Source organism: Canis lupus, chromosome 1, assembly GCF_048164855.1.
Source record: "Canis lupus baileyi chromosome 1, mCanLup2.hap1, whole genome shotgun sequence".
Classification (NCBI taxonomy): Eukaryota; Metazoa; Chordata; class Mammalia; order Carnivora; family Canidae; genus Canis; species Canis lupus.
The window spans coordinates 108,260,011-108,538,052 of NC_132838.1; the positions used below are offsets into that span (position 1 = coordinate 108,260,011).

General features: G+C 49.9%; 12 protein-coding genes, 4 long non-coding RNA genes and 1 pseudogene across 43 annotated transcripts; 8 read left to right on the top strand and 9 right to left on the bottom strand.

The window, feature by feature from the left end:
- Window positions 1-12,498: 12,498 nt before the first annotated feature.
- Window positions 12,499-33,286, top strand: LMTK3 (lemur tyrosine kinase 3). The gene is made up of 16 exons (XM_072772726.1): window positions 12,499-12,597; window positions 14,534-14,646; window positions 15,553-15,686; window positions 15,941-16,091; window positions 16,611-16,687; window positions 17,161-17,279; window positions 21,148-21,235; window positions 21,534-21,682; window positions 22,151-22,235; window positions 22,315-22,436; window positions 22,597-22,746; window positions 23,325-25,849; window positions 28,492-28,907; window positions 30,036-30,171; window positions 30,565-30,702; window positions 33,122-33,286. The coding sequence occupies exons 2-16, from the start codon at window positions 14,571-14,573 to the stop codon at window positions 33,136-33,138; spliced, it is 4,383 nt and encodes a 1,460-aa protein (XP_072628827.1). The 5' UTR covers window positions 12,499-12,597; window positions 14,534-14,570; the 3' UTR covers window positions 33,139-33,286.
- A 4,004-nt stretch (window positions 33,287-37,290) lies between these two features.
- Window positions 37,291-45,522, bottom strand: CYTH2 (cytohesin 2). 2 transcript variants are annotated; one of them, XM_072772836.1, is made up of 13 exons: window positions 45,297-45,522; window positions 44,761-44,854; window positions 44,315-44,462; window positions 44,159-44,225; window positions 43,037-43,155; window positions 41,810-41,890; window positions 41,202-41,314; window positions 40,967-41,115; window positions 40,451-40,563; window positions 38,188-38,266; window positions 37,902-37,973; window positions 37,649-37,803; window positions 37,291-37,557 (listed from the first exon to the last, which is right to left on the bottom strand). In XM_072772836.1, the coding sequence occupies exons 1-13, from the start codon at window positions 45,297-45,299 to the stop codon at window positions 37,470-37,472; spliced, it is 1,281 nt and encodes a 426-aa protein (XP_072628937.1). In that variant the 5' UTR covers window positions 45,300-45,522; the 3' UTR covers window positions 37,291-37,469. The 2 variants fall into 2 exon arrangements, with proteins under 2 accessions (XP_072628937.1, XP_072628926.1); XM_072772825.1 differs by lacking the exon at window positions 44,761-44,854 and having other exon boundaries at window positions 38,188-38,264; window positions 40,452-40,563.
- LOC140602832 (uncharacterized) lies at window positions 45,174-48,876 on the top strand. The gene is made up of 3 exons (XR_012005768.1): window positions 45,174-46,497; window positions 47,509-47,559; window positions 47,841-48,876. It is a non-coding gene; the product is annotated as an uncharacterized lncRNA (long non-coding RNA).
- Window positions 47,128-56,977, bottom strand: KCNJ14 (potassium inwardly rectifying channel subfamily J member 14). Its single transcript, XM_072772860.1, has 3 exons — window positions 56,482-56,977; window positions 51,228-51,981; window positions 47,128-49,611 (listed from the first exon to the last, which is right to left on the bottom strand). Exons 2-3 carry the CDS (start codon window positions 51,927-51,929, stop codon window positions 49,015-49,017), a joined length of 1,299 nt encoding a protein of 432 aa, XP_072628961.1. The 5' UTR covers window positions 51,930-51,981; window positions 56,482-56,977; the 3' UTR covers window positions 47,128-49,014.
- A 149-nt stretch (window positions 56,978-57,126) lies between these two features.
- On the bottom strand, window positions 57,127-63,879 carry GRWD1 (glutamate rich WD repeat containing 1). The gene is made up of 7 exons (XM_072772854.1): window positions 63,408-63,879; window positions 63,087-63,204; window positions 62,771-62,930; window positions 60,188-60,401; window positions 59,907-60,049; window positions 59,554-59,751; window positions 57,127-58,109 (listed from the first exon to the last, which is right to left on the bottom strand). The coding sequence occupies exons 1-7, from the start codon at window positions 63,577-63,579 to the stop codon at window positions 57,792-57,794; spliced, it is 1,323 nt and encodes a 440-aa protein (XP_072628955.1). The 5' UTR covers window positions 63,580-63,879; the 3' UTR covers window positions 57,127-57,791.
- An 828-nt stretch (window positions 63,880-64,707) lies between these two features.
- Window positions 64,708-101,178, bottom strand: GRIN2D (glutamate ionotropic receptor NMDA type subunit 2D). The gene is made up of 14 exons (XM_072772736.1): window positions 100,956-101,178; window positions 99,859-100,148; window positions 96,332-96,822; window positions 92,087-92,706; window positions 87,657-87,771; window positions 87,147-87,358; window positions 86,706-86,874; window positions 86,154-86,307; window positions 83,715-83,840; window positions 83,297-83,526; window positions 81,427-81,587; window positions 67,648-67,835; window positions 67,205-67,437; window positions 64,708-67,033 (listed from the first exon to the last, which is right to left on the bottom strand). Exons 3-14 carry the CDS (start codon window positions 96,794-96,796, stop codon window positions 65,693-65,695), a joined length of 4,014 nt encoding a protein of 1,337 aa, XP_072628837.1. The 5' UTR covers window positions 96,797-96,822; window positions 99,859-100,148; window positions 100,956-101,178; the 3' UTR covers window positions 64,708-65,692.
- On the top strand, window positions 66,965-69,510 carry LOC140602830 (uncharacterized). The gene is made up of 2 exons (XR_012005766.1): window positions 66,965-68,484; window positions 69,227-69,510. It is a non-coding gene; the product is annotated as an uncharacterized lncRNA (long non-coding RNA).
- On the top strand, window positions 83,655-94,615 carry LOC140602824 (uncharacterized). Of its 5 annotated transcripts, none has more exons than XR_012005759.1 (6): window positions 83,655-83,757; window positions 86,031-86,266; window positions 86,612-86,768; window positions 87,561-87,753; window positions 90,182-90,272; window positions 90,366-94,615. It is a non-coding gene; the product is annotated as an uncharacterized lncRNA (long non-coding RNA). The 5 variants fall into 5 exon arrangements; XR_012005762.1 differs by lacking the exons at window positions 90,182-90,272; window positions 90,366-94,615 and adding exons at window positions 88,217-88,294; window positions 89,234-90,173; XR_012005758.1 differs by having other exon boundaries at window positions 90,182-94,615.
- A 1,563-nt stretch (window positions 101,179-102,741) lies between the features above and the next one.
- On the top strand, window positions 102,742-111,692 carry KDELR1 (KDEL endoplasmic reticulum protein retention receptor 1). Its single transcript, XM_072772906.1, has 5 exons — window positions 102,742-103,057; window positions 103,731-103,831; window positions 104,538-104,696; window positions 109,313-109,565; window positions 110,919-111,692. Exons 1-5 carry the CDS (start codon window positions 102,967-102,969, stop codon window positions 110,951-110,953), a joined length of 639 nt encoding a protein of 212 aa, XP_072629007.1. The 5' UTR covers window positions 102,742-102,966; the 3' UTR covers window positions 110,954-111,692.
- Window positions 111,693-114,258: 2,566 nt separating this feature from the next.
- Window positions 114,259-121,942, bottom strand: SYNGR4 (synaptogyrin 4). 5 transcript variants are annotated; one of them, XM_072772873.1, is made up of 5 exons: window positions 121,790-121,942; window positions 120,664-120,858; window positions 116,229-116,466; window positions 114,863-115,002; window positions 114,259-114,551 (listed from the first exon to the last, which is right to left on the bottom strand). In XM_072772873.1, the coding sequence occupies exons 2-5, from the start codon at window positions 120,754-120,756 to the stop codon at window positions 114,318-114,320; spliced, it is 705 nt and encodes a 234-aa protein (XP_072628974.1). In that variant the 5' UTR covers window positions 120,757-120,858; window positions 121,790-121,942; the 3' UTR covers window positions 114,259-114,317. The 5 variants fall into 5 exon arrangements, with proteins under 5 accessions (XP_072628974.1, XP_072628987.1, XP_072628994.1 ...); XM_072772886.1 differs by having other exon boundaries at window positions 120,664-120,855; window positions 121,790-121,910; XM_072772893.1 differs by having other exon boundaries at window positions 121,844-121,863.
- A 126-nt stretch (window positions 121,943-122,068) lies between these two features.
- TMEM143 (transmembrane protein 143) lies at window positions 122,069-143,183 on the top strand. The gene is made up of 8 exons (XM_072772841.1): window positions 122,069-122,313; window positions 122,668-122,908; window positions 124,271-124,375; window positions 133,361-133,555; window positions 134,407-134,537; window positions 135,494-135,773; window positions 140,987-141,176; window positions 142,107-143,183. The coding sequence occupies exons 1-8, from the start codon at window positions 122,291-122,293 to the stop codon at window positions 142,346-142,348; spliced, it is 1,407 nt and encodes a 468-aa protein (XP_072628942.1). The 5' UTR covers window positions 122,069-122,290; the 3' UTR covers window positions 142,349-143,183.
- Window positions 143,184-143,999: 816 nt separating this feature from the next.
- Window positions 144,000-148,046, bottom strand: EMP3 (epithelial membrane protein 3 (MAM blood group)). 7 transcript variants are annotated; one of them, XM_072772961.1, is made up of 5 exons: window positions 147,717-148,046; window positions 146,639-146,757; window positions 146,261-146,363; window positions 145,339-145,479; window positions 144,000-144,270 (listed from the first exon to the last, which is right to left on the bottom strand). In XM_072772961.1, the coding sequence occupies exons 2-5, from the start codon at window positions 146,714-146,716 to the stop codon at window positions 144,101-144,103; spliced, it is 492 nt and encodes a 163-aa protein (XP_072629062.1). In that variant the 5' UTR covers window positions 146,717-146,757; window positions 147,717-148,046; the 3' UTR covers window positions 144,000-144,100. The 7 variants fall into 7 exon arrangements, with proteins under 7 accessions (XP_072629062.1, XP_072629028.1, XP_072629023.1 ...); XM_072772927.1 differs by having other exon boundaries at window positions 146,639-146,831; window positions 147,717-148,043; XM_072772922.1 differs by having other exon boundaries at window positions 146,639-146,874; window positions 147,717-148,043.
- Window positions 148,047-150,264: 2,218 nt separating this feature from the next.
- Window positions 150,265-179,528, top strand: ODAD1 (outer dynein arm docking complex subunit 1). Of its 8 annotated transcripts, none has more exons than XM_072772791.1 (15): window positions 150,265-150,312; window positions 153,245-153,337; window positions 154,797-154,912; window positions 155,046-155,235; window positions 168,607-168,729; window positions 169,088-169,201; window positions 172,821-172,888; window positions 174,127-174,314; window positions 174,515-174,649; window positions 175,304-175,386; window positions 175,495-175,663; window positions 177,580-177,749; window positions 177,857-177,960; window positions 178,301-178,379; window positions 178,456-179,528. In XM_072772791.1, the coding sequence occupies exons 4-15, from the start codon at window positions 155,152-155,154 to the stop codon at window positions 178,975-178,977; spliced, it is 1,839 nt and encodes a 612-aa protein (XP_072628892.1). In that variant the 5' UTR covers window positions 150,265-150,312; window positions 153,245-153,337; window positions 154,797-154,912; window positions 155,046-155,151; the 3' UTR covers window positions 178,978-179,528. The 8 variants fall into 8 exon arrangements, with proteins under 8 accessions (XP_072628892.1, XP_072628861.1, XP_072628899.1 ...); XM_072772760.1 differs by having other exon boundaries at window positions 154,797-154,896; XM_072772798.1 differs by having other exon boundaries at window positions 154,797-154,896; window positions 155,089-155,235.
- A 9,449-nt stretch (window positions 179,529-188,977) lies between these two features.
- LOC140602834 (uncharacterized) lies at window positions 188,978-200,703 on the bottom strand. Its single transcript, XR_012005770.1, has 4 exons — window positions 200,555-200,703; window positions 199,888-199,977; window positions 193,250-193,376; window positions 188,978-191,643 (listed from the first exon to the last, which is right to left on the bottom strand). It is a non-coding gene; the product is annotated as an uncharacterized lncRNA (long non-coding RNA).
- A 26,101-nt stretch (window positions 200,704-226,804) lies between these two features.
- On the bottom strand, window positions 226,805-227,126 carry LOC140624381 (small ribosomal subunit protein bS21m pseudogene; annotated as a pseudogene).
- Window positions 227,127-240,818: 13,692 nt separating this feature from the next.
- Window positions 240,819-265,170, top strand: CARD8 (caspase recruitment domain family member 8). Of its 6 annotated transcripts, none has more exons than XR_012005786.1 (13): window positions 240,819-241,091; window positions 246,660-246,763; window positions 248,393-248,515; window positions 249,929-250,066; window positions 254,044-254,099; window positions 256,011-256,161; window positions 256,527-256,756; window positions 256,828-257,090; window positions 259,611-259,736; window positions 260,086-260,227; window positions 261,502-261,546; window positions 262,374-262,584; window positions 264,653-265,170. XR_012005786.1 is itself a non-coding variant. In XM_072773025.1 (13 exons), the coding sequence occupies exons 3-13, from the start codon at window positions 246,705-246,707 to the stop codon at window positions 264,922-264,924; spliced, it is 1,605 nt and encodes a 534-aa protein (XP_072629126.1). In that variant the 5' UTR covers window positions 240,825-241,091; window positions 244,016-244,075; window positions 246,660-246,704; the 3' UTR covers window positions 264,925-265,170. The 6 variants fall into 6 exon arrangements, 5 of the variants coding, with proteins under 5 accessions (XP_072629143.1, XP_072629126.1, XP_072629119.1 ...); XM_072773025.1 differs by lacking the exon at window positions 262,374-262,584 and adding an exon at window positions 244,016-244,075 and having other exon boundaries at window positions 240,825-241,091; XM_072773018.1 differs by lacking the exon at window positions 262,374-262,584 and having other exon boundaries at window positions 240,829-241,091.
- Window positions 265,171-267,714: 2,544 nt separating this feature from the next.
- On the bottom strand, window positions 267,715-269,025 carry LOC140602852 (MARCKS-related protein-like). The gene has a single exon (XM_072773059.1). It carries the CDS (start codon window positions 268,824-268,826, stop codon window positions 268,227-268,229), a length of 600 nt encoding a protein of 199 aa, XP_072629160.1. The 5' UTR covers window positions 268,827-269,025; the 3' UTR covers window positions 267,715-268,226.
- Window positions 269,026-278,042: the final 9,017 nt, after the last annotated feature.

Genomic DNA, 278,042 nt, shown 5'->3' on the forward strand with positions numbered 1-278,042 from the left:
TAGAGCTTTGCTCATGCATAAGTGAATGGTTGAATCTTGTTTTCATATATTTATATATATATAATCTATACATAATATACATATATATTATATACCCACTCAATGAGCTAAAAAATAGTTATTGAGCACCTGCTGCATGGCTAGCTCTGCTCTAGATGCAGGGAAACAAAATAGACTCGTGTTCTAGGGGGTGTGGAAAGGGGTGATAGGCAGCCAACAAATTAATAAATAACTGGACTAAGGCGCTTCAGAGAGTGATACGTACCATTAAGAGAGCTCACAAGGAAAATGAACGTGTTATCACAAATTTGTAATCCACCATAGTCCTGCTTTTTGACGTACCTGTTTCCATCCTTGGCCCATTTTTATCAGCATAGCAGTGCTTCATATCCTATTCCCTTTTTTCCCTCCCTTCCCCCATGCTCAGCATTTTCTATTTCTTCACACCTCATCACACCTGGGCAAAAACAGTGGTGGTATCCTGTATTGAACATCTGCTCCGTGACAGCGATTCTACTAAATGTCTTACCCTCTTTATCTTAACCAATTTTGCCGGGTTGGTGTCCCCTTCACTTCATAGATACAAGTCGAGGTGCAGAGAGGTTAAGCAACTCTCCCAAAGCCACATAGCTTTGGTGGCACAGCTGGGATTCAAACACAGGCAGCCCAGGCTCCTCCTCACCGGGTAATTTTGTTCCTAAAAAGCCTGAGATACAAGTTATCTTATTTGATAATTTGCTTCCCTGGCAACAGTAACTTTTTTTAAGGTTTTTTTTTTTTTAAGATTTTATTTATTTATTCATGAGAGACACACAGAGAGAGGCAGAGACACAGGTAGAGGGAGAAGCAGGTTCCACGCAGGGAGCCCGATGTGGGACTTGATCACACCCTGAGCTGAAGGCAGACGCTCAACCACTAAGCCACCCAGGCATCCCTTTTTTTAAGTTTTTAATTAGGCTACAATGTACATAGAAAAGAGAACATGGTTCAGTAGTGGACAGCATGGTGAATTAATTCTAAGTGGACACACCAATTATTCAGCACCCTGATCAAGAAACAAAAAGAATCCTGGCTCTTATGCCCTGCGGTGTCCTTGCCAAGCTAATCATGCCCATGACTCCTCATATCTGGTAATCATATTTTAATTGCCAGCTCTGGATTACTAAAAGGCATACTTACAAGATGCTTTGTCAAGTCAGTGGAGGATCATCAGCACTGATACTCCTCTTTTTCCTTTATGCTAAATTGTACAATAAAACCCACACCTTTTTATTCTTACATTCAGACCGTAGCCTCTTGGTCTCATTTAAATTAAAAGCAGATGTACAAACACACAAGCATGAAGCCAGAAGGTGACCTGGACGCCTGGACAGATGTATAAATGGCAGCAAGATCACCAGCAGCAGAGCAGCATAGTCCCCTTGAGGCTGTCATCAGCCAGTGGGGAACATTTCCACCACAACTTTGGAAGCTACGTCGAGTGTCACAGACAAACGGGGCTGGGTGATAATCAGTTATTTTAACCGCATTTGATATGGATCCCAGATCGCAACAGGCAACCTCGGAGACACCCCCAATAACCTCCACCGCCTAGCGTTCATGTCTGTGTCCTCTCCTACACAATTGCATTAAATTTAAATAACTAAGTGACTGATGGCAGTTCTAGGGCACTAACAAGCCCACCTAAGGGTCACCTGACAATCTAGGTACGGGCAGATGAAGTTTTTTACTGTAAAGGGCCAGAGGAATATTTGAGGCTTTGCGGTCACATGGTCTCTGTCACAACTACTCACCTCTGCTGTTGTAGTGCAAAGGGAGCCATAGACAATGCGTAAATGAATAGGCATGGCTGTGTTCCAATAAATCTTTATTTATAATAGCAAGCAATGGGCTGAATTTGGCCAGTGGGCCATAATTTGCTAAACTACTCTACAAGAATACACCTTTTCTTGACTATTTATTCTTTTTTAAAAAGATTTTATTTATTTTTTTCATGAGAGACACACAGAGAGAAGCAGAGACATAGGCAGAGGGAGATGCAGGCTCCCTGCAGGGAAGCTGATGTAGGACTGGATCCCAGGACCCCAGGATCACGACCTGAGCCAAAGGCAGAGTCTCAACCCCTGAGCCACCCAGGTACCCTGGTACTGTGGCTTGTTTCCTACATTTGCAATTGTATGAGTTATCCGCTGCTGCGTAACAAGCCACTGCAAAACTCAGAGCTCAAAACAATAGCGATCAAAACAACAAGTACAAATAGTGATCATTTATTTCGCTCTTGAATCTGCCCCTTAGATGGTGCTCAATGGAGACAGCTCATCATCGAACCATGTGACCACTCTTCCAGAAACTGGGGGGGCCCATTTTCAAGATGGCTCTCTCACGTGGCTGGCAAGTTGGCACAGGCTGTTGGCTAGCAGCTCAGATGGGGGTGGGGGTTAGGGGTCCTCAGGTCCTCTTCATGTGAGCTTCCCCAGGGACCCTTGGGCTTCCTCACAGTACAGAGGCTGAATTCTAAGAGATTGCCCCAAGAGAGCAAGGCAGAGTGCCCGGCACCTTTATCATCTAGCTTCAGAAATTGCATGGCATCCCTTCCTTTGAGCTCTGATGACTGAGGTAGTCACCCAGGTTCAAGGGTAGGATACAGAGTTTGTCTCCCAATAGGGAAGGGGCAGCAGAAAGGTCTGGAAGAGCTTGTGAAATGGGAGGTACCATTGAGGTCATCTTTGGGAAATACAATCTTTCACAAAAATGCTAGATTTCAGCAGGAGCTTCCTAAAGAGAAGGATGTAATTCTTTTTTCTTGTCCAAGTTCATGGACTCCATAAATTTGATCTACAAACCTTCAGTGGGTCTCTGGACCCCACACTAAGAACCCTTGAGCCCAAGGTTGGTGAGTTCAGGCATGAAAACTTCAAGGAGGGTAGATGAGGTGTTATAAACAACAGTTCTAGGATATGTCATTCATTTGTTCAACAAATATTTATTGAGCTAGTTTCTGGGGAGACGATTACAGTCAAAACCAACACAGCCCCTGCTTGCCTGGTGTGTACAGTGGATGGAGGTGGGAGGCCACATACATAAGACGGTGGAGCAGAAAGTTATAGGAAGTTGGTCCTGATGGCTCTGCGGACTCCCCACAACATCCCCAGACTGTTGCCTTCCAGACTTCTTTAATGTGAGTGTGAAATAAGCATCCATCTTATTTAAGCCACTGCTACTTCTGGGCTACCAGTAGCTACCCAATTTCTAATGGGTAGCTGTGGCTCTGTCTCATTCCCCCCTCACTCCACACACATACCCGTGTCTTGTACTCTGGATGCTCCAAACTGCTCCCTGACCTCTCACACCTCCTTGCCTTCATATCTGTTGAGCTCTCATTCTGGAAAGCCCTCCCATCTGTCTTCAGATCCACCTGAGAAATACCTGGCCCCCTCAAAGCCCAAGTGTCATCTTCTCTGTTTCCCTTAATGATGCACAACTCCTGCTCTGGTAGAAACATTTGCTCCCACCTCTGTCCACAACACTGGCATAAACTTTTATTTGCATCCTTAGCATTATCTAAGTTTTTATGTTTTATTTATTTATTTTTTGCATTATCTAAGTTTTTAAATTGACAATAAAAATATAGAGAAATAGGAGCACCTGGGTGGCTTATTAGTTAAGCATCTGTTTTTGGCTCAGGTCGTGATCTTGGGATCCTGGGATGGAGGCCACATCGGAGGTCTCTGCTCAGCAGGGAGTCCGCTTCTTCCCTCTTCCTCTGTGATATCTCTTGCTCTCACTCTCTCTCAAATAAATAAGACTAAAATCTATCTATCTATCTATCTATAAACACAGTGTGTATGAACACTTCCTTCTTTAAAATGTTCCAGATATCTATTGTACAACATAGTACCTCTAGTTGACAATATGGTATTGTGTATTTAAAATTTTGATAAAAGTGTATATCTTTTGTTAAGTATCCTCACCACAAAAACACAAATAGAAATAAAAATAAAAATAAAAACAGAGGGATCCCTGGGTGGCGCAGCGGTTTGGCGCCTGCCTTTGGCCCAGGGCGCGATCCTGGAGACCCGGGATCGAATCCCACGTCGGGCTCCCGGTGCATGGAGCCTGCTTCTCCCTCTGCCTGTGTCTCTGCCTCTTTCTCTCTCTCTGTGTGACTATCATTAAAAAAAAAAAAAAAAAAAAAAAAGATTTAAAAATAAAAACAGAGAGGGGATCCCTGGGTGGCTAAGCAGTTGAGCACCTCCCTTTAGCCCAGGGTGTGATCCTGGAGTCCCAGGATTGAGTCCCGCATCAGGTTCCCTGCATGGAGCCTGCTTCTCCCTCTGCCTGTGTTTCTGCCTCTCTCTCTCTCTCTCTCTCTCTCTCTCTGTGTGTGTGTGTGTGTCCCTCATGAATAAATAAGTAAAATATTTAAAAAATAAAAATAAAAACAAAGACAAACCACATACATAAAGGGACATGAGGAAAGCCTTGGAGGTGATGATATTATCACCTGGACTGTAGTGATGGTAACATGAGTCTATATGTATGTTCAAACTCACCAAATTGTACACATTATGTGAAGTTTTTGTATACCAGTTATATGTCAAGAAAGATGGGGAAACTTGAGTGGGTTACATATACCAGAACAGAAGACAAAATTCAAATGATACAGGCCTCACATTTCATGCCCATCCCCAAATTTCTTTGTTTGTTTTATATCCTTGAATACTTTTTTCTCAGCATGTCTATGTATGTGCCTCAAAAAGTAGCTTTGGATTGTTGTTGCTTTCTCCTTTTTTTTCTTTTATAAATAGCATCACACTGCACTAAATGTTCTGTAACTTGGGTTTTTCAGTTGACAATACATCTTAGAACTCTTTCTGTCAGTCCACAGCTCCTTCTCATTTTTAAAAAAGATTTTATTTATTTATTCATGAGAGATACAGAGAGAGAGAGAGAGGCAGAGACACAGGCAGAGGGAGAAGCAGGCTCCATGCCGGGAGCCCCACTCCCTACCAATGATCATTGAGGTAGCTTCCAATTTTTCTGGCTTTTATATCAATGATAGTCAAAGACAAATGACAGAGAGAAGACCTGGGAAGTGGAGGTGTGGCTTCAGATTCTATAGACAAACCCACACAAATCTCTCGCTCTCTCTCGCTAGATAAAATCCGGCAGGCATGTCTGGATTTGGTGGCATAGCCCATGGGTGCACCGCCCTCAGGCCTAGGGTCAAGCCCCAGCCCTGTCTCTTCCTGTGTTTGTGGCTGTGGGCCAGGTTCATGAGCTCTCTGAGCCTCTGTTTTCTCTTGTGTAAAATGGGCTGATAACAATACCTGCCTTTGAGGGCTTTTAGGACAACAACTAAGGCCTGGTGAGTGGTCAGCTTGGTATAAACACTCAAGCTGGGTGCCTGGGTAGTTTAGTCAGTTGAGTGTCTGCCTTCAGCTCAGGTCATGATCCCGGGGTCCTGGGACTGAGCTGAGCATTGGGCTCCCTACTCAGTGGAGAGCCTGCTTCTCCCTCTGCCTCTGCCCCTCCCCCTCTGCTCTCGCTATCTCTCTCTCACATAAATAAACAAAATATTTTTTTTTAAATGAGGTAAAATAGTGGCAGCAATACTGTTTTCCTTGCTGCTTCTTTCCTGTGTCCCCACCAACTGGCTTGCTGGGAAGGAGGCCTGTAGTCGCAGAATGAGTAAATGAATGAGGGAAGGAGGGGGTAAATTTGGTTTGAGGCAGCATAGTGGCTCATGGAATATCCCTCCCTGAGTCCCTCACAGCCCTGTGGCCCTCCAATTCCAAAAAGGAGGAGGCAGCTGTATGCCCGATCCTGGTCACCCTGGACAAGGGCCCCTCCCCACCCCATGGATGCTCAGCCACTTGGCTCAGCAGACAAGACCTCCTGGCAACCTCACTCCTGCTGCCTGTTTGGGCCCTTCCCCCTGTCACCCCAGGATCACCCTCCAATCACCACACACAATTCCTGAGCACCTCCTGCACACAGACATCAGGGAGAGAGCTGGAAACAAGATAAGCGAAGACCCTGCCCTAATGGGCTCCATAAACAAATGTGCAGCCTGAAACCAGGCAGAGCTATGCATGGTGGAAAAAAAAAAAATGCTAAGGTTTGGAGAAGGCCAGAATTGGGGCTGCAGCTTTGGTGGCTGGGTAGGGATGCCCTCCAGGAAGGTCACACGTGGGCAGAGCCCTGGTTGAAGCAAGGAGCTCAGCCAAGTGGAGATCTAGGGAAAGGACATTCCCTAGAGAAAAAGAGCCAGTGCAAAAGCCCTGGGGCAGTTTCCTACTTATACTCTGTGATTCAAGGAACAGGAACGAGGCCTGTGTGGCTGGAGGAGAGGAGGAAGGGGAACCAGGCCAAAGATGAGAGCAGAGAACTATTGAGGGGCAGACCATTTAGGGCCTTGGGTTAGGGGCCGTGGGGTTAGGAGCCAAAGGGCTTTTACTCCGAGTGGGATGCGAGCTCTAGGAGAGTTGGGAGCAGAGGGGGACGTGACCTCACTTAGGCATTAGCAGGCTTTCCTGGCTGCTGTAGGAAGAAGACACTGTGTACGTGCATGGGGCCAGAGGAAGGAGGCCCCTAGGCAGGCTACTGCACCAGTCCTAGCAAACTGTGATGGTGGGAGCAGAGGTGGTGAGAGGTGGTCAGGCTCTGGGAATATTTTGAAAGCAGAGCCAACTGACAGATCGGGTGTGGGGGTGTGAGAAAAAAGCAGGATTTGACAATGACTGTGAGGTTTGGGTGCGAGCCACTGACCTGGGGGAGGCAGTGGGTGGGGCGGGTGGAAGTCTCCTAAATGTTTCAAGCTGTCTCACACCTCCAGACCTTTGTGCACTCCATCCCCTTGGCCTGGAATGCCCTCCCTTCTCTATTTCCCACCCCATTCTCAGCCTCGCCCCTGCTCCTGTTACACCTGAGCCCAAATACCACCCTCTCCTGAAGCTTCTCTTTCCCTGGCGCAGCACCCTGGCGCAGCACCGAGTGGGTGACTCTCCAGTGGCTGGGCAGGGGCCGTGGCTTTAATCCAGCAGGAAATGCGTCAACAGGAAATGACCTCGAATTCTTTTCTTTCTTCGGCAGTTATTTATTGTACCAGAAACTCTAGCAGGCAATAGGAAAAGAGCAGGGAACAGGAAAGATGGGTCCCCTACCCCCATGGGGCTCTACTGGGAGAGATGACAATAACCAAAGCAAAGAATCAAAGATCTAGTGGGTCACATGGTGAAGGAGAAAGAAAGAGGGATTCCACAGATAAGATGAAGAGGATGCAGTTATTAATAAGGTGGTCAGGGAGGGCTTCCTGAGGAGGTGACATTTGAGCACAAACTGAAAAGAGGTGAAGGAGGAGACCAGCAGATAGCAGGGAAGAGGGAACAGCAAGTGCAAAGGCCCTGGGGTAGGACTGACGTAGAATATGGGAGGCCCCTGGAAGTTCATCTGGCCAGAGTACATGAGATGTGCAGAAAGAGTAGGACCTGAGGTTCAGAGGGAATGGAGGGAGTTGAGGACCAGTGTGAAGACTCTGCTTTTACTCTGAGTGAGTGGGAGCCATGGAAGGGTCCTGAGCAGAGGAGGGACGGGATCTGATTCAAGTTTCAACAGGATCTCCATGATTGCAGCAATAATAATTGACTTTTGGTGAGCACTTCCTACTAACCAAGAGATGTGTGAAGTGCTTTGTACCAATGATGTCGGCAAAAGCTCCATCCGTCTATCCAGTTGTCTGAGCCATCTAGACACTTCCTTCTCCCTCAGGCCCCGTGCCCGAACCATTACCAAGATGGTACAGTCTTCTGCCCAGTTTTTCAACAGCTGGATTGAGATAGAATTCACAGACCACACGACTGGCAGATAGAATTCACACACCACACGATCGGCCCCCTTAAACAGTAAATTCAGGGGATCCCTGGGTGGCTCACGGGGATTTCTGGGTGGCTCAGCGGTTAAGCATCTGCCTTCGGCCCAGGACGTGATCCTGGAGTCCCAGGATCGAGTCCCATGTCAGGCTACCTGTGTGGAGCCTGCTTCTCCCTCTGCCTGTGTCTCTGCGTCTCTCTCTCTCTCTCTCTCTCTCTCCCCGTGTCTCTCATGAATGAATAAATAAAATCTTAAAAAAAAAAACCACAGTAAATTCAGTGGGTTTTAGTAGATTCAGCAGGTTGTGCAACCATCACCACCATCAATTTTAGCTTGCGCTCACCATCCCCAGTGAGAAATCCTTTAGTTCCTCTCATCCCAAGGCAACCCCTAACTTACTTTCTATCAGATTTGGCTATTCTGGACATTTTCCTCTAAATGGAATCCTAAGGGTGCCTGGGTGGCTCAGTTAGAGACCATGTAACTCTTTTTTTTTTTTTTTAACCATGTAACTCTTGATCTCAGGGTCATGAGTTCGAGTCCCACGTTGGTGTAGAGATTACTTAGATAAATAAACGAAAAAAAAAAAAAAGACATTCATCCAATAAGTATGTATTAGGATCTTCTTGCACCCAGCACTGGGCTAGGCACTGAGGGTATAGCAGTGAACAAATCAAAGTCCTTGGGACGCCTGGGTGGCTCGTGATTGAGCATCTACCTTCTGCTCAGGGTGTGTGGTCCGGGGGTCCTGGGATCAAGTCCCACATTGCCCTCCCCATGGAGAGCCTGCTTCTCCCTCTGCCTGTGTCTCTGCCTCTCTCTGTGTCTCTCACGAATAAATACATAAAATCTTTTTAAAAAATAAAAATAAATGGAATCCTACAGGATGTGGCCATTGGTGTCTGGCCTCTTTCACTGGGCACAGAGGTTTCCACGTTCCTTCCTGTAGTGGCGCCCATCACAAATTCACCCCCTTGTGTGGCTGGAAGATGCTCCATCGTCTGGATCTACCGAGCTTCCTCCGCCCGCCTCTCAGCTGATGGACATTTGGGTTCAGGCTGCTCCGAATCGTGCTGCTGGGAACACGCAGGCACAGGTGCTTGTGTGGACGTGTGTTGTCACCGCCCGCGGGTGGATACCCAGCAGGGCCCTTGCTGGACCGCGGAGGAATTCTGATTCACTGTTGAGGCGCCACCAGACCACCCTCTAAAGCGACTGCATGGTTTCCACCAGCTGTGTGAGGGCTCCGACCTCCCCACGTCCTCACAGACGCCTGTGATTGTCCTGCAGCCACTTGTTCCCCTCTGCGCCACTGCCAGTTAGCGGGCTGGGGCTGCCACCGTCTCTCACCTGCACCTGAAGTCCCTGGGCTTCCAGTTCCCACCTCGTCCTTCCTCGTCTTTCCTCTTTCCTCCTACCGTTGATCAGAGGGAACCTGTTAGCTCTGAGGTCGGATCCTGTCCCTCCTCAGCTCAGGACTCTTCCAAATCTCCCCATTGGCTGAGAATAAACCCCAAATCCTCACCCTCTGGCCCAGTGACTGGTTCCTGTTCACCTCTCTGACGTTACTCCTGTCCCTACTTCCCTCCCCATTCAGTCCCAGCCACGCCAGCCTCCTATGCACTTCTTGAGGCCCCAAGGGCTGTCCAGCCTCACAGCCACCCCCACCCCCTCACCCCCGTGCTATTACCTCTGCCCCAGTACTCTTTGCTCTGCTCCCTCCCCAACTCTTTCCTTCCCCCTCTCAGATCTGGGCTTTACCATCACCTTCCTAGAAAAGCCTCCCCTGACTCTTCCCCAGCCTAAATCACACACCTTCATCCTCTCCCCTGATGCATTCAACAGTTTTTTTTTGTTTTTAGATTTTATTTATTTATTCATGAGAGACACACAGAGAGAGGCAGAGACACAGGCAGAGGGAGAAGCAGGCTCCCTGCCGGGAGCCTGATGAGGGACTGGATCCTGGGACCCCAGGATCACGCCCTGAGCAGAAGGCAGATGCTCAACCACTGAGCCAGCAGATGCCCTGCATTTAGCACAGTTTAGAGTTGAGTGACCATTTGCCCAGTGGCCACCTCACCCTAGGCAGGTTTCTGTGCAGATGGGTGAGCATCAGTGCCTGGCCCATGAGGACAGCAAACTAACTACTCATTCTCACTTCAACCCCATCAACAACCACCTCCTACCTTCCTCTCTGCATGCACAGTTCCCTCTGTCCAAACACACTGTTCCCTCTCCTTTCCTCTGGCTGACTCCCACGGGGCTTCAGTTTCATGTTACTTTCTCCCGACAGTGACAGTATTTCAGTTTTTACTGTGACACGGTGAATGAATGAATGAATGAATGAATGAATGATTTTCTTGTGCCTGGGACATACATATAGACAAAAAGCAGCAGCTCTTAAGCCTTCACGTTCTTAAAATTATGAAGGACCCCACAGGGCTATTATTTCTGGGGGTTATGTCTATTGATATTTACCATGTTAGAAATTAAAACTGATAAATGTTTGCAATATTTATTATCGCATTTTAAAATGACAATAATAGGGGGGGATCCCTGGGTAGCTCAGCGGTTTGGCACCTGCCTTTGGCCCAGGCCGTGACCCCGAGGTCCTGGGATCGAGTCCTGCATCGGGCTCCCGGCATGGAGCCTGCTTCTCCCTCTGCCTGTGTCTCTGCCTCTCTCTCTCTCTCTCTCTCTCTCATGAATAAATAAATAAATCTTAAAAAAAAATAAAATGACAATAATAAACCCATTGTGTTAAGATATAAACCTACGTTAATAAAAATAATAAGTTTTCCAGACAAACAAACAAGCAAACAAAATGAATGAGGCACCTGGCTGGCTCAGAAGAGCAAGAGACTCTGGATTCCAGGGTTGTGAGTTCGAGCCCCACATTAGCTGTAGTGATTACTTAAATAAATAAAACTTAAAAATTTTTTTTAATAATGAAGTTAGTGAGAAGAGTGGCATTGTTTTTTGTTTGTTTGTTTTTTACCATTTTGCAAGTATATCTGTAATGCTTGGCTCAGCAGAAGATTTGTGCCTTGTACCTACTTGTGATCTTGTGATACGTATTCTACCACGATACTGCACGCTGTGTGGCTTCTGGAAAAATCCAGCGTACACTCATCGGAGAGTGAGTGAGAAAGGCAGGTAATGTGTCAGTGTTAGAATGAAAGTAATTTTCATACTAGGGGGCGCCTGGCTGGCTCAGTAGGTACATGCTACTCTTGATCGTGGGGTCATGAGTTTGAGCCCCATGTAGGGTGTAGAGATTACTAAAAAAATAAATTGTAAAAAAAAAAAAGAAAAAGAAAGAAAAAGAAAACAATTTTGAGCTCTTGGATTCCCTGACAGGCTCTTGGGGACCCCCAGGGAACTCTGAACCACACTTTGGGAAGTGTAGTTCCCAAAGTGGGAAGTGTCCTGCCATCCATGGTTTTGAAATCAGTAAAGCTCCCACACCAGAAAGTTTGATCATTAGTTTGGAGACAGAATTCAACCTAAACAGATACACGATCTTAAATTACTTCTCCGTCAGTGGGGCTGTCCACAGATTTCATCACGGAAATATTAAAGTGATGGCAGCCCTACCCCAGACCGCACTGAGGCTGTTCAGAACATACGGCGTATATTTCTACGGCCTTATCAAAATCTCAAAATTCCCAAATCCAGAACACACCTGACCCCGGGGTTTCGGATAAGAGACCTGTCAGAAATTAAAATCCCATGCATGGATATTTCCCCCACGCAATCAAGGCACTCTGCTTATGTTCTAGCTTATTCTATTTCATTTCCCAGCAAAACTCTGGGCATGAGCCACAAGCTTGATGTCACATCGCAGGATGGCTCACAGTCTGAAAAACTCTGGGGGACCTTCTGAAAGCCCCTGTGACGACCCTCTCTCTGAAGGGCAGAGGACAGATTTGACTCATTCCTTCCCACAAGCCCAAACTCTGGCCAAGGGCCGGGCTCAGTGCATAGTAGGCATTGAATAAACGTTTGTGGCGTGAATACACGAAGAGTGAGCCGGAGACAGAGTTGGGACTGTAACCCCGTCGCTGCCGTTCTCTAGGACTCAAAAATTCTGTCCACCTTGTCCCCAAAGATCCAGGCGGCCGGCCGCCGGCTCCTGCTCCTGCTTCCCCTCCGGGAGGCGATGAACCCCAGCCGCCCTTCTGGCGGAGACAGAACTACATTTCCCACAGGTCTCAGGGCTGGGACTACACTTCCCATGAGCCCCTGCTCTCGCCAGGTTCGGTGCCCTTCAGCCGCCGGGGCAGTTAATTGCATCTTCAGAGCGCCCTCCCCAGCCCCCAGTTTCCTTCTCTCTACCCGCACCTGGTCAGTCCACCTTGCAGGGGTGGTCCCGGCGCCCTCTAACCCCCACGCCTCCTCGCGCGATGAACCTGCCTCAGTTTCCCCAGCGAGACCCCGAGAGGCAGCCCCTCCCCCACCCCATGGGGAGGGCTGTGCGCCGCGGGGTGCGTGAGCCGCGCGTCCCTGCCGCGCCCCTGGGTGGGGGGAGCCTTGGAACCCCCGCTGGGGGGCGGGGGCGGGGCTGGCGCGCAGGGGAGGGGGGCCCGGGTCGCCGCCGCGGGTGCGCTGGGAGGCTGCGTCTGGGCTGCGCAGCTCCGGCCTGGCCTCGCGCGGGAGGGACGCATCGCAGGTGCTCACGGACCGCGGGGACGTCCGCGCGCAGGGTGGGAGTCGGTGCTTCCGGTGTGTCTGCAGCTCGGGGTGCTGTGGGGTGGGGTGCGAACCCCCCGACGGCGGCGGCCTGGCACGTGACGTGTGCGTCCTTGTCTGTTTTGTCTGTGTCCCTGTCGGACCGAGTTCCAGTCCCCAGCTCTGCCACTTCCCTGCTGTGTGCCTTGGGGCAGGTGACCGCACCTCGCCTGACTCAGTTTCCTCATCTGTACGATGGGGATGATAAAAGCACCTGCCTCAGAGGGCTGTTGTGTAAAGCGCCGAGAACGCTGCCGGCGCAGAGTAAATGCTCAGAAGAATAAATAAATAAAGTAAACTATGATTATGTATCTTTTGTATGAAGCAAGCGTCTCTGGCTATGTCATGGCTGCGTAACCTCGTAGGAAATGTGGGTATTTGTGATGCGTGCGTGTTTGTAGGTGTAGTGCATGTCTGCATCTCAGTAGGTGTTGTGTGTCCCTGGGTGTATTTATGTATGTGATGTGTGGAAATGACGGGCAAGGTGTCTTCGTGACCTTGTATGAAATGTGTGCATCTTTGCAATGGGTCTGTCCATGTGTTTAAGTATGTGATGTGTGGATCTGTGTTGTGTGTCTGTGTTTATGTATAATGCAGATGACTGAGTATACTTAGAAACGATATGTGTCTGTGTGTGTCCGTGTATGATGTTACTTATGGGTATTTTTGCCTGTGATCTGTGTAGCTTCGTATGCATGTGTAATTCTTTGAATGTGTTGTGTCTATGTATCCAGTTCTGATGGTTGATGTGAATCTGGGTATGTGACATGTGTCCATGCGTTCAGGTAAGTCAAGCGTGGGTGGGTGTGAGAGCCGTGTGTATCCTTTAAGTACCTGTGAATATGTGTGTGTTGTGTGTGTTTTCGTGTTGGTGACATACATGTCTCTCCATGCACCCACTGTGTGTCTGTGGATATTCGTGCGTGTGATAGGTGTATCTATGTTAGTGCATGTCATGTGTGTGTCTGTCTCTGTGAAAGTGATGTCTGTGTGTATGTGTGTGGTGTGAGAGTCTGTGTATCCGTGTATGTCATGCTGGTGTCTGCGAGTGTCCTTTGTTGCCCATGTGCGAGATGTCTGTGTGTTGTGACTGTGTGCCTCGGCATGTCCCTGTGGTGTCCGCGTGAATCTTTGTCTGTGGGGTGGGTGTCTGTGTATTCGGGGCTTTACTTTGTGGCAGGTGTGGGTCTTTGTGATGCTTTGCTGTTCCTGTGTGACAGGGTGCATCTGTGCCGGGGGCTGGCCTGCCTGTACGTACCCAGTGCAGCCCGTCGTCCCTGCGTCTTTGTGTGTGACGTGTACGTGTCCCCGTCTGCCGATGGCTGTCCACCTTTGTATGTGATGTGCTTGTCTATGAGGGTCTCTGCGACGTGTGTCAGGCATGTGTGGGCTGCGTGTGCCTGACATCTGCATCTTGGCGTGGAGCACACGTGTCCGTGCTGGTGGCGTGTCACAGTAGTGCCCGGGCCAGGCACTGTGGGCCCTGTGCCCCCCCCACAAGGGTCTGCTGGTCCCTGTCTGTCCCTCCTCCTCCCCTCCCTCCTGGCAGCCAATGCTACTGGGGAGCCAGTTGCCATGACGACGCTCCATCCTCCCTCCATCCTCCCTCCTCCCACCCTTCCTCTGACAGGCTCTCTGCTCCCCCAATCCTGGCTGCCCTCGGGGGCGGGGCCCTCATTCTCCCCCCCCATCCTACCCTCTCCCCCCCACCCCAGCAACCCCGGCTCCCCAGCTCCTCTCCTCTGTCCGCCTCTCCATCCCTTCATCTGTCTGTCCCTTCAAAGAGGGGGAGGGGGGTACCTGAGCCAGTAAGCAGCCCCTCCCTCCCCCTGTCCTGCGTCTCCTGCCCCTCTCCTGGGCCGGGGGGAGGCCAGGGTCGCGCGGGTCCCCATGGCTGGGGGCTGAGGGCCCGCCCCCCCCTCCTCCCCAGCCGCCACCACCTCCACCTCCCTTCCATCCTCGACAAGATGCCTGCCCCCGGCGCCCTCATCCTCCTCGCGGCCGTCTCCGCCTCCGGCTGCCTGGCGTCCCCGGCCCACCCCGGTGAGTCTGTCTGGCCATCCGGCTGTCCCGCGGCCCCCCACCCCCACCCCGGCCTGCCCGGGGGTCGGTCCGCGGCGCTCCGGCTCCACCATCACCTGCGTGCGCGTCTCCCCGCAGCGGAGCCAGGGCCCGGGCAGCCGCGGCGACGGTGCCTCTGTCAGCAGGGCCTGTGGGAGGAAGGCTGGGGGCTGGGTGGGGAGGGGGTCCGTTTGGGCAACATGTGTGTGTGCACACGCATGTGTGCGTGCAGGTGTGTGCAGGGAGCCTGGGAAGGATGGGGCCTCTGGGAGAATTGGGGGCAGAGGGGAGGAATACTATTTCTAAGGGGGACACAGCATAGGAGGCTGCCTCCAGCTTTGGGGGAGACCCAGGGCTTGCGGAGTTCCCTTCTTAGGGGCTTGGGCTGGGGACGGAGGACGTGTGTGTACTCCACCAGTCCCTAAAAGAGACAGGCCTCAACCCCCGTAACTAGAGGGCTCCAGCGTGGGGCAGGAATCTTCTCCCCGCCTGCAGTTGGGGGGCTCATCCTCTTGCCCAAATAGGGGGTAATGAGACTCCCCGTTGGAGCGTATTTTAAATTCTGAGAGCACCAGGCTCCACTATTACACTTCCTTCCCTCAGTCCTCACTGGAATTCATCCAAGCCTGCGGTGAGGTGATGGGGGGGGGGTCCTAGCTTGGGGTGAGAGGAGGGACCCCACCCCCAACCCAACCACCTGAGAAGGCCTCAAACTACAACTCCCACAATGCCCTGGGCCATCCGGCTCCTCTGCCAAGGAGACCCTGGTTGCAGGGCATTGTGGGAGTTGTAGTCAATCCTGGCCAGGATGGGAGGGGTGGGGGCCAGGATGGAGTCTGGGAGCTTGGGGCTAGAAGCCGGGACCCCAGCCCAGTCCTGTGCCCACAGATGGATTCGCCCTGGGCCGGGCCCCTCTGGCTCCTCCCTACGCCGTGGTCCTCATTTCCTGCTCCGGCCTGCTGGCCTTCATCTTTCTCCTCCTCACCTGTCTGTGTTGCAAACGGGGTGATGTCGGCTTCAAGGTGAGGTGCATGGGGATTCAGGTGGGGAGGAAGACTCCAACAAGTCTCCTTTGCCCCTCAACCCAGGTAGCTGGTGGGGGAGAGGGGCAGTAAGTCTGGCAGCACCTTCCGGCCTGAAGTTCTGGCAAGATCTGGAGTCTTGGGATGCAGATCGGGGAACAGTTATAAGAAAGACGGGGAGACACATGGATGAAAAGGATGATGGCGTGTCTCAGCACTGTGTTCTCCCACCCCTCACCTCTCCCGGCCCCCAGGAGTTTGAGAACCCTGAAGGGGAGGATTGCTCCGGGGAGTACACTCCCCCGGCGGAGGAGACCTCCTCCTCACAGTCGCTGCCCGATGTCTACATTCTTCCGCTGGCTGAGGTCTCCCTGCCGATGCCTGCCCCGCAGCCTTCACACTCAGGTACTCTCCACGCCTAGACTAGGATCCCACGCCCCCACGGGAGAGTCTTCCTTCGGGGGGCCAGGGAGCTGAGGTCCCCCGCAGCCAAGGGGAAAGGCAGAGGTGGGAGCCACAGAATCCTGGAGGCGGCCAAAAGGGAGTCAGAGATCATCTCCAGGAAAGCCACTGCTTAATCCACAGCCAGACTGGGGGATTCCTATGGGGTAGTGAGTGGTGAGGTCAGCCTAGATCTCAGTCTCAGAGGCAGCCAATGGCAGGCTGAAGTCAGGTCACAGGATCTTGAAACGCCGAAGGGAAGGATGGGTTGGATGCTGGGAACTTGAGGGCAGCCAATGAGGAGGCTGAGATCCATCAGGGAATTTGGGGGCAGCCAATGAAAAGAGACTGGTATCTGCTTTGACCCCCCCCCAGGTGCCACTGAATTGGCAGGGGGGGGCGGTTTGGGGGTGTCAGTGGCACTTGGGAGGGGAAGAGAGGCTAAGGGACCTCCCCTTTTTGCCCTCCTCCACCTCCTCCTAGATATGACCACCCCCCTGGGCCTTAGCCGCCAGCATCTCAGCTACTTACAAGAGATTGGGAGTGGCTGGTTTGGGAAGGTGAGTGGGGCTGGGGCTGGGAGGGAGGGGGATCCATACAATCCAGGGCTGTGCTCCTGTTCTGTGTCCATCCCCTCCCTGCTCCCACCACTTCTCATCTGTCCCCTGCCCTTCAGCCCCCCAGCGCCCTCACCTCTGTCCGCCCCTCACCTACTCCCACCTACCCCAACCCCCCTACATCTGTCAGTCAGCGCCTCCCTCCTCACTCCATTGACCACTCTGCCTCGCCACCTGGCTCTCCACGCGTCCGTCTGTCCATCCTTCCATCCGTCCCTGCATCCATCGGACTCGGGGCCCGTGAGTCTCTCACTCTGCGTCTGATGGGGGAGGGGGGGTGACAAGGGTGGTGGGATCTGGAGGGAGAGGCTGGCAAGAAGTGGGGGGAGTTGAAGCCACGCAGTGGGGTGGAGGTGGTCCTGGGGCCTGGGCTGGGGAAACTGCAGGCTCTGACTTTCCGGTTCCCCCTTGACCAGGTGATCCTGGGAGAGATATTCTCCGACTACACCCCAGCCCAGGTGGTGGTGAAGGAGCTCCGAGCCAGCGCGGGGCCCCTGGAGCAGCGCAAGTTCATCTCAGAAGCTCAGCCCTACAGGTATGGGGGGCTTCTCAGCAGATGAGGGCCGTGGAGGCCCAAAGATGGGAGGTTTGCACCTCAGGGAGGTGACATTTGGGAGTGGGGGGAGTGGGAGGAGTAGAGCGTGGAGTTAAACCTGGTTTGAATCCTGGATCTACTTCTTCCTGGCTGTGTGACTTGGCGGACAGAATTTGCCTCTCTGAGCCTCAAGCCTTGGGTTCCTCCTCAGTACCGTGAGCCAGGGACATGAAATGAGGGGCACAGTGTGACAAGGGTGATGGGAAGGGCACAGAAGCTGAGCTAGAGGCCTGCCCCTCTTCACCCTGAACCTCAGAATCTTCATCTAGGAAGTGAGTCCGGGAAGCCCAAACATCCTACTGGGCTGTTAGGTCTGGGAAGGCAGGACCCTGTCCCTCCCCTGCTTGGTCTCCCCTCTGCTCTAAGGACTTCTAGGCAAGAACTAGGTAAACACTTGCTACATAAACGCCTCCTGAGGTAGTAGTTGCCCTGTCGTGGAAAGGATCTGTATACGGAGAACCTTTTTCAAATGATTTTAAAAGTGGGTATACCCTGAGAGATACAGACACTGGACTTGATTACCCTCATGCTCTAAAGCCTCCCATGGCTCCCTGTTGCCAGCAGGACAAAGTTCCACTCCTCTGTATAGCCCACACTCCCTGCAAGGCCTGGCTCTGTTCCTTTCCTGCCACTGGGCTCCTTGGCCTAGCCATCCTGGCCTCTTCGCTGATTCCCATAACAGTCTCTTTCCTGCCTCAGGACCTTTGTCCTTACTGTTCCTTCTACCTAGAATATTCCTGGCTCATCCACCCCTGGCTCCAGACAGTGGGCTCCCTTCCCCTCCTCAGGTCTCTGGTCAGAAAGGCCTTCCCTTACCAACACACACACACACACACACACACACACACACACTCCACGTAAGGAGGGCCCTGGGAGGCTCCATCACACCAATTCGTGCATTTTCTTCATAACACATATTTCATCTGTTTACTTGCTTATTTGCCTGCCTCTCCCTAGACCCATCCTGGCAACCACTAGCCACATATGGCTATTTAAATTTATGTTAAGTAAAGTGAAATCAAATGAAAAATTCATTGCCTCAGCTACATGCACCACATTTCAATTGCTTAGTAGCCACAGATGGCCAGTGGCTCCCATGTTAGACAGCTCAGATCTAGAACATTCCCACAGAAATTCTCACAGAAAGTTCTCTCGGAGAGCGCAGGACCACACTGGCAGCTTGGGGGTCTGCCCTTTGCAGACGTTTGCTGAGCGAGCCAGAAACCTGGGCTCAAGTCCCCACTCTGCCACGGTTACCAGCTGTGTGACCCTAGGTGAATTGCTTTATGTCTCTGAGCCTCTGTTTCCTCTGGATTAAATGGGGGAACATCATCCTGCCCAGCAAGGTTCTGGGAGGGTTTGATAGCAGAAGCGGCCAACCTTGGCTCAGATTGGTAGGTATGGGGTGCATCCAAGCAATCTTTGGTATCCCCCATCCTAAAGCCCACACTCAGAGCTCCAGCTGTTTTGCAAGGCCCCAGTACAGCCCAGTGGTTTATGACCACATTGTCTTGTGATTCCTCGACCAGGCAGGAGTTGGAGGCACTGTTGTCCCAAGGGGAGAAGGTTGGACACAGGCAGTGAGCCTGGGCGCTGGCCCTACAGCACACGAGTAGCCCCTGCCTCCTGCCAGACCCCAGTGGGAAAATAACTCACTGCACACTTACCTCTGAGCCAGGCCCTGGGTACAAGCCTGGAATTTTTTTTTAAGATTTTATTTATTCATTCATGAGAGACAGAGAGAAAGAGAGAGGCAGAGACATAGACAGAGGGAGAAGCAGGCTCTCTGCAGGAGCCCGATGTGGGACTTGGTCCCAAACCCTGGCGTCAGGCCCTGAGTCAAAGGCAGATGCTCTACCGCTGAGCCACCCAGGTGTCCCAGTCTGGAATGTTTTAATTCTCCTACAGACCCCAGGCCTCGTATCGGGGTAAAGTCTTTCATGGCGCATATTTTCATTGAGCACCTGTCTAGGCACCGGGGACATGGCACCTGAACAGAAAGCCCCAAATTCTTGTCCTAGTGGGGCTCCCCCCCTAGTGGAGGAGACAGGCAATAAACCAGGAAAGAAATTTAAGGAAGAAAATGTCAGAGACTGGCAGGTGCCATGAGGAAGTGAGGCAGCACGTGACAGAGAGGGGAGCTATGGATCATCATGGGGGGAGGTGAGGTGGACTGGGAGGGATCTGGCACGCAAGCATTGTGGGAAGCATGTTCCAGGCAGAGGGAAGAGCAGCTGCAAAGATGGGAAGGCAGGAGAATGTGGGGCGATATGAAAATCAAACAATATGTTAACATGTTCACATAAAAGCTGTAATAATAGTGAGGATCTTCCACTATGTGCTGGCTCTTCTCTGGTCTCATTAAATTCCTCTCTGCAACTGGCTGTGGGGTGACTGTGGCTGTCCCCAGTTTACAGCTGAGGAAAATTGAGGCAGGAAGAGGTGAAATGATTTCTCTGGGGTTTCACACCTGGCAAAGGTACGGCTCAGGGGGCATCCAGCTGGCTCAGTCAGTGAAGCATGTGACTCTTTTTTTTTTTTTAGATAGATTTATTTATTTATTTATTTATTTATTTATTTATTTATTATTGACACAGAGAGAGAAGCGGAGATATAGGAGAGGGAGAAGCGGGCCCCCTATTGGGAGCCTAATGTGGGACTCAGGGAGCCTGATGTGGGACTCAATCCCAGGCCTCCGGGATCACAACCTGAGCCAAAGGCAGATGCTCATCTCCTGAACCATCCAGGCGCCTCTAAGATTTATTTATTATATATAGAGAGGGGGCATATGAGCGGGGAGGGGTGGAGGGAGACAGAGAGAACCCCAAGCACCCTCCATGCCCAGCATGGAGCTCTGACCTGGGCCTCCATCCTGTGCCCCTAAGATTGCCACTTGATCGCTGAAATCAAGAGTCAAGTGCTTAACCCACTGAGCCACTCAGGTGCCCCAGAGTGTGTGACTCTTGATTTTGGGGTTGTGAGTTCTAACCTCACACTGGAGGTAGAGATGACTTTAAGAAAAAAAAAAAAGTGCTCGCTTCGGCAGCACATATACTAAGAAAAAAAAAAAAAAGGTGGACTCAGGATTCAACCTTCCTGCTGGCCCTCCAGCCTGACTATTACCCACAGTGTGAGGCTAAAGGAGGGGGCTTGGGGCAGTGATGTTTCTTTGGGAAATGATGTTGAAGCTGAGGCCCGAGGGATGAGGAAAACTCTGCTGAGCGGAGGGCTCCTAACAGAGTGAAGTGTAAGTGCAAAGGCCTGGAGCCTAAGTGGGTGCCTGTGTGTCTGGGGAGATGTGCAGGGCAGGCGGCGAGAAGCCATGGTGGGGAAAGGCAGGAAAGACTCAGCAGCGAGCCTTGCTCTGTCCCCCGGTGCGGTGCGGGGGAGCCACAAAGGGCTGTGAGCGGGCGAGTGGCATGTCAGAGACAGACTACAAGGGAGAGGTCAGAGGCAGGGAGGCGGGGAGGAGGCTGAGAAGAGAGTCCAGGAGGTGAGGAGGAGGCTCCAGTCAGGCTGTGGGGAGGGAAGGGGCTGAGCAGAGGTGAGGTGGAGAGGAAGGAGGGCAAGGACCCCCAGGTACTGGAGGATAGTGGGGCTGACCCCCTTCCAGATGGGGGGGAGGGAGGGAGGGTGCGTGTTGAGGGGGCCTGAGTGTGGGGGTGCGGCCAGTAGACTGGAGGCGGAAGAGACCGAGACCAAAGAGGTGGGAGCAACATATTGGAGGCTGGGGTGCGTGGGACAAAGGTCTGTGGTGGGCTGAAAGCGGCTGCTTCCTGACCCTGCCGCCTCCCCACTCTGGTCCCAGGAGCCTGCAGCACCCCAACGTCCTCCAGTGCCTGGGCGTCTGTGTGGAGACACTGCCCTTTCTGCTGATTATGGAGTTCTGTCAACTGGTGAGGGTCTGCGGAGGGAGGGCAGGGTGGAGGCTGGACGGGCTGCGGGGCTGCCAGCAAGCCTAGGGTCCCCGGAATCTTTGGCAATAACACGCGGGACGTGCGCTGACCTTTCCTGAGCGCTTGCCGTAGATGGGCCCTCACTCATGCGAGGGGCGTTCTGTGGTTAGGCCCCTCTAAGCAGCAGGGGAAACTGAGGCTCAGGGGAGCTGCCCACTGAGTGCAGAGGCCGCCCCCCATCCCCGCCTCAGACAGGCTGGATGTGTGGGTTCCTGACCCCACCCCTCCTTCCTTCCAGGGGGACCTGAAACGTTACCTCCGGGCCCAGCGACCCCCTGAGGGCCTATCCCCTGAGCTGCCCCCTCGAGACCTGCGGACACTGCAGAGGATGGGCCTGGAGATCGCCCGCGGGCTGGCACATCTCCACTCCCACAACTACGTGCACAGGTGGCTCTCGCGAGCCACGGGGAAGAGGGTGGTGGAGGCACTACTTAGGGAGGGGTCGAGGCTATGGGGGTGGGAGGTGGGGCCACAGGGAAGGGGCGCAACCCTGGGGAGAAAGCACGAGCAGCCGGCGGAGTCGGGAGGGGAGGAGCCCCGGAGGAGAGGGGTCGGAAGAGGAGAGGGAGGAGTCAGGAGAGGGAGTGGGATCGGGAGGGGAGGAGTCACAGGGGAGAGAGGGAGGAGCCTTGGCGGGGAAGGGTCAGAAGGGGAGAGGGAGGGGTCACAGAGGAGTGGGAGGAGTCAGGAGAGGAGGAGGTTTGGGGAGGCGGAGGAATCAGGGCAGGGGAAGAGGAGTAATGGCAAGAAGGGAGAGGGGCGGGGCGGGGGCGGTGGGCGGGGCTGGCAGCTATCCCCCCCCTCCCCCCCGCCCCGCTGCCCCCTCCTCACCTCACGTCCTTGCCGCGCCCCCAGCGACCTGGCCCTGCGCAACTGCCTGCTGACCTCCGACCTCACCGTGCGCATCGGAGACTACGGGCTGGCCCACAGCAACTACAAGGTGGGGGCCGCCCTCCATCAGGGCGGGGGGCGGGGGGAGGGCCCCCACCCGCCTGACCCCGCTCCGGCGCGCCCCCCAGGAGGACTACTACCTGACCCCCGAGCGCCTGTGGATCCCGCTGCGCTGGGCGGCGCCCGAGCTCCTCGGGGAGCTGCACGGGACCTTCATGGTGGTGGACCAGAGCCGCGAGAGCAACATCTGGTGAGGGGGCCCCCACTGCGGGCTGCGCGGGGCCGGGGCGGCGAGGAAGGTGGAAGAGGGGTCACGGTTCCGGCTGCGGAAACAGAGGCTGGAAGAGAGGCCCCCAGGCGGGGCAGGGCAGGGTTCTCAGGTACCTCTCTTCTCCCTCTGCTCCCCGCAGGTCCCTGGGGGTGACCCTGTGGGAGCTCTTTGAGTTTGGGGCTCAGCCCTACCGCCACCTGTCAGACGAGGAGGTCCTCGCCTTCGTGGTCCGCCAGCAGCATGTCAAGCTGGCCCGGCCGAGGCTCAAGCTGCCCTATGCCGACTACTGGTGAGGGCAGAGCCTGACCCCTGACCCCTGACCTTCCCATCCCATCCCATCCCATCCCATCCCATCCCAGGATGTCCCAAAGTCCCTCACCTCTTGGCACACCACCCACAATCTCACTCAGCACTTGCCACAATCCCTAGAGTGGAGCGCGCATGTCCCCACTCCTTTTGCTGCTTGGAAAGGGTGAAACAGTTGGGGAGCTTCAGCGCTGGTTCGAGAACCCTAGTCTCTCCACTCCAGCAAAACCCCTGCTGCTTGCTTATCTCTGATTCCAGAGCAAACAGCCCAGAGAGGAAGACCACCTAACCATCATCCCCTTACATCTGCCCTGCTGTCCCCCGTTTTTCACCACCCCCCCTCCCGCTGCCGCATCTCTGTCACACACAAACCTGGGGCTCTGTCCTCATCTCTCTGGGTCTTGATCTTCCTCTCTGTCTGCCTCCCTTGAGATATCAGTCCTCTTCCCTCTCTGGGTCTCCCCTCACCCCAGTGACCCCTCCACACACGTGTGCATACACATACCCACACACACACAGGGACTCTTCTGTTCTCACCTGTGCCTCCTCCCTGTCCCCCAGGTACGATATCCTGCAGTCCTGCTGGCGGCCACCCGCCCAGCGCCCTTCGGCTTCCGATCTCCAACTGCAGCTCACCTACCTGCTCTCTGAGCGACCCCCACGGCCCCCGCCCCCACCCCCCCCACCCCGAGACGGTCCCTTCCCCTGGCCCTGGCCCCCGCAGCACAGCGCGCCCCGCCCAGGCACCCTCTCCTCACCATTCCCCCTCCTGGATGGCTTTCCCGGGGCTGACCCTGATGATGTGCTCACGGTTACTGAGAGCAGCCGCGGCCTCAACCTCGAATGCCTGTGGGAGAAGGCACGCCGGGGAGCTGGCCGCGGTGGGGGAGCGCCCCCCTGGCAGCCGGCGTCTGCGCCCCCGGCCCCCCATGCCAACCCATCCAACCCTTTCTACGAGGCGCTGTCCACGCCCAGCGTGCTGCCCGTCATCAGCGCCCGCAGCCCCTCCGTGAGCAGCGAGTACTACATCCGCCTTGAGGAGCACGGCTCCCCGCCTGAGCCCCTCTTCCCCAATGACTGGGACCCCCTGGACCCAGGAGTGCCTGCCCCCCAGGCCTCCCAGGCCCCTTCCGAGGTGCCCCAGCTGGTGTCCGAGACCTGGGCCTCCCCCCTCTTCCCTGCGGCCCGGCCCTTCCCCGCCCAGTCCTCGGCATCAGGCAGCTTCCTCCTGAGTGGCTGGGACCCCGAGGGCCGAGGTGCCGGGGAGACCCTGGCGGGAGACCCCGCCGAGGTGCTGGGGGAGCGGGGTACTGCCCCGTGGGCAGAGGAGGAGGAGGAGGAGGAGGAGGGCAGCTCCCCGGGGGAGGACAGCAGCAGCCTCGGGGGTGGCCCCAGCCGCCGGGGCCCGCTGCCCTGTCCCCTGTGCAGCCGGGAGGGGGCCTGCTCCTGTCTGCCCCTGGAGCGGGGGGACGCCGTGGCTGGCTGGGGGGGCCACCCCGCTCTTGGCTGCCCGCATCCCCCCGAGGACGACTCGTCCCTGCGGGCAGAGCGGGGCTCCCTAGCCGACCTGCCCCTGGCCCCCCCCGCCTCGGCCCCCCCCGAGTTTCTGGACCCCCTCATGGGGGCGGCGGCGCCCCAGTACCCCGGGCGGGGGCCACCTCCCGCTCCCCCCCCCCCGCCGCCACCTCCCCGGGCCCCTGCGGACCCAGCCGTGTCCCCCGACCCTCCCTCGGCCGTGGCCAGTCCCGGCTCCGGCCTGTCATCTCCGGGCCCCAAGCCGGGGGACAGCGGCTACGAGACCGAGACCCCTTTTTCCCCCGAGGGAGCCTTCCCCGGCGGGGGGGCAGCCGAGGAGGAAGGGGTCCCTCGACCGCGGGCTCCCCCCGAGCCCCCCGACCCGGGAGCGCCCCGGCCACCCCCAGACCCGGGTCCCCACCCACTGCCGGGGACCCGGGAGAAGCCGACCTTTGTAGTTCAAGTGAGCACCGAGCAGCTCCTGATGTCCCTGCGGGAGGACGTGACAAGGAACCTCCTGGGGGAGAAGGGGGCAAACCCCCGAGAGACGGGACCCAGGAAGGTGGGGAGAGGCCCCGGGAACAGAGAGAAAGTCCAGGGCCCGAGCAGGGACCCCACAGTCCTGGGCAGCGGGAAGAAAGCCCCAAGCCCGAACGAGGAGCCGAGCCTCCCCATGAACGGGGTGACGGTGCAGAACGGGGGCCAGAGAGCCCCGGACATCATCGAGGAGAAGGTGGCGGAGAATGGGGCCCCCGGGACTCCCGAGAGAGAAGAGAAAGTGCCGGAGAAAGTGCTGGAGAATGGGGAGGTGACACCCCCAAGGAGGGAGGAGAAAGTGTTGGAGAATGGGGAGCTGAGGTCCCCCGAGAGAGAAGAGAAAGTGCTGGTGAATGGGGGACTGACAGCCTCAAAGATCGAGAAGAAGGTGTCAGAGGATGGGGGCCTGAGACCCCCCAGGAACACGGAGAGGCTGCCGGAGACTGGGCCTCGGAGAGCCCCAGGGCCCTGGGAGAAGGCACCCGAGAGTGGGGTGCCAGCCCCAGAGACCTTGCTGGAGAGAGCCCCCGAGCCCGGCGCAGTGGCCTTGTCCCGGAACGGCAGGGAGACAGTCCCTGGCCCCACTGGCCCAGCCCCCAAGAGCGGGGTGCTGGAGCCCGGGACCGAGAGGAGAGCCCCCGAGACTGGGGGGGCACCGAGAGCCCCCGGGGTTGGGAGGCCGGACCTCGGGAGTGGGGGCCGAGCCCCAGTGGGCACGGGGATGGCCCCCGGCGGCGGCCTCGGAAGCGGCGTGGACGCAAAGGCCGGATGGGCAGACAACACGAGGCCACAGCCGCCACCGCCACCGCCGCCACCACCGGAGGCACAGCCGAGGAGGCCGGAGCCAGCGCCCCAGAGAGCCAGGCCGGAGGTGGCATCCGAGGGAGAGCCCGGGGCCCCAGACAGCAGGGCCGGCGGAGACACAGCACCCAGCACAGACGGGGACCCCCCCCAACCCGAGAGGAAGGGCCCCGAGATGCCACGACTGTTCTTGGACTTGGGACCTCCTCAGGGGAACAGCGAGCAGATCAAAGGTGAGGAGGCTGTTGGGAGCAAGGGGAGCGAGGTTGGGGGCCAAGGCCTGGCTCCTTCCGAGACGTACAGTTGAGCTGAGAGTCTCAGGCTTCCGGGGAGCAGACGGGTCAGGCTGGCAATAGTGAGCACAGACCCTGGAGCCCCACCGCCTGGGCTCAGATCCTGGCTCTGCCCCCTCTCTAGCCCTGTGGCCCTGGACAAGTGACCTTGCCTATCTGTGCCTCGGTTTCCCGCCAAAAATGGATGATGAGGATAGCACCTGCCTAATAGGGCAGAGAGGCTTGAGAAGGTTAGGACTTCTGAAGCCTCTAGCGCAGCCTGGCACACCCGAGCGCCTGCTTTGATCCCAATTCCATTAGACCCCGGGTCTCAAACTCAGAGGACCACGGGGGCCAGATAGTATTGGGAAATGAATGACGTCGTCTGGGAGTGGCTGGGTGGGAGTTGGGGAAGGAAATGCAGCCCCAGTCAGGACTGCCCACCTGGCGTTGCCAGATGTGCTGCTTTTCCCTTTTAAACCAGAGTTCTGCGTGTTTTAATGGCTGAAGCCGATTCACACGGACCTTCTCTGTGGGCTGGGCGGCCAGCGTGTGATCTCTGGTTTAAACTTGCCAACAAGTGGAGGCATCCATGCAGTGTGCCAGGCCTCCTGTGTGCCAGGCCCTGGGCTGCCCCAAACTGGGATCTGGGGAGCTTCAGACACCCCACCCCCACCCCCGCCAACGATGGTAGCAGTGACCTGAAAACTGTAGAAATGTCTTCTGAAACTGAGTTTTGGTAGGAACACAGAAAGTGTGTTGTCACAGAGGGGGGGTAGACTTAAGAGAAAAGCTAAATGGCCCCTGTTCAGATGGGGACACAGGCACTGTGGCTCCACCAGAATCACCCAGAGGCCTTAAGTAGTGGTATGAAAGTTATAAAGGACTGGGCCCTGGTTTTTATTGGCAATCTCACAGCCCCCATTGAGGAAAAGGTTATCATCTCTGTTTGCCAGAGAAGCCTGCAGCTCAGGAGGGAGATGTCAGGAATGGGGCTGGGCACAGAATTTTCCATCCTTACAGTCCATGGTATTAGGACACTATCACTTCCTTGAGATTGATGTGGGGAATTTGCAACCAGCTGTGTCAGGGAAGGCCCCAGACAGCGTGAAAATGTCAGGGGATGAGCAGCTAAGATGCCTCGGAGGATTGTGGGGGGAGGCGGGGAGGATGTGGTTGGGTGGGAAGATGCTGGGAATAGCCTGCTTTAAAAAAAAAAAAATGCATGAACTCCTATTCATCCTTCAAGACCCCACTCAAATTTCCCCTTCCCTGGGAAGCCTTCCTGATTTCCAAAGGCTATCACCCTGTCCTTCCTGAGAGCTCCTTGAGAGCTCCCTCACAGCCCCCAACCCCTTCGCCCTGAGATGGATGGTCAAGGAAGGCCTCAAGGAGGTGACTTTTGAGCAGATGTGAAGGAAGTAAGCTGGGTGGATATCTGGGGGAAGGGTGTTTCGGGTGGAGGGCGCTGAGATGGGCACTATCTTGGCATGCTCGGGGAACAGCAGAAGGCCAGTGAAGCTGGAATGGAGTGAATGAAGGGAGGAGAGTGACCCGATCCACATCCAGTCTTTCTCCCCGCTCTGCCCTGACCCTCCTGTCATCCCCACCGTTGTTCCCCACAGGGCCCTGTCACAACCATTTTCTTATACATTAATGGAGGGATGAGTGGCCCCTCTTAATCTACTAGTGAGGAGACAGAGACACAAAGAGGTGGATTTACTTGCCCCTGGGCACACAGCAAGCCAGCAGGGTAGGCTTGGGATTTGAAGCCAGGTTTACTCCTCCAGGGACCTGGAGTCCTTACCTTCCGGCAAGCTGAGATCAGAGAGGCTTTGGGGCGTCTAACCCTGGAGATGGTTTGACGCCCCAATTTTATCTGGCAGTTGAGGGCCAGAGAGGGAGAGGACCTTGGTCAACATCACATAGCAGGGAACATTCATTCATTAATCCCACGATTATTGCCTGAGTACTTCTACGTGCTGGGGATGCAGCCAGCAGGAGCCCAAGTCAAGTCTGCTCTGTGGCAACGCAAACACGAATCACGTTGCCACAGAAGGACAGTTACACACTGAGATCAGCTGCTTGGAAGGAGCGGTGCTTGGTGCTGTGGGGTGCAGAGCGGGTGACCTTCTGGGAGGCCCCTGAAGGCTGGAAAGCCCAGACAGAGGAAGGGGGTGAATAGGACTTGAATTAGGAAAGGAAGTTCCAGGCAGAAGGAACAGCCTAAGCAAAGGCTCAGAGGTGGGAGGCACAGGGAGGTGGCCCAAGTGACTGGCTGGAGGTCAAGTCAGAATGAGTTGGGGAACAGAGCCTGGAGAGGTCAGCAGGGTCAGGGCACTCGGGCCTGGTGGGTGGCAGAGAAAAGTTGGGGCTTTGTGATGTGTACTCTGGGGAGTCGTGGAGAGGGTTAACCCCTGGTGTAGGGGGAAGATCTCTCCTACTCTGCGTGGAGAAAGGCCCCGGAGCAGCCCTTGGGTTCACAAGAGGGGAAACTGAGGCCCATACTGTGGCCTGAGATGACCTGAGGACACACAGCGGGGCAGGAGGGCATGCCTCAGTTTCCCCGGGAGCAGGGGCTCACCGGGTCTCTCCCCTCGCAGCCAAGCTCTCGCGGCTCTCTCTGGCGCTGCCGCCGCTCACGCTCACGCCGTTCCCGGGGCCGGGCCCGCGGCGACCCCCGTGGGAGGGCGCGGACGCCGGGGCGGCTGGCGGGGAGGCCGGCGGGGCGGGGGCGCCGGGGCCAGCGGAGGAGGACGGGGAGGACGAGGACGAGGACGAGGAGGAGGACGAGGAGGCATCAGCGTCGGGCGCGGCGGCGGGGCCGCGGGGCCCCGGGAGGGCGCGGGCAGCCCCGGTGCCCGTCGTGGTGAGCAGCGCCGACGCGGACGCGGCCCGCCCGTTGCGGGGGCTGCTCAAGTCTCCGCGCGGGGCCGACGAGCCCGAGGACAGCGAGCTGGAGAGGAAGCGCAAGATGGTCTCCTTCCACGGGGACGTGACCGTCTACCTCTTCGACCAGGTGCGCGGCCGCGGGGCGGGGCCGGTCGGGGCGGGGCCTGGGGAGGAGGAGCCATCCTGGTGAGGCCGGGGCCGGGGCTGGGGGCGGTGGGGGAGCGTGGGGGAGTGTGGCGGGGGGACTGGACGGGACTTGGGGCCTGGAGTGAGGGGGAGGGTGCGGCCTGTGGGGAGGGTGCTGGAAGGTTAGGGGTGGGAGGGAGATACCTGCTAGTGAGGGCGGAGCCCGGAGAGGCTGGGGAGAAGGTGCTGAGAGAATTGGGGCGTGGTTTGGGGCGGGGTCCGCCCACCCGCGCTCCAGCGCTCGGGAGGCAGCGGATTTGACCCGCTAGGGCGGGCCTTGGCGAGGCTGCAGGTAGGGCTGAAGAGACGCGGCTTGGGGTTCCGATACTAAGTTCAGAAGCGGGTTCAGAGAGAGACAGAGCTCATGAACTGCGGCGGGACCCAGAGCGTGGGTTGGGGATCGTGCGAGGAGTAACGAGGGCTGAGAGGATGGTGTTGAAAAGGGAGAGGAAAGGGCGGGATGATGCTTGCGGACGGGGGCTAGACGGGTGTGGATGGGCCCGGGTGGACCTGGAGGGGGCGCGCCGGGCTGAGGTCCTGAGATGAGGCTGGCCCGGGCCACTAAGCAAACGGACGGGGGCGGGGGGTGGAGGGCTGGAGCGGGGCGACTTCAGAGGGCAGGGCTCAGGGGCTGGGTCGCGGGGGGGTCGAAGGCGCAGGATGGGGTGGGGGGTGTGGAGGACTGTCGGGGCCGTAGTTCCGCGCCCTGAACTCGGACGCCTGCGGCCGAGATATCGGTAGTTAGGGGTCATGGAGACAAGGCGGGGCTTATGGAGATGCTGTTGGGTTGGGGGCTCCCGTGGAAGCGTCGCCTAAAGAAGCAAGGAGAGAATTCCTGCGGCGGGGGACTTAGCTGTGGGCGGGAGTCCGCGGTCGAGGGAGGAGCCTCGGGTGGATTTAAGGGATGACCTGAGGTTTCCAAGGCAGATCAGGGGCTCCAACCGCCTTCTCAGAGACTGCGATTGTAAATTGGGGTACCCGAAGCCCCTGAAACGTTAGCAGGCTGTGTTGCCCGTTGGGAATACGGTGGATGGGATGTGACGGTGCGCCCCCTAATCCACTTCCATAGGAGACGCCAACCAACGAGCTGAGCGTCCAGGGCCCCCCCGAGGGGGACACGGACCCGTCAACGCCTCCAGCGCCCCCGACGCCTCCCCACCCCGCCACCCCCGGAGATGGGTTTCCCAGCAACGACAGCGGCTTTGGTAAGGGGCTGAGCGGGGCCTGGAGGGGGCCGAGGTGAAGCGAGGTGTCTGGACGGGAAGAGAGAGGCAGGGTCTGGAGGTGGGGAGGAGATGGGGCGGGCCCCGACGGGGCGGGGCCTGCCGGGGAAGAGAGGAGGGGCGGGGCCCGATGGGGGCGGGGTCTGGGCGGGGCCTGGAGGGGAAGAGAGAGGCAGGGTCTGGAGGAGGACAGTGGTGAGGCCAGGCCTGGGGGCGGGGCTGAATGGACGGGGCGGGGTGTTGAGGCGCCGCCCACGGTGTAGACCGCGAGATTTAGGTGCCTGAGGAGGGTCTAGAGCTAAAAGCGGCTCCAGAAGTGCCGGAGGGTCTGACCGCGTCCTCCCCTCTTCTTTCCTCACCACCCCCCACCCCTAGGAGGCAGTTTCGAATGGGCGGAGGATTTCCCCCTCCTCCCCCCACCCGGCCCCCCCCTGTGCTTCTCCCGCTTCTCCGTCTCGCCTGCGCTGGAGACCCCGGGGCCTCCCGCCCGGGCCCCCGACGCCCGGCCCGCAGGTACGGTGCTTCAGACCCTCGGGCCTGCCCCGCCTCTGCCTTTCTCCGTCCCCATCCCCGAATTTCCTTGCCTTTCTCTCCCCATCCAGCTCGGGAACCAGCTCAACCCAGGCAGTGCCCCACAGATAGACCGGGGCAGTCACGCCCCTTCCCTGAGCCTGTTTGCCCTTCCGGGAGGATGCCCTCAGGATCTTGCCCATCTTGGCCCCGTCCCTTGCCTGGCACTTGTCAGATCCTGATCGCACATCCTTTTGGGGGCACAGGCTGATCAGAGTCAGGGAGAGGAAACCCAGTGTGCTCAGAGCTGGCTAGTTGAACCGGAACATGGTCAGGGAGTTCCTAGCAATAACCACAACAACAGTACTACTAGTACTACTAGTAGTAGTAACAAGTCCTTATATGCGCCCTACATTGTGCTTGCCCATCTGAACCGATAGAATCCTCGCTCCGGGCTCTCTGCTGCCTCCTGCTGCCGCTCCGGAGAATACCTCCGGATGCACAGCTTGCGCGGGGCTGGCGAGCACAGGTGTTCCCAGAGCATAGCACTGAGAAGGTGGAAGGTGCAACCTGCCCCTTTCAGGGAGGGTCGCATTCCTGCTCCCCCAAATCATGGTGGAGTCCAGTCGTTGGCCCTGCCACTCCTTGGCCGTGTGACCCAGGGCAAGTCCCTTTGCCTCTCTGTGCCTCGGTGTCCTCATCTGTGGAGTGGTGATGATCACAAGATCTAACTCCTAAGATTCTTGAGGGGATTAAATGGTTTAATCCTATACACACACAAATACACACAGCCCAGCCCAGCCTGGACATGCATGCAGCAGTGGTCTCTAACTGGTAGCTCTTACTGTACTTAGGGAAGTAGATGGCCACTGAGTGTTGGTTAAGCCCAGGTGCTGTGCTGGGCGCAGGGGATTCCGAGTGGGGCAAGATCCACGAGCCTTCCTCTACCCTACCCCACCCGCAGACACTGACCCCACAGTCTGGCAGTAAATGAGTAAGTGCAAACTCAGGGTTGCTGGAGAAGCAAATGGCAAGGGGAGCGGGCTTTGTCTGTCTGTTTGGCAGTGCCACTTCATCAGGTACTCGAAGGATTGACTGTCATTAACTAGGTGAAGGGGAAGGGGACAGTGTGCTAGCAGATGGAACAGCTTGCACGAGGGCCTGAGGCAGGAGAGACCTTGGCCAGTTCAGGGAACAGAAGGGAGGCGTGTGTGTCTGGGGGTTACTTAGGGAGTGGGGCAGGGGGAGGGGGTAGGGAGGACCATGCAGGGCTTGTGGGTGGGCTGAAGAGAGGGACTTTGTCCTGGGGGCACTAGGGAGCCATGTCAGCTGTGACCAGGGAAAGGACAGCACCAGCTGCTGGTATAGGAAGATCCCCTCCGGGGCCATGTGGGGGCCAACTGGAGGCTGGGAGGCTGGAGAGGAGGCCGGTGCCAGGGTCCAGGAGGGAGAGGAGAGTACAGGCAGGGTTCAGGGCAGGAAGGACAGGGCCAAGGGCAGACTCTTCATTTGGCTACATCTTCAGGTTCCACCTCAAATGTCTCTTCCTCCCAGAGGTCTTCTCTGAGGCCTCCATGAGGACAGCGTGGGGTGGGTTCCAGGACATGGGGACACTGCCAAGTGGTGAGTCAGGGCTGAGGCCAGCAGGGCGAGCGTGCCAAGATGACTTCACTAGGAGAGGAGAGGGAGGGCCCAGTCCTGTGAAACCCCAAATCCCTTCCCTCCGCCCGCAGATACCCGTGCTGCGGCTGGGCGGGTGTGGCCCGCAGTGAGATCCTCCATCCCACAGACCTTGGTTTTCTGGATCTGTGGAATGGGTGGGGGCTTTCGTTCCACTGGGATAGGAGGGGTCATGGGGCAGTTTGGTGGGAGGGCGCTTTCAGGCCCTGTGCTGGACGCTGGCGATGCTGCAGTGACCAAGCACAGGGCCATCCTCCCTGAACTTACTCTAGAGAGGCAGGCAGACAGGCAGCTAGCAGACAATGACTAGGGTTGTCTCAGGGGAGAAGCATGAAGGAGAATAACCAGAGTGACTGGGGGGTGGAGGTGGGGGTGTAAAATGTTGACTTCTTGACTGAGAAGGGCCAGGGAAGACCTCTGAGGAAGGAGCCTGCCTTACAGGGGAAGGGATGAGGAAAGGGCATTCCAGGTGGTTGGAACTGCCATGCAAAGGCCCTGGGGTAGGACTGTGCTTGGAGCCGAGGAGGAACAACAAGGACAGCGTGGCCTGAGAGGAGTGAGTGAGGGGGGATGGTGTAGGTGTGGACAGAAGTGGGACAGAACAGATTATCTGGGGCCCTGTGGGCCTGGGTGAGGGCTCCACTTTCACTCTGAGAGAGAGAGAGAGAGAGAGAGAGAGAGAGAAACAGAGCCATGAGCCTGTCTGCCCAGTAACTTTCTCTCTCCACTCCCTCCTTCTCAGGCCCCGTGGAGAACTGACTCCCCGAAGACCCCACCCTCCTGCACCCCCAGAAGAGGGGTTGAGAGTAGAATCCTCTGTGGACGACGGAGCCACTGCCACCACCACAGACACCGCCTCTGGGGAGGCTCCTGAGGCTGGGCCCTCCCCCTCCCCCACCATGTGCCAAACGGGAGGCCCTGGCCCCCCACCCCCCAGCCCTCCGGACGGCTCCCCCGAGCCCCCCGACCCCCTCGGTGCCAAATGAGGCAGGAAGCCCCTCATCCCTCCCTGGAGAGCCGCCTTTCTTGGAACTGAACTGAACTCTTTCGGGCCTGGAGCCCCTCGGCACAGCGGAGGCCCCTCCTACCCACTCCTGGCCCCAGCGAGGGGCTGCAGGCTTCGGGGACCTGGACCCCCCATCTCGCGTCTCCCCTCCCCGCCCCAGCCCGGCCCCTGGAGGGGCCTCTGGTTCAAACCTTCGCGTGGCATTTTCACATTATTTAAAAAAGACAAAAACAACTTTTTGGAGGAATGCGGGGGCCTGTGCGTGTTTCGGGGCAAAGATCGGGGGAGGGTCCCGGAGAAGTCGCCGGCGGCCGCCCGCTTCGCAGATGGGCAGCTCGAGGCTCAGGAAGGCGGACGCGCGGCGCAGCGGCCCGGCTGCGGCTTCGCACTCTGGCTCCCCGCTCCGCCCGCTGGGGGCAGCACCGAGTCCGGCTAAGAGGCGGCCGGAGCCCGCGAGGCTGGTCGGACGAGCCGTGTGGCCGCCGCGCAGCTGCGGCGCTGGCCAGAGGCCGTCCCAGCGCCGCCCGGGGTGCTCAGGGATGACCCGCCAGCACCCACGTGGCTCCTGGCCACACGCCACACACCTCAGAACAGTGCTGCCCTGTGTCCCCACCGCCCGCGGTGGCTGTGCCTCAGTTTACCTGTGTCTGCATGTGAGCGCCCACCTCCCGTGGGATTCCATCTCCCCACCTGGCCCGAGTTCTGGGGTCCTCCTCCTTATTCTGTTTCTTTGAGTCTCTCCATCTGTACATGTTTCTCCTTCTCCGTGCCTCCCTGTCGCCTGCCTGCTTCGTTATGTCTTTCTGCAGTGTCTGTTTGTCTCGATTTCTTTTTCTCCGTTTCTCCGGGGCTCCGGACTGATTCTACCTCCCTCTCTTTCTCCTCTGACGAGTCTGTCGTGTATCTGATCTCCTGGCTGCAACCTGCACCCCCCCTCCCCTTGGTACCAGTTTGGATGAGAGTGGAGGAAGGGGCCGGGAGTGTGGACCCAGCTGGGATGCTGTGGACTCCTGGCTTAGGAATTAAGGTGATGAAGGCATTAGGGTCACTTGTTAAGTCTGGGGGATGGAGAAAGGGAGAGTGAGGATTAGGTTCTGCCTCAGAGCCACTGTGGGGTGCTTGAGCTGATCTTAGGACACACCTGCCCAGGGTGGGTGCTGATGGAACCAAGGCTCCTGGGTCTGAGGGAGGAGAGGGGGCTGGGGGCCAGGACCCCTGGTTTTGAGGGCAGGACTCCTGGGTCTGAAGGAGAAGGGCTATATTAGTTCACTAAGGCTGCTATTGACAAAGTGTCACAAATCTGGTGGCTTAAGCCACGGACACCATCTCCATTCTGGAGGTGAAAATGCAAGATCAAGGCATCCGCAGGATGGGTTCCTTCTGAGGCTGTGAGGGAGAATCTGCTCCATGACTCGCCTAGCTGCCGGTGCTCCTTAGTGTGTAGAAGCATCACCCCAATCTCTGCCTTCACCTTCACGTGCTTTCTCCCTGTGTGTGTGTCTGTGGGTTCAAAGTTTCTCTGTATAAGGACACTAGACACACTGGATCCGTGCCCACATTAATGACCTCATCCTGATTGCATCTACAATGATCCGATTCCTAAATGAGACCACAGTCTGAGATACGGGGGCGGTCAGGACTTCAACATACTGATTTCAGGCTGATATGATTGAACCTGTAACAACGAGGTTGGGAATTTGGGGTCCTGGGAGAGGTGGGAGCTGGCAGCTAGAACTCTGAGTCTTTGGGGGAGATGGATTTGGGGCTAAAACTCAAGGACAATTTTCAGGGGATGAGTCTGGTTGGAACGTTGCACAGGCAATTCCAGCTTAAGCTGGCCAAAGCAGAACCACCAACGCCCCACTCCCCACCTCCAAAACTCCCTCTCCGACCGGCTCGATAAATGACCTTGCCATTCACCAGTGGCTCAAGCCTAGAATCCTGGAGTTGGTCCCGCACTCAGTAAATCCTGCTGGCTCCTCTGTTGCCCCCAGAGTAAAACTGCTCAGTGTCCTAACTGAGGTGCTCAGCACCTCCCTGCTGCTGCCCTGACTCAGCTCCAAATTATTCTCTGGCAGCAGCCTGAGGCCCCTCCTACAGCAGCCTCAATCCAAATATGTCGCATGCCTGTTCCACACCCTTGAATGGCTTCCATCAACTAAAAATACATCCAAAGTCCCTATCCTGGTGGATTGCGCTCCCGACGATCAGGTCTGCCTCCCACCTCTTATCAACTTCCCTCCCCAGTCCCACCATGCAAGGACACAAGCCCCTCGGTTGGTTACTCCACTGCAGCATGACTCTTCTTGCCTCCGCTCATGCTGTTCCCTGGGCCCGCAATGCCTTTCCAGGCCACTCTGCCAACCCAACTAGTGAGTACTCAGTACCTATGGGTCCACGCCCCAGAGGGCAGGATAGAGTGAGGCAGTGATGGGACCCTCTATTTACCCAGAGATCTCATTTCCTTGGGCTGATGACTCCCTTTTCATTTGGGAACTCCATCTCCCATCAGTGCCTGGCGATTGAAGTGGCCAAGGGCTTCTCTCCCCAACGTGCACACAAGGGTAGGAGACCGGGCTACAGTAAGCCCCACGTTGAAGCCTTGGGAAACTACAACTCCCAGAAGACCTTGAGACTGGTTCTCCCACTGGCAGGGTGGCCAGCACCGCACAGCTTGCTGGGAATTGTAGTCCAAGGGTTTTTGCAGGACCGAGAAGAGGGCCACCTTCAAGAGTGGCAGCATCGTTATGGTACTTGGGGCGGGCAGTGCTTGGAGCAGGTGAGGCCAAGGGCCCAAGATTTGGGGTGCTTGCCACACCACCAGGAGCACTCAGCTAGGGGTTGGACCCTTTGAAGACACAGCATGTGGGAGGGAGGAACTATGGGGCAGTCTTCCCGTTCAACTTGACCTGGTCCCGGGGCCTGCCCAACTTTGTGGGTTCTCGCACTCAAATCTCAACTACAGATCTGGCCATAGGAGAGTGACACAGGGTCTCCCACCCTGCCAACCCACCCCCCTCAGGATCTCTGTGCCTTTGTTCTTTGGGGAAGCCAAGCATATCCCAAGCTGGAAGGGGCTCAGGGGCCCCCCAACTCCTCAAGCCTTCGCCCTCAAGGAAAGCAGATCTTGCACTTCAGAGGCTGATTCCCCAGACAGGAGATATAATAACGCAGGTTCCCAGAGCTATCCTTGCTTGGTGTAAAGTCCCCAGAGGACCAGAGTCTGGTGGCTGAGAAACTGGCTCAACCAGACCACAGTCTTAGCCTCTTGGCCCCAAGTCCTCCACCCCCATCCCACACTCCCACCCAGCCCACTTCAAATACCAGCAACCCCTTGCCGAGCCCCAGGGACAGCTAGTCGGCAAGGCCTGCCTCCTCTTTTCCGGGCTCATCCATCCCCTGTGGTCCCACAGTAGGTCGCCCTACAGCTCGTACAGCTCTCTACTCCCCTTCCAAGCACTGGCCTCACTCATAACCCCTCAGATACTACCTGCCGCCCTCCAAGACGCAAGCCAGGTGAGAGCAGTGGGGAGCACCAGCACCTGTGCAGCTCCTGGTTGTCAAGTAAAATCCAGAACTTACAAATGCTGGGCCTCATCCCAGAACCTGTGCCCACCTGCATGCTCAATGCCACGCCATCCTAACTCCACACCCACTGATGCCACATTATACTCCTCCCTCCCTTACCCTGGCCTGCAAGCTCAGGGTAAAACCAGAAGGGACAGATATGGGAGCTGACCCGCTCCCCGCCCCCGTGGCTGCACCCTCTGACAGCATGTTCCTCACGTACCATAAGAGCTCCCAGCAAAGACTGGAGCTCCTGGCCCCTGGCATGCATGGGCCACCTGGCTGGCTAGCCCAAGCCCCTCAGCCCTGCCGACCCCAAGAAAGGAGGGGTCCAAGGCTGCGAGTGGTTAAATAATTAATAAGATTACCAACAGTGTGTTAATTACAAATAACGAGAGAGGAGCTAGAGGTGGTGAATTTTCCAAACAGAGAACCAGGATCCGCAGCCCCAGGGCCCAGGGGTCCGGCCACCCGGGTGGGGCAGCTCCGTAATAAATAATGGGGTTGGGGGCGGGGGTCAGGGCTGCTCCTGCTTCTTCTTGACAGAAATCCGTTTCTTCCTTGCCGCCAGCATCTCATAGAAGGGGTCCACACTCACAGCTGCCCTGCAGAAGGGGAGGGTCCAGGGTGAGGGCCAAGGAGCCCAGCTCCCCACGCCCTCTGCTCCCACCCAAGGACCCCGGAGCCCAGGCTCACTGGATCGACTTGATCCACTCCTCCTTCTCCTCCTGTGTCGGGGCCGAGATCCGGTACACCATGTGGTTCCCTTCAACCACCCGGCCGTCGGCCTCTGTTTTACAGGCTTTGATGAGCTGCCCCTTGTTGTTGGGGATATAAAGCTCAAAGCAATTCTGGGGAGACATGAGAACAGAGCGATGGCAGGTCAGAGCTGGCCCTGGGCCCAGAGGAGGTGCCACCATGGCAGGAAGGGGCACAGAGAGGGTCTTACCGGTTTTCGGGGGTCATCCACTTCTCGGATGCTCAGATTCTCCAGGGGGATAATTCCTCGGGGTTCCTTGTCCTGAAGGAACAAGGTGGACAAGACTCAGACTTTCCAGTCCTTGCTCAGCTCCTCCTCCCCAACCCCAGCAGTGCCTGTGGTTCAAGTCACTGGTTGTGGTACTTTGTCACAGCAGCGCTAGTGGACTGGTATAGCCCTCCTCCCTCAGACCCCAGAGCCTGACCCCCAGCCCCTCCTCCCAGCACCCCAGAGAGAAGCCCAGCTCTGCCCTCACCGTAGTGTACTCGAAATAGTAGAGGCAGTTGTCAGTGAGGATAAACCAGCGCCGCTTCCACGTCTTCACCCGGCCCCCTGAAAGGGAAGGGGTGGGAGGGGGCCTGGGCTCAACAGGGGGGACAGGGCCTCCGGGAGGCAGGGAGGGGACTGAGAGGCAGAGTGAGCGCAGGGAAGGCGGGGCTGGCAGGGCCTGGGATGAAGAAATGCGGGGGAAGAGAGACAAGCAGGGACAGGCCTTCAGGGCCCCCCCCCCCAGGATCCCGCCCACCCCCAACGTGGGGCTCCGCACTTTCTAAGCCTGCCTGTCTGCCCAGAGCCTGGGAGTCCGAGTCCCGAGTGCCCAGCCCCCTCCTATGGCCCAGGGCCATGGCAGCCCCTGGCAGCCCCTCCCGTGTCAGGTCGGTGTCAGGTCAGGTCGGCAGCGTACCTACCTCCTGGGGCAGACAGCGAGAAAGCAGGCAGGACCAGGCGAGGAGAGGGGAAGGCAGAGAATGGGGTGCCCCCCAAAGCCGCAGGCAACAGAAAGAGGGCGGGCCAGGGAAAGAAAGCACAGGGGGGTGGGAAAGAGAGAGGGCAGAGAGGAAGACGCAGGGAAGGAGAGAGGGAAGGGGAGGGGGGAAGAGAAGGAAGAAAACGAGTTACATCGACATGACCCTCTCCCTCCTGGGGAGGCTGAAGATCCTGAGCCCCCCCAACACCTCCTGGTGTCGCTGCTTGGTGCCTCCCCACCCCCGGGACAGGTCCTCAGCCGGCTGGGAAGGCCCTCCACTGCCAGAGGGAAGAGATCTCACCCCCAGAAGGTCATCCCAAAGGGAAGAGGACAAAACCCCCGGTGCTTGGCCTGAGGTGGCTGTGGGGACCCATGTGAGCTCCAGGACAAACTGGCTGTGTGACCTCAGGGCCACCTCTTGCCCTCTCTGGGCTCCAGTCTCCAGACCCACTTGCACCCATACCTTCCCACCTCAAGACGACCTGCCTCTAGGTTCCTTGTGGTCCCCAAGGGACTAGACAGTAACAGTTAAGAACGGCTTTCATTAAGCATCTTGGTGAACACAGCCCCCCCCCTCCTTTGATCCAGTTCAACATGTGCTACACTCTGGTCAGAGATCTGGGCCCCAAGCCACCCCTGCCCTGTAGCTGCTGGACAGTGACCAAGCCTTAAAGTCCTCATCTGGGAAATGGGAAGCATTCCTGTGGGTGGGAAAGGTCTACAGGGGAATTAGCTCCTGGGAAGCTGCCCTGCCAGAGTTCCTCTTTCCCACCCTCTTGGCTAGGGGCACCTCCTGGCCTCCAGAGAAATCTGACTCTGGACTCATCTGGCCCCCACCCCTGGGGCTGATGCAGGAATCTGGCCACTCGCTGTGGGCTAGAAAGAGCAGTTTACACTTTTACCAGGACATCTATGCACCCAGTCAGGGCCCTGCTTGCTGCTGGGGAAGCCAGGTCTTGGCTCAAGAGCAAAATTCCACGGTGCAGGGAACACAGCCCTGCCTGCCCCGCCCCTCCAATCCCTGCACTGGGCCCTCCCGCTGCTCCAGCAGCCTCCACTGTCTGCTCCTGGCTGTTATTCCTCCTCAGCTTCCCTGTGTCTCCGGAGCAGCCATCCGCTACCTCTTCACTAAAGAGCCACAGCTAGCACTCCCCTGGTACCCACCATCCCCAGGCATGGCTCCCAGCCAGCTGCTCGCAACCTTGGCTCTGCCCTGGAAGGCAGCTAGAGGGCTTTCAACATGATTGGCACCCATCCTGCCCCAGAAATCCTGGCTTTGAGTCTGCGGCTTGGCCGCTGGGCTTTTAAGAGTTCCCAGGTGAATCTCCCATGAAGCCACAAGTGGGCACAACTCCAATCCTCAGGTAACCCCATGGAAAGGGGCACCTGCTTGACACCCCCCCTGCTAACAATGTATCCTGAATTGGCTGGCACCCCGTGTTTCCTGGGGGATGGGCCCCATCCCACGCATTCCAGCCCTGTTGGGAACTTTACATTCAATAAGCAGAGCCTGGCATTTATTCGGTGCTCTCCAATGCCTACCTTATAGCCACACATATTTATGGGGCCCCTCCTCTATGCCTGTGCTGGGGCCCAGCACACAGGCCTCATCTTGTTTTCAGGCCCATTTTGAGGATTTGGAAACAAAGCTCAGAGAGGTCAAATCATGGGCCTAAGATCACATAGCAAATGCGCATGAAAGCCAGGTCCTGAGCCTGGGCCCCCTAAAGTCCCCCTGCAGAGGCAGCCAGCAGGTTCAGGAGGGGACGTACCCAGCTTAAGGAGCCAGCCCTCCCGATCCGGGTTGAAGAAGGTGTGGGTCAGGTCATTGCCGTCATCCTCGGGAATCTTGAAGGGTTCATTTCGGATGCTGTCATAGAGGTTCTGAGGGGCGAAGGTGCAGTCAGCAACACCAGGCCCCAGGGACCCTCCCAGGGCTACCTGGCCATGGAGGAGGGGGGAGGCGGTGGGACCACTGGTGGAGTGGCCCGGGGAGGAGGAGGGGAGGAGGCAGATGGGTGGAAGGAGGCCTGGGGAGCAGAGAGAGAAGACAAAGAAAAGAGGCAGAGCTGCAGCAGTCTGCAAAGCTCAAGAGACAGAAAAGACAGAGAGATGGAGACTGAGGTTGGCCTGGGAGGGAGGAAGGGAAAAGGAAACGGACAGGTTGGCATGATCACCCCGGACAGCTCAGGCACCAGGAGGCCCAACATGGAGGAGGGCCCACCCAGGGTAGGAAGAGGGATGGCACTGGGGGGTGGCAGGGAAGGGGAAGGGGGTGGTGCCTGACCCTGAGCAGCTCCTCTGGCAGGTCCCCACCCTCGTTGATGCCCCGGTTCATGGCCACGAAGCGCTCCAGGCCCGGCTTGTCCCGGACGTTGGGATTGTGAAGGCTGGTGTTCAGCATGATCACGGCGAAGGACAGCACGTAGCACGTGTCTGCACCAGACAGTCAGGTGGTGACGACACAGGTCAGTGGGCCCCCCGGCCCGCCTGCCCAGACCCCAGAAGTCTGGGTCGCCCACCTGTGGACTGGAAGACCCCAGGGTTGCACAGGCAGTATCGCTGGGCAAAGGCTTCCATCATCCGGTCAATCTTCTGGGCCTCTCCGGGGAGGCGAAAGCTCCAGAGAAATTGCCTGGGTTAGAGGGGGAGCCGGGTGTGGGTGCCAGGACTGGCAGAAACCTCTCCCCGCTCTCGTTCCCCGTGTCAGGAAGCAGTAACAGCCTTGTGGCCTCAGCAGCTGTCTCAGGTATGGATCCAAGCTGCCCCATGAGTACTGGCTGTAAGCCTTTTGAGGGATTTATACAGGAAAAAAAGCCTTTCTTTCTGCTAAGGTTGCTAGAAAGGTCTGGTGGTCACCAAGGGCTTCTGTTGCCATGTGAGAAGAGGGTCTACAGAGAGCAATGCCAACACAGTGGCAAGGACAACCCAAAGATAGAGAAAAATCGACCTTCAGACACCATTTGAGCACCTGGATACAGGTGTGCCTGAAGGAGGCCCTACTGTGGACTTTTACCTTACATGAAAAGCTCGATTCCCTAATTTTTTTTTTTTCCTGAGTAGGGTTTCATCATCTGTAAAGAAAGCCCTGACAGGTACATTCCTGCCCTTCCAACCCTATCCCTCTCACCTGAGGGCCTGCACCAGATTGAGGTCAGTAAACTCATGCAGATCCACAAAGGCATGGAGCACTGCCAAGTTCAGCTCTTCCCTGGGAGGACAGAGACAGAGTCATGCACAGGAAGGAGGCTGGAGTGGGAGTGGACAGGAAGCAAACACTGGGGAGTCTCGGCCACCGCTTCTGCATAGTGGCTGCCACTGGAGCAGGCGAGATGTTAGCCTGGCCCCAGCACAGGCCTGGCTCCAGGACAGGAATGCTCAGAACACGCTCTTGGGAAGACCATCTGCTGCAAGATCATCCCTGGTTTAGCTGAACCTTTGTAGTTAAGAGGAATACAGCAGATGTGTCCCACCTACTATCACCTCTCTGATGGTCCCCGGGTTCTGCAGATGTCCAGAAATGGTCCCCACACCTGCCAGGCTGTCCCCATGCATCCCAGATGCTCCTGAAACAATCCCCATATGCCCCAGATGTCCAGAGGGCCCCCAAACATCTCTGGATATCCATACAATCCCCATAATCCCAACCATCTGATAGTCCTTATACTTGCCAGGTGTCCAGAAAGTTCTATACATTCCCTGATGTCCACACAATTCCTAAGCAACCCAGACATCCAGACGGTCCTGTGTCCCTCAGATGTTCATATCAGCCCAGATGTCCACAAATCCCTAGGCACCCATATCCACAGACCTCGTACCCCAGGTGTCCACAGGTGCCCATGCTCTCTAGCTGTCCACGTAACTCCAATGCACATCAGTTGTCTACACAATTCTCATGCTCCCACAAGACTCACAGATGTTCTCCACTGTCCCCAGACATAAATGGATGGTCCTCAACTTTTCAGGCATCCGCCGGAGATTCCCATGCCCCCAAGATGAGCACAGACAGCCCCAGGCTTCCACTGACCCCTCCATCACTCCCCTGTCACAATCCAGCCAGAGGGCAGGTCTATTAGGGCCTCTCTCAGGAGAGAAAGCTGGTGGCCTAAGGGCAGGAGTTGGGCAGGGACGCCTGGCTGGCTCAGTGGGTGCTTCCTACCTTTGGCTCAGGGCGTGATCCCAGATTTCTGGGATCAAGTCCCACATCGGGCTCCTTGCATGGAACCTGCTTTTCCTCCCTCTACCTGTGTCTCAGCCTCTCTTTCTGTGGCTCTCGTGAATAAATAAAATCTTAAAAAAAAAAAAAAAAAAAAGGAGCTGGGCACAGGGGATGACAGGGAGCTGGGCAGGGTCTCACCTCTCCCCCAGGTAGTCCCCGATGGCGGTCTTGTTCAGGCCCTCACCCTTGTACAGAAAGCGGGCGATTTCTTCGGGTGTGTTCTGCAGAAGCTCATTCTCCACCAAGAACTGGATCCCCTGGTGGGTGGGGACCAGGTCTCAGCCTCAACAGCCAGAAAGCCACGCCCCACCGCCTCCCCAAGGACCTCAGCATCCACCCCCAGCCTGGACAGAACTGGGTCAAGTCTTGTTTTGGGGCTTCACAGCGGTCCCTAAATACCATCCCTTCCGCCTCAGAGCCTTCACACCTACTGTTCCCTCTGCCTTTGCCTGGTTAGTCCAGCAGCAAGGGCAGAGTCCCACAAGGAATAGGAGCCCAGTGAGTTTGCTGAATGTGTGACAAACTACAACTGCTTTGGGCTTCAAGAATACCGTGAGACACTGTTAGTAGGCAGCAGCATGTCACGGGCTGTGAGGGCCAAGCCTCAGGATGGATGGGGCCTTCTTGGCTCACCCTGGGCCAGGAGAGCTACACCTAACTCTGGAGTGTGGCAGCCATGTCTAAGGGCTCATCAAAGGCAAGGTAGGGCCAGCTCTTGTCCTGGGTCTCCAGCCCTGCCTAGTACACGGGCAAGCTCGAGGGAGGCCACAGAGAATGTGTGAAATGAATGACCTAGTAAACAAACATCTCTCTGCACCAGGTGGACACTGACTCGTCCTTCAAACCGGACCTGAACATCCTCTCCTCGAGAAAGCCCTAACTTTACGAAGCTCCCCCATGAAGGTCCACAGCCCTGGGATCTCTGTGAAGTGGCACTGGTCAACCCTCCTTTGGGCATGTCATGGTCCATGTTCCCTACCACACTCGAGCTACTCCTGAGACTCTAGGTGGCACCACAAGAGGGTCCAGAAATATGAACAGAAAGGGGAAGGGAGCCTCCCAGGCAGAGGACACAGGACACACAAAGGTCAGGAGGCGGGGACACCTCCGTTAGTGTTCAGAAAACAAATGGACTGCCAATATCTGAATCCCGGAATTAGAGCCACATGTGTCCACCTCAAGTAGATCTAGAACCTGAAAGTGCCAGAAGCCCCTGTCTGGATGTCTGCCTGGCCGATCCCAGCCCTGTGACCCAAGCACCTTCTTGGGATCCATGTTGAACTTCTTCCTGCCCATTGCCATCTTCCGGTTCCGTTGCAAGGTCTTACTGCAGGAGAGAGCAAGGGATGGAGGCTCAATGCCTGGACGTCCCTGGCCTGGCCCCATGATCCCCAAGTTCCCCACCCCAGCCCTCACCTGCCCTCATTGGCCTCCAGACCCTCCACCTCGCTCATGGCTTCACTGAGCTCCTCCCGAAGGCGCTGGATCTCCACCAGCAGCTCCTGTTTCCGCCGCCGGATGTTCTCCAGCTCCATCCGCTCCTCCGGAGTCAGGTCTGGGGGCTCTGTGGGTCAGGGTCAGGGGTTGGAGGTCAGTTCTGGGGGCTGGGAACCTGGATTCCTGCAATCTGGGGGAGGACCGAGCTGGGGTGGGCAGGACTAGGTTGCAAGGGAGGATGAGGATGAGGATTGGGCCTCCTCTGTCTCCTGGAAGAAGGGGCTGGGAGTCTAGATTTCTCAGCCCAGACAAGGAAGGGCTGCGGATCTAGACTCTTAAGTCCTGGGGCAGGAGGAGGCTAGGGGTCAGGACTCCTGAGTCTGAGGCAGAAGGGGGCTGGGAGGCCGAACTTCCGGGTCCATTACTTGGAAGGGGAGTGAGGCCTTGGTTCTCTGCCTCCATTCCTGGCGAGGCAACTGGGAGCTTGGGTGTCCGGACTCCTGGGTCCATGAAAAGTAACTACGGCAGGGAAAGCTGGTGACAGCTCCTGAGAGTTGGGGAAGGGGGGCGGGGCATCGAAGGCCCCCGCCCCGCCTTCGCGGGATCCCCGCAGCCCCCAAGATTTCTCCCCAGCCAAGCGCCCCAGAAGCCCCCCTCCCGGCTCCCAGCAGGCACTGGGCTCGCCCGGCCCTTCCAGCGGGAATGGTTCCGCCCCGGCCGCGCCTCCGCCGCTCCATCCCGCCCCTCCCGCCGCCACCGGAAACAGGCTCGGCCCACACAATGGCCTGGAACGCCCTGCTCTCGGGCCCCGCCGGAAGCCCGTTCCGCGCCCCACAAAAGCGAGGCTTCGACGGGGCCCCAAGGCGCCGCGCGGCGCGCGCCGGGAGGGACGTTCGCGGCCGAACGTTCCAGTCCAAACGCTCCATCCGCTCCCAGCCGGCCCCGCCCCTCCCTGACCTACCATAGACACCGTCCTCCATGGCGGCTAGGAAGGCCCGCGGGGAGTCCGGGGCGGTCCCGCCGGTCGGGCCTGGATCCGCGTTGGCCCGCGGGCTCGGGTGAGCCCGCTCAAACGCCCCGGGAGCCACCGCCGCCTCCTCAGCGCCAGTCCTCAGCGCTGAAAAGACTCTCCTTTCGCCTCCCAACCGCCCCGCCGATAGGGACCGCCCCTCGTTTTGACACCGCCCAATCCATGGAGAGCCCTCTCGTCTGCCCCGCCCCCGACCCCGAAGGATCGTCCTCCAGGACCAATAGGCGCACAGGGAACAGACGTAGCACCGTCCGGGCGGAGATAGACGGGCGGTAGGGCCAATCGGAGTGCGGCCAGGGAGCCAGGCCCCGCCCCCGAAACAAAAGAAGGTTTGTGGCTGGCGTGCCCGCCAATGAGAAGACTCGGAGAGGAATTGCATGGAGGCGGGACCGTGCGCGAGCCGAGAGGACGGCGCCTGCGCAAGGGCTCTGGAAGGACGCTAGGCCAGTCGACCCCGCCTCTGGTGATAGGTTGCCGGGGAGCGGTACTTTGTTAGTCTCGTTGCCAGGGGGCGGCGCCACAACTGTCGGCTGTTTCCGGGAGCCACACCTCCGCGGCCGGCGCAGCAGGCTTTTGACCGCAGCGGTTGCCAGGCAACTGGGAGCCGCTTTGGCCCGTCGTTTGGCCTCCTTCCTCCCCTTACTGGCCTCTCTGATCTCCAGATCCTTTCTTTAACCCCTCTCAGGACTTCCCCAGCCACTTCAGCCTCTTGCGAGCCGAGGGGTGGTGAAACAAAGACTTTCTTTCTACGCTATTGGGTATCTGTCATGCAGAGTGGGACATTTGGGGAAGGCTACGCCTTCCTGACGCCTTCTGCCTCTCGAGTTCCTCCCTCTCTCCCTCATACTCCTCCCCTCACTTTAGCATCCTTCCCCTAAAACGGCTCCTCTTCCTCAACATCCTCCCACCTCTCCGGTTCCTTCCTCGCTCACAAAGTCCTTTCCGTCCTCTCTGCCTCCCCTCCCTTCAGGTTCCCCCTCTTCTTAAACTCCTCCCTCCTCTCGGAGTCTCCCCACCTATGATACCCTTCTCTCCCCTCCCCCTCCGCCCCAGCCTCTCATTTCCATTCCTTGCAGAAAAACCAAGTGCAGGCAGCTGGCCCGAATGGAGCACCCGGGCATCACTGTCATGGGTGGGTCCCTAACTGGGTCTCAGGTAGTGACTGGGCCTTGTCCTCATTTGCCATCCCTGGGCTAGGCAGGTGGGGACAGATTCAGGGCCAGGACCTGGTTAAGCTGACAGATTAGACACGGAGCCTCTTAATCTCCTCCCTGACCTTTATGAGTGGCCTGGGTCTTGTCCTCCCCTCGTGGAAAGCTAGGGTGTGCCAGCCTGGCCCCACTCTTCTTCCTTCCAAGCAGAACCCCCCTCCTGTCCCTTCACCCCTAACTTAACATCCTTCCCCATGCCGGTGTTTCCATTACCCTCACCCCTGTCCCTACCTCAGACACCTGCACTGGGAGAACAGCTAGCTAATTAATCCCATCCGGTTATTAAGTGGGGGATTTTGAAGGATAAAGGGAGGTGGGGAAGCCACAAGCGGGGACCTGGGTTGATGCAGCACTGGGGCAAGCTAATGAGCAATGACAGTGCCTGCCCGCTGTCCTGGGACACGAATGGGAATGTATCCTCCTCCCTGGCACTGGCTCCTTCTGCAGTTGGCTCCCAGCCTGCTGGGCACTTAGTTGGATAACAGTACGGTGGAGGTTGGGGGACAGGCATGAGGAGCCAAGCCCCAGAAGCACACTCACGGACACACCACCAGGACTCACAATGATTTAATCTGGGGCACAGTTCTCCCCCTGAACACATACTTCCTCCTGGCATTCAGAGCTCCCTTTTCCTTTTCCTGTCCCCTAAACTGGAATGGGGCAGGGGGTGGGGGGAGGTTCTGGCCCTTAGCCACCGCCCCCGCTACCCCTTGCCTGCCCTGTCGTTCACACATCCAAGTTCAGAGCTGGCCTCCAAGAGCATCTCCTATCCCAGTTGCCCCTGGAAGGTCATGCATTTCAGGACCAGGGGGAGCTGGGCCAACTATAGGACCTTCACTCCCACCACGAGCCATCACTTTCAATGAAGTGAGGAATCATCCTGGTGGAAAAGTCCTCGGAGAACTTCAAGTTCCAGTGCCCCATTTTTACAGATGGAGAGACTGAGGCAAGAAGGAGGGGAGTGGTCTGCCCAGATTCAAGCAGTAAGTTGGGGCAGAGTTGGGATTTAGAGCAAAGCTTTCTGGATCCTCATAAAGGACTCCATTCTAATCAACTCAAGCTCAGTTTCTAACCCTTTTGTACAAACCATGGCAAAGTATAGATAGATATCTGTATTTATATTATATATATATATAATACACATATGTATAACATCTTTAAGAAATAGACACACATCACTAGGTATAGGTTTCCAGAGCACTGTAGACTCATCAACCTTTGGCCTCTCCATCTCTTGCCTGACAACCAGCCCTGTTATCCACAGGGTCTTGCATGGGCCCTCCCTTTCTAGATCAGCCCAGAAATGCTGCCAATCAAGTCCTGAGTCCACCTCCCAGAACTACCGAGTCCTAGGAGCTGATTCGACCTTCCAGGTTTTAATAATAGACAACTCTGGATCCCTGGAGCCTTGATTCCTTTTGGCATTACAGAACCACAAAGAATCATCAAGATTCTCAGCTCCACTGGGCAAACTGGAACCAGTAAGTCTCAAACATCTAGCATTGCCACTCCTTCCTTGACTCTGTGATCAATCTAGAGCCACAGAATCCTGATTCCTTTGGACATTCTAGAATGGCACTTAAAAAAAATACAAACCCGTGGATCATAAAGAAGCATTGATGATCTCTTTGGTTTGATGTTCTTTCTACAGCCGGTGGTCAGGAGTTATCTAATATCAAGAACTCCCAAGCTGTCACTGTAGCCCTTCCAGAACCACAGACACTCTGTTGTTTTGTGCATTCTAGAAAAATTGTTTACTTTCCTCGGTAGGTTGACATTCTAGCTCAAACCTGTTCTAGAACCATGAGTGCTTATTGCTGTGGTCAATCTAGATTCACAGAATCTTAACTCTTGGGCCTTCTGGAACCACAAGGTCTTTTCTTGACCTGCAGTCAACAATCTTTGTCATTGGTTAATAAAGACGATCTTGAATTCCTGGGGCATTCCATAACTCTCCCTCCTTATGTGGTCTAGAAAAAAAAATAATTTGCTACTTGGTTAGCTGAGTCTAGAAGCAACAGTCCCTTGAATCTTAGGTCAATCCAGACCTACAAACGTAATGTCTGTTGCTGCCCCTGGAGGAAATGTACCACCGATTCCTGACCCTGCTCAACAACCCAACCCAGCCACACAGAGGAATCTAGAACCACCAGTTCTTGTCTCTTGGGTGGTCCAGAATCCTGGATTCCCCATCTCTGGGGAGACTCAGGTGTCAGGCTGATAAAGGGGTCTCAAGAGGGAGCATGGAACACAGAGGAATTAAGATCCAGCATGTCTGTGGTGGGTCCCCTATCCATGGCAGAACTTCACCAGCTAAGAGTTTACCCAGCAGGCCTGTTGGTCTCGGGTAACACCTGCCCCCATCCCAGGAGAGGGCCCTAACTCTCCATCTCTCTATCTCTGGGAAGGGGGTACAAAGAGGGAGACACCAGCTGGCATCATGGGGGCAGGGTCAGTGCCAGGGTTGGTGTGAGTACTTGGGGGCTAGCAATCCCATCTTCCGCCTCCACTCCCTCCCCCTCCTTGGCCTCCTCTTCCTCATCTTCTTCCTGGCAGCAGCTCAGTGCAAGTTCGTTCTCATAACAAAATGCAGCCAGAGAACCGGGGAAACTTGACTTGGGGCTGTGGGAAGCCCGCTCTGCCTGTTCATCCAACTCCTTGGCGCTGCAGACTGGTGTCCCTGGGACCTCGTAAGTGCGGTGGAAGTGGCGATAGTCAACCTCGTACTGGGAGCCACGCTGGAAGAGGACTGGCTCAAAACGATGGCCCCAGAGCAGCTCACCAGGGAGGTAGGAGGAGCGACACTGTGTGGTCATGGCCGTGGCCTCAACCATGCCCTCAAGAATGACCACCAGCTCAAAGTCAGCCCGGGCCAGCTCGGCACGTCCTAGTTCATACAGAGGACTGGCAGAGTCGATCTCATGCACGATGGTGATGGGAGACACAAGGAAGATTCGATCAGTGCCACCATCAAAGCCCACGTCCACATCCTGGTGATCCAGTGGTATATACTCACCCTCTGGGGTGACACGAGGCTGTGGCAAGAAGGGAGGGGCCAAAGACAGATGGCAGGGAGCACGGAGAGGAATGGAGACAGAGGCAAGGAGAGAATGGAATGGAGATGTAGAGAAAGGGGAGAGCAGAAATAGCAGGGGTCGTGGGGTGAGAACATGGACCCAGAGAGAGAGGGGAATGGAGGCCCAGAAAAGGGTGAGGACAGAGCCAGAGATCAAGAGAGAGAGACAGAGACTCAAAGGGTTCAGGGATAGAAACACAAGAGAGACAAAGAGAGGGGACAGAGGGGCACAATGATATTGGCATCGAGTCACAGAAATCAGCAAGGCAGAGATGAAGTTAAAGAGACAACAGAAGAGTAAAGTCCAAGCAGCAAGTGGAGAGGGAGGAAAAAGAAAAATGGTTTTCAACATATGGCCATTGAGGGATAAATCAAGATGACAACCCGTTCAATACTCTCTATTCCACCCCAGCCTTGGGTTATCTATCCCCTCCGACCCAACTACAAGCCCCTCTGCCCCATTGTGCATGTGTATGTGTGGGGGCAATTGGCACTCCCCCCCCCACATCCCCTCATTGGCTCCATACCCAACCTCCCCAGCCCTGTCAGCACCCTGCAGACTTCTGGGAGTATCTGAGGGTATCTCTCCTAGTCCTGAATCCTAGTCTTGAAGCAAGAAGGAGCCCTCAGATGCTGCTGGGAGTTGTAGTTCCCACCACCATTCTCCCCACCTTCTCTTCAAAGTCCAACCTCACCCCAGGGTTCTTAAATGTCTTTACTTGGGCAAGGACAACTAACTACTGCCCTAGGATTTGGGCAGTTTAACTATAATTTTAGAGACACACTAAGGCGCCTACTTCAGGGCACCAGAGGGAGCTGCTACCCCAGGGGCAAATGGGGGTCGTAGTTGTTTTGGTGATACGCTACAATTTAAGGGTGTTTTCCAGCCCTGGAAGCCTCTGAGCAGGGGACTGATGGGGCCAACTGGGCCACTGAGATGGGGAATGAAGTCCCCCACAAAGGCTGCAGGACTCCTTACCCAGAGGCCACGGAGAATTGTGTTCCATGCCTCTGCAGGTGTGACTTGCACCCCCATCCTTGGCCCTACATCTCCCACAATCCCATAGGGCACTAGCCTCAAGTCACAGGCCATTCTTGGTACTACCATGTTGGCTGGTAATTATAAACCAGAGCCATGGTTTACACCACCCACAAAAATATATCATCTGCTCAGACCGTCCCTTCTGGACACCTTCCCCGCCCACAGAGCCTTCTGGAAATTGTAGTTCAGAGCCTTTACAGGCCAGGTGTGGCCTTCTCGGGTCTAGCTATCTCTCAACCCCACTGGGGGCCCATCCTCAAGCCACAGGAAGTTCTTTATGTCTCAACCCCCGTTTCAAGCCTAGGTCTCCAGTCAGCACCGGTCACAGTCCTCCCTTTTGGGTCTCCAGCTCCTCTAACTGATCCCGGAAGGAGCCTCAGGCCACATGGAGGGCGGAAGGGCTCCCCGGCGCGAGACCGCTGGGAATTGTAGTCCACGCGCCCTCCACGCCCACCGCGCACCCTACCCTCGGGCCTACATCTCCCACAATGCCCCCCGCGACGAGCCCCTCCCTTCCGCCCCTGGGCCCGCACCTGCAGCAGCTGGGCCCGCACGTGGGCCTCGACCAGGTGGCTGCGGCGGAGGTTGCCGACGCGCCACATGAGGCAGAGGCGGCGGTCGCGCAGCGCCACGACGGCGTTCTCGCTGAACACAAGCGTCTCGTTGCGCTTCTTGGGTTTGGCCATCTTGGCCATGACGGCGCCCACGACGAAGGCGTCGAGCACGCAGCCAGCAATGCACTGCAGCACCACGGCGGCCACGGCGGCCGGGCACTCCTCGGTGACGCTGCGCACGCCGTAGCCGATGGACGTCTGCGTCTCGAGCGCGAAGAGGAAGGCGGCCAGGAAGCTGGCCACGTGGGAAAAGCAGGGCGCGGGCGGCGGCGGGGCGGCCAGGTCGCCGTGCAGCGAGGCGATGAGCCAGAAGGCCAGGCCGAAGAGCAGCCAGGAGGCGAGGAAGGAGCAGGAGAAGAGCAGGCACATCCAGCGCCAGCGCACGTCCACGCACGTGGTGAACAGGTCGCTCAGGTAGCGCGCGCCCTGGCCGCCCAGGTTCACGAAGCGCACGTTGCAGTGCCCGTCCTTCTTGACGAAGCGCCCGCGGCGCCGCCCGGCCTGCGACGGCGCCCACCCGTTGCGGCACAGCCCCGGCCCGGCCTCCTCCTCGTCGCCGGCGCGGCCCTCCCCTGGCTCCAGGGCGCCGCTAAGGCGGCGCAGGGCCCTGGCCAGGCCCATTGGGCGGGGGCACCCCCTCCACTTGGCCTAGTGGGGGGCGGGCGCCCCAAACCTGCGGAGACGAGAAACGGGCGGCAATGTCAGGGATGCCGGAGACGGTGGGCTCCTCGGCCGGGCATGCACGCTGGGCCATGGTGGCCTCACCTGGCAAGTGGGTGGCATATTACCCACCCTAAAAGTCGGAAGAGTACAGCATCGAGGATGGTGATATCATAGGAGATGCTGGTGTAGCAACAACAGCGACAGAGTCATAGCCATGACCTTATGGCAAGGGCCACGGTAGTTAGAGCAGACGTCTCTACAGCGGCAGACCCTGCTGTGAGCACTCTACATGAATGTGAACATATTTGAACCTAACACCAGAGGTTATTATCTCCATCTTATAGATGAGAAAACAGAGGCACAAAACTTCTGACTTGCTCAAGGTCGGTGCTGAGTAAACTCAGCAAGATTTGGGCGTCAACAAGCCAGAATCGGCAAAGTGGTAACCCTTTGTCAGCGCGGAATCCCTATGGAGAGATGAATTGGGGCTCTAGGCCCTCCATGGCTCAAAGCAGGCTCACAAAGCACAAGCAACGCAAGGAAAAATGGTGGATGTACTGAAATTCATTAAAATTAAAAACTTTTGAGGGATGCCCCCCACTGGCTCAGTCAGTGGAGTGTGGGACTCTTGATCTCAGGGTTTTGAGTCTCAGCCCCACGTTGGGTGTAGTGATTGCTTAAAGTCTTTAAAAAGAAAAAAAAAAAAAAACAACCTTCTGTGCTCCAAAGGACACTGTCAGGAAAGTGAAAAGACAACCCACCAATGGAAGAAAATAGATGCAAATCATATATGTAAGAAGTTTATAATATCTAAAGACCTCAATAAGGTAATAACAACAAGACACCACAATTTAAAAATAGGCAAAGGAGGGGCTCCTGGGTGGCTCAGCCCGTTAAGCATCCAACTCTGTACAACTCTTGGTTTTGGCTTAGGTTGTGGTCTCAAGGGTCTTGAGATCAAGCCCTACATCAGGCTCTGCACTCAGCGTGGAGTCTGCTTAACACTCTCTCCCCCTCTGCCTCTCCCCTCTGTGCTGTTTCAAATAAATCTTAAAAAAAAAAAAAAAAAAACAGGCAAAGAATCTGAAGAGACATTTCTCTAGGAAAAATATACAATAAGAGAGATACATAAAAAGATGTTCAACGTCATTAGCCATCAGGGAAATGCAAATCAAAACTACGAGACTATTTTCCACCCACTTGGGAAGACAACAGTGTTGGCAAGGATGTGGAGAAGTTGGCCCCCCTTGAATGCTTCTGGTGGCATATAAAGTGGTGCAGCTGTTTTGCAAAACCATCTGGCAGTTTCTTAAATGGTTAAACATAATTACCCTACGACCCAGCAATTCCAAGTCTAGGTATCTACTCAGGACAAAACAAATGTCCAAACACTTGTACACAAATGTTCCTAATAGTATTGGTCGAGATTGCCGAAAGATGTAAACAACCCAAATAGCCCTCAACTGATAAACAAATAAATGTGGTATATCCACATGATGAAGTACTACTTAGTAATAAAAAAATGAAGCACTAACAAATTACAACCTGGACAAACCCTGAAAACATCATGGTAAGTGAAGCCAGATGCAGAAGACCACATATTGGGGCACCTGGGTGGCTCAGTTGATTAAGCATCTGACTCTTGGTTTTGGCTGAGGTTTGATCTCAGGGTCGTGAGATGGAGCCCCGAGTCAGGCTCTGTGCTGAGCACAGTTTCTGCATAAGCCTTTCTTTTCCTCTGCTCCTCCATCTCCCTCAAATAAATCTTAAAAAAAAAAAAGAGAGAGAGAGAGAGACCACATATTGCCTACTTTCATTTATATTGAAATCTGTACATTGAGAAAGGAGACTAGTGGTACCCAGGGCTGGGGAGATGCAGGATGTGAGGAGTGATAGCCAGAGGACATGGGTTTTCTAAAATTGACTGTGGTGATGGTGGCACAACTCCATGAAAATACTAAAAAACACATTGAATTATACACTTTAATGTGTCAGCTGTATTTTATCTGAATTATGTAGTTTTTTTTTCTTCAAATTTTAAGGAATCTCTACACCCAACGTGGGGTTCGAATGCATGAGCTCAAGATAGAGTGCCATGCTCCACGACTGAGCCAGCCAGGTGCCCCTTTTCTAACATATTTCAATGAAGCTATTTAAAAAAAGGCCCAAGCTCAGCCCTGACCCTCAGATCTTTGGCAAATCTAACCAGTTTCTTCAACTGTAAAAGGGGGGATTTGAGGTTAGGAAGTGTCTTCCAGTCATCTAGATCAAGGACTCAGTCCTGTCTTAGTTGCTGGCCAACTATATGTTCTGGAACCACTGGCTTCATTTTCTGGAGCCTCATTTGTGGAAAGACCCTGGGATTTCAAATCGGGCAGTTCTAGGGTGAATCTGAGCCCTGTCACTTACTGACTGTAGGAGTGGTGGCAAGTCACCTCAGCTCCCTCATCTGGGAAGTGGAATCTCAGCGACTCAACAGGGCAGGAGAGAGATGAGGGAGAGTGGGGCATGGATGGGGACCTCATCACCCCACATCCAGCAGCTGTGGAGGAGAGACTTCGAGGGCCCATCTGGGCTAGGGGTTAGATATTCGGCGATCACGTCCATCGGTATTTACCAAGCACCTAATGTACTGTGTGCGCCCCGCACCGGGCTCTGGGATCCTCACAGGCTTCTGGACAGGGCCAGGGGTGCTCAAACTGAGAGGGCTGTTGACTGATACCAGTTTCAACATCAGTGGGTCCAGCACACCTCCCTTGTCTCCCACCCTGGTCACTGAGCTCTGCACCTGCTGCCCATAACCACCTGGACATGCTGCATTCTGAGGACACAAAAGTTGTGGTTTAGGTCAGAGTGGACTGGGCCTGTGTTGAGCATCTGCGATGTACCCCAATCTTGACTCTTCTTACCCTCAACAGTCCTTGGAGTTGGGAACTCATTCTTCCAAAAAGGGGTTAACTGAAGCTACATGCTGAAGGGGCCAGCTTTGAATCCAGGCCCTGACCCCTGCATGTGTAGCCCCCTCTGTCCGTAAGTCCCCACTATGTGCTGGTTCCACCAGGGACCACCAACAGGGTAGGGGAGGTGGGCCCCAGGCTGAGTCCTCCCACACCTGCTCACTCATGTCTAATCACAACCCTTAAGGGGCTTTGTTTTCCACAGTAAACTTTGTCTCAGTCCCCTCAGCTGAACAGTAGAAGCCCTGGACTCCCATCTAGGGTCCTCAGGTGCCAAAGCCCAAGTGACAAACCACAGACCTCAGGGGGGGGATTCATTTCCTGAGCACCTACCATGTCCTGGGCTTTTGCCTGAGCTCAGGGGATGCCCGCAGCCCGCCCAGACTCCACCACACCCCACTGCTCACCTCACTTCGACTGTCCAGGACGCTGGGAAGATCACTGCCCCACTTCACAGGGTGGGGAATAGGCTCGGACACCTGGCCAGACCCACACAGTGCTGAGGGTAGGGTGCCAGGTCGGGTCCTGAGCCTTTCCAACGCAGGGCTCTGCGTCAGTCCCCCCCTAGGCCCTGTGAGGCGGAAGTGACCATGTCCATTTCACAAATTAGATGGGGGCTTTCACCTCCAGAGGGCCCTGTCCGTGTCCAATGGGGCCCAGCTCACAGAGGGTGGGTGGGACATGGGTTCAAGCACCCTCCTTCACCCCCCCTGCAGGAAGGCAGGACAGGAGGGAAAAGGATCCAGAGCCTGAAGCCCTCCCCCATCCTCCCCCTGACCTGCCAGAGCAGCTTAATGTTTCCATATAAAGGAGACACGGGGCTTAAGGTGTGTCAACTTGGTGTCAAAGTCACCGTCTAATCTGAGGCCAAGAAGCTCCGCCCCCGGGCCCCCGCCTCCCTTCCCCCTCAAAAAGCACTTTCACACTCTTCTGGAGACCCTGGCTGTCCACCCCCCCACCCACACCCCCCCAACAACAGGGCCTGAACAGCAGGTTGAGGGGCAGAGATTGACAGGGCAGGAGAGCAGGGGGGCGTCGGGACACAGTATGAACAAAGACAGAGCCTTGGAGTGGACAGGAAGGGCGCTGAGGGAGGCAGAGGAACAGACAGATCCCACAGGGGGTACAGGGAGGCAGAGAGAGGACAGACGCCCAGAGGGAGCAGGACAGAGACGGGGGTGGGTGGGGGGGGTGGTCAGAGACACAGCAGGAGGGGACAGGAGAGACAGGCAGACTAGGAGCAGCTGGGATGGGGAGATGATGCATCAGGAAATGGGAATACAGGGAGCCGGAGCTGGGGACAGAAACAGGGTGAGACAGGCTCACGATGACAGGGATGAAGGGGCAGAAGGCAGATGGAGATGGGGTCAGAGATGGAGGCGCCTGACCGGGGGAGAGGTTGCTCTGGGGCTGGAATCGGTCACTGAAGGGGAAGCAGGACCTTCCTGGGGGACAGCAAAGACAGGGAATGCGGGGTGGAGGGGCCCTAGCAAGGAGGGTGTGGGGGGAGGTGGGATGGTCTCAGCCCAGGACCTCTGCATGGAGGCACGTACCTGGTGGGGCAGCCCACCCCCATGCCCTTCGCTGGGGGATCCTCTGCTAGGGCCACAGGGAGGCCCCCGTGGGTGCTGAGGGGCAGCAGTGTGTCCTGGGCCCCAGGGGCCTTGTGCTGGGCGCCCGACCTCTGTGTCCACAGGCGGATCAGAGGCCTGGCTGAGGGGGGGCAGGGGGTGGGGCCAGCCCAGAGCCGCAGAGGGGGAGCCAGGGAGGATGGCCAGGCAGGGCAGCTGGGCCGCAGCCCAAGCAGGCTGGAGAGGAGACGCGGTGAAGAAACGGGAAGGGGGAGGGGGATAGGGAGACACGGGGAGATAGGGACACAGAGAAGGGAACAGAAGGGGAGAAAGGGGACAGCGGCAGAAGGACAGAAAAATGGGCTCCTCAGTTCCCTTTGAGATGAAGACTTCAAAAGCCCAGGGACACAGGTGAGCCACCCCTCCAGAGACCTGGACTGGGCTCCATGTGAATAAAATTCAGGGTGGGGTGTACAAACAGCACCCAATGGGCGGGGAGACCCCCCATGAAGCAGGGATTCTCCATGAAGCAGGGATTCTCGGTGGCCTCTGGACAGCTGGGAACCTGGGTCCCACCTCCTCCTCCCCTTTCTTCATAGGGAAGCAGCCAGCAGGATGAGTCTCACATACATCAGGCCTCATTCTGGTCCTTTACTGCCTTGGGGGCCCTGGACCTCCTTCCCTGCACATCGCTTGCCTGGGATGCAGGAGGGAGGAAGACCCATACAGCCCCCTACCCCCACCCCTCGGAAGTCCTGGCCAAACCCTGTTGGCTGGAAGTGGGGACAAAACCAGATTCTGCTGGAAGAACCCACCCTTCAACCTCGGCTGGGCCCACTGTAAAGTGCTCTGAGTTCTCCGGGGCGGGGAGGCCAGTGGCCAAAACTGGGTCCTGTAAGCGAGAGGTCAAAGCCTGACAGCTCGCAGAATATCCACAGCAATGCTGGCCACACCGGGCCCACCTGGGAAAGAGGCCAACAGGTCCTGGGACAGGTTGAGGTGGGAGGGGTATGGCCGGAGCCAAACCCAAATCTTTCCACCGGAGGGGACACAGGAGTCAAACCAAGCCCTCTGGCTGGAAGGCTCCCTGAACCAAACCAGGTAGTTTTACAGTCATGGGTTGACCCAGACGCATGGGCAAGAGGGGTCAGGGGGCCAAACGAAGTCCTTTCCAAGAACAGCACGTCAAACAGAATCCATCGCGGCAGCTCACTGGTCCAGTGAAGCCTGACTCTGGGAGGAGAGAGGCTCAGCAGGTCTGCAGGGTCGTCCCGGCCGTGGCGGCCGCCTCCTCAGACACTGATGGTGCGGAAGACTGTGAAGCCTGACAGGGCGGTGCTAACGAGGACCCCGGGACACTGTGGATGCCAGTGCAACTCCTTCAGGTCTGTCTCGCCCTGGTGCACGAACAGCAGCTGCTGGGGAAGGTCCGCCAGCCCAGGGTCGGTCTCCGTGTCGCCTGCCTCGGGGTCCCGTTCAACTGCCAGGTCCCACTGTGTGATCTGGTTGTCTGCCCCTGAAGCTGCGAAGACTCCGCTGTCCTGGGGGTGCCACTCAACAGAGGTGATGGGGGCCACGTGCTGCTTGAAGGTGGCCACCGGGGAGCCGGACTATGGGAAGAGGGGAGTCAGGGGTTCTGGACACCCCAGCCTGACTCCCAGGGAGCCCTCACCACTCTCCAGCCTTGGGGGTTCCACTGGGGCCCCACCCCTGGGACTTGCACAAGCCCAGGTTCTCTGAAAGGGGCAGAGGGCCAAGTACATCTGGTAATAGAGGCATAACATCCTGGAGGCTGTGGGAACTGTGGTTTCACCTGCCAAGCCCTTCCAGCTCCAGGTCACAAAGTCCCCACCGCAGGTCCTCCCTGGACATGCCTCAGGTTCCCTTCCTATAAAGGGGGTGGTTCTCGGGGGCCCCCAGAGTGGCTCAGTCATTTAAGTGCAGACCCTTGGTTTCAGCTCATGATTTCAGGGTTGTGAGATCAAGCCCCACGTCAGGTTCTGTGCTCAGTGTGGAGTCTGTTTGAGATTCTCTCTCCCTCTCTGCCCTTCACCCCACTCATACTCACTCTCTCTCCAAATGAATCTTTTTTTTTTTTTTAAGATTTTATTTATTTAATCATTAGAGATACAGAGAGAGGCAGAGACACAGGCAGAGGGAGAAGCAGACTCCATGCAGGGAGCATGATGCAGGACTTGATCCCAGAACCCTGGGATCACCACCTGAGCCAAAGGCAGACGCTCAACCACCGAGTCACCCAGGCATCCCTAAATAAGTAAATCTTTAAAAAGGAGGGGAGTAGTGGTTCTCAAACTGCTCTCTCCCTACTGATTCTATGAAGGCCTTAAAGAGAACAGAACCATAGCTCCCAGTGTCCAGAAAGAAAGAAAAGCAGCACTTCTACTAACTCAAAGGTGCAGCTGAGGACTGGAATCTCTCTAAACTGGAGAAGTAGTTCCAAAGTCCCAGTGGCCAATCAACTTGGCCATGGAACCTGGCCCTACACCTGCCTTGGGGGCTGGAACCGGTTTCTAGAAGGTTCCTCAGAGCTGACGCTATAGAAATCCTTACACCTGAGGAGAGAGAAGATGCAATGTCTCATGTCCAGAGCCCCTCCTAGCTCTATAGTCAGTTGTCACTGGGTGTGATGTCACATCTGTCCCTGTCCTTCCTGTACCTGTTTCCTCTCCTGCAATGAGCAATGTGGGCTCCAATTCTCAGCTGATTCCACAAAGCTCACTAACATAAAGTCTACAGCTCGCTGAGACTCCAGAAGCCCTGGGCCACGTGGCCAGCTGCTCTGCTTGCCAGCGGGTAGATGGGAATGGGGAGTCTCTGCTGCTACCTGGCCGCTCGTCTCCTGTCACCTCTCCAGCTGGGGGGTGTGTGTGTCAAGCCACCCTCCACCAGGAACAGCCTTTTCCTGCTGAGCCCTGTTCCTCATCTGCACCCCAAAAGGGCTGGACCCCAACTCAACAGGCCCTCCCAGCTCCGGTGTAAACAAGCACCTAAAGAAGGGAAGCCTGCAAATCCCAGGGCCGGCTGGGAAAATACCTTGAACTGCCTCAGGTCCCAGATCTTGAGGGCTCCATCGTCCCCGCCGCTGAGCAGGAAGGGTTCCCGGCGGCTCCAGTTGATGACATTAACATCTCCATCATGGGCAGAGGTGGTGGTGAGCATGCAAGCCTTGCTGGGGGCAGCCCGGATGTCCCAGATGCGAATGGAAGCATCAGCCGAGCAGGAGGCGAACACCTAGACAAGGCAGGGCCTGGGTGACCTCGGCGTACCTGCCACCCCAGCCTGGACCCCAAGGACGACTAGCGATGGACTAGTGCCCCCTCACTGTGCCTAGCTCCCGTCCCATCCTCCTTCAAGGCCCAGGAGTCCAGACCACCAGCCCCCCTCACCGTGTCCTCAGTTGGGGACCACTGTAGGTCCTCCACAGAGCGTGTGTGGCCCATAAATGGCCGCTGGTCCACATGCCAGGAACCACCATCCGTTGGCGTCCAGAGGTGGATGTTCTTCTGGCAGTCTCCGGTCAGCAGGCGCCCTGGAAACGGAGTCAGGAAAGTATCAGGGCCCAGATGGCCACAGCTCCCTCTTCTCCAGCAATTTTAGCTCCCACCTTCCCTACAGATCCTGCTCCCTCTCACACCCCCAGGACCAACTGTGCACCCCAGGGACTCACCAGACACCCGGGGGGACCAGTCAAGAGCAAAGCCCTCGCCCATGTGGCCAGCAAAGGTGAAGATGGGCTTGACACGGGCCTGCTCATCCCGGAGGAAAGTCGCCAAGGCCTGGGGATCATCCACCACCTGCAAAAGCCGCCGCAGGGCAAACACCTCCACCTGGCCCTTCTCTGACCATATACCAGCCACCGGCTCCTCGCCCAGCCAGGATACCTGCAGGGGAAGGGACAGGAGGCTCAGGGTGGTGACCACAGCTCCTCACAGCCCCGAGAAGCAGAACTGCAGCCCCAGGGCTAGGACTCCAGCTCCCAGAAGCCTTGGTGGGGACAAAAATCACAGCCTGCAAGATCAGCTTGGTACCTGGGACAACTTCCCATTCTATGTAGAGGCATTCCACCAACCCTTGGAAGAGGTGGGAGGTGCTCAGACTACCAGTCCTTGTAACCCTCTAAATGTTGGTGAGTCACAGGCCATCATCCTTGGTTCTCTTTGCCCTGTACATCTGCTCACTAGAAGATCCCGTTCAGCCTCAAGGTTTCCAGTGGTCCCTAGTCTTGACCTCTCCTCAGCTCTAAGCTCCTACCACACTGACTGTTCAGATGGATCCAAAACCGAGCTCCCGATTGCCATCTGCAACCTCCTCCACCCCGGGGCTCCCTGCCTTGGGCCCCAAACTGGGGGACTCATTGACTTGTCTTTTCTTCTTTACACCCACCTGGTGCTAGCTACGCTCAAAATGCACCACTTCCAACTCCCCCAACCTCTACTGTAGCCACTCCTGCTAGTCCTGTCCTCCTTTCCCTGCAATATGGCTCCCCCACAGGGCTGTCCTTCTGCCCTCACCTCTCTGCAGTCTATTCTCAATAAAGCAGTCAGAGGGATCTCTTCAAAACACAAGTCAGATCCTGGGGCGCCTGGGTGGCTCAGTTAAGCATTCGACTCTCCATCTCAGCTCAGGTCATGACCTCAGGGTCCTGAGTTCGAGATCCGAGTTGGGCTCTGCACTTGGTGTGAAGCCTGCTTAAGACTCTCTCTGTCAGGGATCCCTGAGTGGCTCAGTGGTTTAGTGCCGCCTTCGTCTCCAGGATCGAGTCCTGCATCGGGCTTCCTGCATGGAGCCTGCTTCTCCCTCTGCCTGTGTCTCTGCCTCTCTCATAAATAAATAAATAAATAAAATCTTAAAAAAAGGAATCCCTGGGTGGCGCAGCGGTTTAGCGCCTGCCTTTGGCCCAGGGTGCGATCCTGGAGACCCGGGATCAAGTCCCCCGTCGGGCTCCCGGTACATGGAGCCTGCTTCTCCCTCTGCCTACGTCTCTGCCTCTCTCTCTCTTTCTCTCTCTCTGTGATATCATAAATAAATAAAAAATTAAAAAAAAAATCTTAAAAAAAATTCTTTCTAAAAAATAAACTCAAAAAACCCCCCCAATGGCTCCCAATTTCTCCCCAAGTAAAAGCCAAATCCTTACATCAGCCAACAAGCCCCATCCAACCCATCACCTCCTTTTTGCCCACCCCTCAATGCTGTCACTTTCCCGTTGTCCATTTGCTCTGGTAGATGCACTGGTTTCCTTGCCTTCCCTTGAACTTCCTCCAACACACCAAGTTTGCCACAGAGCCCTGGTACTTTGTTCCCTCTGCCTATAAACCCTTTCAGGGATGCCTGGGTGGCTCAGTGGTTGAGCATCTGCCTTCAGCTCAGGGCGTGATCTGGGGTCCTGGGATCGAGTCCCCCTTCGGGCTCCCCTCAGGGAGCCTACTTCTCCCTCTGCCTCTGTCTCTGCCCCTCTGTGTCTCTTATGAATAAATAAATAAAATCTTTAAAAATAAACAAACCCTTTCTGGACAAGAGATCTTTAGCTCATTCCCTCACTTCCTGTGGGTGTCTGTTCAAATGGCAGCTTATCCCAAATACCTCCCTGACTGCACTATTTAAGATAGCCAATCCACTCTAGGAACATCCCAATTCCCCTACCTTGCTTTGACTCTCCTCCACAGCACTCGGCACCTGTGGATGTGCTGCACATTTACTCAGCCTCCTCTTGTTCCCTTTCCCACTGGCATGTAAGTTTCGCAAAACCAGAGACCTTTTGCTCTGTCAAATCTCCAGTGCCTGACGTGGTAACACGCAAATGGGAACCCAGAGCAAGGACTGTGGGCCATGAGCCGCCCTAAGTGCTGTCCATACATCATCTGATCAAATCTACGCATCAGCCTGCTCAGAAGGTGCTGTAACTCAGTAGCACAAAAGTGACCCCACAGCCCAGGACAGTTCTTGGGCAGTGACAGAAAATACACATCTCTACGCTACAATGAGGTGCTGTCTCTAGGCACCTAAAATAACCATATGTTTTCCATTTTACCTTCCAGTCAGTTCCATCAGGCAAATTTTGCAATCAATGTTCCCCATTTTACTGAAGAGGAAAGAACCTGAAAAACAGCCCCATGTTGCTCCTAGCATAGGAACAATGAATTCGTATATACAATTACATGCCAGGAGCTTTTCTAAAAACTGAAAAGCATGGATAAGGGGGTTGGCGGGGGAGGTCAGAGAATGTACAGTAGGCTCCTGGGACGGTATCTACCCGGACTCGGTTGATGCCGCCATAGTGGGGCACCATAGCCAGCTCCAGCTGAGGCTTCCGATCTTCTTCATCCTCTTCGTCTTCCTCCTCCTCATCATCACTGCCCTCTGATGGCGGGGGCTTTATCCCATGCAGATTATGCATCCGAAGCATCATCAGTCTGCGGGAAAGTGTGGCGTGAGTGAGGCACTGGATGCCAGGATCCTTAGGACGGAGGGAGGAGAGAAGCTGGAAACCCCAACTTCTAGATCTTGGTGGGAGGGGAAGCTGGGGGCTCAGATTCTTGGTCCTAAATAAAACCTCGGGTCTCACTCACCTGTTGCTCTGCGCGCTCTCCGCCTGGGTCCCAGCACACAGGTAAAGCGTAAGAGGAAGCTCTGTCCGGTTGTCTCCCAGGTGATCCCGGATTATGTCGAAGCTAAGACAGGGAGCTCCTGGGGACAGAAAAAGGGGTTGGGAAATTAGGATGGGCCAGAGATCTCAGTTCTCTCGCGTGTGATGCTTTCACCCTTCTGAAGCCTCAGTGTTCTTCTCAGAGTGCCTCGTAAGTTAAATACTCAGGACCAGCCCCGCTCAGGACTCAAGATTCCGGTCCCCTCCTAACTCAGGACCCAGGAGTCCTGGTGCCCGGCCCTACCGGTCTGCGCTCGGTGGTACAGCACGTAGGCCTCCTCGTCCATGACCAGCTCCTCTCCTTCGCGCAGCGGCGGTCCGCGGCCAGGCAGGTAGACCTGGGAAGAGCCGCTGGACTCGGCTTCCATGGGTTCCCCGGTTTCACACGTGCGCGGTTTACCATTGGGCGCCGCCATCTTCGAACCCTCTCACCGCCGGCGCGAGGTACGGACGTCACTTCCGGGTTGCGGTTTCCTCCTTCAGACATCCGCCCGGCTGCACGGTTGCCTTGGAAACCTCCCAGCTCACCAATTTGAGAGGGCGCCGGGGAGAGGGTGAAGGAGATCTAAGGTAACGGCGTCCCAGCCTAGCGACCGAGGCCTGCGGGTTCGGAGAATCTACACCCTTCGCGTGACTTTGCGGCGCTTTTCCGCAGAGCAGTGGCAAGGCCTCCTGGGAGTTGTAGTTCTGTACGAGGCCGTTTTCTCCTGCTGGAGGAGTTCCGAGCCCCGACGCCATCTTCCACCTTTGACTCCCAGCGCTTCCTTTCCGCTACGTTATTCGTGTATACAGATAGGAGTTCTTACCGGCAAGGAGACTCGGTTTTTGCTCCCTGAGGACCCATAAAGCCCGTTTCCTTTCCCCTCCTTGTTATGATGGCTTTAATTCACTTCAAAATGCTTCAGTGTGGACAGGATGATATGTATGAGTTAGTCGGTTGAATTTGCCCTCTTGGGGCAGTCAGTTGCCTAACCAGGCGTTCACACTGCAGCTATGGTCGGCGAGCACTTAATCAGAAAGTCAGCCCTCTGGAGAATTCTATTACAAGTGCTTTGCCTCTCTTTATCGCTCGTCAGCACCAGAGGTTTGGCTAATTGGCATAATGAAATGCTAGAAATAGATTCTCATTGGTGAGGTTAACGGCATGCAGGATAGGTGCGTTGGCTGGACCATCTCTCACTCTCCCCTCGCTTGCATGAACAGGATATAAAGAGTCTAGCAAGCCGCGTTGCCTGCAGCCATGGGGATGGGACCCTAGACTTAATCCTAAAATGTTTTGATCCTGGATCTTTGTTGACATCACCGCTGCTGCTCCTCCTCCTCTCTGGGTCTCGGGTCCGCCCTCACCCCTTCTCTCTCCTCTTCTTGGGGTCTTTTCTGACAGCTTCTTTCTGGGTCTTTGTCTCCCACCTCCCTCCAGGGTCAGTGTTCTCAGTATCATTTTCTTTCTCCCCTCTGTTCCTCTGTGGGACTTTTCTCAGGGTCTGTTTCCTCCAGAGAAGTTTGAGGGCGGCTCAGACAAACACGGAGCTCACACTTGGGACTGAGGAGGCATAAAAACGTGGTTTATTCCAAACACTGCAATGTGTAACGGGAGAGTGGGAGGGGAGGTTGGTGGCGGGCGTGGATTCCCAGACCGTCCCCTCCACAGCCCAGCTCCAGACCCGGCTGGAGATCTAGGAAGAGGAGGCTTTGGGGGGGAGGGGGTGGGTCACAAATAAAGGCTGGATTTGGAGGGGCTGTGGTTGGTGGCACGTGGGGTGGGAGAGGGAGGGATGACAGGGTGGGAACTTTGGCCAGGTGTTGGTTGGGATCCTCGCTAGGGCAGGGGGGAGGCGGGGCTTCCGTTGGGAGTGTCCTAGGTCAAAGATGAGGAAAAGCGGCCGAAGGTGGAAAAGGAGGAGAGTGTGTCACGGTTGGACGTCGAGGGTCACAGTCTGGTCGAGGGTACAGTCCGGGATTCGGGTCACAGTTTGGGGGTCGGGGGTCACAGTCTGGGGTCGGATGACCATTTTTAGGGGTCGGAAGTCACAGTCTGGGGTCAGGGGTTTCTGTGTGGCGGGGCCAAGGTCTGGGGTCACAGTTTGGCGAACGCGTCTCACAGTTTTGAGTCCCAATGGATGAAAGGTTAAAAACGGGCTCCCCCGGAGGCGTGGCTGTGGCCGGGGAGCTGCACAGTGATGAGGGGGCCACGGCCCCGGGCGTGGGGGTGGGGCGCGGGCGTGGCGTGACCCCCCCACCTCCCGCCCCATCTGGTGACGTTAAAAAGCCCTTGTCGGGTTTAAAAAAAAAAAACTCTCCAGTGGGCTCCGAGACCCCCACCTTTCAGGCTGGGTGAGATTTGGGGGACCAAATCCCTTCCGGCTCGTGGTGCCCCCAAAGCGAGGGGGCGCAGGACGCTGCTCCAGGCGGGGTCCGGCCAGGTCCTTTTTTTTCCTTCCCAACCCACGCGGGTCCTGTCCGTTGCGCGCGCCCCCTCGGGCCGTGGCCTGCGCTGACCGAGGGGGCGCGGGGGCCCCCGGGGCCGCGTCATACCTCGGACTCGAGGCTGGAGAAGTGCGCCGAGCCCCTGCGGGTACCCAGGTCCCCGCCCCGGTGTCTCCGGTGCGGCGCGGCGGGCAGCGGCGGCCCCCAGTGCGCGGCGTGCGGGCACCGGCGCGCGTGGCGGGAGGGCCCGGTGAGCCTGCGCGCGGGGGCGGCGCGGGGGCACGAGCTGAGGTCCTCGAGCGAGCGCGAGGTGGGCGCCGGCGGCGGGAGGTCCCAGCCCCCCGCGGCGCGCCGGTGCCGGTGGTGGTGCGGGGCGGCGGCGGGCGCGCGGTGCGAGGCCCGCGGGCGGTGGGGGTGCGGCCGCGGACAGCCGCAGCGGGCGCGGCGCCGGGGCGGGGGTCCCGCGGCCCAGGGCGGGGGCGGGGGCGCCCACCAGCCGCCGTCCAGGCCGTCGTGCGAACAGCTGAGGTGGCGCGGCGGCGGCAGCAGCTCCAGGCTGGCGCAGTGGCGGCAGTGCCAGGCGGCGGGACCGCTGCGCGGGGGCAGGTAGTCCCAGCTGCCGGCGCGCCAGCCCCCAAGCTTGTCGACCGACCAGTAGCGGCCGGGCGGCGGCCCGAGGCGCTCGGCGTACGGGTAGGGGAAGTCGGCGAACCACCAGGGCTCCAGGCCGCCCAGCGACGCGCCGCCCAGGCTCTCCGAGTCCTCCGAGTCCGACGGCGACGGCTCGAGGTCCAGGTAGGGGCAGGGGGGCGGCGCGGCGCGGCACGGGGGCGGCGCAGCCTGGGCCCCTCCGCCCGCGCCCCCCGCGCCCCCCGCGCCGCCCGCGCCGGGCCCCAGCAGGGGCTGGCTCTCGGGGTCTGAGCGCGGCCACCGCGCGGGCGCCGGCGGGCTCTCGTCCTCGAAGGCCAGGCGGCAGAGCGGCGGCCCGACGGCGGAGGCCGCGGCGGCGGGGGGCGCGGGCGGCGACGGGAAGCCGGGGAAGGCGCCCGAGGGGGGCTCGGCCGGCTCCTTGTCGCGCACGATGGCGAAGTAGGAGGGCGGCGGCTTCTGCGGGGGCTGCGCGGCGGGCGGGGACAGCGGGCGCCCGGCCGCGCCCCGGGGCGCCGCGCGCGCCTCGCCCACGCCCACGCCCACGCCCAGGCCCTGCGGCTCGATGGGGCCGTAGTAGCGGTGGAAGCCGTCGGCCAGGCCCGCGCCCCCCGGCGGCCCTGCACCTTTGGCGCGGCGCCACCGGTCCACCGCGGCGCGCTCGCGGGGCACGAAAGGCGCCGGGCCGGGCGCGGGCCGCGCCGCCGGGTACGCGGGGCTGGGCAGCGGCTGCGGCGGCGGCGGGGGCTTGGCCGGCGGCGGGGCGGCCTCCGCGCTGCAGCAGCTGTACATGCCCTGCGGGGGCGGCGAGAGAAGCGGGGTCAGCGCGGCCTGCGGGGACCGCCTGCCTTACCCTCTCCGCCCCTCCTGCCTCTCCCGCACCTCGGCCTGGGTCTCTTCCACTTCCAGGCATCCCTGCCTGCCTCCCCCCAGCTCTGCCCTTCTGCCTCCCTCTCTCCCCCCTACCCTGGAGAAGGCCAGCAGGAAGTCCATGCGGTGGGTGGGCCCCAGGCAGTGCCGCAGGCGCCAGTACACCAGGTGCTCCCAGGCGAAGACCAGCAGGGAGAGGCCCATGGCCACCAGGAGCATGTAGAAGACACCTGCCATGTTGTCGATGTCCAGCTTACTGCTCATCACCTCGATTTTGTCATTGTGGCAGATCCCGGAGAGCCACAGCCGCTCCAGCATCTCGATCTCATCTGGAGAAAGGCGGAGTGGGGAGGCGCAGTGTCATAGGTCACCTTCCACAGGCACCATCTAAGGATCCTCTTCTCTGATATAGAAGTCTAGGCACCCAGCCCCCTCTTCCCTTGACCCTGGTGTCCTGATCCTCCTCCCTTCCTCTGCCCAGGGCCCTGGGCTCTGGTCCCCCACACCCCACTCCCGAGGCATCCCTGTGTACAGCGCACCATCCCCCAGGAACTGCAGCAGCGCCAGGTCGATGGGCCGCTTCCAGCGGGAGCCCTTGTGCAGGGCGATGCCGTAGCCCGTGGTGGCAAAGACCTTGCCTGAGCCGATGGTGACCAGCTTGCATCCCTCATCCTTGCGGGCCATGTAGTTGAGCACAGCCGCGTCATAGATGAAGGCGTCCAGCTTCCTGGGGGCAGGGGGCATGAAAGGCAGGGTCAGGCCCGCCCAGATGCCCTCATGGCCCAGCCCGGAACCCCCGTCACCCCTAACCTCCAAGTGCTCCAAATCCTGACTAGTGGTGAACTCTTGAGCAAGTCACTGTACCGCTTCTTGGTGTCTCAGTCTCCATCTATAAAATGGGGATTACAGCAATACCTCCCTTCCCAGGTCATTGTAAAGGTAAGATGGCACTTGGTGCAAAGAAAGTGCTGAAAACATGGTAGCTATGACTGATCCGTTCAGTCTTCAGGGAAGCCCTCCCCAGAAGGTTCTGCAAACTCCTCCATGTTACAGGGGACAGTTGAGGCTCAGAAAGGGAATGCGCACACGTAGTAATAACGCTAACGATCACTTCTATTGTGAGATGCTGTTCCATCTACCGTAATAACTCATTCATCCTCTCCACATTCCTGCGAGCTGGAAACTGTTATCTCCATCATTCAGATGGGAAATGCAGGCCCAGACACGCATCTCACTTTGCTTCGGTTCTCCCACTAGGCCCTAATTTCTGAACTTTGATGGGAAGACAAGCAGGGAGATTGAATTAGTGCTCGCAGATGAATACATTGTGGCACACGCCACGTGTCACTTCCTTCACAACTGCTGCCACTGTACAGGTAGTTCTGTGATTATTTGATTAATCTCAGCCTCTCCAATTAGACTGCGAGCACCACTCAAGCAGGATCCAGCTAGGACACAGCACAATTCCTAGCACAAAGAAGGTGGTTGTAAATATTTGGGGAATAAGTGAACAAGTGAATAAATAAATTCACGGTGGGGAACATTGTGTAACTCTTCTATGAAACAAGAAACATGCCTATGATCTGGCATGAAGATGTCCAGGGTATATCCATGGGAGGAAAAAAAAAAAAAAGAGTCCTGGAATCCCATACAGAGCATAACTCTAATTTTTTTTTTTAATGATGTGTTTTGTGGGGTGCAATTTTGGTCATCTCTACTGCAGACACCAGACTAGGTCTTAGAGGGAGGTACCTGTCTTGTCCAGCATTGTCCAAAAGAACATTCTGCAATGATGAGCATGTTCTCTCTGCACTATCCAATGTGGCAGCCACCAGCCACATGTGGCTTTTGAGCACACAAAACGTGACCAGTTGAACCCAAGGGACGGAACTTTAAATTTTATTTAATTTTAATTAATTGAGGGGCACCTGGGTGGTTCAATGGTTGAGCGGCTGCCTTTGGCTCAGGTCGTGATCCCGGAGTCCTGGGATGGAGTCCCACATTGGGCTCCCCACAGGGAGCCTGCTTCTCCCTCTGCCTGTGTCTCTGCCCCTCTCTGTCTCTCATGAATAAATAAATAAAATCTTAATTTTTTTTAATCAATTGAAATTTAAATAGTATTGGACAGTGCAGATCCGGGAAAACAAGAGAGATGAAGGCACGTGACTGGACACTGGAACGTGGAGAAGGCAAAGGAGTTTTGGAGCGGTTTGCCTACCTATGGATGTAAATGCGTCTGTGACCCCAAATTTTCAATAAAGCCCTATCTACACTCTCACACATGAGCACCTAAATGCCTTGTGTACATGACTGGTTGCAAGAGAAATGAAGGAAAAGGCTAGAAGTAGTCCATGGACCCCACATGGGGAGACAGACAGCAGATTCCACACTTGGAAAGGATTCTAGCTGAAGCAAAAACTTGGGGGTGAGACAAAGACTCTGAAGCTCCTCCAGGAGCACAAAATTGGGGAGGGCAGTCACCATCCCACGGCTGGAGAATGGGGTATGAATTAATTTCATATGGATCCTAACAGGCAGGGAGATCCCAGCTGCCATCTGGAAACATATATATATATATATATATATATATATATATATATATATATATATATATATATATGAAAAAATATCACAACTGCCTGCGGGCGCCGCTGGCCTTGTAGGCAAACTGTAATTCCTCTCTAGGTTTCTTTGTTTAGGAAGATGCCCTTGGGAGAGAAAGGTGAATTGCTTCCCTGGTTTAAGTGGAAGGAGCTGAGGGTTTCTGGAGTCAGGTTGAAGAGGAGGGATGGAGGAGCTGAGGACTAGGATGAGACAGAAGAAGGGTGTCCAGGAGTCCTCAAGGGGTGCAAGGGAGAGGTGTGTGGGGAGACCCCCCCCAGGTCTCTCCATTGCAGACAGAGCCAAAAATCAAGGCTTCTAGTGGCAGGGAGATGTGAGGGGGCTTACAGGAAGAGGGGATCCAAAGAGCCTTCACTTGTAACCTTTTGCTCAGTCCTTAGGCAATATGACGCCTACCTTCCTTCCCTGCCCCCTACTCCTGATCCCCTCCCATTGTCACTAAACTTCTACTGACACTCAGCCCCATTTTACGGCCTTTGATACGGCTTAGGTTTGGAAAAAATTAAAAATCCCCGCATCTGTCTTTCCTTTCCTGTTTATTCCTGCCCTGTCGCCACAGGGATCTTAACATTTGAGTCAGCATCCGGTCCTTCCTCAGCTCACTACCCTCCCCTGGCTTCCCACTTTACTCAGTAAATGGAGTTACCTCACATTACAAGGCCGTAAGGCACCAGACACCCCTGGATCCCTCCTACCCCTCTGCCCTCATCTCCCACCCATGCTTCCCTCACTCCCCCTGCCCCAGCCCCACTGGCCTTCACACGCAGTTCCTGGATGGCTCCAGCACTCTCCTGCCTCTGGGCCTTTGCACTGGCTGTTCCCTAGGCTGGAACATTTTTCTTCCAGATAGCCACCTGGCTCTGTCCCTCACTTCTGCAAGTGTTTGCCCAAAAGACACTTTCCTGAGCACATATGTAATACTGCGACCTGTAGCTTCCCCAAGCCTCCGAGACTTGGGGGAGTGACCCAGCTGTATTTTCATCCATGGCACATATCCCCTTGTAACTATGACATGTTCTTGATTATTAATTTTATCATCCATCTCCTCCTGCTGGAGTTTAAATTCCATGAAGGGGGGTGGCTCAGTGGCTGAGCATCTGCCTTCAGCTCAGTTCATGATCCTAGGGTCCTGGGATCAAGTCCCGTATCGGGCTCCCTGCAAGGAGCTACCTCTGCTTATGTCTCTGCCTCTGTCTCTCTCATGAATAAAATAAATAAAATCTTTTTAAAAAATTCCATGAGGGAACAGATCTTGTCTGTCTGGTTCACTGCTGTATCCACATGGTCTAGAACAGCACCTGGCGTACAACAGGTGCTTCATAAAGGGTAGATGAACAAATGAATGCAGGCTGGGTCGAGGTGGAAGTTCTGTGGGCCAGGCATGAAGCTAAGAGGTAAGATCTCATTCATATGGAAGAGATGCCAAGAGGTGCCTCTCCATGGAAAAAGCAAGATGAGAATAGTGTGTGCTTTCAGTAAGGAATATATAAAGATGTGTGTATGCACACACAGTTTAATTGATCAGAGAGGTAAAAAAATAATGCTTATTTTATGGAAAGGGGACGTGAGGTTTCTTTTTTTGCCCTTCCTGTGTGAGTGAAAAATTGAATCTCTCTCACCAAATGGGCTTCCAGAACTGGCTGGGAGAAGCTGTGTTTCTGCATTTCTTTCTAAGAGATGTATTTTGTTTCTCTTCTTGTGAGCTTGTCTGCCCTCTGTGGTAGGGCAAGACCACATTTGGTATGTGAGCCAGCCAGAACCGCATGAGGTTGCCAATTCCCTCACACCCCTCTGTAAGGATGGGGTTTCCTGGCGCTGTCCATGGTAGTAACCACAAGCTATATATGGCCCTTTGAGTTTAAATTTTAATTAAAATTAAAAAATTCAAAAAAATTGTTAAGATTTTATTTATTTATTCATGAGAGATACACGCAGAGAGAGGCAAAGACATAGGCAGAGGGAGAAGCAGACTCCCTGCAGGGAGCCCGATGTGAGATTCAATCCCAGGACCCTGGGATCATGACCTGAGCCAAAGGCAGATGCTCAACCACTCAGCCACCCAGGTGTCCCAAGGACTTTGATTTGTTCACTGCTATACCCTTTCAGCACCAAGCCCAGTGCTTGATGCAAGAAGATCTTAGTAAATACTTATTGGATGAATGTCTTTTTTTGTTTATGTTTGTTTATTTATTTATGTAATCTCCACACCCAACGTGGGACTCGAACTCATGACCCTGAAATCAAGAGTTACATGGTCTCCAACTGAGCTAGCCAGGCATCCCTGAATGAATATCTTTTTAAAAACATTTAATTAAAAAAAAAACATTTAATTTATTTGACAGAGACAGAGCACAAGCAGAGGGAGCGGCAAGCAGAGGGAGAGAGAGAAAGCAGGCTACCCGCTGATCAAGGAGCTTGATGCGGGGCTCAACTGAGCCATGTAGGTGCCCTTGTAATGTTTTTAATATGGAGAGGAACTAGGAAAACAAATACTGAATCATGATCTCCTTGACAAAATAAACCTTAATGATATGAAAGTTAAAAGACATTCATTCAGGCTCCCTGCTCAGCGGGAAGCCTGCTTCTCCCTCTCCTCCCTGCTATGCTCTCTCTCTCGCTCTCTGTCTCTCTCAAAATAAGTAAAATCTTTAATAAAATAAACAAAACATTACATTTATAATATGTATATGATACATGTACGCACGCATACATATATATTATATACATATATATGACTGAGATACAAGACAAGAAAATATCAACATTGAATTCCCCAACAAAAATGGTCCAGACAGATCACCTACTGTGAAGTTCAGTCAACAACCCCACTAATGTAATCACAGGCCCACCAATTCCAGAGTTTTGGACTTCTATTCCCAAGTATAAACAGACTACCAAGGATTACTAAACATCGATAAAGTCTCAATAAGATAGAAGCAAAACCAACACATGAGAAGGGAGGAAACAGATTATGCAGAGAGGAAAAAAATGCAAAAAACCCAACAACAACCAATATCATCAGAGAAACAAGATACTCAACTTTGAACTCTGAATAGCAGCATATCATAAAATGTAGGCTACTGTCAAGTAATACTATAATATTTACAATATATTATAAAATTTAGAGATCAGAAAAATTCTTAATAGGGTGCCTGGCTAGCTCAGTTGGAAGAACATGTGACTCTTGATTTGGAGGTTGTGAGTTCGAGTCCTATATTGAGTGTAAAGATTAATAAAAATAAATAAACTTAAAAAAAGAGTCCTTAGAAATTGAAAATATAATACCAGAAATGAAAAGCTTAATAAAAGAGTGGAAGATAAGGACAAGAAAAGCTCTCAGTAAGTAGTGCAGAAAGTTAAAGAGATGGAAAAATAAAAGAGGATAAAGAGTCAGTTCAGGAAGCCCAATATCAAATTAATAAGAGTTCCAGGAAGAAAGGATAAGAGATCTAGAGAGAAATGGAGGGAAGGGGGAAATTGTAATTGAAAGAAATCAAGGAAGTTTCCCAGAATGAATGCCATGAGGATATAATGGAAAGATTCAATAATGAAAATAAATGAAGACATGTTGCTGAGAAATGTCAGCATACTGAGAATAGGGAAAGAAAAACAGGTGACACACAGCTTTATGCATCAGAATGACTTTAGATTTTAACAGTAATACTGGAAATTAGAAGACAAAGGAATGATGCCTTCAAAATTCTAGAAGAGAATGATCTCTAACCCAGAATTTTATACCCAGTCAGAAGGCCTATCTAGACTACAGATGTTTTCAGATACACAGTGTCTCTAAAGTTTTACCTACCCCACCACCACCCTGTGCCTTTTGTCAGAAGAAGAGGAGAGAAAAACTCAGGAAGAATGAGAATTAGTATATGACAGGAACCAAACCAGGGGGCAGGTGAAGGCATCAAAATGGTAGCTATGCAGCAGACTGGAGCAGGCCAGGGGCCACAAGAGAAACTTCTTCGATATGATGGAATTAATGGAGTACCTGATGCGAACAAGTATGTGGAGAAGAGATTCACATAGTTAACAGAGAATTTTGAATTAACAAAGAAAACTCAGCCACTAAGCAACTGGAAAAAAAAAGACAATTATTAACTCCAGGAAAAACAAAGAATTGTGTAGGAGAGGAAAGTAATCATGGTTTACTACTTCTGGCAGCTGTGGGAGCATTTATACAGTCATAACATGTAAACACTGCATATTCATCTAGCCAGAATCACAGTGTGGGAGGCTGGAGTAATTTAAATAAGAGTATGAGTATGTGTCTTCCATAGTAAGCAGTGAATGGAAAATACCTAAAATTGAAAAATCAAGAGGTAGCCATACAAACATGGTATTTAGAGACGGGACACAAACAACAAGATGATACAATAAATAAGGTAAAAGATTCCCTTGAGGTGGGAGAAATGGAGGGGTAGGCAGATGGGAGACTGTTGGTTTTCATTTAAAAAAAAATCTTGTATTTGACTCTCCAAACTATGTGGATGTTTAACTCTGATAAAAATAGAACTAAAAGTTAGGGGGGAAAATGTAAAAAGGAATACTGGGGGAAAAAGAATTCAGCTGAAGCAGGAAATCAGAGCAAGAGGTGACAGTGAGAAATACACAGTATCCTTTGTGAATCCAAGAGGTTGCTGGCGAGGGGCACAAAGAGGGTAATTCTGGGATTTTTCACTGCCCACCTGAGGCTATGTAGTGTAGTGGTTGAGGGGCTGAGCTCAGAATCCAACAGCCAGGATTCAAATTCCAGCTCTGCCACTCAGTAGCTATGGGTTGTGGCTGTACCTCAATTTCCTCATCTATAAAATGGGAATGATAATATTCACCCCTAAAGTATTATGGGTTGAACTGTCTCTCCTAACAGTTGTATATGGAGGTCCTACTTTAGTTGGAGATAGGGTCTTTACAGAGGTAATCAAGTTAAAATAAAGTAATTAGGGTGAGACCTAGTCCATTAAGACAGGTGTCCTGGGGCACCTGGGTGGCTCAGTGGTTGAGTATCTGCCTTGGCTCAGGTCATGATCCCAGAGTCCTGGGATCGAGTTCCGCATCAGGCTCCCTGCAGGGAGCCTGCTTCTCCCTTTGCCTATGTCTCCCTGCCTCTCTCTGTGTGTCTCTCATGAATAAATAAACAAAATCTTAAAAAAAGAAAAGGTGTCTTTACAAAAAGGGGGAATTTGGACACAGAGACACATAAATGGAAGACGATGGGGAAGATGCCCATCCACAAGCCAAGGAGAGTTCCCTCCCTTGCCCTGAGAAGGAGCCCAGAGGACTTCTAGCCTCCAGAACAGTGAGGCAACAAATTTACAATAGCCCCAGAAAACTAATAATAAACTAATTAAATGAGAGCAGAACTTCATATATAATAAACACTATAGTAAATTAAAAAAGATATGGGAACGATCCAAGCTTTGGCAAGGATATGGGACAAGTAGAACTTTGCACTGCTGGTGTGTAAGTTGGCATTTACCACTTTGGAAGATGTCTGGCAGTATCTTTTGAAGCTAAGCCTACATCTCCCTGTGATCCTGCAGTTCCACCCATGGGGATTTACCCAAGAAAAATGAATGAATGTGTACGTCCCCCAAAGACTTGTACAAGAATGTTCATAGTAGAGCATTCATAATGGCCAAACACTGGAAACAATCCAAATGTTCACCAACAGTAGAATGGACGAATTCTGGTATATTCATAAAGTGGTATGCTCAATGGGATACAGCAACGAGCAAACCTGCTAGAGCGTGGGGCAAAACAAGCCAGACACAAAGCTACTATGTACACTGATTCTGTTCATGTGATAGTCAAAACCAGGCAACCCTAGTTTATTGTGATAACCTGCGGTGACTGGAGGGGAACTGGAAATTGTCCATACCCTAATCTGGCCATGTGAACATATCTGCATGTTATACAGACAATCCATGAGCTTCACACTTAAGATCTGCATAGTCTATCTCAACAACAAGACACAAATGAAGCCTCAAGCAACTTTTTACTTAAGGGTGGGGGGTTGTGGCTGACATTTGGGTGAAAAAAAAATACAGGTATTCATCATTCTCTGAAGTCAGGGGCGGGAGAGATTCGGATTCATTGTTTTGAGATGGGGCTGCTCTCCAAAACTCAGGAACCAAATGGATTTAGGACATGGGGTCCCCCTGAGTGTCTGAATTTTTGCTTTTTGACGGTGAGGAAATAGACCGAGAATGTGACGCATACCTGGAGAAGTACAAGAGGTAGACATTCCCCCTGCGTCCCAAGGAAGAGCCCGTCCTGCTCCCTAGAAGGGGTGGGTGGGCAGAGCCTGGGGAAGCTGCCCTGCTTTGCAGAACAGAGAGACAGGATCTGGAATTCCCAGGGGTCTTCCTGGAGGGGCTGAGGACGAACCGGAAGCGGGGGGGGGTGGGAGATGAGTCAGTTGGCTGGCTGGGGAGGATCCTTTAGGGGTGAGTAAGGAAGCGGGAGTCTCGCGGGGCTGGGGGTGGAGGCCAGGGCTGTTCCTAAGGTTCACTAGGAAAATTTGCATTTACATGACGTAGTTTGGGCTGCCCAATAGGGTAGCTGCACGCCAAGTGGCTATTCCCAGCACTTGAATGCTGAGCGTCTGAATTGAGATGTGCTGAGTGTAAACTGCACGCCCGACTTCGTGCGGGGGGAGCGCGCGCAGGGGGTGGGGGTGGGGGATTACGTAAAAGGTCTCAACCATTTTTATACTGATTACGTGTTGCAATAATATTTCGGATAGACTGTGTTCAATAAAATGCATTGTTAAAATTAATTTCACCCGTTTCTTTTTACGTCTTTTAATGTGGCCACTAAAAAACTTTAGAATCGCGCTGCAGCGTGCGCTGCATTCTGGGGGACAGCTGCTTTCCCAGGCTCACCCCCAATCCCAGCACTGGACACCCAGGTCTGAGGCCAGTGGAGGCTTTTATGCGGATTTAAGGGGTGGGCTCCGATTTTGGTTAATGGCTGTGGGGTTGGGAAGACACACTCGGGCCAGTGGGATGCTCCAGAAAGCGAAATTAGATCCAGCAAAGAGGAGCTTGAAACCAGAGTGAGCCTAAGAAGCACAGGAATTTGCAGACTTCTTTGGAGGGTTGTTTCGAGCCAATGTTATCGTGATCCTCAGGGGAAGGGAGATCCTCTATGACATCTGCGGGTGAGGCAAGCAGAGAAGACGACCAGGAAGGGGAAGAAGTACAAATAAGAGGAAAAGGAGGACACGAAGGAGGATGAAGTAGGGAAAAGAAGAAAGGGAAGAAAAAGGAACCACAAGAGAGAAAAGAGATGCCTGGTTGGCTTAGTCCGGAGAGTCCATGACTCTTTATCTCAGGGTTGTGAGTTTGAGCCCCACCCTGGATGCAGAGATTACAAATAAATAAACTTAAGGAAAAAAAGGTAAAAAGACAAAGTTCTGGATTGAAACTGTCCTCAGGGGCAGCTGCTAGTCAGATGTGACTCTTGAACACTTGAAATGTGGCCAGTCCAAACTGAGATGTGCTGAGTATAACACACTTCCAAAAAGACCCAAACCAAAAACTCGTTAGTTTTTATATTACATATTGAAATCATATATTGGAGATTTGGGGGTAAAAACAATATATCAATAAAATTAATAGAAAAATTTTAATTACTATATATGGGTTCCCCAGCTGTGCTCTACAAAAAAAAAAAAAAAAAAAAAAAAGCTAGAAAAAAACTCCTGGAATCATGAACAGTACATAAGGAGGGGAGAGGGAGCTATCTTCTCTTTTTACCTTATTATTGTTATTAATTTTTAATATTTTATTTATTTATTTGAGAGAGAGAGAGAGAGAGAGAGAGAATGAGCAGAGAGAGGGAGAAGCGGACTTCCTGCTGGGCAGGGAGCCTGACACAGGGCTCAGTCCCAGGACCAAAATCATGACCCAAGCAGAAGGCAGACCATTAACTGACTGAGCCACCCAGGGGCCCCTTACCTTATTATTTTTTAACAAGGTGTTATGCAAGTAAAACAGCTAAAGAGAGGTTAAAAGACATTTGGAGGAAGGGAAACATTGTTCCAGAGCCTTGGGAATGTGAAGGCAAAGGGTGCCAGGCACAGAGAAAGGAGGTGTCCTCCAGATGGGGTAGCCCTAGGAAAGGGGTGAGGCGAAGGGGCCCACCAGCCTCCACAGCTGCAGAAATTGCAGGAGGCCAGTGGAGGAAGGGTGTTCTGGAAGGGAGCACAAGACTTTGTTTGCCCACCAGTCCCCTAGTCCCCATTGCAACCCAGGACTATCTGGTTTTAAAATCAGTGTTGTTGAGGCACCTGGGTGGCTCAGTGATTGATTGAGGTGTTGTTGAGGCACCTTTGGCTCAGGTATTGTGATACCTGGGGTCCTCCCTCCAGGGAGCCTGCTTCTCCCTCTTCCCATGTCTCTGCCTCTATTTCTCTCATTAATAAATAAAATCTTAAAAAAAAATCAGTGCTGTTAAACACCCCCCCCCCCCAGGATACTACTAGGAACTCCCAGGCCATGGGGGACACCAGCACCCCCACATTATATGGGAAAATCTGGACAAGTGGTCTCTAGAGAAAAGAATGAATGCATGCATGCATGCATGCAATGAGCAAGAAGGTTTATGCACAATTTAAAAAGCAGTTTTTCCTGTTCTGTTCTGTGTCCTAACACCTCTGCCCAGGATTCTCTGAACTCAATACCCATCTTAGACCTCTGGCAAGGGAGTGCATGCTCTTGAGGACTCCTCCCATGCTATCCCCCATTCCCAGAGGAGTCCCTGGGGCCAAGGAGTTGTGCCCATCCAGAACCCACACCTCTGTTGGAGATTATGCTCTGGGAACCTGGGGTAGGTAGGATAAAGCTTCCCCCAAAGATATCCACACCCTAATGCCTGGAACCTGTGAATATGTTATCTTACAGTAGAAAAGAGACTTTGCAGATGTGAATAAATAAAGGCTCTGGGGGTGGGGAGATCATCCTGAATTATACCAGTGGACCCAACGTAGTCACAAGGTCCTTTCAAGAGGAAGTTGGGAGGTGGGGAAGGTCAAGCAGAGAAGACGACGTGACAATGCAAGCAGAGTTCCAAGGATCCAGGGCCATGAGCCAAGGAATGCGGGCAGCCTTGAGAAGCTGCGAGAGGCAAGGAAAGATATTTGGGTGGGAAGACAGGGAGTCAGGTGCTCTTGTGGAAGGCAGAATTCTGAACTTGAACTCGTTTACCCTTTCTGTTTGTGAAGGTCCATTTGTCAAGGCAGGAAGAACCAACATAGTGAATGGCCGGCTAGTGTGGTTGATCAAGTTTCAATAGTTAGAGTGCAGCCTCTGGACTCTTCTGCTAGCCCCGAAAACGTTCGTGAGGCTGCTCAAAGTCTCAGGGTAAAAAAGAAAAGTCTGTTACCTCAAATGCCTTGATTTCCTGGTGCTTCAAGGGGGAGAGGGTGGAAGAGGAAGGGGCAATTCTTTGTAGGGGTGAAGTAGGGCAGAGAAAGAGAAAAGGTGGCTGATGAGAAGGGGCTGAGGCCCACCAAGTGGGAAATGAGAAGAAGCTTTCAGGGGAAGAAGGCCCAGAGAGGGCACAGGCAGAAATGGAGACAAGAGACCTTGTGACTCCCAGAAGTCGAGAGAGAGGAGGTAGGGCCCCAGAGAAGGAAAAGAGGCAAGGGAAACGCTGCTGGGTGACACGATACAAACTCCACAAGGGCAGGACTCGGGCTGATGGCTCGGCTGGCACCATCTCCATTTGCAACCTCTCCCTCTGCCATTGTCTATGACGGAGACTGGAAAGCTAACACAGTCGATTTCCCAACTTCCTTTGCCTCTGGGAATGATCATCTGACGCAGGCTGTGAAATAGCCAGAAGGTCCTCCGATAGGCATACTTTCCCCAATAAAAACGCAAGGCCTTGCCAGGAGAAGATCCTCCACTCTTTCATTCTTCCTCCTCCTTCTAGCCTGGAACCAAGATATGCTCCACAGCGGGGCAGCAGCCATCCTGTCACCATGAGGCAATCACAATGAGCAAGAAGGTCTATGCACCAAGGTTGGTAGAACAAATATATGGAAAGAGTTTGGATCGTTGATGGTATCTCTGAGCTATCGTGCCAGCCTTGGACTTCTTACTGAGAGAGGAAAAAGAAACCTGTCTGTTCAAGTACTCTAGGGATCCAGGTGACTTACCTCTTTTGTCGACTATGGCTATCCAGTGCAGGAACTGCCTGGCACAGGGTTGGTGCTCTTTAAAACATTTTAAAATGAATGAATGACTTTCATGATCCCACAAAGCCTAGGTTTCTCTTCGGCAACTGGTTCTGAGAGCCTCCCCTGAGTCACGATGCTGACCCAACCATCTTCCTTATACCAGGTCGACTGGATTTCTTTCTTGCAGCTCAACAAATCCAGGTAAGCCAGAGGAGTAAAAAGGAGTGGCTACTTGAGGGGTGAGCAGAAGGTGGCCATAGGGAAAGGTGATCCAGAGGACACAATAGCCTCCACACAGATCCCATTGATGCCCATCCCTCCATTCTCCATTTGGCAGCCAGAGGGAGCATTTGGAAACAAAAATCAGATCACATCCCTCCCCTACTTGAATTCTCCCCTCCTCATGGGTTCTCCCTGCCCTTTAAAGAAAACCCAGCCCTGACCTTGGCCTCAGAGCTCACACCCATGGCCTATGTTCATCTCCCCCCAAAGTCAGCTCTCTGCCCTTCTGCCACATTGGCCTTCTTGCTTGTCCTCCAATAATCCAAGACCACTCCCACCTCAGGCCCTTTGCACACCGTTTCCTCTGCCTGCAAGGCTCTGCCTCCACAAATCCACCTGGCATGCCCTCACCTTCCTCAGGGCCCTGCTCCAGACACCTCCTACAAGAGGCCCGTCCTGAACACCCTGGTGAATATATCCCAGTTCGGTCATGCCCTGGCTTACCATCCCTTTGTGGATCATGCTGATTTTTCCACTTGTACGTTTCTTGTTCATTTCCCACCTCTGGACCCTAAGCTCCCTTAAAAGCAGGGATTGTGGTCTGTTTGTTCACTGCCTGGCATAGACTAGGGACCAAGAAAACAAATGCATATTGAATGATGAAATACGGGAGGGCCAAGGAGAGAGTTACTGTGCTCAGCTTTGTGGTAACCTTGGTCTGTACTTCGGAGCCTGAACTTAACTCTACCTCCTTGATTCGAGAAACTGACATTAAAAATACACACAAAAAACCCCACAACCTAATCCAAGTGTCGATTCCAGTGAGTTCAGATCTAGTGATCATCTATGAAAATAATAATATAGCAGCAAACACCCACAGCGTGCCGGCACTACTGCCAGCAAATAATATATTCTACGAACCAGTAATAATAGCTATAATGATTCTCATAGCAGCCTTGTAGGGTGGGTCCTTTTGTTATCCCCATTTTACAGAGGAGGAAACCAAGGCTCAGAGTGGTTCAGTAACTTGCCCCAGGTCACACCGCCAAGAAGAGACAGAGTCAGGATCTGAACCTGGCAGTCTGGCTCCAGAATCTCTAAGTACTAGATCTCTGAAAACATCATGAGGACTCTGGTTCTCCCTCAATGACCTATGCCCTCGAAGCTGACCCCCACCACAGCTGACCTCTGAAGCTGATGAGTGACCCCTGGTCCCTCACAATCTCAAGCATCCTCAAGGTCCCCAGTGGCCCCCCACCCCCCAGCCCGAGTCTGCGCTGACCCTGCCTTGAGCTGAGTGAGCGCTTCCTCTACGCGGGGCTGGTTGTAGCGCACCATGTAGCTGTGCATGTCGGGGTAGTTGCTTCGGATGTTCTTTTCCGTGGACCCGTTGGGCACCGTCCCAAACTTCAGGGGCGGGTACTGCTCCTGGGGCCGCTGGAACTGGGGCAGGATGGGAAGTTATTAGGGCGCCCCCCTGGGACCATCTGGGTCAAGGATATCCTTGACCCAGATGCTCTATTCTGGGGGACACCTGTCAACTGGCAGGCACCCTGGTCCAGAAGTGTTTCTCACATTTGCTCACCATGACCCTTTTCTACTCCCACCCAGCAGATACCTCTGCAGATATTCCCATATATGCATTCAGACACGCACACGTGCACGCTCACGTATATATACATAGGAGTAACGCTGAAATATTTAACACCCACCATGGCCTGATCATGATCCAATCAGAAAAGACACTGGCTACAGAGTTCAAGAAGGGTCTCAGAGGCCTCTGATGGCCAGGCATTAACCCTTCACTTGGTGGATCATGGGAAGTCCCAGAGGCAGAGGCAATTGCTATTTACCAATCCATTCAGAAATAGTTCACCCTTTTCTTTACAGAGAGAGAAAACTCCTGCATGTGTGAGCTGCAAGGTGGGCTGGGTAGGGGCAGAGGGAGAGCAAGAATCTTAAACAGACTCCATTCTCAGCCTGAGCCCAACTTGGGGCTCTCTCACAACCCTGAGATCATAACCTGAGCTGAAATCAAGAGTTGGATGCCTAACTCAGCCACCCAGGCGCCCCAATAGTTTACTCTTTTAACAAGAGACATAGCCATACAAGTGTGTGCTGGCTCAATGTCAAGCATTGTCAAGCATCTCAATGCATATATGATTAAAACAAGGATGCAAACATATTTTCTATTCTATTCAATTGGGGGGAAAATGCTTGTTGCAATCCACTGAACTGGTTTTTCAGCCTTTTAATAGGTCATGATGATACCCAGTTAACCGATTTAGTCTCAAAGTGTGCTCTGCAAACCACCAGTCCCCGAATAAATTGTGATCTGTGATGAGGTAAGTATGGAAATTGAGAGAGTGAGCACTTAGAGCAATTTAAAAAAAAAAAAAAGATTTTTAAAATTTATTTATTTTTAAAGTAAACTCTACACCCAACATGAGACTCGAACTTATGACCCCGAGATTAAGAGTTGCATGTTCTACCAATGGAGCTAGCTGGGCACCACACTGTTGAGAGCAATTTGACATAACAATTTTAAGTCTGTTGAAACTACATAAAAATTTGGGTTTGAATTGTGCATGTCTTGGTTTCCAATTTTATGTTTATTTTCTCACAATTTGTTTCTATTGTACTTTACAAAAGCATTGATCTCCACTGGAGAAAGTTCACAGTTTAGTCGTTTTTCACAGTTTGAGAGAAGTACTGGTCTAGAATATCCCATTTGACACAACTGCCCCCCAGAACATTTGGGGTCACTCTTCTCCTGGGAATATTTAAACAGTTTGTCGTGGGGGCACCTGGGTAGCTCAGTGGTTGAGCATCTGCCTTTGGCTCAGGTCGTGATCCTGGGGTCCTGGGATTGAGTCCTGCATCAGGCTCCCCACAGGGAGCCTGCTTCTCCCTCTGCCTATGTCTCTGCCTCTCTCTCTCTCTGTCTCTCATGAATAAATAAATAAAATCTTAAAAAAAAAAAAAAAGTTCATCATGAAACATCATCTTTCTCTTCCAGAACATTCTATTCTACCATTTTGGAACTCTTTCTGGGGAAATACCCCCAGGAATCCTTTTCTGACATCCTTGGTGCCAAACTCTGACCTGACCTTCAACCATAGCCAACTTCCCCTCTCCCCGGACACACACACCTTTCGGTCACTGAGCCCGGACACGGTGTCCACATACTCCTCCTGGATCATGAAGGCGGCCAGGTTGGCTGTGTAGCTGGCGAGGAAGATGACAGCGAAGAAGGCCCACACCAGCACCATGATTTTGCTGGTGGTCCCCCGGGGGTTCTCCACGGGCACGGAGTTATTGAACACCAGGGCCCAGAGCAGCCAGATGGATTTCCCAATGGTGAAGGTTGAGCCGCCAGGCCCTGCAGGGGGCCATGAGGGGGGACATGGACCCCAAATCCCTTCTACTCCATGAGGGAGCAGAAAGAACTACGATTCCCAGGAGCCCCCAAGACCTTTGGCACTGCTGGGCTCTCCCCCAGGGGCTGTTGGGAAATGTAGTTCTCTCTGCGGTCTGGGTGCTCTGAGGTAACGGAAGAAGGGGACTCACGCTTGCCCGTGGCCAAGCTGCGGTTGTAGCCGACTGGACTGAGGTACTCAAAGATGAAAACGGTGACGGCGACCACAGTGAGGCACATGACGAACATCATCACCCACACGGCAGGGCTATAGGGCTCTGGGGGCAAAGGGGTGTGGGGTCATGGCTTGGCCAAGCAAAGGACTGGGGGGATCACAGACATGTGAACAGGATGCATTGCAGATCTGACCCTGTCCATCTGTCCCCTTCCTGGGCTCGCCATCTCAGGGACAGCCTCATTGCCTGTTCAGATCCCTGGGAGACAGTCTCTCTCAAAGACAGCCAATTCAACCATTATATACCCTAAATATTTCCTGAGCCAAATATATCCTAAACGTTTCCTGAGTCCCAGACCCAAGTCTCCACCAGGGCCACTCACCATGTTTTACACCAACACCCAGGCCCACCTTCCATCCAGTCACAACCCACCCACCCCATTTGCCAGCCTTGTCCCCACCTTCCTTCCCTCCCCCCTCAGCTCCAGCCTGTCCCCCCACCACTGCCCCCCACTTTGGCCTTCCCTCCCCATTCTCTCAGCCAACAGCCTCAGGCCTCATTCTCTCCTCTGGGGCATCCCCACCCCAGCTCTGCAGCCCTAGAAGCTCCTCCTGCACCCAGAGGTGACCTGGTCTCTCCCCTGCTCAGAGCCTTCTGTGGCTCCCCAGCGCCTCCATAACAAAGTAAATGTCCTTCAGCCTTGCTGCCATCCTCCTCTCCGGCCTGATGACTCTCTCAAGAACCCATAGCCTTGAAGGGCCAGAACTCACAGTTCCAGAACAAGCCTCACCTTCCCTGCCTTATCTCCACCACTCCCCTGCCAGGGGCACCATCCTGACCTATCTACCAGACAAACTCACATCCATGTGTCTCCTCCTCACACTGCGTCTGGGAGTTCACTGACAATAAACCCAATCATCACTTCCTTGAGATTCGTACCAGGTGCTCTGACCTCCCTGGGCCAAAGCACAGGCAGCCAGGACTGCCCCTGTCACAGCAGGGTCACCACCATGGACTGTCACGGTGGCATCTTGGGGACACTCCTGTTGCTTCCACTGGGCAACGTGATGGGACAGAAATATGACCTTGTCACTTCCCTGCAGAAGGCAGGGGCCCCATGCCGTGCATCTCAGGGTGCCCTGCAGAGACCTTGGGGCAAACAGACAGCCACAGAGAGGCTCTTGGCAAAATATACAGAAAGCAAACACAAAGGAAGAGATGTCCCTTCTCCCAGCCTTCCCATTCCCAGGAGCTTTGCCCAGACTTCAGAGAGCAAGAGGGAACTGACGTGACCTGCTCCTTGGCCTGATGTGCACTTTTCCTTCTCTTTGTCTCCAAATTCAGGGAGATCCCTACCCGATCCACTCACGGCCACCAACCCATCGGGTACCAGCTTCCTAACCACACCCCAAGCCTGGTTCCTCACCTCACCCTCACTGCCATCTTCCTATCCCACACCCACCTCCTCTGCACAGACCTTTGCCTTCTCGTGGGCCTCCTGCTCCCAACTGTCTCCAGTGGGATATTTTCAAAGCCTAGATCTGATCATATATCACCTCCCCCACCATCTACAGTTAAAAACCTTGGCCACTGCCGTAAGGGTAAAACCCAGCTGTCTTACCAGAGCCACCAAGGCCCTGCAGTTCCCTCTTAACCCTTGCCTCCCACCCCTTCCCATCACTCACTGCCCCCTCCAGCCACACAGATTTCCAGACATTTCCCAAACATTCCGTACACATTCCTGCCTTGGGGGTCTTTGTCTCAGCTGATCCCTCTACCTGGATCTCTGCCAGGTTCTCTAGCCCGATCTCCAAAGGGGTCTTCTTGCCCATCCCTGGCAGCACCAATCCCTTCCTCTCCAACTCCTCACCCCTGCTTAATCTCTTATACTATTCATCACCACCTGAAGTGATCTTGTCCATGAATCCCCTTAGGAGATGATTTTGTCTTCTCCACGAGGCCAAGGGCTCTTAGAGGAGAGGAGCTTGTGTGCACACCCCAGCACCTGGCCCATGATAGGTGCTCAGTAAACACTGAGAAGTGAGCAGAGCACTTAGCCTGTGCCACTTTCATGTCAATCTCTTTCCCTCCTCTCATATATTCGGGAGAAGAATTGAAATTTGTGGGGCCTGAAGCTTATACAATTTGGAGGGTTGTCTTTAAGAAAAGAGAACATAAAATTACAAATAGGAGAATACACGGTGCAGGGCCTTGAAGAGAAGGCGCAAGCAAAGGCTCCTGGAGTTCCAGTTTCCTTGGCCTCGTGGTAAACCTGCTGCTCCCATTTTACAGACTGGGAAACCAAAGCTCAGAAGGGATGCCGCTTCGCCAGCCACACCGCTGGGACGGGCAATCCGGGATGGGAACTGGGCACACAGCCGCCCCAGCGTTGCCGCCCCCGGGGCCCCGGCTCACCGAGGAAGGCCGAGGGCGACACGGTGCCGTTGCTGCGCGCCACCATGACGCTGATGCCCGTCTCCACGAAGGGGACGGAGAAGTCCACGATCTCGGACCGCTCCTCGTTGATGGTGAGGGAGCCGATGGCCATGTCCGCGCGCTGGTAGAATACCTGGGGTGAGGACGAGGCGGGTGAAGGAACCTGGCTGGCTCGAGCACATGGAGGAGGATGGCGGGGCAAGACTGGCCCCGGCGGGCCAGTGACAGGGTGAGAGAGAGGGCTGGAAGGGTGGCAGGGTGGCTGAGGGGGACGCAGAGTGGGGCAGGAAAGGAGGAGGTGAGAGTCAGGGGTGGAAAGAGGTAGTAGTCCCAGGCCAGGGGATGCTCCCAGAAAAAGCTCTCGGGATTTGGGCTCCATCCTCTCGGCCCCTTCTCTTAGGCGGGCCACCCATCTAGCCCCGCCCCTCCGCCCGCAGGTCCCTCTGGTGGCCCCGCCCCCGCCAAGGCGGGCCTTGGGATGGCCCCGCCCCCGCCCCGCCCCCTCCCGGACCCGGTCCAGGCGCGCCCCACCTCGCCGATCATGCCGTTCCAGACGCCGTCGATCTTCTTTCCGTGCTTGCCGTTGGTGACCAGGTAGAGGTCGTAGCTGAAGCCGATGGTCTGCGCCAGCCGCTTCAGAATGTCGATGCAGAAGCCCTTGCAGCACCGCTTTTCCGGGCGGGGGGCGTCCGGGGGAGGGCTGCGGGGAGCGAGCAGGCTTGGGGATGCTGGGGACCCCCCACTTCAGACTCTCCCATGAGATGAGGGTATGGAGGGAGAGGCAAGCAGCAGCTAAAAACTATAGTTAGCGCTTTCTGGGGAAACAGGCTCAAAGGAGTTCCGTGACTCGTCCAAGGTGACTAAGCTGGAGGGCTCTGTGGGTCCTGAGTTCCGAGGGAGGAGGGGGCTGGGGCCAGGACTGCTGGGCTTCAAGGGATTTTGAAGCCGAACTCCTGGAGCCGGGGCTGTCACCTGTGGGTGCGGTTGAGCTGGCTCCGGCAAGGCACGGAGTCTCGGATGCAAGTGCCACTGATGGGGTCGGCCGGCTCCACAATGACAAAGGGCCTCTCCTCCAGCGTGGCCACGGTCAGGTGCTGCGTGTCGTCCACCGGCTGCAGGAAGCGGCCGTAGCGGGACCACAGCGGGTACTTTAGGCGGAGAGTCTGCTGCTCCCAACTGCCCACCTTGGACAACAGAGATTCAGGCTCTGGTGCCGGGACTTTGCAGGATGTCCTGGCCGTCACGGCCCTCCATCCTCAGAGCCCGGGCTCCCAGCTCCTTCTCCTGGAGTCTAGGCCCCATTTCCCTCCTCCTCTTAGAACGCATGGGTCTGGGTTCCCACTTATTTCCCCAGGACCTAGGAGTCTGGGCTCCTTTCTCCCACAGAAGCCAGACTCCGTGGGCTCAGCTCTCATCTCTGTCAGGCCCAGGGGCCTGGGCCCCACCCCCTTTCCCATGCCTGAGGTCGGGGCTGGGACTCACCACCTCCCAAGTCCTATCCCTGGTGAGGGAGATGACCACCAGAGAGGGGTTCACCAAGAAGCCATCCTCATTGAAGGAATAATCCCGGTTATCCCAGGTAATATTCATGAAATACCTGCCCAGGAGGAAGGGAGGGGACATGTGGGTACTTGGACTGCACCTACGTGGCTGAAGACAGAGAAAATCTCCTCTCTACTGACCAGCCCCAACCCCTAGCTGGAATTTCTCCCCAACGATCCTGAACACTCAAATACTCCTCTTTGGTGTTTAGCACTCTCTGCTCGCTGCCCAGTACCCCCTGATCAAGGTCGCAGACCTTCAGCCTGACTTAGAGCCCCTGTGTGTTCTGGCCCCATCTGCCTGCGCAGCCCCATCTCTGATCTCTGCCTCTCCTCACACTCCTTTTACCCCAAGCCCCTTTGGTATTCCACTGACCCTGAATGCAAAGAGTCCCCGAAACATATCAAGCGGTTTCCTATCTCTAGGCCATTGTAGGTGTCTGTCTGCCTGAAAAATGTTTATTCTCTCCCTTCTCACCCTGATTGATTCATGTCTTGAAGATTCAGCTCAAGCGTCTCTTTCTCTGGGAGGAGCCCCAGAAGGTCTCTGCACCCTTAGATAATCTTCACGACGCAATGGTACCTGTACCGTGAATGCCTGTCCCATGGCCCTGGTCACTGTGAAATACCCTCAACTGCCATCCTCACCTTCTCAACAGCCCCTCTGCCCCCCTGCCCAGGCCATCAGTCCCCAAATGCCACCTTCCTACCCCCAGGATCTCTCCATGTCATCCCTCCTCTCCATCAGCATAGACCCCCTGGATCTGTGCCCCAGCCTCCTGCCTGGCCCCCAACCTCCATTCTTTCTCTTCCAATCTGTTCCACACTCCCCTCCAGAGGGGTCTTTCTGGATACAAAACTGACTCCACTTCTATCCTGCTCATAACCCACCCATGGCTCCCCAGTGCTCCAGAACAAAGTCCAGGGATTCAAGGCCTTTGTGAGCTGGCCTCATGTACCCCCACCCCTCAGCCTCATCACCCCCAATCCTAATTCTCCTACCCTTCATCCACCCTGAGCTATGGCAGTCCTGCCAGCCTGCCTGAGTTTTTCTCCTCTCTGGGCCTTTGCGTGATGCTGTTCCCCTTGCCTAGGAATACTCACTGTTTTTGGAGAACTCCTAACTGCTCTCAGAATCAAATCTGAACCCCCTAGCCTGGCCAAAAACGCCCTACATGAGCTTGGGTCTGGATGGGCTTCGTTTGTTTCCCTATACTCTGTCCCCCTCCTAGCTCACTAAGCTCCAACCACAATGGCTTTGTTTCAGGCTCCCAAATAGGCAATTCCAGCCCCAGGGCCTCTGCACCTGCTGTTCCCCCTCCCTTCTCTTCATTCAGATCTTCCAACAGTTGGCTTTTTCTCTTTACCCATTTTTTTTTTTAATTCCAAATTTCACCTACTCAGAAAGACCTTTTCAGACGACCTGACCTAACTTAGCACCCTGGGTATTTCTTATCACCTTCTACCTGCTTTATCACTTGCTAATATTTTTTTCTTTGTCTCATTTGTCCCCCGTAGGAGATTGTAAACTCTGTGAGAGCAGGGACCTTGTTCAACACCATGTACCCCAGTGCCTAGAGCAGTGCCTGGCACATAGCAGACTCTCATAAAATAAAGACTCATTCAATAAATGAATGAATGAGCAATTCATCTGTCAGGTCTCAGCTTATAGATGTCCCCTCCTCTTGGAGACCTCCCTGACTCCATAGGCTGCCTGTGACTGAGTAGCCTAGTTTGTTTGTTTGTTTTTTAAAGATTTTGTTTATTTATTTGAGAGAGAGAGAGAGAGAGAGAGTGTGTGTGTGTGTGTGTGTGTGAGAGAGAGAGAGAGAGAGAGCATGAGCAGGGGGGAATGGCAGAGGGAGAGGAAGAAGTAGGGTCTTTGCCTGCAGGGAGCCCGATGTGGGGCTTGATCCCAGGACCCTGAAATCATGACCTGAGCTGACAGATGCTTAAATGACTGAGCCACCCAAGCACCCCTGAGTAGCCTCGTTTGGAGGCTGATTGGGGCCAATGAAATTCCTCTTTTGGGAAGACGTTGGCTGTGAGACTTGGGGTGGGGGATGGGTGGTAGACAGGCTGGAATGAAATGGTGAGTATTAGCAGAGAGCAGAAATTCTGTGCAAAGAGAACTGGACAGCCTCTGGAAGTGGCAAGTCAGACAGAGAGAGAGGGAGTGGCAGGGGCAGACAGAGTAAGAGGGAGACAATCAGAAAGAGATGAAAGCGTAGCTGGTCCCCAGGCTTGGCCTCGATTCCTGGTGTCTGGGTTTCTGTGCGTGTTTGTTTTTCCAATAAACCCCCTTTTCCCTTAGGAAACTTGAACGAGACTCTGCTTCCTGCAAACAGAAATGTCCAGGCTCAGACAGCATTCCTGCTGGTGCTCCCACAATGCCCGGGCCACCTCCATGATTGCAAGCATCCCACTGTGTTGTCATTATCCCATCCCTGTCTGTCACCCCTACAGGACCCTGTGTTCTTTGAAGAGAAGTCCATGGTCTTATTCATCTCCATGTTCCAAGCGCCCAGCATGGGCCCTAGTTCCTAGCAGGTGCTCAGTAAGTATTTATGAACGAGGGATGCTTTTCTCACCCTCTTGTCCCCGGGTCCTGTCCCTCACGTCCCCCGATTCTCAATTCTCCTCCCCTCAGTTGTCTTCTCCACTCATCACCTCTTTCCAAGCTCAGCCTGTTCTCGTTTCCGGATGAAAGGCCTCCCCTTCCACTGTTCCATCACCAAACTCATCAACTTCTCATCGCCAAAGCTTCCTATGGTGGTGATGCTGCTTCCCACCAAACCCTGTTCTCTTCTAAAACAACAGCGTGCAAGCCGGGGCACACACCTGTCCAGCTACAGTCCGCATGCACTTCCCAGTCCTCAGGGCAGCTAGCCCAGGCCACATGCAGGTGCTAGTCAAGCAGAATGGAAGTCTAACCAACCGCACGGATGCGCCTGTAAGCAACCAATAAGGCAGCCCTGGCCGCCTGACTGCATCCCCGATGTGTCCCTTGCCCCAAAGGAAATTGCTTGCTCCCCAGTTTCTCTCTTTTCCCCCTTTCTCATGAACTAGAATTCAGACCCAGCTTCAAATGCGCAAAGAAGGTGGCAGAGCAACAAGGTGGCAGGGTCCTAGATCCCTGACAGAGCCTCCTGTTAGCTGAAACACTCCTTTCTGGGTTGTTTGTTGAAGATTTTATTTTTTTTAAGATTTATTTATTTATTCATGAGAGACACACAGAGAGAGAGAGAGAGAGAGAGAAAGAGAGGGAGAGAGGCAGAGACATAGGCAGAAGGAGAAGCAGGCTCCATGCAGGGAGCCTGATGTGAGACCCGATCCCAGATCCCAGGATCACACCCTGAGCCGAAGGCAGGCACTCAACCACTGAGCCACGCAGGCATCCCATTTTTTTTTTTTTTAAGACTTATTTGAAGATTTTATTTTTAAGTGATTGCTATACCCCCATGTGGGGCACAAACTCACATTCCTGAGATGGAGAGTTGCACGCTCTACCAAGTGAGCCAGCCAGGGGCCCCTCATCTCCGGATTGTTCAGTGAGGGAGAACAGCTCCTATCTTGTTTGGGCCCCTGTGTGGCTGGGTCATTCTATTACTGAAATTCAGCCTCTACTCCAGGGAATTTCGTCATCTCTTGAGGTGCTATCAAGTATAGGATATATCTCTAGTTTTAGGTACCACAAAGAAAGAAAAAAGTGCTGCCGGAGAAACCATGATAAGCCATCAATTGTAAGGTATATCTTCTTCTTCTTCTCCTCCCCCTCCCCCTCCCCCCTTATCCTTCTTCTTCTTCTTCTTCTTCTTCTTCTTCTTCTTCTTCTTCTTCTTCTTCTTCTTCTTCTTCTTTCTTCTTCCTCTTCTTCTTCCTCTTCTTCTTCTTCTTTTTTTTGTAAGGTATATCTTGATTTCAAAGACATTAAGCCATGGGGAGAGGCACCTGGGTGGCTCAGTGGCTGAGCATCTGCCTTTGGCTCAGGTTGTGATCCCGGGGTCCTGAGATTGAGTCCCGCACCAGGTTCTCCGCAGGGAGCCTGTTTCTCTCTCTGCCTATGTCTCTGTCTCTCTCCGTGTGTCTCTCATGAATACGTAAATAAAATATATATTTTTTAAAAACCGTGGGAAAAAATTCATCTTAAAGTCATGAAATATCATAATACATTCACTGTGTCTTCGGTGCTTTTTCCAAATTACCTGATTTAGCCCCAGACAGGAGACTCAACTATATCCATTTTACAGAAAAGCAAACCAAGGCTCTGAGAGGGGACTTGACCCACTTGACGTTGCTCAGCCAGTGAGAAGCCCCAGGTAGTCAAGCTCTGGAGCCTTCCCACAGGCGTCCTACACCAACTTCACTCACCTATGTAGACTCTCCCCTCGGTGGGTGCGGTTCTGGGCCCGACAGTCATGGCCGAGCTCTGGCAGGAAGCCATAGTCACGCAGCAGAGCCTGGGCACCTCTGGCCACCACGGCCACACCGGCTGCCACACGCCGGGCCAGGTCATCCCGCCAGCCAGCCGAGCGCACTGCGAACAGCCCGGCAGGCAGTGGGGCGCCTCCTGGCAGAAGAGGGGGCTCTCCAGGGGCGCCTGAGCCTCCACCTCCAGCCAGCTGGGGCCCCACCATGAACCAGACGTAGCCAGGCCCAGTGAGGCCAGCCTCCTCGGCTGCCCGGAACACCGGCTCGGCTTCCTCCCGGGCACAGAACAGCAGGCGGATCTGTGCGCTGACGCTGCGGAGCTGGGCACCCAGCACGGCCTCGCCTGCTCCAGGGTCCAGCGTCAGTGCCCCACGGTGCTCCCAGCCCACCATGCTGCCATCAGTAAGCACCTCGATGTAGGACAGGAAGGCCCGGTGGCCGGGGGCACGTGTGGTCACTGCCACAAAGGATGTCCAGTCGTACTCCTCCAGCACCTCGAAGATGACCTGGAGCTGCTGCTCTGTGGAGGAGCCCAGCTGCAGGAAGGTGGAGCCCTTCTCCTGCGGGGGAGGAGGAGGAATGTCAGGCCTCCTGAGGTGGAGACCACAGGTCCCAGCAATCAGTAGGGGCCTTCAGTTCCCAGTGGTCAAGAGGGACCTCATCTCTCAGCAACCGATGAGGGCATCCCAGCTTCCAGTGGCCACCAGGGTGTCACAGCTCTCAATATGGCAACTGACTAGCTGTTCACCAAACCCCTCTCCTTTCCCCATGGATGCACAGAGCTGGGCCTGGGTTACAGTTAGCCATGTGACTGAGTTCTAGACTCATTGGTAAAAGCACTCCCCCATGCACCTTACTCCCTTCCCTGTCTGAGAACAGATGTAGTGGCCCCAGAAGAGAAAGAATTCCAAACTCCCAGGGGTTTACAGAGACACAAGAGGGAGGAGCCTGAGTCCCTGAGTAATCACTGGGAGAAGAGCCTCCTCTAGTCAGGAATGCCTGTTTGGATTTTATATGAGTGAGAAACAACCTTCCATTGGGTTAAGCCACTGAGACATGTGGGTTTATCTGTTACAGCAGCTAACATTACCCTAGAATACACACAGCATCCACTGAGGGACTACATCTCCCAGAATGCACTGAGGGTGCTGAAGGTACTGTCCTGTCCAGCAGGAAGCTGCTTTGCTGAGTGGATTTTCCCTTCTCTGGTTTTCCTCCTACCTCCCTGACTTCTGTTCCCTCTGTTGGACACTTCCTCAGTCAGAATTCTAAATGCAGAAGTGCCCTAGTCTTCTCTCTTCTTCTCTGTCCTCCTTCCCTGGTGATCTCAGCCAGACCCATGTGTTTAAATACCGTCTTCTGTGCTATCCAATATGGTAGCCGCTAGCCATCCGTTTAATCAAAATTAAATAATATTTAGTTCCCTGACTGCACTAACCACACGTCAAGTTCTCAATAGCCACACTGTGGCTAGTGGCCAGCCTGCCAGACAGAGCAGATAGAGACCATCATTACCATTGCAGAAAGTTCTATTACCTCGCATTGAATATGTTGATGGTGCCTCTCATCAGTCACTATACCTCTCTCATGAACTCCAGACAGACAAGACCTATCCCCCTTTCTACTCAACATCTATCTCCTCTTGGATTTCCAAGAGGCATCCCAAAATTACCATATCGAAACCAGAATTCTTGATCTTCTACACTCCCTCCACTCCAGCCTCAAACCTGTTGCCCATCTTCCTTTCCTTATTCACCCAGCTGCTCAGTTACCAAAGTCAAATCACCCTTTCCCCCTCTTTCCCTTACGTCCAGTCCAGGCCATCTTCTAGTCTTCTCAGCTCCCTGTTCAAAACATAACCTCATTCTTCATGACAGCCCCGTCCCAACTTTTGTGATCTCTATTTTGCTTGGACAACTGTAACAGCTTCCTGACCCCTCTCTGCTCACATTTTTGCATTTTCCAGCCCATTCTCCATCAGCAGCCAGAGTCATCTTTTCAAAATATTAATTGGATCGAATCCCTTCCCGGTTGAGAATCTTCCAATAATTCTACCTTAGAGTCAAAGCCAAAGCCCTTACTGTGGCCCACAGGCCCTGCACAATCTGGCCTTCTTTGCCTCTCTGACCTCATCTCCCACAACCCCCACCTCTTTGTTCTTCCTCAAACACAGCAAGTTCCTTCCAGCTTCGAGGGCTTGGCCCTTAGCTGTTGCCTCTCCCAGGGAAACTCTCCCCCAGCTCCTCCATGCTGGACCTACCACTTCTCATTTTTCAGGTCCAGGTTCATTGCCACCTCCTCAGGGAGGCTTCTCCTGACTGCCATCCTATCTTTCCTCCAGGACAGATTTCACGATTTGTTATTTGCTTTCTATCTGTCCATTAGAATGCAAGCTCCATTAAGAGCAGGGATCTTGAGGCACCTCGGTGGCTCCCCTACAGGGAGTCTGCTTCTCCCTCTGCCTATGTCTCTGCCTCTCTCTGTGTGTCTCTGATGAATCAATAAATAAAATCTTAAAAAAAAAAAAAAAAAAAGCAGGGATCTTGTCTTTTCCCTTCCCTTTTCATAACTAGATTTTCCTGGAACCTAAAACAGCCCTGACACAGAGTCAGCTCTTGATAAGAGGAAGTGGACTTTCTTCCTAGGCGTGTACCTATGGTTATATGTGTAGGAGATAGGGCAGTTGTCCTGAGCCGATGAGTATGCAAAGAGAATCCTGAGAGGATCTCATCCTTGGCAAGTGGAGATGTGCTGAGGGGACCACGTTCCCAGCATTCAAAGGAGGCACGGTGGCTCTGTGAGGATCACTTTTTCTTCCATCCAGAGATACTGAAAGGACTACCTTTGCCAAAAGGCAACAAGTGTACACTGAGCGGGCCACGGTTCCCAGATGACAATCAACAGTGGCCCACACTTCTCAGCAGCAATGGAGGCAGGAGGGACCACATCTCTTGGTATGCCATAAAGGTGGCAGCCAGGGAGCTATAAGATCACTTGAAGGTGATCTGCCTACACATCTCTGGACAACTCCTGTCTAAAGGAAGAAAGTTGGCCAGAGGCCCTTCCCAGAATGCTCTGGACAGGAGAGAACTACAAGTCCCAGGATGTCCTAGAGAAATGGCCCTTACAGTAGGGAACTAGTGGGGATTAGGCTCCACCCACTCAGATGGCCCCATTCGCCCCGTTACGCTGGCCCCACCCCTAAGCAGGCCCCGCCCCTTCTCAGACACCTCTTAGCCTATCCCTTCTTCTCCTCAATGCGCACACCAGGCTTGGTCCAGTTTTATCCTTTCTGACCAGAAGTCCACTCCAGCTGGTCCCCCTGTGCCCTCGGGCAGCAGGCCTCTTTCCAGGCCACAGCCGGCTCCAGCCTCTGCCCCCTCTCTCCTGCAGGCTCCTGGATTTGACTTCTCAGTGGCTGGGCCTGCCTCTCTGGTGGGCCTTCATCCTCCCAGGCCAGGCCTACTCCCCGGATTCTCGCTTCCCATGCCTTACAGCTGGGGCATGCCGCTGTGCGAACCCCACTCCCGGGACTGTTGCCCACCCTAGACCCGCCCCTTTAGCCCAGAGCATAAGCCCTGCCATCTTCCTGGCCTCTCTCCATGCCACTTCCCTAACTGCCCTCGCCCCACTTCCCGGCCGCCTGGTCTGCCCTTCGCCAGCCCACCCGCGACCTCTCCCCTCTCCCAGTCCTCCCTTCACCGGATGGCTCCGTCCTCCTACCTAGACCTCTAAGGCCCTCTCGCTCAGCTGGCCGAAGCCCTCCCTGACCTCAGTACCCTCTTTCCTGGCCCTCTCCCCTCCTGGTTCCTGTCTCCTCACCAGATCTCACCCCCTCCTGAACCCCATTCCTTTCCAACTGACCCCTCCCTTGCTAATCCCCAGATCCCCCTCCACCCTCAGAGCTCGCCACCTCAGGCGGGTCCCATTCTGTTCCCGGTCCCGCCTCTTCCCCAGATTCCACTCCCTCCGCCGACTCCGCCGACTCCCGCAGACCCTCAGCGGGTCTGGGAGGTCAGTCCCCCGGCAGGCCCCCCTCCCCGTGTAGGCCCCGCCCCTCCGAGTCAGCCCCGCCCCTTACCCGGACCGGACTCCACCCGCGGGCCCCCCTCCGTCCGGGACGCCGACCCTCCGGCCTGGCCCCGCCCCCCGCGGCTGGCCCCGCCCCCCGCAGGTCGCGCGCACCTTGGGCGTGAGCACGAGCGCGGCGCCGCCGTGCACGGCCACGATGGGCAGCGAGGTCTGCGCCGACAGGAAGTCGAGGATGGGCGCGACGGCGGGCGCGCGCGAGTCGTCCTCGAACACGACGCCGTGCACGCGCAGCCCCGACAGCAGGTCGCAGAGCTGCAGCACGAGGCTGCGGGGGTCCGAGCCGTTGAGCACCAGCGCCACCGGTCGCACGTCCAGGCCCGGGCTGCGCACGGCTGCCGCCACGGCCGGGCCCAGCCGCGCCGCCTCGGTCGCGTACGCGGGTCCCGAGAACACGAGCGCCACGTTGAGCGGCCGCGCCCCGCCGGGGCCCCCGCCGGGCCCGCCGGCCCCGCCCGGTCCCGGCGCCTCCTCCGGGAACGGGCTGGCGCAGGCCAGCGCCAGCAGCAGCAGCATCTTAGCGGGGCCCCGAGGGCCGCGGGGGCCACCGGCGCCGCGCATCGCCTGCGGGCCCCTCCGGGCGGCCTCTGATGCGGGGGCAGCGGGCGCGCAGAGCCGTGGAGACCCCCGGAGCGGAGAGGGACACAAACGGGAGGAGGACACGGAGAGGGGGAGACAGAGACAGGGGACAAGGTGTGGAGAGACACGGAGAAGAGGAGACACAGGGAGGGAGAGGCGCAGAGATAGGGAGGAGAGGGAAAGGTTGGAATAATAGAGACGGGGAGCGACGGAGAGGGAGACAGACACCGGCCAAGGGAGAGCCAGAACCAGGGAGAGCAGAGACGAAGGGGGAGACACCGAGTCAGGGAAAGTGGAGGTGGGAAATGGGGACAGAGAAGATCCAGAGATAGGGATAGAGAGGCTCAGAGTGACAGAGATGGAGAGAGGAAGGAGGCAGAGAGAGATAAGACGGAGTGACAGAAATAGGGAGGGAATGATGAGGCAGGGGGAGTCGCGGAGATGGACACGGAGGGCGGGTGAGATAAGAGAGACGAGAAAGTTGGACGGAGAGAGGAAGATGGAAAGAAGCCCAGAAAGACGGAGACGGACCCCACGGCCACCGAGAGACATGGACACACAAGAGATGGAGAAACAGGCAGAGCCGATTGAGGGAGGAGGCAGGCAGAGCAGACAGGAAACATAGGAAGACAGAAATAGCGAACCAAGGCAAAGATCAAGACCCCCACCAGGGAGGTGCCCAGCACAGACATGAAAGGAAGGCCGGGAAGGCGGGTGGCAGGAGGGATCAAAAATAAAAGGAAGAAAAAGTGAGGGGAAAAAAATGAGAAAGGGAAAAGGGGTCAGGTGTGTGGGGGGAGAGAAATAAGAGAGAAAAAGAAATGAGCGGGGCATCCCAAGGAGAGAGAACACCCCCAGGACCTTACCCCCCCACCTCGACCACTACCCCCAAACTGTCTTTGTCCCCTTACTCTGTCCCTATCCCCCCATTGTCAGTGAGAGCTAGAGAGAACAGTGGCCCAGGCTGGGTTGCAGGGTTGGGGGGCACAGCTGTGAGAGCGGGGGGGGGGGGGGGGGGGGGGGGGGGGCGGGGGTCCCTGGCTCCCAGCCCAGAGCAATTTAGTAAATTAGAGGAAATACAGCCATCTCTTCCTGTGTCCCCTGTTGAATGCTAGCTGCCTGGGGTGGTCGGGCGGGGAGCCCAGACTCCTGGCACCGGGGGCCTGGACTCCCAGCTCCCAGAGAGAGATTAGAGCGTGCACTAGGGGCTTCCTGAAAGGGTGAGGGTCCAGATGGGGGAGAGTTCTCTCTTGGCTGTCAATCAGGCTCCTGTCCGGTTGCCATGGCAGCACAGGCCTCCTCTACCCCACAGATAGTCCGGGTGGGGGAAAGGCCCACACCCCCTCCCCTGCCTAGAGGCCTCACTACCCCCCCCCACCACCTGCCTTCCCAGGGATCCTGGACCACTGTCTCCCCAGGGATGGGGGTGGGGACTCCTAATGTGCCCATCCCTCCCAAATCCTGGCTCCCCTGGCCCCTCCTCTCCTCTGCCCTTCCCCAAGCAGCTGGCTCAATCAGCGCTCAGAATAGCCCCCCCCACCCCAAAATAACCCACAGCTGTGGCCTGGCCCCTGCGGGGTTAACACTCACTCTCTCCTCCCTTCCTGGTGGCTTCTCCTCCCTCAGACCCTCCTCTGCCTATCCCAGACCCACCCCTGCTTGGCCTCTGTCCTTGGGCACCCCAGGGTCCTGCTCCCTGCAGAGGCCCAGGAAGGTAGCTCCTGCCCCACCCTTCTTAGGAAATTGGATGCCCAGTCCTCTGTTGGGGAGGACAGTCTCCCACCCCTCAAAGATCTAAGTAGTGGCCCCAGCTGCTGGGGAACTCTGGAGGCCCAATCCTCGGAACCTATGCCCTCAGGGATCACATTCCCCAGGCCCCCAACCTCCACCTCGTCTCAGTCCCCAGATCCATTCCATGGGGCCCAAGAGCCAAACCCTCCTTGTCCCTTGCCCTGTCAGAGACTCAGGAGGCTGGGCCCCCAGCCCCCTCTTCCCTCAGACACAGAAGCTCTAACTTCTCCCATAAAGACTCAAGAGTCTTGGCTCTCGGCACCCTCCTCCTCCCAGACCCAGGAGTCCAGGGGCTCAGTTCTGCCCTCTCTGAGGACCCAGGAGTCTTGGCTCCCTCCTGCCCCTCGACTGGGTGCCCAGCCTCCTCTCTGCCCAGAAACCAGGAGTGCAGGCCCAGAGCCCCTTCCTCCCCTAAGGATCCCCTTTATGCCTCAAACTCCATCAGTCCCAACATCCTGTGAGCACCCCCCATTCCCCCGCCAGCTCCAGCCTCCTGTCACCCCACTCGGGTCCTGGACACAGCACAGCTGTCCCCCAGCTAAGGAGGAGGAGGGTGCCAGAGATTCCTGGGGTGTCCCTGTCTCCAACACTACCCCCCCACAGCCCATCACAGAAGAGAGGAGAGGCCACTTTGATCAACAGCCCGCCCCCCCTCGCGTCGTGCTGCAGACGGCATCCCGTCCCCCCCCAACACCATTCTCTCCCCACCCTAATCCGGTGCTCAGAACAGGCTGGAAGGGTATTCCAGAAGCTTGAGGAAGGGGTGATAGCTTGGGGCGAGGGGTGCTTGGGGCCTGGATGCCCTCAAGGTCCTTGGCGGGGGTATTAATAGCAGACTCATAGCTCTGAGAAGGGAGGGGAGAGCGAGAGGAGAGAGGGAGAGGGACAGCCAGCGAGGGGGGAGCCCGATGCGGGCAGGGGGATGCAGAGGGAAGATGGGATGGAGAGACGGGGAGGGGGGGGGGATAGAGATACGGGGTGTCAGGTATGCGGGGCTGGGGAGAGGGTGCAAAGTGTCAGAGAAATGGGGGGTTAGGAGGCCTGAGGAGCGGGGACCCAGGAGAAAGGGGCTCAGAGAGGGAGAAAGAGGGGGCAGAGGAGAGTCCCCAGGAGACAAGGGAGCCCGCCAGGGGCAGAGACCCCAGCTCACCATGCAATCCCCCCTCCTTCCCTGAGGCCCCTGGCCAACTTTCCCTGTCCTAGATCTGGGGGTCCACATACCCCCACCCCCGCAGTCCCTTCCCGGGCCTTACCTTTTCATGACCCTGTTGTGTGTGGGGTATCGCGGGGGGGCAGGACCGGAGCCCAGAGTCCAGCGACCCGAAGATTCCGCGGAGGGCTCAGGGAACCGCTGGGGGCCAGGCCCCAGGGCGGCGGTGGCGGCAGCGGTGGCAGCGGTGGCGGTGGCAGTGGCGGCGGTGGGGACCTCCTGCCCGTCCCTGGCTCCGGCTCTCCCTCCTCGTCTTCGGTCCCGTCCTGCCCTGTCTGTCCCCCAAGGTTGCGGCCACCCCAACTAGGCGAGGACGCCGCTACACATGTTGCGCTAGAAGTTGGGCCCCGGACATTGCGGAGGCTGTCGGGGTGTCCTCTCGCCGCCCCGACCCCGTGGGGATCCCCCCTCCGCCCACCTGGGGTGCCCCCCTCTGCCGCTTCAGCCCCGGCTCCTCCCCCCCGTCCATGTGTCCGGTCCCGCCTCTCCCTGGCTCATTCGCACCCCCACCCTTTGTGCCCTCAGCGCCCCCCCTCCAGCGTCTGTGTCTGTCTGTCTGTCTGTCTGGGTCACCTCTGAAGCCGGTGGCTGGTGTGTGTGTTTGTGTAAGGGGAGGGAGGCTGCCTGTCTGGGGGAACTGCTTGCCTTCCTCGCTTGGCCACCTCCAGACCCCCCAGCACCCCCACACTCAAAGCCAGGCAGAAGCACACACAGATACACACGCACACACGCACGACCTCACTTCCCTGGGATTCCCCCTCAACACCCCCGGAGCTTGAGGAGGGAGGCACACACACACACACACACACACACACACACACACACACAGGGGGTCCAATGGGGGCCGGGCTGCCACTGCCGTCCGGGGCTGTTCGGACAGACAGGAGGACACAGGCAGCTGGGGACGCCAGACGCCCAGCCGGACGCAGGCAGGAGGCACAGAGTCCAGGTACACACCATTCATCCGGGTTTGGGGGGCTGGGGGGAGGAAACTGGGGGGCCCATGGCACCCAGGCAGGAGGCTCCGGGTCGGTACAGACAGACAGACCCCTCCCTCCCTCCCTCAGCCGCTGCAGCCCTTACAGACACACCCCCCCTTCACCAGCGCAGCCCCAGACACCCCGACACACAGATCCTCACCGGGCAGATGGCAGACGCACGAGAGACCCCTGGGGGCCGGGCGGACCCACCCAGGCCAACACCCCCCAGCTGGGCACTGGTGGCCGAGGGCGGCTGCGGGCGGAGGGTGGCGGCGGCTGCCGCTGCTTGGAGGAGCCGGAGCGGGAGGGACTCGCACACTCGCTCTGTTCTCGCACACACACACTCACTCGGGATGCGATTAACATTCAGTCCCCGTCCGCCCCTGCCGGGAGACCCACAGCCCCCCCTCTTGGCCTCCCTGGGGACCCCTCCTCCTGCCCGGGCTGGGGGAGGGGGCCGCCCCCCCACTCCCCCACCTCCCCACCCTGCCCCCAGCTCCCGGCCCCTGCCTGCCTCCTGGGACAAGAGAATGAGGGTCGCAAATAAAAAGGGAGGAAGTGTGTGTTGGGGCCAGCTGGGGGTGGGTGGGTGGGGAGGCAGGAGGCAGGGACTCAGAACCCAGCGTTGACACAGCAGCTTCGGCCCTGGACTCCAGGGCCCCAGGGGCTGCTGCCCTCTGCCCCTTCCCCACTTTGAAGCTTGGGAAGCAGGAGGCCATTCCCAGACTTCAGTCTCCGCCATGCTCGGACCCATCTTTTGGCTTCTGTAGCCCCAGAAGGCCAGATTGCAAACTAGGTTTTCCTCATGAAGCCAGGAGTCCAGGCTCCCAGCCTCCTCTTCTCTCAGATCCCGAAATTCAGGTCCCCAGCCCCCTCTTCCCTCAGACCCTCAAGTCCAGGTCCGGTGCCTCCTCCCTCAGATCCAAGAGTACAGGCCTCTGGGTCCCTCCTTCAGGCCCCATCCCTTTTAGGCACTCAGACAACCCGATCCCCCAGCACAAGCCATCCTCAGGCACTCACAAGTCCGAGACTCATGCATGTCACCCTCAGGTACCTGATCCATCCAGGCCTCTGAAGAAATCAGTATCACTTCTATTACTGAAGCACCCTGGCCTCTGTCACCCATGGGTACTCAAATATCCAGGAGGAAAGCTTCCTCCTAGACACAATCTGGTCCCTGGAGGGGCTCTCAGACCAGCAGCCCAGCTCCTACCCCTCATGCTAGAGAGGCTGAGCCCAGGCTTCTCTAAAGTGCTGGGGTGGAGTGGAGTGCAGGACACCTGGGCCCCTGAGAGCAGAGCCCAGGAGAGTGTGTATGTGCCTGTGAGGGGACAGGGCTATGGGTTGCTGACTCCAGGGTCTGGGAGACCTGGGGTGAAGGCTCACATACCTAAAAAGAAGAGGCTGGGGACTTGAATCTGTGGGTCCCAGAGGAAAGAAGGGATTGTGGTTCCTGGGCCAGAATGCTGGAGACACAAGTGGTTTGAGGTCTCAAGGAAGGGGGCCCACACTCTTGGGTCTGAGGGGGTAAGGGGGCTGAGGTTCCAGCCTCCTGGGTCCTAGGGGATGAAGATGCTGAGGGTCCAGACTCCCTGGTCTCAGGGAGGGGCTGGGGGCTGCTTTCTTGTCTTTTGGGTGGATTGGAGCTGGAGGCCCCTGAAAGGCCAGCATCTAGGTCCCTGTCTAGGATTTTTAAAGCTCACAGACCAGCTACCTGAATCCCTGACAGTGGCAGAGGCTGGGAGCCGCAGTTGTCACCCTTGCAGAGAAACCTACTGCCTGGAGGAGCAGGCGCCTGCTCTGGGACTTTCAGATCCCATCGACCCCGCAAATTCCTAGCAGGCAGCCTTGGGGCTGGCAGCCTTTAGCGCCGATTCTGCAAGCCGGGAGGTGCGGGATAGGGGGCGCCGGAGAGCCGGAACCCCGCCCTCGGGGCGGAGCCTCCCTCCGGGCTCCTCCCCCTCCCGCCCTCCTCCCTCTTCCCAGCTCCTGCTCGGCCACCAGCTCCGGCCTCGGCTCCCCCTCCCAGAGCCCCCTCCCCGGAGTGGAGCCCACCCGAGGGCCCCTCTCCCGCCCCCCAGCCCAGCCACCCGGCCAGAACATCAGCCCCGGGGGGCAAACCAGCCCAGCCTGCCTCCCACCAGCCCAGCCCTGCCAGACCCCCCCAAAGCATGAATCTCTTCCGATTCCTGGGAGACCTCTCCCACCTCCTAGCCATCATCTTGCTACTGCTCAAAATCTGGAAGTCCCGCTCTTGTGCCGGTGAGACGCCCATGGGGCGGGAGAAGGGGGGAGAGTGCGGAGGACATCCCACGACTCGGGGAAGGGTTTGGAGGCACGAGGGGGACGGGTCTCCCCGCCCATCCCCCCCACTGCTTACAGGGGATCCCCCTTCCAGGTCCGGGGTCACCGGGGGGTCAGTTCCCTTCCGCAGACTCGGGGTATATACAGTTTGGTGGGGGGTGGCTCCAGGCACCCAGTTCAGCTCCCCTTGGCCCTTCGCGGGTGGCCCCGGGATTTCGGGGCTGGGAGCCGGGAGCCGTGGCAGGCAGGGAGGTGGCTGGGAGTTGGTGACGTGGACCGTGGCGGCCGGGACGGGAGCGGGAGAGCGGCGACCGGTTCCAGGGGGCCGAGGTCAAGTGGGGTCCTTCGGAGCCCCCACCTTGCGTCCGGACTGTGGGAGGACCCTGAGGGGCCCGGGAGTGGCCGTGAGGCCTAGCCTGGGACAGAGCCTCGGGCTGGAGTAGCTTCGGGGCCGGGCTGCCCCCTGGCTGTGGGCCGTGGGAAAGGGCCCTGCTCCGGCGGGGAGGGCTGGGGAGGCCTCCAGGGACAGCTGCGCTCCGGCCGACTCTGGGCCGGTCCCAGGCGCAGGGCCGCGGTTGGTTCCTCAGGCAGCCCACTCCCAGCCTACCCCCACTCTCTCTTTGGACCACAGGGATTTCAGGGAAGAGCCAGGTCCTGTTTGCTGTGGTGTTCACTGCCCGGTACCTGGACCTCTTCACCAACTACATCTCACTGTACAATACGTGCATGAAGGTAAAGGCTCTACCCCCCTGCTGGCCCCTCCTGAAGGGGGAGCCAAGTGAGGGTCCTAGGGAGGAGGGAGTATGGATCCCAAATTTTTGGACTGGAGGGAGGAAGGGGCTGGGGTTCCAAACTCCTGGGTCTGAAGGAAGAGGGGATGGGGGTCAGGACTCCAAGGTGTGAGGGAGGAGGGGACTGGGGGTGAAGACTCCGGGATCTGAGGGAGTAGGGGACTGGGAGTGAGGACCTCAGGGTCTGAGGGAGGAGGGGACTGGGAGTGAGGACCTCAGGGTCTGAGGGAGGAGGGGCTGAGAGTGAAGACTCCAGGGTCTGAGGGAGGAGGGGCTGGAGGTGAGGACTCCAAGGTCTGAGGGAGGAGGGGGCTGGGGGCCTGGACTCCTGGGTCTGAGGGAGGAGGGGGCTGAAGGTGAGGACTCAAGGTCTGAGGGAGGAGGAGGCTGAGAGTGGGGACTCCAGGGTCTGAGGGAGGAGGGGCTGGGGGTAGGACTCCAGGGTCTGAGGGAGGAGGGGGCTGGGGGCCTGGATTCCTGGGCCTGAGGGAGGAGGCGCTGGGGGTGAGGACTCCAGGGGCTGGGGGAGGAGGGGCTGGAGGTGAGGACTCCTGGGTCTGAGGGAGGAGGGGGCCAGAGTTCCAAACTCCTAGGTTCGAATCTTGGGTGCTCAGCTGAAGTGCCCTCCTCATCATCCCCATTGACAGGTGGTCTACATTGCCTGTTCCTTCACCACAGTCTGGATGATTTACAGCAAGTTCAAAGCCACTTATGATGGGAACCATGACACATTCCGAGTGGAGTTCCTCGTTGTTCCCACGGCCATCCTGGCATTCCTGGTCAACCATGACTTTACCCCTCTAGAGGTAGGCTATGTGGCACGGTCCCTGTAGTGGTGGATGGCAGGACAGCTATCGACAGTGGACCCTCTCAAAGGCTTCCTTGTGCAGGGTTTGCTCAGACTTCCTTATTTTATTTTATTATTATTTTTAAAGATTTTATTTATTTGATGGAGGGAGAGGGAGCATGAGCAAGGGGAGGGGCAGAGCAAGAGGCTGACTCCGTGCTGAGGAGGGAGCTTGTTGGCGAGGCTCCATCCCAGGACCCTGGGATCGTGACCTGAGCCAAAGGCAGACAGTTAACCAAGTGAGCTACACAGGCGCCGCCAGACTTCCTTATTTTAGGATACATGAGTTCAGCACACAGGCTTGGGAGGTGGAATGATATTAATGCACTAACAGCAGCACTCACTGCATTCCAGGTGCTGCTCTAAGCATTTTGTGTACATTAACTCACTACTGTGTACAGCAGCCCCATTTTACAGATGAGGGAACTGAGGCTTAGGAAGTCTAAGTGACTTGTCCAAGGTCACTGGCTTCATGAGTAGCTCAGGAATTGGGAACGGGGGCTCTGGGCTCAGGCTACTCGGATTTGAATCCCATATCTGCTATTTTCTATTAGCCTGACCTTGGGCATGTGATTGACCTCTCTGTGCCTTGGTTTCCCTATCTGTAAAGTTCCGATCAGGTCTTGGGCATGCGACTTGACCTCTCTATGCCTTGGTTTCCCTATCTGTAAAGTTCCGATCAGGTCATTGTGAGGATTTACTGATCATGTGGCATGATCTCCTGGTTAAACATATAGATCGTGGAACCACAGAGTGGGGTGACTCAAAGCCAGCTTCTACTACTTAGCAGCTGTAACACTTTGGGCAAGTCTATAATTTTTCTGTAGATTCTTCTTGTCTGTAAAATGGGGCTAATCAGTTCCTACTTCATAAGGTTCTAAAGAGAGGTTCATATTGGTAAAGCACAGTGTCTGGCACTAGGTAGCAAGTACTGTGTCATGACTAAAGTTTAATACCATGCTGAAACTTCTAAAAATCATGGTTTTTTTTTCTATGGCATTTTAGTAGCACCTGTACAAACTCCTGGTTTTTTTTTTTTTTTATTTAGGATAGTCACACAGAGAGAGAGAGACAGAGAGAGAGAGAGAGAGGCAGAGACACAGGCAGAGGGAGAAGCAGGCTCTATGCACCGGGAGCCCGACATGGGATTCGATCCCGGGTCTCCAGGATTGCGCCCTGGGCCAAAGGCAGGTGCCAAACCGCTGTGCCACCCAGGGATCCCAACTCCTGGGGTTTTTGAATTTTGAGATGGCCTGTGCTAAGTTTGTGATCTTCTGCAGGAATCAGAAAATCAGAGCAGCCTTCTCTCCCCTGAGCCTCCTCCGGCCTTGTCGGAGTGGCCAGATGTGCTGTTTTCAACAGAGGCCACAATTTAGGAGTTATCCTGAAAGATATTGTTTGACAAATTTGGCCACATATTCAAAATATCTTTCTTTTTTTAAGTTAATTTTTTTTAGTAAGTTCCACATCTAGGGGCGCCTGGATAGCTCAGTGGTTGAGCATCTGCCTTTGGCTCGGGGCATGATCCTGGGGTCCTGGGATCGAGTCCTGCATCAGGTTCCTCACAGGCATCCTGCTTCTCTCTCTGTCTGTGTCTCTTCCTCTCTCTCTGTGTGTCTCATGAGTAAATAAATCTTAAAAAAAACAAAAAACAAAAAACAAACCCAACAACTCCACATCTAAGTGAAGTTCTAACTTACAACCTCGAGATCAAGAGTTGCCTGTTCCTTGGACTGAGTCAGCCAGGCTCCCCTCAAAATATATTTCTTTTTTTTTTTTTCAAAATATATTTCTAAAAACCACTATGTAGGCCAGACAAATTTGATTGAGGGCACCTTTAGCCCAGGGTTGGGAGTGGGAGGCTGCTGTGCTATGGCAGGAACCCTGGCTTGGGTGTAGCCCTGGCCTTTGCAAACATACCATCCTCATCACTTTTCCGGTGTACTTACCCATTTTGCAGATGTGGAAACAGAGGCTCAGGGAAAGCACTGGGGCTTGTTCTAGATGGAGGTGGCCAGACTGGAACCTACGACACTTGACTCTAGCTTTTGCAGTTCCTTCATTCAGAGGGAGGAGGTCACTTGTGCAAAGTATTGGCACCCGCTGTGTGTCCAGCTCTGTGCTGGCTATTCTAGATACGTCGTCCTTTCTGACCCCTTGGGCACCCAGGACACAGACATCCTTATCCCCATTTCTTGGAGCTGAGATGAGGCTCAGAGAGGAGAGCTCACAGGATTGGAACCCAGGTCCACCTGCTTGCAAAGCCCAGGCTATTAATTGGTGCATGCTAAAAAAAAAAAATTATTAGTGAATCCTAGAAGAAAACTACTCTTTAAGAATTCAGACATATAGATAAAATAAACGTGATGAAAATGTGACCTTCCATTTCCTCTTACGTCCTAATTCTCTTCCTCAAGAGTGACCCCGGGAGTCACAGGTGGGTGTGCATCAATTTAATGAAGGCATTTTTTGAGAGCCTCAATAAACCTGACTTGCTAAGAGCTGTGCTATGGGAGTGATTATGGGAGCAAGCGCTGGAGTCCAGTGCCTGAGTAGGAATATGCTTCTCCCCATAGTGTAGCTGTGCGACCTCAGGCCTCAGTCTTCTTATTTGTATAATGGGGATAACAATAGGATTCACTTTCTAGGTTTAAGACATAAGCCAGTTAACTACCCATAAGGTGGTAGAGCCATGCCTTGGATATGGTAAAGGCTACGTAAGCGTGAGTTGTGAATGCACGCTGATGTTCCCTGCTTTTCTCTCACAAACCAAAACAACTGAGGAGGAGCTCCAACTGCCACCTGGTCTTATTCTCTGAGGGGAGGTTTCAGTGGGTCTACAGACCGGAAGTCACCCCAGGTGGGACTTTCAGGTTGCTGAGGACTGAGAGGATGCTGGTGGATGTCTAGTCTTTCCTTCCCCCTCCTACGATGCCCTGTCCTGCTCACAAGTGATGACTGTCACTGTTTCCTAAATGGTGGCCAGCAACAGACAAGCACATGGGGAGCTTCACTCACTCGTTCATTCAGGCATTGAATATGTGCCTGGCCCTGTGGCCATGGAGTGGACAAGATATAGGATCCTGGACCTCATGGAGCTTGCTCTTATTCTGGCAAGAGCTGCTGGGAAGAATAGAGGGGGTGATGTGACAGTCTTAGGGGTAGGACTGGTCAGGGGAGGCCTCTCTCAGAGGTGATGGATGAATGAGGCTGCAAGGAAGTAGAAGAGGCCAAATGTGACATTCTGGGGGAAGAGCTGAGGGAACAGCAAGTGCAAAAGCCCTGGGGCAGGAAAGAGTGTAGTGTATTGAAGGACCAGATAGAAGACTGCATCCTGGAGAGCAAAGTAGCGAGTAAGAGATTAGGCTGGAACGGCCAAAGTTAAGAATTTGGATCTTACTCTGGTTGTGATAAGAAGCAGTGACCGGGAGTGATAGAGCCTGATTTATGTCTCTAAAGATTTCACATTGAATGTCACCCCTCTAAGGGTGGGAAAATCAGCCCCATTTTAGAAATAAGGAAGTGGAGGCTCGGAGAACCTGGGTCTTTTGCCCAAGGTCTCATAGAAGGAAAATCTCAGAGCTGAGATTCCAGCCTGGTCTGCCTTTGGAGGCATGGCTACAAAATGCTCATGAGCACTGTCTCCAAACCCTTGGTTTGAATCGCAGCTGTGTTGCTTCCTAGCCATGTGGTCTCGGACAGATCTCTGAACCTCAGTTTCTTTTTTTTTTTTTTTTTTTAAATTTTTTTTATTTATTTACTTATGATAGTCACAGAGAGAGAGAGAGGGGCAGAGACACAGGCAGAGGGAGAAGCAGGCTCCATGCACCGGGAGCCTGATATGGGATTCGATCCCGGGTCTCCAGGATCGCGCCCTGGGCCAAAGGCAGGCGCCAAACCGCTGCGCCACCCAGGGATCCCCTGAACCTCAGTTTCTTGATCCGTAGAATGGGGATGCCCATGACAGGATCTCCCTCATGGGGTTGATGGTGAGGATTAAATGGGAGGGTACAGGGATGCTCGAGTGGCTCAGCGGTTGAGCATATACCTTTGGCTCATGTCATGATCCTGGGATCCCGGATTGAGTCTTCCATTGGGCTCCCTGCAGGGAGCCTGCTTCTCCCTCTGCCTGTGTCTCTGCCTCTCTCTCTCCGTGTCTCTCATGAATAAATAAATAAAATCTTTTAAAAAATAAAGAAAGAAACAATATTATCTATAAAAACTTAAAAAAAAGGGGATCCCTGGGTGGCGCAGCGGTTTGGCGCCTGCCTTCGGCCCAGGGCGCAATCCTGGAGACCCGGGATCGAGTCCCACATCGGGCTCCCAGTGCATGGAGCCTGCTTCTCCCTCTGCCTGTGTCTCTGCCTCTCTCTCTCTCTGTGACTATCATAAAAAAAAAAAAAAAAAAAAATAGGTGGGAGGGTACATGTGACACGGGCAGGGTGGTGTCTGGCATTCAGTGGGTGCCGGGTCAGCATCGCTGTTCCCGTTCTCTCCACCATCCCCCACCTTCTCTCCTGCCCTGTCCCCTCGTCTCACCCTACTGTCTGCCCCTGCTTCTTGCCCTCCACACAGATCCTCTGGACCTTCTCCATCTACCTGGAGTCGGTAGCCATCCTGCCACAGCTGTTCATGGTGAGCAAGACGGGCGAGGCAGAGACCATCACCAGCCACTACCTGTTTGCTCTGGGCGTCTACCGCACGCTTTATCTCTTCAACTGGATCTGGCGCTACCACTTCGAGGGCTTCTTCGACCTCATTGCCATTGTAGCAGGCCTAGTCCAGACTGTCCTCTACTGCGATTTCTTCTACCTCTACATCACCAAAGGTAGGCAGCATGGAGGGCCGGCTGCAGGGGATCCTGCTCCTTCTCCGGCTCCTGCCCTCCCTGGGGCCAAGCTCCGTCTCCCTAGCCCTGGATCACTCAATGGCGGGAAGGCTTCCTCTCCTACCTTCTGGGGTCCCAGGCTCACTGCCCTCCTGGGATTTCAGATGTCCAGCTCCTGCCTACCTAAGAACCAAGGCGTTGTTCTCCTAGGCCCTGCATCCCTGAGGAAAGACCGGCGAGGCACAGGGGGCTGTCTCAGAGCTGGCAACCCCTGGGCATTTGAGACAGGACAAAGAGCAGGAGTGGCCTCTGACTTTCCCTCTCTCAGATTCTGTCCTAGGCCCTCCCGCTCTGAGGTTCCAGATCCCATAAAAAGCAATTCCTATCTCCCCGACCCCAGCAGCACTCAGAGAAGGAAGGGCCTCCTCTCTGCTGCTTTTTCTCTGTCCTCCCCTCAGAGACTCAGGCCTATCAAGTTTCATTGATTCAACCAACTAACCAACCAATGTGTTCAGTACTTTCTGTGTCCCTGGCCAGACTCTAGGGCTGCAGCAGAAGGAAAAGGTGGCCCTCCCGTCCCCTGTGTTCTAGTAGGGGGTGATGGTGAATGAAAAAGGAGAGAGAGATGGTTGCAAACAGCAGGAAGAGCTCAGAGAAACCACGGATGTGTCAGCGAACAATCAGGGAGGGTGAGGGGGCTGCTTTACATGGGGGATGCTCTGAGGAGGTGGTGGGAAGCAGGGAGCTGAGATATGAGGAGTCAGTCAGTGTGAAGGAAAGAAGGGAGGACGCCTGGGTGGCTCAGTGGTTGACTGTCTGCCTTTGGCTCAGGTCATAAGCCCAGGGTCCTGGGATCGAGTCCTGCATCAGGCTCTGCACAAGGAGCCTGCTTGTCCCTCTGCCTGTGTCTCTGCCTATCTCTCTCTCTGTCTCTCATGAATAAATACATAACATCTTTAAAAAAAGAAAAGAAAAGAAAGAAAAAAAGAAGAGGTAGTAAGAGCAGAGTGTGGAGTCAGCCTGTGGCCCCTCTGGATTGAGGCTGGGAGGGTGGGAGGGGTGGTGGCACCTGGCCAGCCCTACCGGGCCCTTGGACCCTATCCTTCTGAGACCTGGAACCCAAATGTCTTTTGAGGGTGGTTGGGAAAGCTGGCACTAGAAAAAATGCAATGCCTCTTCCCTGTTTGCCTAGCTCACCCCTGGGCAATTCAGGCCTGTCCTCCCAGCTTATGATCCAGGGTCCTGCGGCTGACCCTCCAGGATGCCCCGCCAGCCCAGCGTCCAAGTGGGTGTGGGAGGCCATCCCTGCTGCAGGGCCCCTTGGTAATGTCCACTCCCTCTGTCTCCTTGCAGTCCTGAAGGGGAAGAAGCTGAGTTTGCCGGCGTAGCCCTGGGCTTGGCCATCCCTCTCCTCGGCAGCCCGAGAGACGCAGAGGAAGGCAGCGAAAGACGAAGAGCCTTCCCTTCCCGTCCAGGGGTGACTTTTTAAAGAACCAACCTCTCCGCACTCCCCAGCCCCCCTCCTGCCAGGTTTCAGGGGGGTGGTGGAGGACCCAAGTCTTGGGGAGCTCAGGACCTGGGGTGTTTGTAGTTTTTTGCCTTTTAGAAAAGAAAAAAAAATCTTTCCACTATTTAGTTTTTGATTCTGATGACTCCTTTCTCTTCTACTCTCTGGCCCCCAATTTTTATAAACTGTTTTTGAGTGTCCCATGGGGCAGGGTCGCATATCTTTGCCCTCCTCCAAGCCGCTCGGCTCCCTCCCAGATCCTACCCTCCAGCCTCGCCAGTTGCCAAACACTAAATATGCAGACACTCACCTGTCTGACCTCCCACCATGGCCATGAACACAGCCTCCCCCACAAAACCCCCCTCAAAGTTCAGGATTGGGGAGAGGGAGGAGGGGAGGAACAGTCTCCCTGATTTTTCAATATAATTTTTTTCCAGAGTTTGGGTTTTTTGGGCTTATCCTTATTTTTTGACAATTTAGGGGGGACGAGGGGCCGGGCATGGCAAGGGGGTTGGCCTGAGGGTCACCATTTGGCTCAACAGCCACGTTTTTGTACAGAATTGATGGTTGATTCTTTGTTCTCTTGAAATAAACCGAGGAAAATGATGCCTCTTTTGCTACTCCTTGCCCTCTCTCTGGTGTTTGTGGGGTCCCTCCTCACCCTTCCCTCGGCTTCTGCTTTATCCCATTGACCGACCTGCCAGCAACCGAGTCCTGGGAGGAGCAGGAAGGTGAGAAACTGGGTTCCCTAGGACTCAGAGTGCCACCCTCCTCATGGCTGTGCTGGGGAAGAGGTTTCAGGAAAAAAAAAAAAAAAAGTCTTGAAGATTCTCTTTATCTTGGCACAGAACTTCCCTGGCTGTTCTCCCGAATCCCAGGGTGGCAGAGGACTTTCAAGAGCATGTTTTAGAGGTCACCAATGGGCAGCCCCCGTCCTACCCTCATTTGGCATTTTGCTGAGCCATCCTGTTTTCATAAATAAATAAATAAATAAATAAATGGAATCTGTTGCCAGCCTTTAAAAATCAGATTTTCACATTGAAATCTGGATTTCTGGCTTCTCTTGGGAAAAAAAAAATCTGTCAATCTGACAATGTGGGTCCTCGCTTCCGGGTGGCAACAGATGGCTGGAGCTGAATGGATGGGGTGTGAGCCTTCCATCACAATCCCCAGGACTTGGCTGAGGGGTTGCTACCATTCATTATCCGGCTGGTGCTGTGGTTTTGTTTTTGTTTCATGCAGTTAAAAACACAATATTTTCCACATCTCCCTCTGGACTGGCTTCACACCTGGCTGGTTTCCTTCACTTGTCTTACCTGCCTGGACTTTGTCAGCCTTTGGAGTTTTGCCCCCTGGTATAGGCAGACTCGCTAGATGCCCCCCAAAGACCTTCTCGAACCACGTTCGGTTCTGTAGGATGGCTCTGGAAGCTTTAGGAGGCAGGTAGCTGGTGTTTGCCTAGCATGAGTACCAGCCAGCGTGTGTGTTATGTGGATGAGTTCTCTGGACCCTTACAGCACCCCCAAAGGGGGGGTACTTTGTGGAGGAGGAAACCAATGCGTAGGGGCAAGTGAGTGGCAGAGCTGGCGTTTGTACCTGGGCTTCCTGATGCTGCAGCTTATGTGTTTCGCCACCGCTGTGTGGACCTTCCACTTACGGGAATTTACCCAGAAGCCTGATAGGGAAAACGCAGAAACAGGGCTGCTTGGGTTGATTCGTGATGGGGTGGTGGCACCTCTCTGTATGCAGTCTGAAAACCATCAATCTAAATCTGGTCCGAGTCTTTAGTTTTCCAGCCAAGACAGCTTGGCCCAGAGAAATTAAGTGCCACATCCCAGCTTATCCAGCTAGACAGAGTGAGGATAAGTGCTTGGGATCTTCCTGTTTCAAATATCAGAGCACTGCCCACTCCACTGCCCTGCTGCTATTTCCCTAGATGCCCACAGGGACCACATCCTATTTATTTTTGTACCTTTAGTCCCGAGCATGGGGCCTGCCACCCAGGAAACCTCAAAAAAAAAGGTTGGGGGGGACCATAGAATCCACATGTGACCCCCCCACACACAACTAGTATCCCTTTGTCCAGTTTGTAAATGAATGCTCTGCAGGCCACAGGGGCCCTCCTGTGGGTGTGTTTTGTTTGGCCTGCATAACATTAACATTTTTTCTTGCTCTACCCGTTGCCAAAGAACTCCACATAAAAAGAAAGCGGTTTCTGATTGTTCTGGAAAAGCCAGAAGGCTCTAGAGCTCGGCTGCCCAATACTGTAGGCATTAGCTCCACGCTTGAAATGTGGTGGGTCTTAAGCTGTGGTGTCTGTGCATTTCAGAAATTTCATAGGAAAGAATGTAAGAGAGACCTCAATTTTTATATTGATGACATGTTGAAATAAACTAAATGATCATATTTTGGATATATTGGGTTAAATAAAATATGTGAAAATTAATTTCAATTGTTTCATCCTACTTTCCTTAATGTGGCTGCTAGAAGGTTTCATATTCTGGCCCTCACTGCCCCCTGGCTTGCCTTACATTTTAATTGCACAGCGCTGCCCTAAGGCACTTGAGGCCCGTGGTGCTGAATGGTGGGTGCTGAGTGAAGGCTGCCACTCCCAGACACCCCCTGTCCCCACTACTCCCTTAAAGAGTGCTTCACTCACTGGGGTCCCCTGTCGGCCTGGGCACGAGTCCCCACTTGCCTTCTGCATTCTAGAATAAAATCCTTTCTTCTTTCCCCAAGGCAGCCTCATAAATATTTTCAGACAGGGGTCTCCCCTGTTCTCATTTACGGACTCACCATCCCCTGTTCCTTGGTTTTGAGTTGGGTCCCTTGTCACTGGGGTGAGTGGAAGGGCTGCTCCAAGTGTTTATTGGCCCTGCTTCCTCCCTAGTACTCTCTCCACGGGCAGAAGCATTTTCTCTTTCTCTGAACACGAGCTTACTTGACTGCATTGGAGTGCCTCGTGCCTCCTTCCTACTGCCCGTGTGAGGATTGAAGGGGCCACAAGGAATGTCCCCTTCCTGTCACTGGGGTGTGCTACCATCACAGTGGTACCCAGATGGAGAGTCCAAGAGGTGGTGTGGAAAGGTGGCCCACTGCAGAGACTCTGAGGCGACCTCAGGATCTCTCCCCACCCCTGGCCACTCCAAAGACCAAAGAGGAACAGACATGAGAAGGACAGAGGGCTGTTTTCAGAAACCTTTCTGGAGGGAGGATTATCTCTTTACTGATGTAGAGGAGGATGTTCAGTTGTCAGGCATCATAGCGAGGCGGGGGGCCTTCGGAGTGGTCAGATAGGGGGACGAAGCAGAACCGGCATAACTCAGGTTGTTGGGGCCAGTGGTGGGTGTGTTCACAGGGCTGGTGGCAGAGGGCGGGGAGAGGGTGGTCAGCACCACGCCACCCTCATCCAGGGAGCGCTTGTAAGGGACTGGAGTATCATTCCGGAGGTCCTGGAGGGCCAGGTAGGCCTGGAAAATCTGTGGGCAGGAAAGGGCATGCCAAAGGCTAGCTTGGGTTAGGGGAGAGAGGGACTGGGGCTGGGGACTGGTCCAGGAGGGGGACAACAGGGTACGGTTGTGCTCCCTGCTCGCTGGACAAGGGTGCACAGCATGATGCCTAAGGCTGGGCTGCATCTGCTCACCCTAAGGGGAGCCTTCTTTCCAATTTGCCCCATCCCAGAAGGAGCTAGCAGAGGCCCTGGGCAGAGCCATCCCTCACTCCCGGAGGAGCTGAGAGCGGGAATGTTCTAGCCCCCCAACCCCACCCTGCAGAGGGGACCTATCCTCACCCAGGTGAAGATGGAGAAGAAAGCGAAGGTGATGGCGGCCTTGGCACTGCTGCTTCCCAGGAGGAACCCTTTGGGTGGTGAATGCTGCCACTGGTTGGCCAGGAAGCAGAAGCCCACGAACCAGATGCCTATCCACAGGACTGGGGGTTGCAGGAGAGAAGAGGGACAGGGGTAGCCTGGCTCAGGAAGGGTGAGGCTGGAGGCTGGCCAAGGGGTCTCTCCCTCCATGCCCTCCATAAAGTACACTGCTGGAGTGCAGGTGGGCTGATCACTACGGGAGCCACTGGCCACACGTAGCCATCTGCATCTCAGTTAATTAAAATAGGATTTAAAAATGCAGGTTGCACTGGCCACCCTTCAAGTGCTTGGTGGCCATGTGTGGCCAGTGGCTCCCATAATTGGGGAATGTGGCTATGGAACATTTCTGTCTTCACAGAAAGTTCTTTCGGATGGCCCTGGAGTCAACAGCCTTTGAGGGCCCTCCCAGCCCTGGAACGCTGGGGTTGGCCTGGTGCAGAGGGTGAGGAGGAGGTGGGGATAGTTAACATCAGACTGCGAGGAGGGACCCCAGGTCCTGGGGCAAAGGAACTCAGTTATTTGGTGCTTACTGTGTGCCAGTCTCTATCTAGAGTACTGGGCAGTGGTTAGGAGGCAAGACTTTGTTCTGAAGCCTGGGATTGCCAATCAGCAGCTGTGTGCCCAATTACATAATCTCGTCAAGCCTGTTTCCTCCTCTGCAAAATGGGGAGAGGAGCAGGACTTCCCTCCTCAGGTGGGTCTGGGGAATCAATGAAACCAGGCACGTGGAGCCCCTGGCTCTGGGCCTGACATGTGGGAAGTGCCCAGAGAAGGTCAACGTTACTCCAGGCCTCCTTTCTCTCATTTCGTGCTCAGAAAAAGTCCTGCATTGTGGGGGTTTTCATCCCAGCTTCTACTGAAGCTCAGAGAGGGGAAGAGAGCCGCTTGAGCCCACGGGGCGACCAGGCGCCCGAGTTGAGATTTCAAACTCCCGTCGGCCTGGCTCTGTGCTGGAACCCCACCTCCCACCACCGGGTGGCTTTTCAAGAAATGTTCTGTGAAGAAGGGAGGTGAATGTGAGGAAAAAGCAGGGCAGAAGGGAGGCTTCTAGAATTAGCCTGGGGGTCAGAAGAGGTGACCCTTACACTGAGTCTAAAGGATGAGTAATAATTCCCTGGGGGGAAACAGCAGGTGCAGAAGAGCTTCCAGAAGGGAGGGGTGAGGCTTCAGGTCACGTGTGGAGGACGGTGGGCCAGCTGGGTGGCGAAGGGAGGTGTCCCAGGGGCCTCCAGGGGCTAAAGGGGCAGCTCTGGGTGGGTCATCCCCGGGGTGGGGAGTTGGTGCTCACCAGCCAGGATGAAGTCCAGGAGCTGGAAGGCCGTCTTGAAGCGGGTGCTGCCGATGCGGCTCTCGTGGGCATCCAGGGCGAGGAAGGTCAGGCAGCTGAAGAAAGCCAGGAGGCCGGCTCCTACGGTGAAGCTGCAGGCCACATTGTTGCCATTGAGGACGCAGTGGAGCTTTGAGGACTCGGTCTTGTTCTGGTAGCCATCGGTCAACAGGGAGGAGAAGACGATGAGGGAGAAGACCTGTGGGTGCAGGAGGGAGGAATCCAATCCCAGTGGGCCAGAGCAGAGCTGTGTCCACAGAACCTGCACAACCCCCTGGGTCCCTATCTGGGAACAGTGGGCCCTGTCCCTCACCCTGTCACGTCCTTAGGGCTTCTAAGCTTATCCCTCCTAAAGCTCCTCACCTCCTCTCTCCATCCTGGTTCAGGTCTCATCCTCTCCCCACCACTGGATCCTCCTCCCTGGCCTCCCTGCCTCCAGTCTCCACCCCTCTGCCTATCTCCCACAAGCCTCCACAGAGGTCCTTCCACACCCTGCCCTCCTGCACTTTTCCATCTTCGTCTCTCTCTCTCCACTCCCCGCCTCCCTCCCCCACCTCACCCATGCTCCCCTTCTGCCACCCCAAACAAGTACCTGCCACCAAACCCAGGTGCCCATACAAAATACTTAGCAGTGCCTGGGGCGTGTGAGGAGGTCCAGAAGCATTTGTCACCCCTGTGATGATCTCTGCCTGCCAGGCCTTTCCCTGGGCCTGCCATTTCTTCCTCTTCCCTCCCCACTCCCCTTGTTCCTCTCAACTTGTTAAAATAAATTTGTGAAGCATTTCAAACACACACAAGTACAGTCAGAGATGTAGCATTCAGTACCTAACGAACATTACCATTTTTCATTTTTTCCCCTCTTCCCCCCCCACCCCCCCTTTTACCCCAGGACTTTTTAAAAAAGCAAATACAACATCCCTGATACACTAGCTTCTCACCTGTGCCTGCTGCAGACAGCACACTGTAGTGTCACAGTCTGTGTCTCCACTTGTCTTCTACCGCATTTATTTATGAAATGCCATGCAGGCACTTCACACCTGAACCATCCTTGCAGCCACCCTAAGAGGGGGGTTACTACTAACAGCCCCATTTCTTTAGAAAATGGAACCAAGGCCCAGGGAGGCTGAGGAGTTGCCCAAAACCAATGGGCTGGTAGGTGCCGGAGCCTGGATTTGAACAGAAGCTGCCTAGCTCCTGAGCCCACTTTAGGGCCCTGTTATACTGCCACAAGCTGAACCAGACGCCTGGAGGGCAGGGGTTCCTAGCGGTGCCACTCAGTGAAAATGTTAAGCTCCATGCTTTGCCCCAGACAATCACCATGCAGTGGTGCAAGGTCCATGCCAGATACAGAAGGGACTAGTGTGTATGAGGTGGGCAGTGGGAGTTGCCCCAGGGAGGCTTTCTGGATGAGGTGATGGCTGTATGGCGTAGTGCAGGACGATAAGGTTGTCTGGAGGGCAAATAGGGAGCCACAGCAGAGCTGTGAGTAGGGGAAGACAGGGGCAGATCTGAGGCCTTGGGTAGAGACAGACTGGAGGGGGTGAGTCTGGAGGTCGGAAGGCCAGGGAGGAGGCTGCAGCCTGGGGTCTGGGAGAGAGTCGAGGTTTGAGCCAGAACCATAGCTCTGGGGCTGGATTCAGGAGGAAATAAGGTGAGGCCTGAATTGCATGTTAAAGAATGAGGAGTTTGTCGGGCAGATAGGGGAGGGAGGGCATTCCAGGGGGGTGTAAACTGTGTTTGCAAAAGCCAGATGCTGCAGAAGGGGGCTCCTTCGGGGACTGGAGAGAAATCTCACCCGAGGGATGGAGTGTGAGATGAGGCTGGAAAAGTAGGTGGGAGCCAGAGCCTCAGAGGCCTTGGACACCAGATGGAGAGGCCTGGATTTGGGAGCCATGGAAAGTGAAATTTCTTACTTGGATTTAACTTCAGGCACGGAAGGGTTCTGAGCAGAGGGTGGCCGGGGTTAGACTTGGCCCTGGAGTCAGACACAATATCCAGGGTCGCGATGGTTCGGAGGGGGTAAGACCAGAGGCCAATAGACCAGAGAGGGGATTGGTGGGAAGGCCTGGGCAGAAATGTGGAGACTTGAGCTGAGGTCAGAGCTCTGGGGAGTCCAGTGATATTTAGGACGTAAAATTGGACTTGGTGATTGATTGGATGTGGCAGTATTGGGGACGGGAGTGGGGGAGTAGGTGAGAGGAAGGAATTCACTAGAATTTGAACTCCGCCTGGATAGGGACCGCTTTTCTCTTTTCCCACCACCAGCTTGGACCTCAGCCAATGTGTGTTGCTCTTGCCCTGCCCTTCAGATGAGGATGGAGGAGGCTCTGCCCCTAAACTCCTAAACTCCTCAGCTTCTGTCCATCCCCCTCCCTCCTTCCCCTTAATTGCCTTCTCTCAATAAAAATCATAACATAACAATGACAAGGAGTCCCTCTTTTGTCTGGCACTTTAACATTCTCCAAGGCTGTCCACATCCATCCCCTGTTTTGGAGCTAGGAGTCCACATAAGGGGAGCATTTTGCTCTGCTGCTTGGGGACGGAGCCAGGTCGAGGACTGGAAGGCCCATCCATCATTTGAGCCTGTATCCATTTTACCTGCCTACCTCCCTCGCACCAGCCCCACGTGGTAGATGTTACTGATTCATTTCTGTTTCACAGGTGATAAATCGAAGCCATTATGGTGGAGTGGAAAGAGCCAGACGTGTCTGACTCTGCCAGCTGTGTGGCCATGGGCAAATCATTCACCTCTTGGAACCTCAGTTTCCCAGTCTGTCTCTGTGCTGTGAAGAGGGGGTGGGGCCAAGGCCTGATGGTAGTTCTCATGATTGGCCCAGAGAGGGGATGCATCCTCTCAAGGTCAGCGAAGGAGGTGGGGACTGGGATCCACTTCTCCTGACTTCCGGGCCTGTGGGCTGTCCGTCCACCGACCCTGAAAACCTTGGGCTGCTGGCCTGAACCCTGGGCACTGGAAACTCAGGGAGGGGGCTCAGCTGGGCTGGAGGGACCCGAGCCCTCTGAAGCCAGAGTCCAACCTCCTTCCACGCCCTCCTTGGCCCATCCCCAGGGAAGGAGCAAAGATTCATCAGTTAAGACACCAGCTGGCAGGCGGCAGTGAAAGGACAAGAGCACCAGCTGCCCAGAGACTCCCTACTGAGGAGCCAGGCCAGGGGGGAAGGAGGAGAGGGCAGGGAGGGAGGGAGGATGGAGGCGGCGGGCAGAGTCCGTGACCAAAACGTCTGGCACGGTCCGTGGCCCTTCCCTCCCCCTTCCCCACGCCACTCCACGCCAGCTGGGCCTCCTCCCCCCCCCACCACCCGCTTTTCCTTCCAGAGCCTTGGAGGTGTGAGAATCCTTTGACTTGCCCGCCAGCTGGGTGACGTCCTTGGGCAAGTCACTCAACCTCTGTGAACCTCAGCTTCCCCGTGGGTCAAACAGAGGTAGCCATGTTCATGTCATAGGGTTGTGGTGAGGAGCAGAAGGGCTAACTGCCCGTGAGGGACTCAGAACCTGGATGTGGAATTCCTAATTCCCCCCTTCCCCTGGGGGAGAACACAAGTGCCCGTCACCCTCGGTCCCCCAAATTGAAAGCGTGATTAATACCTTCCAGGTTCACGCTTATCAGTTTAGGGGCATTAACTGGTTTCACTTTCAGAACGGTCTTTCCTACAAGCAGGGCCTCTTATACGCAAGGCTATAGAGGTTCAGAGAAATCAAGTCACTTCCTCAAGGTCATGCAGACATAGGGTGACTGGGTACGTTATCCAACAAAATGTGGCATTTTTGAGAAGGAAAGGTGGCAATCCCGCTGATTCAATTAGGCCCAGGCAAGGCAAAGCGGGGAGTGTGCCACCCTATGTGGGCAGCATGGGGCTGAGCCAGGATTCTAAGCCAGGCCCTTTGGATCCTTCTCCATCCACAGGTTCCAGAAGGGGTTGGAAGGAGAGGCTCTGGCTTAGGACCCTGGATCTGATTCATCTACTCCCATGACCCCAGTCAAGTCTCATCATCTCCCTGGCCCTCAGTTTCCAGCTCTGTCAAAGGAGAGCAGTGGAGGTGGCACAGCATAAAGCCCAGACTTTGGGCAGCCCGGGTGGCTCAGTAGTTTAGCACCGCCTTCAGCCCAGGGCATGATCCTGGAGACCTGGGATCGAGTCCCACGTCAGGCTCCCTGCATGGAGCCTGCTTCTCCCTGGGCCTGTGTCTTTGCCTCTCTCTCTCTCTCTCTCTCTCTCTCTCTCTCTCTCGATCTGTGTGTCTTTCATAAATAAATAAAATCTTAAAAAAAAAAAAAAAGCCCAGACTTCCCCCTGACTCCCTCCACACTGTGTCTGAGAGGGGAGAACTGCTATTTCCTGTCACCCATGGGGCAGTCAGCCCCACAGGAGGGCCTCACCCCTGCAAAGATCCGGGTGATTGTCTTTGGTCTCTTCAGAAACTGCACAGCTTCACTATCAGCCAGGTCCTGGAGGCTTTCAGGGATGTGCATGGCGGCTGCTTCTGGGTCCCTGGGGGGCGGGAGGGGGGATGCTGGGTGCTGCCTGCTGGGTGCCGCCGTCCAGAGGCTCCAGGCCCGCCCTGGGCTCGGCTGCTGCAAGAAAAGAGGGATGGTGGGAGGTCAGAGTCAGAGGCGTGGGGTGAAGGAGCTGCCAGGGGTCCCAGGAAGAGGGGCACGGGGTAGAGGGTACTGGAGGGTCCCAGGAATGAGGTTGTGTGGGGTCTACCAGGGTTATGAGGAGTTGGGGCTTGGAGATGAAGGGGCTGCTGGGGGTCCCAGAGGTGGGGGTGCAGGGCGAGAGGGTGGGTGAGGGTCCCATGAATGGGGTGAAGGGGAAGGGAGCTTCTGAGAATTCCAGAGATGGGGACATGATGTGAAGGGGCTGCTGGGGCTCCCAGGGGTCAGGAACGCAGGCTGAGGAGGCTGTCGGCTGAGGGGGCTGCCCGGGTACCCGGAGGTGGAGGTGCAGGGCGAGAGGATCCCAGACCGGGGAGAAGGCGTGGGGAGAAGGCTGGGAGACTGGGGTCACATCCTTGACCCGGGAGCTGGGAGGTCATTCTGAGGACTATGTGCTCTGGGTGGGAAGTCTAGAGAAGGATCTTCCAGGGACAAGGGGGTGCCAGAATGTAGACCAGAACCCCTGGAAGGTCTGAGCCAGAGGAATCCCTTCCAAGGTGCTGACAGCCCCCATAATGGAGAACCCAGGGGTTTCAGGGTGTATTTTTAGGCTGGCCTCGTGGTTTGGGGTTATTTTCTTAGGATAAGGGCCTCCCCTTAGTATTCAAGTCCATCTTCCTAAGAGTGCATTTCCTGAAGCTGGGGGGTCTGGACCTCAGATATACGGGGTACACGGTCTCAGAACTGAGCTCTCCCCTCAGAATTAGGAGGTCAGGCCCCAGGCACCAGGCTACCTTCTTTGAATCGGAGTCTTCCCTTTAAGGACCTGGGATGGGGGTGGTGGGGCTTGGGGGTGATGCTCTCTGACAAAGGGCCACCCCTACTCTGGAGGCCCAGTCTGCGTCACCTGGAGGCCGGCTCTTCCTTCCGCCCACCCTCCCCTCCTGGTCTCTGGCGCCACCTCAGCCTCCTTTTGGTTCCGCTTTTTCCCGCCTTTTCGCTCCTCCACAGCTGATTGGCTGCGTCCAAGTCCCGCCCCCGCCCTTTCCCCGCCTACTCGGGAGCTGACACGAGCGGGGGCGTGGCCTCAGCGGACGTTGGGCCGCCCGCCGTTGGCTGGCTGCGCGCGGGAGCTCTGCCCCGCCCCAGTCCTCCCGGGAGTCTCGCGCCCGCTCCGCCCCCTTCCCTTTGAAGCACGCGGACAAGGAGACACTTCCGCAGCGCATGCGCTGCGCTCAAACAAGGGGAGAGAAGAAAGGCTGGAAGATTGCGCATGCGCAGTTGAGACAGCGCGTTAGGGGAAAGATGGCGTTCGGTGACCCAGGCTTTGCGCGCATGCGTCTTACTGTAGGCTGAAGCCGAACCTTAGGGACCCAGGACGCCTTCCTACACATGCGCAGGAGGCTCAATGACAGTCGAGCGTTGGCTAAGGTGAGGGAGAGGGCGGAGGTTTGCATGGCCGGGGGAGGGCCGCCTTGCACCCCCTAGGTAGTCTTTCCGACGATCTCCTATGGTCCTCAGATCCACCTGCCGCCTAGACCCCTCAGAAGCCCATTGTACCACTGCAGGGTCTCTGGGCCCGAAAAACGCCCCAGGATTCAAGACTAATGACCCCTGCTTGGGGCGCCGGCCAAAATGAGCATTGTGGGAGGGCACAAGGCAAGACGGGCTGCAAGATGGGCAGATGGGCTCGGCGCCCTGCCCGGGGCAGGGACAGCCCCTGGAGGTGGAGAGGGTGCGTTTCCTTTAAATGGCCTTTGACCCCTGTCCTTTTCCCTCGTTCAGGCTCCAGGGGAAGGGTCTGGCCATGCTGCATGTGACCCGGGGGGTCTGGGGATCCAGGGTCCGAGTATGGTCCCTGTTGCCCACGCTCCCCGGGCCCCCCCGGGCCCTGTCGTCACTGGCGACCAAGATGGGGGAGTACCGCAAGATGTGGAACCCCACGGAGCCCCGCGACTGGGCCCAGCAGTACCGCGAGCGGTTCATCCCGTTCTCCAAGGAGCAGCTGCTCCGCCTCCTAATACAGGTACCTCCGGTCCCGGGTCCAAGAGCCGGGGGACTACGACTCCCGGCAGGCATCGCGGCGGCACAGCCCTGCGTGCTATAGAAGGCTGTTCCGGTGCCTCCTGGGAGTTGTAGTTCCTTTTCCTCTTCTCCCAGGTGGGCGTGGCGTTGGACTGCAGGGACAGACCTGTGAGATGCTGATGTAGCAGCAATTCTGGATTTGTTCTGGGAGCTTGAACAACCCTCTCTGGGGCATGGTTTTGATCTCTGAAAAATGGGCAGAATAATTATTCTCATCATAACTATTACCACTACTTAGTAATAATTATGCCAGCGAAGATGTAATCATAATTATCACATTGTTTGAGCTCTTACTGTATGGCACAGTGCTAAGCATTTTCCACGCCTTGTTGAATCTTCAGAACAACGCAGTAAGAGAGAGACTACTATTGTTCCCATTTTACAAATGAGGTGACTGAAGCAAGAGGAGAAAGAAAGTTACTTACTCAAGGCCATGTTGTTGTGGCCCACGTTAGAACCCAAATGGTCTGACTCCAGGGGAGGGCAGCAACTATGGTCTCTGATGAGGCGTTAGGCACCTGCTCTACTCTGAAAGTCATGATCTGACACCAGAGCTAAGCTCTTAACTGACTATCATCATCCTACTTGTCATTATAGAGGATTATCGTTCCTTTAAAAATCATTTATTGAACACCTTTGTATGTACTAAGTAAGACCTGTGCTAGACTTTATCCACAAGCACACACATAGATATCGACACACATACACAAACACACAGGTATGTATATGAACACAGAATTGCATCAAATTCTCACCATCACTCTCTGAGAAAGAGGGTGTGATCCTCTGTTGCTGATAAGGGGAGAGGTCCAGAGAGATGAAGACATTCACTTAGAGCACCAAGATGGGAAGCATAAAGAGGCGATTAAATATGTGTGTTCTGGAGTCAGGTAGGTCTGGATTAGAGTCTCAGCTTCTCTTTATACAAACGTTGTGGCCCTCAGCAAGCGACTTCCCCTGAGCCTCAGTTTCTCTTTCTGAAAAGTGGGTGTGATAATTCCATCTCTGTACAGCCTCTGGAGAAAAATATGCCAACAAACAGAGGCTGGTACACAATAAGCATTGTGTGAATGTCAGCGAGTGAGTGTCAAAGCGGGAACTTGATCTTCTAACTCTTTCCACTGTCTGTTTTCTGCTACACTGGGCTGGCTCAGTTTCTTGGTCAGTAAAATTAGCTGTCCCCCACCCCAAGCAAAACAAGATCTTAAAAAGCCTTGGTCATATGGACTGCCAGAGAAAGAAATCCTCCCCAAGAGGAGGGGGAAAGAAGCCTAAAGAGAAGTTTTGCTTCCTGAGGTAACAGGAATTCCACTCCAGCCCTGCGGAGAAGGCAGCTTTGGAGGATTTTGCAGCCCACGTGGACTTCTGCACCTTGTTCCACTACCACCACACCCTGGCCCGGCTGCAGGTGAGGACCAGGCCCCTTGAACCTTGATGTGCTTGTTAGCTTATCCATCATTCAGTAAAAATCTTCTGAGCCTCTACTTGGAACCCGGCCCTCTTTTAAGCACGGGGGATGCAGCAGTAAGTGGAACAGATGAAGCCACGTCCTTGTGGAGCAGGCACCCGGTTGGGGAGATAGATGATTGATAGATAGATAGATAGATAGATAGATAGATAGATAGATAGATAGATAGATATAAAATGGAATGCCCCAGAGCCATAAGTGCTGTGAAGAGCAATGGAGCATAGTAGCAGGATAGAGCAGGATGACATGAGGGCTTGTTTTAGGGTGATCAGGGAAGGCTTCTCTGAGGAGGTGACAGGTGATTTAAGACCTGAGTAAAGACAGAGCCCAATGGATATCTGGTGGCAGGGGTGGGGGTGGGGGAGGTAGGCACATTTCAGGTGGAGGGAAAAGCAAATGCAAAGGCCCTGGGGGTACATATGGAGAGTTGGAAGAATGGGGAAGGGAGCATTGTGGCTGGAGGGGTGTGAGTGAGGGAGAGAGGGCAGGAGATGAAGGCAGAGAGGGATTGAGGGTACACTGTTGTCTGGCCCTGTGGGCAGTGGTGAGGACTCCGCTTTGACTTTAAGTTAGCTGAGAGCCACAGGAGAGCTCTGTGCAGAGGAGGGATGTGTGATTTAGGTGTTAACAGGAACCTTCTGGAACAGACTGTCAGAGGCAGGGAGATCTATTCAGAGTCAATTATGTTTGTCCAGGTGAGGGATAATGGCAGCCCCAGCAAGAGTAATAGCAGTGGAAGTGGGGAAAAGTGGTCAGACGCTGGTAATGGTTGGAAGGGATCAGCATTTGGCTGTGCGGGCGGGCAATGAGGGAAAGGAAGAAGTCAGGGGGTGCCTCCAGCAGTTAGGGCCTGCTCCTCTGGAAGAATGGAACTGCCATTTGCTGAGATGCGGAAGACATGGCGGGGGCAGGAGGCAGATCTGTGGGGAAGACGCGAACTCAGTTTTCCACTTGGGAACCTGAGATGCTTATTAGACAGCCAGGTGGAGAGCCAGGTGGCGCTAATATGGGCTCTGGAGGTCGTGGGAGGGGTCTGGGCTGAGCAGGAGCCCCTGGGAGCATATAAACGGTACTAAATGAGATCATCAGGGGGATTAGCTGAGCCCTGGGACATGCTAGCCTTGAGATCAGGAAGGGGAACTGGAACCCGTGAGGGGGACAGCCAAGGAGCAGCCAGAAAGAGAAGTGGAACCCCAGGAAAGAGTAATGTCGGCAAGCCACATTCTCCACATCCTCCTTCCCCTCTCAGGATCCTGGCTGTGTCGGATCAGTGATCAGCCTCAGTGATTTTCTGTGCAGGACTCACAGAGCTCAGAAAAGCTGTAATGCTCACAGTAATAGTTTATTACAACAAAAGGATAGTGAACAAAATCAGTAAAGGAAAAAGGCCAGGAGGTGGGGTCCAGGAGAGGCCAGGCAAGCTTCCTGTTGTCTCTCTTAGAGGAGTCTTGCAAGATGACACTTAGTTCTCTTGCCAGTGAGGTGTGCCAGCATGCATGGAGTATTGCCCAGGGAAACTCACTGGAGCCCTAGTGTCCAGGACTTTTTTTTTAAGATTTTATTTTTAAGTAATCTCTGCACTCAGTGTGAGGCATGAACCCACAATCCAGCTGCGCACCCCACCTGGTGTCCAGGATCTTTATTGAGGGTCGGTCAGCGTTTGTGTGGCTGACTTCAGTCACCAGCGCCCCTCCAGAGGTCAGACGGCTACTTCCTGGCCCAAGGTCCCACCATAAATCCCATTGTTAGCCTAGACTAGCTGCTGTGGCCCAAGGCCCCAGGTAAAACCAAAGATTCTTATCAAGCACATTTCCAAGGGCTTAGATAGTTATCTTAGGAGCCAGTCAAGGGCCGGTCCTTTGGAATGTTCAGGGTTTGGACAACCCAGGCCTTCTAGTCAACCCTTTACTGCACACCGCCACTGCCCTCCTGTGCGTTCCCTCTTTGCTTTGAAAAGTAACAACAACCCCTGTTGCTAAGCACTCACCCTGGGTCAGGCTCCTGGACTTCTTCCTGTGGCCTGGAGAGGCAGCTGCCGTTAGTTCCATTTACAGAGACAGATACTGAGGCTCCGGGAGGGCCGGCTGGGGCCAGAATTTGCACCTGTGTCTGACTGCCTCTGAGCCCTAGCCTGGGGTCCAGGAGAGGCAGGGATTTTGTTTATTTATTTATTTTTAAAGATTTCATTTATTTATTGTATCATAAGATACACACATAGAGGCAGAGACATAGAGAGAGGGAGAAGCAGACTCCCCTCTGAGCAGGGAGCCTGATGTGGGGCTAGATCCCAGGACCTGGGGATCATGGCTTGAGCCAAAGGCAGATGCTTAACCAACCATGCCAGCCAGGAACCCCAAGGCAGAGCTTTTAAAAAATGTTACTTAGAAATCTATCATTTTGGGCAGCCTGGTGGCTCCCCGGTTTAGCGCCGCCTTCAGCCCAGGGTGTGATCCTGGAGACCCGGGATCGAGTCCCACGTCAGGCTCCCTTCATGGAGCCTGCTTCTCCCTCTGCCTGTGTCTCTGCCTCTCTCTCTCTCTCTCTGTCTCTGTGTCTTTCATGAATAAATAAATAAAATCTTTAAAAAAATCTATCATTTTATTCTATAAACATTTAATATGTAGAGACACAGAATACATATACAGTGAAGATTATTCCCACTAAGGCAGGAGGTCTTATTTAAACTGAGATGCTAAGAGGAGAAGAGCAGGGTAGAAGCAGAGGCAGGTGAGACACACCATAGGGGACCCTTACTGGTGACCTAAGTCCCTTGAGGAAACTCCCTTGTGCAGGAAAAGAATAGCTGACTTCATTGTTTATGAGCTACGCTAGTGACCTTGGCAGGTGACCTCTCTCTGCACCTCCTTTGCCTTGTTTATCATTGAATTCATTCAGTGGGTATGTATGTATGTATTTTATTTTATTTTATTTTTTTTAAAGAAATGAGCTTTTTTTAAAAAAATTTAAAAAATTTTTAAAATTTATTTATGATAGTCACACAGAGAGAGAGAGAGAGAGAGGCAGAGACACAGGCAGAGGGAGAAGCAGGCTCCATGCACCAGGAGCCCGACGTGGGATTCGATCCCGGGTCTCCAGGATCGCGCCCTGGGCCAAAGGCAGGCGCCAAACCGCTGCGTCACCCAGGGATCCCTATTTTATTTTATTTTTTTATTTTTTTTTGTATGTATGTATTTTAAAGTTTGATTGATTGATTGATTGATAAGAAAGAGAGTCAATAGAGAGAGGAGCAGAGGGAGATGGAGAGAGAATCCCAAGCAGGCTCTAGGCTCAGCACAGAGCTCAACATGGGGCTCGATCCCACAACGCTGAGATCACTACCCAAGTGGAAACCAAGAGTCTGACACTCAACTGACTGAGCCACCCAGGTGCCCCTCCGTGGATATTTATTGAGCACCTACTGTGTCCTCCAAATTGTTCCAGGTCCCAGGACATAGTGGTGAGCCTGACAGATGTGTATCTCTGCCTCATGGGATCACATTCTAGTGATAAGATTGCCAGATAAAGTAGAGAACACCTAGTTTATTCCTTTCCGACTGCTGCCATAACAGATTACCATAACCTGAATGGCTTCAAACAGCAGAAATTTGTTCTTTCAGAGTTCATGAGGCTAGAAGTCTGAAATCAAAGTGTGGGCAGGATTCATTTCTTGTGGAGGCTTTGCGGGGGGACTGTCCCCGTTCCCCTCTCCTAGCTCATGGTAGCCACTGTCCTTGGCCTTCCTTAGCTGATAGAAACAATAGTTCAATCTCTGTCTCCTATCTTCTCATCACCTTCTTCTGCTACTCTGCATGTCCTTCTCCGTCTCTTATAAAGGACACTCTCATAGGATTTAGGGCCCACCTTAATCCAGGATGATCTCATCCTGGGATTCTTACCTAATTAGACCTGCAAAGACCCTATTTCCAAATGAGGTCATATTCTGAGGTTCTGAGGAGACATGAATTTTTAGAGGACACCGTTCAACCCTCTGCATCCAGTTAAATTTGAATTTCAGATAAGCTATGAATAATTTATTTTGTAGTATAATTATGTCCTATATCATACAGCCCTCAGATATTGCATGGGATGTACTTAAACCCAAAAAATTGTTGGTTGTTGATCTGGAAATCAAATCTAACTTGGTGTACTGATTTTATTATTTTATTTTATTTTATTTTATTTTATTTTATTTTATTTTATTTTATTTTATTTTATTTTATTTTATTATCTATCTATCTATTTACTTATTTTTGCTAAATCTGGTAACCCTAATTAAGAAGAAAAAGAAAGCAGGAATGTTTTGTAACTTTAGGTAGAATCGTCAGGGAAGGGCTCACTGAGGGGGTGACATTTGAGCAGAGACCAGGAGGAGGCAAGAATGAGCTATGAGATCTGCAGGAACAGTAAGTGCAAAGGCCCTGTGGCAGGAGTGTGCATGGTGTGTAGGAGAAACAGCAAAGAGGCTGAGTGAGCAATGGGAAGACAGCTAGAAATGAGGGCAGAGATGAGCCTGGGGCCCAGATCCTGTAGAGCCTCCTGGGGACAGTGAGGACTTTGACTCTGAGTGAGGTGGAAGCCACCAGAGGGCTCTGGGCAGAGAGCTGTGAACCGACTTCAGTGACAATAGGTGCCCTCTGGTGGCTGCCTGAGGAATAGATTGGGTTGGGGCTGCTGAATGGGAACAGGGAGACCAATGGTCTGGCCATCACAACAGTCCAGGGGGTGAGGGTAGCTCAGGCCTGGAGTAAGTAGAGTATGAGAGGGTGGTGGTGAGAAATGGTCAGATTCTGGATCTGTTTTCAATGTGGGGCCATCAGGATTTGCTAATCGATTCAATGTGTGAGAAATAGAGGAGCCCAGGCTTTGGGCCTAAGCACCTAGAAGGATGGACTTGGCCTCTCCTGAGCTGGATAGGGTGGTGGGAGAAGCAGGTCTGGGGAGGAGTGTCGGGACCCCAGTTTGGGATGTAGTGGGTTTGAGAGGATGTCCATTAGATGCCTGCATGGAAGTGTCAAGAGGCCTGTCAGACATCTGCGGGCAAGCACTGAGTGGGCTCTTGGTGTGTAAGTCCGGAGTTCACGAATGACATCAGCAGCAAATTCAGGCCTGTACCTTGCCCTCAGGCAGCTGAGCTTGGGTGGTGGGGACAGTTGTGAGTCAGACACTCTCCTCTGATGAGCAGATGGATTCAGACAGTGAACTCACTGGACATGGTTTGTTGCCAGTAGATAACAAAGCTGACCTTGGTTTCTGTACCGAACTGTGTGCAAATTGAAAAAACGTGCCCCTTGCCCTCTTCTGATGCTGCGGTGTCTTATGGTAGTTGCTATCCACATGCGGCTGTTTAAATTTGAGATCATCAAAATTCAGAAATTCCATTCTTCCATTGTATTCACCCCATTTCAAGTACCCAGTAGCCACTTGTGACCAGCGGTAAGCTATTGGATGGTGCAGATCTAGATGTTTCTATCATTGTTCTGTTGGATGGTTGCTGCTCTATAATCTTTATTTCCATCTGAAAGGGTGACTGTTAGGATAAATGTATATGTCTGCAGCATCTAAAATGGTACTTATTAGATCTGGCACCGTTGTGCAGTATACACTCTGCCCAACCTTACAAGGCAGCTCTGCTCAGCCTAAAGAGCAGAGGAAGGTTTTTTGAGAGTGATAAGGGAGCTGGAATATTATAGAAGAATAGGATTTCAGTAGTGGAAAGGGAAAGGGGCCCGGAGAGTTTCTTAACAGCTGGTGCAATGTCCCTCTGCCTGGAGGAACTTACACCAGTGTGGCTGGTGTTGAGCCCCCAAGGGGGATTGTGGTGTTAGGTCCTCAGAAGCCTTGAAGGACATGGAACAGAGCATGGTCCTACTTCATCAGGGCAGTAGGAGCCTTGGAATGATTTTAGCAGGAGATCAACATGGTTAGATGTGTAATTCCCAGTATGTCACTTCCTGGCTGTGTGACCTTGGGCAATTACTTAACCTCTCTGTGCCTCAGGTCCCACATCTGTAAATGAGGATAACAAAAGTACCATTGTCACATGGTGAGACCGTGTATACCTGTTTCACACAGTCCCTGACACTATATAAACGTGCACTATCATTTATTATTGCTGTTGTTATGGTTTGATAGAATCTTGGCTGCTGTGTAGAAGACAGATTGTTGGGGGTGAGGGAATTTGGGGAGATCATTGAGAAGGCCGTTAGACTTATCCGGGCAGGAGGAGGAGATGGTGGTGTGGATGGGGCAGGGCTAGGGGGCAAAGTGGCGATCCATTTTGGACGATAGAATCAGCAGAACTTGTTGTGTGGGGGAAAGGAGCAGCAGGGGTCACCTGTGATATCCAGGTTTCTGGCCCGGAGTCCTGGGCGCAGGTGGATGTGAAATGCCCAGAAGAGAATCTGACTCGCAGCGGATGCCTGATGAATGCAGATTTCTCTCTCCTCCAGCTCTGAGCTTCCCTCCCTCTCAAACTACAGCTCAGTCCTGGAAGTAGAATTTCTCAAGGTCACTCTGTGAGTCCGAGAACTTGGCCTGTGGGACCTGAAGGACTTCTGGCACAGGTCGTTGTTCTCAGCTGGAGTCCGTCCTCCAGGCAGCATTCCCCAGCCCTGGGAGCTCCTTCAGAAGGGGATTTGCAGGGCACCTGGGTGGCTCAGTGGTTGAGCATATGCCTTTGGCTCAGGGCATGATCCTGGAGTCCCAGGATCGAGTCTTGCATTGGGCTCCCTTCAGGGAGCCTGCTTCTCCCTCTGCCTATGTCTCTGCCTCTCTCTGTGTGTCTCTCATGAATAAATAAAATCTTAAAAAAAAAAAAAAAAGTAGAAGAAGAAGAAGTAGGGAATTTGCTAGGCTTGGCTGACCTGCTCAGTTGTTTCCACGGCCCGGGGCCTTCCCACCTCCAAACTTTTGCTAAGGGTGTTCCTCCCACTTGGAGTACCTCTTTCCTTCAATTCAAAATTGTACCTAGCCTAGACAAGTTCCTCCTTCAGGCTACCTCTCCTGAGAGACAGGCTTGTTTATGTGCTTGTTAATGGGCTTGTTTTCTGGGTCAGTGACATCCCTGTGAGGCTCACTGTATGGTCTGGGGCAAGTCATCTGTCATCCTGAGACAAGCACAGGCCAAGCACCAAGAAACTCACTGCCTTATTCATTCATTGAGTCAACAACTTTCAAAAAATATTTATTTATTTATTTATTTATTTATTTATTTATTTATTCATTCATTCATTCATTCATTCATTCATTCATTCATTCATTCATGAGAGACACAGAGAGAGGCAGAGACACAGGCAGAGGGAGAAGCAGGCTCCCTGCAGGGAACCTGATGAGGAACTAGATCCCAGGACCCTGGGATCACGACAAAGTCAGATGTTGCTCAACCACTGAGCCTTTCAGGTGACCCTGAGTTAACAATTCTTGTATGTATTGTGTGGGGGGAGTGGTAGGTGCATAAGATGAGGTGGGTGGGGTGGAGCCCCTTTTGTGGGCCACCTTGAAGGTGGTGGGACAATTGCAGCGGGGAGCCACTGTGGGGAGAGGGTGTGGGATCTGTTTCTAGTCTAAATGAGCTCTTTGTAGCAGTTTCATGGAGAGTGCTTTAGAAGTGGCCAGAGAAGAAGCAGGGAGAACAGAAGCCCAACATGATTGTTGAGGTAGGAGGAGAAGGTGGCCGGATGAGAAGGTGGCCATGGAGACGGAGGGTGGGGATGATGGACTCAAGGGTGACTCAGGGGTTCTAGCCAGTGAACTTGCTAAAGGATTGAATGGTGGGGGGGGGGGTGCAGGTAGTGAAGAGAAGGAAGGAATCAAAGATGCCTCCGTGGGATACCTGGGTGGCTCAGTGGTTGAGTGTCTGCTTTGGCCTCAGGGTGTGATCCCAGAGTCTCAGGATCAAGTCCCACAATGGGCTCCCTGCATGGAGCCTGTTTCTCCCTCTGCCTATGTCTCTGCCCCTCTCTGTGTGTCTCTCATGAATAAATAGTCTTTAAAAAAAAAAAAAAAAGGGTGCCTCCGAGATCTCTGATGAGAGCATCTGTAGAATTGGGTAGTGCTGTTTCCTGAAATGAGAGGCTGGAGGAAGGAGAGGAAGAAATGGAGCATTCTCCTTGGGTCATGTTGGATGTGAGATGCTGTTTCCAATAGGGAAGGGGTGAATCAATGCAGAGATTGTTGACTATGAGAGAAGAATCCCTGAATGGCGTTTTTATTGAAAGATGGGGACAGGGGGATGTGACCTGTGGCTCAACTTGCTGGCTTTGAGGTGATTGACATCCAAAGAGAAATGTCAACCAGAGAGTTTGCATGAGTCAGCATAAAGGCTTAGCTGCTATAACAAGCAGATCTCACCACATGATGGTTTAAAGGAAGTGGAGGATTATTTCTCTCCCACCTGACGGTCCTGTGGTAAGTGGCCCAGGGTTCCACATGAGGCTGTTCTAGGACCCAGGGTCCCTCCATTGTGTTGCTGTGCTGTTCCTTTAGAACATTTCCTTCACCCCCCTGTGCTCAAAATCAAGCTGTGGGCAAAGTGGTGTTTTCAGCTGGATGAGACAAATCTTCTGGCCACATCCAGACTCAGGGAGGCTGGGAAACTCATTCTCTCCATGCCTGCCTGTGTATCCCCTTCCCCTCCATGACTGGGGAGAGGAGGAGGATAGATAGATGCTCATGCCCCAGTACCGGATATTAAGTCTGGAATCTGGAGCCTGGGTCTGGGCTAGAGATGCAAAGCCGCAAAGAGATGATACCCAGAGATGCCCAGAGTGGTGTTTTAATGAGGTGACTCAAAGTGAGCTGGAAGAGAGGAACGGGGAGAGGACCCAATACAAGCCTCGGGGCACCCTGTTACCTAAAGCGTGGGCCAGGGACAGTCCCTCATGCTGTGCAGTAGCCCAGTTTTCTTCCCTCTGACTCTCTCCTCAGGCCTTGTATGACCCCATCAACCCCGACAGGGAGACCCTCGACCAGCCTTCGCTTACGGACCCCCAGCGTCTGTCCAATGAGCAGGAGGTGCTTCAGGCCCTGGAGCCCCTGCTGGCCCAGGCTAACTTCTCTCCACTCTCTGAGGACACTCTGGCCTACGCTCTGGTGGTCCATCACCCTCAGGATGAGGTCCAGGTGCCTGTCTTCCAGGGGAGAACCAGAACTCCTGGGAGGCCTTGGGGTAGGGATGGAGCCTTTGGGAAGCAGAGGCTGCTGGGAGTTGTCCTGAGCACAGAGCATGAGCCCATGGAGCATTTTTTGGTTAATTCGAATAAGGCACCTCTTTCCCAGTCACCGTACTGCCATCTGTTGGAAAAGTATCATAATATACCAAGCTTCTTAGGCCTAGATACCTTAACACCATCGGCCAGAAAAGTGTAATAATAAATAATACAAAAAACGTTTTGTCCTTAAAGTCAACAAAATTATAATAAAAATACTAAAATCTTCCAAAGTCCCCCATTTTAGTGATTTTTTTAAGACTTACTTTTTTTTTCTGAAGTCATATTTTATTGTCTGAAATTGGGATATGACTTATAAGTGATGGTATGGCAAAGTTTGAATTGGCAATACTTTCCCTTTTTTAGTTGCTTCGTAAAATAAGGAATATCCCACATTGGTGATCATAGTACAATATATAAATGTATCAAAGTAACATGTTATGTACCTTAAGCTTACACAGTGTGACAGGTCATATTTATTCAATTAAAAAGTCATAGAGTATCTTAAAATCAGTAGCCTCTTAGATTTTCGGAAATGTGGTAATAAAAATGACTATGAAGTAAATGGTGCCATCGTGCATAGTATGCTTTGTGCAGTATACAACATGAGCAACTATATGTGGCCACCCTGCCTAGACATTGGGTGATAATAAGCCTTGGAGAGGAGTAGAAATCCTTGAAGGGTGGGGCATCTAATTCTAGTAGCCTGTACTCTCACCCCAGCCCATGCTAAGCTGCCTCTGCTTCCTTTGTCTCCCTCGCCAGGTGACAATAAATTTGGATCAGTATATCTACATGCAGTTCTGGGCCCTGGGCCAGCGAGTTGGGCAGATGCCCCGTAAGTCCAGCGTGGGCTCCAAACGTGGCTTCTTCAGCAGGTCGCCCCCCACAGAGAGGTGAGGCGGCCCCTGTTCCCCAGCTGCAGCGAGAGGGAGCAAGGTTAGAGTCGAGAGGGGACTGACAGGTCAGTGTTTGGATTTGGGTGTCTGGGGCCTGGTGAGGGAAGTCAAGAAAGGGGTGGGGAGATCACCCAAATGCTGCCTTTTCTTCCCAGGGAAATATAAGAACTACAATGCCCAGGGGAAGAGAAAGGGTAGGGATACTTCTTGTTTTCCAAATGAGGACGGCTGAGGCTCAGAAAGGGACGGTCACATTCTGAGAAAATGGCACAGCAAGGACTCTGATGAACATCATATTTTTAACAGAGGCTATTCTAATACAGAGCAGGGTCAGGAGAGCTGGATATCTTGGGCCTGTAAATTACCCAGTCTTTTCTGGAAATCCATTTATCGGATATGGTCACGAATCCAAAAAAACAAAACAAAATAGAACAACCCAAAGACAAAACAAAACAAAACCCAAACCCCTCATATCCCTAGATGCCCCTCAGTAATTCCACTTCCAAGAATCTATTCCAAGGAGATATTTATACTTGCAGACTGTGTGTTTAATTATCTATCTCTCACGCTGGACTATAAGCTCCACAAAGGCAGCGACTGACTCATCTTGCTGTCTCTCCAGAGCTTAATAGCATGCCCTGGCTCCTAGCAGCCACTCTAAATTAAAAGTAGACTCCGAATTTGAAAAAGAACAAAAAGCTTTTTATTCAGCTCTCCTTTACCAAGTACACGAAACCAGAAGCAACCTCTGTGTCCAGTAACAGGGGATTGCATTATTTAACTGATGCCCTGTTGTTGGGCACTTAGTTTACTTTGCATTTTCCTCCCACCACCATTAAGTAGCCTTTGCAATGATCATGTGACTACAGAGGTAGAGAGTGTCCTGGGGCTGGAGGGGCTCCCTGGGGTGGTCCTGACACCTCCCCACCCCCACCTCCCGTCTTTGTTGTCAGGAGGTACTTTAAGCGGGTGGTTCTGGCAGCCCGAACGAAGCGGGGGCACCTGGTGCTGAAGAGCTTCAAGGACACGCCGTTGGAGGGTCTGGAGCAGCTGCTGCCAGAGCTAAAGGTGCGCACATCCGCCATGCAGCGTGCCCTGCTCAACCTCACGCTCTTTGTCTCGGGCATGGCATTGTTCGTCAACGTGGGCATGGTGGTGCTGACAGACCTCAAGATGACCACCTCTCTGCTGCTACTACTCTTTGCTATTTTCATGGGCCTGCGGGCCTCCAAGGTAAGCAGACTACCCAATGTGCTCCCTGGGCCCCTGCTGCTGGGTGTTTGGCCAGAAGGTCAGGCCACCCTATAGTTTTATTTCGTGCGTTATTCCTGCTTTGTGTCATTCCTACTTTCCCTCCCTCCCTCCCTCCTTCCCTTCCTTCTCTACCTTGTGTACCCCAACATGACCTTGGGCAGGCTTCTTGATCTCTCTGTGCTTCCATTTCCTCACCTGGAAAATGGAGACAAGAGTAAGACCTGCCTTGTAGGGTTGTATGCCCGAAGATTGTTTTCCTGATGCCATGAAAAGCACGGGGCACAGTGCCTGGTGTGCAGTAGGCGCTGTATGAGTGTTCACAGCCAGCCATTAAGTGCCTGTTTTAGAGGCAGTTTTAGTAAATTGGTGAAGTTGTTTTAGAACTGGACTGCCTGGGTTTGAATGGAGCTCTTCTATCTTCTAGCTGTGTGACCTTGAACAGGCCACTTAACCTCTCTGTGCTTCAGCTCCCACACCTGGAGAGTGGGGATGACAAGAACTTAATGCATACAGTTGTTGTGGGGATTAACTGGATGAATATGTATGTGATGCTGAGAACAGAGCCTGGCATATAGTACAAAACCTACTATATGAGAGCTATGATTATTATTATTACTATTTTTTTTTATTTTTTTTTTAATTTATTTATGATAGTCACAGAGAGAGAGAGAGAGAGGCAGAGACACAGGCAGAGGGAGAAGCAGGCTCCATGCACCGGGAGCCCGACGTGGGTTCGATCCCGGGTCTCCAGGATCGCGCCCTGGGCCAAAGGCAGGCGCCAAACCGCTGCGCTACCCAGGGATCCCTATTATTATTACTATTATTGTTATTATTATTACTAACTGGGCTGTTGTTCTCTGAATCTGGGCTTCCTCATCCTGGCAGGGTTTCTTTATCACCAGGGGAGCTGTTTTATAAATGCAGCCTCCTGAGCTCCAGCCCAAATGGACTAAATAGGAAACTCTGGGACTGGGTCCCAGGAAACTATATTTTTAACACATTCCCTTCCTGATTCTGCTACATGTGAGTATTTGGCTGCTTCATACAGCTGCGCAGGTTGTTCACCATCCAAGGATTCATGGCTGAGAGGATAGGGTGGGGGCTGAAACCTCACTTGTGCCATGTGGGCTGTCTCCAGGCTGAGTGGGCCCCAGAGGGGCTGCTTATGACCCATTCTTCCCAGGGCTGGCACTGGCCCCAGTGGTGTGGACTGGTATGTGGCGTCCATTGTACTTGATCATTCACTCCCTGGCTCATTGGTTTCCAAGCTGTTTCCAGCCATCCCAGCGAGGTCTTAGGAAGACTGGTAATAAATCCCACAGATAATAGCCAGGCTGAGAGGGTCCAGGGCTGGGAGTGGGGAGATAGCAACTCCTGCTGAGGCCTAGGGGTCAGATGGGATTTAAAGGAAGCTTTGAAAGGGGAAGATTCTGGTGGAGAAGGGGCTGAGCCAGCAGAGCTTGGGGAATCTCACAGGGCTGGAGTCCGGGGTACAGGGGGGAGAAGTGAGGCCCCAGAGGGTGTCAAGGGACTTGAATGGCAGAGTATGGACCCTAGGCTTTATCCACAGAGCAGCAGTTGCCATGGAAGAGTCACGAGCACAGAGGGAGTGCAGCAACCATGAAAGGGGTGGGGCTGTGAGGCCAGTGGCCTGGAGGTGCTGGTGAGGGGTGTCAGCTGGTCTGGGGGGGCACCCAGAGTCCCACCTCTCTGAGGCCCCAAGGGGCTGTGGAGCCTCAAGCGCTGCAGGGTCCAGTGTAAAACCATGTTCCCTAGTTAATTGAGTGCATCCATTAAATATTTTCCCACGCTCCCGGCTAAGTGGCTAAGCTCCAATCCTTAAATGTGGGTCCTCTGAGCCTTCTTCCTACATTCTCTTGTTCCTTCCTGTGTGTCAGTCACTCCCAGATATCTGTCTCTGATGCAGGCTTTTCTCCCAGTGTCCAGACCCCTGTCCCTGCCTGCTCCCTCGACGAGTGCCTAAGCCTTTCCTACGGACACTGCATCCCACTGAGCCCAGGATTCTTCTTCCCTGCACCCCCTTCTTCCGAGTCCCTGTCCCTGTCTCAGATCAGATGCCTGGGCGCTGATTTCACTGCAGTACACCCATCCCTCTTTCTGCCCCATGAAAGAGGATCCATTTGTGTGGTTTCCACAGGCAGCTCTCTGTCATCTCTTAGATCTGGGGCTCCCCACTCTGCCTGGAGCTGGCCAACTCAGGGGCAGTCCCCCCTGGGGGGCCCCTTACAGGCACCTCCAGCAGCAGCCCCCTGCCCCCACCCCAACCCTGATCCTGGTTCTCTATCTGTAGAATGTCCTGTGCCCCCAGTCACTGGCTAGACCCCAGGAGATGGCCCTTGCCCTGCCCCCCAGTCTGTTAGTACCCAGCCTGTCCTTCCTGCTCCAATTCTGTGCTCCTCTCATTCCCTCTGTCCTAGCCCCAGCCCAGGTCTTCCCAGCCTCCCTGTCAGTCCTGCCCAGCCCTCCAGCCCATCCCAAGGGCCCCAGAGTCGGCCTCTCTCCTTGCTCGCAGACTGGCCCCAGAAACCTGTTTCCCCAGCCTCATGCAACACAATTGTGTGCTCTAGCTCCACCAAAATATACTGCCAGCACCCCCTCCTCCTGCCCACTCTGCCGCTCCCCGTCACTGCTTTCCCCTTTGCGGATGCTGTTCCCTCTGACCTCAATGTCTTTTCTTCCTGGTTGGGCTGACCATCCTCTGCTCACTCTTTATCCTCAGCTCAGAGGCTCCAGGAAAACTTCCCAGCCTTCTTGGGCCCAGGGGGTGCCCCTTGTGGGCTCCCGTCATACCCAGGCTGAGCACAGAGCAGGCCTGGGGTTGCTGAGAAGCAGGTATCCCAGAGATGTGTCAGGGCTGGTCCTGCCCTGCAGGGAGAGGTGCGGGGCACGCGGATGGACTATCTAACAGAGGTTGCAGTGGCCCCTGCGGGAGCCTGCCAACACAGTTGTTCATCTGTGGGACAGTGTCCACCCTGAACCTTGAGAATGTAGCAGTGAGTATTTTCTAAGAACAGACCAGGGGTGACTTCGGTTGGGCTGAGAGAGAGGGCAGCCTGGGGTAATGTTCTGGGTAAACTGGCTCATCAACATGGGCTGCATTCAGAGAGCAGGAGCAGGAGGTGAGCGGGAGAAATCTTCAGGGGCCAGGCTACGCATCAGGCCAGGGAGTGTGGACTCTCTGAGGGCACTGGGGAGCCATGACAGGGCTGTGAGCAAAGGAAGAGCAGGGTCAGCTCTGGGGCTGTGTGGAGACAGACTGGAAGGGGCAGATGCAGGCAGGAGGAGGCCATGCACCAGGCAGGTAGGAGAGGAGGGGACAGGGCCTATGTACTGAGAGCAAGAATGCTGCCAGGGGTCTGGCCTGTGATGGGATAGATGGCGAGGCCCAGATCTGGAGCCCAAGAAGGGAGAACCGGTAGACAGGGAGGTGGGATGAGGGGCCATGGTGGGTGTTGAAGGGAATACCCAGGTGGCAGCTCTTGTGTCCTCTCCGGGGAGAGAGGGCTGGCCTGTTCTTTGTGCCATGGAGTAGCATGAGCAGCCCACTTAATGTCTGAGAAGTCGACTGCACGAGCTGGCGGGAATAGATGCAAAACCCCGGTGTTTCATCCCAGACTGTCCCTAACAGCGGTTTCCCACATCTCGCCTTCCACCGAAGAGCTGGTGATTGGTTCCAACGCAGGGACACACTGACCGTGCAGGGCCTGTAACAAGGCAGAGCACAGGCACACACAGCCATGTCATCGGTCCTGGGCAGGTCATTTGAGCGATTTCACCTTGGGTCCCCATGTAAGATGGGCAAGCAGCCCGTGCCTTTAAAAGATGGCACTGAGCTTGGAGTGTGGACAGATGAATATTCTAAATATTCCGTAGTGGCTCATGTTGCAATGCCTGTTATGGGCCTGGCACAGTGCCTAGCATCTCATAAACCTCATGTTGATTTCTGGAACCTTTCCTATCCTCCACCTCATTCCACTGATAGTGCCCCCTGAGGATTTAGGTCTTAGCCAATGGCTCATAGCTGGCCGGGGTGGGGGGGTGGGGGGCACAATTGGGCCTGCCCCCAGGCATCCTGACTGTAGGACCCAGCAGGCTGGAACTCATTTTGTAGATGAATGGAAGAATTGGAATGAAGGTGTTTAGTGTGAGCCTCTGGGGGCACCTGTGAGCTCTCTCCTTTCCCTCCGTAGGGACACCAAGGATGGGGTAAGGGATCCAGGTGAGGAGGGGGCAAAGGGTGGGGGAGGGGGCCACCTATTAATAGGCAGCTGGGCCCCAGACTTGCCCCTCCCCCAGTCTCCTTACCTTAAGAGGCTTGGAGTATTTGTTTTCTGTTGACACTTCTCTTGACAATTTAATATTTAAAATCTTTTTATTTTTATTTATTTTTATTTTTTAAGATTTTATTTATTTATTCATGAGAGACACACAGAGGCAGAGACACAGGCCGAGGGAGAAGCAGGCTTCTCGAGGGGAGCCCGATGTGGGACTTAATCCCAGGACCTCGGGATCACGCCCTGAGCTGAAGGCAGATGCTCACCACTGAGCCACCCAGGCGTCCCTAGAACCTTTTTATTATGGCAAACTTCAAACAAATGCAGGAATAGAACAGCACAGTGAGCTCCCATGTAGCCAGCCATTCAGCATCTATAATTCTCTGTAGTCAATCGAGTTTCACCCAAAGACACCCCCTGCTCTCCCATCACTGGGTTATTTTGAAGCAAATCCTAAACATATCGCCTGGAAATACTTTAGTATGTGTCTAAAAGATAAGGACTTAAAAAAAATAATCATAACAGAAAGTTCCAAGGCTAAGGCTCAAATCGTCTGGAAATCCTTGAACAAATCCATTAATAGTTGGCTCAGATAAGCAAACCAGTGAAGCGATTGCTAAAAGCTGTTGGTGGCCTCAGAGTCATTGGGGTTAGAGGGTGTGTGTGTGTATGTATGTGTTTGTGTGTGTGTTAAAAATACAAATATCCAGGCCCCGGTCCTGGGGACCTGAACCCAAGAGGTCTGGGGAAGGCCATGGGAAGGACCAGCCCAGCATTGAGTAACTGGGATAGGGAGGTGGTGATAGTGGTGTATGGGCGGGGGCATGGGGTCCCAGGGGACGCTGCCCCTCCCACCCAGTTCCTCAGCTGAGCCCGTGGGTGCTGTCCCACCTGCAGATGTTCGGACAGCGGCGCAGCATGCAGGCGCTGGAGCTGGCACACATGCTCTACTACCGCAGCACTTCCAATAACTCGGAGCTGCTCAGTGCCCTGGCCCTGCGGGCACAGGATGAACATGCCAAGGAGGCACTGCTGGCACACAGCTTCTTGGCCCGGCTGCCCCGGGGCGCACACGGCCCGTCTAAAGGTAGGACTTGGCCCTGGGGCTCTGGTACCCTGTACCAGGTGGCCCTGCCCTAAGTACTGCCCCGCCACTGCCCCCCCATCCTTTGCTGCCCTGCCCCCATCCCATCTCAACCCAGCATTGACATGGCCCCACTTGGAACAGATTCCATCCTGTCCCTACAAGGTCAAGACATTCCCCTTTCCCCTCACTGAGTCCCAAGTGATCCCCACCCCATTGAGACACCAACCCCAAGCTGCAGACCCAGCACTCCCAGCTCCCACTGGTGAATCTGACCGATTTCTGAGGTGACCTCGGTGGGCAGCAGATGAGACGCCCCCCAACTCTGCTTCAGATATTGATAGACCTGGTCCCTCCTTGCAGTGACCTCCCTATCCTGATCTTATCCTGAAAAGGGTCTTGGATCATCAGACTCCTGGTGTGGCATGCCCTCCTGTGCTGGCGACTTCCCTAGCGCTTCTTCCAAAAGAGACTCTTGTCCCCTCCCTATGTGAGCCTCAGGATTTCTCCTTTTCTTTTTCTTTCTTTTTTTTTTTTTTTTTAAAGAATTTTATTTATTTATTCATGAGAGACAGAGAGAGAAAGGCAGAGACACAGGCAGAGGGAGAAGCAGGCTCCATGCAGGGAACCCAACGTGGGACTCGATCCCGGGTCTCCAGGATCACACCCTGAGTTGAAGGCAGTGCTAAAATGCTGAGCCACCTGCCAACAGAAACCTCCATCTGGAACAAGAGTCCCTGATGTCCTTAGATGAGAGCCCCAGAGCTGGACCCTCCTAGGCCATGTCCCATTTCCCTGCTAACCTCAAGCGTACCCCTAGGCTTCTCCCAAACCCAGACCCTCATGTTCCTTGCCCTGTGCCCTCCCTGCTGGCCCTTCCTGGCCCTCCCAGGCCCCGATCACCTCCTCACAACATCTCTTCTTTCCCTGCAGAGACCTCCCAGTGGCTCCAGTCGGAGGTAGAGAACTGGCTCCTGGCCCAGTCAGGCTGTGCCGTGGCCTTCAACGGAACTCGGGCCCTGGCCCACCTGCAAGCCCTGACCCCCAGCATTGGGATGTTCCCACCCCCGGGTCTCCCCAAGCTAGACCCGTTGCCTACGGTCATTTCCGAGGCCCCCCAGCCAGCACCTAGCAGTGAGGAGCCTGGAGGGAAACCTCCGCCCAGCCTGGCCTAGCCACCTGCTGAGGGGCTAAGCCCCGCCTCCTCCACGATAAGCTGTCAATCAAAGCTACCATGCTTCGCCCCGCCCCAACTTCCACTTACCAACGGCAGTCACTTCCGTTACTGTATTCTTAAAGGAAGCCGGCGATTGAGGCAGCCTACAGTTGCTAGGCACCCCTGAACAGCCAATCAAAGCTTCTTGGCTCTGCTTCTAGGCCGCCCCTTAGTCCCAAACGGAGTTCGGCTGAGGAGGAGTGTCAGCCAATCACAGCCGTCCGGTGCTGCAAACCACCAGGCACCGCCGTTGAACTGTACTCTCCCGAGGCCATAGATCACTGTCTTTTTAGCCCGCTCCGGGCAAGATGCCCAACGCGTCCACCAAGGCGGAGCCCCAGTCTGCAGCCAATGGGAGCGGGTCAGCCCAGCTCTCTGGCCAACTGCCAATGACAGCTGCTGGGCACTCTCCATCCGAGGCTGCCAGTTGTCGCTGCATAGGAGCAACCAATCAGAACGTCTAAAGGAAACCTAATCTTTCTGTCAATTGCCGCTGCTCAAAAGGCAGGTCAACTGCTGATCAGCTGGTCCAGGCTCAAGGGGTTGGGAGCCTTGTGTCAGGCACACGGCCGTGGGTCAAGAGGAACCAGAGACCATCCTCACTTCAAGACTCATGTCCACTCAGGCCCCAACAACCTCAGGTGCCTTCGCTGCCCAGGTCCCTCACTCTTTCTGCAGAAACTACCTCGGTCTGGATCTTTCTTCTACCAGTGGCCTGTGCAATATTTATTGGTCTGTCAATTTCTCCCCTGTCCCCTCTCCCAAAGGAATAAATCATGTTTAATAAATCTAAATGAGTCTGGTACCTGCAGGGGTCAGAGAGAAGGAAAGCATCAGAATCCTGGAAAGAAGACTCCGTCTTGCTGAAGGCATTTGAGTGGGGCCTAGGCAGAGAAAGCTGTAGTCCTAAGCAGAGACTGGGTTGGAAGTTGGTGAAATTGATTGGCGGTGGGTAACAGAAGAGGATCTTAGAGAAGACCTGGTTCCTGAGAAGAGGCCCTAGTTCCCCAAAAGACTGGGTGTTATGACGGGGAGATAGGACAGCCACGTGCAGTTGTGCAAATTGTTTACTGCACAAAGGCACAGCCAGGGCACGGGTGGTTGTAAAATCCAGCCATCTCCCTGTCCCCCACCTATGTCCCTTTGGGGCTTGGTAAGCTTGGAGGGGAGCTGGTGGTGGATGGCATCTAGTTTTTACTAAGGTTTTAAGGTGTCTGAGTTCCAAGAGGGAAATAGAAAAGTGTCTTCCCAGAAGTGGGGGGCAGAGACCAACAATCTAGAACAACACACACCCTGCCCGGTTGAGAGAAAGACACCCTTGTACAAGGAAAGGGAGGACAGGAAACCCACATGCCTGGTTCTTCCCCACAAGTGCCTAGAGGTCTAGACTCGGGAGGAATCCTGAGAGGGGAGGGCCCAGGGCCTCAGATCCGGGTAGGGGGAAAGGAGGCTGGGACGCCGGCCTCCCGTGTCCTAGGGAGGAACTGAGGGCCTGGAGCAGGACGTTCTGAAGGCTGCTGCTGGGGTGCTGTCCCAGGTTCAGGAGAGATTGGGCGCGAGTAGCCTGGGGCCCTGGAGGAGGCAGAGGGAAGGAAGGAGGCAAAGGCGGATCAGGCGGTTAAACGGTTTTATTTTCTGGAGGAGGCCGGGGGCGGGGGCTTCGGGGCTGAGACCGAGGGGCGGGCAGGGGCGGCAGCGCGACGCGGGGCCCTCACTCCCGCTTCCGCAGGTGGATGTAGATGACGCCGCTGGCCAGGGCGAGGGGGAAGGCCACCCAAGCCAGGGCGAAGCAGTAACCGAAGCTGCCCCCCGGCGGGCGCTCCGCCAGGATCTCCTCGGCGTGAATGGCGTAGATCAGCGCCCCGGTAAACACCGCCACGCCTGCGGGGAGACGAGAACCAGGTGTCAGGCAGCGCCCGCAAGAGGACTGCATTTCCCAATAAGCCACGGGGCAAAAAACGCCGCAGAAAGGCCAGGGCGCAGCACCGCTGCCTTCTGGGAGTTGTGGTTCACTCTCCCTGAGCTGCGCAATAAGGCGACCACATACTCTTCTTGGGCAATTTAATCTAGCTGGGTGCCCTTTACTCATCCATAAAATGGGACGATACTATCCATCCATCCATCCATCCATCCATCCATCCATCCATCCATCCATCCATCCCTTCAAGGAATATTTCTTAGCACCTGTATGCAAGCCAAGCACGAAAATAGTGAATTAAAACAAGAGGGACTGGGGATCCCTGGGTGGCTCAGCGGTTTAGTGCCTGCCTTCAGCCCTGGGTGTGATCCTGGAGACTAGGGATCCAGTCCCACGTCAGGCTCCCTGCATGGAGCCTGCTTCTCTCACTGCCTGTGTCTCTGCCTCTCAGTCTCTGTGTGTGTATGTGTGTGTGTGTGTCTCATGAATAAATAAAATCTTTAAAAACAAAAACAAGAGGGACTTTGTAAGGAACCTAAGAAGAGAGTATTCCAAAAACTGAGGACTATACTAACTCAGCTTTTTGCACTTGAAGTCAAAAAATTTTAATATATAAACTCGCTGAAGAGTCTGATACACAGTAGGTCCACCAGAAACAGAAGCTGGCTGTGATTATAAAATTAGTACTGTTATGATTCAGAGTCCTCTCCTGGAGTATTACTTAGCAACCATCTGGGCCCTCCTGTCCCTGGGATCTAAATTATTTGCCCACACCACCTTTCCCAGCCCCAGCTCCTTGAAGCTCTAAGTGTCAGCTTCCACATGACTCAGAGACACACACCACAAACCACTGAATCAGTGTAAATACAACTCCTGTAAGTCCCCAGCTAGAAAGGTAGCCTATGGAGGTACTTCAAGTGGTCCTTGGTCTGCCGATAATTGTTTTCTTTGACCCGATGTCCATCCTCAGGGCCCCCAGCACTCTAACAGTACCCCTCCCTTCCCTTCAATTCCCTGAGGACTGTGCTTACTGGTGCAAAGCTGGCAGAGGCCAGTGGCATAGAAGAGCCCTCCTCGCCGCATGGTATACAGCTGGAACATGAACAGGATGAAGGACAGGCAGCAGAGGATGAGGGAAAGCACCATGAGGACCTGAACCGCCTTGAGCCAGCCTACAATAAGATAGAGGTGGAACTTACAGTATGTCCAGAGTTTCAGCTCTACCAGCTTGCTCATCGTTCACTGCCCCATCTAATTTAGAGCCATAGAAACTTGGATACTTAGGAGTATCACTTATATTGATTGACCTTGAGTCCTATAATTTTGCTAAATTGCCTTATCAGTTCTAGCTGTTTTCATGATTCTTTAGGATTTTTTACATGACCAGGTCCACTGAGAATAGAGACATTTTTACTTTTTCCTCTTCCCTCTTGATGTCTTTATTTATTTTTCTTGCCCTGTTGCATTGGCTACTTCTAATACAACACTGAATAGAACTAGTGAGAACAGAAATTCTTGCTTCATTCTTAGGGAAAAGCATTTCCTCTTTCATTTTCTTTCACTTAGAAATTTAGAAGAATGCAGCTCTCCCCCTGTATAACTTAACTCAGATGAGCCCCACCCCTTTGGAACCTTAATGTGATTCTAGCCTCAATTTCTTGGAATTTGGACAAATTGGTGCCAGACATTCATTCTGGACACCAGTTCCATCTCTTTAGAACTTTGAAAACATAATCCTACCTTCTCAGAATCTTGGAAACTTTCTCCCCATTCCTTAAACCTATAGCATGTGGTTTCCACTCTTTCTGAATCATAGGGGAGGGAGGCTTGGTCCATCCTCTCTTGAACATAAGCACGTTGCCCCCCCTACCATCCGGATAAGAGGGTCATAATCAGCCCCACTCACTCAGCAGTTACCCTTCCCCTTGCAGACCAGTCTCCGATGCCCCTCACCATTCTCGCTGACATTACTGCAGGCCCATGTTTTGTTGTCATTGTTCCATGTGCAGTCATACCAGAGATTCAGGGACTCCTTCCCCGGGAGAGTCCACCAGGACTGGGATGGAGGAGAAACAAAGGCAGGGTTAGAAAAGGAAAGTGGGCGGGGTCAGGGAGATTGTGGGAAGGGTTAGGGAAAGGATGAGGTGCTGGGAAAGTATGGATTTAGTAAGAAGTGGGGAGCAGTCAGGGGAAAGGTTAGGGTAGAGGCATCAGAGGCAGAACGCAGAAGAGCAGATGCTAGGGTAAAGGGGAGTGGCCTAAATGACTTTAGAAGAAGGACAAGGCTGGCGGGAGTCTGCAGAAGATGTCTTGCTGCTGGAGTAGGCTTACCTTGTCCAAAGTGGCCACGAAAAGCAGGATGAGAATTAGGATGTGAAGGGCAGAGACCACCAGCAGAAGGAGTGACATGGCTGCTGTGGAAGCCTGGGCTAGGGGGTGTCAGGAGATGACTGTTTGAAGAGATTGGCACAAGGGTGGGTGAGATGGTCCAATCCTGGTGTTGAAGGGAGCTGAGTCCAGACTCCTGGGGTGATGGAGAAGAGCGCTGAGGGCCCGGACTCCTGAGTCTGAATGGGGAGAAGGCTGGAGGCCAGGACTCTTGAATTCTCCAGAGGTTGGAACAAGCTAGGGATGGACTCTTGGGTCCAGGAGTGAGTAGGACTAGCAGTGTGCACCTCCGCCCCTGCCCCCACGCCGTCTCCTAAGTCTGGACCCTGGGCACATATGGGCCAGGATATGAAAATTCAAGCTGATACCCCTCCAGAGTCATCAGAAGCTGGGGGCTTCCCCCAAAGACAGGCATCCTTGACTCACCCCCCCTCCTCTCCTGGGGTGGGGAGGAGGGGGACCCAGTGAGTCACCCAATGACTCATCCCACACCCCTCCCTCCAAGAACCAGGGAAACCCCAGCCCCTGGCTATGCCCATGAGGTCCCCACCCCACCCTGCTGCCAGACTGGTGCCTGCTGGACATTTTGTGAGGAAAATGGGTAAGATTCATGTTGGAAGTGGGAGGTGGGGGTTGCATGGGCGAAGTCTGAGAAGAAGGAGCCAGCCTTCCAGGACCCTTCAGTGTCCAGGAAGGGGGTGCCTGGAGGTCCCCCACACTTGTGGTGTTCTTGGGGAAAGCCCCCATCTCAGGGTCCTCAGGAGAGAGTGGACAGCCATGGGGAAAAACTAAAGGAAGTTTACCAGTGGAGGGCTCTGCTGAGAACCCCAAATCCTTGCCGGGCCCCACCCCTTCCCGAATCTCCACCCCAAGTGCTAAGAGATCAGTTCTTAAATTACAAGGATTTCCATGGGGTCTGAGAGTGGGGGTGTCTCTCCCAGCCTGGGGGTATCCTTCCCAAACTGCTGCACTCCCAAGTAAATAAAGAAATCTCAGTCCGAATAACGGACTGGAAACTTACCGAGAGCGGCAGAAAGTCAGAGTTGGAGTCTCGTCCCTTGCTGGGGCCTCCGTGCCCCGCCCTACTCCTCCCTCCTTCCACCCTGCCGAGGCCCCCGCCTCTCTCACCGCCTTCCTCCCTCCCTCGCTTGCTCTCCCCTCTGGCTCTCTCCCTCCTTCTCCCCTCCAATCGAGATCTCTCTTTCTCTCTCCCTCCTTTCTTCCCTCTTTCTCTCTCCAGCCCTTACTGCCTATACCTCCTTCTTTCTCTCACTCTCCTGGTTTCTTTCTCTGCTCCTCTCAATATATACTGACCCTTTTATACCCACCCACACCGCACCCAGCTGAGGTCTGCAGCCAGAGGGAGGGACTAGGCACTCGGGTTCCTCATTCTCTGGGTCCCCACCCACTGCCCCCAGACAGGCATCTTTTGGGGACTCCCTCCCAGGGTTGAAATGACAAGTCCTCGGAACCCAGGGAGCAGAGCAGGGCCAGGGTGGGGCAGGCATCGAGGAATGGGAGGGTCCGATTCTCAGGCCTCCAGTCTGGGTCTCCTCCCTGACGGGATGTCTGCTTTCCCTGTTGGGGCTTAGGACTGGATGCTCTGAAGAATGGGGGTCTGGGGAAAGACACCAGATTCTTGCTGCGTGGAATGGGTTGAGAGCTGAGGGGAGCTGGCCCCACAGTGTGTGTCAGAGGTGGAAAATCTGGAAAGGGGCAGGGGTCGGGGTGAGGGTGGGTGGGTGGGAAGTTAATCCCAGTGCCACCATTTCCTGCCTGGGGGACCTCGACTGACTATTTCGACTCTCTGAGCCTCGTTTTTTTTCTGAATCTGTGACATGGATACAGTAATACTGATAATACTGACAATGTATTAATAGTGGTAGTCATAATTCAGATAATTGCTCTAAATGAATAAGGTAGTACCGGTACACTAACACAGCGACACGTTCATTCCTTCATCAAACATTTATTGAACATCTATTATGAACCAGGAGGTCATAATAAAGAACACAGATGTGATGCCTGCTGTTATCATGGGGCTTACCTTCCCAGTAGGGGCAGGCAGACCATAAAGAGAAAATCTATTGATGAAGACGATAAATTTCTCGGACAGTGCTAAGTGCTTTGCAGGAAATAAGACAGAGGTGATAATGACCCTGTAGGAGGAACCTACTTTAAAACAAGGTGATCAGACAAGGTTTCCTGGGGAGGTGACATCTGAGCTAAGACCTGAGGACAGGACTCATTTCAATGCTGGGAGGAAGAGGAAATGCAAGGCTCCCAAGAACAAGCTCAGGTTGTTTGGGGAGGAGACAGAGGGACACTGTGGCTGGAATAGAGGGAGTTGGAGGGAGTGGTAGTAAGGGGAATCAAAGAGGGCCCTTGAAGACTAGGGGAGGAATTTGGATTTTATTCTGAGGGCAGTGAGAAGCCGGTGGAGGGTTTTAAACAGAAGTGCAGTACCAGGGACTTAGTGTTCACTATTATTATTGCTGATTGTTGAGTTATTGAATTAGAATGGGTTGTGATTACTATATACCTGGGTCTCTTGGAAGGTTTGGGTGCTAGTAAAAAGTGAGGGACAGGGAACCAGGTGTCTGGGGTCCTGAGAGGGAATTGAGAGTTGGGAGACTTGAAATCCTAGGTTCTTGCAGGGAAAGGAAACTGGACCAGGGGATGTCTGGGTATCTTGATGGGGCCAGGGCTAGGTGGCAGGAGAGTGGTTGGTCATCTCAACTCCCTGAAGGGGTTAGGGATGAACAGTTCAGGGACTCGGTGGGGTACTCGGGAAACCCAGAAAGTGGGCACCAGTACAGCTGTCTATAGAGGCACATGGGCTGGATTCAAATCCAAGCAGCTTGTACTCACTCATTAGCTGTGATTTTGGATAAGTTACTAATAACCCCTTTGCCCCAAGGCTTAAGAGTTGGGAGTACAAAATGAGGGTTCCTGGGGACAAAGACTGGGAGTCTGAATCCAGAACCCCGGGGAAATTAGAAAGTCTGTCAGTGAGGGAAAAATCAGAGGATGGAGGGTCACGTGGTCTCCATGGAGCGTAGGCGAAGGGGACGAAGGGGACGAGACCTGGCCCTGGAAGAAGCGTGGAAAGCAGGGGCTAGGGAGGTGGAAACCAGGACTCTTCAAGGACCCTTAGCGGAATCGGCGCCAGAGTTGGGTACCCCCCGGAATGAAGAGGGGGCGGGAGCGGAGGTCCCTTAGGCTAGCACCGTGTGAAAGGGGGAAAATCAGCGAGACCGCGGGCGGTAACGGGGTCTCCCCCTCCTGGGCCTCCAAGGCTAAGAACTGAGCTGAGCGCCCGCGGGCCGCTTCCTCCCACAGGAAACCGCAGGCTTCAGGCACACCCAGCCTGCAGGGAGCGGCGCCCACTGCCCGCCCGCTCCGGGAGGCCCACGTGGGCAGCAGCCTACGGCTCAGGAGGCGTGCCCCGCGGCGCGGCGCGAAGGGGTGTGGCCAGGCGGGGGCGGGGCGGGGCGCGCGGCCCCGCCCACCTCCGCCCCTCGGAGCGCGGCCCCAGCCGGCCAGAGGCTTTTGGCGGCTTCGCGGGAGACCGTTGGCCGCGCATGCGTAGTGAGTCACTGCAGGGACCCGAGTTGGTGAGCGTTCCTCCCCGTCACAGCTCCCGGCATCGGCACGGTCTTCCTAACGAATCTTCAAAATAATGTGGTCTTAGTTTAAGACACACATCCCTCGGGCCTCGTCCCAAAGGACCGCGGCCTAGCTCCAAAGCCTTCCAGACGCTTCTCTCCTAGCCCTGGCTCCAAAAGACCTCTCAGCTCCTGCCTCTCCCTCCCGAAAGCACGCAGCCCAGCGCTCCCAGCCCCTGGCTCCCCGGAAGCGCCCTTCCGCCACGCCCCTCACGTGTTCCCCTGACCACGCCCCTCGCAGGGCCCCTCCCTCCCTCGGCCGCCCCCCCATACCCCGCCCCTGACGGCCACCGGCGCCGGGCCCCGGGCCAGTCCCCGCAGGTACCCGTGCCGCTCCCACCCGTTCCAGGCTTCGCGGGCCCCGCCAGCGCCGCCCTTTACGGGGCTCCGGGTCGGCTCCCGCGCTGAAGCCCCGCCCTCAAGGCCCACCCAGCCTTCTCCAGGCCTCCCCTGCCCCGCCCCTCGCGACGCTCCCAGCCCCGCCCCGCAGCCGGCCTGTTCTCCGCTCCCGAGGTCTTCTCAGGTCTTCCGGCTGCCTCGGCCCGTCCTCCCAGCCTCGCCTCCCACGGCCCCTCCTCCCCGGCGGCCCCTCTCCTCGGCCTCTCCTCCCCTCCCGCCGTCCCTCCTGCCCAGCCGCCCCTCCCACGGCCCCATCCTCCCCAGCCCCGCCTCCCACGGCTCCTACTCCCCAGCCTCTCTCCCACGGCCCCTCGTCCCCAGCGGCCCCGCCTCCCACGGCCGCTCCTCCCCAGCGGCCCCTCCTCCCCAGCGGCCCCTCCTCCCCACGGCCCCTCCTCCCCACGGCCCCTCCTCCCCACGACCCCTCTTCCCCACGGCCCCTCCTCCCCACGGCCCCTCCTCCCCACGGCCCCTCCTCCCCAGGGCCCCTCCTCCCCACGGCCCCTCCTCCCCACGACCCCTCTTCCCCAGCGGCCCCTCCTCCCCAGCCCCGCCTCCCACGGCCCCTCTTCCCTAGCGACCCCTCCCTCCCCAGCGACTCCTCCTCCCCAGCGGCCCCTCCTCCCCAGCGGCCCCTCCTCCCCACGGCCCCTCCTCCCCACGGCCCCTCCTCCCCACGACCCCTCTTCCCCACGGCCCCTCCTCCCCACGGCCCCTCCTCCCCACGGCCCCTCCTCCCCAGGGCCCCTCCTCCCCACGGCCCCTCCTCCCCACGACCCCTCTTCCCCAGCGGCCCCTCCTCCCCAGCCCCGCCTCCCACGGCCCCTCTTCCCTAGCGACCCCTCCCTCCCCAGCGACTCCTCCTCCCCAGCGACCCCTCCTCCCCAGCGGCCCCTCCTCCCCAGCGGCCCCTCCTCCCCAGCGGCCCCTCCTCCCCAGCGGCCCCTCCTCCCCAGCCCCGCCTCCCACGGCCCCTCTTCCCTAGCGACCCCTCCCTCCCCAGCGGCCCCTCCTCCCCAGCGGCCCCTCCTCCCCAGCGGCCCCTCCTCCCCAGCGGCCCCTCCTCCCCACGGCCCCTCCTCCCCACGGCCCCTCCTCCCCACGACCCCTCTTCCCCACGGCCCCTCCTCCCCACGGCCCCTCCTCCCCACGGCCCCTCCTCCCCAGGGCCCCTCCTCCCCACGACCCCTCTTCCCCAGCGGCCCCTCTTCCCCAGCGGCCCCTCCTCCCCAGCCCCGCCTCCCACGGCCCCTCTTCCCTAGCGACCCCTCCCTCCCCAGCGACTCCTCCTCCCCAGCGACCCCTCCTCCCCAGCGGCCCCTCCTCCCCAGCGGCCCCTCCTCCCCAGCGGCCCCTCCTCCCCAGCCCCGCCTCCCACGGCCCCTCTTCCCTAGCGACCCCTCCCTCCCCAGCGGACCCTCCTCCCCAGCGGCCCCTCCTCCCCAGCGGCCCCTCCTCCCCAGCGACCCCTCCTCCCCAGCCCCGCCTCCCACGGCCCCTCTTCCCTAGCGACCCCTCCCTCCCCAGCGGCCCCTCCTCCCCAGCGGCCCCTCCTCCCCAGCGACCCCTCCTCCCCAGTGGCCCCTCCTCCCCAGCGGCCCCTCCTCCCCAGCGGCCCCTCCTCCCCAGCCCCGCCTCCCACGGCCCCTCTTCCCTAGCGACCCCTCCCTCCCCAGAGGCCCCTCCTCCCCAGCGGCCCCTCCTCCCCAGCGACCCCTCCTCCCCAGTGGCCCCTCCTCCCCAGCGGCCCCTCCTCCCCAGCGGCCCCTCCTCCCCAGTGGCCCCTCCTCCCCAGCCTCGCCTCCCACGGTCCCTCCTCCCCAGCGGCCCCGCCTCCCACGGCCCCTCCTCCCCAGCGGCCCCTCCTCCCCATCTCGCCTCCCACGACCCCTCCTCCCCAGCGGCCCCTCCTCCCCAGCGGCCTCCCCTCCGCTCCCACGTACCTCCTCCCCTCCCACGGCCCCTCCTCCCCAGCCTCACCTCCCACGGGCCTCCTCAAGGCTTCAGCCCCACCCAGACCGCTGTCCTCAGGCCTCATTGGCCCTTCATCTCCCCAGTAACCAGGCCACAACAGTGAGCTTGGAGGACCGAGGACAGGTCAGGCACTCCAGCAGGTAGGGACCGGGCCGCGCTCCCCACAGCCGGCCAGGCTTTCCCCCTCCTCCGTGTCTCCTTCCCCAAACCGCCACGCCGCTGCAGAGATACCAAGAGCCTAGGGGTCCTGTCCCCCACCCCCCATCCCCCCGCCAGAGTCAGAGTCAAAACACAACACAGAAAATATGAGAGGTGGGAGGCTGGGAGGGGTGTGGGGAGAGACCCGAGAGGCTCCCCCTCCAACCCATTGGAGGATTGGGACTCCAGGAGAGGCCAGAGGTGGTTCTGGGGTCACCTTCCAACTCCTAGCCCCTCGCTGTTCGCCTCCACCCACCTTCCGGCCCTCTCCTGCTTGCCGTCTACGTGGGTCCTGTATCACCCCCTACAGGAGTCCCACCCTCTTTGGACAAGATGCCTTTGGAACACTCTGCAGGGAGTGCCTGCTCGGAGGATGGAAGTGATGCCTTCTTGGACGGAATGGGTAATTTGCTTTTTTTTCACTCATTCTTTTCCTCGGTTTTCCCAAGTGTCCAGGTATTGTGGTGCAGGACGCTGAAGACAGGGAGGCCTTCCAAAGGAGAGCCCTCTAGGGAGAATGCACAAGAAGGGGAATGGAGGTAGAGCAGGGCAGTGGGATAGGCCTGGCAGTGGGGCGGTCCAGGAAGACTTCCTTATTTTTATTTTTATTTTTTTTAAAGATTTTATTTATTTATTCATGAGAGACACAGAGAGAGAGAGAGGCAGAGACACACACACACACAGAGGCAGAGACACAGGCAGAGGGAGAAGCAGGCTCCATGCAGGGAGCCTGATGTGGGACTCAATCCCAGGACTCCAGGACCACGGCCCGAAGGCAGGCACTAAACCACTGAGCCATCCAGGGATCCCTCCAGGAAGACTTCCTGAAGGAGAAGACATAAGAGTGGGGCTTGGAACTCCTCCCAGGAATTGCCAGTGGGAGCCAGAAGGGGAGAGTGTTTTGGCAGAGAAAACAGCGTGTGCCTGGAACAGGGTTTCTCATCCTCCACACTATTGACACTTGGGGTTAGATCATTCTTAGTCATGGGGGCTGTCCTGGGCATTGTGGATGCTCCGCAGCATCCCTGACCTCCATCCATTACATGCCACGATCACCTTCCCTTGCCCTGTCCCCACATGGTGACAATCATAAATGTCTCCAGACATTGCCAGCTGTCTACGTGGGCCAGAATCGCTGGTTGAAAAGGTGGGAGGTGGTGTGCTGGTGGACCAGACTCCAGTGGTGGGTAGGGTCAGATCATATGGGGCCTTGAACACCAGGCTGAGAAACTGGGACATTGTCCTGGGGGCCCTGGAGCTCCAAGGGGAGGCCTGTGAGCTGGGGAGGGGCAGGGTCAGCTCTGGGTATAGAAAGACACTCTGGGGCTGTGAAGGGAGGTCAAGAGGTTGGGGAGGAGGCTGAGATGATATTCCGGGCAGGACAGATTGAAGCCCGAACCTAGGGGGTGGGCTGAGAGTGAGAAGGCAGGAGGATGGGACCGAGGACTGTTGGGTGATGGGGACTGAAGGGGAGGGAGGAAGCAAGAATGCTGTTGCCAGCCCCAGCCAGGTCTGGGCACCTATCCTCAGCTTTCCCAAGTTCCAGGTCCTATGTGGCGGGTCCCTGCGGACCGCGAGGTCTTCCAGGAGCGCCCTCTAGTGGGGAAGCCGATGTGTACCCAATCCTGGCGTAGGAGTAGGTTTAGGGGAAAAAAATCCTGGGGCCCAGGAATCCCAAGGGGTGAGGAAGTATGAGGGACACAGGAGCTGAAATGCAGTGGTAGAGGGGTGTTGGGGACTCGGTCTGCTCTTCAGCTGCGGTTTGTGGGACACTGAGGGAACCAGAATTCCTAGGTCCTGGAGAGGCAGGGGCTGGGGCCTACTGGATTCCTAATGAGCCCCTTGGCTTGTCCTGCCCTCAGTGGATTGGGAGCTGAGCAGACTACAGCGGCAATGCAAAGTGATGGAGGCTGAGAGGCGGGCATACAGCAAGGAAGTCCACCAGCGCATCAACAAGCAACTGTGAGCCCAGTGCCTGGTACCAGAGCTGGGGAGGGGGCTCTTACAAGGGTTGGGGGTCCGAGGCAGGGAGGGCCGGCCCTGTGTCTGGCCTTTAGTGATTATGAGCTTTGCCCCTTGCTGGCTTGCTCTCCCCATCCCTGCCTGGGCAGTGAGGAGATCCAGTGCCTGGAGCGAGTGCGGGATAAACTTCAGGTGCAGATCAGAGTCGCCCAGAGCCAGGCTAAGCGGCTGCGAGATAGTGAGAGGCTGGAGAACATGAGCCATCTGCTGAAGTGCCGGGTCCAAGTGGAGGCCGAGGTCAAGGAGCTACAGGAGCAGACCAGGGCCCTGGACAAGCAGGTGGGTTCTGAGACCAGACTCTGTAGATCGCCCTTAAGGGGCGAGTATTGGGACTGCTTTGAGCCTTAGCTTCTTCATCTGAAAAATAGGCTTATTGAAAGCATCCACCTAGGAGAGTTATGTTCGGGCTCTAGGAGGAATGCAGGTGTTTCTTGCTTAGCACAATTCCACACATCCTAAAAGGGGGTGGTGTGGTTAAAGGGGGAAGATACACCTCCCGGAGTCAGCCAAACTGGCATTAGAATCCTGGCCCTGCTGCATCAGAGCTGTGGTACCGTGGGCAAGTCTTTACCTCTCTGGGCCCTCATTTCCTTAACTGCAGAAAGCAGAGTTGGTAAGGCAGCAGAGCCTACATAGATTTTCAGTTTGACCTACCTCAAGATCTTGGCCTTGGAAACAATATAAATTTTGTAGGTCAGTGTTCGCTCAGGTTTTTGTGATCATGATCTCTGGAGGCAGTTTGTTCACATGTGGATGTAAACATGCATAGACAGCTGAGAGAAGTTTCAACCAGGTAATCCTTATTCTGTTCTGGGTGAAATTCATCCTGCTGTTTCCTGTTCTTGTCTTAGTTAAAAAAAAAATTGCTTGCCTGGACCAAATGATTTCTTGCACACTGTTGGATCACAAAGAGGGCTTTGAAGGTTACTTATCTTGGTGGCCTGTGTTACTTTCCTATTTTCGCTGTAACAAATGACCACAAACTTGGTGGCTTAAAATGTAATACAAATTAGGAGCTCCTGGGTGGCCCAGGTCATGATCTCCGAGTTGTGAGATCAAAGAAACTGAGGTCTGCATCAGGCTCTGTGTTCAGTACAGAGTCCTCTTGAGATTCTTTCCCTCTCCCTTTGCCCCTTCCCCTGCATGTGCACACTCTCGCTCTCAAATAAATAAATAACATCTTAAAATTAATTATCTTGTAGTGGTAGAGGACAGAAGTCCAAAGTGAGTTTTACCGGGGTAAATTGAAGTCAGAGTGTCAGCGAGGCTTCATTCCTTCTGAAGGCTTCAGAGGAGACTCTGTTTTCTGGAGCTTCTCCAGCTTCTAGAAGCTGTCTGCATTCCTTGGTTTGTGGCTCCTTTCTTTGCAAGGCTAGCAGTGGCCAGCTGAATCTTTCTTTTGTGCATCACTCTGACCTCTTGCCTCTCTGATTCTGACTCTCTTGTGCCTTTCTTTCACTTGTAAGGACCTTTGTGATTACACCCAGGTAATTCAGGGTAATCTCCCCATCTCAAGATCCTTAAGTTTATCACATTTGCAAAGTCCTTTTTGGCCATTAGGGTCATTTATACACAAGTTTCAAGGATTAGGATGTAGACATGTGGGCAAGGGGGCATTATTCTGTCTACCACAGGGTTTTGTGTATTTTTTTTTAAGATTTATTTATTTTCTTTAGAGAGAGAGAGAGAGAGAGAGAGAGAGAGGTGGTGAGGAGAAGGCAGAGGGCGAAGGAGAGGGAAACTTAAGCAGATTCCATGTGCTAAGGGGGAAGCCTGATATGAAGCTCGATCTCATGATCCCGAGATCATGACCTGAATGGAAATCAAGAATCAGTCACTTAACCAACTGTGCCAACCAGGTGCCCCTACCATGTAGTTTTCATACATTTGACTTTCTTTTTTTAAAGATTTTATTTAGGGGATCCCTGGGTGGCTCAGCAGTTTAGTGCCTGCCTTTGGCTCAGGGAGTGATCCTGGAGTCCCAGGATTGAGTCCCACATCTGGCTCCCTGCATGAAGCCTGCTTCTCCCTCTGACTTTGTCTCTGCCTCTCTCTCTCTGTCTGTGATACAGAGAGAGGCGGAGACATAGGCGGAGGGAGAAGCAGGCTCCCTGTGGGGAGCCTGACTCAGGACTCGATCCCAGGACCCTGGGATCACGACCTGAGCCAAAGGCAGATGCTCAACCACTGAGCCACCCAGAAGCCTGTGACTTTCAATCAGTGTGTTTTTTCACCTCTCAGTAGCTCCCTGAGCTGCCTTTTGGAAGCTGAATTCTGCTTCACACATGCCAAACTTTTGGCTGTTTCACGGTAGTGCAGTGGCTTAGTGGGTGTTGTTGGCTGCTTGAATTGGTTTTCCTCCATCTTTCATGGAAACTCATCAGAGTCAGGCCCAAGCAGGATGATTTTATGATCTTGGCTCCATGGATTCTTTTGCCCTAACAGCCTTGATTATGGAAAACTGTAGATCAGTTTGGGGGATAGGGTCTCTAGAGTAGAGCTCTGAAATTCCCTGTAAGGTCAAGATAAGCTATAGTTATCTGGTGACATTCATTCATCAAACACATATTTATGGGAGTGCCTACTAAGTGCCAGGCCCTGGTATTTGAGGACACAGCAGTGAACCAAACAGACAAGGACCCTGCTCTAATGTATTTTACATTCTACTGGAGAGACAGATAATAAGCCAAATAAAAGCTGAAGAAAGAATTTATTGAGCTTAAATCACCTAGCATCCACCACAGAGAGACAAAAAGATAGAAATAGGGGGAGGGTGGTTATGAGACATTGCAGATAGAGTGAAGTTAAGTATATGTTTGATGAGAATTTCAGAAGATGGGGTGCATGGCTGGCTCAGTGGGAGTGTGTGACTTGATCTCGGGTTGTGGGTTTGAGCCCCGTGCTGGATGTAGAGGTTGCTTAAAAAAAATAAAATCTTAAAAAAAAAAAAAAAGTTTCAGAAGAACAGAAAGAAAATGGGACAGAGATAATGTGTAATAAGATAATATCTGGGCAGCCCGGGTGGCTCAGTGGTTTAGGGCCGCCTTCAGCTCAGGGCCTGATCCTGGAGACCCGGGATCGAGTCCCACGTCAGGCTTCCTGCATGGGGCCTGCTTTTTCCTCTGCCTGTGTCTCTGCCTCTCTCTCTCTTTCTCACTCTCTCTCTCTCTCTCTGTGTCTCTCATGAATAAATAAGTTAAAAAAAATAATATCTGAGAATTTTCCAGAACTGATAAAAGGACAAATCCACAGAGTCAAGGATGCCTTAGAGTCTAAAACAGGATGGAAAAAAAATTATATAGAACACAGGGAAGTTTTAGAATATAGAAGTAGCCAAAAAATAAGATTACTTTCAGAGGAACTACAATTAAACTGACAAGTGATTTTTTAAAAAGAGATACTGGAAGTCAGAAAACAAATTATAACTTCACTGTTCTAAAGGGAAAGCTGTCAACTTAGAACCTTATACTCAACAAGGGGTGCCTGAGTGGCTCACTTGGTTAAAGTCTGCTTTCGGCTCAGGTCATGATTCAGGGTCCTGGGATTGAGGCCTGTGTCAGGCTCCCTGTTCAGTGGGGAGTCTGCTCCTCCCTCTCCCTCTGCCTCTTCCTCCACTCATGCTTTCTCTCAAACAAATTAATAAAATCTTTAAAAATGAGAAAAGAGGGTAGCTCAGGTGGCTCAGCGGTTTAGCGCCACCTTCAGCCCGGGGTGTAATCCTGGGGTCCCGGGATCGAGTCCCACGTTGGGCTCCCTACATGGAGCCTGTTTCTCCCTCTGCCTGCGTTTCTGCCTCTCTCTCTGTCTCTGTGTCTCTCATGAATAAATAAAATCTTTAAAAAAAAGAGAAAAGAATCTTATGCCCAATAAAAATATCATCTAGGGGATCCCTGGGTGGCTCAGCAGTTTAGTGCCTGCCTTTGGCCCAGGGCGTGATCCTGGAGTCCTGGGATCAAGTCCCACATCAGGCTTCCTACATGGAGCCTGCTTCTCCCTCTGCCTGCATCTCTGCCTCTCTCTCTGTCTCTGTGTCTCTCATGAATAATAATAATAAAAAATCATCTGAAAATGTGAAAGAATAGACATTTTCTGGCAAAAAAATAAAGTAGACTTAGACATAGTTTTTCTCAAATTATATGTGTTAATGGACCAACTTTTAAAACTTCCCATCTATTACCGACTCCTTAATTTTATAAGGCTTGTGCCTTCTGTGGCTTGATACATGCATTTAACAGCACCCCAAAACACCATTTCTGATGCTTGCTTAAATGCTCACTCTCATTTTCTGAGCCTACCATATGAGAGACTGATGACAGTCCTTTGACTTGGACCCATTTATAGCACTGGTCTATGTAAAAATAAAAATAGGGTGGCTCAGTGGTTAAGTGTCTGCCTCCGTTCAGGGCGTGATCCTGGGATCTGGGATCGAGTCTTGCCTTGGGCTCCCTGCAGGGAGCCTGCTTCTCCCTCTGCCTGTGTCTCTGCCTCTCTCTCTCTGTCACTCATGAATAAATAAATAAATCTTAAAAAAAAGAAAAAAATATTTGATAAAATTCAGTATCCTTTTATGCAAAAAACTCTTGGAAAGCCAGGAACAAAAGAGATTTCCTGAATTTGGTAAAGGATAACTATAAAACATCTACAGAAAATATATTTGAGGGCAGCCCCGGTGGTGTAGCGGTTTGGCGCCTGCCTTTGGCCCAGGGCACGATCCTGGAGACCCGGGATCGAATCCCACCTCGGGCTCCCGGTGCATGGAGCCTGCTTCTCCCTCTGCCTGTGTCTCTGCCTCTCTCTCTCTCTCTGTGTCTCTCATGAATAAATAAATAAAATCTTAAAAAAAAAAGAAAATATATTTGATAGCAAACCATGAAAAAGATTATCTTTGAGATCAGTAACAATATAAAGATGTCAGCACCACTTCTATTTAACATTGTGCTGGAGGTCATATCCAGTGCAGTATGGCCAGGAAAAGTAAAAAAACAATGTAAACATTGGAGAGGAAGAAATGAAATTGTCATTGTTTGTAGATGATATATTTGTGTACATAGAAGATCCAGAAGAATATAACACCAACTTACTGTAATTAAAAAGATATTTTAAAAATGTGGCTAGATACAGAATTAATATGCAAAGTTAATGATATTGCCCTGTATTAGGGATAACTATTATAAAATAAAAGAAGAAAATACACATTTATAATAGCCAAAAGAAGTACCTAAGAAGAAATCTAACAAAAGTGTGCAAGACCTCTATGGAGTAAGTTGTAGTATTTTACTGAGGGATAGTAAAGAAGAGCTTAATAAATGTAGAGATCTATCCATGGATTCGAAGAGTTAGTGTCATAAAATGTCAGATCTCCAAATTTATTTATAGATATAATCCCAACCAAAGTACTGAAGGTTTTCTTTTTTTTTTTTAATGGATGGAATTGACAAGCAGATTCTGCTTATATGGAAGTGCAATGGACAAGATGACTTTGACTTAAAAGAAGAACAATGTGAAAGGATTCGCTTTATCCTTTATCAAGATTTATTATAAAATTCTTGTAATTGATGCAGGGCTAATCAAATGGATCAAAGGGACAGAAGAGAGAGCCCTGAAAGAGACCAGTGCACATGTGGACACTTGATGTATGACTTCAAGAAATGGAAAAAGAGGACTCTAATAATGGTGCTGTGAAAATTGGATATTCATACTGTAAGATGAAACCAGATCCTTATCTCACTTTGTACCCCCATAACTAATTCCAGTTGGATCAGAGATCTAAATGCTTGAAGGTGGGGAAGAATTTTTAAAATAAGTTATAGAAATCTCTGCTGCTAAAGGAAAAGATTGTTACTTTCCATGACTTTAAGGTTAATAACCTCTGTTAAACAAAGAGTGTGCAAAGTCACAGAATGGAAAGTAATTTGCAATACATGTAGATGACAAAGGACTAGTATCAAGGACATACAAGGGGATGCCTGGGTGGCTCAGTGGTTGAGCGTCTTCCTTCAGCCCAGGACATGATCCCAGAGTTCTGGGATCAAGTCCTGCATCAGGCCGGGCTCCCTGCAAGGAGCCTGCTTCTCCCTCTGCCTATGTCTCTGCCTTCTCTCTGTGTCTCTCATGAATAAATAAATAAAATCTTAAAAAAAAAAAAAGGGCATACAAGGAATGCCTACAAATTATTGAAGAGTCAGCCCAGTTTAAAAAAAAATAGTCAAAGGATTTGAGCTGACATCACAAAATAAGACGTGTCCAATAAATGTAGAAATTACTCATCACTCATTAGTAATCAGAGAGAGGCAAATGAAAATCACAATGTGATTCCATTAAACACTCACCAAATTTTCAAAAATTAGTGTCCCTAAATACCAAGTGCTGGGAAGAGAAGGAGCAAACGGGAACTCCTAACAACTGTTGTTGAGGGTATAAATTCTCACATGTATTTTAAAAAGTTTTATCCCCATTATCTATTACATTTAAAGATAGACATTCCCTGTAATTTGGGGTCACATTCACTTGGCATGGTCATCAGAAGCAGTCTTGGGTTCCACCTGACAGTCATGCTCACAGGCTGCATAACTCAGTACCAGATTCACTTTGTAGGATGATAGGTGGCAGGAAACAATTGCATTTGGGCACGACAGCATCAAACACACCTTCCTTGAGCATCCAGGGACTGCTTCTCAGCACTTCCAGTTGGGAAATGCCACGTGAGCCGGTGGGTGTTGCTCACTGGCATAGGGAGGCTTCATATACAAGAGGAGCCACTTCTGCAACAGTTCCTGAGAATAGGGTCTAAGTCTAAGCCCCCATCAGGAGCATAGTCAATGATAAGAAATACCCCACAGGGGCTCCTGATGGCTCAGTCAGTTGAGCATCTTGCTGTTGATCTCAGGGTTGTGAGTTCAAGCCCCTCGTTAGACATGGGGCTTACTTAAAAAAAACAAAAACAAAAAAACAACCCACAGAGAAACCATGTTTCTGTTTAGGCCCAGTCACATAGGCCCTTGAGATCTATAAGCCTACTCACAGTCCTTCCATTCCAATGTAGTTCACCAATCAGGGGTCATTTTTATAATAAACATTGTTGCCTGGGAACGGAGCTGGCATTCCATATTTACCTTAACCCAGTATGTTTCCATGGAAACCATGTTAGAAGAAAGTAAGCCAAAGTCACCTTCTAATAGGAAACAAGTTTAGATCTTTTGTTAACTCTTCCTCTGACCGAGCAAGTACACTTCTGAGCATATGCCCTGGAACCAGGATTCATGTAAAAGAATGTTAAAAGAAGCATTATTCACATTAGCCAGCTGCAAACTGGAAGTAACCCAAATGTCCATCAGTATTTGAATGAATAAATACATTGTGGTGTATTTGTATCAGGAAATAGTATACAGGGATGAAAAATGAATCACAATTACACACAGCCACAGGGGTGAATCACACACACATTTGAAGGAAGCAAGACATAAAACATATAGGTAGCATGGTTTCATTAGCATAAAAATCAAAATCCGGCCAAACTAAACTTTTGCTTAGAGGTACATGCATGGGTGATAAAACTATAAAGAAAAGTAAAAAAAATGAATTTCACTTGAGGAAATATGGTAAACAGAATAATGGTCCCTCTCCAAGATATCCACACTGTAATCTCGGGTACCCATGAGTATGTTACTTTACATGGCAAAAGAGACCCTGCAAATGTGATTAAGGATTTTGAAATGGAGAGGTTACCCTGGATTATCCAGGTGGGCCCAATGTCATCACAAGGGTCCTTGTTAGGGAGAGGTAGGAGTGTCAAAACCAGAGAAGATGATGTGATGTTGGAAAGGGAATATATGAAGAGAAACAGAGGTTGGAGTGGCCACGAGCTAAGGAATACATAAATCAAGGAATTCAGCTTCTAGAAATTGGAATTCATTCCATTAGAATTCTCCCCTGGAATGATTTCTCCCCTGGAGCTTCCAAAAGGAATGTAGCTGGCTGATACCTTGATTCGTAACTCAGCAAAACTGATTTCAGACTTCTGACCTCCAAAACTGGAAGAAAATAAAGTTGTGTGTTTAGCCAGTAAATGTATGGTGCTTTGTTACAGCAGCAATAGGAACTGACAGGCAGGGTAGTGCTATGTCTATGGAGAGGAAGGTGGGAGTGATGAGACGGAGCATCTTCAGTGCTGCCAGCATTCTGGTTCTTGACCTAGTTGGTGGCTCAAGGATGTTCAGTTAAAAATACATAATAGGGGATCCCTGAGTGGCACAGTGGTTTGGCGCCTGCCTTCGGCCCAGGGAGTGATCCTGGAGTCCTAGGATCGAGTCCCACGTCGGGCTCCTTGCATGGAGCCTGCTTCTTCTTCTGCCTGTATCTCTGCCTCTCTCTCTGTCTCTCTGTGTCTCTTATAAATAAGTGAATAAAATCTTAAAAAAATACATAATAAAGGGGCAACTGGGTGACTCGGTTGGGTGTCAGCTTTTAATTTTGGCTCAGGTCATGATCTCAGGGTCATGAAATTGAACCCTACATGGAGGCTCAGCAGGGAGTCTGCTTGAGATTGTCTCCCTCTGCCCCTGCCCCCACTTGCACACACTCTCTCTCTCAAATAAATAATCTTTAAAAGATACATCATCTGTGCACTTTTCTGTGCACAGTGACTTTTTTTTAAAGAAAAAAAAAGATGTTGGCTATCCTTGACCTAAATGTAAAATCTAAAATTGTAAAGCTTCTTTTCTAGAAAGAAACAAAAGAGAAAATCTTTGTGAGCTTGGGTTAGGCAAAGATTTCTTAGCTACACCATCAAAAGTGTGATCCATTTGATAAACTGAACTCCATAAAATTTAAAAACTTCTCTTCAAAAGGTGTTGTTCAGAGAATAAGCCCCATAATAGAAGAAAATATTTGCAAAATGTATAGCTGATAAAGAACTTGTATCTAGAGGCACTTCAGTGGCTCAGTTAAGCGGCTATCTTCAGCTCAGGTCATGATCCCAGGGTCTTGGGATCGAGTTCCGCATCAGGGGGAGCCTGCTTCTCCCTCTCCTCACTCATGCTCTCTGTTGCTATCTCTGTCTCTCTCCCTCAAATAAATAAATAAATAAATAAATAAATAAATAAATAAATATCTTAAAAAAAAAAAAAGAACTTGTATCTAGAAAATATGAAGAACTTTCAGACTCAATAAGAAAACAAAGGATCCAATTAGGAAAAATCAGTGAAAGGCTTGAGCAGACACTTCACCAGAAAATATGTAAGATGGCAACAAGCAAGTGAAAGATGCCCAACAGTGTTAGTCATTAAGGGAATGCAAATTAAAATCATGAGAAACTTCTACACACCCAGTAGAATGGCTAAAATTTAAAAGATGATACCAAATGTTGGTGAGGATATGAAAGAACTGGAATTCTCTTAGTCTGCTGGGAGGAATATAAATGGCACAACCGCTTGGGAAACCAGTTTGGCAGTTTCTAAAAAACTAAATGTACCCTACCATATAGGTTAGACATTATACTTCCTAGGTATTTACCCCCCAAAAAGGAGGCATATGTTCATACAAAGACTTGTACATGAATCTTCATAACAGCTTTGTAAAATTCAAAATGGAAACAACCCAATGCCCACCAAAAGGTGAATGGATAAACAAATTCCATACAATGGAAAGCTACTCACCAAGAAAAAGGAAAGGGCTCTTGATAAACCCAACAATGTGAATGAATCTTAAAATAATTTTCTGGTCTAGGTGAAAGAAGTCAGACCTCTTCCCCCCCCCCAAAAAAAAGAGTATATACTTTGTGATTCCACTTATTTATGTATTTGTGTATGTATGTATTTATAAGTAATCTCTACAACCCAACATGGGTCTTGAACTTACAACCTCAAGATCAAGAGTCACATGTCCTACTGACTGAGCCAGCCATTTGTAAAATTCCTTAGTTTATAAATGTGACTCCATTTATAAAACTCCTTAGTTACAGAAAATACATGGGTGACTGTGGGGGCTGGGGGTGGGTGGTAGGAGGCTGCACGAAGCAAGTGGCCAAAGGAATGAAAAAGGGACATGAGGAAACTTTTAGGGATGATTGATGTATTTACTAATCTCAATGATGTCAAACTTACCAAACTGTACTTTAAATACATGGCTTTATTGTATGTTATTTGTACCTTAGCAAAGCTGTCAAAAAAGTTTCCTACCTCACATCATCTAAAAACATAAGTTCTGGGACACCTGGGTGCCTTTGGCTCAGGGCGTGATCCTGGGGTGCCAGGATCGAGTCCCACATCGGGTTCCCCTCAAGGAACCTGCTTCTCCCTCTGCCTATGTATCCCGCCTCTCTCTCTCTCTTTCTGTGTCTCATGAATAAATAAATAAAAAATCTTTTAAAAAATAAAAACATAAGTTCTAGCTGTATTAGAGGCCCAAATGGGAAAAGCAAAATTTGAATACTTTTACAAACCGGAGGAGAGTGTTTTCTAACCTTGGGAAGAATTTCTTGAACAAGGGAGTCCTAAACTTTCCTTGTTCTAGGAACCCTTAATTTCTGAGAAATATTTTTAGTCCCAAAGTAACCTCTGACAGTCAGGGGTATGCCACGAAGGCTGGCGGTTAGGAAGGAAAAGCACCCCCAATTTATAGCATTGGCTGATTTTCATAACAAATGAAGGTATCCCCTGTTTTTTGAAATTGCGTATTATGCCACTTCACTTTTACAGAAGGCCTGCTTTAGTACCCTATTTCACTAAGCAAGAGACATCTGAAGAGCATTTGCACTTTTACAAAATAAAAAAAAGGGGAGGGGCAAAAAAAAGAACATAGCCTTCCCCATTTGCTTTGCAGTGAGCTGTTAGAGGCAGCATACACCCGGAACGGTGAGAGTGCCCCCCCACAAACTCCTTCCTGGGGACCATACTCAGCATGTCAGCATCATCCCGCTGCTAGAGCTTTGTGCTGTCTGTGAGCATCTGTGCTTTATCTTAGTTTATTTTGTGCATCCATCAGCAAGATGTGTCCTAAGGTATCAGAAAGCCTGAGAGAGGTTATTTTTGGGGGTAGGGGAATGCTATATATTTTTTCCATATAAATTAGTGGTGATTTCTTCTTCACTTTATGCCAGTTTGGCTTATGAAGGGTCTTATAGGAATGCTGTACTTTCAGATAATGGGGAAACCTGTACTCTTATCTTGGGTGTGGTGAACATATCCTAAAGTGACCTCCAGTGAGTCACATCCCTGTGTTAATACACACCCCATTAGTGGGGGCAGAACCTGTGACTTGCTTCTGGCCAACAAAATACAGCACCCGTGAGGGGATGTCACACTCCCTTCATTAGGTGTGCTATGTAAGACTGGCCCTTAGTAGACTGAAGAGAGGTGCTCTCTGGCTGGCCTTGAAGATGCAAGCTGCCATGCCCTGGACAGGCCATCTGGCAGGAGACCACGTGGTGAGTCCCAGATGAGACCACAGCCCTGCAACTCTGTGAGACCCTGCAAAGAGGATTTAGCTGAACTGACCCATGGAAACTTCGAGATCATAGATGGGTGTTTTAAGCCACTAAGTTTGGGGTGATGTGTTATGCAGAAATAGAAAAACAAATACAGTGGTTAATTTCAAGCTACCAACAATTGAACTTATATAATTCCTGAAAATGGAACAATCAGCTAGCTTTTAAGAGCTGTCCCAGGGTCCAGTCTTGTACTGCTAACAGTTCTACTTTAAATAAATCAGTGCTTTTGTCCTAGCAACCTAGAGGCCATTTTGGGGGAAAAAACACAAATAGAAAAAAACAACAACTGGATTTCATTTTCCAAAACCACAATTACTTACCTGGGGGATATTTGTGCCATTGGAGCTTGGAGTCAGATTGGACTCATCACTCTTAGTCATGCTGATTTCTGTGCAGTACTTGCTTTTCTTTCTTTCTTTTTCTTTTTCTTTTTCTTTCTTTCTTTCTTTCTTTCTTTCTTTCTTTCTTTCTTTCTTTCTTTCTTCTTTCTTTCTTTCTTTCTTCCTTTTTAATTGAAATTTTTACTGGGATAATTGTAGATTCACATGCAATTGGAAGAAATAATCAAAGAAATTCCTTGTACTCTTTGGCCAGTTTCCTCCACTGGTAACATTTTTGGATATTTGGCTCTTTATCATAGCAACAGCTAAAAATGCAGTTTCACAAAGATGTGACTCATCAAAAGGAACACAGCGCTGTCTTGTGTTGAACCTGTGAACTGTCTTGAACGTGTAGCTCATGGGATGTCTGACCCATGTCCTGTGTGTCTCCCTCAAGACTTAAAATATCCCCATGGTGTTCCCTTTGAGTTCACTGTGATGCTCTGGGGTGCCTGGGTGCGTGTGTTGGTTTTCTAGGGGATGCTGTAACAAAGTACCACAAACTTTGGGTGGCTTAAATGAAGGAATTTATTATCCCACTGTTTTGGAGGCTAGGAGTCCAACATGGAAGCAACCGTTGGCAGGGAGGCATTTTCCCTATGTGTGTGTCTGTGTTCAAATTTTCCATTTGCATAAGGACACTGGTCTTATTGGATCAGGGCTCACCCTAATGACCTCATCTTAACTTGATTATCTCCGTAAAGACCCTGTCTCCAAATAAGGCCACATTCTGAAGTCGATTAATGCTTAAACATATAAATTTGCAGGAGGCAGGGGGCGGGGACACTATCCAACCCATAATGGCACACAAATTGAGAAATGCAGTCTTTTAAAAAATTTTTTAAATTTATTTTATTTTAAAATATTTTATTTATTTATTCATGAGAGACACACAGAGAGAGGCAGAAACATAGGCAGAGGGAGAAGCAGGCTCCCTACGGAGAGCCTGATACAGGACTTGATCCCAGGATCCTGGGATCATGACCTGAGCTAAAGGCAGAGCCAATTACAGAGCCACCTAGGCACCCCCTCTGCTTTTTCAAAGTTGGCTCCACACCCAGCGTAGAGCCCAACATGGGGCTCAAACTCAGGACCCTGAGATCAAGACTTGAGCTGAGATCAAGAGTTGGATGCTTAACAAAGTGAGCCACCCAGGCGCCCCTGGGAAACATAGTCTTAAGCAATTCATGTATTCATTTGATCTGCATGTTTTATTGAGAACTTACTCTGTGCTAGGCACACAAAGACAAAAATCTGCCCTTGTGGAGCTTCCAGTTTAATTGGAGAGTCAGCATTCCCCAAATAAGTAAAGATGAATACAGAAATGAAGACAGGTTGGAAGTGGTTTCATGCATAACCAGACCTAGGGCTTCTAATGGTGTCAGAGCTCATTCTCACCGTCGCTCAGTCTCTTGTCTCCACTTTGTCTACTGACCTGCCCCTCCCAGGACCCTCCGTGTGATGCGGATTATGACAGCTCAAGTCCTAGAGTCCCATCTATCCAGCTCATGTGTTTCCCCCAAAATACTGGGAAGGGATTTAGACTGGCTCAGCTTGGGTCAACATGTCTATCTCTAGGACAATGACTGTGATTGTCGGGGCCTGGGTCACGTGCTGGCAGCGTGGCTTGTTGTGTTTGGAAGCCAGAACCCCGTGGAAGGCTAAGCGTTGTTAGCAGAAGAAGGGTAGAACAGATGGCTGCTACACTCAGCCACTCACCCTCTCTTGGTGCCTCAGTCTCTCACACACTCAGCCAACAAATAGGTATCATCCTCTTTCCTCCAGATCCAGGAGTGGGAGACCCGGATCTCTGTTCCTAGTAAGGATGTCAGGGCTTCCGGACTCATCCTGGATCAGAAGGTCAAGATTCAGCGAAGGATCAAAATCCTAGAAGACCAGTTGGACAGGGTGAGGGGTCAGCTTCTTGACTCTTTCCAGACCTGATCTCTGGGGGTTGGAGGGGAAACTGAGCATGGGGTCAAGTTCCAGAAATGATGGGCCAGAGTCCTGGAGGGAGGCAGGCCTGAAACACTGGGCTCCCAGAGAAGGATCAGGAGACACAACCCTGGAGGGATTGGAGGGTCAACCCAAGGAAAGGAGACTGATGCTTGGGTTCTTAGGGCAGTTGGACAATGCTCTAAGGATCCCCAGATTGGGAACAGGTTTCACATGTGACAAGTGCCCTCTCCTTGGCTGAGCATGGATGAGGGAGATAGGTCGAGTCTCAGACAGACTTTTGTACCTGTCCCCCCACCCCGCCCCCCAGGTCACCTGTCGCTTTGACATCCAGCTGGTACGGAATGCGGCCCTGCGGGAGGAGCTGGATCTCCTGCGCATCGAGAGGAGCCGCTATCTGAATGTGGATCGCAAGCTGCAGAAGGTCAGTGGCCCTGAACCCTGGGACCCCTTGGCCCAGCCCAGGTAGAGGAAGGAGGAGGCAAGAGTTACCCCACCACCAACAACACTCTGACCTCAAATATGGAATCGGCCAGAGTCATAGGTTTACTTTGGTCCAGAGGGAATGGAGGCCACGAAAATGTTCCAGGTTGCCTCTAACAAAGAAAGCAGCCTCGTTTAGACTTGCAGAAGCCAGAGATGTCACTTTGAATATCATCAGCCAGGGCAGTCAGTGGATGAGCAAGCAAGACAGTTGACATTCTGTGGGTATCTCCAGAACCTTTACTGTCTCTTGAGGACCCTTCCCTTTCTCCTCCACTTTCCCTGCCCTGAACGAATAGTACAAGGAACTCTGTCCTTCACCCAGACTGATAATCTGCCATATTTATATACACACACACTCTAATTAGTATTTTTTACTGAAAATAATTTATTATTATGATTGCTGAACTATTTGAGAGCGCACTGCAGACATTATGCCCCTAAGAACTTCAGGGTGTATGTCCTAAGAATAAGACCATTTTATTCTTATTCTTTTTTAAAAAAAGATTTTATTTATTTATTTGTTTGAGAGAGAGAGAGAGAGAGAGAGAGAGCGCACGCACAAGCAGGAGGAGGAGCAGAGGGAGAGGGAGAAGCAGATACCTTGCTAAGCAGGGAGCCTGATGTGGAACTCCATCCCAGGACCCCAGAATCATGACCTGAGCCGAAGGCACTCAACCACTGAGCCACCCAGACGCCCCAATGTTATTACAATTCTGAATAGTCCCTGTTTACGGTTCTCTGATGGTCCTTTATAACTAATTTGATTTTCCTGTTCCGGGCTCCAAGCCAGGGTTCCACACTGCTTTTGCTTGTCCAGGCTCCGTTTATCTGGAACCATCCCTTGGCCCTTCTTTGTCTTCATGACTTTGATATTTTGGAAGCCCGTCGTGTTGTACGAAGTCCCTCAATATGGTTTGTCTGATTGATCTTCGCGATGAGATTCGTGTTGCACATTTTGGGAGGAGTATCACAGAAGGGATGTTGTATGCTTGGTGCACATTATGTAGGAGGCACATGATGGTAGTTGGTCCCATAACTAGTGATGTTGACTTTGGTCCCTTGGTCAGCCATGTTTCTGTAGGGCAATTTTCCCTTTGTGATGAATAAGTGGAGAGTCTCGAAGACCATGTAAATATCTTGTTCCCCAACACCTTTTTACTCGGTTGTTTTGGTGTCCATTAATGATCTTGCCCAAATGATTGTCACTAGCTGCCAAATGGTGATTTTTTTTTCTACCTCTATCATTTCTCCTATACTTGTAAGGGAGCATTTTAAGGAAGAGCTTTTCATTCTCCCCTGTGCATGTGTGTGTTATCAGTAAGCATTTGGATTTTTATTTCACTCTGCGGTGGTCATCATTCATGATGATGTTCAACTTGTCCCAGATTTGGCTAGTGGGAGCACTTCAAGCTGCCTTCTGTGTGCTTTTGATGTGCCCCATGGTTGTTGGTTATTTTTTTTTAAGATTTATTTATTTATTTGAGAGAGAGAAAGAGAGAGGGCACATGCACACATGAGCAGGGGGATGAGGCAGGGGAAGAGAATATCCACGCAGACTCTCACTGAGCATGGAGCTGGATGTAGGGCTCAGTCCCACGATCCATGAGAGCAGGACCTGAGCTGAATCCAAGAATCAGACACTTAACTAACTGAGCCACCCAGACACCCCTTGTGGGTTCTTTTTGAACATTTCCTTACTTTCTGGCACAGGAAGATAGTCCAAGTTCTTCTGCTCTTGTTCTGCCCCTACCTAGGAATTAGCCCTTTCTCCAAGGAGTCCTGGTTCCCTCTGATAGGAAGGAGGTTTTGAGAAATGAAGACACAGGTACTGCTAGCATCCTCTTTGCTACCAGGGCATCATTGCTTTGAGGCCCTCTCTCTGGAGACAATTAAGGAACACACACATATATTATGAAACCATGATTTCACATTGATTCCCCCTAATTCCAATCCAGCCTTACTGGGTAGGTTATTCCTGAACATTCCCCATTTTCATCTTTTCACTGCTCTTGTCTCCCACAGTAGGAAGACTGGCTCTCAATAGCATTGGTATACTTACTCATTTGCTCAGTCCTACAGTGTACACGAAAGAGGTCTATAGTTGTTACCACTGTACTTCCACCTCCTGAATTTAAGAAGCAGAATTCAAGATATGAAGTGTGTTTTGCCCTCTGAGGGTATGGAGATCTAGCTATCCATCCAAAATTATTGTATTCACAAGGCACTTGAATTAATTCCTTTTTTCTTTTTTTTGTCTGTGTGTGCTCTTGTCTTTTTGTTGCAAGTACAGTTAGGTTCATTTGCTTCTATTTTTTTTTTAATTTTTAAAAAATTTTTAAAAATTTATTTATGATAGTCACAGAGAGAAAGAGAGAGAGGCAGAGACACAGGCAGAGGGAGAAGCAGGCTCCATGCACCGGGAGCCCGATGTGGGACTCGATCCCGGGTCTCCAGGATCGCGCCCTGGGCCAAAGGCAGGCGCCAAACCGCTGCGCCACCCAGGGATCCCTGCTTCTATTTTTAAAAAGATTTTATTTTATTTTTTTTGCACGTGTGTGTGTGTGTGAGAGAGAGGGGGGGGGCACAAGTGGGGTGGAGCAGGGAAGAAGGAGAAGCAATTGGGGAACCCGACATGGGACTCAGTCCCAAGACCCTGGGATCATGACCTGAGCTGAAGGCAGGTGCTTAACTGACTGAGCCACCCAGGCGCCCCTGAATATTTAACCCTTTAAGAGGGGTTTCCAAATGAAAACTACTCCAGAAGGTATCTCAGAGAAACACTATTTCCTCTCCATCTCTTCTACTTCATTCTGTGTGTGTGTGCACATGCGTTTATATACATATGTATATGAATGACTACATGTGTATACATTATATATGTGTATATTTGTATATTGTATACATAATATATATATACACACATGCATGTGCACACACATACACACTATATATACTTTCCTCCCTTCTTTCTCCCAAAAGAACCCTTTTTACCCATCTACTGCAAAGACATTTCTTTGGAACTGGAAAACAGATCCGTGTGGTCACCATTATGAAATCCACAAAAATTTCTGCACCAGTCCACAAAGTTAGGTCGATGCTCTTAGGAATGTTCTTGGATGAGGGTTTTACTGGGAGAGGCCTTCTTTTTTTTTTTTTTTTTTTTTTAATTTTTATTTATTTATGATAGTCACAGAGAGAGAAAGAGAGAGAGGCAGAGACACAGGCAGAGGGAGAAACAGGCTCCATGCACTGGGAGCCCGATGTGGGATTCGATCCCGGGTCTTCAGGATCGCGCCCTGGGCCAAAGGCAGGCGCCAAACTGCTGCGCCACCCAGGGATCCCTGGGAGAGGCCTTCTGAGGCGGCATTCCAGCTCATCAGTTTGGGTTTCCTGTACCTGGTACCTATAAGATCCCTTTCTCTGGTGACTGCTCATTGGGAAGGTCCACATATTTGGAAGGAGCAGGAGTCCCCGTTCTTCAGGGGGCCACGGGGCCTTAAACGAATGCCCTACAGTGGGGAGGCTGTAGGAAGAACCTTGGTTTTGTTCTCTTGCAGGAAATCAAGCTTCTGCGACACATGGTCAGCTCCCTCATGGTCTCCTCTGCAGCTGCCTACACTGTCAGGTAGGGCGCCACCAAGGCCTTCCGGGGATGCACTGTGCTCACACCGTACCGTACATACCTTGCAGGAGGGTTCAGGACTCCAGAAATATACTGTTAAGACTTTTTTTTTTTTTTTTTAAACAAAGTACACCTCTCTGTCCTCCATGGATATTCCAGTTCCTTGGGCAAGGTCCCATTCATTGGTTATATGGATAACCTCTTTGGCTCCAGTCTATTCATGGAACTTAACACTCAGAGTGTGTGGAGAATGTATCAAGATGGTACATGTGGTGCCATCTTGGTGTCAGGAGCCAGGGGCTGGGGAAGCATCAGGCCCTGAGAGTAGATTGTTACTTATCAGTATTGGCTGAAAGAGACAGAGATCATCTCAGGCCACCTTCAGACGGAGTTATGTAGTGTGGAATCCAGAAGTACTTGCTGTTGTGCATGTATTGGCTTGTCTCTGCCTCGGGGGCTGGTAGGGACTCCCTGCTCTCTCTCACTCCAGCTCTGCTTCTTTCTGAGCTTCCGCCTGCCCTGGTCGATTGCTCCCAATGGTTTCCTGTGTCCTCCTATTCATCCTGTCTGGTATCTTCTTTCTATCTTGTGACTGCTGCTTACTTATGGCACATGACTCCTCATGACCTTTGTGATAGCCCAAATCTACCTTATGGTTACTGGGATTTCTTCCTTTTTTGTCGTTAAGACACACGTAGCAAAATTCACCGCATTGAATTGTACCGTTCAGTGGCATTTAGGACATTCGCTTCTGTGTCCAAAACACTCCTCACCCCAAAGGAAGCTGGTACCCATGAAGCAGTCACTGTGTCTTCCCCTCTTCCCGGGTTAGCTGGAGTTTTCTTTGTGTGTCAGTGGATTTCCCTGGCCCCAGCATTTCCTGGCAGTGGAGCTGTGCTGTCCTGGCCATTCTGCCTCTTTTTTCCATGGCTTACACCGTCATGACCCGGGCTCCCGCGTGCCCTTGTGCCTGCACTGCGGCAGTGCCCCTCTGTGGGCCAGGCCATCAGTCCCTTTCAATGGCCCAGGGCACCTCTACGCCCCCAGGCCTGGATTCCCCCCAACTAACCTGACTCACCTCTCGGAACCTAGAAAGCTTTCTGCCCTTTGTGGCCTGGAGAAAACTGCAACCTGATTCTGCCGCAGCCCTGGGACCCCAGGCTGACCCCAGGCTGACCCGGATCCCCAGTATCCCTGACCCCTGGGCTCACACACCCACCCTGACCCCACCCCCCACCCAGGGAGGAGGCAAAGAGCAAGATGGGCTTGCTACGGGAGAGGGCAGAGAAGGAGGTGGCCCAGAACGACACGGAGGTGCAGACTCTGCAGCGGCAGATCGTGCACCTGGAACAGCTGCACCGCTTCCTCAAGCTTAAGAACAACGATCGGCTGCCGGACCCCGCCATCCTGGAGAAGCGCGAGAAACGCGGTGAGGCTGGAGCCACGGCCTCCGCAGCCCACCCCCCAGGCCAGGGGCGGGGAGGGGACGGGGGGGGGGGGGGAGGCTTGGGGTCTCCCAGGGCGGAGCGGGTGGGCGCGCACGACCTCTGCTCAGCCCACCCGGGCCCCTCAGCGCCCCGGGGCGCCCCCGGGGGGCAGCCGCCGACCTCATCACCCCTCTGCCCCCAGCCCGGGAGGTGGCCGAAGGCCTTCGGAAGACCTCCCAGGAGAAGCTGGTGATGCGCTGCGAGGATGCCATGAACAAACTGTCCCAGCTGACTGGGGAGAGCGACCCGGACCTACTGGTGGAGAAGTACCTGGAGAGTTAGTAGAGGCCTGGCGGGAAGGCTGAGGTGGGGGGGGGGTAGGGGGTGCAGCATCCTCCTTCCCCGCAATCAGGCACAGGCTGATAGCTCCAACAGGGTCAGTCGGGGCCTCTGCTCAGGCGTGGGGTGCTCCGACTCGGGGTGTCAGGTGCACCCTCCTTGCCTCTCTGCGGGCACCCTGCCTCTGCCCCTCTCGACCCGTCCGGTCTCTCTCGCTCTCTGTCTCGGGCCTCCTGAGCCCTAACTTCTGTGTGTCTCTCTCCCGCCTGCACCCCTCAGTCCCCTCCATGTGTCTTTATGTCCATTTGTTTCTGGGTGTGTATCTCTGCATGCCCCATCTCTTCCCGGGTTCCAAGCCTCTTGGTCTCTCTCCACATCTTCCCTCCACCTGTGTCTACCTCTGCTGTTTTCTCTCCCTCTCTCCTCTCTTCCTCCGTGTCTGTGTCTCACACTTCTGACTTTGCCGCCCTCTGTTGCTCTTACTCTGATTCGCTCTGCATTCCTGGGTGCCCCACCCCAGCTTTCTGCGCCTCTGGGTCTCCCTCTCTGTCTCCGTTGGTGTCTGTGTTGTCTTTCTCGACACCTCTCTTTCCCGTCCCGTGTGGCCCTCTGTCTCTGGCTCCCTGGACCTGCCTCTCCCTCCTCTCTCTAGTGGAGGAGCGTAACTTTGCAGAGTTCACCTTCATCAACGAGCAGAACTCGGAGCTGGAGCACCTGCAGGAGGAGATCAAGGAGGTGAGTGAGTGAGGCCCCCCTTCCCTTGCCCTCTCCTGTCCCCCTCTCCTCCTCCTGTAGCCACCCCCCTCCCGGAGCTACCCCTGGCAATGGGCACTTGCCCCACAGATGCAGGAGGCCCTGGGGAGCATGCGCACCAGGGAGGGTAACCGGCAAGAGCAGGAAGAGCAGCAACGGAGGGACTTGCAGCAGCGCACCGATGAGGTGCGTGAGGAGGCCCTCAGGGTAGAGGCTCACTTCCAGGACCTTCGGAGACAGCTGGAGAAGCTCAAGATGGGTGAGTGCCTGGTCCAGCTGTTTCATGTGGGAGGATGTGATGAGCCACCCGGAGAGCTGGTCTCCCAGCTGGCCACAGGGAGATCTTCCACAGCACCTTTGTGTGCTGTCTTATCTGTCCATCCCATATCCATCCATCCCATATCCATCCATCCATCCATCCATCCATCCATCCATCCATCCATCCTGCCATCCTTCTGCTGTAGAGCGCTCAAGAGTCAGGCTGCCCTGGATTTGAAGCCAGCTCTATCACTTGGGAACCTTGGTGTGTGGTCTCCTGGGCCCCAGCCTCTCTGGCAGGGGGATGGCAGTGCATACGTAGTTTGTGGGTTGTCATGAGACTTGGATGGGCTGATTGATGGGAAGCTAAGAAGGTGGCCAGGGTGCTGGTGAGCAAATAGAGGAGCCATCTCATGGTCACAGTATGAGCTCTGTGCCGGCAGATTCTCCTTTTCTCTGTCCTGATCATGACCACGACCTTGGACCGTGACCACTGCACCACGTCTTGTGCTAAGTGAGGAGGGCCTTAAGGTCAGGGAGACTTAGAGGAGACTAGCATGGGTGCTGGATACTCACAACAATCCCAGGGGCTAGGATGGAGGACCCTGTGGGAGCCTCAACTCTGCCATAATTTGCTGGGCCAGGTATAGAATAAAAAGATGGGGCCCCTTGTTGACCAAGATGGCCACAGCAGAGCACCAAGCCCAAGGCAAGGCCCTTCTGAGTGCAGGGGCCTGGAGCCACTGCTCCTGCTGCTTGTGGAAACCAGTTCTGCTGGGGTGGCTGAAAGCTTCCTGGAAGCAGTGATGCTTGAGGCTGATTTTGAAGGATGAGTATTTAACTGAAAAGCTGGGGGTGGGAGGTACTCCCAGCAGGTGGGTCCAAGGGCTGGAGGTACTTTAGGGATATGGGCTTTGTGTGGAGAAGGAGTGCAAGGGTGTGAGTGGGAGGTGAAGGGCAGTAAGTTCTGAAGAGGTGCCAGGCTGGGGTACTGGGAAGCCATGGGAGGGCTCTGAGCAGGAGAGGCTGTGGACAGGGGGTTGGGGGAGGAGGATGGAAAGAAGGGGACAGGGCCCAGAGGTATTGGATGGATGGGTAGTGGGGGGAGGAATGAGGAGCACAGGGTCTGGCCTGGGAAGGGAGGGTAAGGCCCCTCCATGAGATAGGGAACTTGGAAGAAGGAGTGGGTATGGGGATGCCCCCAAGCCCAGTGTGAGCACTGTGGGGGGATGTTCAGGGAGGGACCCCAGGAGCAAACTATATATGAGCCTAGAGCTCAGGTGGAGGTGGTTCCAGGACAAGTGGTGGAGACATAGTGCCATGGGCTACAGATTTGTGTCAAGGTAATGGGTGCCTTCTAATGTCACTAACAATAGCTAATTCCACTTAAATAATAGCTAGCTACAAGTGCATGGGCCAGCTGGGAGAGACAACAGTGGGTCATGACAGTGGCTGGTGGGCCAGCCAAGGGCCATGGTTAACCCAGTTGGGTGCAGCAGAGTCCAGTATTAAAGGAACAACAGAGAAGATAGCCTGGGTGGTGCCATTAATGTCCTCTGAGCTCTCCGGTGGAGAACCCGTGTGAGTTCTTCTCTGGGGAGATCCGGCGATGTGGGGTGGTGGGGTGGGATGGAAGTCAAGGCTTCAGACTGAGCTGCGTGAAGACATCCTTCAGCTGGCGATGCCTTTGTCTGCTTTCCCTTTGACCTCCCTCACTCTTTGCCTTCTGTGGATATGAGCTCCATGGCCACAGCAATGTTTTCCTACTGCCTGGCTGGCTGACCTCGGGCAAGTGGCTTTCCACCTGGGAGCCTTGCTTATTGGCTCCATCGATTGGGGCAGCTGAGACTCCAGGGCAGGAGAGGGGGGTGTCCAGCAGACACTGAGTCTGTGACAGCCTGTCTCCTCTGACCTCAGATATTCAGGAGCTCTTCACTAAGGCACAGTGTGACAGCACCATCATCCAAGACCTGCTGGGGGTCAAGACCCACATGCGAGACCAGGACATAGGCCTCTTCCTGGGTCTCATCGAGAAGCGACTGGTGGAACTCCTGACAGTACAGGCCTACCTAGATGTTCAGGTGGAGGTGCAGAAGTCAGGGGGTCTGGGGGGTGGTTCAGGGAGCCAGAATCTTGGAGGCCAGGGCCTTGGAGATGAGCTGATTTATCCACAGCTGGTTTATCCATCCTACAGAGCTACACCTCCCCCAGCTTGGCTAATGCTGCCCTCCTGGTTCTGGGCCAGAGCCCGGAGGACCTTCCAAAGAAGATGGCACCGCCTCAGCTCCCTGACAATCAGTGAGGCACACAGGGCCGGAAGGAGGAGCAGGGGAAGGAGATTGTGTGGGGGCCAAGGGGGCAGTGAATGAGATGGAGGGTTTGGAGGGGGGCTCTTGGGTAGCAGAGGGTGGGTGTGGCTGTGGGGAGAGTACAAGGTGGGAGTGGGTGATGTGGGGGGACTGGAAGGAGTAGGAGCTCCAGGGGACTGAACTGGCCCCAGGCGGATGGGAAAAGCAAAAGGCCCTCAGGCTGGCCAGAGCCTGGCTAAGTTTTCTGGGTAAAGCAGTGAGCAGCCATCAGCCTTTTGTGGCTGAAAGTGTCCCCCCTTCCTGTCTCCTCCACCCCCACCCCACAATAGGGAGGACACCCCAGGCTTTGAGGCCAAAGATGACTATCCTATGAGCAAAGAAGAGCTGCAGAACCAAGTGACGAAGTTGGTGAGGATGGGAGCCTGCTGGGTTCGGGGCAGGCCCTCAGCCCTTCTCTGGGACCCTAACTTGCCTCCTGCCGCAGCTGGAGGTGCGAGAGCTGGCCCGGGAGCAGCAGCTGAAGGAATTGGCTGAGGCCGTGAGGAAGGCGGACAGCTCCCTGAGTGTCCCCAGCATCTCTGGTACCCAGAGAGTCACTTCGGGGACACCCACGGTGATCGTCAGGAGCCCCAGTGCCATCCCTGGGTCCATCCTGGCATCTAGTGGAGGCCGAGCCACCAGCTCCAACGTCGGCCGCGTCACCTTTGGTGAGCCCAGCTCCAGCACGGGCCATGTGACTTTCGGTTCCACCAGTGCCAAGGGAGCCCCACTCTCCAGCCGGGCCTCTACAGGAGGCCGCGTGACCTTCAGGACCCCCAGCTCTACGAGCTACCTGGGGTCCACTGGGTACTTGAGATCCAGCAGAGGCCACGAAAGCCATTCAGGTGCGGAGAGCAGAGGCACCGGGTCGGAATCGAGCGGAGGCCTCGGCTCCAGCAGAGGCCAGGTCTCCAGCCCTGGCCCCACCTCCAGCACCGACCCGGGCTCCACCACCAGCAAAGACTAGGGCGCCCACTCTGCCTGGGGCTCCTGGCTGGCCATCTCGGCATCTCTGCCTCAAGATTGGCCCGTGACTCTCCATTTCTCTCCCGGTGTTGGGCCTCTGTGAGTCTAGCACCACATCTGTATGCCCCCACCCTGCACCCACCCTGCACCACATCCCCATCTGCTTCCACCCACCCCTCACTATGTCCTCCGCTGTCTCCTGGTCCCTTTCTATTCCAACCCTCCTTTCCCTGTGTGTCTCTCAGTCGCTTGTTCTCCCGGCTTCTCGTTCGTGTGTTTCTGTCCTGCAATCCCCTCTCTCTCCCCAGCTCTGTACTAAGCTCTCCCATTGTCTCCCTGCCTCCTGTTTCTGCTTCCACACTTCGAATCCCCTTTCCCAGACCCAGGCTCTCCTTGTACCTCATGTCTCTGTCTCTATAGCTCCTCATTCCTCGTGCTCCATAGGAGCCCCCAGTATGGCTGAGTAGTGGGAGCGGAATTGGAGCAGTGATGTCAGGGTCAGCATGAGCTGTGACCATAGGAAATAAAGGTCAGAGCCTGATTTTTACCCCAGCCTGGTTCCAAGTGTATATGTGACAGAGCAAGCTTGAGACTTGGCTATTTCCTCTGCTTCCGGCCCAGAAATTTATGACCTTGTCCCTATTCCTTGCCACTCATTCATTCATTCACTCAAGAGTCATTTATTTATTTTAGAGAAACAGAGAGAGAGAAAGAGAGAGAGTGTGTGTGTGAGTGAGTGGGGTGGGACAGAGAATCTTCAGGCAGACTCCTTGCTAAACAGGGAGCCCAACATGGGTCTTGATCACACGACCCTGAGATCAAGACCTGAGCCGAAACCAAGAGTCAGATGCTCAACCGACTGATCCACCCAGGTGACCCTATTTTTTTTTTTTTTTGAGACCACCACATTTCAGGCTCTACTGAAAACTAGGATGTATAGTCAGGATAGGCTGGGTTATGCTACAGTAACAAACAAGCCCAGGATCTCAGTGGCCTAATGCAGCAAAGGTTAATTACTTGCCCGTGTAACTGGTCTTTTGTGGTCACCTCAGGGCTCTGCTCCACATCATCCTTGTGACCCAGGCCGATGGAAGAGCATCTCTCCAGAGTGTTGTCAATTCTTTGTGACCAGGAAGGAGAGAAAATGGCAAAGCTGTAATGACTCTTACAGCTTCTATCTGGATATGATACATGTCACTTCCACTCACATTTGTTGACTCAAGTAGGTCATTCGATGATGCATAACTTCAAAGGGGAGGGGTGGTGGGACATGCAATCTGTCAGTGTGCCTGGAAGGAGAAAAGGAAGAGTATTTGAGGCCCTCCCTGACGCTAGAGTCACAGAGATAAAGCCGACTGTCCTCTTCCTGCTGTGGGTGGTTTGGGAGGGAGGAGGATTAAAACACCAGGGGTCACTCTTTCTGGCCCTCCTGAATGCCCTGTCTAATTTAATCTGGCCCAATCCAGACAGATAATCCATCATCCGCCTTCCTAATCAAGGAAGGTAATACTCTGGGTCTCGTTCTCCTTAAAATAGGTTGATAATAGTTCACACCTGGAAGACTTTTTAAAAAAAGATTTAGAGAGAGAGAGAGAGAGAGAAAGAGAGAACATGAGCAGGAGAAGGGGCAGGAGAGGGAGAAGCAGACTCCCCACTGAGCAGGGAGAACTTTCTAGTGGAATATCATGACCTCTGACCTCCAGGAGGTCAACCAGCTCCTCTTAAATGGATGGTGCTTGACCTTATTGGCTTGATCCTTAAAAAAAATCTAAACATGGGGATTAAGGGACGTCTAGGTAGCTCAGTTGGTTGAGCGTCTGCCTTTGGCTCAGGTCATGATTCCGGGGTCCTGGGATCAAGTTCCTCATCAGGCTCCCTGCTCAGCAGAGTCAGCTTCTCCCTCTCCCTCTGCTGCTCCCCCTGCTTGCATTCTCTCTCTCTCACTCACTCTGTCTCAAATAAATAAATAAATCTTAAAAAAATGCCAATGCAGGAAAACTCCATTTTTGCTTCTTTGCCAGATCACAGAGGGTTTTTTTTTTTTAAGATTAAAAAAAAAATATTCATGAGAGACACACAGAGAGAGGCAGAGACAAAGAATTGTGTGTTCTCAATCGGTGAAATTCTGTCAACGGAAGTATAAATGCATATTTTCATAGCAAGACTAAGAGGCTGCAATCATTCTGTTATTGTACAAGTGATGAATTCTTGGTACAGAATATTAGGTACAAAGTTTACGAAGAAATTCCTAACAAACAAAAACATTTGAACAGTATGGGAGTACATTTTCTGGATGACTCTGGGAAGGATATTACTTTTTTCTGAGTCAACAAACATAAAAATTTAAAAGTTTTTTGGGGACCCAGGAACGCCTGGCTGGGTCCTACCATAGAGCACTCCACTCTTAATCTCAGGGGTGTGAGTTCAAGCCCCATGTTTGGCATGGAGCCTACTTAAAAAAAAAAAAAGAATAATTGAGAATATGAGGTAGAATAACAGAAATTAGGTTCTCTCTCTTTTTTTAAACTTTTATTTATTCATGAGAGACACACAGAGAGAGGCAGAGACATAGGCAGAAGGAGAAGCAGGCTCCCTGTGGGGATCCTTATGTGGGACTCGATCCTGGGATCCAAGGATCATGACCTGAGCCAAAGGCAGATGCTCAACCACTGAGCCACCTGGGTACCTCAGGTTCTCTCTTAATTCAAACCTTTGTAGAGTATTTTGGTATACCTTTCAGACTTTAAAAGAAAATTCCTGTTTTGGAATGAACACGCTTGGCAGGGGGCCTGTGTTGTCTGGACAGCCAACAGGGGTCGCCACCTTCCATGCTCACCCATCCCGGAAGTTCTGCTGTGAGTGATCTGGCACCATGTAACTCAAGGCAGGCTCACTAGTTTTATTTGTAAAATAATTAATCCATCAGAGTCATGGGATTTAATTTTCCACATGCATATGTGAAAAGAGGAAAGGGCTATTGATCTTCTGATCTGATGAGAAAGCTTACTTGCATTTGCAGAGTCTGCATGTAGGAAGTCAGCCAGGCCACAAATAATCCAGTAAGACCACTCATCCAGGTGAAAATCTTCCAGAGGGAACAGCAACTGGACATGACCACAATTTCTATAGTTTTTAGCATCCCAGAAAACACTGTTGATGTTGCTTCTGAGTAATATTAATAAGGAACAGGGCAAGTTGGAGCAAATTACTAATTTCTACAATCTCTCTAGTGCACCAGAAAAAATTCGTATTTTTGTAAAAGTTTTCCTCTTTACACACTTTCAACTCAGATCCTTTGAATTAACTTTATGATAAAAAATACTATATTTTTCTCTACAGTTGCAGGGGAGAAGGCCATCTCCCTCTTTCCCCATTAGTTTGACAAATTGAGTGCATACTATGTGCCATACATTGTAGTAAGTAGCTTCTGGGGACAGAACAGTGAATAAGAAATTTAAAAGCTGATATCTCAGGAAGGAGAAGGGAATAGCAGCTCCCCTGGCTTCTGGAAGCAAAGCTGACATTTGGGACCCAGGGAGTCACATCTTGGTGTGAAGAAAAGTCATGACTACTTGCCCTACCTGCCATCTACAATGACTTCCTCTATCTTCCTGAAGACAGAACAGTGAACACAGTGATCCCACTCCCCCAGGGCCTCCTCCTCCAAAGGTCTCATGAGCCACTCTAGCAGGAGGGATTCAGGCTGAACCCAACTCTCAACCCCTCAAGGGTCCTAGCCCTACACTGAACAGACCCTCTTCTACCTTTCCCATGGTCCAAGGCTGGGCTCGCCATTTGTAGATGGTCACTGTGAGGCAACAAGCCCAGAATACATCCAAAGCCACTTACAGAGAAGCCAGAGAATCAAACTGGTTCTTGGTTGGCGAATCAAACTTGGCTTTTGGTTGCCAAGAAGGAAGCACTGCCCTCAATGTCACAGTCACATTCCCTTTGGCCCTGGGTAGAGAGAGGGATGGAGAATGCAGGCTTGCTGGACCAAGGCTGTCACTAGGTGACAAAATGAGTGGCTTCCTGAATGCCGTGTTTGAGGTGTGGGGCATTTTCATGGTGGTGGTGGTGATGGTAGTGACATTGGGAACCGTGATAATAGTCCTGGTGGTAACAGTGGTGGTGGGGGTAGTGAGAGTGAGCATAGTGATGTGGTTGGCAGTTATGGTGATGGTCATGCTGATGAGCCAGTGGTGACAGAGAAGGAAATATGGTGATGGTATTGGTGGTGAAAGTGTTGGTGTTGGAGATGCTAGTGGTGCTATGGGTTGTCACCTCAACAAAGACTCAACAAAGATTGCCATCTTAGATTCACTCTGTTCCATACACAGACTTGCATTAAAAAAAAATTATTTATTTGAGACAGAACAAGCAGGGGAACTGCAGAGGGAGAGAGAGAAGCAGGCAACCCGCTGAGCAGGGAGCCCAATGCGGGACTTGATCCCAGGACCCTGAGATCATGGCCTGAGCTGAAGGCAGATGCTTAACCAACTGAGCAACCCAGGCGCCCCAAGACTTGAGTTTTTAAGCAGGAGTTCTGGAATGTCATTAATCTACATTACACAGAATAAAAAACCAGCAGGACAGTGCAGTCCCATCTTATTGGCAAAAGTGGAGAGAGGATCAAATTAAACTGTACTTAATAGCAGTGAAATTTGGAGCATTTAGTGAATTCCATCTTCCAGAAGTTAGGCAGAAACTAGCACTGCCACATACAACCTGTGTGGCCTTGGACAAATGTCTTCACCCCTCTGAGCCCAGTTTATCTTGAAATCAGAGCTGGCGGGGGAATCCCTGGCGACAGCACAAGGTGATAGAATGATACTGCTGGGGAATGGTCTGGGTGCTTTTTCTCCAGCATAATCTTTGCCAGCTGAAAAAAAACCGAACCCCAAAACCTGAGGATAATCTAGGGGAGTAGAAAACACTTTCCAATATTATCAGTTGAGACTTGTTAGTCAGTAAATCAATTTAAATCAATTTATCTGACCAGAATTTTATTTATTTTTTAATTAAAAAAATTTTTTTTTCCTGATGAGCATTTAAAAATAGGAACAGAGTAGAATTAAAAAAAATAAAAAATAAAAAATAAATCAAGCCGTACAGGGGGGCATTTCCTGGAACTGTGTTATTGCGAAATCGTTTCTTACTGTGCATCGCAGAAAAGCCTGGAAGCCACTGGGAGACGCCGCCAGCTTCCCAGACTCCCAGGCCCCGCCGCGAACCCTGGCGAGAGCATCTCCGCTGGGCCCGACCCACCCCGCCCAGAGCAAACCGTCCGGTCTCCCGGCGGCGCTGTGCTGGCAGGACTCCGCCGCCAGGGGGCGCGCGTGCCCCGCCGCGAGCGCGTTCCGTTCCGTCCGAGCGGCCAGACCCCGGTTTCCCCCGGGTCCCGAGTCGCCCCAGGATCCCGTTTGCTGGCGCTGGAGGCCCCGGCCCGGCACACAGCTCCCCCAGCAGAGCGCGGCGGGAGGGCTGGGGCGGCCTCCGCGCTTCATTCTGCAGGGTTCATGCAGTGCCTCGCCCTGTGCGCCAGACCGCGTGGCCGCTCCCAGAGCCCGCATCCCGGTGCGGGGGACACACAGGGACCCTCAGTCACGACTCCCTCCGCCAGGACCAGGCCTCCTCCCCGCCTGGGGCTCGGGGCTCGCGTGGTGCTGGACAGCCGGGGGTGCAATCCCCCGCCCCGGGGGCTGTGTGACCTCGGGCAGCTTGCTTACCCTCTCTGTGCTTCCGTTTTCCCTGCTCCAACATGGGGAAACAACACGCAGGGCACAGGTCGTCACGGGCAGGAAACGAACTAGTATTTGTAGAGCATTTAGAAGGGGCTTGGTGTGTTTGTTACACCAGCTGTTACAAATTCCCATGTTGCACTTGTAGGAACTGAGGATGTAGGCAGGGGGTGGCAGGACTCCCCAAAGCCTTGCCCCCCACCCCCCCCCACCCCCCCCCCCCACCCCCCGCCCCGCCACTCCTTGGGGTTGAGTCCAGGGATTCCGACACCCAGGCAGAGTTCTTTTCCTCGGCATGGTGCTCCCTGCGCATGGTCTGGGGCGGATGGGGAGGGCCTGAATGCACCCAGATTCGTGGACAGAGCAGTGAGTGGGAACAGAGGCGGTGAGGCTGCAGGGAAGGGGCCCAGCGGGACAGCCCTCTCATCCACAGGCTGGGTCCCCTGCCCCTAGTCCTCCCCAAACACCCGAAGCTGAACTGAGCTTTTGGGCACCACGTACCTGTGGACACTCTAGAAGACCTGTGATGTCTTTTGCTCTCCTTCCCCCTTTCCTCCTCCTTTCCGGCCTTTATGGGTTCATTGAGGCACAGTTTACAGACATAAAAGTTAGTGAATATTCAATGATTTATTCACAAACTTTTATTAGAGTTGTGCAATCATCACCACAGTCCAGTGTGATGATCATTTCCACCATCCCCAAAGGTTTCCTGGTGCCAGCCTGCGGTCAATTTCCTGTCCACCTCCAACTCCAGGCAACCACTGATCAGCAATCTTGTCTCTACAGATTTGCTTCTTCGGGGAATTCCATATAAATGGAATCATGCTATACTATCCTGCCTAAAATACCCCCCCCCCTTTTTTAAAAGGTCTTATTTATTTATTCATAAGAGACACAGAGAGAGGCAGAGACATAGTCAGAGAGAGAAGCAGGCTCCATGCAGGGAGCCCAATGTGGGACTCAATCCTGGGACTCTGGGATCAAGCCCTGAGCTGAAGGCAGGTGCTTAACCACTGAGCCACCCTGGCCCCCCCCTCCCACTTTTTAAAATTAGCCTCCACGCCCAGCCTGGAGCCCAACATAGGGCTTGCTTGAACTCACCACCCTGGGATCAAGACCTGAGCTGAGATCAAGAGTCCCATGCTTACCAAGACTGAGCCACCCAGGTGCTCCCTAAAATACTTTGCTATTGAACATATGCAGATTGTATAACCCAGTGGTTCTAGTGCAGGAGTTTATTGCAATCCAGAGACTTATCAAAATTGGTTTTAGCAACAATGGTTATAATATTTACAGTGAGATACATCAACAAAGGTCTCTTTAATGAATTCGACTAAAAAATAACTCACAGAGCAGTGAAAATAAAAGAACCAATTACCCAAGTTAATCTTTCTTTCTCTGGAAAAAAGCAGGACACAAAGACATATTCAGTCACTGTGATGTAGCATAAAAATAAGCAAAATCAGAAAAGGTATTTGAGATTTATGCAAAGGCTGTAACAAAGATGAGCAAAGGAATAAATATTCATATGGCCAATAATAGTCTCCACTTGGAACTTGCAGGCAACACCTGTAGGTACAGACATATATTGTAGGGCATTTAATAAACTGGTGATGGGCCTGGATGGTGAGTGTGTAGTGATCTCTTTATTGACTTTTAACTCTATTTGTACGTATTCATATACTTTTGGGTAGCTATGTTTCCCAGTTTTTTTAAAAATTGAGAAGAGGGATGCCTGGGTAGCTCAGTGGTTGAGTGTCTGCCTTTGGTTCAGGTCGTGATCTCAGGGTCCTGGGATTGAGTCCCACATTGGGTTCCCCACGGGCAACCTACTTCTCCTGCTGACTATGTCTCTGACTCTCTGTGTCTCTCATGAATAGCTAACTAACTAACTAACTAAATAAATCTTAAGGGATCCCTGGGTGGCGCAGCAGTTTAGCGCCTGCCTTTGGCCCAGGGCGCAATCCTGGCAGACCCGGGATCGAATCCCACATCAGGCTCCCGGTGCATGGAGCCTGCTTCTCCCTCTGCCTATGTCTCTGCCTCTCTCTCCCTCTCTGTGTGACTATCATAAATAAATAAAAATTAAAAAAAATAAATCTTAAAAAGTTGAGGAGATGAAAAATCAGGAGAGAGCCACACCTCTATAAATCTTGTATCCACAAGAAAACATGAGATAAAAGTTTGTTTTGTGTGGAGCTTACTTTAAAAAAAAAAAAGGCATTTTAGCTCAGTGAGATCCATTCTGGACTTCTGGCTGCTGGAAATGTAAGATGATAAATCTGAGTTTTTTAAAGCCACTATATTTGTGGCAATTTGTAACAGCAACAGCAGCAAGAGGAAACTAATACAGGTACTAAACCCCAAGCTTGACAATGAAAACACCTACTGCTTTGGAACTCAAAAGAAGCTATTTAATATCAGAAAGTTTCCTTATCTTCTATGCGTGTTTCCTGAGTTATAAGATGATAAGCATTTATTTGTGGAGTGGTGATAAGCGAGGTGATATATGTAAAGTCTTGCTCACAGTAAGAGGTACATAAATTTTCATCCATATACATGAATGAACAAAAAAAATTCTTAGTAGAAAAGGTGGTTAAAACAAACTAAACAGAAAACTCACTTGCAATAAAGAAAATGCCCAAACTCTTATGCATCTAATAACATTGTCTACAAATACATCACCCAAGAATTGACAAAGTTGTAATATTTTGATAATCTGCTTCTCTAGTAAGATATTGTATTATAAGGTTGCTCAATAAGACAGATCAAGAGTCAAAAATTTTGTTTGTAAGAGAATGTAAAACACTCCAGAAGCTTAACCATTCAGACATATACTGGGCCCTCATCCCACCCAACATCAAAGAAATTCAGTATTTTGAAATATACTAGAAGCAATCATAAAAAAACTCCTGACACCAGGTTTATCATTTATCATTTAACTCCTAAGTTATAAAAAACTCCCCTAAAATGCTTCTTAATAAAACTAAGTGTTGGCTTCATGTAATAAATCTAGAAATGTAATCTGTTGCAACCATAGACACCCAAAAACATGCTACTAGGGAGTGGGGACTCTTGTGTTTTGAGGGTTGTGTTATTGGGAACATGACCTTCATCTCAATGATCCTAAAGTTGCTTGTGCTAATTCAGGGAATTTCATCCAATTTCCCAGAGAGCAACTGGGAAAGGGAGCTTAGTTAAGAGAAAAAGAATGACAAATACTCACCTTTTTCCATAGCTTTCTAGGAATCCAAGCCAGTGAATTCTTTTTTTTCTTTTAAAGATTTTTATTTATTCATTTGAGAGAGAGAGAGAGTGAGAGCAAGCGAGAGAGCATGAGAGGGGAGGAGCAGAAAGAGAGGGAGAAGCAGGCTCCCCGATGGGCAGGGAGCCTGGTACAGGGTTTGATCCTAGGACTCTGGGATCATGACCTGAGCGGAAGGCAGATGCTTAATTGACTGAGCCACCCAGGTGACCCCAAGCCAGTGAATTCTGTCAAGGATATAAGCTCCGCCCACCATCAATTATGAAGAAACAGAAAATGCATTTTTTAAAAAGATTTTGTTTATTTATTCATGACACACACACACACAGAGGTAGAAACACAGGCAGAGGGAGAAGCAGGCTCCACGCAGGGAGCCCGACGCACGCGGGACTCGATCCCGGATCTCCAGGATCATGCCCCAGGCCGAAGGCAGGTGCTAAACCGCTGAGCCACCCAGGGGTCCCATAAAATGCATTTAAAAACCTTCAACAGTGCTAACTCTGGAAAAACAAGTCTACGTACCCTCAGTAAATAGGATGAGAAAAATTAATATGGCCAGGCAATTGACAGTATCAGCCCCATGAGACTGAAATGAACATTAGAACATCTGTCCCATAACGGCATCAAGACCACATAATCTGACCATAATGCATTTGAATCTTGACCAGTAACAATCAAATGACCAAAAAAAAAAAAAAAAAAAAAAAAAAAGGTTAACATAGAGCACGCTAAACCCCAATCTAAATTAAATGAAGTTCAAACAGGGCTTCATGTTAGTGAGACCAACTGTATGTAAATTCTAACAAAGCCCCTATATATCAAAATTCACACGGGGGAACTGCGAGGGCATATAGAGGGATTTTCATCATCTCATAGGATTTCATTAGAGAAGAAAAATTGGAGAATCATGAAATTTAGTCCCAGCTGAAGGATGAGACAATGTAACAGCAGCAATCATAACATTTACTGTGTTTCTCTCCTATTAGGTACTCATCTGTGTCTTGTGAGGAGCTGGAATGGAAGGCTTTTTTTTTTTTTTTTAAAGATTTATTTATTTATTTATTCATTAGAAACACACAGAGAGAGAGGCAGAGACATAGGCATAGGGCTCCTTGTAGGATACCCGATGTGGAACTCCATCCTGGATCCTGGGATCACACCCTGAGCCAAAGGCAGCCGCCCAACCGCTGAGCCACCCTGGTGTCCCTGGAAGGCTTTCTTCTATCTATTACAATCACAGAATCTCTCCAGCAGGTGGCTGCTTGTGCAATTTAAGGGATGAGTATTTATTTATTTATTTATTTATTTATTTATTTATTTATTTATTTTTTTAAAGATTTTATTTATTTATTCATGATAGTCACACAGAGAGAGACAGAGAGGCAGAGACACAGGCAGAGGGAGAAGCAGGCTCCATGCACCAGGAGCCCGATGTGGGATTCGATCCCGGGCCTCCAGGATCGCGCCCTGGGCCAAAGGCAGGCGCCAAACCGCTGCGCCACCCAGGGATCCCAGGGATGAGTATTTAAAGAGGTCCTCCCACATTCTTTACTCCTGTGAGGAGTCTCCACAATGTGAGTTCCTACAGGGATTACCCAGAGACAACACTGAAGGCTTTTCCATATGCCTTAGATTCATGGGGTTTCTCTCCAACAGGAGGACAAATATCTACTGAAGATGACAGAAGGGGCCACCTCAGTGGCTCAGTGCATTAAGCATTGGATCCTTGATCTCAGGTCTTGATCTCAGGATCATGAGTTCAACCCCCACATTGGGCTCCACACTGCCTATGGAGTCTACTTTAAAAAATTAACAATTAATAATTGGGCCACCTGGGTGGCTCAGCAGTTTAGCGCCGCCTTCAGCCCAGGGTGTGATCCTGGAGACCAGGGATCGAGTCCCACGTCAGGCTCCCTGCATGGAGCCTGCTTCTTTCTCCCTCTGCCTGTGTCTCTGCCTCTCTCTCTCTGTGTCTCTCATGAATAAATAAAATCTTTTAAAAATTAATAGTTAATAATAAAAAATCATAAAGATGAAAGGTTAAAAGCTTTCCACAGACCTTAGTTTCTTAGGTGTGAATATGTAAATGCATGAATTCTCACATTTCTGTCGTTCAGGGAAGTTGAGCTTCCTTTCAATATGTTCTTTTTTTTTTAAGATTTTATTTATTTATTCATGAGAGACACACAGAGAGAGGCAGAGACACAGGCAGAGAGAACGAAGCATACGCCATGCAGGGAGCCCGATGTAGAACTTGATCTCAGGACTCCAGGATCATACCCTGAGCTAAAGGCAGACACTCAACCGCTGAGCCACCCAGGCACCCCCCTTCCAATATGTTCTTATGCGTTCAGTATTTTGAGAAAATTAATGAAGCTTTTCCCACATTCCTTTCATTCACATGAACTCTCTCAATTGTGAATTTTTATTTATTTATTTATTTTTAAGTTTTATTTATTTACTTATTTAAGCAATCTCTACACCCAATATGGGGCTTGGACTCACAACCCTGAGATCAAGAGTCACATGCTCTTCTGACTGAGCCAGTCAGGCATCCCTCAACTGTGAGTCTTCAGATGGTTTTTAAATCTGGAAGAATTGGTGAAGGCTTTCCCACATTCCTCACATTTATAGGGTTTCTCTGTACTGTGAACTCTTCTATGTTCATTAAGTTTTGAGGACTTACTGAAGTCTTTCCCACATGCTCCACATTTATAGGGCTTCTTCATATTGTGCTTTTTTAAATGTTTGTTAAGGTGTAGGGAATATCTAAAGGCTTTCCCACAGGTCTTGCATTCGTAGGGTTTCTCTCCAGTGTGAATTTTCATGTGTTTCATAAGGAATGACTGATATACATAAGTTTTCCTACAGTCTTGACATTTATATTTCCCCCTTCTAGTTTTAGTCTTCCTGTTTGAGTCAGAATTTGCAATGTGGGCAAAGGTTTTATCACCTTGATTATTCTCATGATTTGCCTCTGTTGTACAGGATTGCCTCTGCACATCATGGATCGAGCTATTTTGGAAGGTGATTTCACATGGATTAGACTCATAAGTTTTCTCTTCAGCATGAGTCCTGTATGTCCTAAGGGAAATGTCTTCACCAAAGGCTTTTCCAAATGGATCCCATTCATGAACGTCCACCCCCATGCAGATATTTTTACGTATGTGAAGCACATTGTTCTGATTGTCAGTCCATGTGTGTGACTCTGACTCTGTCCGATATCCTACAAGCGGGGTCAGCTCAATGCTTGGCCACAAGACTCTATCATATTTGTTGTTTCTATACATCTTTGGATTACTGGTTAGGACAGGATTTTGTTTCACAATATTTGAGGCACATGTTTGGATACAATTTCTTGTGGAATCTCTCCATGAAGGCCCAAGATTTGAGCTAGGTATAAAGTTGTCTCTCATTTCATGATATCCACAGATATTAACTGGAGACTCACCCTTCTTGTGCACAGCAGCAACTTGCTTGAACTTTTGCTCCCTTTGCTTGGGTGGCTCATCTGTTTCGTGGCATTTCCAGTCTTTTCCCAACAGGGAGAACTGGGAACTGTTGTTCACAGCACACACTCTATTTGCTTCATCAAGTGTCTTTTTAGCAAGAATGTCCTGCTGTGGGGTTGAGTTTTGGGTTTTATGCTGACTCATCAAATCTGAAATAAAATGACACAAAAATTAAATTCTTTGTTGAGAGTTAAGGTGGGTTGGAGATGCTAAAACAGGCAAATGCCCATGTGGGTTTCTTTTCAAATGTTCACACATTTCCTCACATGAGAGGAAAACGTGAAAGGGAAGAAAGAGTAAGTGAGCCAGCAAGCAGATTCTGGACTGTGTCAGGAGCTTGACTATGGCAAGGATAGGTTCTATGTGAACAGAAGCTGCTGTGAAACAGTTCTGTGGGGATTGAGAGTGTAATCAGGAATGCCATATGGAAGAGAACTGGACAAATATCTATCATGGGCTGAATTTATATCCTCCACAGATCTGTATGTTGAAGATCTAACCCCCCTCCTCCATGTGATGGTATTTGCAAGTGGGTTCTCTGGGAGACAATCAGGTTTAGATGAGGATATGACAGTGGGGCCTCCATGATGGCATGAGCATCCTTACAAGAGCCAAGAACAGAACTTGCTGTCTTTCTACCATATGAAGACATAGCAAGACGGTGGCCATCTGCAAACCAGGGAGAGAGACCTCACTGGGAATGAACCTGCTGGCACCTCCACCTGGAACTTCCCAGCCTCCAGAATGTGACAGATAAGTGTCTGTGGGTAAGTCACTCAGACTATGGCATTCTGTCGTCAGAGCGCAAACAGACTAAGACAGAGTCCACATGTAATTCTGAAGACCAAGGGGCACAAGTCTTTGGGACAGAAAAAAAAAAATGAGAGCACAGCTGGAATAAAAAACCTGTATGGACAGGACAATGCTCAACATAGGTGAGTCTTAAGAAACAAAAACAAAACAAAAACAGAAAAAAAAATAGGTGAATCTTAGCTTGCCTCCCCAAAGCAATGGATTTTTTCTTTTGAAAAATGGCAATGGGGGCACCTGGGTGGCTCAGTCAGTTAAATGTCTGCCTTTAGCTCAGGTTATGATCCTGGGGTCCTGGGATCTAGTCCCACCTTCAACTTCTTTTCCGTGGGGAGTCTGCTTCTCCCTCTGCCCCTCCCCATGCTTGTGCTGTCTCTCAAAAAATAAATAAAATATTAAAAAATTTAAAATAAAATCCTTTCTCATAAAGATTCATATCTGCCCAGAGCACAGGTGCACAGTACCTAGGTAATATCCCCCCACACCATTCCCAGACCCGCTTCTTGCTCCAAATGGGAGATCAGACTAGGTTTGAGCCCTTGAGATCCCGGTCACTGGGAAATGGGACTGTGCATGGTATAAGGGAGTGATTCCAGGACTTTCCATGAAACAAGGTTGCATGCTGTGGTCTACAAGAGTTCCAAAGCTAAGCAGCTATGAGTATGGCACAAAAAGTAGTCCCTCCATTTTCCTTGTGAATGCACTGAAACTCTCTATGCTCTGTGCTCACTCACTTAAGGATCCCACAAGGGCTGTTGTTAATGATGAAGAGAATAAACATGTAATGCAATGGACAGATTTCCTGTTTCTCAGGGGAAACTTTATGTCCACCACCTGGGGGCAGTAGCCCCATCTAGATCTCTGGGAACACAGAAAGGGCCTGACTCCCATTGGTCCCAGCCTTGGTCCCAGCCATGAATAAGTGTGGGAGGGTGAGATCCTCACCCACAGAGGCCAGGTTCCGGCAGTTCTCCAACATCACGTCTCTGTAGAGATTTCTCTGCGTAGAGTCCAGCAGAGCCCATTCCTCCTCAGTGAAATTCACAGCTACATCGGTGAAGGTCACAGGGTCCTAAAACAACACACCCGTTTGGGGTACTGTTAGGAGTTGAATTGTTTCCCCTCCCAAAGATGTGCCAATGTCCTAAAACCCAGTACCTGTGAATGTGACCTGATTTGGAAATAAGGCATTTGCAGATGTAAAGAGGTACCACGAGGTCATGCCAGAGTAGTGGAGGGGCCCTATTCCAATGACTGATATCTCAGAAGAGGAAATCTGCACACAGACACACAGAGGGAGAAATGTCACATGATGGCAGGAGTGGGGACCGGAGTGAAGTGTCTATAAGCCAAGGAGAGGACTTCATAAATCGTACATAAAACTGTCCCACTTCCAGTCTGAATCAGACATAATTTACCAAAACTGTATTGCTATTCATCTCTTGATCCAGCATTTATCCTTGTGGGATTACTCCAAGACTACCCTAGCCCAAAAGCCAAGTGATATGTGCACATAAGGAGTGATTAAAGGTTTTTTTATAACAGCAAAAGATTGGGGCAGCCCCGGTGGCGCAGCGGTTTAGGGCCACTTGCAGCTGGGAGTGTGAATCTGGAGACCTGGGATCGAGTCCCTCGTCGGGCTCCCTGAACGGAGCCTGCTTCTCCCTCTGCCTGTGTCTATGCATCTCTCTCTCTGTGTGTCTCTCATGAATGAATAAATAAAAATCTTAAAAAAAAAAACAGCAAAAGGTTGGCGACTACCCCAAATATTCAACAAAGAGGATTCCTTATAAAAGTATGATATGCCCACACAATGAAGAAACTTGCAGCCGCAGATAAGAATGAGCCAGATATCTTATATACAGATATAAAGTGATATTATGTGCTCTCCAGATTATATGTTTTATGTATTTTTTTAATATATTTTTTTAATTTTTATTTATTTATGATAGTCACAGAGAGAGAGAGAGGCAGAGACACAGGCAGAGGGAGAAGCAGGCTCCATGCACCGGGAGCCCGACATGGGATTCGATCCCGGGTCTCCAGGATCGCGCCCTGGGCCAAAGGCAGGCGCCAAACCGCTGCGCCACCCAGGGATCCCTGTTTTATGTATTTTTAAAAAGATTTTATTTATTTGAGACAGAAATAGAGAGAGCATAGTGGGGAGAAAAGGGAGAAGCAGGCTCCCCACTTAGGAGGGAGCCCCATATTGGACTTGATCCCAGGAGCCGAAGGCAGATGCTTAACCGACTGAGCCCCCCAGGTGCCCCTATTTTATATTTCAAGCAAAAAGAAAAAAAAAAGGCACAGGAATGTATAACAAACCACAGACTTATCAGTAAAGGAACAGGTGGGAGAGGAAGGAACAGAAGAAAGACTTGTCTAAATACAACCTTGTTATATACATTTTCATTGGGAACCTGGTAATGTGCACACATTCAGTAAGAAAACAATCCCCCAGGGGCACCTGCCTGGTGGCTCAGTCGGTTAAGCGCCTGCCTTGGGCTCAGGTCATGATCCTGGGGTCCTGGGATCGAGCCCTGAGTTGGGCTCCCTGCTCAGCAGGGAGTCTGCTTCTCCCTCTCCCTCTGCCTGCTGCTCTCTGGCTCTCTCTCTCTGTCAAATAAATAAATCTTAAAAAAAAAAGAAAAAAAAGAAAACAATCCCCCAAATAGGGAAACTCAACTAAATGACAGCAAGGGTATATCAAGCTGGCAGGTTAACCATTTGGAGTGAAAAGTTAATTTGAGAGATGATAGCTACACCTTAGCACATAATAAATAGTCTCTTGTACAAAAGAAAGGAAATCAGATCTTGGCGTTATTACTAAGTCAATACTAACACTGCTTCTTACAGATGTTTTACATGCCCTGCAGGATCAGGCAAAGGGATTATGTCAATAAGGAAGCATGTTTTTTTTAGTCTGAGAAGGAAAGATTCAAATTTAAAATTACAAGAGATGAGACGCCTGGGTGGTTCAGTGGTTGAGCACCTGCCTTCGGCCCAGGGCATGATCCTGGAGTCTAAGGATTGAGTCCGACATCAGGCGCCCTGCATGGAGCCTGCTTCTCTCTCTGCCCGTGTCTCTGCCTCTCTCTCTGTGTGTGTCTCGCATGAATAAATAAATAAAATCTTTAAAAATAAATAAATAAAATTACAAGAGTCAGGGCGTCTGGCTGGCTCAGTCAGAAGAGCCTGCAACTCCTGATCTAGGGGTTGTGAGTTCGAGCCCCACATTGGGTGTAGGGATTACTTAAATCAATAAACTTAAAAAAAGGTTTTTTTAGAAGTTAAAAAAGGTCGACTTCATGACAAAATATCAGCAGAAACACACATAACGCACGCATGTGCGCGCATGTGCACACACACACACACACACACACACACACTTGCCCAGCCAATCTCTGCAGAGAAAATGCCCAGAAGAAATAATAAGCAGGAAGCACTGAGAAATAGCTGCTTTGTGAACAGAAAACGCAGAGTGTGAGTCTGAGCGATCCTGTGGTGTCAGAAGGCAGAGAAGCCACCCTACACGGTGTGAAGAGGCACAGAGGCTAGTTGTCAGGGTCTCCGAGTGGTTCCATATGGGAAATTCTGAACTGTAAAATAGCAACTGATTGAAACACTGGATACTAAAAACACATGAACTCCTAATAACACCCAAATGGGAAAACCAAAGTGGGTGGGTGGAGGGAGCATTTCTGGCTACCAGAGGCTGCTTTTAGCCCTTAGTCTAAAACTTGGGTAATGAAAGGAAAAATGTCTTTGCCTTTCTTTGTTGTTGTTGTTGTTGCTTGTTTGGAGACTTATTTATTTGAGAGAGAGAGAGAGAGCATGAGCAAAGAGGAGGAGGCAGAGGCAGAGGGAGAAGCAGACTCCCCGCTTAGCAGGGAGCCGGGACCCAGGGCTCAATCCCAGGACCCAGAGATCACAACCTGAACCAAAGACAGATGTTCAACTGACTGAGCCACCCAGGTGCCCTAAGTTTTTGCCTTTCTACTAGGAATGTAACTCGAGTAACTGAATACTCCTTCTTGATGACAGAAAACCCTACAGAGTTCCAGCTAAAAAACTTCATAGGAATGACTGCATTGAAGAGCCACCATTTTGCACCCTAATGAAATAACTGATTCAGGAGACAAGTACTCTCTCCCTGTCCCCTTTCCTCAGCCCTTCCCCCAGCTCGTGCTTTGTCTCTAAAATACATAAATAATCAAAATCTTAAAAAGAAAAAAAATAAATCTAACTCTGAAAGATACTTTTTGGTAGAGACTACTGGAATTCAAACTCTGGACAGGCATTAGAGATATCTTGAGTTATTTTCTCTCTCTCTGTAAAGCACCGTGTTTGGTATCCTGGATGCCCTGATTTCTAGTGACTTTAAAGATTTGGAGAATTTTTTTTAAGGATTGTATTTATTTATTCACGAGAGACACAGAGAGAGAGAGGCAGAGACACAGGCAGGGGGAGAAGCAGGCTCCCTGCGGGGAACCCGATGCAGGACTCGATCCCAGGACTCCGGGATAACAATCTGAGCCGAAGGCAGACACTCAACCACTGAACCACTGAGCGACCCAGGTGTCCCACTATTTGGAGAATTTTTTTATTGTGTTTTTTACATTTGTATTCCTTAGAATACAAAATTTTTTGTAAAAATTCTATTTTTACAATTTGTATTCAATTTTTTTTTCAAAATTTGAAACATTTCAGATTAGAAACTAAAAAATATATACATTAAATATACATATAAACAAAGTCAGATGATATCAAGGACTGGTGTATGTTTTTACATATTAAAAACATCTTCAGGGGTGTCTGGGTGGCCCAGTCAGTGGATTGTGAGACTCTAGATCTCATGGTTGTGGATTTCAGCCCCACATTGGGTGTAGAGATGACTTAAAATCTTTAAATAGAGAAGGAAAAAAAAAAGCTTGGTGGTATAAAAGAACTTTCTAACCATTTGCATTAAATCTCAGGAAGTGTGAACAGATATAATACAGGGAAAATGAAATGCAAGCAAGCCATTGATCACAATCCACCAGCTTCTGGGGATCCCTGGGTGGCTCAGCGGTTTGGCGCCTGCCTTTGGCCCAGGGCACGGTGCTGGAGTCCCGGGATCGAGTCCTGCGTCAGGCTCCTGGTGCATGGAGCCTGCTTCTCCCTCTGCCTGTGTCTCTGCCTCTCTCTCTCTCTCTCTCTATCATGAATAAATAAATAAAATCTAAAAAAAAAAAAAATCCACCAGCTTCCACACATTGCCACCACTTCCCATCCCACTTCACTGCCCTTCTCCTACTGCACTATTGTAAACAAAAGTCCAGCTATCATAGCATTGCATTCTCAAATACTTTTATTATATATCTCTAAAACAGGAGGAATTTTTTTTTTTTTGCGTGAAGAATCTTTTAAAATGTGGCTGCAACATTATCAGGCTGAGAAAAACTAGCAGTAATGTTTTTATAGAATCAAATACCCTAGTCTGTCTCCCACGACCCACATACTGCATTTGGTTACTTGAGTCTTTTAAAATCTGTAACATTAGCTGCAGAAGAGTGTCCAATGAGCTCATTTTCAGGATTTTAAGGAACCTTGAAAAGATATGCAAGAATCTACAAAAGGGGTTGCTTTGGGGTGGCCAGGAGTCTAGAACAGAGTGAACCAGGGTGGATGGAGGAAGGCTTCAAGGTCTACCCTAACCAACTTGCAACTTTTTAAACACACTAATCTATTACACATTCCAGAAATAAAATATTAAGCAAAATACAGCTTACAATTAAATGGTTTACAATGCAATTGATGAGGTTGACTTTTTTTTAACCTTGAAGTCATCTTTTCCAGCTAAAATAAAAATTCCTTCTCCTGGAGGGATTTAATGGCTTTTATATTTCAAAATTCTCTAGGGGTGTAAACCACCTGCCAGATGTCAGAGTGTTCTTCAAGTTGGAACTGGAGTACCCACATTTTCTTAAATATACTGACTCCATTTCTTAGGAAATAGGCAACCATAATACTTTGGTTTCAAAAATTTCAAACAGTTATGTAGGGTCCCCCAAGATCCCCTTGCGTTCACTACTCCGGGGTTCACGTGAATTCAGGTTTTCACCAAACAGAAATGTGACACTCGGGATCCCTGGGTGGCACAGCGGTTTAGCGCCTGCCTTTGGCCCAGGGCGCGATCCTGGAAACCCAGAATCGAATCCCACGTCGGGCTCCCGCTGCATGGAGCCTGCTTCTCCCTCTGCCTATGTCTCTCTCTCTCTCTGTGTGTGTGACTATCATAAATAAATAAAAAAAAAAAAGAAAGAAATGTGACACTGAATATTATAAAGTTCTTAAGTGCTTGGGCAAACTGGAGATTATAGGCAACCTTGTCCTTGTGAATGCAAGGATGCAAAATCCACCCTGCATTCATTCGGTGAAGAGATCAGATGTGGATGAAACCAGTAGCAAAGTCAAAAGGACTCTTTTTTTCCACCCCTTACTTGGCTGTTTTCTAACTCACAGATAAACTTTGTTTTCTGAAAATCATAGCCCTCAAAAAATGCTGCCGTTTGACACCATATCAGTAAGAAAAGAACATCCCATTCTTGCCTGGGGCATCTTGAGTCATTTGGACGGAGAAGCAGTCTCAATCTGCAACCCTGGGCAAAGAGCTTCAGATAAGGGGTTTGGGACACAACATTCCGCCTCTATCTGACCCTGTAGTTTCCAAGGGACCATCCAGACCAGGTAATTCCTTTGTGTGCAGTTCAGCTTGAGCCTAACTAAGCCGGGATGCCTTTACATTTACCCCGAATACCACCCTCTCCTGTCCCCGGGTTATCCTATAATGAAGGACTTCACCCCTGCTTTCATTTGCCAGGTTCCTCTAGGTGCAATATGATCTCTCTCCCTTGCAACAAACCAGTAAGTCCTTGGCCATCTCAGACACGTTTGTTTGGGACAGTGGGAAAACAAAAACACACCCCAAAACAAAGAGAATGCATAATTCTGGGTGGGCTCAGGTGAGCAGGTAGAAGGAAAACATCCACATTTGGCAGATGAAACACATCCCCACCTGCCCTGTGCTTTCCATGAACCAGGCTGAACCGACTAGATGAATGACAAACAGGCAAGTTGTTCGGATCCTGATCCTGGATCCTTTTATAATGCCCTCCACAGAGCTCTCAGTCCCCCCAAAAAGGAAGAAACTGGACCAAACCCAAGGAAGGCAATCGTTTCTCTCGAAGAGAACCCAATGGCATCCTCTCCGTCTATGCCCAGAATTTGTCAGCTCGCTCTAATCACAGCGGACTCCCAATACCCGCATGGATCCAAACAGCGGCTCCCTCCAGCCCCGCATCCGCCGGGCGCCGGCACCCCCCTGCCCACGCCAGGGACTGCAGTGGGGGTGGGGGGGCGGTCCCTGCCTCCTGGGTCAAGCGGAGGGAGCATTTGGGGCTCAACGGAGGTCACTCTCGGCCTCCGCTCTCCTCCCGGGCGGGCCGGGGGAGTCGGGCTTCCCCGGGCAGCTGCTCCCGACCCTCCGGAACCCGACCCGCTCCCTCCCGCAGTGTGGACTCTCCCGCAACCCCGACACTCACCATCTCGGCAGCCTGGGCTTCTGGACGCGTCCGTCTGTGGGCGGCACAGCCTAAGAGCCGGTTCCCGGTGCTGGATAGACGGCTGCAGGACTGCAGACGAGAGGGATGGGGCTCTGAGAATAATAACTAAATACACAAAACGGGCCTCCCGGGAGAGATCGGCGACAGATTCATGCAGCCCAGGCCCTTTGTACCTGCTTCCCGACCGCCTCCAAATCGGTGGTAGAAGGGATGGGGGGCGGGGAGGAGGAGCCAGCAGGAAGGGGATCCCGGGACCTGCTGCCCTGCCCGGGCCCTGTCATCCCAGCGCCCCACCCTTGCACCCAGGATCCCGCAGAACTTTCTCCCCAGCCACTTCTGCTCCCTGGAGGCTTCCAGAAATGAGAACCACCTCCCCGGGAAAGGAAAGGAAGACTTCCCTGTGCTGGAGCAGGACACAGTCGGGTGGAGGGGTCCCCAGTTTCTCTCTCTGTCACCCCTCCTCCCTCTTTTCCTTTGGCAACCTTCTCCACCCCGCAGGCGCTAACTAGCGGCTAACCCGCAAGGTTTGCACCAACAGTTCAGAAAATACTACTCTGATCGTTACTGGGATTGAACCAGAGACCCTCGGGCGAGAACAGTCGCGACCTCCAATCCCAAATTCCAGTGAAAGAAAACAGCTGCCTACCATTCAGCTGCAAAACATCTAGATCAGTTTAAGCTGGAGCGTCACCTGATCTTCAGGTGCCCGGCGAAGCGCATCCGGAATGAAGCCTTTAACCTCAACCCGAGAATTTCTTATGGATGGTCCGTGGCAAGACTTGGTTTTACATCCTCTCGCCCCCACCCACCCTCACGTCACCTGCTCCCCCCACCCCGTCCCCGCCCTCTGCCCCTCCCCCAAAGATCGAGGCCAGCCCAGCCTGTTCCTCCGACTCTAGGAAAGAAGGGCAGAGAACCGCTAAAAGTCAATGAAATCAGTTAAATTTTTATGCAGTGTCTCATTTCTAGCAATGCAATTCTACTCTAAAGCTTTCATGGCCTAATATTAATATATACCTAAACTCATTTTAAAATATAATATAAAATAATCTCTGCGCCCACAGTGGGCTCCAATTCACAACCCCCGAGATCAGGAGAAATCAAGAGTCCCATGCTTCTCACTGACTGAGCCAGCTGGGTACCCCCTAAACTCGTTTTTTAAAAAAATACTTTATTATTATTATTATTATTTTATTTTTATTTTTTAACGCAGTATGGGGGGGGGGGCGCCTGGTGGCTCAGTGGTTGAATAACATATGCCTTTGGCTCAGGTCCTGATCCTGGGGTCGCGGGATCAAGTCTCACATCAAGTTCCCGGCAGGGAACCTGCTTCTCCCTCTGCCTACGTCTCTGCCTCTCTGTGTGTCTAATGAATAAATAAATAAAAAATCTCAAAAAAAAAAAAAAAAAAGAGCAGTATTAGGTTTACAATAAAACTGAGGCAGGGCAGCCTGGGTGGCTCAGTGGTTTAGCGCCGCCTTCAGCCCAGGGCGTGATCCTGGAGACCTGGGATGGAGTCCCACGTCAGGCTCCCTGCATGGAGCCTGCTTCTCCCTCTGTGTCTCTGCCTCTCTCTCTGTGTCTCTCATGAATGAATACATAAAATCTTTAAAAAGAAAAACAAAAAACTGAGGCACTATGAAGACTTCCCATATATCCCCGACCCCAGAAATGCATAGCCTCCTGACTCATCAACATTACTCACCAGAATGCGACTTTTCTTTCTTTTTTAAACCAGAGATGAACCTACATACAGTAATCAAAGTCCATAGTTTACCTTAGGGTTCACTCTTGGTGTTGTGTATTCTATGGATTTGGACAAATGTATAATGTTGTATTTCCATCACGGTAGTATATTGAGTTAGGGACAGATAGGGCTAGGCAGGGAAAGGCCCAGAGTCAGGCTCCCATAAATCCCAAGGACACTGAGATGCAACAAAAACAGATAAAGAAGTACATCTGGCCCTTGGCTCCAAAATGTTAGGGAGTATCTTCCTTTGCCTGCTACAAAGTAATCACCAAGACTCAAAAACAGTCATATGTCATTCACTCAGGATAGCAAAAGAAATCTCAAGGCCATAGAGTCCCTGGTCACGTTCTCTATAAAGCGCCAACCAAAAAAACCTCCAGTGGCAACCCTGAAGGGACCCCTCTCACTCCTGAGAGCTTTCTCTGTATCCTCACTTAATAAACTTCTATCGTGGGATCCCTGGGTGGCGCAGCGGTTTGGCGCCTGCCTTTGGCCCAGGGCGTGATCCTGGAGACCCGGAATTGAATCCCACATCGGGCTCCCGGTACATGGAGCCTGCTTCTCCCTCTGCCTGTGTCTCTACCTTTCTCTCTCTGTGTCTTCATGAATAAATAAATAGAATCTTAAAAGAAAAAAAAGAAAGAAAAGAACCAAGCTCTCCCCCTTCAATACCAAGTATTTTCACTGCCCTAAAAATCCTCTGCATTTTATCTCTTCATCTCTTTCCCTCTACCCCTACCTACACTACAATCAATTTTTTGTTGTGATGAAAATATACGTAACAGACATTAATATTTTAACCATTTTTAAGAGTTCAGTTTAGTGGCATTAAGCACATTTACACTGTTGGGCAACCATCTGCAGAACGTTTTCATTTTTCTAAACTAAAATTCTGTATCCATTAAACACTAGATCCTGTCAGCTGAAAGAAAACCGACTTTATCCACCATAGCTTTTGAAACAGTCTTTCTGATTGCTCTGAAGAACTGCTCCAGGGCACCTGGGTGGCTCAGTCATCTAAGTGTATGCCTATGGCTCAGGTCCTGATCTTAGGGTCCTGGGATTCAGTCCCACATTGGGGGACAGATAGGGCTAGGCAGGGAAAAATAAGGGAAAGGCCCAGAGTCAGGCTCCCATAAATCCCAAGGACACTGAGATGTGTCTCTGCTCAGGTATCTGCTTAGTGGGGAGTCTGCTTGTCCCTCTTCCTCTGCCCCTCCCCTGCTTGTGCTCTCTCTCTCTCTCAAAAAAAAAAATCAATAAAATCTTAAAACACACACACACACACACACACACACAAACAAAAAAAAAAACTGCTCCAAAACTTGTTAGCTGCAGGGGATTATATATACAGAAGGGAGAGGAGTAAGCTGCTTGCAAGCTGTTCTCCAAATACTTGAGCGTGGCAAGGTGTAATTTGTTCCGGCTGTAAATATTAAGGTTTGCTCATTTCTGTGGAGGCACGAGAAAGACTCTCAGGTCATCTCAATATATATGTTTTTATTATACCTGATTGTTTAAAAATATTGCTTGCATGTCTCTGCTTAACTGGTTTCTCAGTTCTGTTTTTGATTCTTCCTTGAGGTCACCTGAGATGGTCACAGAAGGCTGACATAAGTCACTTAATGCGATTTTTGCACCTGTTCCCCGTTTCCTTCTCCCCCTAGCCCTGAATAACCTCTGCTTTCCGACTCTATGACTTTGACAATTCTTTTTGTTTTTTTAAAAGATTTTATTTATTTATTCATGAGAGACACACAGAGAGAGGCAGAGACATAGCCAGAGGGAGAAGCAAGCTCCCTGCAGGGAGCCTGATACGGGACTTGATCACGACCAGGATCACGACCTGAGCCAAAGGCAGATGTCTGCTCAACCACTGAGCCACCCAGGTGCCCCAGACTTTGACAATTCTAAGTACCTCATAGAATCAGAATCATATAATACTTGTCCTTTTTATATCTGGCTTTTTTATTTAATGCAATATTTTCAAGGTTCACCCGTGTTGTGGTATGTGTCAATACTTCATTTCATTTTATGGGTGAATAATGTTCCATCATAGGGATACACCACATTGGTTTATCCCTTCATCCATTGATGGGTTATTTTCACCTTTTAACTATTGTGAATTATGTTGCTATAAACCTGGGTGTACAGGGGTGTCTGGCTGGCTCAGTTGATGGAGTAGGGGACTCTTGACTTCAAGGTTGTGAGTTTGAGCCCCAGATTGGGTGTAGAGATTGCTTTAAAAAAAATCTTGACAAAAAAAAGTGTGTGTATAAACACACCAATTTGGGTTTTTTTTTGAGTTTTTAAAAAATATTTATTTATTTATTCATGAGAGACACAGAGAGAGAGAGAGGCACAGGGAGAAGTAGGCTCCATGCAGGGAGCCCAATGTGGGACCTGATCCTGGGACTCTAGGATCATGCCCCGGGCCGAAGGCAGGCGCCAAAACCACTGAGCCACCTAGGGACCCCCTAGAAGTGTTTCTATGCTATAATTTATTTTAAAGCTTTTGCTTTCTACTCTTTGGTATCGTATCATTGTATTCATTTATTTTTATTTTAAAAATATTTTATTTATTTGACAGAGAGAGAGAGCAACAATAAGCAGGTGGAGTAGCAGAGAGAGAGGGAGAAGCAGACTCTGCTGAGCAGGGAGTCTGATGGGGGCTCTATCCCAGGACCCCAGAATCATGACCTGAGCTGAAGGCAGATGCTTAACATGAGCCACCCAGGTGCCCCTGGTATCATTATATTTAAAGCATGTTTCTATAATCTCTATAATTTAATTTTTAAATCCCATCTGAAAGATTTTGTCTTTGAATTGGAGTCAATCCATTTGTATTTAATGTAATTACTGATATAATTGAATTTAAGTCTGTCATTTTACTATTTATATTTTCTCCTTATTGTCCAGCGTTCCTTTTTCTATTTTTTTACCTACTCTTGGATTATTTTATAATATTTCTCTAAATTATTCAGTGTTTTAAAAATATTTTTCAGGGGCACCTGTGTGGCTTGGTTAAGCGTCTGCCTTTGGCTCAGATCATGATCTCAGGGTCCTGAGATCAAACCCCACGTTAGGCTCCCTGCTCAGCCAGGAGTCTGCTTCCCCTTCTCCTGTCCCTTCCCCACTCTGCTCTCTCTCACTAACTCAAATAAATAAATTCTTTTTTTTAAAGATTTTAATTATTTATTCATGAGAGACACACAGAGAGGCAGAGACACAGGCAGAGGGAGAAGCAGGCTCCATACAGGGAGCCTGATGTGAGACTTGACCCAGGGACTCCAGGATCACATGCTGAGCCAAAGGCAGATGCTCAATTGCTGAGCCACCCAGGTGTCCCCCCCACCCTTTAAAAATTTATTTATTTAGGGGCAGCTCCAGTGGCTTAGCGGTTTAGTGCCGCCTTCAACCCAGGGCATGATCCTGGAGACCTGGGATGGAGTCCCATGTGGGGCTCCCTGCATGGAGCTGGCTTCTCCCTCTGCCTGTGTCTCTGCCTCTCTCTCTCTCTAGCTGTGTCTCTATGAATAAATAGATAAAATCTTAAAAGAAATTAAAAATATTTATTTATTTATTAAAGATTTTATTTATTTATTCATGAGAGACACAGAGAGAAGCAGAGAGATAGGCAGAGGGAGTAGCCGGCTCCATGCAGGGAGCCCGATATGGGACTCCATCCTGGAACTCCAGGATCATGCCCTGAGCCAAAGGCAGAGGCACAACCCCTGAGCCACTCAGGCATCCCAAATAAAATCTTAAAAAAATGTTTTTCCAGTTACTATGGAGATCTTAAAATACATTTTTTTTTAGGATTTTATTTTAAGTAATCTCTATAAGCAACATTCAGAGCTCGAGCTCACAACCCCGAGATCAAGGGTTGCATACTCCACTGACTGAGCCAGCCAGGTGCCCCTGAAAATACATTCTTGACATAAACATCTAGTATAAAATTATAGTTTTATTACATTGAAGATAATGTAAAGACCTTATAAGTTAAATTCACTTACTCCCTCCCAATTTATGACCTATTGTGTTATATATTTTGGAACAATACACATTTTCAATCCTATAAGGTGCTATCGTTGATAGCACATTGATATGGTTGTTTTATACAACCACCGTTAATTTAAATTTCCCTTGATATTTATTCTTCTCTTTGTGTCTTTTGTCCTTTCTGCATCTCTGCCTCATCTGCTATTATTTTTCTTTTTTTTAGAGTAGGACAGCTGGTGATAAATTCTCTCAAATTCTTGCCTCAAAATGGTCCGTTTCATTTTTGTTTTTAAAGATATTCTTCCTGGGTATAGAGTTCTGGATTGGTATTCTCTCATTCACACTTTAAAGACATCATTCCATACTTTCTCTGTGGTTGGATCTTTCTATTGGGAATTCAGCTGTCATAATTTTTATTTTTTTAAAGGTAATATGTACTCCCTACCCCCCTCCCCAATACTGCTAAGCTTTATTTTTTTTAAATATTTTATGTTTAAGTAATCTCTACACCCACTATGGGGCTTAAACTCAATACCCTGAGATCTAGTGTCATACATTTCACTGACTAAGCCAGCCAGGCACCCCCTTCTTCTGTTTTCTTATTTATCTATTTATTTTTATTTTTAATTTTTATTCCTTTGTCTTATGCTCCAAGCTCCATTTTGGATTTTCGTCCCCTACCAACCTTCTAGTTGTTATTTACTTTAGCTGTGTGTAATCTGAGATTACTCATAAAAACTAATAAAAAATTAGTTATAAAAATGTTTTTCATCTCATGCTTCACCCCAGACTTTCTCTGCTGATGCAGGGAGCAATTCTTAGGGCACCTGCATGGCCATTAACACTGGTGTGTATGCAAACCTGAGTGTGGGAAGGTATGAAACACTCTCAGCAGCCTCTGACTGAGGGGTCATGGGAACTGATAAAGTTTTGGAATTATAGGTGAGGTCTGGAGCTGACAACCAAGAAAGAATTCTTGAGACGTCTTTGGTGCGAAATGGTGGTTTTATTCCAGCACAGGGATAGGGTCTATGGGCAGGAAGAGCTGCTGCCCCAGGCCTGTGAGGGATGGCTGATTATATACCTGGGAGTTGGGAGGGGCTTGATGATAGTGTACTCTCTAAGGAATTTTGGAAGCAAGGTGTCCAGGACCTTGAGTGGGCTAGCTATTGTTGGGAAAAAGTCACTTACTACCGTCTAATAAAACCTGAGTTTTGAGACCCTTCAGATGTATATCTGGGGGCCATGTGCTTGGGGGATGATCGCCAACATGTATCTTGGGGGTTTAGAGATAAAGGAAATTTCTAAAGAAATTCTTTTTAAGGTTTTATTTATTTATCCATGAGAGACGCAGAGAGATGCAGAGAAAGAGGCAGAGACACAAGCAGAGGGAGAAGCAAGCCCCATGCAGGGAGCCTGACATGGGACTTGATCTCAGGTCTCCAGGATCACGACCCGGGCTGAAGGCAGGCGCCAAACCACTGAGCCACCCAGGCTGCCCTCTAAAGGAATTTTTATATATTAAAATAGACTTACAGGATCCTGGGGGTCGAGCTAAGATTGCCTTTTGCCCTTAGCAAAGTATGAACATCAAAGCAGTTGAGTCTGTAGAGGAATGTCACTCTCCTTGTTTCAAGGACTTGTCAATGTGCTTTCCTCTGTTCCCCTATCAGGAACCAGTGAGAAAAAGCCCCAACCTACTGCCCTCTGTTGGGGCAGTTCTTTTTTTTTTTTCTTAAGATTTTGTTTATTTGAGAATGTGAGAGTGAGTGAGAGAGAGAGAGAGAGAGAGAGAGAGAATGTGTGGGGGGAGGGGTAGGCAGAGGGAGAAGCAGATTTCTTCCTGAACAGGGAGCCCCATGTGGGGCTCAGTCCCAGGATCCCAGGATCATGACCTGAGTCAAAGGCAGATGCTTACCTGACTGAGCCACCCAGGTGCCCCTGTTGGGGCAGTTCTGAGTAAATTCTATGTAGCAACTCAAAAGATGCCCAGAATTGTTGTTGCACTGTTGTTTAAAGTGGGAACCAACTCAATATTCTAGCCTTGTCTTGGCTTTCCTCCTTTCTTTATTTCATTTTCCCTAGTGCCCCCACATCTATTCTCTCTGTTCAACCTGTCCCCAAAATAAACTGCCTGCACAGAAGTCCGTTGCGTCAGGTGATATTTGGGGTGAGGGTGGGATGGTAGGGGGAACGCTTTAGTACAGCGCAAGAGCTCCCCCTTCTAGCCTCCTGAATCCATTATAGTGAAGTTTCCCCTTATGCATTTTCATAAAATAATGAGGATTTCAAAAGAACTCTACTCCTGGAAGGGTGCCTGGGTGGCTCCTTGCGTTAAGCATCTGACTTTATCTCAGTCCAAATCTTGATCTCAGGGTCATGAGTTCAAGCCCCCACTCTGGGCTCCATATACTCTACTCCTGGAGCACCTGGGAGCATCTGAGAGCACCTGGCTGGCTCAGTCGGCAGAGCATGTGGATCTGGATCTTGGGGTTGTGAGTCCAAGCTCCACGCTGGGTGGAGAGTTTACTTAAAAGAGAGGGGGAGAGGGATCCCTGGGTGGCGCAGCGGTTTGGCGCCTGCCTTTGGCCCAGGGCGCGATCCTGGAGACCCGGGATCGAATCCCACGTCAGGCTCCCGGTGCATGGAGCCTGCTTCTCCCTCTGCCTGTGTCTCTGCCTCTCTCTCTCTCTCTCTCTGTGTGACTATCATAAATAAATAAAATTAAAAAAAAAAAAAAAGAGAGGGGGAGAAAAAATACTTTTCCTTTATGCTTAAAAAATAATCACTCTTCATGAAATTGTACATTTTCCAGCCAATGTTGTTATGTTCCAGGCATGTTAGCATGCCTCTGCTTAACTGGTTTTCCGGTTCTTCCTGTTCCAGATTCCTCTTTGAGGTCACTTGAGATGTCACAGTAAGGTTGACATCAGTACCTACAGCAGTTCTAGTGCACAAGGGATCAGAATATGGCACCCCATAATCATTTAGCAATATATTTGTCTACCAGATTGTAGGGGCCAAGGGCAGGCCGCCCCAAAATGTGCTACTTTGGTATATTGGCTATTTTATTTTTTTAATTTAAATTTGTTTATTTATTTATTTTAAGTAGCCTCTACACCCATCACAGGGCTTGAACTCACAACCCCGAGATCAAGAGTCAAAGGCTCTACTGATAGAGCCAGCCAGGCGCCCCCAACCATTGGTTATTTTTAGTAAAAGTTCCTTAAGAAACAGTCAGTGCAAGGACACTCAGGCCTTTCTCTGTCCCCCTAAAAGCAGGAAATAAGTCTCCCATTTGAAAGGTCCCCTCCCTGTACTAAGATGTAAAAAAGACATCCTTATCACCAGAGATAGGGACTTTAAAGTCCCAAGACTGTAAAAACAAACAAACCCAAAAACTTGGTCCTGTTTTCCTAGTCTACCTAGGCCCTAATTCCAGTTAGAATTCCTTCCTTTTTCCTTTTAAGATTTTATTTATTTATTTATTTATTTATTTATTTATTTATTTATTTATGAGAGAGAGACAGAGAGAGAGAGAGAGAGAAGGGAGCCTGATGTGGGACTCGGTCCCAGGACCCCAGGATCAGGACCTGAGCTGAAGGCAGACAGATGCTTAACAGACTGAGCCACCCACGTGTCCCCAGAATTCCTTCCTAATTAAAACTCCCAAACACCTATTTTCCTTATCCTACATATTCCTCACAGATGTATGGTCTCTAAAAAGTATAAAAACTGCCTGCCTTGGTCATTTCTTTAGGTCTCACTCAATTTCATTGTGGGGCTTCTCAATATACCTTAAATACAACTATGTTCTCATGTTAATCTGTCTCGCGTAAATCTAATTCTTAGTCCTGCTGGAAGACCCTGAAGGATAGAAGAAGAATATGTCCTGCCTTACAAAATCATTATGATGAGGAGAACGAAGGCAAGGGGGAATGGAGATAAAATTAAATTTCCTTACTGTGTGCAGCCCAGTGATAGATACCAGAGATGGGTAGAGTATGGCCATCTTCAAGGAACTCACGGCTGCCTTAATGTTAATGCTTTTCTAGAGACTAAAAGGGACCTTACCCTGACAATAGCCAGACCTCCAGGACCCTGCAAGTCTTCTTTAACACACGGGAAATCTCTTTAGAGACCTCTGTTACTTTTACCTACCCACTCCCCAACTTAAAAAATATATAATCATTCCCACCTCACAACCTCAGTGCAACTTTCTGTCCAGTTCCTACCCGCATGTTATAATAAAAGCACCTTTTTGTACTGTAAAATGTCTCAAGAATTCTTTTTGTAAAGATTAAATTAAATTATTTATTTTAAAGATTTTATTTATTAGAGAGAGAGACGAGAGAGAGAGAGAGAGAGAGAGAGAGAGAGAGAGAGAGAGAGAGAATGAGCAGGGGAGTGGTGAGTAGAAGAGGGAGAAGCAGGCTCCCTGCTGAGCAGGGAGCCAGAAGTGAGGCTCACTCCCAGGATCCCGGGACCATGACCTGAGCTGAAGGCAGAAACTTAACCAACTGAGCCACCCAGGAGCCCCCTAAGATTTTATTTTTAAGTAATCTCTACACCCAACCTGGGGCTTAAACTCACAACCCTGAGATCAAGAGTCCCACACTCCACCAACTGAGATAGAATTCTTTTGTGACTGATGGGCTCAAATGCTCGGCATCAATTTCCGTTGTACTCCTGGACACCTTAAACTTACCTGTATCATATGTCAAAAATAGCTCCATAAAGTTGGGGGAGGTAAAGAATATGCCACTCCAAAATACATCACTTTGGCCAAAGGATTATTTTGAGCGAAAGGCAATTGAGCATTGGTAGATGCAAGAAGAGCTCTCTACCCTTCCCTTAAACACCTGAAAGCAGACCTCAAATTTCTCTTTTAAGGAAGGTACCTGCTCCCCCTGCCTCCCAGCTCTGTATCAGAGAAAGAAAAGCAACTCTTATTGTGGAGGATGGGGAGTCAACAGGACAATGGATTTATATAAACCGACCTTACTAAAGTAGCCTGTGTCTTCCATTAGGTCCTCCCTATATCCCCTAGACTCCTCCCGCACTAGATCGTGTCCCTTAGGGCTCAAACCCTCTTTCCTACTGCTTCTTTGAGCATCACTTTCCTATGAGCTGCTGAGTATGAAGCTTTTAATAAAAACCGTGTGCTTTTTCTCCTGGGCATCTGTCTTTTTGTTGCTTTAATTTGCAGGCCTCTGGGTGCTTAACCTGATGTGGGAAACAAAGTCAAAGAAACATTACATTTCCTTATTACCTATAGCCTATTGGCAAGTCCTTGAAACTGGCTGAGGGACATTCCCTTACGGACTCAACTGCCTCAATGTTAATACTTTGCTAAGGACAGAAGGCAATATTAGCCCGACCCCCAGGATCCTGTAAGTCTACTTTAACATACAAAAATTCCTTTGGGGTGGCCCTGGTGGCTAAGTGGTTTAGCGCTGCCTTCAACCCAGGGAGTGATCCTGGAGACCCGGGATCGAGTCCCACATCGGGCTCCCAGCATGGAACCTGCTTCTCCCTCTGCCTGTGTCTCTGCCTCTCTGTGTGTGTGTGTCTCTCATGAATAAATAAATGAAATCTTAAAAAATAAAATAAAATCCTTGGAATTTCCTGTGAGAAGAGCGAGAAAGGTGTTTTTGTTATGTTAATGAGGCGACTATTGGAAAGCACCAATGGATGGGGATGGTTGCCAGGGGAACAAACCTTGTGATGAGAGGGTTAGAACTTTCACCCACCCACCCTGCACCCCCACCTCCAGAGAGGAGAAAGGGGCTGGAGGTGGAATCAATCTCCAATGGCCAGTGATTTACTCAATCATGACATTGCAAGGGAGCCTCCATAAAACTTCAAAAGGACAGGATACAGAGAACTTCTGGGCTGATGAACATGGGGAGAGTGGGGAGGTAGTTGGTCTGTAAAGGACACAGAAGCTCTCTGCTTCCTTTCCTGAAGCCCAGTCCTACACGTCTCTTCCATTTGCTCTTCCTGAGTTATGTCTTTTTATATTAAGGTGGTGATCTAGCAAGTAAAATGCTTCTTTGAGTTCTGTGAGCCGCTCTAGCAAATTAATCAAGCCCAAGGAGGAGATCTTAGGAACCTTTGATCTATAACCAATTGGTTAGAAGTGCAGGTGAAAACCTGGGCTTGCAATTGACATCTGAAGGGGTGGGGATAGTCTTGTAGGACTGAGGACTGAGCCCCCCCCCCCTTGAGATCTGACACATCTATGGGTAGACAGTGTCAGAACTGAGTTGAATTGGCACACCTGGCTGGTTTAGTCAATAGAGCATGCAACTCTTGATCTCAGGGTTGTGAGTTCAAGCCCCACATTGCATGTAGAGATTGCTTAAAAATAAAATCTTGGGGAAAAAAAATTGAGTTGAGTTATAGGACCTCAGCTGGTTGGTGTGCCCTGGCCCTCCCCTCCCTCACTACACACATTGGAATTGGTACTAGAACCAAGTTAGGGGGACAATTCATTTCCTTGCCTTTCCCAATGGCTAGAGACTGCCTGGGTTCCTTGGTTATGGCCCTTGGGTCCATTTCGAAAGTGCATCTTTTCAATTGTTACTTCTACTCAACCATTGCTTCCACGACTGACACTCTTGCTTCCCTCTTTCATTTCTGGCTCATGCAGAAAATCCAGGAAAATCTTCCATCTCGAAGTCTTCAGCTTAATTACTTCTGTCACATTCTTTTTGCCATGGGAAGTAACAAAATCACAGGCTTGGTGCATTAGGGCATGGGCATCTCTGGAGGGCCATTTTGCCTGTCTACCATAACAAGATAATGATCTCCAAAGACATTTATGTTAAATGATTTTTCTTAAATTTACATAGAGATTGAGAAATCCAGGATAAAAAAATGAGCCAGGAAGGTGAGTGGGAGAAGAGCTATGGCCTGTGGATTACAACTTCATAGGGGAGAGAGAAAATCAGGACCACATTAGAAAGCAAAGGCAAATTTGTCTTCACATGGCTGAATCTGATGTCAAGTACATGATGGATCTGGACGTGTGTATCTTCCAAAATGGAAAGCATTTACCTGACTTCACAGAAGGAAAAACCAACAGAGGAGAGCACGGGGAGTAGCTAAAATGCAACGGAAAGTGTGTGTTTGAAAAATTCTCCTGGGTAATTCTCTCTACACAAACTCTGGGGGAAGGCAGCTGCTTGAACATTGTTTTCCGGTGAGACTTTGTGTCAGGGCTAATTTTAGGAATTGTTCATTTGCATATTGATGGCCAGGAGACATAAAGAAATGACTTGCTTATTACCCACATTTCTGTTGTCACCTCTCTGCCTCAACAAAGCTCTAGAAATTAAATATCTATGTGGCTTCAAGAGATCCTCTAGTTTGGGGCACCTGGGTGGCTCAGTGGTTGAGCATCTGCCTTTGGCTCAGGTCATGATCCCAGGGTCCTGGGATTGAGTTCTGCATCAGGCTCCCCATGGGGAGGCTGCTTCTCCCTCTCCCTCCTCCCACTCATGCTCTCTCTCTCTCTCAAATAAATAAACAAAATCTAAAAAGAAAAAAGAAAGCAACTAGTCACAAAAGGCAGCAAAAGGACTTTATTTCTGTGAAATGTCCAGAATAGGCAAATCGCAGAGATAGAAAGCAGATTAGTGGTTACCAGGGGCTGGAGGAAGGATGCATGAGGAGTGACTGATTAATGAGTATGTTCAGGTGATTGATTGTGGGGACAAATTTGGGAACCAGTGAATTAAGAGGATTATGTTACTAAGTTCTTTTTTTTTTTTTTTTTTTTAGTATTTTTAAAAAGACTTTATTTTTTCATAAGACACACACACACACAGAGGCAGAGACACAGGCAGAGGGAGAAGCAAGCTCCCTGCAGGGAGCCAGATGTGGGACTTGATACCAGGACCCCGAGATCAGAACCTGAGCCAAAGGCAGATGCTCAACCATTGAGCCACCCAGGAAACCCAGAGCTAGGGACTCTCGATCTCTGGGTTGTGAGTTCAAGCCTCATTGTTGGGTGTAGAGATGACTTTAAAATCTTAAAAAGATACGTAAAACAAAATGTGCATTTAATAAAATGCATGCTTTTGAGGATACAGCTCTGTGAGTTTTGACAATGCAGAGTTTTATAGCCACCACCGGACTTGAGACATAGAAGGTAGGGGAACTCCAGTCGCTGGCGAAACATTTTCTTGTGTTGCCCCCTTGTGGCCAAACATTCTTCAGCCCTAACTCCGGGCAACCACAGATCTGTTCTCTATCCCCGTAGCTTTGCTAGAACATCTCCTAAATGCAGTCACACAACCTGAAGGCTTTTGAGACAGGGTTCCCCCCCCCCCCCCCAGCATGAAGAATTTGAGATGTATCATGTGGATGACTGTTTGAGAACTTCATTCCCATTTATTTCTGAGTAACTTACTAAAGTTTGTTTATCCATTCGGCCACTGAAGGACATTTGGGTAGTTTCTAGTTTTTGTGGTTTGTGACTCGAGCTGCTGTAAAATTCCCATACAGGGTTTATGTACTCATACATTTTCATTTCTCCAGCATAGATACCTCGGGGTGAAATTGCTGGATCATCAGAATATCTTTTTTTTTTTTAATCTCTCACCCAGCTCATACTTCCCTAAATTAAAATGTTTCATTATGCAAGGCTTATGCAGGATTGGAAGGAAAGAAATATTTATCTCCCCAAATATCAAATTTTCAAGAAAAAGTAGGTTGTACCATAGGCTCCTTTCAGAAGATTTGCATTTGCCACCCTCAGGATCTTTTGGTAGAATAAATACCAGAGCAGCATCCTGATTATTATCCAGGAGTTTAGCTAAGGTTCGAGCAGAATGCATTAATGCTGCCTCCTACTCCCAGGAGGCAGGCAGCAATGCCTACCGAGGGCAATCACCGGGGAAGTCAGGAGGCCATCCTCATGTATGCTGACTTAGAAAAACAACACAGACTGTCTTGCATCCCTGCTCAGGGATGGTGGCTGGGTGGCTCAGTTGGTTAAACATCTGCCTTCGGCTCAGGTCATGATCTCAAGGTCCTGGGACTGAGGCGGGCATTCTGCTCTCTGCTTCGTGGGGAATCTGCTTCTCACTCTGCTTCTCCCACCACTCATGCTATCTCTCTCAAATAAATGAAACCTTAAAAAGAAAAAAGAAAAACAACACAGACTGTCTTGCGTCCCTGCATCATGTATAAATAGTTTTTCCCCTGAATCTGTGAGTGAAAGAAAGATGAATAGAAAATCCTGCAGTCATGCTGGAGGGAATGAATTTGTGACATTTTAAACATGGTCATGACTCATCTTTAGTCTGCACCAGGTAGGGCATCCATAGCAAGTGAATCGCCTCCCTAAAGTATGGCAAAGTCCTTTGGAGGCTGTTTCAAGGGACTCTGAGAAAGGAAATGTTTGCCCTATGCCTGAATTTTATATTTAGTGAATATTCCTTGAAAAAATGTTCATGTAACCATTGCTCCTTTAAAGCTGCTGGAGCAGGGCAGCCCGGGTGGCTCAGCAGTTTAGCGCCACCTTCGGCCCAGGGTGTGATCCTGGAGACCCGGGATTGAGTCCCACGTCAGGCTTCTTGCATGGAGCCTGCTTCTCCCTCTGCCTGTGTCTCTGCCTCTCTGTATGTGTGTGTGTCTCTCATAAATAAATAAATAAAATCTTAAAAAAATAAAGCTGCTGGAACAGCTTTTAAGCATCTGACTCTTGGTTTTGGCTCAGGTCATGATCTCGGGGGTCATGAGATGGACCCCCCCATGGGACTCTGTGCTCAATGGGGACTCTCCGGCAGCTGCTTCTTCTTCCTCTGCCCTTCACCTCTTGCCTTCCCGCACCTGCTTTCTCTCTCTCATAAATAAATAAAATCTTTTTTTTGAGAGAGAGAGAGTGAGAGAGAGAGTGAGAGAGAGAGAGCAGGAGCTCAGGAGCAGGGAAAGGAGCAGAGGGAGAGGGAGAAGCAGACTCCCTGCTGAGCAGGGAGCCTGACTTGGGCCATGATCCTAGGACCCTGGAATCATGATCTGAGCTGAAGGCAGACGCTTAACTAACTGAGCCACCCACGTGCCCCTAAATTAATAAAATCTTTAAATAAAACGTATATATATATGTAACTAAAATTACATTTGCCCTTTTCTTTTTACTTTTTGTGACGTGGCTTTTAGAAACTTTACTGTTACATATGTACCTTGTATTTATTATATTTCTATTGGACAGGGCTCTTCTAGAAAATGAACTCAGTTATGACTGGCATGACATATTGTGATTTTATGGCACTGTGCTTGACTTCAGGAAGTTGAGAAGATATAACCAAGTTAAAAAATAGGCAAAGGACCTGAACAGACATTTTTTTCCCCAAAGAAGACACACCAATGGCCAATAGGTATATGAAAAGATGCTCAGAATCACTAGTTATCAGGGAAATGCAAATCGAAACCAGAAATGGAGAGAAAAAGGAACTCTCACGCACTGCTGGTGGGAACATAAATTGGTGCGGCCGCTGTGGACTATGGAGGTTCCTCAAAAAATTAAAACTAGAACAATTCCTCTTCTGAGAATGTATCCAAAGGTAGTGAAATCAGGGTTTTGAAAAGCTACTTGCACCCCTGTGTTCCCTGTAGCGTTATTCACAACAGCTGACAAGTAGAAACAACTTTAAATGTCCTCTGGCTTCCTTAAAAATTTAGTCTTCAAGGGGCGCCTGGGTCGCTCAGTGGTTGAGCGTCTGCCTTCGGCTCAGGTCATGATCCTGGGGTCCTGGGATCGAGTTCTGCATTGGGCTCCCCGCAGGGAGCCTGCTTCTCTCTCTGTGTGTCTCTCATGAATGATTTTTTTAAAAATCTTAAAAAAAATTTAGCCTTCACTTTGACCTTTCAATACTTTGATGAGCCAAGTGTGATTTTCTTTCTATATTTCTTGTTTGGATTTTGTTGAGTTTCTTAAATCTTCAAGTTAATGTCTTTCATCAATTTTGGAAAATGCTCAGTCACTGATACCTCAAAATTTGCTTCTCCCTCAATATCTTTCTCCTCTCATTTTGGTACTCTAGTTTTGTGTAATATGGCTTCTTGAATGTGGGTGGCCTTTATATCTTTAGTCTCTTCTGTTTCTTTCTTTCTTTCCTTTTTTTAAAAGGATTTTTTAAAATTTTTATTTTTATGATAGTCACAGAGAGAGAGAGAGAGAGAGAGAGAGAGAGAGAGAGGCAGAGACATAGGCAGAGGGAGAAGCAGGCTCCATGCACCGGGAGCCCGACGTGGGATTCGATCCTGGGTCTCCAGGATCACGCCCTGGGCCAAAGGCAGGTGCCAAACCGCTGCGCCACCCAGGGATCCCTTAAAGGATTTTATTTGTTCATGAGAGATAGAGACAGAGAGAGGTAGAGACATAGGCAGAGGGAGAAGCAGGCTCCATGCAGGGAGCCTGATGTGGGACTTAATCCCAGGACCCTGGGTTCAAGACCTGAGCCCAAAGACATTTGCTTAACTACTGAGCCCCCCAGGCATCCCTAGTTCTTGGTTTGATTCTTTCTTAGAGATTCCAGTTCTCTGCTGAAATTCACCATTATTTTACCCATCTTCTTTTCTTTTTTTTAGTTTTTTTTTTTAATTTTTTTTAACTTTTATTTATTTATGATAGTCACAGAGAGAGAGAGAGAGAGAGAGAGGCAGAGACACAGGCAGAGGGAGAAGCAGGCTCCATGCACTGGGAGCCCGATGTGGGATTCGATCCTGGGTCTCCAGGATCGCGCCCTGGGCCAAAGGCAGGCGCCAAACCGCTGCGCCACCCAGGGATCCCTATTTTACCCATTTTCGATCTTGTTCTCTATTTTATTTTACGAATCGACAATAGTTAATTTGAAGTATGTCTGGTCACTTCAATCTGGATAATAAATATATTAATCTGTTTCCAACATCAGTTTTTTTTCTGATTATTTGTTGTATTTTCCTGCTTCTGTTCTGCCTATTAAGTTTCTTTTTCTATCTTTTTGATTACTATTTTATTATTGATTTCTTATTTTACTATATGTGATTGTGAATATAACCTGAGAAAAAATTTTTGAAATCATTGATTTGTCAAAGGGTGCTTGATGGGCTCGGGTGGTATATAACACATGAGTCTTGATCTGGGAGTTGTGGATTTCAGGCCCCACGTTGAGTGGAGAAATTACTTAACTAAATGAAACAAACAAACAAGAAATCATTGGCTTGTCACTCTCTCCTGGTAGTTCTGAAAGATTTGGCCCTATATATCTTTTTGTTTTCCCCTCCCACACCTATTAAGTTTTAATTTTATGTCAGACATCGCACATAAAGTAAGTATAGATGTGCCAGATGATATCCACCCCCAGAACAGGGTTCTGTTTTTATCAGCAAGGCAGTTAGAATGTGGAGAGAGCTGAGCCAGGGCTGGGCAGCAGTTTTCAAAATATTCTCTGTGCTAAATAAATAAATAAATAAATAAATAAATAAATAAATATATTCTCTGTTCCTGTTCTTCTTTTTTTTTTTTTTAAGATTTTATTTATTTATTCATGAGAGACAGAGAGAGAGAGAGAGGCAGAGACATAGGCAGAGGTAGAAGCAGGCTTTCTCTGGGGAGCCTGATGCAGGACTTGATCCCAGGACCCTGGGATCACACCCTGAGCTGAAGGCAGATGCTCTACCCCTGAGCCACCCAGGTGTCCTTCTGTGCCTCTTCTTTATCAGTTTTCCTCAAGTCTGGCCTTCTGTGACTCTGATTGAGAACTTGACAGCCTTCTGGACATATACCACATCTTTTTAGGAAGCACTCAAACTTCACAGGGTGCCATAAATTAACTTTAAATAGACTATATCTGTTTCTACCTGCCAATTCTTAATTAGTGATGGACACAGAACAAGACTAGCGAATTCTATCAGTGTAAGCCCATTGCTGCACTTTCTTCATGATAAATGATTTTCCTTGTCAGAAGCAATGTTGTACAGAATAAAATGGGTAAATGAGGCTTTTAAAATTCATAGATATGGTGAGTTTTAGAAGACAAGCCATATAAAATATACGTATCTGTTGGGATCCCTGGGTGGCTCAGCAGTTTGGCGCCTGCCTTTGGCCCAGGATGTGATCCTGGAGTTCTGGGATCGAGTCCCACATCGGGCTCCGGGCACGGAGCCTGCTTCTCCCTCTGCCTGTGTCTCTGCTTCTCTCTCTCTCTGTATCTCATGAATAAATAAATAAAAGCTTTAAAAAATATGTATCTGTTGACTCTGTGTCCACAAGGCTGTAATCAAACTCACTGTTACTTCTTGAGAATGGTCCGTATCAAAGGTAAATCATCAAATTTCTGAACAAACCAATCAGTAGTAGTTCTGGTAAATATCCCATTATGATCACTGGGTAACTTTTAAGAGGGTGAAAACAGGTAGTTGTCGTCCTACAAGCCTGCAGCCCAGCATCAATCAGGCTGTGTTGGATCAGGTTAAGTTAATGTATCTCCACTCTATCTGCTGATAAGAAAATTAGAAACCTGTTATTTTTTTTTAATTTTTATTTGTTTATGATAGTCACACACACACACAGAGAGGCAGAGACAGAAACAGGCTCCTTGCACCAGGAGGCCGACATGGGATTTGATCCCAGGTCTCCAGGATCACGCCCTGGGCCAAAGGCAGGCGCTAAACCACTGCGCCACCCAGGGATCCCTAGAAACCTGTTCTTGAAGAAGATATCTTTGTTCATAACTTCTAAGGCTTACCATACACAATGCCCATCATTTAAGCAGAAATTTAATAGTCAGGTTAGAAAGTCTGCTATTTAGAAAGAATAGCAGACTTTATTATTGGATGTTAGTTATAACTAGTCTTTATTCCAAACAAAACCTGCCTAAGGTATGGTCTTAATACTCATGAGTTTGGCTGAAGAGATCAAATTAATTTGTATTCAAGACCTCTGAAATTCAGAAATCTCTAATGTGTCGATATTCTGGGTTATATAAAATTTTCAAAGACTTGGGATGTCTTTCAATAAGAAAGATTTTTGAATTTGTCTTCTAGTATGTAACTCCATCGTGCATATTCAATCGCAGTATAAGCTACTAAATTGGATAGTTAAGACATAGTAATCCAATAAACAATACAAATGATATTTTTATCCAATAGTTATCCTGGGATCATGATAGCCTAGAAGGGATGGATACTTCATCAGAGGTCGGAGAGGCGGTAAAAATAGAGTGGTTGCCATCTAGACTGAGGGACAGAAGTTAGACTTAAATTCTGGACCCACTGCTCCCTGGATATATGACCACGGTAGCATTAATTCATTTTTCTGTGCCTTACTTTACTTTTCTATGAAATGAAGATTAATAATAATAATTATTATTTTTAAGATTAATGATCATAAACACAAAGTAGACTTGTTTTGAAGATTAGAGGAGTCAATACACACAACACAAAATTTTGGGAAATTCTTGGTGTATAATATGTGCTATGTAAGCACCGAATTGCCTATTAATATAATTTTCTATTAAAACAACAATGCCGGGGCACTGGGGTGGCTCAGTCTGTTAAGTGTCTGCCTTTAGCTCAGGTCATGTTCTCGGCGTGCTGGGATGGAGCCCCTTGGCGGGCTCCCTGCTCCGTAGGGAATCTGCTTCTCCCTATCCCTCTGCTCTACCCCTCTGCTCCTGTATGTGCTCTCTCTGTCTCAAATAAATAAATAAAATCCTTAAACAAACAAACAAACAAACACCCTTCCCCCCAAAAAACCCAAAAACAATGCCAACAAATCATCCATTAGGTAAAAATAGAAATCTCAGGACAATGAAGTCAGCTTGCTATATATTCTTACTGGCTGAAAGTTGAACAAAATCTACCAAAAGAGTCTTCCATTTAGAGTAGATTGGCAAATGGCTCCTCTGAAGATATCCATGTCAAATCCCTGGAACCTGTGAGTGTTCGTGACCTGAAGTAGTAAAACAGGTGGTCAAAATAAGGACCCTAAGTAGAGGAGCATATGCCCAGTCATCCAAGCGGGCCCTAAACGAAGTTCACATGGATCCTTAGAAAAGCGAGACAGATTTTGTTTTTTAAAGATTTTATTTACTTATTCATGAGAGACACAGAGAGGGGTGGGGGGCAGAGGCACAGGCAGAGGGAGATGTAGGCTCCATGCAGGGAGCCCCATGTAGGACTTGATTCCAGGTCTTCAGGATCAGGCCATGGGCCTAAGGTGGCGCTAAACTGCTGAGCCAACTGGGCTGCCCCACAAGACCGGTTTTGAGAGAGACATATACACAGAAGAAGAGGCAATGGGAAGATGGAGGAGGGGCATTGCAGCCACAGAGCAAGGACACCTGGGGCCACCAGAGGCTTGAGGAGGTAAGTCTTCTGCCCTGGAGCCTCCAGAGGGAGTGGGGCTCTGCCAATGCCTTGATTTGGGACTTCTGGCCTTGAGAGCTGTGAGAGAAGACATTTCTATTGTTTTCAGCCACCAAATTTGTGATAGTTTGTTATGACAGCTGCAGGAAGCATGGTTTATTGGGCTGTGTTTTAGCCAACATGGAATACAAAGAAAGAGCTCTGGAATAGGAATAGGGGGTTTGAGATCCCAAAGCTAAATAACTAATACTTTTTTAGATTTTTATTTTTAAGCAATCTCTATACCCAACATGGGACTTGAACCCACGACCCCAAAATCAAGAGTCACATGCTCCACTGACCGAGCCAGCCAGGCACCCCAGGTGGTCTTTGATTGGCAGTTCAGTGACAAAACCTTCTCCCAATTCCCCCAGTGCACCTTCTTTAGAGGAACCAAGATGGGAGGTGGGAAGTCTTTTCATTAAAATGGCCAATCAATTTATCAATTTATCAAGATTAACTACATGTACAATTGGCATTTTGTTATGGGTTTCCCAAATACATGCGTGGAAGGATACAACTTTAATAAGTACATACCCACTGACTCAATTACTTCTCAAAACAACACAACAAAACAATTCATGAAAGTTGATGGTAATCCATCACCTCAGCTGGTCACCTGGCAAAATTCCTCTTTTGTCTCCATACGTCCCAGGTGTGCTGAAAGAGATTTTCTTTGGGCTTGATTCATTTTTCTGTTGCTTATTTAATTTTTTGCCTGGTAATGAATGAGATGAGCACCCTGAAGATCTTACGTGTTCCTTCCTTGGGAAGAGAGACTGTGTATTGGGGGAAGATTTTAAATCAGATTGGTATAACTACCTTTAATGTTGAAGCATGGGGCTCTGTTTCAAGGTCCATCCCACTTTGAAATAATTTTCATCCCAGTGAAGGCTCTGACTTTTCATTCGGGCTCAGCTAAATGTTGAAACCGATCATCTTTTGAGGGCAAGCCTTGTTAAGAGAAACAAAACAAGCACATCTTTCATATAAATCTCTGTAGGTCTAAGAAAACTGTGTAGTTAGTCTCTCAGATCGATTAGTCTTGGGGGGGGCAATACAACTAACGGAAGAAAGAGGTATGAAGGGTGGGTCTATCTACTTGAAAATCTGAACATTTAAATATCAAGATAATTTATCACGATTACTGTGGTGGAAGGCATGGGCTAAATGTCAAGGCTTACTGAAGTTCCAAGAGAAGCAATGAGAAGCCTACACCAGATCTCCAGGCCACAGTCTGAAAGGGTTGAGATCTTGTTAGGTAGTCTGGGACAGCCAGGGCCGACAAGATGTTACCCCCACAAATATGGGACCTGCTAACCTCACCCGCAGCTACTGATTCCTTAGGTCAGTAGTCTTGAGTTGCTTGGAGAAATGCATCTATAGATGGAGGAAAGTTTGTGTCAGTACCATGGGCCTCAGTCCAAGGTAAATTCTAGGGCACCTCGGTGGCTTAGTCCGGTAAGCATCTGCCTTCCTTTAGGCTCATGATCCTGGGTTCCTGGAATGGAGCCCTGCATCGGACTCTCGGCTCAGCAGGGAGCCTGCTTCTTCCTCTCCTTCTGCTGCTTCCCCTGCTTATGCTGTCAAATGAATAACTAAAATCTTTAAAAAATATAAAAACAATTCTAGACAAATTCTCTGTAGTTCATTTTGCTGATTATTATTTGCTACCTAGAGTTTATTTACTACTAGACTAGGATTTATCTGAGAAGGCATACCATGCTCAGAGCCTGGTATAGAGTTATTTTCAGGGAGGTTTCCTTAAATCAATGACACCATGGAAGAATAGATGCCTGAATCCATGGAAAAAAAAATAGATGGTTTAAATCAAGTTTAATCCAGGAGCGCTGGGTGGCTCAGTCAGTTAAGCGTCTGCCTTCAGCTCAGGTCATAGAGGATCCCCTGTGTTGGGCTCTCTGTTCAGTGGAGAGCCTGATTCTCCCTCTCCATCTTCCTCTGCTGCTCCCCCTGCTTGTGCTCTCTCTGTGTCAAATAAATAAAATCTTGAAAAAAAAAAAGAGAATCCTAGGAATTTCAGATGTTAAAATAGCCTGAAGCTGTATGTCTTCTGAAATTATCAGAAATACAAAATAGGGACACCTGGGTGGCTCAGCGGTTGAGCATCTGCTTTTGGCTCAGGTCATGATCCCGGAATTCTGGGATCAAGTCTCACATTGGGCTTCCTGCATGGAGCCTGCTTCACGCTCTGCCTATGTCTCTGCCTTTCTCTGTGTGTCTCTCATGAATAAATAAATAAAATATTTTTTTAAAAAAGAGAAATACAAAATAATTTGGTAAATAAATAAGTCGATCTTCAATGACATAAACATTGAGTTTTTAAAAGATGCATAAACAAGAAACAACTTGGAAACACACATAATATACAACTTCTAGAAATAAAGATAATTTTTAAAAAAGATTTTATTTATTTATTTAGAGCACAAGGGGGATGAGCAGAGGGGGAGAGAGAGAGAATCTCAAACAGGCTCCATGCCCAGTGCAGAGCCCATGTGGGGCTCAATCTCATGACCCCAAGATCATGACCTGAGTAGAAATCAAGAGTTAGATGCTTAACTGACTGAGCCACCCAGGCACCCCTCAAATTTTATTATTGGCGAAGTGTGCTATTTGTTATTTTCCTTGAAACAACAGGCTTTGTTGATCTTCAAGAAAATATTCACCAAATACTCAGGTCTGAACAACCACAGTTGGTCTATCTGTTATTCTTTTGAGTAAAAATGGTATTCTATGAAAAAAAAGGAGCTAGTCTTATGACTCAAACAATAGCAAAGTTGGGACTTTTGGCTGGTTCAGTCAGTAAAGCATGTGACTCTTGATCTCTGGGTGGTGAGTTTCAGTCCCACGTTGGGGCTACAGTATACTCAATTAAAAAAAGGATTTTGGGGATCCCTGGGTGGCTCAGTGGCTAAGCGCCTGCCTTCCACCCAGGGTGTGATTCTGGAGTCCTGGGATGAAATCCCATGTCGGGCTCCCTGAATGGAACCTGCTTCTCCCTCTGTCTGTGTCTCTGCCTCTCTTTCTCTTGGTGTCTCTCATGAATAAATAAATAAATAAAATCTTTAAAAAAATTTAAAAAAGGATTTACAAATATTATTTATTTATTTATTTATTTATTTATTTATTTATTTATTTATTCATGAGAGACACACACAGAGAGAGAGAGGCAGAGATATAGGCAGAGGGAGAGCAGGTTCCCCACAAGGAGCCCGATGGTGGGACTCGATCCCGGATCCTGGGATCATGCCCTGAGCCAAAGGCAGACACTCAAACCGCTGAGCCACTCAGGTGTCCCAAGGATCTTTTTAAATAGCAAAGTTAATTTTCTTTGAGTAGATGGCATATTTTGCTATGCAGCAGGTAGACTTTATGCATACCTCCTCGAAAGTTTTCGGTGTATATGTATGTATTGTACACGGGTTGCATTCAGGGGGTGATATTTAATAAGACTGATAATGTGTATTTTGCTTCATCCAGGACTTCAGTGAAACTGACTTGTTTTGTTTTGTAAGTGCACAGTGGTGAAGAATACAAGGAATGGCCTTGTTTATTTGCACCACTGCCTTGATTTGAGCTATGGTACCAGCAGTACAAATGTCCACAATAGTTGCTCAGGATAAACCAGAAGATTCAAAATAGTTACTTTAGCATTGCCTGTTGCCAAGCATGTCTATAAGAGCAGATAAGATGTCCTTTAATAATTAGCCTTGGCTATATATTTTCCTTAAGGCAAAAGTTCTCCAGATACTGACTTGGTCGTCACGTTTGAAGCAAAATCTCTATTTTAGCAAGTTATCATAGTGTTGTAAAATGGCAGCGTGTGATAAAGAATTTGACTCTTTTTTTTAAGACTTTATTTTGAAGTAATCTCTACACCCAATGTGGGATTGGATTTACAATCCCAAGATCAGCAGGCGCATATCCCACTGGCTGAGCCAGCCAAGTGCCACTTGATCCCCCTTCCATTTTTTTGATGTCTGACTGCGGACACCTTCTTCCTCTTCTGCTGCTCAACTGGGCAAGCTTGTTTGCCTGTGAGAGTTCAAAGCACAGGAGCCCCTTCCTGTGAGTGGGAATCCTCACCCCAGCCACTCACTAATGACATGAAACCTTCAAGTCAGTCTTCCTTCTCTGCTCTCTCATGCTATTTTTAGACCTGCTTGGGAATCACCCTGCTCTCTCCAAGATTCTTGATATGTGAGTGATAAATAAAGCTTTCATAGTCTCTTTGGGGTATATGTGGGTGGGGGGAGTGTGGTGGGGATCATCACTCTTAATATTTGGACAAAATTTCAAGTGGGGATCCATCTCATTTCTGTGTGATTTCCACAACATGATGGCTTTATTTCTTTGAGCTGAATTTATACCCTGCAGAAATGCAGCAGTGTCAGCTCTTCTAGGCGTTAGTAATTTTCTAGCTATTCTTTGGTGAGCTTTGCCACAATATGCAATATAATTACTTCTCTTGTGAGATGCTTCTGTGGCCTTTTAGTACTGTTTGAAAAGTTCTAAGGAAGGATTTTTGGCTTTAAAGAACTCATCAGGGATGTCTGGGTGGCCCAGCGGTTGAGTGTCTGTCTTCAGCTTGGGGTGTGATCCTGGGTTCCAGGATCAAGTTCCGCATGGGGCTCCCAGGAGGGAGCCTGTTTCTCCCTCTGCCTGTGTTCCCCCCCGCCCCGTGTCTTTCATGAATAAATGAATAAAATCTTTTTAAAAACGCTCATCATGTCTACATTAATATATAGTCAATTTTTCTTTAAACTCTAAATTATTGTTCTCAAAAATGATTCCAGAACACAACTGGTACCATACTTAAAATGTACTCTTTATTTTTATTTTTTATTTTTTTAAAAGATTTTATTTATTTATTCATAGAGACAGAGAGACACAGGCAGAGACACAGGCTGAGGGAGAAGCAGGCATCATACAGAGAGCCTCACGTGGGACTCCATCCAGGGTCTCCAGGATCACGCCCTGGGCTGCAGGCGGTGCTAAACCGCTGTGCCACCCGGGCTGCCCTAAAATGTACTCTTTAACAAGACAAGAGAAAGTAATCCTCCCTGTATTTCCATTTTTTGGGGGTGTTTCAGTGGCAACTTATTCCACATATATAAATGCCTCCTCTCCTTTTATTTAACAGTTGGTAGACGGGGACAGTTCAGTAAAAGTAACAGATGCTTTTCCAATAATGTCCTGCTTTGGGTTTCATAAGAATTGGGTAGGAAATTTCACTACATTTTAGAAAAGTTCTTCACCTCTCTTAGACTATTTAATAATTTTTCCCCTCCCCCCTTTCCCTCCCTAATACATTTTTAATATAGCTAAATATATGTGAAATTTGCCATTTTAACCATTTAATGTACAGTTCAGAGGCATTAAGCATGTTCACAGTGTTGTGCAACTATCACCATCATCTGTCTCTGAAACTTTTTCAGGTTCCCCAACTAAAATTCTGTACCCATTAAACACTAATTACCCATGCCCCACTCCCAACCAATGCTTGGCAACTACCGTTCTACTCTTAGACTACTTTTTTTTTTTTTTTGGTTAGACTACTTTCTGACTTACTTTCTTTTTCATGTAATGAAAGACAGGGTCCATTGTTAACTATGCGACTGCCTCTATGTATGCAGGCTTTCTTACATGTATGTGACTGAATTTAGTACAAGAAAAGTAAGAGAAAATGGGATCAGAGAAAGAAAGGAGATTAGCTGGATAGGGATTTTCATACTGGGCCTACTATCCACAGGCCTCAGCAGCCCTGCCATGGATCCGGCCGGTTCTTTCGCATCAAGAAGTTGATCTTGTGAGCTATTTCCATGTTGTAGATACGCTGGCAGGTTTCATAGCTTTCTTTTTGTCTTCTGCGACAAGGCTTTTCATAGTACCATCATCGCTTAATGTCCTCGATGAGCCCATCCGTGGTGAGGATTCTGTTTAGGGTCCTGTATGCACCTTCCACGTTCTCTTCCTGTACCATCACAGTCCTGGCAATGAACTTCAGATGTTTTGCCATGACCTTGGAATTAAATCTTCACTTCACAGGGCCCTATGCCGTCAGCAACCAGCAGCCGGGAAGGTGGCCTGTATTTCCATTTTTAAAAAAAAATTGTGATGTAATTGATAACATCGTGGTTCTGTTTTTTATTCATAGATTTGCTGTTTATCTATGGTAGCTTCCTTCCTTCTGTGAGTCAGAGTACTCTGATATGTCAGATTCGTCTCTTGTGTCAGTATGATGAGTGCTGAGAGTTTATAGTGCAAAGGATTTGGATTAGAGTTTGAGAAATAATTTCCTGGACAATGAGCTATTTTTGAAAATTGGATTTTCCTTTCTTACTGCAGTAACAATGAATATGGCAATTAGTCATATTTTACAGTGAATCTTTTTCACACTTCGTCCCCATTTTTTCCTCACGCCCCTGCTCCAGGGGGATTAGCCTATATAGACCTATTTGCAGAGTGAGGATATAGCTCCATTAGGAGTAGAACCCTAGGCATGAGGGGTACCTGAGTGGCTCAAAGCACCTGCCTTCGGCTCAGGTCGTGATCCCAGAGTCCTGGGATTGAGTTCCCACATTGGGCTCCCTGCAGGAAGCCTGCTTCTCCCTCTGCCTATGTCTCTGCCTCTCTCTCTGTGTCTCTCGTGAATAAATAGATAAAATCTTAAAAAAAGAATAGAACCCTAGGCATGAATCCAAAGTCTGTATGTAACTCACTGACTTCCAAGTCACTGGTTTTGCCTCTAGGAACTAAAGTTATTTTACAAGAATTTAGCTTCTTTATGAGTTCTATACTGGCTAGATTATGAAATCCTCCCAACTCCAACTCAGAATATCTGAAGAAATGAATGGGACTAGGGTCTGGGAGATGCTGGGGCATCTAAGTATGAGAAAGCATGAACACAAAAGATGAAGAGAGAGAGAAAGAGACAGATAGAGAGAGTCTGAGAGAGGAGGGTCACAGAGTATGGTGAGAAGAGCCAAAGCAAGTACAAGTAGATCCATGGTCTCCACTCCTCAGGGAAGAGCCTCTGTTATAATGAGTTGTCAACAGAATTAAAACAAAGTGGGAAAGCTATTTCTTGTGTTCACACTGAAATGGGAAGTATGATTGTGGTAGAGAAAGATTTTGAGAATGGAAACTACACAGCAGTCAAAAGACAGAACTTTACTCAATTCCAGTGCTAAATTCAATAATATATAGTTCCATGTTCCCTTCTGCCAGTCATTCCTGCCAGATCAGGGATAGGTCAAGTTTTGAGAATGGCATACCAATTAGAGACCCAGAAGAAAGTAGGATTCCTTCTCTTAACGAATAGACACACATGTGCTCCAAATTTTCAACTCCCGGACACTGGATCCTTGACCAAGGACAGCTTCACTGGCAGTGAATTTTTAAACTCTGCTGGACTACACCAACTAATGGAAATCTCCTTACCTATGGAGCCCAGATGATGTCTATGGACTGAATTTTGTCATGAACTACTTTCCATCAGCTGTATTGGTGGAAACGAGTTAAACCGGATTGGCATTTTTGACAGCCACTATGCATGGATTGCTTATGGTGGCTGATTAACACCCCCTTCCCCAAAATTTCAGTGCCCATGTGCTACCCCTCAGACTCCATCTGGGAACACACAAATGTAGTCTTCCCCAGGATATTTATTCAGAGATTTGGTGACAAGAGTAATGACCGTGTCTTCTCTTCTCTGGGTCAAAGAGCCCCAGACTAGTTCATGTATCTCTTGCATTTGTACTGTGGCTGGATGTTGAAACTACAGTAAAATGTTGCACAAGGTAGCCTAGCTCTGCATTGTTGTCTGAGGATGTGGATTTGTTCAGCAATGTTTGCAGTGTTAGCGACTTTCTATCATCCTGGCACCAGCATGCACATAATTCTAATTATGTCGGAAATAGATGAGACAACAAGAAATGTGGGGAAACACTCAGAGAGGGGAGGAAGAAATACTAGAAGGAGAGATGGTTTCACAAGAAAACACAGACATGTACAGCTCAGTGGACTTATGATTTGGTGTAGCTTGGTTGGAAAAGAAATTCACAAATAGAGGTAAGGAGAGATTTCTTTACCAGCACAAAAAAACATTGTGCTTTTCGATTATTAGCTAATATTATCTTTGAAGAACAGCATGACAGTAAAATCTGAATAGGTGAATTCAGCAATGTATTTCAGGAAAAAAAAAAAAAACCAGAACAGATAATTAGTGCCTGGAAGGTCAATTTGAAGAAATGATCCAAAAAGCAGTGGAGGAAGTGACAGAAATGGAGATGAAGGTTTGAGTGTACAGATTATATGACAAATACAGAGAACAGACTCATGGCTGTCAGGGAGAAGGGGATGGGGCATGGGCGGAATAGAGGAAGGGGAACAAGTGGTCCAGATCTTCAGTTATAAAAAAAGTCATGGAGGTGAAAAGTATAGCATAGGGATTACAGTTAGTAATATTGTAATAATGTTCTATAGTGACAGCTGGGGATGACATTCATCTTGGTGAGCACTGAGTATGGCATAGAGTTGTCAAATCATTGTGTTGTACACCGGAAACTAACTGAATGTCAGTTATAATTCAATAATAAAAATAAAAAAATATATATACAGGGGTGTCTGATTGGCTTAGGTGGTAGAGTATATGACTTTTGATTCTTGACCTCAGGGTTATGAGTCCAAGCTCCATAGTTGGGTGTGGAGCCTAGTTATAAAAATAAATACAGTTATAGTGCAAAGAATGCACATATATCTAATGAAAATTCTTAGAGATTATAGAGAGGGTGGAAGAGGTTGTCCACACCTAACCACTGTGCAGAGAACTTACATGAACACTGAGGCTCCAATAGGAAAAGCAACCAATTCTATCTTGCTCGTTGGCTCTCGTCTCTGGGCGAATCGTTTGCCACCCATGTCACTCACTGGTGAACTAACAATGGTACTCTACATTCCACATGCCTTTCTTTTTAAAATTTAATTTAAATTCACTTAATTAACATATAGCATATTATGAGTTTCAGGGGTAGAGTTCAGTGATTCATCAGTTTTATGTAACACCCAGTGTTCATTACATCCCCTGCCCTCCTTAATGTCTATCACCTAGTTACCCAATCCCACCAGCTTCCTCTCCTCCAGCAACCCTTGGTTTGTTTCCTATAGCTAAGAGTCTCTTATGGTTTGTCTCCCTCTCTGATTTCTTATTATTTTTTTTCCCTCGCTTCCTCTATGATCCTCTGTTTTGTTTCTTAAATTCCACATATAAGAAAAATCATATGATAATTGTCTTTCTGATTGAGTTATTTGACTTAGCAGAATACCTCTAGTTCCATCCATGTCATTGCAAATGGTAAGATTTCATTTTTTTGATGATTAAGTAATATTCCATTGTATATATATAGACCACATCTTTAACCATTCACCTGTTGATGGACATTTGGGCTCCTTCCATAGTTTGGCTATTGTAGACATTGCTGCTGTAAACTTTGGGGTGCAGATGCCCCTTTGGATCACTACATTTATATCTTTGGGGTAGATACCCAGTAGTGCAATTGCTGGGTCATAGGGAAGCTCTATTTTTAACTTTTTGAGGAAACTCCCTACTGTTTTCCAGAGTGGCTGCTCCAGTTTGCATTTCCACTAACAGTGTATGAGGGTTCCCATTTCTCCACATCCTCACTAACATCTGTTGTTTCCTGACTTGTTAAAATTAGCCATTCTGATCGTGTGAGGTGATACCTCATTGTGGTTTTGATTTGTATTTTCCTGATGCCGAGTGATGTTTTGTCATGTGTCTGTTGGCCATTTGTATGTCTTTTGAGAAATGTCTGTTCATGTCCTCTGCCCATTTATTGACTGGATTATTTGTTTGAGTGTTGAGTTTGATATGCTCTTTATAGATTTTGGATACTAGCCTTTTGTCTGGTAAGTCAATTGCGAATACCTTCTTCCATTCTGTAGGTTGTCGGCCATTTCCTTTGCTGTACAAAAGCTTTTTATCTTGATGAAGTCCACATTGTTCATTTTTGCTTTTGTTTTCCTTGCCTTTGGAGATGTGTCTAGCAAGAAGTTGCAGCCAAGGTCACGGGTGGCTGCCTGTGTTCTCCTTTAGGATTTTGATGGACTCCTGTCTCACATTTGGGTCTTTCATCCATTTTGAGTCTGTTTTGTGTATGGTGTAAAGAAATAGTCCAGTTTCATTCTTCTGCATGTACCTGTCCAAATTTTATAACACCATTTGTTGAAGAGACTGTATTTTTTCCATTGGGTGTTCTTTCTTGCCTTGTTAAAGATTAGTTGACCATACAGTTGAGGGTCCATTTCTGGGTTCTCTATTCTCTTCCTTGATCTATGTGTCTGTTTTATGCCAGTACCATACAGTCTTGATACTTAGAGCTTTGTAAGAGAACTTAAAGTCCAGAATTGTGATGCCCCCAGCTTGGTTTTCTTTTTTGACATTCCTCTGGGTATTTGGGGTATTTTCTGTTTCCATACAAATTTTAGGATTCTTTGTTCCAGCCATGTGAAAGATGTTGATGGTACTTTGATAGAGATTGCATTGAATGTGTAGATTGCTCTAGGTAGTATAGACATTTTAACAATATTTGTTCTTCTAATCCATGAGCATGGAATGTTTTTCCATTTCTTTGTGTCCTCCTTAATTTCTTTCATAAGTGTTCTATAGCTTTCAGAGTATAGATCCTTTACCTCTTTGGTTAGATTTATTCCCAGGTATCTTCTGGTTATTGGTGCAATTGTAGATGGGATCGACCCCTTAATTTGTCTTTCTTCTGTCTCATTGTTAGCGTATAGAAATGTGACTGATTTCTGTGCATTTATTTTATATCCTGCTACTTTGCTGAATTCCTGTATGAGTTCTAGCAATTTTGGGGTGGAGTCTTTTGGATTTTCCACATAGAGTATCCTATCATCTGCAAAGAGTGAGAGTTTGACTTATTCTTTGCCAATTTGGGTTCCTTTTATTTCTTTTTGTTGTCTGATTGCTAAGGCTAGGAAGCAGTGGTGCATGTGGACATCCCTGTTGTGTTCCTGACCTTAAGGGAAAAGCTCTCAGTTTTTCCCCATTGATAATAATATTCATTGTGGGCTTTACATTTATGGATTTTATGATATTGAAGTATGTTCCCTCTATCCCTACACTGTGGAGGGTTTTAATCAAGAAAGGCTGAAATGTTTTTTCTGCATCAATTGAGAGGATTATATGGTTCCTGTCCTTTCTTTTATTAATGTAGTGTATCACACTGATTGATTTGTGGATGTTAAACTACCCTTTGCAGCCCAGGTATAAATCCTACGTGGTCGTGGTGAAGAATCCTTTTAATGTACTGTTGGACCCTATTGGTCAGTATCTTGGTGAGAATTTTTGCATCCATGTTCATCAGGGATATTGGTCTGTAATTATCCTTTTTGTGGGGTCTTTGGTTTTGGGATCAAGGTAATCCTGGCCTCATAGAATGAATTTGGAAGTTTTCCTTCCATTTCTATTTTTTGAAATATCTTCAGAAGAATAGGTATTAATTCTTCTTCAAATGCTTAGTATTATTCCCTTGGGAAATAATCTAGTCCTGGACTCTTGTTTGTTGGGAGATTTTTGATGACTGCTTCAATTTCCTTGCTGGTTATGAGTCTGCTCTGCTTTTCTATTTTTCCTGTTTCAGTTTTGTTAGTTTATATGTTTCTAGGAATGCATCCATTTCTTCCAGATTGCCTAATTTATTGGTATATAGTTGTGCATAGTATGTTCTTGTAATTTTTTTTGTATTTCTTTGATGTTGGTTGTAATCTCTCTTTTTTTCATTTATGATTTTATTTATTTGGGTCCTTTCTCTTTTGTTTTTGATAAGTTTGACTAGGGTTTATTGATCTTATTAATTCTCTCAGAGAACCAGCTCCTAGTTTCATTGATCTGTTTTACTGTTCTTTTGGTTTTCATTGATTTCTCCTCTAACCTTTATTATTTCTCTTCTCTTTCTTGGTTTAGGTTTTATTTGCTGTTCTTTCTCCAGCTCCTTTAAGTGTAAGGTTAGGTTATCTTTGAGATATTTTTTGTTTCTTGAGAGAAAGGCTTATATTGCTATATAGTTCCCTCTTAGGACCACCATTGCTGCATCCCAAAGGTTCTGAACTATTGTGTTTTAATTTTCATTTGCTTCCATGAATTTTTAAAATCCTTCTCTAAATTCCTGGTTGACCCATTCATTCTTTAGTAGGATGCTCTATAACTTCCAAGTATTTGTTCCTTCCAAAGTTTCTCTTGTGATTTAGTTCCAGTTTGAAAGCATTGTGTTCTGAGAGTATACAGGCAATAATCCCAGTCTTTTGGTTGGTACCAGTTGAGACATAATTTGTGACCCAATATGTGATCTATTCTGGAGAATGCTCCATGTGCACTTGAGAAGAATATGTATTCTGTTGCTTTAGGATGAAATATTCTGAATATATCTGTGAAGCCCATCTGGTCCAGTGTGTTATTCAAAGCCCTTGTTTCTTTGTTGATCTTCTGCTTAGATGATCTGTCCATTGCCATGAGTGGGGTGTTTAAGTCCCCTACTATTATTGTATTATTATCAATGTGTTTCTTCAATTTTGTTATTAATTGGTTTATATAATTGGCTTTTCCCAAGTTAGGGGCATAAATATTTATAATTGTTAGATCTTCTTGTTGGATAGGCCCTTTAATTATGATCTAGTGTCCTTCTTCATTTCTTATTACAGCCTTTGGTTTAAAATCTAGTTTGTCTGATATAAGGATTGCCACCCCAGTTCATTTTGATGTCCACTAGCATGATAAATGGTCCCACCTTTCCACTTTCAATCTGGAGGTGTCTTTGGTCCTAAAATGAATCTCTTGTAGACACATATATCAATGGGTCTTGCTTTTTAAAAAAATCTAATCTGATACCATGTGTCTTTTGATTGGGGGAATTTAGCCCATTTCCATTCAGAGTAACTTTTGAAAGATATGAATTTAGTGTCATTGTATTACCTGTAAAGTCACTGTTTCTGTATACTCTTCTGTTCCTTTCTGGTCTTTGTTCCTTTTGGGCTCTCTTCCCTTAAAGCATCCCCTTTAATATTTCTTGCAGGGCCAGTTTAGTGAGTCAAATTCTTTTAGTTTCTGTTTGTCCTGGAAACTTTTTATCTCTCCTTTTATTCTGAATGACACCTTTGCTGGATAAAATTTTTTTGCCTGTACGTTTTTCTCACTTAGCACCTTGAATATATCATGCCAGTCTTCTCGCCTACCTGGTCTCTGTAGACAGGTCGCTGCCAGCCTTATGTTTCTACTTTTATAGGTAAAGGACCTCTTATCCAGAGCTGCTTTCAGGATTTCTGCTTCATCTCTGAAATTTACAAGTTTCACTTGTTATATGTTGAGGTGTTGACCTATTTTTATTGACTTTGAGGGGGGTTCTCTGTGCCACCTGGACTTGGATGCATGTTTCCTGCCCCAGATTAGGGAAGTTCTCAGCTATAATTTGTTCAAATAAGCATTTTGCTCCCACCTTTCATCTTCCTGTGGAACCCCAATTATTCTAATATTGTTTTGCTTTGTGGTATCATGGATCTCTCAAAATCCTCCCCCGGTGACCCAGTAGTTGTTTATCTCTCTTTTTCTCAGCTTTTTTATTCTCCATAATTTTCTTCTATATCCCAGACTCTCTCTTCTGCCTCATTTATCCTAGTAGTTCGGGCCTCCATTTTTTATTGCAGCTCAGTAATAGCCTTTTTGATTTTGACCTGATTAGATTTTGGTTCTTTCATTTTTCCAGGAAGGGATTATCTAGTGTCTCCATGCTTTTTTCAAGCCAGCTAGTATCTTTGTAATCATTGTTTTGAATCTAGTTCCAACATCATGCTTATATGCCTATTTATTAACTCCCTGGCATGAGTACTGCCTCTTATTCTCCTTTTTGGGGGACTGAGTTCTTCTATCGTGTAATTATATCCAGAAAAGAATAAATTAAAGAGAGGGAAAATACAAAAATGGCAACAATGGCACCAGAAAAATATACACCACACAAATCAGAAGAGAACAGAAACCAAAAGGAAAAGAATAAAAATGAAAATAAAATCAAAGAAGTTGAATAGAAGAGAACAATAAACTAGATCTTGGGTATATTTTGGTCTGTTTGTTAGAGGAAACTATATCCCCAAATAGGAAAGAAAGAAAAAAAATATATATATATATGAAAATGAAGTTGAATACAATGGAAAGTATCCAAAAATGAAAAAAAATGTTAGTGTAAAAATGAAAATTAAAAAGGACTTTAACAAATCATTGATAAAATAAGAAAATAACTGAAAAGGAAAATAATATATTTAATAGAAGGACTAAAGCATAATAAGAAAAAACCACAAATTCTATAGACTTATTTCCCCAAGAGCTGGAATTTTATACACTTTTATGACCGGTAAACTTGGTATTAGCTGGAAGTTCCTGCTGGTCTTCTGGGGTTGGAGCCTGTTGCACTGATTATCAGGTATCTTTGCCCAGGTGGAATTGCACCCTCTACATGCTTTTCAAATAAACTTTAAAGTTGTTAAAAAGCTAGGGCCCATGTGGCTCAGTCAGTTGAGCATTGTACTTCTGCTCAGGTCGTGATCTCAAGGTCGTGGAATCAAGCCCCACCTTGGGCTCTGAGCTCAGCGAGGAGTCTGCTTGTCCCTTTCCCTATGCTTCTTTTCTTGCTTGTGCTCTCTCTCTCTCAAATAAATAAACATAAATTACATAAATAAAGTTGCCATAGGCAAATGGCATTTGAGAAAATTTGGTGATGATCTAAACACAGTTTACAATAAGATGTGTTATACTTAAATAATTTATGTATCAGATAGTTTTCATTTGCAAACAAGACATGGAGATAATCAATGTATTATTATTAGCACATAAAAGAATTGAAGCTAAAGCTGCTGAAGCTGTGTAGTTTGAGAAAAAAAGTAAGATGGGCATTGGGGGGCCTGGCTGGCTTAGTTGGTAGAGCCCTTGACTCTTGATCTCAAGGTTGTGAATTCAAGCCCTGCATTGGGTACAGAGATTACTTAAACATAAAAAAAAGGACAAGCATTAATTAGGACAATGACATCCAGATCCTAGCCAACACTGAAGTTTGGGTTGCTTTTATTGCCATTTTACATATAAGAAAACTGAGGCTGTTTGACAAAGTTAGTCAAGCCATGCTATAAAAATATTGTATATATATTTCAATAAAAAAAATAATTATTGGGCAGCCTGGGTGGCTCAGCGGTTTAGCGCTGCCTTCAGCCCAGGGCGTGATCCTGGAGACCCAGGATCGAATCCCGCGTTAGGCTCCCTGCATGGAGCCTGCTTCTCCCTCTGCCTGTGTCTCTGCCTCTCTCTCTTTCTCTGTCTCTCATGGATAAATAAATAAAGTCTTAAAAAAAAAGAATTATTTATTTGCTTAAGCAATCTCTGTAGCCAACATGGGGCTTGAACTCATGACCTCAATGTCAAGAGTCATAAGCTCTATAGGCTGAGCCAGTCATGCTTCCCTAGATATTTCAGTTTAAATAGTTTCCTTCTAATGATTATAGTATTCCATGCACAATTCAAAATTTTTAATGTAAAAAACAAACATTAATATAAAATTGTTATTATAAAATATTTAAAATTGGTATTAGTGGGGATCCTGGCTGGCTAAGTTGGTAGAGCATGTGACTCTTGATCTTAGGGTTGTGAGTTTGAGCCCCACCTTGGGTATAGAGATTACTTAGAAATAAAATCTTTTAAAAAATAAAAATAAAATTGAGTATCATTAACTGTTGCAGGATTAAGTGCTTGTGGGTCTTGATCGCTCTGCTACAAAGAATGAAGAGATCTACCAGATGAAGAGAAATGGATAGCAACGTTTTTTGAACAATAGCACAAAGCACATGAAGAGGGAGGAGACCCGAGAGGGTTGCCACTGGAGTTGCTAAGTCTAGGGGGTTTTATGGGCTTGTTGGTGAGCTGTTTAAATCTGATTAATGCCTAGATTGGGGCCCCTTGTCCCTGCCGGTATTCTTCTGACTGTTGTTCTTATAACCACACATCCCTGGGAAAGCATTAGGTTATAAATAACAGGAGGTGGGGATTCTTCTTGTAAAAAGAGAAGGTCTCTACTTCTTATCTGACTGAGCCTCAGCTTTTTCCCTTTGGGGTACTCCTTCCTCAAATGAACAGGACCTAGAGCAGCCTCGAGATATCTGAGCCACCAGCCCTGCCTTCTCCTTTCTGTACCCTGAGGAAACTGAGATTTAGCTGGTAAGCACTGCATGAAAAGAGCAGGTGGTGTGGCCTTAGGAGAGGGAGGGAGAATGGAGAATGGAGAATGCTGTTAGCTACTAACTAGCTACTTGCAAGCTCCTTTGCAATCCCCAACACAGGGGAAGTGCACTTTGGTGACCTCTGGCAGTTGTGCTGGTCCTGGGTAGATCTGAGACAGCGAGAGCTGGCATCTGAGCCAGAACAAAGTAAAATCAAACTCACTTTTGCAAAGTTTATATTATGCCAACACACAAACCTTTCTTTTAAATGGGGTAGAGTAGATTACACAAACAATAAGATACTTTAAATAAAAGCCAGGCTGTCTGTGGAACTCCCTCTGGAATGTAACTGCTCTCCAGAAACTGGCCTAAATCCTCCTGCACTATTTATAGATTTCCAAGTGTATTATTTGAAAATTTTTATTTGCTTGGTATTGCGCTGTGATACATTTCTTAAGTAATTTGGTTTTTAATCAGTATTATGTTTTTTTTCTTTTTATATCTACCCATGTCTACCTTGTGGTTCTAATTAATTTTTGGGGTTTGTTTGTTTGTAGTAGCTCATGGGTTTGTTGGTGGGCTGTTCTAATCTGATTAACTCTCCAAGCCTCTGTCACCCAATCAGGATTTGTCCATGCACTCATCTACCTATCAGACAGTTGGTGTCTGATGTCACATTTTGGGTATTCTCACAATATTTCCACCTTTTCCCTTAGAATTATGTTTGTTCTGGTGACCTGTGATGAGAGATCCTTGATGTTGCTGAGTAATTAAAGGCTTCGGGGGTGGGGGGGGGGAGATAGGGGGTCCCTGATTAGGTTCTGAAACTATTCCTGGCTGGAAGAAGCCCTAAGCCAGAGTGAACAAGAGATTAGGGAATAGACCAAACCACTTGGCCCCAGAAGGTTAGAGAATAGTTCTCCTTGATGGCTCCATTGTAATCACAGAAAATACCAGACCTCAAAGAAGCAAGTCACTAAGGGTGTTATCAGTAGCCCTTGCTCAAACCTAGATGGCACAAAAATCTCAAGGCCAGAAGCTTCCTGGTCAAATTTTCAATAAAAGACTGACCCTAAAAATCCTCAGTGGCAAGCCATTTGGGACCACTCTCACTCTACAGAGCTTTTTCTTTCCTTTCTGCTCTCACTTTCACTTAATCAACCTTCACTTTCCTTCACTGTTTTGTGTCCACAAGATTCATTCTCGACTCTGAGACAAGAGCCTTGCAATCCTCCAATGTACATGATGCATTGACCGGAAAAACCATCCCACTTCACTTCATTGTGGAAGGTTAGTACTACAGACTCTATCTTGATGTTCTGGAAGACTCCTCTCCCCTCCTTAGCTCTCTTCTCTATCTGCCATTTAAGAGCTATTAATGCAGCCATTGGTCTTAAGACTCAGGTGGACAGACTTCTGGGAACAAATTAGTCAATCCCCCTTCCTTATAGGACAGGAACGTTGTCCCTGTCCTAACTAGCTCACTTATCCTCTGACTTCATCCTTTTTTTCTTAAATGGCTTCTCCTTTTCTCTGGGAACTCTGTTTTGTACTAGGGCCTCATTTACTGATAAGTCATCAAGTATATAGGAGAATGGATGCTCGGGTGTTTTACTGCCAAAAATAAACAGGGGCACCTGGGTGGCTCAGTGGTTGAGCGTCTGCCTTTGGCTCAGGTCGTGATCCCGGGGTCCTGGGAATCCCACATCGGGCTCCCCATAGGGAGCCTGCTTCTCCCTTTGCCTATGTCTCTGTCTCTCTCTCTGTGTCTCTCATGAATAAGTAAGTAAAAATCTTAAAAAAGAAAGAAAGAAAGAAAGAAAGAAAGAAAGAAAGAAAGAAAGAAAGAAAGAAAGAAAAACACTTAATTGGGCTTTTGCATGCCAGAGCCTTGGGTGCAAACAAAGTGAATGAGGGTTCTACATGAGAACTCCGAAGATACATGTGAAAGAATCCCCCTGACAAATTTCAGGCCCCATTTGGAGAGCGCACAGAAGGACTAGCCATCCAGCACTCTGAGCCTACCCCTGGACATCATAAATGACCATGGGGCGTCTGAGGCACGTAAAAGGATGGAAATTGCCCCCGGATGTCACGGCACAGAGAAGCCTCCTCCATGAGCAGCACCTACCTGCCCACAAATCGCTAGGTATCAGTTTGTGCCCATGACTATGGTTGAGCTACCTAAAATATTCTTTTAGTGCTAGTCCAGCAGAGGGGGAGGGTCAGGGGCAGGGTACAGCTCAGTGTGGCTATTCCTGCCGGCCTGACTTTCTGGTGTCCTAGGGTATTAGGCCACTCTCTCAGTCACTCTAGGACAGGTCGCCAAGGGACTCCTTGGTTAGAAGACAGAGAGCTGGTATGCAGGCATGCCGTCATAGGCATCTCTCTATGACAGGTACAGGGAAAAGTACCAATTTCGTGAGATGAGAAATAGGCCATCCTTGAGAAGACTCTTCTGGGCCATGTACTGCAAAATTGGGTAATTTCCCCTTGTAAAACTCTTCTAGTGTTTTTCCTGGGTTAAAAACTATGGGTTCTTCAAGGCAAGGTAAAATAAGGTGTGACCTTTGCAGCATGACCTCCAAGGCACAGTATTTTGGACCATATGCCAGGCACCCATCTGTAGCCTAGGAATCTCTGACATATCCTGCATAGGATGGCACCTTGGAGTTAAGGGGAACTGGATTTTTGGGTAATGGATCTTCTCTCTTTTTCAGTTCCCAAAGACTCTCCCGTGGGGTGCCTTTTAATGCACTGGAAACAATTTGGATCCCAAAACTTACGAAAGGACTGAGCTCCTGTAACACTGCATGGCTTCAGTGGGATCTATCAGATTTCTTTGGCAGGAAATAGGGTAAATGAATCTAAGGTAGTTTCAGGGGATCCCTGGGTGCCTCAGTGGTTTGGCACCTGCCTTCAGCCCAGGGAGTGATCCTGGAGTCCCCAGATTGAGTCCCATGTCAGGGTCTTTGCTTGGAGTCTGCTTCTCCTTCTGCCTGTGTCCCTGCCTCTCTCTCTCTCTCTCTCTCTGTCTCTGTCTCTCATGAATGAATGAATAAAATCTAAGAAAAAAAAAGCCATAGTTTCATTGCTTTCCACCAGAACCTTGAGATGAGGGCCTATGGAAGAATGTGTTTGCCCAAACGTGTCTGGCTAATAAATTCCCTCCTAACATGGATTGATAAGTATCTAAGTTGACCTTAGAATAACCTCAGAATAAACTCAGGTTGGTGGAGGAAACACAGGCCCTCCCTAGCAAAGGGAGTGCTAACTCTCTCTCCCACTGTTCCTTCTCCTAGTAGAGGTGGGGCTTCCCTCTCATTTCCTAGGTTAGTGACTATAATTGGAATTAGCTGTCTCTGGTTAGTCTCTCTGACGACGGGGACTTTACGAAATATTCTCCCTTTGTTTTGGACAGATTCCCTGTCTTCCCTGGCCTGCCTGACACGGACTGCCTAATTCCACTTTGGTGGAAAAACAAATGAACACAAATGTGCATCTGCTCATCTGTTGGAGCTGACAGGCTTTAGGACCCAGAATGTTTTTCTGCCTCTGGGCAGCACCCTGCCTCTTCTGCTTCCCCACCTCCTCTTCCTGTTTCTGTACAACCTTAGGTGTGGCCTGTGGACACTGCTCACTGCAGATTTCCCCACCATTTCTCCCAGTGGTACAAATGGACAGTGGGAAACAAATTGATTGACTTCTAAAGGGAATCCAGGTAGAGTATAATTTACTATTTAAACTAATTTCAGCTTTTGGTTTAATTAAAATAAGAAGGTCTTTATCTTTTTTTTTTTTAAAGAATTTTTTTTTTTAAAGAATTTATTTATCTATTCATGAGAGAGAAAGAGAGAGAGAGGCAGAGGCAGAGGCAGACTCCTCTCTGAGCAGGGAGCCTGAAGTGGGACTCGATCCCAGGACCCTGGGATCTGCTCCCGGAATCATGACCTGAGTGGAAAGCAGATACTCAACCAGTGAGCCACCCAGGTGCCCCAGGTGTCTTTTATTTTTATTTTTTTATTATTATTTTTTAAACATGTCTCAAAGTTATCAACATTAGATGTGAAACTTTTGTTCTACCAAGATTTACTGAGGGTCCAATAAGCTCATGATCCCTGTGGCATTGGTCAGCAAACAGATAACTTACAATGATGGTGAATTATCTGTCTCAAAGTTTTCATGGGTAATTGCTAAGACAGCTTTCAAAGTCTTTGGTGACCTGAAACTTAGAAGTTTTGCTCAGATGATAAATTGGGATTGAATTCATTGGAAGGTCTAGGTTTTCTCCAAACAGGATAAAGTACTAGAGCATTGATTACCAGATGTAGCCTTGTGCTTTTGACTTCTTACTGCAAAAATACCCACAAAACAACAACAACAACAAAAAAAACCCAAATATTTGAATCTGCTTGTAAACATACCTTGTGCTTAAGGGACTCATAAATTTGCCCTCTAAAGAGTTTTGGTGTAACAGTTCATATTTGGTTGCTACTTAGTTTGCACTAAGAGTTAAAATTCTGCTAAGTGTAATGAAGACTTTCAGAAAGAAGGGAAACAACTCTGCATGTAGAAAAGTAGGAGATACATAAGCAAGATGTAAGGAATGGGAAAATATTTTTGTTAAGGTAAAAGAAGGTGATTTTGTCCTAAATAAGACAGGTTGTTTGAAAAGAAATGACTTGGACCGAACCTGAATGTGAAGGAAAGTTGTGGAAGGTTTATGAAGGGAAATCTTACGGAAAGCATTTGATATGTGGTCAGGATGGACTAAGATTAAAATGAATGGATTCTAAAGGTACATCGGTAGAAGACTGAAATTATGCTTTCTCTCTGTTCAAAAGACAAAGTTTTCTTAAATTGTTGGTCTCGTCTTGATAAAAATGTTAAAAAAAAAAAGTTGTTTTTCTTTATCCAGGAAATCCAGTTTCTATATTTTGTCTTTTCAGGTCTTTGATTACTTAGTTAAAGCTTCTCATTATTGAAAGACCTAAGTTTTGCTAACAATTGTCTGACCCTACATATTTGCCTTCAGAATCTTAAGGTCATTTTGGTCAAATAAATAATTTCATTTTGGCTTTTTATAATGAACTATAATCCTACTTAGGCCCGTTCTTTATAACTTTCTGACGTTTTTGTTTTAAGATTTTATATATTTCTTCATGAGACACACAAAGAGAGGCAGAGACATAGAGAGAGGGACAAGCAGGCTCCATACTTGATTCTCAACCACTGAGCAACCCAGGTGCCCCATCTGAGGTTTTTAACAAACTTCTCCAAGATTTAAATGATAAATGAAGCAGTTTTGACCAATTAGGCTTGTTTATATGGTTATGTTAAGGTAGTGGGAAGCACCAACAAACAAATAATGATAAGCCCTAGGTTATATTGTCTGGGTAAATGTAATAACTATTGTTGAGGGCAGCCTGGGTGGCTCAGCAGTTTAGCGCCGCCTTCAGCCCAGGGCCTGATCCTGGAGTCTTGGGATTGAGTCCCCCGTCGGGCTCCCTTCATGGAGACTGCTTCTCCCTCTGCCTGTGTCTCTGCCTCTCTCTCTCTGTCTCTCATGAATTAAAAAAAAAAAAAACAAAACTGTTTTTGAGATGATATGCCATTCCTAAAGTTTTAATATGTTTTGGTAATAAGGTCATCACTTAATATTCTAATAATTAAAATGTTATATGTCTCAAGAATAACTAAATTTCCTTGCCAGCTATATTGTCACCTCCCATCAGCTCTTTAGCTGTGCCCATTTTTAAATCTTTTCATCATTCATAGTTTTCCTTATTCTCTTATAAAATGAGTTTCGTCTTTAAGAAGATTCATAAAAAGGACTTTTAGGACAAATACAGATGTTTGATATCTTTAATTTTAAACTAAAATGGGTGAGAATTTCCAAAACCAACTAAACGCTGCATTTAAACTGAACAAGAATTAGTAACATGGGACCAAATGAACAAAGAAAATGATTACAGTTTTGGAACTCTTGTTTAAAACATTGCCGATCCTCTGATGTTTGGTCTTTCAGATCAAAAAAACCTTTCTCTGAAGAAACTATGACTTTTACAGAAATGTAATAGTGTAACATTTGTAAACCAACGGAAGCATTTAACTTTTCTCTCTAGCTGAACCCTCTGAAATTCAAAAGGTCTCAGTAAGTATTCTTTCTTCCATGGCATTATAGTCATTTGCATGATTTGAATAAGAATCTATTCTCCTCCTAACAGGACACCATTGGAAACATTGGTTATTTTACCAAGGCTTTGACTAGAATGCCATATTTGAGAGAGACTTGAATAGACTCAGATCTGACCAAATAGCTTTAAGGACCTGAGGTGACTTTATGAAACGTGGAGCCCTAAAGCACCTTGAAACTGTTGGCCTGATACCTCGCGTATAAAGCTCCCAGCAGGGACGCCTGGGTGGCTCAGCAGTTGAGTGTCTGCCATCTGCTCAGGGCGTGATCCTGGGGTGTGGGGATTGAGTCTCACTCTGGGCTCCCTGCATGGAGCCTGCTTCTCTCTCTGCCTGTGTCTCTGCCTCTCTCTGTGTGTTTCTCATGAATAAATAAATAAAATCTTGTAAAAAAAAATGGAGTTCCCAGCAGCCTCCACCATGTGAGTAAAGAATGTCACTTCCTGGCAGGTGCAGGAAACTCAGGATACTTTGGGGACCTGGTGAAGAGGAACCTACCCACATCTACAGGTATTGCAGGCATGTCTGATGGCAAGGACTTGGCTTGGCTTCCGGCCGTGAGTGGCTACTACAAGTTCCACCTAGAGATTCCTTATAAAAACTTTCAGCAAAGCAGATTTTAAACGAGCTACATGGCCAGTTGCTGTTCTTGCTGAGCTCATGTAAATAATTGAAGCAAGTAGGTTAAAATTGGACTCGCTTTGCAAACAAATCAGTCTCAAGTTGGCTATCTCTAAAAAGTTGGGTTATTATAGGAGAAATTATGTTTCAGTAACCCACCTTTGTGGATATTAAATCTTAGTTCAGATTGTCTTTAAAAGTGGTTTGCCTAAGCTAGACAACTTGAGGTAAACTTCAGAGTAATTGACACAATAGCTTTGGCTGCCTCTTTGGTGGGACTCTGGGTTACCCTAAGACTACAACACAAAATAAGCAAAACAGTATGTTTACTCAGAGCAGGACTCTAAATGATACTTCCCAGGCACTAGCTGTACTTAACCAAAAATTAAGGGAAGGCACAGAGGGACTTTCTGAAACCACCTTTGATTAGCCACTTTTGATTATCTACAATTGCTACCTCCTCATTTAGGATTCAAGGAGTTTCCTCACGTGTGTTATTTTAACATTGCAGATAACTCTCACAAAGTGTCCCAATTGATAGTCTTGAACAATTAAATAAGATCAAGATAGCCACTGATCTATTTAATGGTGTTGGTAATTGAGGATCTTATCTAAGAGATGTGATCACAATCTGGAGCTTGACATTCATTTTATGCTTGTTCTTTTTCATGTACTGATGCCAAGTATCATCTGCTGCCCATCATGACCTCCTGCTCCCCCCCACCCCGGAGCCATACCTCACACCCCCTCTCCCCCGGCCTGGATAGATTCTAACTACCATACAGCATGCTACCTCATTTCAATGGGCAGCAGCCAGAGCGGTCCTGTCTCATACCCTAATGGCAGTTAGGATTACTAAACCAGGGGGAGGAATGAGTCAGGAAAGGGTTAAGTACAGGCAGGGAGAGATAGGGGGCCTCTGACTAGGCTCTGAAACTATTCCTGGCAGGCAGAAGCTCTAAGCCAGAGTGAACAGTAGATATGGGAATGGAGCAGACCACCTGACCCCGGAAGGTTAGGGAGTAGGTTTCTTTGGCGGTTACATTATAATCATAAATGGCAGTTACATTGTAAATGACCACACCTCAAGAAGGAAGTCTCTATGAGCTTTATCAGTAGCCCTTGCTCAATCCAAGAGGGCACAAGAATCTCAAGGCCAGGAGCTTCCTGTCAAGTTCTCAATAAAAGACTGACCCTAAAAATCCTCAGTGGCAAGCCATTTGGGACCACTCTCACTCTAGAGAGCATTTTCTTTCTTTTCTGCTTTCACTTTCACTTAATAAACGTCCACTTTACTTCACCCTTTTGTGTCCACAAGATTCATTCTTGGGCTCCCTGAGATAAACCTCTGCAATTCTGCAATTTTTATATTGTAATGAAGCACGCCGTTATAAGATGATGAACTTAATCAATACGTGTTGTGTATGTTCCGACATGCTCCCTGGGCCTGCCGCTCCCCATCTCTCTCCCTCTGCTCAGGCCTCCCTAGTCCTTGAGACACAACAATGTTGAAATTGGGCTAATTAATACCCCAAGAATGGCCTCTCAGTATTCAAGCAAAAGGAAGAGTCAAATGTCTTATCAGTTTCAATGGAAGGCTACAAGTGATGATGCTTAATGGGGAAGGCAAGTTGAAAACTGACATGGGCCAAAAACCAAACTTCTTGTGCAAGTTAGCCAAGTTATGAATGCAATGGAAAGTTCTTGAGGGAAAGGAAAAGTGCTACTCCAATGAACACACAGATGACAAGAAAGCAAAGCAAACTTATTGCTGATGTGGAGAAAATTTAATGGTCTGGAAGGAGGAGCAAACCAGCCACAACATTCCCTGGAGCCAAAGCCTCACCCAGAGCAAGGTCCTGATTCTCCTTATTCTCTGAAGGCAGAGAGAGGTGTGGACGCTACAGAGGACACATTCGAACCTCACAGAGGTTGGTTTGTGAGGTTTAAGACACAAAGCCATCTCCATACCTTATAAATTGCAAGGCGGTGTGGGCTAAGTGAAACTGTTCTTCTTTCTCATTTGGTATGTTTTCTTCTCCAGTAGTTTGTCCCACTGTGTTGCTGCAAATTCTTATGTGGATTCCAAATGCCTCCCGGAGCTGTTTCTGTTTATGGGTAGCTGTGTAATTGTTGATTTTCATCAGTGGAATGGGGCTGGGGTCTCCTCTACCGCCATCCTGGTGATCTCACTTCTCTGATCTAGGAGCTATCTCTATATCTAGGAGCTATTCTCTATCACTTGTATTTGCACATAGAGGGTTAGATATGAAATAAAGCAGCATTTAAGGTTTATAATCTTTCTTGGTTTCTCTCCAAAGTGCCAGCATTACTGGAAACAATGCTACCGACGTATTTCTTTTGAACTGGACAATGAACGATTTTGTATATCCCGGACAGATACAACACTAACTTGTATCTTCAGGTTTTTCCAACTTATTTGAATACAATTTCCTTCTTTTTCTGTTCTCAGTGTTAATAGAGGTGTAATGGAGAGACAGACACACTGGCTGTTAACATGGAAAGAGATACATTAAAGAAAGAGATGCACAGATGCACAAGATGCCATCTGACACGGTGAGAGTATATCTATTAAGCCTTTGAGGGCTCTTGATGGTTTTGATTCTTCTGTATCTCATTATTGTTCCATGAAATACTGAGTACTATGGCTTTCTTTCTTTCTTTCTGTCTTTCTTTCTTTTTTTCTTTCTTTCTTTCTTTCTTTCTTTCTTTCTTTTTTCTTTCTTTCTTTCTCTTTCTTTCTTTCTTCTTTCTTTTTTTAAAGATTTTATTTATTTATTCATGAGAGACACGAAGAGAGAGGCAGAGACATAGGCAGAGGGAGAAGCAGGCTTCCCGCAGGAAGCCCTCTTTTTTTTTTTTTTTTTTAAATGAAAAGTCTCAGCTTACACTTTTTTAAAAAACATTTTATTTATGAGAGAGAGAGAGAGAGCAGGAGCCAGGGTGAAGGGCAGAGGGAGAATGAGAAGCAGACACCATGATGAGCAGGGAACCCAGTGAGGGGCTGGATCTCAGGACCTTGAGATCACAACCTGAGCTGAAGGCAGATACTTAACTGAGTACCCAGGCACTCCGCTGCTCACAATTTTATGTATTCACTCTTCTCATCATACTTGAAGGGGAAAACCTGCTTAAAGGCACCAAGATGTATTACTTAGACTTCTTGTCTCCATTGTCAGGTAATAAAACCTTGCCTCTGACCACAATACCTTCAGACCTGAGCACAAGCGACTCTGTGGGTGTTCCTCCAACTCTTTCCCGGATGCCATGGCCATGCTTTTGACCATCTGATGGCATGAGTCAAACTCACTAAGCTGTATCCATGAGTGCTTCAGCTGCTCCCCATCAGCTGCTTTCCAGAGGGTCATGTCTTATCTGTGACCAATTAATGCACATTGTTGCAGAGTCATAGAACTTGCAGTAATAAATCAGTTGGACCAAAGATTCAGCTACTATGACATATGTAAAATCCCCACATGCTAGGGAATTTGGAGGATCACTGAAGTGAGTTATTTTCTTTGGGAGCCTAATGTTTTCTAGCTTGGGTACTAAGTAATATTACCCTTCTATAATTAATCATCACAAGGATTTGTGTCATATCCTTATTTAAAAGTTAGAAGACAGATATTTACCTCAGAGAGTGAAGCACCAATTTTGACATGAATGGAAGTTCTAAGAAATGGCAGTGCCAAGCTGTGGATTCTTGTCTCTTTGGTCTCTGGAGTCAGGACAGACTCACCCTAAATAGATACTGCTTTTGGGGAAATATAATTCATGCAGTGTTGTGCAACTTTATAAAAGTTTCCTCCTTTTTTAGGGCCTCTGAAGGATAGCAGTAGAGTAAGGAACATTCTACAACCCCCATGTTACTGGTACACAATATTGTTATACAAGTTATATGTGAGTCTATAGTGAGTCTTCCCAGGTATTACATATACATTGATGAACATGAAGGGTTAAGAATCAAATGTTGCATGACTCCTGAGGTGAGATCACTGTCTGCTGAGTGGAGAAGGAGAACAGTCAATACAGTGAAATAAGTGAATCCCAGGGTGGATATCAGAGATTGCATCTCTGAAGATGGAGCCTCTGATTTGTTACTTCCACTACATCACAGTGAAGAGACCGTCCCACCATCAAGTTCCTCACACAGAATCCAATGACAACTCCCTTGTGTTTTCCCAGGCCGGGTGAGTGTACCTGTGATGCAAGCACAGTGGACCAGCACTCAGAGAGCACCAAGCTGTCAGATGAAAGCCTGAAGTCCCCGCCCTCTTCTCATGACACAGGCTATGATGACATTAATATGTAAGGGATACTATATTTGGGGGTTGGTGGGGGAGAAGATTTTGGATCTTGTCCTTCTATCTCATAGAGATCCATGAAAGCAAAGACATTTAGATTATTTGCTTAAGTGCCCACATATTCTTTCTTTTTTGTCACTATAATTTTTTATTTGAGATAGTTTAAGACTCATGGGAAGTAGCAACAAATGTACAAAAGGAGCAAAAATGAACACTCAATACAGATTTTCCAAATGATAATACCCTTTATAAAAATAGTCATTGTCAAAACCAGGAAGTTGACATTGACCCAGTACTATTAATTCGGATTACAAACTTTGTTTCAAGGCAATATTTGACAGCCTGGAAAATATTGCTGACAAGCTCAAGAAATCTTCTGTCCTGCTTTATCTATCCACCTCTTCTCAACGCAATGTTTCCACATAGGGGACCATGGCTAATAGTACTCCATGAAACACTTTATTTGGTTGAACCAATGCCACATACTCCAATGCCAGTCTCTGTTCAATTGGACTGTAGCAGATGATTCTGGTCAGGGCTATCAAGAGAAATCTTGCCACAATAGGCATAATTTCATATCCGGGGTGTCTAATATGGAAACCATTGGCTCTTTGTGGTGTTTGGCCACTTGAAATATGGCTAGTTCAAGTGAGGAACTGATTTTCTACTTTACTTACTTGAAATTTAAGTTTAAATAGGCACACTTGGCTAGTGGCTATCATATTAGTGTAAGTCTTGGCCCAAGGACATTCCCTGCTCCTAACCCCATCTTGATCCCAGCCAGCCAAGGGAGACCAGAGCCCAGCTCTCCAATATGAAGAAGAAATCACCTAGCATAGGGCTTTCCTGTTCCATACCTGGATGAGGATCTCCTGTGGAAGAAAATAAGCCTGATATCCATCGTCTCCTTCCCCCCTAGTATTCTCACATGTCTGTCACTGTGAGGAAGCAGGAGGTAGAAGAGGAGCATTAGTACTGCGCGGATTCTTACAGCACATACATAATCTCACTGATGTCCTAGAATTTCAATTGATCACAATAGGGTCCCATTCTCTTGGGCACCAGTGATGGGTGAAGGTTGAATATGAGCTAGGAGTCTTCTCTTCTTCCTAAGTACTCAATAAGGTCACTTAGGTCCACAGCCTAATACGAAACAAAACCTTCCAGCAAATACTAGGTGTTGAGAAACAACTGATTCTGCTTCCTGGACATGGAGAGAGCAATATTGAGTGGGACACAGAGATAGGATTAAATGCATTGTAATGAAGGGGGAGATGGAGTCAAGGGCTTGAGAGAAGATTCTCCTAAAGACAAAGCATGAGGTCTAGGGCTTTTAACATAAAGTCATGTGGAGAGACTGTCCTGCCACCAAACCTCCATGCTGTATTCATAACACAACTTTTGTTTTGTTTTCCAGACTGTTAAAAAGAATACAATCAATCTGTCTTGGTAATGAGACATCTCCGGCAGTGCTTTTTAAAAGAAGAATTTTAACGGACCTACAACTGGGCCACACTGGTTTTCTAAGTTGGTTACATAAGGACAAGTCTTCCAAGTAAGAAGAATGATTACTTGGGGAAAGGTGATGGTAGTATTGGATTCTGCTCCTGGATATCACAGGGGCACATGAGAATCAGGGAAGTTGGGGTAATTTACATAGGAATCAGGGAGAGAATAAATGAGCTTATCCAATCTTACCAAAATATTCAGAAATTTCTGAATGAGGCAGGTACCTCTTCTTTCAGGAAGGTGTCTTTTTTTTTTTTTTTTCGATTTTATTTATTCATGAGAGAGAGAGAGAGAGGCAGAGACACAAGCAGAGGGAGGAGCAGACTCCATGTAGGGAGCCCAACATGAGACTCAGACCCAGGCCTCCAGGATCATGCCCTGGTTCAAAGGCAGCCTAAACCTCTGAGCCACGTGGGCTGCCTTTTCTTTTTTTTTTCCCCAGGAAGGTGTCTTGACAAGCTATACACCAACAGGCAATAACTGATGCAAAGATCACTGTGTCATTGGTTGAGCTGGGAACCAATGCAAATAACTAACTCGGTGCTCTGGGAAACTGGCTGCTGATGAGGCTGAAGGATGGAATGAAGTCCCTGACATGGTGTGCTGGAGAGTGTTCAACACCAGCCTCCCCAGGGGAGAGGGGGGAGAGCCTTTACTTACAGTATTTGCCAATTTCCATGGGGTGACTACTTCCATCATCGTGTATTTCAAAGTACAAACATGATGTCTGTTAATACAGAGTTGGAAATAGCTGTGCAGTAGCCTGTTATTACAGAGATTTTCACTACACAGATAACATAATTGTAGATAACTTTTAGAGGGCCGAGGTATAGAGGTGCCTGGCTGGCCCAGTCAGGGAAGCATGCAACTTTTGATCTTGGCACCCTGAGTTCAAGCCCTGGTTGAGTGTAGAGATTAAAAAGAAAAAATATATGTACTTAAAAAACACCGAGTATAGTATGATGTAGTAAAATGATTACAAAGGAATGTTTCAGCATTTATTACCTTTGTCAGTGATATCGTCTATTTATTTATTTAAAAGATTTTATTTATTTATTCATGAGAGACACAGAGAGAGTGGCAGAGACATAGACAGAGAGAGAAGCAGCTTCCATGCAGGAAGCCTAATGTAGGACTCGATCCTGGGACCCCAGGATCATGCCCTGAGCCAAAGGCAGAGGCTCAACAACTGAGCCACCCGGGTGTCCCAATATAGTCCATTTAAATGAAAATTGTATATGATTTAATTTTTACTAATATCCATGTTTAACATCCTACCCACAAAATCCCTGGAAAATTTAACATTCAGATACCATGACCTGGGATGAACTGACTCCCACTCACCAGTGCCTTCCTCCTAAGTTCCACCCTCAGCCACCACTGGACCCCAGTGTGCACAAGCTCCATAAGCAAACAGAAGGCTATGTATTTACCCTCAGCTTGGCATGGGCCTAACATAATCCATGGCTGATTTTGTAGCCTCAGACAGCACCAAGACTCAGGAGGGCAGGTCAAGGTTCTCTCACATGGCTTGCCCAAAACCCTTTTGAGAAAAGAGCCACAGATTCTTTCTTTGAACTCCACTTCTCCAAATGTGTATTCTTTTTAGCCTTAGTCTATGTATCAATATCTCTGTGAAAATTCCTCTCATGTTCAAGTGAATAGACATATCAAGGAATATAAGGAATCCAGGGATCAAGGATTACGTACCTACAGCAAGAAATCAAGAGAATCTCAGCAAACGTAAATGAAAGTAGACGACATTTCATGATGCAGTGGCGGCAATCATGCAATAACTACTGTACCCACAGAAATCAGTGCTTTTGTTCCTCTTTCATCACCCCCCTTCTTAGGAGCCAGGACTCTTGCCCTGTGATTCCCCTGGTCTTGATTCCTTCCACATTTCCAGTTCCTCAAGACAGAGATTGGAGTGAGTTGGTTGTCCTCTTCCAGAAAATATCACCTGCATTAGAGCAGATTATCACAGCCAGGCACTAGCTTCATGTACCAGTAGCTCACCCTATAGATCATGGTTTTGGCTAAATATTGGAGTCATTTGAGAAGTTTTAAAAGTAATGATGTGGAGGTCCCACTCTCGTCTCCTGAGTTAATTGGTCTGGGCTGTGACCTGTGTATTGGGGGATTTTTAAAGCTTCCAAGGTAAAGTCAGTTTGGTCACCACTACTCTGGGGGCATGTATTGCACCCATGAGTCAATTACTAATTCAGTGCTTTTATTCCAACAGTTAGGACACCAAGGAGTGAGTGAGTGAGTGAGTTATTTATTTATTTAACCAAATGACCCCAAAGGTTTATTTGACTAAATTCTATTTCATACATAAGCATGACAGCCTCCTCTATTAGACTTCAGCAGTTAAGAAAAAATCAAAACAAAACAAAACCAAAAAACCAAGCAGCCTCATCCAGAAAAGTGCAAATGCCAAGGGTGAGGGTCGCCTATAGTGTTACTGCAAGATAAATACACATTTTTTAAAGCCCCCTCTCCTTCTGGCCATATCAACTTTCAATTCCAACCACTAAATATAGACAAATTTTCCAAAAGTCATTTCTTATCTTCTCTGAGATTCTTAAAGCCATCATCATCCACCTCCGTTCGATTTTCCTGAATGACTTTAAGTAGGTCATCTGTAGAGTCTCCCTGAATGATGATTTCATCTTCTTGTGTTACTCAGGCACCACAGGAGAATTTTTGATCTAAAAAATTCTGTTTCTGTTTTAAAAAATGTTTTTAGATTTTATTTATTTAAATATCTTTTATTTTTTTAACATGCTGTTACATATCTTTTCCCCCCTGGGAATGTTGGCAATCCTCACGTTTTGTGTCCCGTCTCCTTTTTTTTCTTTATTTGACCCTTTCTACCTCTCTTCTGAATTTCTTCTATTCTCCTTCCCCACTGTGCCCTAACCCTCACTTATCCAGCTTCTTGTTTCCATGATTTTCTCCAGTAAGTTTTGGAAACTCATTTAGAACATTCTTCTCTAAGCACTGTGGACACTTAGCAACATTGGGCACATATATTCACAGGGCTGTGTTGGTAATGAACAGTCCCACAGTAAAGGACTCAGAGTGGGTAGCATGCCTCTAACTAGCCCATGGGTATAGGCCCCCAGATCTTCAATACCACTGGATTCAGAAAAAATAGCAATCATCTCACAAAAACCAAGATGGTTACAGAACCCCTGTCGTCTCCACTCCTCCACTACTGCCAGGTGAAATAACAAATGCCCAATCAGAGCCATTTAAACAAAAGAAGTTAGGTATGAGCACTTTGGATACTCATATAATAGGAGAAGAGGCAGAATGGTCAAGACACATTTGCCTGGAGAGATCCTCTCTTAGTTCTACTCTCCGTATCCTAGTCATCTCTTTTTTGAGAGTCTAATAGAACTGTTCCTGAGAACATTCTGTGATGATGAAAATGTTCTGGCGCCCGGGTGGCTAAGTGGTTAAGCATCCACCTTCATGCCCAGGGCATGATCCTGGAGTCCTGGGATCCAGTCCCACATCGGGCTCCTTGCATTAAGCCTGCTTCTGCCTCGGTCTCTGCCAATCTCTCTCTCTCTGTGTCTCTCATGAATAAATAAATAAAATCTTAAAAAAAAAAAAAAACGGAAATGTTCTAGCCTGTGTTAGCCAATATGGTAGACATTTGCCACATGTAGGTATTAAGCACTTGAAATGTGGATAGTATAGCTGAGAGCTCAATTTTAATTTAATATCATTGAATTTAATTTAATTGAAAGTTTAAATGACACTTTCTGGATCATAGCCTTTGTTTGGGCAAACAGCTCTAGTTTGTAATCACGTCCTCCTCATTTCTTTTGGTGAACTGATAATTTTTGAAGAGTTTATTAAGATTTCATTAACAGATTTTAAATAATCTCCACACCGGGTGTGGGGCTCAAACTCACGACCCCAAGATCAAGAGCCATATGCTCCATTGATTGTCAGGCACCCCTTGTGAAATGATTTCTAATATTTTTCTTATTTTTGACACTCAAGGGCCCAAACTGGCATGAAATGGACAGCCCAGAAATTGCCACTGCCAGAAGGATCAGGTAATTGTCTAATATAGACATGAAGCCAGGCACGTGTGTATTGGGCTGATAGAAATGTCCTGTGGATTTACATGGAGAAGACAATTTGAAGTCCTTTGTGGTGGTGACAATCAAAAGCAATTTTTCTTATCTGTAACACCATCCTCCCTACAACTTAAATGGGAATATGAAGTAGCTGTAACCTCGGATACTATATCTGGAATAGACTCCGTATTCCAAACACTCGATTACGGACATTAAACGCATTGTCTTCTTATTATCCATGGAAACTCTATGAGTGGATCATAGAGCCTCTATTTCAAAGATAAAGAAAGGAACCCAAGGGGTGAGAAATCTCCAGCCACTAGGTGAGGTGTGGCAGCATTGGATTGTGTTTGGGTTCATTTAAAAGGGCCTGCTATCTTTTACCCTAATCCATGCTAACTAAGACTTCAAAAACTGAACAATGTATGATCTTTTGTGACATTTATACTCTGAATGGCTTTGGGCTAGGAAACATTCCTATTGTAAGCGTGTACTAGGGCTGGCCTAGCAAAATAGCCAGTCTAGGGGACTTAAACAACAGAAGGTAATTTTCTCATAGTTCTGGAGGCTAGAAGTCTCAGCTCACCTGCTGACACATTCAGTCTCTGGTGAAGGTTGTCTTCCTGGCTTGTAAGTGGCCACCTTCTCCTGGGGTTCACATGGCCTTTCCTCTATGTATCAAGAAAGAGAGTGAGATAGAAAGATTGGTCTCTCTTCCTCTTCATGTAAAGGACACCAGGACACCAGTCCTATTGGATTAAGTTCTTTCTTATAGCATCTGTTCACCATTAGAACTCTTTTATAGACTCCATTTTCAAAATCAGCACCTAGACCAGCACAAAATTTATCACCATTGGTTGGAAAACTTTACCCAACATGACTGTCCTACATCCTGTCAATACTTGCTCCACCTCTCTGTGCTCATTGATGGAAACTTTCCCACAGTATGTCAAAGCCATGTGAGATTCAGGAAAACAAGGGCACTGAATTGGCTGTATCTTGATGCTCAGTCCAGCTCCTGAGCTACCAGGCACATGGTGACAGGGTAACCTCATCTGTACTCACCTTAGTAGCTGACGTTGTGTGCTATTTTCTTGAGGTACCCAAATTCAGAGCAGTTCTATAAGGTCAGGTAGCATTAGTCTCTCCATCTTACACAGGAGGAAAAAAACTCAGAGAGTTTAGGTGACTGTTTGAGACTTTTCATTGTTCCTATACAAAATCCCTACTCTCTGTGAAATGAGATTCCCTCCTTTATAATTCTTGATAAACCGTAAACCAATTTTGTCAGAGCATAGTATATCAGAGACTTCTATTGTCCAAGATACAGATATTTGTTCTACGCCAATCGTCTTCTCCCAGAGCGTGGGCAGTGTGAATGGAATCCAGCAGCGCGTGTGTAGATGGTCTCCAAGCAGTGCTGGGAAGCCTTCCCAGTTGGGTGGTGGAACCGCTCAGGGAACCAGGGGATGGTCTGGGGTGCCTCCAGTTGGATGGTGGTGAACACTACAGTCAACCGGTGTGCTTTTGTGTCTTCAGCTTTTAGGGACTTGCCTTCCTTCACCAGCATCAGATATCAGCTGCTCCTTGGGTCCATGTAGAAATTTACTGCTGTGGTGCCTGGCTGAGGCAAATATCACCCCCAGCCAAAGCTGTCCATCTGGGCTTCCTTCTAAAATGTGGGAGTGCAGTTTCAGTAACAACAAAGAACATTCTCATGCCTTCCTTTTCTGGATTCAAAGATCAAAGTGCCCTGTTCTTGCCACACATCCTTCTCTCTGACATCTAGATTGCGAACAGCACATGTGCCATTGAACCTCCAGGGCTCCTTCAGATCAGGCCTTTTCTAAGAGTCTGCATTTGACACATGCAATGTTTATTTTTCAGAAGATACTAGCTTAGGAGTGGCGACACTAGTGCCCATCCAGGCTGCTCAACTGTCTGCTGGGGTTGAACCAGTTTGTAAAAGTTATCAGTTCCTGGGACCTGAAGGAAATGTGGATATTGAGTTGATTGATAAGTCTGCAAACAGATACAGGTAAGAATGGGAGACGCTAATTGTTTCAAAGAATTCTACTATAAAGGAAGTAAATGCTGTGTGATATTTACTCATATACACCTACATGATAGGATACATGATCCATCCCTATGGACATCTGAAATTTTGTCAGTGTTCTCTGTATTCTATGCACTGAGTTGGTATTTTAATTTCAACATATGTAGAATACAGAGAAACTGGGGCCCAGAAAACCTAATGAAGTCCCCAGAGGTTCCTACAGTTGTGAAAATCACAGATGGGTCTTGCACCTGGCTCCACCCAAACACCACATCTCTCTGCACTTGTGTTCTTTCAATCAAAGTTCTGGGGTTAGCCAGCATGACTATCACTCTGGCTCTTTTCAGCGCCCACTTTCCTGCGGCTGGCTTCTATCTGTGGCCAGCAGTAGGCCTTGGCTTCTTGGTAACAGCAGCAGTGACTGTGAAGATTGCTTTTGATTCTTGGAATCAACGCCTGGGCCTGACATTACAGCACCAGGAGCAGTGGATGGCGGCAGGGCCTTTGTTTGAGATCTCTGTGGAGCCTGAGGGGGTCATTGCTGAAATCCACCTCCCCCACATCGTCTCCCTCCCAGGTAAAGAGGGACGAGGGGAGGCAGTGGGCCAGTGGGAACGTTATCTGATGGGCTTTGTGGTTGTCCTACAGCAAATGAGGTCGATGTCTCTTGGTTCCAAGTCGCCCATTTTAAGGATGAAGGAATGGTCCTAGAACCGCCAAGCCGAGTGGAGCCTTTCTATGCCGTGCTGGAAAACCCCAGCTTCTCTCTGATGGGGATCCTGCTGAGATTCGCCAGTGGGACAGGTGTTTCTGTCCCCATCACGTCCTTGACACTGATCTATTATCACTTCCACCCTGAAGATATTAAATTTCACTTGTACCTCATCCCCAGTGACCCCTTGTTAACGAAGGTAAGGCTGGAGAAGCTGTGAGAATTACATGGCAGTTTCTCACCTTGGACCTTCCAACTCTGTATTAAACAGAAAAGTGAAGGCACAGCTTTCACTGATAGAAGCATGAATCACCCTCCCTGAGGTCATTCTGCAGGTGCTGCCTCTTGAGCCATGTGCAAGGATCTGCAATAGGAATTCTGTTCTTCTGAAAATGGAGCTGCCTTCTCTGGGTTTTACGGAGAAGGAAAATACGAGATGAGACTTATGGGGACTGGCAGAGAGTAATGCAGAGATTTCATTGAGGAATTTCAAAGTAATAGGATCTAATTTAAATACCCTCCCCAAACATACACGATACATGCACACCCCTCTGAAGTCTTTTCCCTGTGCAGTGGTATCTCCCTCCAGCACATTTGTGATAGGCTCAGAGTCCCCCAACCATTCCTGGGTTAGTGCTGAAGCAGATACACCGGTCTTTGTCGCTGGAGAGCTACTGCTTTCCCACATAAAGTATCACTTCTGTCCCTCATCCTGGATCGAGCGGTTCCAGGGGAAGCACACACACACACACACATACACACACACACACACAGAGGTAGAGACATAGGATAACCCGTCATTGTTATAGTGATGTATTTGGTTATTTTAGTTCCAATCTCCTATTACCATAATTTCTTTTAAATGTGTCTACTCATTTAAAACACTTTTTTTTAAATTTTTATTTATTTATGATAGTCACACACACAGAGAGAGAGAGAGAGAGAGAGGCAGAGACACAGGCAGAGGGAGAAGCAGACTCCATGCACCGGGAGCCTGATGTGGGATTCGATCCCGGGTCTCCAGGATCATGCCCTGGGCCAAAGGCAGGCGCCAAACCACTGCGCCACCCAGGGATCCCTAAAACACTTTTTAAAAAGATTTCTAGAATGTAATCTTTACCCTAACCTGGGGCTCGATTTCAACACTCTGAGATGGAGTGACATGCTCTACTGACTGAGCCAGCCAGGCACCCCTAAAATAATTCTTCATCAGAGATGGCACTGTCTTTCCTCCTTCCTTTGCTTTTTATCCCTGTGGAGCTGTTACTCTTTACTAGCATGTGTGTAGTGACTCCTTGAGAGCCCATTGCCTCCCTCCCCTGCCTCTGCCCCACCGGAGTTTCATTCCCTTCCTGATACAATTTGAAAGTTTTCTTCCACTTGATCTTCCAATTCCAATTGGTGTATCAGCATTGGACATCCTTCCCTTCAAACGGATATACGGATTTCTTTTAACATGAATCAAATAGGCAGATAGGGCAGCCCGGGTGGCTCAGCGGTTTAGCGCCGCCTTCAGCCCAGGGCCTGATTCTGGAGATCTGGGATCGAGTCCCACATCGGGCTCCCTGCATGGAGCCTGCTTCTCCCTCTGCCTGTCTCTCTCTCTCTCTCGTCTATGAATAAATAATAAATAAATCTTTAAAAAAAAACAAATAGGCAGATAATTGTATTGCTCCCTAATTTTCACAGTAGACACACCTTGTATACAGCACCCAGATCAAGAAGTGGAACATCACCAGCTTCTCCTTCCCCTTCCTGCCTCCTTCAAATCAATACCCATCAAGAGCATTTACTAACTGGACACTTACACTGTAATTGATCTTGATAGTGATTCTTGCTCGTTAATTCCGTAAAGTGTCTATTGAGCTGTCGCTGAGACTCTCAAATGCTGTTATTATTTTGTTGTTTCAGTTCTATTCTGTGTCTTTGGAGGCTCCTCGAATAGTTCTGAAGGCTCCTCTGCTCTGTTTCTGGGCCTCTCTGGTGATGTCACAGCTGTATTGGTGCACAGGTAGTAGAGCATTTCATGGGGCAGCAGCCTTGTGATGCAGGGAAGTCGTCTATACCCTCATCCCTCATAGATCCAGCTGCAGACTGGGTGGTCCCCTGCCAGGGCAAACAGAAAGAATTGTCTTTGTCTGAAGCTTTGAGGAGCACTCAGACAATTCCTGCCACATTATAGGAAGAATGATCAATCTATACAGAGATTTGTGATAAAAAGAATTGCCTTGGGAGGAGGCACCTGGATGGCTCAGTTGTTTAAGCTTATGACTTTTCATTTTGGCTTAGGTCATGATCTCAAGATCACGAGATGGAGCCACCAAGTCAGGCTCTGCTGAATGTAGAGACTGCTTAAGATTCTCTCTCCATTTAACACCCCCTCCCCCCGAAAATAGAAATAAATCCCTTGGCTCTGAGATAACCACCAGTAAAATTTTGTTAATACATCCTTCCATGGGGCACCTGTATGACTTAGTCGGAGGAGCATGCAACTTTGAGTCTCAGGATTGAGTTTGAACCACCCATTGGGTGTAGAGATTTCTTAAAAATAAAATCCTAAGAGAACTATATCTCCTCATGCACAGAGGCATAAATCTTTACATCATTTGAATCATATCATACATGCTACTTATATAACATATGGAGGACTTTGTGTGCCACTACCTTTGCTTTATTACTTTTAGCTTTGTCCTCTGATTTGCTTCTGCTTCTTCCTCAGGCAATAGATGATGAAGAAGCTAAGTTTCATGGTGTGCGTCTGCAGACCTCACCCCCAGTGGACCCCCTGAATTTTGGTTCCCGTTATATCGTGTCCAGTAATGCTCATCTGGAGATAATACCTGAGGTTGGTAGAATTGAATCTAACTCAGATTTAACTCAGGCTTCAAAATGTTATGTTCTTCGGAAAACAATGGAAGACTAATGCAGGGTCAGTAGCTCCGGTGATTATTCTCTGAACCACACCCTGATAAAAGCTTGGCTACCTTTCCTTTCAGGGATAATACTATTTCTGAAAATTGTAACCTTAAAAGCTGTTGACCTTCCTCCCTCTTTTCACCCTCAACCAGCTATGAGACTGTGTAGGAAATGATCATAATTCAGTGGCCAGTTCACTGTTGGCAAACAGGACTTTCCACACATACCCCCTCCCTCCACCCCTTGATGCTGTGATTCAAGTGGTGTGTTTCCTCTAGGAGTTGAAATTATCCTACAGGAGTCCTGGAGAAATCCAGATATTCTCCAAAGTCTATGCTGGGAGGATGAAGGAACCAATCATACTTGAAATTGCTGAAAAAAGACACAAGACTTTGGTCTGGCGCACTTTGGTGAAGCCAGGTAGGTGACAATATGAGTCTAAAATTTGGGGGGAGGAAAAAAATCATGCACCTCTCTCCCCTTGGTTGTAGTGTAGTGTGTCAGAGGAGAAGGTCTGTGTATGGTCCCAAGTACAGTTTATTTTATTATTTTTTTATAGAATTTTTGTTTATTTTTTATTTATTTATGATAGTCACACAGAGAGAGAGAGAGGGAGATAGAGGCAGAGACACAGGCAGAGGGAGAAGCAGGCTCCATGCAGGGAGCCCGACGTGGGATTCGATCGCGGGTCTCCCGGATCGCGCCCTGGGCCAAAGGCAGGCGCCAAACCGCTGTGCCACCCGGGGATCCCCAACTACAGTTTATAGTCAATGTTGTGTTGAAAAAAGTGTTGGCACTGGTCTTCTGTGCCTGGGATAGAGGTGGCTGTTGGAGTTGAAAATTGGAACCTCTCCTACCTAGGAGATGATGCACAGGAGATGCTAATCATAAGAATCAGAAGGTGCATAAACTTGGTTTAATCCTGTCTTTTGGGCAATTTTATACTTGTTGGCATAAATGGAGACTAAGCAGCTGCTGAAGGAGGGAGGACATAAAATGTCTCAGAACTTTAAACAACAGCAGGACTTTTAGAAAGAAAGCATAAGGCCATGTTGAAGGCTTAATGATAAACACTAGTTATTTTCCCAAATGGTTGCTCCAGTCAGCAAATGTCCCACCGACTTACAAGTGTGTTCAACTTACAAATTCTGAACTATCAACAATTTCAGTGTTCTAGAGTTTAAAGAATATCGACACTTATTGATCAAATGTACTCACTCAATGATGGCATTTCATATCAAAAATACATTTACCTAGAGGATAATGAGGAACAGTATGATTATTTTTACCGTACCTTTCGCATTTCCTCACATTGACTTCTAAATAGAAATAGAAATAAAAGGAAAAATGAGTTCCCTTGTTGGATGCATTTCCTTAATACGCAGTAAGTGATCTTCTACTTAATTGGGTGCCATTGGTATATGATGTTTCAATGGGATCTTTAAGTTAAGGAAGTGGAGTTAAATTACTTCAGTGGGTTACATCAAAGACCAGAGAAACTACAGGGTTGCCTGAATGGCTCAGTCAGAAGAACGTGTGACTCTTGATCTCGGGGTTGTGAGTTTGAGCCCCATGTTGGCTGTACAGATTACTAAATGAATAAAACAAGAAGAAACCACTTACAAATAAAGAAAAGAACACCTAGATAAAGGTATGTGGTTCATTTCATTCTCCAACTTCTCCTCCTTTCCTAGTGGATCTCCAGTTTCATTCTGCAGCAGCCCCTCCTCCTCTCTCAGGTGAGTGCAATGCTTCCACCAAAAGTCAGAAGGATGTGTCTGATTTCAGGAGGTGTTTGAGTGGTGTGATGTGGCTCAATAAGAGATCATACCTTCTCTTCATTTACAAAGACCCAGTGGTGTCAGAGACAAAGAAGGAGCCTGAGCCACTTCAGGAGCCTCACCCAAACTTGTGAGGGGGTGTAATATGCAGACTCTGAGCATGCAACCAATCTTATTGGGGAACACATATTGCATCTGATGAGCTATAGGTGAAAGTAGTTTGATATGGCGGGACATGAAATTTTGAGGGAGGAAGGCCCCATGAGACCAGAGAGGCAGGCAAGAAGCAGACGTTGAAAGTATAAGGATGATGGTTGAAATCTTTTGGACATTAGGCCGAAGGCCAACGGGGGAATTTTGCAGGGTAGGTAGCAATGCATTCACTTTTCTCAAGAGTGTGGATGAATGTGGGCAAGGAACGGACAGGAAGTGGGAACCGGGTTATGAGACTGCTGTGAAAATCAAGAACAGGGATTAGCTGGGCATTGGTTAAGGTTCCTGGAGTTGGTAGGTAGCAGAGAAAGAAATGATTCAAAGTAAGGAGTCAAGAGGCACCTGGCTGCTGGCTCTGTTGGAAGAACTTGTGATTCCTGATCTTGAGGTTGTGAGTTCAAGCCCATGTTGGGAATAGAGATTACTAAAAAAGTAAAATAATAAAGCCTTTTTAACATAAGTAAATAAAATAAGGAATAAAGATCAAGGGACTCCCTTCTGCCTTCCATGTTGTTGGCTTTGACTGTCAGGCTCCACATAGTAAAAGTGACAGTCCTCCTATCTCAAAACAGATCATCCAGGAGGAGAAAGATAGCATCTCCTGATGCCCCTCAGTGAAGAGAAGACTCTCCTCAGGTGTCACATTGGCTTGAAATGGCAATAGATCCATTTCCTGGCCAGCTGGTGGTGTTGTCAGGAGGTCCAGAGAGGCAGACTAGCTAAAGAAAATCAGGCCCCACACCTGGAGTCGCAATTGGGTTCCAACCCAACCACAGATCTTGGGTAAGCATGAGCTAAGGATGATTTCACAAAGAAAATGAAAAGGATTTATGCAGGTGGTGAGTGTGTGGCACCAGCAAAAGGTCTCCACCCTTCCTATTATGCAAGCTCTTGAGCAAGAGATATCTGTCACCCGTTGTCACAAGATAAAGCTGAGCCTGGTTTTCTCTCTCTAGAAGACCTTTCAGAAGCTGCTGCCAGCCCACATCTTTGCCAGCCAAATCTCCATTCTGGCCACCATGCACTGTGAAGCATGACATCTCTCTTCCTCTTTTTCCCTTTTGGCCTGGTGGCATCTTGTATTTCATACAAGATCCTACTCCTTTAGATCTTCTTTTGATACTAAGTCTTCTGTGAAGACTTTGCTTTAAAGTCTAGTCATCCTATCCTTTCTGACCCAAAGGCTTTGGTTGCATTTTTCCCTCATGAAATCAGGGTAATTAAAAGGATCATGATGGCAAATGCAACTTACTGACTGCCTGTAGCATGCCAAATATTCAGGTATGTATATTTGTGCTTTATATACCCCATTTCTGTCTATCCCTGTGAATAAACTTTGACTTGCTCCCCCACAGAATCATGGAGGAGGTTTGGAGCTAACATGGCAATGGCTGTTACTTCACACACCCTGCACTCATGGGGTTTCTATTCCAGCAGGTGGAAACAACAAAGCTGATTGCACAGTGCTTATCAAAATAACAGTTGTGGATGTGTTCCAAAGGAATATTAGGGGGGTTTAGGAGAGAATAATACACGGGCTCATTTCGAACATTGAGTGAGTTAAAATGTTTCAGAGTGCATCCTAGAGAGGGGTAAAAAGGTGAAGTTTATGTCCAGTTAAGAAGATTGAGTATAAGTTGTTAAACATTGGGTAAGATGACCACAACCAATGCAGCGAGACTAGGTTAAGATGAGAATCTTTCTGAAAACAGAAAACTGATTATTCCAATTGAGGAGTCATCAAAAGTACAGTTCCAATGACTTTTCAATATAAGCACCAAGACATCAGAGAAGTCAGATCATTAAATTAAACTGTTTGGTTATAGGAGCAGATGACTGGACATTAACGATCTGTGCCATTGTGTTAAGAACGAAAGTTCTAAGTGCGTAAGTTATAAGTCGGAAGCATTCATACTTTTAGCTTCTAAAGTGGCTTAGTAAGTTAAGCATCCAACTCTTGATTTTGGCTCAGGTCATGATCTCAGGGTCATGAGATTGGGCCCTGAGTTGGGCTCTAAGCACAGCATGGAGCCTGCTTAAGGTTCTCTTTCTCCCTCTGCCCTCCTCCCCCTGCTGGAGCTCTCTCTCTCAAAAAAAAAAAAAAAAAAAAAAAAAGAAAAGAAAAAAAAAGGCTAAAACAGTCATGGTAGAACTGAATGAACTGAGAAACAAGAAAGTGATGTGATTTGGCCAAGGTCACACAGGTATTACATATGGGAACCAGCATGAACCCTGAGTCAGCATGAGGCAAAATACCTTCTTCTCTCCAGTGATCCTGGTATACACTTTTAAAGAAGATCCCTGAGGGTGGGGAGCTAGTCTAGACCACCTGCACCTCCGGTATCATGCATATCAATGTATGAACTTGAAGGGTGTTAGAAGATGAATAGATGAGTGTACAGCAAAATAGAGCCTCTTCAGGATTCCAATGAAAACTGGAAAGTAATGATGGAGAGGTGCTCTAAGCTTGGAGGGAGGGGATGGGATGGGATTGAAGTAGAGGAATCATTGAGTTTCCCTAAATTCATAGACCCATGAAAATGGACTGGGAATCCTGAAGATGTGCATGTAAGGTCTGTCTGGGCAACATGCAAAAGAGAATGAACATTATCTCCACAGAGAATTATGTCTTTAAGGGCCATCTGGGTGGCCCAGTCAGTTAAGCATCTGGCTCCTGATCTCAGTTCTGGGTTTGATCTCAGGGTCATGTGTTCAAGCCCTGAGTTAGGCTTCACACTGGGCATGGAGCTTACTTCAGGGAAAAAGGAAATATGTCTTATGTCTTATGTAGCTTGTGAACTCCATAAGAGTGCTATCCCTTTCTGAGTCTTCAACTCTTCCTTCTGCCCAGGTAAGGCCTTTCTGAAGGAGCACCGCAGGCAGCTGCAAGCCAGGCTGGGAGACCTGAATGGAGTACTGGATGACCTTCAGGACAGTGAGGTCTTCACCGAGGAAGAGAAGGAGCTGGTGCAGCAGTGCCCTACACAGCAGCGGAGGAATGAGACCCTGCTGAGGATGGTGGAGAAGAAAGGGCACCAGGCCCTGGGGGTCCTCTTCCAAAGCCTTCATAGAAGAGATCCTTACCTGATGTCCTACCTCAGCCAGCAGAGTTTACAACAGTGACTCAGGTGGATACTCACGAAGAGAGAATCCAGTGTTCTCCATTGAAAATGAACAAACAGGGGTGCTTGGGTGGTTCAGTGGATTAAGCATCTGACTCTTGATTTCAGGTCAGGTGTTGATCTCAGGGTCATGATGTTGAGCCCTGCATTGGGCTCCACGCACAGCTTGGAGTCTGCTTAAGATCCTCTCCCTCTGCCCCTCCTACCACTCACTCTGCCCCCTTCAAATAAAAAAAAATTGAATAAATCTGTTTTTTTTTTTTTTAAAAAAAGGAAGGAAAAAGAAAGGAAGGAAATGCATAAATGAACATGTGATCATTGAGTTCAGTGTCCAAGACAAAAGAGGTCCAAGTAACACCTACTCAACCAACACACAGGTTCTATTGAGGACTGATCTGTAACTTGGCAAATACCTATCACTGTATCCAAAATCTTGAAAATTTTCTTTTTTAAAATTTAAATCTAATTAATTATATATAATGTATTATTGGTTTCAGGAATAGAGTTCAGTGATTCATCAGTCTTATATAATGCCCAGTGCTCATTACATACCAAGCCTTCCTTAATGTCCATCACCCAGTTACCCCATCTGTCCACTCCTTTCCCTCCAGCAATGCTGTTTGCTTCCTATGTTTAAGAGTCTCTTATGATTTGTCTCCCTCTCTGATTTCGTCTTGTTTCATTTTTTCCTCTCTTCCCCTATTATTCTGTTTTGTTTCTTAAACTCCACATGAGTTAGATCATACAATTGTCTTTCTCTGTTTGAGTTATTTCACTTAGCATAATATCCTCTAATTCTACCCACATCATTGCATATAGCAAGATTTCATTTTTTGATGGCTGAGTAGTATTCCATTGTGTACACAACTTCATCATCCATTTATCTTTTAATGGACATGTGGGCTCTTTCCATAGTTTGGCTATTGTAGATGTTGCTGCTATAAACATTGGGATGCAGGTTCCCCTTTGGATCACCACATTTGTATCTTTGGGGCAAATACCCGGTAGTGCAATTGCTGGGTCGTAGGGAAGCTCTATTTTCAACTTTTTGAGGAAACTTCCTACTGTTTTCCAAAGTGGCTGCACCATCTTGCATTCCCACCAACAGTGTATGAGGGTTTCCATTTCTCCACATCCTCACCAACATGTGTTGTTTCTTGACTTGTTAAAATTAGCCATTCTGACTGGTGTGAGGTATTGTGGTTGTGATTTGTATTTCTCTGATGCCAAGTGGTGTTAAGCATTTTGTCATGTGCCTGTTGGCAATTTGTATGTCTTCTGAGAAATGTCTGTTCATGTCTTCTGCCCATTTTTTGACTGGATTATTTGTTCTTTAGGTTTTGATTTTGATATGTTCTTTATAGATTTTGGATATTAGCTTTTATCTGATACATTATTTGCCAATATTCTTCTCCCATTCTGTAGGTTGCCTTTTGGTTTTGTTGAGTCTTTCCTTTGTTGTACCAAAGCTTTTTATCCTTATCAAGTCCCAATAGTTCATTTTTGCTTTTGTTTTTCTATACTTTGGAGATGTATCTAGCAAGGCATTGCTGCAGCCAAGGTTACAGAGGTTGCTGCCCATGTTCTTCTCTAGGAAGTTTTTTTTTTTTTACATTTTAAAATTTAAATTCAATTTGCCAGCATATAGTATAACACCCAGTGCTTATCCCATCAAGTGCCTTCCTCGGTGCCCATCACCCAATTACCCCACCCCCCCCTTCTCTAGGATTTTGATGGATTCCTGTCTCACATTTGGGTCTTTCATACATCTTGAGTCTATTTTTGTGTATGGTGTGAGGAAATGGTTCAGTTTTATTTTTCTACATGTAGCTACCCAATTTTTCCAACAGCAGTTGTTGAAGAGACTATGTTTTTTCCATTGGATATTCTTTCCTGCTTTGTTGAAGATTAGTTGACCATAGCATTGAGGGTCTATTTCTGGATTCTCTATTTTGTTCCATTGATCTATGTGTCTGTTTTTGTACCAGTACCATATTGTCTTGATGATCACAGCTTTGTAATAGAGCTTAAAGTCCAGAATTGAGATGCCACCAGTTTGGGGTTTCTTTTTCAACATTCCTTTGGCTAGTCGAGGTCTTTTCTGGTTCCATACAAATTTTAGGATTATTTGTTCTAATTCTGTGAAATAAGTTGATGGTATTTTGAGAGTGATTGCATTGAATGTACATATGTTAAAGACATTTTAACAATATTTGTTCTAATACATTACCATAGAATGTTTTTCCATTTATTTGTATCTTCCTTAATTTTTTCATCAATGTTCTATAGTTTTCTGAGTACAGATCCTTTGCCCCTTTGGTTAGGTTTATTCCTAGGTATCTTATGGTTTTTGGTCCAGTTGTCAATGGGATTGACCCTTAATTTCTCTTCTGCCTCATTGTTAGTGTATAGAAATGCAACTGATTTCTGTGCATTGATTTTATATCTTGCCACTCTACTGAATTCCGGTATGAGTTCTAGTAATCTTGAGGTGGAGTCTTTTGGGTTTTCCATATAGAATATCATGTCATCTGCAAAGAGTGAAAGTTTCACTTCTTCTTAGCTGATTTGGATGCCTTTTATTTCTTTTTGTTGTGTGATTCCTGAGGCTAGGACTTCTTGTAGTAATGTTGAATAACAGTAGTGCATGTGGACATCCCTGTTGTGTTCCTGACTTTAGGGGAAAAGCTCTCAGTTTTTCCCCATTGAGAAGGATATTCACTGTGGGCTTTTTATTTTATTTTATTTTTATTTATTTATTTATTTATTTATTTATTTATTTTTTTGGAGGTTTGAACTTGAGTAAGACATTTATAAAAACCTAGACAGGGGCAGTGTCCTCCCCAGCCCAGGTGCCACTAGGCACAGCACAAGAGACTAAAAACTCAACAGAGGGGAAGGCTGGACACTCGGGTTTGGGAGTGTAGGCACCCCACATCTGGCTCAGGGATTTGGGGAGTAAACAAAACCTACTTGGAAAAGAACTGGGGAAGAAAACCAGCAATTGCCTTCTGCAGGGGTAGGGGCAGGAGAGGTAGGGCCAGGGGCAGGAGCATATTTCACATCACTAACCTAACTCGGGAAACTGCAAGGGACCATCTTCAGCTGGCCTTAAGAGGAAGGCCAGATGGATGATGGGAGAATCCACAGGAGGGAAAAGGAGAGGGAACGTGGCTGGGAGGGGGCAACAGCCCCTTCTTTTCTGGGCACAGGAAGGCAGCCAGGGCACCAGGTCCAGGGAGTGACCTCACAAGGACAGCACAGTTTTTGCAGCTTAGAGATCACCCACCTGCCCCCACCCAGCTACTCATTCTGCTCGCCGGCAGGTGTAGGGCCACTCTCCGGCCCCGAGGGAGTGGACGGCTCTGCAGCCTGGGGCCCTGCCTCTTCCTCTGTGTCTCCTCCCTTGGAGGCAGCACTAGCCTCTGCCCCCTTGGCCTGGGGCTCCTGGCTCTCAGGGGTGGCGGCAGCCTTCCCTTCCTGGGCTGTGCCTTCCTCGCCGCAGGCACCGATCTCGCCCTGCTCCTGCTCTTCCTCTGTGGGTGAGGAGGCAGAGGAATCACCCCCACCCTCCTTCCGATTTCTCTTGAAGGACAGACCACTCAATTTGAAAGGCTTCTTGAAAGAGAATTTCTTCTTCTTCTTGGGGGTCTCCTTGGCGGGGGCATCCCCCTTGACCTCAGCGCCCTGGCTAGGGGGTGCTGGCTCGATGCCATCGCCAGTGGCCCCGGCTGCCTCCTCTGTTCCGTTCACGGGGGGCGACTCCCCTTCACCCTTGGGGGATAAGTCTCCATTGCTTTTCACGTGGCCATTCTCCTGTCCGTTGGCCTTAGCAGGGGAAGCGCCTGCTGCCTCCTCGGCGGTCACGTCGCCCCGGGGAGCCTTGGAGCTCTGGCTGCCCATGATGGGGGGGGGGTCTGCTGGGGGGCGCCCGGGGCGGCCCCGGGCTCGCGCCGCAGGGGATAGTTCGGCCGGGTCGGCCTGGCCGGCGGAGGGGTGGGGCTCGCGCCTGAGGGGGAGGGGTATGGGGGGAACCGAGCTGCACCCCCTCTCGGCACCCGACCCGCTAGCTACGCCCGCCACCGCTCCGCTCCGCGCCAGAATGCCCTGTGGGCTTTTTATATATGGCTTTTATGCTATTGGGGTATGTTCCCTCTATCCCTACACTGTGAAGAGTTTTAATCAATAAAGGGGTGCTGTACTTTGTCAAATGCTTTTTCTGCATCTATTGAGAGTATCATATGATTCTTGTCATTTGTTTTATTAATGTAGTTTATCACATTAACTGATTTGCAGATGGTTAACCACCCTTGCAGCCCATAAATCCCAAATGATCATTGTGCATAATCCTTTTAATATCCAGTTGGATCCTTAGTATTTTGGTGAGAATTTTTGCATCCATGTTTACCAGGGATTTTGGTCTGTAATTCTCCATTTTGGTGGGATCTTTGGTTTTGGAACTAAGATAATGCTGCCTTCATAGAGATTGGAAGTTTTCCTTCCATTTCTATTTCTTGAAAGAGCTTCTTAAGAATAAACATTAATTCTTCTTTAAATGTTTGGTAGAAATCCTCTGGGAAGCCATCTGGCCCAGGACTCTTGTTTATTGAGAGTTTTTTTTTTTTTTTTTTTTTTTTTTTTTCTGCTTCAATTTACTTGCTGGCTATAGGTCTGTTCAGATTTTCTATTTCTTCCAATTTCAGTTTTGGTATTTTATACATCTTTAAGAATAGATCCATTTTATCCAGATTGCCTAATTTTTGGCATATAGTTGCTCATGATATGTTCTTGTAATTGTTTGTATTTCTCCCATGTTGGTTGTGATCTCTCCTCTTTCATTCATGATTTTATTTATTCAGGTCTTTTTTCTTTTTGATAAGTCTGGCCAGGGGTTTATCAATCTTATTAACTCTTTCAAAGAATCAGCTCTTAGTTTCATTGATCTGTTCTACTCTTCTTGTGGTTTCTATTTCATTGATTCCTGCTCTAAACTATATTTCTTTTCTCCTGCTCAGTTTAGGCTTTATTTGCTGTTCTTTCTCCAGCTCCTATAGGTGTAAGGTTAGGTTGTGCTTGAGACCTTTCTTGGTTCTTGGTAAAGGCTTGTGTTGCTATATACTTCCCTCTTAGGACCACCTTTGCATCCTAAAGGCTTTGAACTTTCATTTTCATTTATTTCCATGAATTTTTAAAAATTTTCTTTAATTTCCTAGTTGACCCATTCATTTGTTAGTAGGATGCTCTTTAGCCTCCGTGTATTTGAGTTCTTTCCAAATTTCCTCTTGTGATTGAGCTCCAATTTGAAAGCATCATGGTCTGAAAATATTCAGAGAATGATCCCAGTCTTTTGTACCAGTTGAGATCCAGTATGTGATCTGTGACCCAGTATGTGATCTATTCTGGAGAATGTTCCATGTGCACTTGAGAAGAATGTGCATTCTGCTGCTTTAGGAGGAATGCTCTGAATATATCTGTGAAGCCCATCTGGTCCAATGTGTCATTCAAAGCCCTTGTTTCCTTGTTGATCTGCTTAGTTTATCTGTCCATTGCCATGAGTGGGGTGTTTAAATCCCCTACTATTATTGTATTACTATCAATGTGTTTCTTTAATTTTGTTATTAATTGGCTTATATAACTGGCTGCTTCCATGTTAGGGACATAAATCTTTACAATTGTGAGATCTTCTTTTTTTAAGATTTTATTTCATTTCATTTATTTTCATTTCATTTATTTATTTCATTCATAGAGATGCAGGCAGAGACACAGGCAGAGGGAGAAGCAGGCAGAGGGAGAAGCAGGATCCACGCAGGGAGCCCGACGTGGGACTCTATCCCGGGTCTCCAGGATCACACCCCGGGCTGTAGGCGGTGCTAAACTGCTGCACCACTGGGGCTGCCCCAATTATGAGATCTTCTTGTTGGATAGACCCTTTAATTATGATATAGTGTCCTTCCATCTCTTATTACAGAGAGATGGTTTAAAATCTAATTTGTCTGATATAAGAATTACTACACTAGCTTTCTTTTGACATCCATTAGCATAATAAATGGTTTCCCACCCCCTCACTTTAAATCTAGTGATTTCTTTGGGTCTAAAATGAGTCTCTTGCAGATAGCATATTGATGGGTCTTGCTTTTTATCTAATCTGATATTTTGTCTTTTGATTGGGGCATTTAGCCCATTTATATTCAGACTAACTATTGAAAGATATAAATTTAGGGGCACCTGGGTGCCTCAGTGGTTGAGCATCTGCCTTCAGCTCAGGTCGTGATCCCAGGGTCCTGGGACTGAGTCCTGCATCAGGCTTCCTGCAGGGAGCCTGCGTCTCCCTCTGCCTATGTCTCTGCCTCTCTCCCTGTGTGTCTCTCATGAATAAATAAATAAAATATATATTTTTAAAAAGATGAATTTAGTGCCATTTCATTACCTAAAAAGTCACTGTTTCTGTATATTGTCTCAGTTCCTTTTTGGTCTATGTTATTTTGGGGCTCTCCCTTCCCTTAAAGGCTCCCTTTTATTTTTTATTTTTTTAAAGATTTATTTATTTATTCAGAGGAGAGAGAGAGAGAGAGAGGTAGAGACACAGACAGAGGGAGAAGCAGGCTCCATGCAGGAAGCCTGACGTGGGACTCGTTCCCGGGTCTCCAGGATCATGCCCTAGGCTGCAGGCTGCGCTAAGCCTCTGCGCCACCGGGGCTGCCCCTAAAGGCTCCCTTTTAATATTTCTTGTAGGACTGGTTTGGTAATCACAAATTCTTTTAGTTTCTGTTTATTCTGAAAACTCTTTATATCTTCTTCTATTTTGAATGACATCATAGCTGGATAAAGTATTCCTGGCTGCATATTTTTCTCATTTAACACCCTGAATATATATCATGGCAGTCCTTTCTGCCCTGCCACGTGTCTATGGATAGGTCTGCTGCCAGCCTTATGTTTCTACCCTTGTAGGTTATAGACCTCTTGTCCTGATCTACTTTCAGGATTTTCTTTGTCTCTGAGATTTACAAGTTTCACTGTTATATGTTGAGGTGTTGACTTATTTTTATTGATTTTAAGGGGTGTTCTCTGTGCCTCCTCTATTTGGATGCCTATTTCCTTCCCCAGATTAGGAAGTTCTCACCTAGAGTTTGCTCTAATGTAACTTCTGTCCCTCTCTCTTTTGTCTTCTTCTGGGATTCCAATTATTCTAATATTGTTTCGCCTTATGGTATCACTTATCTCTCAAATTCGCCCCTCATGATCCAGTAGTTGTTTATCTCTCTTTTTCTCAGCATCTTTACTCTCCATCATTTTGTCTTCTACATCACTAATTCTCTCTTCTGCCTCATTTATCCTAGCTGTTAGAACCTCCATTTTTGGGATCCCTGGGTGGCGCAGCGGTTTAGCGCTTGCCTTTGGCCCAGGGCGCGATCCTGGAGACCCGGGATCGAATCCCACATCGGGCTCCTGGTGCATGGAGCCTGCTTCTCCCTCTGCCTGTGTCTCTGCCTCTCTCTCTCTCTCTGTGACTATCATAAATAAATAAAAATTAAAAAAAAAAGAACCTCCATTTTTTATTGGATCTCATTAATAGCCTTTTTTATTTCCACTTGACTAGATTTTTAGTTCTTTTATTTCTTGAGAAAGGGATTCTCTAGTGTCTTCTATGCTTTTTTTGAGCCCTGCTACTATCTTTATAATCATTATTCTGAACTCTAGTGCTGATATGTTACTTATGTCCATACTGATTAAGTCCCTGGCAGTCAGTACTGCCTCTTGTTTTCTTTTTTGAGGTGAGTTTTTCCAACTTGTCCTTTTACCAGAGAAGAATAGATGGACAAGGGCACAAAATACTAAAATGGCGACAATGACCCCTAAACAAATCAGAAGCTCAAAACTTAAAAAAAAAATATATAGAGAGAGAATATAATCAGACAAGTGAACAGAATTGAGCAATACACTGGACTCTGTGTGTATTTTGATCCACTTGTTAGAAAACTAGATCCCAAAATTGTAACAAAAAAATTTATATGAACAAAAACTTAAATACAATGAAAGGATAGAATGTAACTGTAAAAATGGAAATTAAAAGACAAAAAAATGGAATATAAACAGAGAGGTGAACAGAACAGAGGATTACACTACATCCGGAGTGTATTTTGGTCAGTTTGTTAGAAGAAACTACACTTCAAAATTGTAAAGAAAGAAAAACATAGATATAAAAATAAAATTAAATACATTGAAAGGATAGAATGTAACTATAAAGATAAAAATTTAAAAATCTTTAACAAAACAGAAAAAAAGAGAAAGAGAAAAGTGAATACGACCAGACTGATGAGGAGAATAGAGCCATAAACTACATTTTGGGTGTATTTGGTCTGTTAGAAGAAACTGCATCCCAAAATTAGAAATATGAAAGAAATAGAAAGAAAGAAATTAGAAAATAAGAAAGAAAAACATATATATGTTAAGTTTTTTAGTAACTAGACGGAAATGAGACCGCCAAGGCAAACGAGGGTCCAAGAACAGATTTTATTGCAGGCACCCTAGGGCAAGGTTCCACGACTCACGGGGGGAAAGAGAGTGAGTCGAGGAAGTCGCCCCAAGACAAGGTGGTAGGGGGTTTACATAACGTTGTAAGGCAGAACGGTTTCCTATTGGTTGGCTCATATGCAAAGGAAAGATTGCAATCCAACCAGTCAGAGTGACCCTCACTATGCAGAGGAAGGATTGCAATTCGGCCAGTCAAAGGTGACTTCCTCCTCTGGGGTTTGAAGGGCATTGGGTTCGGTTGGGGAAGTCCAAAGGAGAGGTGTAAGGGTCTGCTCAAGCTGTCAGCAGGTCATTGGTCCATTGGCGTCCCAAGTGGAGGTGGTGACAGGAACCTCAGCCATTTTGGCGTATCCGCCATCTTGATGAGTTTCCCTTCCCGCCTGGCCCCAACAATATATAGAAGATAGAATTAAATACAATTAAATGGTAGAATGTAAATGTAAAAATGAAAATTAAAAAAAAATTAATAAAGAGTTGATAAGGGGCATCCCTGGTGGCTCAGCGGTTTAGCGCTGCCTTCAGTCCAGGGCCTGATCCTGGAGTCCCAGGATCAAGTCCCACCTCAGGCTCCCTGCATGGAGCCTGCTTCTCCCTCTGCCTGTGTCTCTGCCTCTCTCTCTCTCTGTCTCTCATGAATAAATAAAATCTTTAAGAAATATAAAAAATAAAAAAAAATTAAAAAAGAGTTTTGATAAAACAAGAAATTGGTTGAAAAGGAGAGAAAAAATTAAAATTATGGGACTGAAGAATTTTGGGGAAAAGAAACCCACTATGAATTATATACATTGTATTCCTGTAGCCCTGGAGTTTTGCAGTTCTCCAGGTTTGGTGAACTTGGTCTTGGAAGGATGTTCTTGCTGACCTGGGGGAGGGGCATGTGTTGATTCTCAGGTATCTTTGCCCCTGGCGGGACTGCACCGCCCTTGCCAGGGGGCAGGCTAAATAAGCTTCTCAGGATTGCTTTATGTGGCTTTTCCCTGAAGGCTTTCTAGGCAGCCTTAGGGGATGAGAGTGAAAATGGAAGCCTCCCAATCTCCAGCCCTGGAGCTGAAAGCTCAGGAGGTGGGGTGGGGGGGCCCACGCCTCAGCTCTGCCCTTGGGAAAAGCAGTCCATCACTCCCATCTCCCTGGTCCCCATCCGCACCCCGTGTTCACTGAGCCTGGGACTGAGCGTTTCTATCTCAGGCATGACCTGGTTCCAGTCTCCAAATCCTGCAGACTCCTGTGGGTCGCTCCCACGCCGCTCCTCCCTGGGGAGGAAGGGAACATCTCTCGAGTTCTGCCACTTGCTGGGCTCCTGCTCAGAGAATGGTGGCATCGACTGTGCCCCAGTTCCAGTTTATGGCCACCCTGAGCTGAAAGCCCACTCCCGGACCCGCTGATTGCAGCTGTTTCCCTGCTCTGATGCCTGAGAGCTCTGCCCCACTCAGGCACCTCTGGTCTTCCTGTGATCCTGAGGATCCTGAGACCACCCTGTCCCATCTAAGACTCGGCCCCTGCTCTGCTGCCCGAGCACCTTTCAGGCAGGGATGTCCCTCACCAGAGTAGGCTTCTAAAATTTCCAATTGTGCACTCCGCTGCTCTATCATTTTCTGGTAGCCAGCTGATGGAGGAGGCTCCCTCCCCTCCAATGTTTATCTTCCCCCATATTGTCCTATTGCCTCCGATGCACTTCTCTGCACCTCCCACTTTGTAGAAAATGTGGAGGCCTAGAAAAATCAAGGCCATTCCACCTAAAGTTTAGCATTAGCACAAGTACAGCCATCTTAGGCCCCTGTGAATAAGAGCTGAACTTTACAGGAAAAACCGCAGAATGTCCTCAGCAGAGAATCCCCTATCAGAAAGACAACAGAGCCCACGCCCGTGGTAGAAAGTCCCATATTAGAATGAGAGCAGAGCTCAATGCCCTTGAAAGCCCCATATCAGAATGTAAACAGAACTTGAGAAATTCCTCCACCTCTTCTGAAAATCCCCTAGACCAGCCTATAAAAAACCCAGCTGTAACCCACTTCAGGGTCCAAGTCCCTGCCCCTCTGTGTCGGCTATACTTGGACCCAAGCTCGAGCTTGCAAATAAACCCTCCGTGTGCTTGCTTCGGTGTTGGCTCCTTGGTGGTTTCTCGAATACGTAATCTTGGGCACAACAGAAAATGAGCACTTTTCTCTGTAGTTTACTTAGAGCTCCAGTTGAGTTCGTGGGTGTTCAGAATGATTTAATAGCTATATAGCTGAATTCCTAGGATCTGAGGAAACTAAGGTCTCCTACTCCTCTGCTATCTTGGACTCTCTTCCTGTATCCTAATACCTTAACCTCAAGAAGATCTGAAGAGAGTAGGAATATCCATACGAAATGGTTTTCTTAAGGCAGGTTGAAAGAAATTCCTATTTCATCCATTGACACATTTCTTTTCTCTGTGTTTATGATTGACAGGGTCCAGGGTGACCAGTTCTCCTGAGTAATGTGAGAAGCAATTCCAGTCAACGTTATATCTGAGGTGTCACCTGCTAACAATTAAGCCAGGAAGGCTTACAGAAACTCTCTTTTGAGGACTTTCATGACATTCACAAGTTGTTTTTTTTTTATTTTAATATTCTGTGTCTTTAGCGTTTTATCTATTGCTATTTTTTTAAAGATTTATTTATTCATTCATGACACACACACACACACAGGTGCAGAGACACAGGCTGAGGGAGAAGTAGGCTCCTCGCAGGGAGCCCAGTTCAGAACTCGATCCCAGATCCAGGATCATAATCTGAGCCAAAGGCAGGCACCCAACCGCTGAGCCACCCAGGCGTCCCATCTATTGCTATTTATACTGGAATGATGAAGTCCTCTTGATGGAGTACAGGTCAGAAGTGGAAGCAAATGCAAGTGCTGGCAAGAAACCCATTTGCCTCTGGTGTATTGGCTGGTACCAGGAATGGGTACATTGGGCTTTCATGGAACAGCTCCATGAAACACAGAGATGGAGTATGCATTACTGGTCTCCACAGAAGCTGTAAGAGGGAAAAGGAGGAACATTCAGCTGATTCTGAGAGAGACCCTCCTGGCTAAGCATGTCACAAAAATAAGCAGGTCCTGCCATCAGATCCTCCCATTTTATACCCATCCCAGCTGCCTTTGGATCAGTGTTTGCATGACGTAACTATTGCTATCCTTTGACTTTGAACCTCGTTATTTCATTATATTTGAAGTGAGCTCATGGGAGACAGAATACAGTTGGGTCAGTTTTTTGTTGTTGTTGTTGTTTAAGCTTCTATTTACTTATTCATGAGAGACACAGAGAGAGAGAGTGGCAGGGACACAGGCAGAGGGAGAAGCAGGCTCCATGCAGGGAACCCGACGTGGGACTCAATCCCGGGTCTCCAGGATCACGCCCTGGGCTGAAGGTGGCACTAAACCACTGGGCCACCAGGGCTGCCCTGTTTTTGTTTTCTTAGCCCACTTTGACAATCTGCTTTAAGTGGTGTGTTCAGCCATTTACATTTAACATAATTCTCGAAAGATTAGGATTTAGCCTAGGTCAGCCATTTTAGTACTTGTTTTCTGTTTCTTCCCTTTGTGCTGTATGCCTGTCTTTCCTTTCTTGGCTTTTCCATGGGTTACTTGAAGAGTTTTTAGCATTCCACCTTAATTTATCTACTGTGTTTTCCACAATATGTGGTTGTGTATTTTTTAGTGATTGAGTTACAGATAAAAGGATACACACTGAATGCATTAGTGTTACTATCCATACTGTACTAATTATAGTGGAATCTAGAAACCTTAGCACCATTTTGGCCATGGTACCTTCTATGACTGGGTTGTTTTGAGACTATGTCTCTCTATATAATAAGGTCCCAAAAGGAAAAATGTTTTATATGTTTTTTACTTTCTTTTGTTTTTGTCTTTCTTTTGTTTTTAAGATTTTATTTCTTTATTTTAGAAAGAGATACAGAAAGCATAAACGGGTGGAGGGGCCAAAGGGGAGGGAGAGAGAGTCTCAAGCAGCCTCAGCGCTGAGCTCAGAGCTTGTGGCAGGGCTCGATCTCATCATCCTGAGATCATGAACTGAGCTGAAATCAAGAGTTGGATGCTTGACTGAGCCACTCATGCATCCCTGGTTTTTACACTCAATTGCTGAATATATTTTAAGAGCCCATGAGGAGTATTATTTACGATATATGCCCATATATTTACCATTTCTGATGCTCTAAAATTTTTTAAAAGATTTTATTTATTCATGAGATACAGAGAGAGAGAGACAGACAGAGACACAGGCAGAGGGAGAAGCAGGCTCCACGCAGGGAGCCCGATGCAAGACTTGATCCCGGAACTCCAGGATCATGCCCTGGGCTGAAGGCAGGCGCTAAACTGCTGAGCCACACAGGGATCCCCTGATGCTCTAAAATTTTTAAAAATATTTTATTTTTTTGACAGAGAGTGTGAGATAGCACAAGCAGGGGGAGGAGCAGGCAGAAGGAGAGGAAGAAGCAGGTTCCCCACCAAGCAGGGAGCCTGACATGGGGCTTGATCTAGGACCCTGAGATCAGGACCAGAGCCAAAGGCAGATACTTAACCCACTGAGCTACCTAGGTACCCCTGCTT

Coding starts and splice junctions, on each gene's coding strand:
- LMTK3 (XM_072772726.1), top strand. CDS start 14,571: ATGCCTGCCCCCGGCGCCCTCATCCTCCTCGCGGCCGTCTCCGCCTCC. Junction 14,647..15,552: donor GGCGTCCCCGGCCCACCCCG/GTGAGTCTGTCT, acceptor CTGTGCCCACAG/ATGGATTCGCCCTGGGCCGG. Junction 30,172..30,564: donor CAGCAACGACAGCGGCTTTG/GTAAGGGGCTGA, acceptor CCCCACCCCTAG/GAGGCAGTTTCGAATGGGCG.
- CYTH2 (XM_072772836.1), bottom strand. Junction 44,226..44,314: donor CTGGAGGCCAATGAGGGCAG/GTGAGGGCTGGG, acceptor TCTCTCCTGCAG/TAAGACCTTGCAACGGAACC. Junction 41,891..43,036: donor GGGGACTACCTGGGGGAGAG/GTGAGACCCTGC, acceptor CTGTCCTCCCAG/GGAAGAGCTGAACTTGGCAG.
- KCNJ14 (XM_072772860.1), bottom strand. CDS start 51,929: ATGGGCCTGGCCAGGGCCCTGCGCCGCCTTAGCGGCGCCCTGGAGCCA. Junction 49,612..51,227: donor TGCGGGCCCAGCTGCTGCAG/GTGCGGGCCCAG, acceptor TTCTTGCCACAG/CCTCGTGTCACCCCAGAGGG.
- GRWD1 (XM_072772854.1), bottom strand. CDS start 63,579: ATGGCGGCGCCCAATGGTAAACCGCGCACGTGTGAAACCGGGGAACCC. Junction 63,205..63,407: donor GTACCACCGAGCGCAGACCG/GTAGGGCCGGGC, acceptor TTCTGTCCCCAG/GAGCTCCCTGTCTTAGCTTC. Junction 59,752..59,906: donor GGTCCCCAACTGAGGACACG/GTGAGGGGGGCT, acceptor TGCCTTGTCTAG/GTGTTCGCCTCCTGCTCGGC.
- GRIN2D (XM_072772736.1), bottom strand. CDS start 96,796: ATGCGCGGCGCCGGTGGCCCCCGCGGCCCTCGGGGCCCCGCTAAGATG. Junction 87,359..87,656: donor GGGATAGGACTTGGGAGGTG/GTGAGTCCCAGC, acceptor CTGTTGTCCAAG/GTGGGCAGTTGGGAGCAGCA. Junction 67,438..67,647: donor GCTGCAGTTCCTGGGGGATG/GTGCGCTGTACA, acceptor GCCTTTCTCCAG/ATGAGATCGAGATGCTGGAG.
- KDELR1 (XM_072772906.1), top strand. CDS start 102,967: ATGAATCTCTTCCGATTCCTGGGAGACCTCTCCCACCTCCTAGCCATC. Junction 103,058..103,730: donor GAAGTCCCGCTCTTGTGCCG/GTGAGACGCCCA, acceptor TTTGGACCACAG/GGATTTCAGGGAAGAGCCAG. Junction 104,697..109,312: donor ATGACTTTACCCCTCTAGAG/GTAGGCTATGTG, acceptor CCCTCCACACAG/ATCCTCTGGACCTTCTCCAT.
- SYNGR4 (XM_072772873.1), bottom strand. CDS start 120,756: ATGCACATCCCTGAAAGCCTCCAGGACCTGGCTGATAGTGAAGCTGTG. Junction 116,467..120,663: donor TCACCCGGATCTTTGCAGGG/GTGAGGCCCTCC, acceptor CTGCACCCACAG/GTCTTCTCCCTCATCGTCTT. Junction 114,552..114,862: donor TCTTCTCCATCTTCACCTGG/GTGAGGATAGGT, acceptor TCCTGCCCACAG/ATTTTCCAGGCCTACCTGGC.
- TMEM143 (XM_072772841.1), top strand. CDS start 122,291: ATGACAGTCGAGCGTTGGCTAAG. Junction 122,909..124,270: donor TGCTCCGCCTCCTAATACAG/GTACCTCCGGTC, acceptor CTGAGGTAACAG/GAATTCCACTCCAGCCCTGC. Junction 134,538..135,493: donor AGGTCGCCCCCCACAGAGAG/GTGAGGCGGCCC, acceptor CTTTGTTGTCAG/GAGGTACTTTAAGCGGGTGG.
- EMP3 (XM_072772961.1), bottom strand. CDS start 146,716: ATGTCACTCCTTCTGCTGGTGGTCTCTGCCCTTCACATCCTAATTCTC. Junction 146,364..146,638: donor TCGTGGCCACTTTGGACAAG/GTAAGCCTACTC, acceptor CCTCCATCCCAG/TCCTGGTGGACTCTCCCGGG. Junction 145,480..146,260: donor CAGTAATGTCAGCGAGAATG/GTGAGGGGCATC, acceptor ATCTTATTGTAG/GCTGGCTCAAGGCGGTTCAG.
- ODAD1 (XM_072772760.1), top strand. CDS start 153,268: ATGCCTTTGGAACACTCTGCAGGGAGTGCCTGCTCGGAGGATGGAAGT. Junction 169,202..172,820: donor TGGATCGCAAGCTGCAGAAG/GTCAGTGGCCCT, acceptor GTTCTCTTGCAG/GAAATCAAGCTTCTGCGACA. Junction 175,387..175,494: donor TGCAGGAGGAGATCAAGGAG/GTGAGTGAGTGA, acceptor CTTGCCCCACAG/ATGCAGGAGGCCCTGGGGAG.
- CARD8 (XM_072773025.1), top strand. CDS start 246,705: ATGGAAAGAGATACATTAAAGAAAGAGATGCACAGATGCACAAGATGC. Junction 248,516..249,928: donor GGCTATGATGACATTAATAT/GTAAGGGATACT, acceptor TTTGTTTTCCAG/ACTGTTAAAAAGAATACAAT. Junction 261,547..264,652: donor AGCCCCTCCTCCTCTCTCAG/GTGAGTGCAATG, acceptor CCTTCTGCCCAG/GTAAGGCCTTTCTGAAGGAG.
- LOC140602852 (XM_072773059.1), bottom strand. CDS start 268,826: ATGGGCAGCCAGAGCTCCAAGGCTCCCCGGGGCGACGTGACCGCCGAG.